Source organism: Loxodonta africana, chromosome 18 (assembly GCF_030014295.1).
Source record: "Loxodonta africana isolate mLoxAfr1 chromosome 18, mLoxAfr1.hap2, whole genome shotgun sequence".
Classification (NCBI taxonomy): domain Eukaryota; kingdom Metazoa; phylum Chordata; class Mammalia; order Proboscidea; family Elephantidae; genus Loxodonta; species Loxodonta africana.
In genome coordinates this window covers 14,472,927-14,697,231 of record NC_087359.1, presented here as the reverse complement: position 1 = coordinate 14,697,231, position 224,305 = coordinate 14,472,927, and the positions used below count along the sequence as shown (strand labels likewise).

The 224,305-nt window shown below is 46.6% G+C and overlaps 3 protein-coding genes and 1 long non-coding RNA gene across 15 annotated transcripts; 1 reads left to right on the top strand and 3 right to left on the bottom strand.

Moving 5' to 3' along the window:
* Positions 1 to 35,446: 35,446 nt before the first annotated feature.
* Positions 35,447 to 149,383, bottom strand: CYTH1 (cytohesin 1). Of its 4 annotated transcripts, XM_023556846.2 has the most exons (14): positions 90,321 to 102,609; positions 90,022 to 90,127; positions 64,849 to 64,931; positions 62,784 to 62,848; positions 57,348 to 57,414; positions 56,927 to 57,045; positions 56,505 to 56,585; positions 55,069 to 55,181; positions 53,720 to 53,868; positions 53,168 to 53,280; positions 47,703 to 47,781; positions 45,511 to 45,582; positions 44,718 to 44,872; positions 35,454 to 40,288 (listed from the first exon to the last, which is right to left on the bottom strand). In XM_023556846.2, the coding sequence occupies exons 2-14, from the start codon at positions 90,047 to 90,049 to the stop codon at positions 40,210 to 40,212; spliced, it is 1,203 nt and encodes a 400-aa protein (XP_023412614.1). In that variant the 5' UTR covers positions 90,050 to 90,127; positions 90,321 to 102,609; the 3' UTR covers positions 35,454 to 40,209. The 4 variants fall into 4 exon arrangements, with proteins under 4 accessions (XP_064126707.1, XP_023412614.1, XP_064126706.1 ...); XM_064270636.1 differs by lacking the exons at positions 90,022 to 90,127; positions 90,321 to 102,609 and adding an exon at positions 149,282 to 149,383; XM_023556845.2 differs by having other exon boundaries at positions 90,022 to 102,609.
* Positions 107,688 to 148,793, bottom strand: LOC135228065 (uncharacterized). 4 transcript variants are annotated; one of them, XR_010318276.1, is made up of 3 exons: positions 134,352 to 148,763; positions 127,987 to 134,071; positions 107,688 to 127,553 (listed from the first exon to the last, which is right to left on the bottom strand). It is a non-coding gene; the product is annotated as an uncharacterized LOC135228065 (long non-coding RNA). The 4 variants fall into 4 exon arrangements; XR_010318274.1 differs by lacking the exon at positions 107,688 to 127,553 and having other exon boundaries at positions 128,042 to 133,113; positions 133,907 to 134,071; XR_010318275.1 differs by lacking the exon at positions 107,688 to 127,553 and having other exon boundaries at positions 128,042 to 128,097; positions 129,562 to 134,071; positions 134,352 to 148,762.
* Positions 149,384 to 165,368: 15,985 nt separating the features above from the next.
* On the bottom strand, positions 165,369 to 210,330 carry USP36 (ubiquitin specific peptidase 36). Of its 6 annotated transcripts, none has more exons than XM_010596914.3 (21): positions 210,121 to 210,330; positions 206,577 to 206,746; positions 204,325 to 204,586; positions 203,501 to 203,722; positions 192,376 to 192,486; positions 191,500 to 191,602; positions 186,539 to 186,606; positions 186,007 to 186,077; positions 185,221 to 185,303; positions 183,428 to 183,539; positions 181,292 to 181,432; positions 180,636 to 180,736; positions 178,739 to 178,877; positions 174,645 to 175,328; positions 173,854 to 173,984; positions 171,519 to 172,100; positions 170,731 to 170,924; positions 168,077 to 168,178; positions 167,275 to 167,390; positions 166,518 to 166,669; positions 165,369 to 166,334 (listed from the first exon to the last, which is right to left on the bottom strand). In XM_010596914.3, the coding sequence occupies exons 3-20, from the start codon at positions 204,575 to 204,577 to the stop codon at positions 166,538 to 166,540; spliced, it is 3,345 nt and encodes a 1,114-aa protein (XP_010595216.1). In that variant the 5' UTR covers positions 204,578 to 204,586; positions 206,577 to 206,746; positions 210,121 to 210,330; the 3' UTR covers positions 165,369 to 166,334; positions 166,518 to 166,537. The 6 variants fall into 6 exon arrangements, with proteins under 6 accessions (XP_010595216.1, XP_023412610.1, XP_064126702.1 ...); XM_023556842.2 differs by lacking the exon at positions 210,121 to 210,330 and adding an exon at positions 209,989 to 210,007; XM_064270632.1 differs by lacking the exon at positions 210,121 to 210,330 and having other exon boundaries at positions 206,577 to 209,562.
* On the top strand, positions 206,723 to 210,264 carry LOC111752597 (uncharacterized). Its single transcript, XM_023556723.2, has 2 exons — positions 206,723 to 206,916; positions 209,376 to 210,264. Exons 1-2 carry the CDS (start codon positions 206,723 to 206,725, stop codon positions 210,262 to 210,264), a joined length of 1,083 nt encoding a protein of 360 aa, XP_023412491.2.
* Positions 210,331 to 224,305: the final 13,975 nt, after the last annotated feature.

The following is a 224,305-nucleotide window of genomic DNA, read 5'->3' as shown; positions in this document are numbered from 1 at the left end:
AATCCCCTCATTAAGGTTCCATATCCCTTATTTGCATGGTTTATCCCCACAAGGGTGCCATGCACTCTATTTACATTATTAGCAAGCTATCCAATCCCCTTGGCGGACCACAAGCACCTCATTTGCATAGTCCCTCCGAGTCATTTGGTAGGAGTTACAAAGCCTATGGCTAAAAAACCAAAAAAACCAAGCCCACTGCCATTAACTGGATTCCAACTCATAGTGGCCCCATAGGGTTTCCGAGGCTGTAAATCTCTACAGAAGCAGACTGCCACGTCTTTCTCCTGCGGAGCCGCTGGCTGTTTTGAACCACTGACCTTTCGGTTAGCACTCAGTCATTTAATTCCTGTGCCGCCTGTAATTCACTGCACCACAGTTATAAAGGACATTACTGGGTCAACTGATAAAGCCTGAATACAAATCGTAGATTAGACAAAAATACCGGTTCGTGTTAAATTTACTGATGCTGATGACGGTACCGAGGTTATAAGAACATCCTCACTCTTAGGGAATGTGCACTGAAATGTTCAGTTAAAGGACTTGATGTAACCTTTAACCTTGATAGAACTTTGAACCTTGAAGTAACCTCTCAAATGGCAGAGAGAGAGACAGAGACAGAAACAGAGAGAAAAGGAGAGAGGAAAGAAAACGGAGAGAGACAGAAAGAGAGAGATACAGGGAAGAGAGAATGAAGAAAGAGAAAGGTGAGGAGAGAAAGAGAGAGAATGTGAATAATAAAGCAAATGAGGTGGAATGGCCACACAGGGCTGAATCTGAACATACAGGTATTCTTTATACTATTTTTATTTTCTGCAGCTTTCCTGTACGTTTGAACCTCTTTCCAAAAAGAAAAAAAAAATCATTTAAGTCAGGGCCTTTCCCCTTGTGTAAATATGTGTTTGTGTAGGAGACGGGGTTGAAGAGGAGAGAGAACTAGGGCCAGAAAGAGGGGAGGAGGGGAGGAGGGAGGGCTGAGAATTAGTGATGGAATGAAAAGAGTAGAACAGGTCACAAGACAACCAGCACGCTCCTGGCTTCTGAGCTAGATGTCTTACGTTTTGGTTTGCAGAGCCCTTTCTATGATGAACAAGACATCGTACTGTAGAACGGGTGGAGGTGGATTATAGCATTTGCCATCGCTGGTGTGAAGCAAGCCGTAGTCGGGAAGCCCAGGATCTAAGCTGCCTGGCACACAGATGATGAGGTAATGCCACCAAACGGGTAGGTCCACCAGGGACTCGGAACAGCAAACCAAAAAAACCAAAAACCAAACCCACTGCCGTCAAGTCGATTCTGACTCATAGCGACCCTATAGGACAGAGTAGAGCTGCCCCATAGAGTTTCCAAGGAGCGCCTGGAGGATTTGAACTGCCGAGCCTTTCGTTAGCAGCTGTAGCACTTAACCGCTACACCACCAGGGTTTCCAAAAAGCAAACAGAAAGGCTAAATTGCTGTTATCCAGAAAGCCACCTGCCCCGTTGACTCTGTGCAAGAAAATCACCTACTAGGTGCAGTGGCAGGGTTCGACACAGGGCAGTTTGAGCTAGAGCCTTGTTCTTGCCCCCAAGGACCTGTTACTTCTCACATTTTGCTTCCCATGGGCCACTTGCTGCTGGTCAGCGTCTACCATGGTGTTTGAAGGGAGCTGGGCACAAATGCAGATTGACTTATTTTTTATTTTCTGTTTTAGCTCTGAAAAGCACTTTAGCCTTCAGCCATTTCAGGGAGAATGTATGAGGTTACAGAGGGCTAGAGGGAAATGACCCAGCCTGCAACATGGAGTAGGGACAAGGCTGGCCATGGAGTGGTGAGTGCAACCAGATGGCCTGCACCCAGGGCCAGCCCCAGGAGACACAAGGACATGGTCCTGCCAGGGGATGGGGCATCAGAGTAACCAAGGCTGAACGAAGGACCTGCTCTGACCTTACTTCCCTTAGCCACGCCACATCTGAGCCCTCCGTCTGTACAAGACCCTTGAGCACCTCCCCCATTTCAAGGTGAATAGAAGTTCATAGCAGCAACCTGTTAGCAGAAACGCCTTCCCCCCTCTTATCTGGCTGCCTTAGTCAGGCACCCTTCATATTTGTGGCGCCTCGGAATGTCTTTCCATGCCTTGCCTGGTGCCCCCGTGGACTTGCGCCCAGGGGCAAGTGTCACCCTTTGCCCCCCCTTGCCTGCTATGCCTCTATCTTGGGTGCCATAATTCAAACCCCTGTCCTAGAAATGCTGACCAGTTGTAATGAGTCAGCTACAGCCATTCTCTGGCGGGTTGCTGTGACTAGTTTTCAAAGGGTTTCTCCCTAAATGACAGCTTGGATTGGGCAACCAGACAACACAGGGCTGGGAAGAAAAACGTCACGATCCCCATTTATGCTTCCAGGGCAGTACGTCTTAGCATTGCTCTGGCCTTGTGACCCCATTTGTGTTTTTCAAACCAGACAATGTTTTGCATGTTCATGAGGAAGAATAAGTGTCTGAGGATAGCCAAGAATATTTAGAAACTGAGGCATGGTAAGGGAGGTTGGAGTTGTTAGTTATTCATACTTTACAAGCCATAGGAGGCCCTGGGGGTAATCGATGGTTAAGCACTATGTACTACCAGCTGATAAGTTCGTGGTTCAAAACCACCCTGAGGCACCTAGGAAGATAGGCCTGGTGATCTGCTTCTGAAAGATCGAAAACCTAAAAATAAACAAAACCCAAACATGTTGTCATCGAGGCAGCCTTGAAAACCCTGTGGAACAATTCTACTCTGCACAGGAGGCATCAGCTTAAGACAGAATTGACTCGACTAGACAGCAACCAACAACAAGAGCAAAGTAAAACCTACTTCACCAAAGAGTAGGCTTGGCACAGGAAAAGAGGTCATTGCAAATAACGTGGCAATTTAACACTTGATAAAAGCGCTATCCCAATTCAATGGGAAAAAGATGATGTAATGAATCGTATTGGCATTATCAACTACTTTTCTGGAGTAAAATAAATTTAGATCTGTTCCCTCATAACATAAACAAAATGAATTTAGTTGGGTTAAAAATTAAAAGGTTAAAAAAAGAAAATTAAAACACTAGAAGAAAATTTAGGGGACTATTTGTTTATCCACCACTCATCTGTCAGTTTGTCCTACTGCGGTGGCTTGTGCGATGCTGTGATGCTGGAAACTATGACACTGGTATTTCAAATACCAGCAGGGCCACCCATGGTGGACAGGTTTCAGTAGAGCTTCCAGACTAAGACAGACTAGGAAGAAGGACCTGGCGATCTACTTCTGAAAAAAATTAGCCAGTGAAAACCTTACGAATAGCAGCAGAACATTGTCTCGTGTTGGCCATTTTGAATTGGGGAATAGCATGGTCTACTATGCTGAAAATAACAAATTGAAGAGGAATGGTGTTGCATTCATTGTCAAAAAGAACATTTCAATATCCATCCTGAAATGCAACGCTGTCAGTGATAGGATAATATTCATACACCTACAAGGAAGACCAGTTAATACGACTATTATTCAAATTTACACACCAACTCCTAATGCCAAAGATGAAGAAATTAAAGATTTTCATCAGCTTCTGATCAAACAGGCAATCAATACGCATTGATAATTACTGGTGATTGGAATGCAAAAGCTGGAAACAAGAAACAGTAGTTGGAAAATATGGCATTGGTGTAGAAGCGACACTGGAGATTGCGTGATAGAGTTTTTCAAGACCTATACTTCTGCATTGCAAATACCTTTTTTCAACAACATAAATGGGAACTATACATGTGGATCTCGCTGGATCAAGTACACAGGAATCAAATCATTGCTGATGTCAGCTGGATCCTGGCTGAAAGCAGAGAATACCAGAAAGAAGTTTACTTGTGTTTATTGACTATGCAAAGGCATTCAATTGTGCGGATAATAACAAATTATGGATAGCATTTCAAAGCGGGGCAATTCTATAACACTTAATTGTGCTCATTAGGAACCTGTACATGGATCAAGAGGCAGTCATTCAAACAGAACAAGGGGATACTGCATGGTTTAAAAGTCAGGAAAGTTGTGCATCAGGGTCGTATCCTTTGACCATACCTATTCAATCTGTATGCTGAGCAAATAATCTGAGAAACTGGACTATATGAAGAAGCACACGGCATCAGGATTGGAGGAGGACTCATTAACAACTTGTGATATGCAGATGACACAACCTTGCTTGCTGAAAGTGAAGAGGACTTGAAGCACTTACTGATGAAGATCAAAGACCACAGCCTTCAGTATGGATGACACTTCAACATGAAGAAAACAAAAATCCTCACAACTGGATCAATAAGCCACATCATGATAAATGGAGAAAAGATTGAAGTTGTCAAGGATTTCATTTTACTTGGATCCACAATCAATGCCCATGGAAGCAGCAGTCAAGAAATCAAACGATGCATTGCATTGGGCAAATCCACTGAAAAAGATCTTTTCAACATGTTAAAAAGCAAAGATGTCACTTTAAGGAATAAGATGCCCCCAACCCAAGCCATAGTGTTTTCAATTGCCTCATAAGCATGTGAAAGCTGGACAATGAATAAAGAAGACCAAAGAAGAACTGAAGTCTTTGAATTATGGTGTTGGTGAAAAATATTGAATGTACCATGGACTGCCAGAAGAACAAACAAATCTGTCTTGGAAGAAGTACAACCAGAGTGCTCCTTAGAAGCGAGGATGGTGAGAACTTTGCTTCACATACTTTGGACATGTTATCAGGAGGGACTGGAGACATGGTGGTGCAGTGCTTAAGCGTTCGGCTGCTAACCAAAAAGTCGGCAGTTTGAATCCACCAGTTGCTCCTTGGAAACCCCAGGGGGGCAGTTCTACTCTATCCTATAGGGTGGCTCTGAGTCAGAATAGACATGATGGGACCTAGCAAAAACAACGTCTTCCCTAATAAACCCCATGTCTTAGTCATCTAGTGCTGCCATAACAGAAATATCACAAGTGGATGGCTTTAACAAGGAGAAATTTATTTTCTCACATCGTAAACTAAAAAAAAACAAACCCACTGCCGTCGAGTCAATTCCAACTCATAGCGACCCTATAGGGCAGAGTGGAACTGCCCGATAGAGTTTCCAAGGAGCACCTGGTGGATTCGAACTGCCAACCTTTGGTTAGCAGCTGTAGCACTTAACCACTATGCCACCAGGGTTTCCTGCTCACAGTCTAGTAGGTTACAAGTCCAGATTCAGGACGTTGGCTCCAGGGGAAGGCTTTCTCTCTGTGTCAGCTCTGGAGAAAGGTCCTTGTCCTCAATCTTCTATGGTCAAGGAGCTTCTCAGGTCCAGGGACCCTGTGTCCATGTCCAAAGGATGCGCTCTGCTCCTGGTGCTGCTTTCTTTGTGGTATGAAGTCCCCAACTTTCTGCTTGCTTTCCTTTCCTTTTGTCTCTTGAGAGATAAAAGGTGGTGCAGGCCACGACCCAGGGAAACTCCCTTTACCTTGGATCAGAGAGGTGACCTGAGTAAGGGTGGTGTTACAATCCCACCCTAATCCTCTCAATATAAAATTATAATCACAAAGTGGAGGACAACCACACAATACTGGGAATCACAACTAACTAAGTTAATACATATATTTGGGAAGGGGACATAATTCAATCCATGACACCCCATAATTTGAAGTATTGTCTGTGAGTTCTGTGTGGTCATTGCAATGAATTACTGAACTCAGCAGAGTAGGGAGTGCCATGGGAGGGACGGCTGGTGTCAGAATTGGTAAAGATGGTGGAAGAGGAGGCATTTCTGACCTCCACCTCATAGAAATCAGCCTTGGGCTGCTCATCTTGATTCTCCTTCCCCCTTGTGAAGTTAGAGGAGGTCAGACAACACCCTTACCATGCCACTTTTACACCTTGCGTTCTTGTTCTACCCCTCACCATCTTTCAGCTGTTCTTGAGAAGTTTCTATGTGTTTAGGATTCTGTATGGAAACCCTGGTGGTGCAGTGATGAAGAGCTATGGATGCTGACTATAAGGTTGGCAGTTCAAATCCAACCTTTTGAGTTCAAGGTGATCCTTGGAAACCCCATGGGGCAGTTCTTCTCTGTCCTATAGGGTTGCTATGAGTCGAAATCTACTCGACAGCAGCAAGTTTGGTTTGATTTTGGTTTATCAGATTAATGGTTGAATGACAGGGACCCTGATTTCTTGTTTCTTCGTTTCCCATAATCAGTCCATCCATTCAAATAAAGTTCTTCACTGTGGGTAAAATTGTTTCCATGGGTTTTCCCCTAAACTACCACTTGGATTATCCTTTCTAACAAAATCTGTGTAGGAAGAGATAAAATCAATTATTATTTTGCATACTGTTGCAAAATTTCCCCCTTTCCAAATACATGATAGAAATATCCATGACTTATTAGCATAGTCTGGAGGGCCCTAGACCTAGGAACTTAACCTGGAGCCCACGAACTTACTGTAGGGGTATATGAATCCTAGAAATTGTACGTAAAATGCTGTGTGCCAATGCACCTGGATGATTTTATGAAATCCACAGAAGCACGAGGTGCTCCAGGTGATGCAGTCACACTTGCCTTTGCCAGGTGGTGTTTGAGTGTAATTATATCAAGAGACTGGATGTGTCTATATCAACCTCATGGAGATCTTGTGATGTTTGGAGTTCAAGAGATTTACCTACGCTTTGGGAAGGCTTGACCCCTTGACAGGAATCGAAGCCAACTCACAAAAGCCCTGCCTTCTTCTGGGCAAGGTCCCTTCCATGTAGGGAAGGCAAACAGTGGGTGGAGAGTCAACACTTGCTCACAAACACATATGTCATACTTGCTTGGGCTACCATGCTGGTGAGTGCAATGACAAATGCTTTCCCCAAGACCCTTTAAAAGAGTCACGCTCTGTGCTTCCTAACAAGTTACCATCCCAGCCCTTACCCATAATCTCCCACTTTCATCCTCACGTTATTCCTCCTTGACCCAAAACCAGTTGCTATCGTGTCAACTCTGGCTCATACCAACCCCATAAAACATATGTGTCAGAGTAGAACTGTGCTTCACAGGGTTTTTAACGGCTTATTTTTTGGAAGTAGATTACCAGGCCTTCTTTTCAAGGCACCTATGAGTGGAGTCGAACCTCCAACCTTTTGGTTAGCAGCCAAACATGTTCATTGTTTGCATCACCCCCTTAGTTCCTGTTTATTCCTTTTACATGAGGCTGTACTTGGTTCTCTAGAAGAGGAGTAAGTGGGTGTGCTGACTGTGCAATGCGTTTTAGCCTGTTATGGGTTGAATCATATCTCCAAAAAATGTGTGTTGCAAATCCAAACCCCTATGCCTGTGGTTATAATCCCATTTGGGAATGGGTTGTCTTTGTTACATTAATGAGGCAGGTTTAGCCTAGAATCTATCTTGAGTCAATCTCTTTTGAGATATAAAAGAGATTAAACAAGGGAGCTGAGAGAGATGGGGTAAGATAGATGCCAAGATACATGGAGATCTCCAAGGGACAAGGAAGCAGAAGCTGAAGAGACAAGGCTCTTCCTCCAGAGCCCTTAGAGAGAAAATGCCTCCCCCTGGAGCTGACACCCTGAATTTGAACTTCTAGCCTCCTAAACTGTGAGAGAATAAATTCGTGTTTGTTAAAGCCATCCACTTGTGGTATTTCTGTTATAGCAGTACTAGATAACTGTCTTAGGCTGAGTTCTCTAGAAAAACAAAGCCAGTAAAGTGTATAAATATATGTAGAGAGAGATTTATATCAAGGAAATAGCTCACACAATTGTAGAGGCTGGAACATCCCAAGTCACTGGATCAGGATAAAGGCCTCTCCCAATTCACACGGCTGCAGAAGCTGGTGAACCCAAGATTGGCAGGTCGGAGAGCAGAGCTTCTGCTCACAGGCTGTGAAGGTTGACAAACCCCAAGATCAGCAGGCAAGACCCCAAGGTTTCTCCTGATTCACATAATTGCAGGGGCTGGCAAACCCAAGAGTGGCAGGTTGGGAGCAGGACTCGCTCTCGAAGGCTGTGAAGATCAATGAATGCCAAGATCGCCAGGTAAGCTGTGAGCTCAAGTCCCAGGAACCAGAGGTCAGACAACAAGAGGCAGCTGCTGGATCCAGAACAAGCCAAAAGCCTTGGCAAGGCAAGCAGGAAGGAAGTAGGTAGCAGAGGGCGACGAGATGAAGGCTGAGGGGGCGGTGAGCCACCACAGGTCCCACCCCCACTGGTACCACTCAACAGATTCCATCATGGGGGTGATCACATATCAGATTTCAACAGGGAAATGATCACAACATTATACAACTGCCAAAACAGTGAGAATCATGGCCCAGCCAAGAGGACACACAATCTTAATCATCAGAATAACTAAGACAGAATTTGGTGCCAGAAGGGTGGTGTGCTGTTCTAAAATGTGGGAGCAGTTTTAGAATTGAGCAATGGCAGAGGCTGGAAGAATTTTAAGGTGCCTAATAGTAAAAAAAAAAAAAAAAATTTTTTTTTTTTTTTTTAATAGTAAAAGCCTAGATTGTCTCGAAGAGACTGTTGGTAGAATTATGGATGTCACAGGCAATTTTGGTGAGGGCTCAAGAGGAAGTGAGGAGAGCTATAGAGAAAGGCTCTGTCATCTTAGAGAAAATATATGGTTCCAGCAACAGAATGTTGCTAGAAATTGGGACATAAAACGTGCTTCTGGTAAGGCTTTAAAAGAAAACAATGAACTTGTGATTGGACAATGGCAGAAGGGCAATTCTTTTTATGCAATGGCAAATAACTTTTCTGAATTATGTTCAAACGTTTGGTGGAAGTTAGAATTTGTAAGTGATGAACCTGGATATCTGGCTGATGATACTTCTAAGCAAGAACTTAAAGGGGCCGTGTGGTTTCTCCTTACTACTCATAGTACAGTGTGAGAGGAAAGAGATGGACTAAAAAAACGAATTGGGCAAAATGAAAACAGAACTTAAAGATTTGGAAAATTCTGTTATACACACTAAGGACATGTGTCCTAGAATGTTCACCAAGGACATGGTTATGTTACCAGTCTGACACAAAGGGTCCTTGTCTTTTCCCGAGTAAGAATACACACGGAAGACAAACTTTACCTTCAGCAAGCTTTACTTTGCTTGAGTTAAGCAAAAGGGGTCAGTGGGGAACTAAGCCTCTCCAAAAGATTGACTCAAAAAGGGAAGCATGGCTAGGGCTTACGTGGGTTTGGTGGAGACAATAGAGTAATGAATATTTAGTGGGCTTCTTTCAAGGGTCGGGTACTTTTCAGAATGGCGGTGTATGTTAATTAGGTTGTGCGAGCATCTGGAATCTAAGGTGAAACCCACTGATATTCAAGATGAAGTCCTCTGGGCAACCCTTGGCATCACTTATGGGATACAGTGCAAGCGCACTGATCTTTGGTACTACATCTCCATCTTCGGAGGGCTAAGAAAGGTTAAACAACGGTCACACTTTGTTCTTCCGTGCATGCAGGAGCCTATAAAGGGGGAAGGGACTAGAAAAACACTAAGGAGGAGATAGTAATTCATGGGTTGTTTCAACCTTATCTCATATTGGCAGGGTGTGGTTCCTGTTCACCCAACTTCTAGATGGTAATCTTTTAGCAGCTCTTTTGTTCCACCAGCACAGTTAACCGTCTCAGCTACACAATCTTTTTTTTTTTTTTTAATAATTTTTATTGAGCTTTAAGTGAACGTTTACAAATCAAGTCAGTCTGTCACATATAAGCTTATATACACCTTACTCCATACTCCCACTTACTCTCCCCCTAATGAGTCAGCCCGCTCCCTCCTTCCAGTCTCTCCTTTAGTGACCATTTTGCCAGTTTCTAACCCTCTCTACCCTCCCATCTCCCCTCCAGACAGGAGATGCCAACACAGTCTCAAGTATCCACCTGACACAAGTAGCTCACTCTTCATCAGCATCTCTCTCCAATCCATTGTCCAGTCCCTTCCATGTCTGATGAGTTGTCTTCGGGAATGGTTCCTGTCCTGGGCCAACAGAAGGTTTGGGGACCATGACCGCCGGGATTCCCCTAGTCTCAGTCAGACCATTAACTCTGGTCTTTTTATGAGAATTTGGGGTCTGCATCCCACTGATCTCCTGCTCCCTCAGGGGTCCTCTGCTGTGCTCCCTGTCAGGGCAGTCATCGGTTGTGGCCGGGCACCAACTAGTTCTTCTGGTCTCAGGATGATGTAAGTCTCTAGCTCATGTGGCCCTTTCTGTCTCTTGGGCTCATAGTTATCCTGTGACCTTGGTGTTCTTCATTCTCCTTTGATCCAGGTGGGTTGAGACCAATTGATGCATCTTCAATGGCTGCTTGTTAGCATTTAAGACCCCAGACGCCACAGTTCAAAGTGGGATGCAGAATGTTTTCATAATAGTATTATTTTGCCAATTGACTTAGAAGTCCCCTTAAACCATGGTTCCCAAACCCCCGCCCTTGCTCCGCTGACCTTTGAAGCATTCAGTTTATCCCAGAAACTTCTTTGCTTTTGGTCCAGTCCAGTTGAGCTGACCTTCCGTGTATTGAATATTGTCCTTCCCTTCACCTAAAGTAGTTCTTATCTACTAACTAATCAGTAAATAACCCTCTCCCACCCTCCCTCCCTCCCCTCTTCATAACCACAAAAGTATGTGTTCTCAGTTTATACTATTTCTCAAGATCTTATAATAGTGGTCTTATACAATTTTTTTTTTTATACAATATTTGTCCTTTTGCCTCTGACTGATTTCGCTCAGCATAATGCCTTCCAGGTTCCTCCATGTTATGAAATGTTTCACAGATTCGTCACTGTTCTTTATCGATACATAGTATTCCATCGTGTGAATATACCACAATTTATTTACCCATTCATCTGTTGATGGACACCTTGGTTGCTTCCAGCTTTTTGCTATTGTAAACAGAGCTGCAATAAACATGGGTGTGCATATATCTATTTGTGTGAAGGCTTTTGTTTCTCTAGGGTATACTCCGAGGAGTGGGATTTCTGGGTTGTATGGTAGTTCTATTTCTAACTGTTCAAGATAACGCCAGATAGATTTCCAAAGTGGTTGTACCATTTTACATTCCCACCAGCAGTGTATAAGAGTTCCAATCTCTCCGCAGCCTCTCCAACATTTATTATTTTGTGTTTTTTGGATTAATGCCAGCCTTGTTGGAGTGAGATGGAATCTCATCGTAGTTTAATTTGCATTTCTCTAATGGCTAATGATCAAGAGCATTTTCTCATGTATCTGTTAGCTGCCTGAATATCTTCTTTAGTGAAATGTGTGTTCATATCCTTTGCCCACTTCTTGATTGGGTTGTTTGTCTTTTTGTGGTTGAGTTTTGACAGAATCGTGTAGATTTTAGAGATCAGGCGCTGGTCGGAGATGTCATAGCTGAAAATTCTTTCCCAGACTGTAGGTGGTCTTTTTACTCTTTTGGTGAAGTCTTTAGATGAGCATAGGTGTTTGATTTTTAGGAGCTCCCAGTTATCTGGTTTCTCTTCATCATTTTTGGTAATGTTTTGTATTCTGTTTATGCCTTATATTAGGGCTCTTAGGGTTGTCCCTATTTTTTCTTCCATGATCTTTATCGTTTTAGTCTTTATGTTTAGGTCTTTGATCCACTTGGAGTTAGTTTTTGTGCATGGTGTGAGGTATGGGTCCTGTTTCATTTTTTTGCAAATGGATATCCAATTATGCCAGCCCCATTTGTTAAAAAGACTATCTTTTCCCCACTTAACTGACACTGGGCTTTTGTCAAATATCAGCTGCTCAAATGTGGATGGATTTATATCTGGGTTCTCAATTCTGTTCCATTGGTCTATGTGCCTGCTGTTGTACCAATACCAGGCTGTTTTGACTACTGTGGCTTTAAAATAGGTTCTGAAATCAGGTAGAGTGAGGCCTCCCACTTTCTTCTTCTTTTTCAGTACTGCTTTACTTATCTGAGGCTTCTTTCCCTTCCATATGAAGTTGGTGATTTGTTTCTCTATCACTTTAAAAAATGACATTGGAATTTGGATCGGGAGTGCATTGTATGTATAGATGGCTTTTGGTAGAATAGACATTTTTACTATGTTAACTCTTCCTATCCATGAGCAAGGTATGTTTTTCCACTTAAGTACGTCCTTTTTAGTTTCTTGCAGTAGTACTTTGTAGTTTTCTCTGTATAGGTCTTTTACATCTTTGGTAAGATTTATTCCTAAGTATTTTATCTTCTTGGGGGCTACTGTGAATGGTATTGATTTGGCGATTTCCTCTTTGATGTTCTTTTTGTTGATGTAGAGGAATCCAAGTGATTTTTGTATGTTTATCTTATAACCTGAGACTCTGCCAAACTCTTCTATTAGTTTCAGTAGTTTTCTGGAGGATTCCTTAGGGTTTTCTGTGTATAAGATCATGTCATCTGCAAATAGAGATAATTTTACTTCCTCCTTGCCAATCCAGATGCCCTTTATTTCTTTGTCTAGCCTAATTGCTCTGGCTAGGACCTTAGCACAATGTTGAATAAGAGCGGTGATAAAGGGCATCCTTGTCTGGTTCCCGTTCTCAAGGGAAATGCTTTCAGGCTCTCTCCATTTAGAGTGATGTTGGCTGTTGGCTTTGTACAGATGCCCTTTATTATGTTGACGAATTTTCCTTCAATTCCTATTTTGCTGAGAGTTTTTATCATGAATGGGTGTTGGACTTTGTCAAATGCCTTTTCTGCATCAATTGATAAGATCATGTGGTTTTTGTCTTTTGTTTTATTTATATGGTGGATTACATTAATGGTTTTTCTAATATTAAACCAGCCTTGCATACCTGGTATAAATCCCACTTGGTTGTGGTGAATTATTTTTTTGATATGTTGTTGAATTCTATTGGCTAGAATTTTGTTGAGGATTTTTGCATCTATGTTCATGAGGGATATAGGTCTGTAATTTCCTTTTTTGTGATGTCTTTACCTGGTTTTGGTATCAGGGATATGGTGGCTGCAAAGAATGAGTTAGGCCATATTCCGTCATTTTCTATGCTTTGAAATACCTTTAGTAGTAGTGGTGTTAACTCTTCTCTGAAAGTTTGGTAGAACTCTGCAGTAAAGCCATCCGGGCCAGGGCTTTTTTTTGTTGGGAGTTTTGTGATTACTGTTTCAATCTCTTTTTTTGTTATGGGTCTATTTAGTTGTTCTACTTCTGATTGTGTTAGTTTAGGTAGGTAGTGTTTTTCTAGGAATTCATCCATTTCTTCAAGGTTTGCAAATTTGTTAGAGTACAATTTTTCGTAATAATCTGATATGATTCTTTTAATTTCAGTTGGGTCTGTTGTGATGTGGCCCATCTCATTTCTTATCCGGGTTATTTGTTTCCTTTCCTGTATTTCTTTAGTCAGTCTGGCCAATGGTTTATCAATTTTGTTAGTTTTTTCAAAGAACCAGCTTTTGGCTTTGTTAATTCTTTCAATTGCTTTCCTGTTCTCTAATTCATTTAGTTCAGCTCTAATTTTTATTATTTGTTTTCTTCTGGTGCCTGATGGATTCTTTTGTTGCTTGCTTTCTATTTGTTCAAGTTGTAGGGACAGTTCTCTGATTTTGGCTCTTTCTTCTTTATGTATGTGTGTATTTACCAATATAAATTGACCTCTGAGCGCTGCTTTTGCTGTGTCCAAGAGATTTTGATAGGAAGTGTTTTCATTCTCGTTGCATTCTACGAATTTCTTTAGTCCCTTCTTAATGTCTTCTATAACCCAGTCTTTTTTGAGCAGGGTATTGTTCAGTTCCCAAGTATTTGATTTCTTTTCCCTGATTTTTCTGTTATTGATTTCTACTTTTATGGCCTTGTGGTCTGAGAAGATGCTTTGTAATATTTCGATGTTTTGGATTCTGCAACGCTTTGTTTTATAACCTAATATGTGGTCTATTCTGGAGAATGTTCCATGTGCACTAGAAAAAAAGTATACTTTGTAGCAGTTGGTGGAGTGTTCTGTATAAGTCAATGAGGTCAAGTTGGTTGATTGTAGCAATTAGGTCTTCCATGTCTCTACTGGGCTTCTTACTGGATGTCCTGTCCTTCTCTGAAAGAGGTGTCAACTGCACAATCTTTTGTTAAAGAGATTAAGCCTGTGACTGCTGGATCTAACCAACTGCCACAGCAGAAAACCCATCAGCTTAGACTGAAGGGGATTGAGAAAGAACGAAAGGAAAGAACACTGTCTGCCTCTTGTAATTCTACAGGCAGAAAACATGCCAAAGGAGAAACATCTTTTTTCCTCTAAGAAATGAAAAGGACCATCCCTGGAGCAGCTCAGAGATACACAGAACTGACGGAAAAAAAACAGGAGGCACAGCATTTTTGGTTTCAAAGGGCAGGGCCACAGTTTCCTGGATCTCAAAAGGTGGGGACACAGCCTCCCAAGTTTCAAAGAGTCAGATCATCACTAACTCTGTTCTGGAGAGCTCGGCTGGTGTTAAGATGTGCCAGGAGAATGGAGCCACCATCCAAGGCTGAGAGGCAGGGCTGCCATGCCCAAGGGGCAGAAACACAGGGCCTGATGGGGCCAAAGGGGTAGGGTCTCCTAGGTGGACTGACTAGAAGAATGGCCCAAAGACAAGTGAACGAAGTTGCCATCCCAGTGGGCCTGGAAGGTGGCGCTGAAGCCCAGGGTCAAGGGGTCTCCATCCAGAATCCAGAGGGCATGGTCCACACCCAGAATCAGGGCAGGGCCATTGCCCAGATGGCCTCAGAGAGGACTATTTTTAAGCCTTGAGACCTAATGTAAAATGTTCTGCTGGGTTTTGGACTTGCTGGATTCCTGTTATCCTTCTTTCCCACCAATTTCTGCCATTTGTAATGGGAATGTCTACTTGTGCCTGTTCAACCACTGTACTTTGGAGACTTATAACTTGTATTCTAGATTTCACAGGTTCACAGATGAAGAGAAATTTTGGCCCAGGATAGAATATGCCTAAAGTCTCACCCATATTTGATTTAGTTGACTCAGAAGATGAGATTTTGGACTTGGAGTTGATTTAAGACTTTTGGGACAATGTGATGGGGTGAATGTGTTTTGCATGTGGCAAGGACATGAATTTTGGGGGCCAAAAGGTGGAAAGTTATGTCCCCCCAAAATGTGTTTAGTAACCCTAACCTCTATGCCTGTGATTATAATCCAGTTTGGGAATGGCTTGCCTTTGTTATGTTAATAAGGCAGGATTAGTCTTTTGAGATATAAAAAAGATTAAACAAGTGATCAGAGATGCCAAGACACATGGAGGCCTCTAAGGACCTAGGAGGCAGAAGCTGAAGAGACAAGGACCTTCTTCCAGAGCCAACTTAGAGAGAAAGCCTTCCCCTCAAGCGGGTGCTCTGAATTTGGACTTCCAGCCTCCTAAACTATAAAAAAAACTTTAACTGTTTGTTAAAGCCATTCACTTGTGGTATCTCTGTTATAGCAGCACTAGATAACCAAGACATAGCCTGACCCTTGGCTCCCAGTGACTAAACGCCTGTCCCCTGTCACCTGTTAGCCGTCAGCCGAGTTCCGCTCACCTTTTTGTTGTGGTCACAAGGATGCAAAAAGCCTCCAAAAACCTTGGACAAAACTACCCTCTGAGGTTGTCTTTTAGCTAAATAACAAATTGGCTCATAAAATAAAGACTATTACCACTGAGTACTACACACCATTAAAAAATCATCTATATGAGACCAAATGGTCAATAATTACTCTAAGCCAATGATGAAAGGGTAAGGGGACAGGGAAACCAGATTACTGGAAATGAAACATCTAGAAGGGAATTAGTGAGAATGTTAACACGTTGTAAAAAATGTAATCAATGTCTCCGAACAACTTGCGTAGTAATTGTTAAATGGGAACCTAATTTGCTGTGTAAATTTTTACTGAAAACACAATAAAATATTATTTTCTACAAAAATATGTAAAAAGCCTAGATGCTCCAAGTCCTTATTTCCCCCACATGTGAATATGTCTCATTGGCTAAGACGTTGTCCCTCAGTCAGCCAGCCCCATACACTCCGTTTCAGTGGGCACCGCACTCAGGCCACATCCCAGCACACACAGCAGTGTTTCTGCTTCACATCGCCTCTAGACAAGCAGATCTGACATGCGCATCCTGAACCCAACACATTCTGACACAGATTTTCCTTCTGACCCACATTGGCCAATACACGATGATTTTATAACCCACAATTCAGAAGACAAAATATCCTCCCCTGGATTCTTAAAATTAGGAAAAAAAAAAAAAGTCCATTAAAAACAGGAGTCTTGTAAAAATGGCAAATGTTTTGTTATCTATATATCTACCACACACAAAAAAAATTGCAACTACAACAAAAACACAGGAGCCTTGATGGGCATATATGTGAGTTGAGAGAGAGGAAGAGGTGGGTTATAGAATTAAAGGATGTGAGAGAAGTAATTTGATTCTATTAAGTATTAGCTGGAGTCCTTGCTTTCTAAAATTATCTGGATGTTTTCTTCTTCTGATCCAAATGTCTCGTGTGTTATATATTTTAAGCCATTACTGTGATAAACACTGCAATCTAAAGTGGAGGTGCTGGGTCCTTATTTCAACCATCAATGAGAGTGAGCCTAGTCAGAGAGGCCAAGACCTCTGTCCCAGGTATGCTGATAATCAGGGCTGGCCAAGTGGATTGATCAATGGCGGATTTTGAAAAGCAGATGGTTAAGACTAAGTGGAGGTTTCTTGAGGATCAACACCACTTCCTTCCCCAAGGAAATCACCCACCAGAGTATCTGAAACCACAGATGCGACAGATAACTGAATATCGAGATGTAAAGTTGAGCTCGGGACCCTGTCCCTGTTCCCTGGCTTGTGTCCCTCTTTTTGTGAGTCCCCAGGGACCCACTGTTGGCTGATGCAAATTCAGCCACAATGTCTGGGGGAAAAAGCTGGGTGCAAATGCTGCCATCTTTCACCTTTACTTCCCAGGTGAGCCCTGAGAGGCACCTACCATCCAGCCACTTCGGCAAGGTCATATTGACGTAGTAGAGGGTGAAGTCTCTGCCTTCCAGGGTGAGATGGTGCAGGACTTTGTAGCTGTAGTGAGGGTCAGAGGTAGCAATGTAGACTTCCAATGGTGTGAGGGCAGAAGCCAGTCCAGCCAAAAGGCAGGAGCCCAGGAAAAACCCCCTGGAGAGAGAATATGGCCCAAACGAGAATGGGGATGTTGCCTCCAGAGCAACTCAAAGATGTCTCTAGTAAAGATGCTTGTTCTGGGTAACGTCTCTCCAGAGCACCTTGCTTCTCTGTATTTAAGATTCTGAGTCACATTGTCATTTGAGGAACAATGAAGATGTGCTTTCCTATTTCGTCATCACTGTAATCTACTCCTCCAGGTAAAGTCCATCTGGCAGGCACTCAGTTGGTTTTGGCAAGTTTAGGAAAAGATGAGATCTATGAACTTTGTGTGCAGCTGCCTGGGGGTTGATCTGGCCCTGTGGCCCCAGCCTCCTGACCACAGTTCTTCACAGTCCACGAGATGCCACATCCATCCTAATGACAGCAACTTGGAGAAGAATGTGAGAAAGTTCTTACAGACTTAAGTCTTGTAGATAATACTTAACTTCCAGGTCTTGTAGAATAAGTGAATAAAGAGATACGGCCAGGAGTGGTTGGGAGCAGTAGGCTTCACACGTCCAGCTCTAATGTCTGCCTATGAAAGCATTTCCTGGTGCATAGCAGGCACGATGGACAAGGGTGAAGCCAGACAGATGGCCAGGAGAGGATGGATTTGTGTCCTCCTCTTAGAACACTAAGGAGCCCTGATGGCACAATGGTTAAGTGCTCGGCTGCCAATCAAAAGGTCAGCAGTTTGAACACACCAGCTGCTCCATGGAAGACTAGGCCTAATGATCTGCTCCATCTGTTGCATCTCCAGCTTGGGGTCTTGGCCCCAGGTTCTGTAGTGAGCAAAGCTCACCTGCTAACAAAGTATAGTATTTGCCTGTGAGTCAGTCAAGCAACAACCTAAAGGACTAAAGGGCAGTGTTTGTCTCTGTTTCCCACCTTGGCGGTTACTCAGGGTGGAGGAGAAAGAAAGAAGAAAAGCTATCACCCAGGAATCCCGTACCCAGCAAAATTGTCCTTCAAAAATGAGGGTGAGACTTCTGGCCAACACGGCGCCATAGACAGAAGCACCGCGCCATCCCTTCAGAGCAAAGACCAGAAAAGCTAAGTAAAACAGAGATAAACATCTTTCCTGGAACCTGAAGTGCCAAATGAAGAGACAGAGATCTCAGTCAAGCACCAAATGGAATAAGAAACTGACAGAGGACAGACAACGAGGAGAGATACATGCGGAGGGCCCCATCAGCTAACACAGCACAGATCCACCATCTTGGACTCCAGTTGGGGATCTGCAGACAGGGAGAACTGGAAAGCAGCTTCACGAAGTTCCCAGCAGGCAACAAAGCACCCGGTAACAATTGATATATACTTTCCTAGCTCCCCTCCCTACCCCTTTGGCCTCATCTGCTTCCTGCCAGCCGGCAGTCTCTTGGCCAGGAGGCAACTGCTTTGGCCTCAGGCTGCTTGGATTCACCCTGCCCACACTGTCTGGGCCCTTGAGCTGGTGTTGGTTCTTTCTGTCTCTTTTGGTTTCTTCTGTGCCTCCTACCACATCACCCTCCTTTCCCTGGAACACCTGACTCCGTGTGCCATCTTTGCTTCTTCTTGAAAGGCTATGAAGGCACGCTTGACTGGGGAACCACTACCCTGGCCTGCGACATCACACTGGTGGGATCCCTGGAGCTTTTTTTCCCCTTGTTTTGCTTTGTTCTGTTTGTTTGTTTTCTTTTTCTTTTTGCAGCTTGGGAGCCCCTTCTAGCCAGGCTCCACTGCACAGCTTAGGAGCCACTCCCCCAATCTGCGCAGCTGTGTAGGTGGGATCCCTGGGGACATTTCTTTTTTTCTTCTTTCTTTTCTCTCTTTTTCCCTGTCTTCATTTCTCAGTTCTCGTCTTTCTACACTTATCTTCTTTTCCTGTCTCCTAAATACTTGGTGCTGTGTTACATCTATACCCCTGTAGCCAGGCTATCCTGCACAGCCTGGGAACCACTTCCCCAGTCCCCTACTGATGGACTCCAGGATTCCTGGGGGCTTTTCTTTTTCTCTTTTCTAAATTTTTATATAGTTATTTTTTTCCCCTTTTTCTTTTTGCTTCTCTCCATTTCTTGGTTTTTCATCTCTCCACTCCAACAGCAAGCTCCCTCAGTGTTCTTTCTTTTTTCTCTCTTTCTCTGCTTGCTTGTTTATTTTTGGCTACTGTTTTTCTCTCCTCTCTCTATACATTTTGCCACACCCCTATTAGCTCCACACCTCACAACGTTCCCCGTCTTTCCTGCTACCTGCACCATGCACTGAATATCACACCCCTAAGCAGCACAGGCACAGCCTACTGGAACCTGCCCAGCACTGATTCCTGGCCTGCCCTGTTGGCCCTAGTACATGTCACAAACAACCCATCCCAGCTCCTCCCCTTCAGATGGACCTGCCCTGCTGCACCATAGCTGAATGACTGGCCTTGCCCATTGGACAAGGAGGTAAAAAGTATTGTGACCACAGATGAGCAAACAACAAAGGATGCACAGCCTGCCTGCTCAGACATAACCAAATAAAACAAAAAAGCAGGACAAAACAAGCAAATCTACAATTAAGAAACAAAGAAAATAACTACTCAATGTCCCAAAGACAGCAGACAATATAAAACATATAAAAAAAACAGGACAGGATGGGTCCAGTAGTTGTCCAAAATAAAACACCAGATGACTTTCCAGTAGAGGAAAAGGCACTAAACTACCTGACAGGGAATTCAAATCTCTAATATTCAGAGCAATCCAAGAGTTAAGCAAAAAGCAGGCAAAAATGAGGAAAAAAAGACAAATTTTTGGAAAAGGTAGACAAATTCATGGAAAATACAGACAAAAAAATGGAACAATTCAGGAAAGTAGTACAGGAACAAAATGCCAAAATAAATTCACAACTAGAAATCATACAGAAAACAACAAGCAGAAATCCAAAAGATAAACAACAAGATTTCAGAATTCAGAAATGGACAGTGAAGGGCTGAGGAGCAGGTTTGAAACAATGGAAGATAGAACCAGTGAAACTGAAGACAAACACTTGGATACAACTCTGTTTGAGGTAAACTCAGAAAAAAGAACAAAGAAAAATGAAGAAACTCTGAGAATAATGTGGGATACAATCAAAAGCAAAAATTCGTGAGTGATCAGAGTTCCAGAACGGGTGGATAAAACGGAAAACACAGCAAGGATCATTGAAGAATTGCTGACAAAGACTGGAGAAACCCTGAAAGTATGGCCCCTGAACACCCTTTCAGCTCAGTAATGAGGCCTCTCCTGAGGTTCACCCTTCAGCCAAAGATTGAACAAGCCCATGTAACAAAACAAGACTAAAGGGGCACACCAGTCCTGGGCAGGGACTGGAAGGCAGGAGGGAACACGAAAGCTGGTAACAGTGACCCAGGGTTGAGAAGGGAGAGTGTTGACATGTCATGGGCTTGTTCACCAATGTCATACAACAATGTGTATTCTAATTGTTTGATGAGAAACTGGTTTACTCTGTAAACCTTCATCTAAAGTTCAATTAAAAAAAACTATATAAAAAAAAAAAGTTTTACAAAACCGAAAAAAAAAAAAAAAAAAGAGGGTGAACTCACTGCCCCCTAAGGTTCCTATCTAATCTCTTGAGTTGCTGTTGTCACTTTGATCCCATATAGATAGTTCTCAAAAGAGCACAATGCTTCAGGTAGACACTCTTTTTAAAGAAGACTTCGGGGGAGGTGGAGCAACATAGCAGTATAGACAGAAGCACCAAGCCATCCCTCCAAAGCAAAGACCCAAAAACTAAGTAAAACAGATACAAGTGTCAATCCTGGAACCCTAAACGTCAAATGCAGGGATAAAGAACTTAACTCAAGTACCTAACGGAATAAGAAACTGACAGAGAACAAAGAAAGAGGAGAGCTACGAAGTGGAGGTCCCCTGTCAGCTAACGTGTCATGGATTCACCAGCTTGGACCCCTCAGCCACTGAGAACAGTGGACAGTGAGTTTAGGAAAGCAACTTCAGGGAGCTTCCAGCAGGAGACAGAGCACCCAGTAACCTGGGATACATGCTTTCCCACCTCCCACACTTCTTCCCTGTGTGCAGCCTCTGCTGCTTTGAGGCAGGCTGCAGTCTCTTGGCCAGGGAGATGCAGGCTCCTTGCTGCTTGGATTCACCCCATGCCCACTGGCCAGCTCCTTCAGTGCCATTTTTTGTTGCTGTTGTTGCTTTTTTGGCTTCTTTTGATTTCTTCTCTCTCTTTCTCACCTCTTTCCTTTCTCCTGAACACCTAACGCCATGTGCCATTTCTGCTCCATCTTGACGGGCAATGCAGCACCCTTGGCTGGGGAGCTGCAACCAGCTGGCTCCCTCAGGCTTTTTTTTTTTCTTCTTCATTTCTCGTCTATCTCTACCTTCTTTCCTTTCCCTGAATACCTGGTGCCATGTGCCATCTACGCTCCTCCTTGATAGGCTGTGCATAGCCGCTTGGCTGGAGAGCTACTTCCCCGGCGCATGCCACCAAGCTGATGGGCTCCCACGGGGCTTTTTTTTTTTCCTCATAAAAGGTTTATACACAAAAAGAAACCATCTTTGATGGTTATGAGGGGCACATGGGGATGGAAAAACACTAAATAGACAATAGATAAGTTGTAACTTTGGTGAAGGGTAAGACAGTACACAATATTGGGGGAGCCAGCACAACTTGTCCGAGGCAAGGTCAGGGAAGCTCCGCAGACACATCCAAACTCCCTGAGGAACCAAATCACTGGACTGAGGGCTCTGGGGACTCTTGTCTCAGGGAACATCCAGCACAACTGGCATAAAAAAAAAAAAAAAAAATTTTTTTTTTTTTTTCATCATGCATAAAGAAAATGTTCTCCATTCTACTTTGGTGAGTAGTGTCTGGGCTCTTAAAAGCTTGTGAGCAGCCATCTAAGATACTCCACTGGCCTCACCCCATCTGGAGGAAGGGATAATGAAGAAAACCAAAGACACAAGGGAAAGGTTAGCCCAAGGACTAATGGACCACAACTACCACAGCCTCCACCAGACTAAGTCCAGCACAAATAGATGGTGCCCAGCTACCGCCACTGACTGCTCTGACAGGGATCACAATAGAGGGTCCCAGACAGAGCTGGAGAAAAATGTAGAACAAAATCCTAACTCACATACACATACACAAAAAAAGACCAGACTTATTGGTCTGACAGAGACTGAAGAAATTTCCACAGTATGGCCCCTGGATACCCTTATACCTCAGTAATGAAGTCACTCCTGAAGTTCACCCTTCAGCCAAAGATTAGACATGCCCATAAAACAAAATAAGACTAAATGGCCACACCAGCCCAGGAGCAAGGACTAGAAGGCAGGAGGGGACAGGAAAGCTGGTAATAGCAACGCCAAGGTTGAGAAGGGGAGAGTGTTGACATGTTGTGTGGTTGGCAATCAATGTCATAAAACAATACATGTATTAGCTGTTTAAGGAGAACTTAGATTGCTCTGTAAACCTTCATCTCAAGTTCAATGAAAAAGAAGAAAGAAACCGTGTGTGGTTATAAGCCTCAAAAAAAAAAAAAAAAAAAGAAGAAGAAAAAGACTTCAGGAGATATTTTTGGTTTAATGTTTAAAGATTATCTCTGAGCAATAGTTTCAGAGGTGCATTCAACCTCCATGGATCCAAAAAGGAACAACTCAGAAAAGGAGGATGAGAATGGCCGCACAACCTGAAGCATGTAACCAGCGTCACTGAACTGTACATGTAGAAACGGTTGAATTGGTGTATGTTTTGCTGTGTATATTCTCAACAACACAACAAAATAAATAAAAACGTAATACATAGAAGAAAAAAAAAATGAGGGTGAACCAGAACAACCAGAATGTAAATAATGAAAATGTTCACACATTGTGTGAACTAATGTCACTGAACAACTTGTGTAGAAATGGTTGCATGGGGAACTAAGCTGTGTAAACCTTCACTGAAAACACAATATCATTTAAAAAAAAATGTTATTAACATGCAATGCACTCATTGTTGCTATCTCCAAATGTTTTAATAAGTGAGCATTTTAATTAAAAAAAAAAAAATGAGGGTGAAATTAAGACATTCCAAGATAAACAAAAGCTGTGGGAGTTTGTTACTTCCAGGTCTTTCCTGAAAGAAATGCTAATGGGAGTCCTCCAGTTTGAAAGGCAAGAACACTAGAGAGTAACTCAATGTTCAATGGAGAAATAAAGACTTCTGTAAAGGTAAGTTCAAGGGCAAATGTACAGGCCAGTTTTGTTGTATTTTTGATCTGTAACTATATGTTCTACATGATATAAAAGACAAAAGTATACATAATAATTATAAATATATGATACTGGGCACATTTATGTGTAATGCTGTGTGGTACTAGCATAAGAATTGAAATAGAGGTGAATGAAATAGAATCGAGAGCCCACAAATAAGCCCATATATCAATCAGCAATTTATTTTTGACAAGGGTGTCATGATCTTTCAATGGGGAAAGAATAGTATCTTCAACAAATAATGCTACAACAACTGGATTTCCATATGTGAAAGAATGAAGTTGGACCTTTACCTCACACCATATACAAAAATTACCTCAAAATGAATCAATGATCTAAATGTTGCTGCTGTTAGGTGCTGTTGAGTCAGTTCCGACTCATAGTGACCCTATATACCACAGAACGAAACACTGCCTGGTCCTATGTCATCCTTATAATCGTTATGCTTGAGCCCATTGTTGCAGCCACTGTGTCAACCCATCTCTTTAAGGGTCTTCCTCTTTTCTGCTGACCCTGTACTTTACCAAGCATGATGTCCTTCTCCAGAGACTGATTCCCTCCCCCGACAACATGTCCAAAGTATGTAAGACACAGTCTTGCGATCCTTGCTTCTAAGGAGCATTCTGGTTGTACTTCTTCCAAAACAGATTTGTTCGTTCTTTTGGCAGTCCATAGTACATTCAATATTCTTCGCCAACATCACAATTCAAAGGCATCAAATCTTCTTTGGTCTTCCTTATTCATTGCCCAGCTTTCACATGCATGTGATGCGATTGAAAATACCATGGCTTGGGTCAGGCGCACCTTAGTCTTCAAGGTGACATGTTCGCTTTTCAACAGTTTAAAGAGGTCCTTTGCAGCAGATTTGCCTGATATAATGAGTCTTTTGATTTCTTGACTGCTGATTCCATGGGTGTTGATTGTGGACCCAAGTAAAATGAAATCCTTGACAACTTCAGTCTTTCTTCCGTGTATCATGATGTTGTTTATTGGTCCAGTTGTGAGGATTTTTGTTTTCCTTATGTTGAGGTGTAATCCATATGGAAAGTTGTGGTCTTTGATCTTCATCAGTAAGTGCTTCAAGTCCTCTTTGCATTCAGCAATATAACACCTAAAATCATAAAACTCTTAGAAGAAACCATAAAAGTAGATCTTCATGAATTTGTATATGGCAACAGATTCTTAGATTTGACACCAAAAGCATGAGCAACAAAAGAAAAAACAGATAAATTGGACTTCATCAAAAGTGAAAACAGTTTGTGCTTTAAAGGACATTATCAAGAAAAGGAAAATATAAAAACTGCAGAATGGGAGAAAATATTTGTAAATTATATATCTGATAAGTTTTTAATATCCAAATGATATAAATAACTCCTACAACACAAGGATAAGCAATACAATTGAAAAATAGGCAAAGGACTTGTATAGACCTTTCTTCAAAGAAGGTATACAAATGACCAATAAGTACATGAAAAGGTGCTCAACATCATTAGTCATTAGAGAAATGCAAATCAGAATCACAAGGAGCTACTATTTCACCCTCCACTATCATGGCTATTGTGTATTTTTTAAAAAGCAACAACAACAATTACAAAATGTAAACTAACAAGTGTCGCTGAGGATGTGGAGTACTGCTGGTGGGAATGCAAAATGGTGGAGTCACTGTAGAAAACAATTTGGTGGTTTCTCAGAAAGTTACAAAGAGTTACTTTATGACCCAGAAATTCCACTCATAGATATATAACCAAATGACTTGAAAGCAGGGGGATTCAAACAGATGCTTGCACACCAATGTTCATAGCAGCGTTATTCATAATAGCCAAAGGTGGAAACAACCCAAGTGTCCATGAACAGATGAATGGATAAGGAATGTGTAGTCTATCCATGCAATGGGATATTACTCAGTGATAAAGAGAAATCAAGTTCTGATACATGCTATGATGTGGATGAATCTTGAAAACATTATACTGAGTGAAATGCCAGTCACGACAAATATTTTATGAATCCACTTATATGAGGGAATTTAGAATAGGTGAATTCATAGTAACAGAAAGTAGACTTGACATTAACAGGGGCCACGGGAAGGGGGAGTAGGAAGCTATTGCTCACTGGGTACAGGGTTTCTGTTCAGGATAATAAAAAATGTTTTGGAAATAGATAGTGAGGATGGTCGCACAACATTGTGACTGTAATTAATGTCACTGAAATGTACACTTAAACATGGTTAAAAGGCAAAATTTATGTTACATCTATTTTACCACAGTACTTTTTTAAAATACATGAATAAATGATTTAAAAAAGAAGAAAGAAAGGGCACTATGAACAGAGCTTAGTCTTATTGTTTCTCCTCTGTATGTGCCTTTTTGTTTTTCTCAAGCTGCTCTCAGGATTTTTGTCTTTGTCTTTGGTTTTAGCGAGTGTGATTATGATATGCCTTGGTGATTTTCTTTTGGGGTCTATCCTATATGGGGTTTCTTGACCTGTCTTCCATCATTTCAAACCTGCCTCTCAGCCCTTCTATGACACTATCCATTTCTGAAATCTTGTTGTTTATCTTTTAGATTTCTAATTGTTATTTTTTTGTGATTTCTAGCTGTGAATTTATTTTGGCATTTTGTTCCTGTGTAATTTTCCTGAATTCTTCCATTTTTTGTCTGTATTTTCCAAGAATTTGTCTATTTTTTTTTCATTTTTTCCTGCTTTTTGCTTCAACTCTAGGATAGCTCTGAATATTAGAGATTTGAATTCCCTATCAGGCAGGTTAGTGCCTTTTCTTCTACTGGAAATTCATCTGGTGGACACCTACTGGAACCATCCTGTCCTGTTTTTTTGTTTTGATATTGTCTGCTGTCTTCGGGACATTCAGTACTTAATTTCTTTGTTTATTGATTGTAGATCTGTTTGTTTCATCCTGCTTTGTTGTTTTATTTGGTTATGTCTGAGCAGGCAGGCTGTACATTCTTTGCTGTTTACTCACCTGTGGTCACGATACTTTTCATCTCCTTGTCCCATGGGCAGGGCCAGTCACTCAGGTATGGTGCAGCAGGGCAGGTCCAGCTGAAGCGGAAGGGCTGGGATGGGTTGTTTGTGGCACATACTAGGGCTGACAGGACAGGCCAGAAATCAGTGCTGGGCAGGTTCCACTAGGCCATGCCTGTGCTGCTTGGGGGTGTGATGTTCCGTGCTTGGTGTAGGTAGGCAAGAATGAGGGGGGATGTTGTGATGTGTGGTGCTAATATGGGTATGGGAAAGAGGAGAGAGAAACAGGAGCCAAAAAAAAAAAAAAGAGTGCTAAGGGAGCTTGCCATTGGAACAGAGAGACAAGAAACCAAGAAATGGAGAAAAACAAAAAGGGAAAAAGAAAGAAAGAAAAAAAAAACTAGATAAAAATTTGGAAAAAAAAGAAAAGGAAAGCCCCCAGGAGTCCCGTCAGTGCAGCTGCAAAAGCCAGGTAAGTGGCTCCCAGGCTGCACAATATAGCCTGGATAGAGGGGGTATAGGTGTCACACAGCACCAGGTATTCAGGAGACAGGAAAAGGAGGTAAGTATAGAGAGAAGAGAACTGAGAAATGAAGAAAGACAGAAACGGGAAAAAAAGAAAGAGAAAGGAAATGCCCCCAGGGATCCCACCTATGTGGCTGCCCAAATTGGGGGAGTGGCTCCTAAGCTGTACAGTGCAGCCTGGCTAGAAGGGCTTTTAAATGCTATAAAACAACGCATTTAAAAGCCCCAGGGATCCCACTAACTTGGTGTTGTGGGCCGGGGGAGTGATTCCCCAGTCCAGCGGTGCTTCACACACTTTCAAGAGGAAGCAAAGATGGCTCATGGAACCAGGTGTTTGAGAGAAAGGAGGAAGAGGTGGTGGGAGGCATGGAAGAAACCAAAAGAAACGGAAAAAACCCAACATCAGCAACAGACAAATGGCACTCAGGTAGCTGGCCAGTGTGGTGGGGTGAATCCAAGCAGCCCGGGGACGAAGGCATTGCCTCCAGGCCAAGAGGCTGCAGCTGGTGGGAAGCAGAGGAGGCTGGGGGCAGGAGGGAGAAGAAAGGTGGGGGTTAGGAAAGTGTATATTGCTGGTTACCGGCCGCTCTGTCTCCTGCTGGGAAAGCTGCTTTCCTGTACTGCTTGTCCACTAATCTCTGAGGTGGGTGGGGCAAATCCAAGCAACATGGATGGTGCACTTCCCAGCCACCCAAGCCACTGCTGCCAGCCAGGAAGCACGGAGTTAGAGCAGTGGGGAGAGGATGGGGGGTGGGAAAGCGTGTATTGCTGGTGAAAGGGAGCCCTGTCTCCTGCTGGGAGCTCTGTGAAGCTGCTTTCCCATACTCCCTGTCTGCTGATCTCCGACAAGAATCCAAGATGGCAAATCTGTGCTGCATTAGCTGATAGGGGACCTCTGCACGTATCTCTCCTTGCTGTCTGTTCTTGTCAGTTTCTTATTCCACTCAGTGCTTGGCCGAGTTCTTTATCCCTTCATTTCACACTTTGGGTTTCAGGACTGACGTTTGTCTCTGTTTTGCTTAGTTTTTCTGGTCTTTGCTGTGGAGGGACAGCGTGGTGTTTCTGTCTATGGCGCCATGTTGGCTAGAAGTGGGCTGTAATCTTGAAGGGAGCAGATCACCAGGTATTTTCTCCTGCTAAGCTGCTGGGTGGGTTCAAACCACAACCTTTTCCATTAGCTGCTGAGTGCTTAACCATTGTGCTACAAGGGCTCCTTGGAACCTGGAAAAGGCAAGGAAACAAATTCTCCCCTAGAGCCTCAGAGCGAGTGTGGTCCTGCCGACACCTTGATTGCAGCCCAGTAACACGAATTTTGGACTTCTGACCTCAGAACTTCAAGGTGGTAAATTTGTGTGTTTTTAAGCCACTAAGTTTATGGTAACTTGTTCCAGCAGTGATAAGAAACCAATACTTACAGTATGATGGAAAAGGGTTGCTTAGCAATCCCTATAGAATTCTTCTTGGAATTGGTTATAGCATCTGTCTTAGAAGAAGCACAGCCAGAATGCTTCTTAGAAATGAGGATGGCGAGACTACATCTCACATACTTTGGACATGTTATCAGGAGGGATCAGTCCCTGGAGAAGGACATCACTCTCCCAGCCCACGACACCACACTGGTGGGATCCCTGAGAATTTTTTTTTTTTTTTGCTTTGTTTTGTTTTGCTTCTTTGTTTTCTTTTTCTTTTCATGCCTTGGGAACCCCTTCTAGCTGGGCTGCACTGCACAGCTTAGGAGCCACTCCCCCAATCTGCACAGTCACGTAGGTGGGATCCTTGGGGGCATTTCATAGGGTCGTTATGAGTCGGAACCAACTCGATGGCACCTAACGACAAAAACATTCTTCTGTCTGTGGGCTGGTTTCTGGGCCCAATCTTTGAATCACAAGCTAAATGTAAACTTATAAGTGACACTTGCTTGGAAAGTTTAACAAGATTAACTATACAATATGTGGTTACCAAGATTTGCATGGGGCTTCTTCCTTGTTTGCCCAGAATCTGTACTTACCTATGAATATGCAAGGTTTATTTGAGTTTTTGGCTCTGCTCCCTGGGAAGAGAAATGTAAGCAACGGACTGCTTCCCACCAAGAAACATTCAGTGAGTTGGATGAACTAGTTGTTCCTTATATTTTAATCAGGAATCAAAGCCAGTCAATGTCACCTAATCCCCATTACCACTGAGTCACTTCTGACTCACGGCAACCCCATGCTTCTAAGGAGCATTCTGGTTGTACTTCTTCCCAGACAGATTTGTTCCTTCTTTTGGCGGTCCATGGTATATTCAATATTCTTCTCCAATACCACAATTTAAAGGCATCAGTTCTTCTTTGGTCTTCCTTATTCACTGTCCAGCTTTTGTATGCGTATGAAGTGATTGAAAACACCATGGCTTGGGTCAGGTGCACCTTAGTTTTCAAGGTGACATCTTTACTTTTCGACACTTTAAAGAGGTCTTTTGCAGCAGATTTGCTCAATGCAATGTGTCTTTTGATTTACTGCCTGCTGCTTCCATGGGTGTTGACTGTGGATCCAAGTAAAATGAAATCCTTGACAATGTTTGTATTTTCACTCTTTATCATGATGTTGCTTATTGGTCCAGTTGTGAGGATTTGTGTTTTCTTTATGTTGAGATATAATTTATACTGAAGACTGTGGTCTTTGATCTTCATGAATAGGTGCTTCAAGTCCTCTTCGCTTTCAGCAAGCAAGGTTGTGCTGTGTTGTCTGTATATCTCAGGTTGTTAAGGAGTCTTCCTCCAATCCTGATACCCCATTCTTCTTCATACAGTCCAGATTCTCGGATTATGTGCTCAGCATACGGATTGAATAGGTACGGTGAAAGGATACAACTCTGATGCACACAACCCTAATTACCTGTTTTGAGAGGCTCCCATCTTCAGTATGCTGTGTACCTGGGTGTCAGTACTTCATAAAGTCTCATAATGTCCCATGGGGCTGTTCACAGTTTAGTGTGCACCTCGAGGGAGGCAGACAGGCCTCGGCTGCCATCTCAGACCTCTGCCATTGCTGATGGTACCCAGCACGTGGAGAGCAAAAGTGCAAACTGGCCTGAGCGGCTGAGATAGGCCCCCACCCCCTCTCTTTCCTTTTCCTGTTCTAAACATGTTTATCCAGCCCCTCCCAACACCTTTTGCCCTTTCTCTTACCTCCTTTTCTTCTTGCTGCCCAATTTCCGTGTTTGTGTATTTTTGTCTCCCTTGGTCATTCAATTGGTCCATCTCTTGTCTTTAATTGCCCAAACTATTCATATATTTATGGAACATCATTTTATAATGCCACTCCTTATTTTTCATCTTTGAAATGAATAAATCAGATTGTTTTTTTACTTTCTCAGTATCCCCTAATTGGTTAGGGCTCTCAGCCTTATTGAACATGCCCCCTAGCCCTGCTTTTGCAGCCTGGGAACCCACATTTCAGCTGCAGCCATGATGTCATGTCGGTGCTGATGACAGACAAGAAGAGAGAAAGCCCATATACCTGACGCTCAGCCAGTTAGCTTCCGCTCACGTTGAATTGCTGTTAGCATGTGAGCTCACGACAGGGAGGGGACAACAGTCCTTAGTGGTTATGACCACAGACTCCAGAGCCTAACTGCCCAGGCTCAGGTCCTACTGTGTCACCACAGAGCCGAAGGGACCTAAGGCAAGTCAAGGAACCACTCTGGGACTCAGTTTCCCCATCTGTAAAATGGAGCTAATAGTAGAACAAACTGTGAGGATTCAATACACGCATTTGAGGCTTGATAAGCACTCTTTAAATGTTTGCTATCACAATTCCAACAAAGATAGGGGATAACAAAGAGAGTAACAGCCAAGATTTGCAGGTAGCTTCTTCGTTTGCCCGGAATCTGCACTTACCTAGAACATGTAAGGTTTTTTTGAGGTTTCAGCTCCACTCTCTCATCCTCATATCATTAAAACAGGAAGAGAGAGCGCATATCTTTTGCATAAATGATGTAGATGGTGAGTGGGTATTTGGGGTTATTTTTTATAGGTATTGCCCATACAGGGGACAGAAACGGAGCGAAAAAGCAAACTTTATGTGAACAGAAACACGAGACTTCGCAGTGTCCCAGTACATGAGAGTGGCCACAAGGTACCTAGGCTAACGGGCAGCCCCAGACCCGTGGTGTTTAATCTGGATTCCACGAGGGGTCCTACTGACTTCCATGGCTGGGGTTTGCTGTGCCGAAGTGTAATTTTCTGGGGAGATGCTCTGTAGCTCACACTAGATTCACAGAGCTCCCTGGAGGTCTGGGGCGATACAGACACATAAGCTTTTGCCAGACATGGGCCTTCCCCTTCCAGGAAACCACAGTCCTTCACATCAGGAGGCCGATTTATGGAAATCAGAGAACTCAACAGGGAGTGGGATCTCCACCCCGATTCAGAAAAGAAACAGCTTTGATTCCAAGAAGATAAAACCAGGGCTTCAAACTGATTCATTCTGGTTAGAACACCTGCTGAGAATTTGCGTTTCCCCCTAGATATTCCGACTCCATGGCACTGGGACTGGGGATACTGAATTAGAACCCACATTCTAACAAGATCCCCAGGTGGTTCTCACCTAGGATAAATTGGAGACCCTCTGCTCTACTAGTGGCTCTCAGGACTGGTCCCTAACCAGCAGCATTAGCATCGCCTGGGAACTTGCTAGAAATGCAAATTCTCAGGAGGGGTTTGAACCGGGACAAACTGGTTCAAAGCCCTGGATAAAAGGTTAGTAAGTCCTCAAAGGCTAGTGCCTCTGGGAGAGATGGGCTTGAAGAAGAAGAAAATAAGGAAGGATAGAATGTCGAGAGGTGATTTGCCTCTGACATCCTGTTGGAATCCGGGCTGGTGGTACAGCTTACCCAAGCGCCTGCTGTGCTGTGTCAGGCCCATTTCTCTGCTGAATGGACCCGTGGGGTGAAGTGGATGGAGACGCACCATCACTACTGCCCCATTGGTACAGGGAGGCTGTTGTTAAGGCCACGAGCATAGGGGCACGTTCACAAGTGCTCAGCTCTCGCCCCTGATGGTTTGCCCAGTAGGGACTCTGAAAACCAAAGCCAAAAGTAAAGCCAACCCCGTTGCCATGGAGTCAAACTCAGACTCATGGCCACCCCATGTGTGTCAGAGTAGGACTATGCTCCATAGGGTTTTCAATGGCTGATGTTTTGGAAGTAGACTGCCAGGCCTTTCTTCCAAGATGCCTCTGCGTGGACTTGAACCCCAAACTTTTGGTTATCAGCCAAGCTCATTAACCATTTGCACCACCCAGGGACTCGGAAAGCAAAGCAGAAAGGGTAATTTTCTGTTTCCCCATGGAAGGACACTCCCACTCTCAACACTGTGGAAATCACCAGCCCGAGTATCCGTGCTCACATCACAACGGAGAATGGCACACTGGCCGGGATCTCCGTGCCTTCCTGAGAGTGGCCAGCTTCTCACACCTTGCCTGGCTTCGCTTCCAGATGATGGCTTCCCACAAATCACTGGCGGGGGAGGGGGGTGGTAGGGGGAGATGGCACTGACAGGTTCGCACACGTGTCCCGCTTATTCTGAGGGGCATGTCAGTAGCCTGACCATTTGGGGTGCAAAGTCTCCTCAGGTGTGAGGGTAGAAGCTGTGCGGTGATGGTCTGCACGCGGCTTAAAGACTGAGGTTTGCCTTCTAGAAGGCGGGCCCAGGAGAAGCCCCTGGAGACAGCAGTCATGGCCCAGCTGGGGAGTGGGGGCCACCGCTGCGGCCAGATGAAGCTGAGGAGGGTCTTTCCAGGACGGCTGGAATCCTCTGGGCGCTGACACCGTGTTCCCTGCCTCTGGAACGTTCTCAGAACCAGCTCCCTGTTTAAGGTTCTCAGAATCACACCCTTATTTTAATGACAGTGAAAACATCGTGTTCTTATTTCCACATCCTGTGTAGCCAGTCCATCCCTTTAAGAAAAGTCCTTCTCTGGCAGGTACCCAGTGGTTTTACAGAGGTGGTTCTCCCAAACCACCACCTGGTAAGGCTTTTGCCAAAATTTGAAAAGGAAGCCAGGGGACAGTAGTTGACTTTGTGATGAACACTCCCAGGGCATTTGGGAAAAGGATCACCTGTCCTGTCAAACCACTGCAGCAAGCTCGACCCACAGCAGAAAGCCACAGGCTGTTTCCATCCCAAACGTCGTGAAAGCTGCACGGGCCCCTCTTCTGTCCTCAGCTGTGGTGAGCCACGGACCACCGAGTCCTCGGCCGTGGTGAGCGACGGACCGCCGAGTCCTCGGCCGTGGTGAGTGACGGATCGCCGAGTCTCAGAGCTGTGTGAGGAAACCCCCCATCCACTCAGGCCCTGTGCTCTGCGCTGCATTGTTCCAAGTCTCTCTTCAAACAGTCACAGAGGAAAAAATTACGTAACCTGTGGACACAGAGCAAGTGTGTAACAGGCTCCAAAGCTGACCAACCATTCCAGCCGTTTAAAACTTTCATCCCTATTCTATTCATAAATTTTCTCTCTTCAAAAGAAATGTGAAAGAGTCCATAAATCCCGACGTATTCTATGAGAACAGGAAAACAGGAGTAAAAGGCGGAAAAGGGCGATTAAAAAGTAAGAAGCAAGGTTAGCCTTAGTCGTGTGAAGAAGTGTGCCTCTGGCTTGGAGCCAAATATTTGGAAACAGCCGAAGCATCCATCAACAGATGACGGGTAAACGCCCTGTGGCCCAGCCATACGATAGAATATTATTCACCCATAAAGAGAAATGAAGCTCTGACCCACGCTACGACATGGTGACCCTCAGAAACATGCTGAGTGAAGAGCCAGTTGCTGCTATGAAATACCTACAACAGGCAGACTCACTGAGATAGGAAGACGAGCAGTCACCAAGGGATGGGGGAGGGGAAGGGGGAGTTAAAAAAAAAATACAAGCAATAAACATGGCACCACTCACGGTTTAAAAAACAAAAGGAAATGGGTATATTTGATTATCAAACCTGTTGCCACTGAGTCCATTCCAACTCATAGCGACCTTATAGGGCTTCGGGGAACTGCCCCATAGGTTTCCAAGGCTGTAATCTTACTGATTACATCTGTCGTACACAGGGCCACTATGAGTGGAAACTGATTCCACGGCACCAAACAGCGACCTCTATGGAAGCAGCCACTCCATGGGAAAAAGGTGTGGCAGTCTGCTTCCATGAAGATTACAGCCTTGGAAACCCTATGGGGCAGTTCTACTCTGTCCTATAGGGTCACTAGGAGTCGGAATTGACTCAGTGGAAACGGGAAATCTTTATAGGAGCAGATCGCCAGGTGTTTTCTCCTCGGAGCCACTGGTGGGTTCAAACTGCTGACCTTTCAGTTAAGCAGCCAAGTGCTTAACCGCTGCACCACCAGGGCTCCTCTTCAAAGGCTTAGTAAGTAAAAAGATGTAAAGTGTCTTTTAATAATTTTTATGTTGATTAAATGTTGAAATGATATACTGGGTTATACGGGGTTAAGGAAAATATATTATTAAAATTAATTTCACCGGTTTACTTTTTATTTAATGTGGCTACTACTAGAAAGCTTAAGATTTTACATATGTGGCTCGCGTTCTATTTCTATTGGACAAGGCTGTTCTAAAACGAACACTGGAAAGCTTAGTCAGCAGTTCCTCGAAATGGTAAACACACTGTTACCACAGGACCCAGCGATTCTGCTCCTAGCTATCGACTCAGGAGAAATGAAAACAGATGTCCTCACAAAAGCTCATACGTGATCGATCATAGCAGCCTCTTTCACGACAGCCAAAAAGTGAAGATAATAATCCAAATGTCTACCAACCGTGTCCATACAATAGGCTATTTGGCCATAAACAGGAAAGAAGTACTGATTCAGGAGGTTTAGTAAAAGCAGACAGACACCACAGGTCATCTATTGTATGATTCCATTCACATGAAGGGCCCAGAATAGGCAAATCCAGAGAGACAGAAAGATCAGTGGTTAGGAGGTGCTGGGGTGCTGGTGGGGGCGGTAAGGGGAATGATAGCTAAGGGGATAGGGTTTCTTTTTGGGGTGATAAAAATATCGAAAATTGATGGGGTGAGGATGTACAACTCTATGAGTATGCTAAAAAAAACTTTTGAATTATGCTTTAAACCAGTGAGCGTTACGGTATGAACGTTCTCTCTTAATAAAGCAGATCTTTTAGTTTCCAAGCTCTGTCCCTGGAAAGGGCCAAGAGGCACACCTGCTGCCCAGATCTCGGTCTCTGAAAGGGGTCAGAGGCCTTCAGGAAAGCGGCTGCTTCTGGCTGAGGCAGGGTGGGAACCAGACGATCCTGGAACGTCTAGTTATGGAGAAAGGTACTCAGTGCTTGGAACGACGGGCACGTGAGAGACACAGGAGCAGGCTGAAGGCGTCCCCACTGGCCAACCCTGGCACAATTTTTAACACCAAAATAACCAAGGACAGTAATAAGGAGTTCCTGGGTGGCAGAAACGGCTAAGCGCTTGACTGCTCGCTGTGACCTTTTGGAAGCGGATTGACGGGCCTGTCCTCCAAGGCACCTCTGGATGGGCTGGAACTGCCAACCTTTCGGCTTCTTTTAGAAGCAGGGGAATGACATTATCAACAGACCAAGCAGCAGGACGGACAGCCAAGTGGAAGAGGGCAAAGCCGGGGGTCTGCAGACCAGCAGGGGAGCCTGCGCCGGTGGACCAGGCCCGAGGCGGAGGTGAAGGCAGACCTGGTGAGGAGCAGAAGGCTCTGGAGGCAGCAACAACAGGCCTTGGGGGCCGGGGGGCAAATGAGAAACAACTCCGAATTAAGCCCACGTTCCCCGAGGAAGGGGGGACACGCTCAGGGATCAGGGAAGAGGTTCAGGTGCAGACGGGCTGAATGTGCAGGCCCGGTGGACCCCGGGTGGACAGGCCCCACAGGCAGGCAGAGATGGAGATGGAACATCCCGGGACGGTAGGGTCTGCGCAGGTGGGAGAAATTGAAGCCACGGGACTGGTTATCCGTCCAGAAAGTGCTTAAAGCCTAGAGTTGGGGTTAGACCCCTGGGAGTGTCAGGGTGTTGGGTGGGCAGAGGGAGAGGCCAGTGAGAGCCTGGTAGAGTAAGCTGGGGGGAGGCGGGAGAGCCAGCACAGACGAGCTTCCCGAGGCCGCGAGGTGCGATGAGGCAGGTACTCTCTGGCTGGGAAGTGAATGGCACGTGAGGATGCGGGCAGTAAGGAAGACCAGACAGAAAGGCTCGCACGGCACACAGAAACCTGGACACCAGGGCTCACGGCGGCACAACTCACAGCAGCCAAAAGGGGAAATCACCCAAACGTCCATCAGCTGATGGATGCGTAAACAAAATGTGGCATATCCACACAATGGAATATTATTCAGCCCCAAAAAGAAATGGGTCCTGATCCAAGCTACTACACGGGTCAGCCTCAAAAATACGGAACTGGCTAAGTCAGACACCACCCTGCCACCACTGAGTCAATTCCGCCTCATAGCGACCCTATATGACAGAGTAGAACTACCCCAAAGGGTTTCCAAGGCTGTGATCTTTATGGAGGCAGGCTGCCACATCTTTCTCCCGTGGAGCGGTTGGTGGGTTCGAACCGTCTACCTTTCAGTTAGCAGACAAGTGCTTTAACCCCTGGATCACCAGGGTTCCTTTAAGTGAGACACAAAAGGTCATATACTGTACGATTACATTTATGTGAAATTTCAGGACAGGCAAACCCACAGACAGGTTAGTAGTTGCCTAGGGCTGGGGAGGAGCCAGGGTAGGGGTTGGGGGGAGATGGGAAGTGAAAGCAGACAGGCACGCGTTTCTTTTGGGGGTGACAAAATGTTCTGAAATTGTGAAAGGTTGCACAGCTCTGTGAATATACTAAAAACCGTAGAATCGCACACTTTAAATGGGTGTATTTTATCGTGTGGGAATTACACCTCAGCTGTTATACAAACAAAGTCTTAGCAATGAAGAGAAAGAAATGGGACGGTGGTGCTCAAACTGGCCTGTGTTGGAACCGCCTGGAGGGCTTGGTGAACCCTGGTGGGCTCCAGCACAAAACAGCCTGGTCCAGCGGGCTAGGGCGGAGCCTGAGAACTCACGTTTCTAATACAAGTGCTGCCTACTGATGGGGGACCACACGCTGATAACCACTGCACGTGATGACATTTCCTGGTTGTTTCTTAACGGAGATACATAATTCACGCCCCATAAAATCCATCCATTTAGTGTGTAATTAAGTGGGGTTTTTAGTATATTCACCAAGTTGTGCAACCATCACCACTAAGCAACTCCAGAATGTTTTGATCACTCCCCCCAAAAACCTTGTATCTACTTCTTGGTTATGAATAATGTTACAATAAACACGTCCGAGTTTTGTATGGACATATATTTTCAATTCTCTTGGGTGTAGGAGAATTGATGGGTCATATGGCAACTCTATGTTGAACTTTTTGAGGAATTGCCAGACTCTTTTCCACAGTGGCTGCACCAAACCAGCAATGCCTGAGGATTCCAATTTTGCCAACACTTATTATTGTCTGTCTTTACTGCAGCCATCTTAGTGGGAGTGAAGTGGTATCTCATTGTGCTTTTGATTTGCATTTCCCTAATGACTAATGACGTTGAGCATCTTCTCACATGCTGGGGGCTTGAAGCCAAAGATTTGAAATTGCTGCTGTCAGCAGAGAGACAACTTCTGAGGCACTGGGGAAGGGCTACCAGCTGATGCAGGGCCAGGCCAGGGCTTGCCTGTCTCCTTCCATTCTCTGGCACTATGCTGTGTCTTTCCCAGCTTGAGTTACAGCCCACTGTCTCTCCTTCCTGGATCTGCCCAGGCAGTATGCTGGCGTATCTGGGAGCTGGAATAATGTTGAAAATATATCACACTGACGGAAGACACATTTCTTGATCTTAAAGTTGTTGTTGTTAGGTGACGTCAAGTCTCTTCCGACTCATGGTGATCCCATGTGGCAGAGCAGAACTGCCCCATAGGACTTCCTAGGTGGCAATCTTTACAGGAGCAGATCCCCAAGTCTTTCTCCTGCTAAGCCTCTGGTGAGTTTGACCGCTGACCTTTCAGTTAGCAGCCAAGTGCTTAACCACCGTGCCACCTCCTTTAAAGTAGGTGCTTAATATTTGTTTCTTCTTTTAGGAAAGTGGGTGGGGCAAGAGACTGAGCTAATCTTCTTTTATCATTTTGCTTCCCTAATAGAAAACAGAACTTTCTCAACACTTCTCACTGGTGTGACTGCTGAAACTAAGAGGAGAAGTGGCTCACACAACACAGCTGGCCAGCACCGTGGCTTCCCTCTCAGGCCCGCCCCGGGTAAAAAGCACACTAGACAAGGAGGGTGGCCCGGGCAGATGTGGGGTTTATTTGCTGCAGTTCCTTGGCGCTAGTTTACAAAGCAAAAAAAACAGAAAACAATTGAAATAATAATTCTAGTTTTTTAAAAACCCTGTTGACAGCTTTCAGTCATGTCTTTATAGTTTATATTTTGACACAACTTTTCTTTTTAAACAAATACAAAATAATCCAGGAGAAGAAAAACTATACATGGATTATTTACACCTCTGATAAATAGACTAATACTGATCCAGGTGCCTCTCGGTCCAGGCGGTATCCGTGAGAACCAGTGCAATGGACTTGGCCGAAGGGCGGGAGCCAACCGGAGGGACTCCAGTGACAGTGGTGTCACGGGTGCCGCCCTGGTTCTCCTCCCCAGGAAGTTCAGCTTCCAGCCTGGAACCCCTTCCGTGGCCTTCAAATAAAGATGCCTGAAGCCCCTCCAGATAGGGCCTAGCTACTCTTGACTCCCACGCTAAGAGGGGGACCCCAGATTGCCCCCCACTCCTCCCCGCACAGGCTATTTCCAGAGATGCTGACCGGCCCTAAGAACGGCAGGGGATCTGGGTCCTGCCGCCTGGGAAGCCTGCAGCGAGGCTTGCCCAGCCCACCTTCCTTTGTGGGGAGCCCTCTGCACTCTCCGGGCAGGGGTGGCCGGAGGCCGCAGCTGAGGTGACCTGGTCAGCCCATGCTTGTGCCTGTGGCACGCTGGCCTGGAGTGAGCGGCAGGAGTCGCCCGAGAGTCCCTGAGAGAACAAATGGCGAGAGCATCAAGTCCCGCAGCCCCGCATACCAGGGGTTAGGAGGGGCCTGGTCTACTCACACACGTTTCTTTAAAAAAAAAAAAAAGAAAGAAACAAGTATTTGTTTATTAATCTCCTCTCTCCAAGAAACTGCCTGCAGCCCTGCCCAGCAGACTGAGGCCCAGTTCCCCTGCCGGCCCACCCCAAAATGCAGGGCCAGGGTGTGATCAAGGGCCAGCCTAGAGGCAGGACAAGCTGAGCCCTCAGGCCATCTGGTAAGACCCACTCCTCCTCTAAAACGAGGACTGGAGTCGTAGGAAGAGAGGGAGAAAAACCAAACATGAGACAGTCAGGCCATCCCAGGACCTCCGCGGGGATCGCGTCCTCACAGTTTTGGTTACTAGGTATTAGCTCAAGCAAAGATGCTGACTTTGTATTTTAAAGCTCAACAAGAACTTGAATTCTGAAAGAGACAAATGATTCCAGTGTCCAGACGATTCTCTTCCCTCCTCAGTGCTCTGTACGCACTTGAAGTGGACTGCCTCGGCTGGTGCGACCACACAGCCATGCGAGTCCCTGAGGCCACCGCTGGGCTCTGACTCCGTGACAGGTCCTAGGTCCTCGCTGCATCCACTGTTCCCTCTACCCCGTCCACCCTCAAGCTCACACGGGCACAGAGCAAGCACCCAGGACTAGGCCTGGGTGGCCCCTGGGTGGCGGCACAGGAGGCAGGCCCTGCTCATCCCTGAGCCGGGCCAGTGTGCCTCAGCAGCTGCTTCTCCCAAGGAGCTGCCCACGCCAATGGGGCAGGACGCATCAGAATAGCTCTATGTTACCTTTTTTCTTCTTGAAAACAAAAATATATCTTTATGGCATGTGGCTTCTCTCCTGTCCCACCTTTTTCTTAGCGTATAATAACACATGGAAACATGCGTTCACGGTGCTGGGTGAAGGCTTCTTCACAGGAAGTAACCAGAGGTAAACGGTCGGCTCCGGCTTTGCTATCAGACCTGCACAGTGGGGAGGCGTCGGGAGGCTGGGCTGCCGGGAGCTCCCTTCTTAGAGCAAAGGCTGGAGACGCCGTGCTTCCAGAGGCTTCCGGACCCTCTCCCCTAGGGATCACAGCCTGCCCATCTCCCACTTAAAAAAAATAGCAAAAGCTGAAGCTAGTCTCTAGGCTTGGGGCAGTGCCTAGTATGGAGCTGCTCCTGCTTGGCCGCCCGCAGACTCGGCGCAGCAGCAGACTCGGCGCACCAGCAGACTCGGTGCACCGGCGGGGCTGCTCAGTGTCTTCTGGTGATGGAAACCTTCTTCTTGCGGGCTGCCAACATCTCGTAGAACGGGTCCCTGCTGATGGCCGCTCTGGAGCACACAAATGGAGAGAAAATGGAAGAGACATGAGGACACAGTCAGAGAGAGAGGGGCCGGGGGGGCTCCTAGGTGTCCTCACCCCTCCCTGACCAGGGCAGAGCAGGGCAGGGCTAAGGGCAGGAGGGAAGCTGCCTGCCTGCAGCAGCTGGCCCCATGCTCCGTATCTGTGATCCTTCCACTTTCAGCAAGTGACGGTACAGATGTTTGCAGCTGAATTCCCATTTCCAGAGAAGCAGTGCTGTATGTGGCTGGCTCCTGAGTAGCACACAGCCTACCCTGCCTGCTGGCACTGTGCTCACGGCCAGTGAGAGGAGGGACTGGGGGTCTCTTCTGGGCTGACCAGGAACCCTTTCACCAAAGATGGGGTTCATAAGAGAATGGCTCTATGGTTCCTGGGGGAAGACTAGAACTCGACAGTACTAGGAATGCCGGAGCAGGCTTTGTGCTCCACCCCAGATACACTGAATCAAAATCTACAGTCTAACAAGATCCCCAGGTGATCCTTACGTATAACAAGTTTTGAGAACCACTGCTCTACTAATGGTTTTCAGAACTGGCCCCTAACCAGCAGCATTAGCATCGCCTGGGAACTTGCAAGAAATGCAAATTCTCAGGAGTGGTTCGAACCTGAAGAAACCAGAAGGAATCGGTTCGAAGCCCTAGTCCTGAGGGGGCATCACCAGGAAGATATCTGACCACTCAGGGTGGACTGAGGGAATTCAACCAGCAAAAATCTGGCTTCATTTTCGGGGTTCTAGGGTGGATCCACCTCTGCTCCTCGGGTGGGCCAAGCCCCTTGGGTGGGTCTCGGACGCCTCTGAAGAGGTGTGCATGATGCTCTGTGTGCCTTGTGAGAGGCAGTGTTTTGCAAACAGAATGGTAGTTTACAAGCAGACAGAGACTCACACCTGGGCTCTGGCACTTCCCTTGTGCTACCTCCCAACTCCTGCCCCCACCCCCGTTAAAATGAGACACTCCTGCTCCTCACTGGGCTTTTGGGAGGCTGAAAAGAGAGAATATATACAAAACACATGGCAAATAGCTCTCAACCAGAGGCTGCCATTACTGCTGGAGTGCCAATTCTATTTGTACAGAGGCCTGGTCTAGTGAGTGCCATGCTCCTGGAAACCACGGGCCAGGGTGCTGGAGACTAGGGCTGCTGGAGGCTCCTGCACCTGGCCTTTTCCAAACTGTCCCCGAAGCACTGGCAAAGAGGCTCCCACACAGCAGGCCCTCATGCTTTCTTGTTGTCTCCAGCTTTCCCGGGGAGAAATACCAGAGCCAGGGCGGCTGACACTCAGCGCTGTAGGGCACTGAGGACACAGGTTCCTGAGTCAGGCTGCTTGGTTCGAAGAGCAGCACCACCACCGTGTGTCATTAACCTCGCAATGCCTCAGTTTCCTCATTCACAAAACAGGGATGATAAACCCAACATTCCTGCCCTTTGTAGAGTGGTAAGGATTAGAGGCCTTGCCTGGAGAGTACGCAGAACGCTGTCTGCAAGTTTACAGCCCTGAGTCTGAGCAGAGGGTCCCCATCTGCCACAGGGGCAAAGCCAGTTCTGGAACAGAGCCACGGGAGCTGGGCAACCCCATAGGGAGGGCCCTACATTCACGTTAATTAAAGAGTTCAAGATCATGGATGTGATTTGAAAGAATGATTAATTTTTCTGACTAGTGAAGTTATAACCCACATTAGAGAAAAAATACCGAGGTACAGCTAGGTTTTCCTGAAAGAATAATGGGGGAAGGGAGGCTATGCATGACCATGCATAGAGAACGCTGCAATGACTGACACAGCACAGAGCTCACACACGCATGACCACACGGAGGGAACGCTGCAGTGACTGACACAGCACAGAGCTCACACACGCATGACCACACGGAGGGAACGCTGCAGTGACTGACACAGCACAGAGCTCACACACGCATGACCACACGGAGGGAACGCTGCAGTGACTGACACAGCACAGAGCTCACACACGCATGACCACACGGAGGGAACGCTGCAGTGACTGACACAGCACAGAGCTCACACACGCATGACCACACGGAGAGAACGCTGCAGTGACTGACACAGCACAGAGCTCACACACGCATGACCACATGGAGAGAACGCTGCAGTGACTGACACAGCACAGAGCTCGTACACGCATGACCACACGGAGAGAACGCTGCAGTGACTGACACAGCACAGAGCTCGTACACGCATGACCACACGGAGAGAACGCTGCAGTGACTGACACAGCACAGAGCTCACACACGCATGACCACACGGAGGGAACGCTGCAGTGACTGACACAGCACAGAGCTCGTACAGAGGCAAACAGATCAACAGAAGTCAGCATGTGTGTAAACTAAAGAAAGTACTTCAAATCAGATGGCAAAAAAGGATTAATAAAAAAATAGTGTTGGGCTAGCTGGCTATTTATTTGAGGGAATAAAGTCATATCCCTTACTTCAAACCAGGACTTTATGTATAAAAATCACCCGGAGATCTTGTTAAACTGTACATTCTGACTCAGTGTATCTGGGGTGGAAATGCAAACTCTCAGCAGGGGTTTGAACCGAACCAAATCATATATAAAAAACAAATTCCATGAGGAATAAAGAAATGGAGAGAAGGCTGACTGATCTACAGGAGACAGATGTGGGGGTTTAGGAGGACAGGTGAGAGCGGTGACAAGGGCCACGCAGTGTCAGACTCCAACACCCACAAGCTGAAGGGCACAGTCACAACTCCAAGGCCAAGGAGAAGAAAAGGCCCGCAGTAAGGAAGATGTCAAAGAGCGGGCACCTCAAACCTTCCTGCCCTTTCCGATCCCTGGAGAGCTTGCTAAGATGCAGATTCCACTACGTCAGGGGCGCTGAGTTCTAAGAGCTCCCAGGTGAGGCCAATCCTGCCATCCCTGGACCACACCAAGCAGCCAGGGCAGAGGTGACGGCCGCAGCCACAAAGGTGAGGCCAGCACACACCAAGCGGCACACACACAACACTAAAGCAGAGGGCCTTCCCTCAACACAATCCAAGTAGAAACTATAAGTGAATCCAAGTGGTGGAGTACGTGAATCACCAATATGTGATCGTGGCTTCTTAACGCACTCTTTATTGTTCTCTCACATCCAAGTTTCCAGTCTTACTGGCTGGCCGACATCTCACGCCAAGCAACTACCACAAGGAGTAAGAGAATCAGACTTTAGATCTGGGAGGAACCAGGCTCTCTGGGGCAGAGCTCTCATTTTCCCGCCACACTGCGTCAGCTGCCAAGCTCCTGACTCAGCCTCGGCTCTTTCCAGCCCATCAGGGCCTCCTCCCCTGAAAGCACCATGGGAAACGCGCATCCCAACCATGGAAGCGCCCCCACTGAGCGCCCCTGGTCAGGGACGACACGCCCAGGACACCTTCCCTAAGAATGCACTTTTGAGAGGTGTCATGGATTGAGTTGTGTCCCCCCATAAATACGTGTCAACTTGGTTAGGCCATGATTCTCAGTATTGTGTGGTTGTCCTCCATTTTGTGATTGTAATTTTATGCTAAAGAGGATTAGGGTTGGATTGTAACACCACCCTCACTCAGGTCACCTCCCTGATCCAATGTAAAGGGAGTTTCCCTGGGATGGGGCCTGAACCACCTTTTCTCTCTCAAGACGTAAAAGGAAAAGGAAGCTAGCAGAGAGCTGGGGACCTCACACCACTAAGAATGCAGCACCAGGAGCAGAGCGTGTCCTTTGGACATGGGGTCCCTGTGCCTGAGAAGCTCTTCGACCAGGGGAAGATGGAGGACAAGGACCTTCCTCCAGAGCCAACAGAGAGAGAAAGCCTTGCCCTGGAGCTGATGCCCTGAATTTGGACTTGTAACCTACTAGACTGTGAGAAAATAAATTTCTCTTTGTTAAAACCATCTACTTGTGGTATTTTTGTTATGGCAGCACTAGATAACCAAGACAAGAGGCATTCCCAAAAGGTTCTAAAGATAGAAGGGGGCCCTGCCTGGCCAACCCCCTTAGCCCCATCAACACTTATAGCACAGGACACAGCACTGATAGCCCCGTGTCCATGACGACGATCACCTCCACTGAGCGGTCCCCTGGAGAAGGAGATTGGCTTCCTAAGGTGAGACGAGACAGTCCAGTGAACACCGGTGCCTGTAAATGTGCTCACCTGTTCTCTCGGGTCTATGAGGTGCACCTGGGAAACAAGGGAGGGTTTGAGGTGCTCTCTGAACCCCTGAAATGGTTGAAAACCCACAGAGCCCCCTGAGAAGTCATCAGGGAATCTCGACCAAACCATCCCCTGAAGCTTTAAGACACAGAGTGCAGAAGAAGAACCGACGGTACCCGTAACCACCGAAAGGAGCAACACTTTCGGGGTGAGAGTCAAAGGCCAGTCAGGCCAGTCTCCCATTTCTGGGGGCCACATACTTAATGCACTTGATCCACTCCTCCTTCTCCTCGGGCGTGGGTGCAGAGATGCGGTACACCGTGTGGTTCCCCTCCACCACGCGCCCGTCAGCCTCCGTCTTGCAGGCCTTGATCACTTGGTCTTTGTTGTCAGGGATATAAAGCTCGAAGCAGTTCTGAGAGTCAAGAGAGAAGGAGCAAATAACTGAGAAGTCGTAGAAAGCTGCTGACTCGCAAAGTGTTCATTATTTCCCCAAAGGCTATTCTGTTCTTCCTAAAGGGGCCGTAGAGATGTCCCTTGGAAAAGACGAGCCTGGAAGGTGGGTTCTGCCGAAAGCCAACTGTAGCTAAACAGGCCTTACTGACAAAGGTGTTAGCTAACTATATGTCAGCTCCACTCCTAATATACAGAAAATATGGAGACAGCCAAATGTTACTTTAGGTTTCTTAAAGCCAAGCCAACAAAGTCATAATATTCCAAAACCAAGGGGAAATATTTCATCAGGAGTCCCAAGGTTATGGAACAAGGAGCCCAACCCCAAACACACGTGCTGCTGTTGATGTCGTCTTAAGAGGGGCAGTATCAGTACCTCTCTGACACTGATGACTAAACGATAAAGCGGCCGGCAGAAGAAGAAGTTTTAGAGTCTCTTCTTTGGCTTGGCTGGGGAAGAACAGTAAAGATAACCAGAAAAAGGCTAAATTAAATCATAACAGTACTTCACAGCGGTTTTTCCAACTGAACGTTTGCAATTTTACTCTTTTTCAGGGAACTGCTACGCCCATCCCTTTTCTTCTCACCACAAACACTCACTGGTTTTTTGGAGTCCTCCACCTCCCGGATACTCAGGTTCTCCAAAGGGATGATCCCCCGGGGCTCCTTATCCTACAGGAGAGAGGAAGAGAGGACGATATCACTGCTTATCCCACAGAAGACAGGAGAGTGGGGCATCACCACTCAGTCTGAGGACACACACACTGTGATATTGCTCACTGGCGACTCACTGGAGATGTCCTGCCTTCACACAGCTTACACTCACAGACCAGCTCCAGGGCCCACACCACACACCCTGCTCTACAACAAGAAGGGGGGCCAAGAAAGCCACGGGGATTGTCAATCAGCTCTAGCACACAGGAACCCCTATAATCAACCGCCCTTTGTAGTGGAAAGCTCAGAAGATTCAGCAGACGCCTGGGAAGACTGCGTCCACAGTGGCCCAGGGCGGCTACTCCTTTCACTTACAACATGGCCTTGCCTCTGTGTCTGGCTCTCCGCAGCTTTTAAGCCTCAGTTCTGGTGTTGACAGCTCCAGAAAGCCTTTCCCAGCCTCACAATAGGCATCCCTGTCTGTAATCTGTGGCGGCTCTCACTACCTCCGTGTTAGCTGCTGCCCGATCATCCCCCAGCCGGACTGGGCAATGCTCAAGGAGACATTTCCTTCCTGACAATTCCTCCTAGGTCTAAAATAGCCCCTAAACACATGTCCAGAGCAGAGCTGGACAACCTGCCACCCCACCAGCCAAGTGGTCCTCCTCTAGGACCTCCAGAGTCTCCCCTCAGCGAGACTCCCATTCCACCTGCCCAGTTCCACCTGCCCGAGGTTGGCCTCCATCCTTCAGGCCTCCTAATTACTACCGGTTGTCATTTCTGCATTGCCAGCGCTTAGAGCATTCCTGGTCTGTCCCGCAGCCGCACTTCCCAGCCATTTCACACGATCAGCTCCACACTTAAGTGAAATCAGCGCTCACCACCGGTCTTTACATCCTGAGGTCTATCTCTTGAGACTTTCTCTCACTGGCTGGGCTTTGCTGCTGGGCAGCTTTTCCAAGAAGGACGCACAGGGCTGCCTTTCATGTGTTTTCTCATGTTTGATAAGGCCGTTTGGTGGGTTTTACTTCAAGGGCCAGGTGGGTGGATAAGGGTTCTCGATCACACCTTCTTTCCTTTGAAAATGCAGACCTAGAGCCACTATTTTTTGGCACTGAAAGCCACTGCAGATGATTTTCTTTTTCCAGCTGAATGCCTGAAGACTTGGCTCTAAGTTCAATTGTTTACCTGGGCTAAGCCTTGGTGCCAGGCTTCCTAAAACTTCCCTGAAATACAGTAGACTCTTGTGACTTTGCAGATCCAGGTATTTCTCTCCTTTTCAGGGAAATGATCTCATAACATATCATAGCAGGCCTCTGAATTCACAGGTACCAATTATTCTGGTATTGGGGTCATCTATATCTGTTCTCCGGATCTGCAAGCTGCTTTTCTCTCTCTCGTTTTTTTTTTTTTTTTTTTTAATATTTCTCCTTTTCAGATGTACTCTCTGTGACTGTCTCAAGCCTTTTCTCTGCAAGAGTGATTACATTTTTGGCTATTTCTGTCCCATTCCTTGAAGTTTTAACTTGCTTACTGATAAATAAGTAATAACTCTTCAGTTACATAGCTTTGGTTCTCATTTGTTTAAAGTCTGAACTCACCTTTCTGCCTTCCAGTTTGTCCCGGGGACTCTGGGAGCGACTCCCCACCTCTCCTCCCACTGTGTCTATAAAGACATGAGCTTTCCCCGTTTCTCTCCACCCACTCTTCCTTCATCACCTATCCCCTCCTTGGCTGTTTCTTCTGAACCACATGTTCCGCATTTCTGCTACTCCAGGAAATCTGAATTCCCCAAATCACTGTTAATTCCATCTCCCTTTCAATAGGCCACAGGCTCTTTCTTGGCAATGACCCAAGTTCACTTCCTGGCCCAGCTCCAAAGTGCTGTTCTTGGTACCATCTCCCCCGCCTGGAGTCTGTCCTCATCTAGAACGGGGTGCTGCCTCTGGGCCGAAGCTCCTTCTGCAGGGTCAGCTGCATCTTTAGGGTGCCTGATTCTGAGGTCTGTCTTAGTTCTTCCGCTCTGCTTAAATTCTCTCCTGTCCCCACAAAGAGACAGAAGGACAAAGGGGAAAAGGGGACTGTCCCCACTGCCTCCTTGTACGACACCAGCCCTGTGAGCGATAGCCGGTGCTCACCGTTGTGTACTCGAAATAGTACAGGCAGTTGTCCGTCAGAATGAACCAGCGTCGCTTCCACGTCTTCACCCTGCCACCTGCAGAGCAAGCAGAGAGGCACATTGGACAAGAGACACCAGGCCCAGAGCGGGTCCACAACACACAAAGCACTCTTCTTTAGGGCGGTGAGGGGGGCAGGGCACCGAGGGGACACAGGGGCCATGGCAAACGGGTGTCAAGAACAAGACACAGAGCCAAGACAGAAGCATCTTTATGAAGTGAAAGTCTCGGTACAAGCAGAGCAAGCGATCTAGCGACACCTGGAAATGGAGTCAGACGCAGGATGGGCGCCTGGGTCTGGGAGAAACCCAGGGGCAATGACGACACACAATGCGAACTGGACGTGGGCAGGAGAAGCGGCAGCGAAAGGCCTACCTGTGTGGTGGAAACTGGCAAACAACAGAGAAAGGGGGGCAACGCCAACCTCCAGTCCAGGGAGGTTGCTGCTAATCAGCAACCAGCCCCAGCCTTTAAGGAGCAGTGTCTGAGCAGAAGGTGGTGGGAAGGAGGAGACGGGAAGCAAGCCGTCTTAATCCCTTCACAGGCAAATCCACAGTATTCCTGGAACGGGGAACTCAAGCTCCTGTGGCTTTATCCTCTGCCCCCTTCCTGATTGGAGTGAATTTCTACAAGGGCTTTCAGGCTTCAGGGCCAGTGTTCTGAAAATAGGACTCCCCTAGGGTTCTGGATGAAAATCAAAGCACAATTCTTTTATTGGGGTAGAACCAACTTTTAAGGCGAGGCCACCTGCAGGAGCTTGCTCAGTTCTGGACCTGTCACTTGAAGCTTATGACAAAAATAGCTAGACAAGGGGCTGTGGGACACAGGAGCACAGGCGGTAGAGGCCGTGAGTCGGGGACGGTGTCCCGAACCCTTGCTAATAAAAAAAAAAAAAAAAATTTTTTTTTTTTTTTTTTGGCTAATATTTCTCAGTAAAAAGCTTGGGGGTGAGGAAATGGTGCTGAGGCAAATGCTAAGAAAGGAAAAGGAGCTGTACCCTGCTCTCAAAACACGACACCAACCACACATCTCCTCCTCCGCTTACACTGGGTCAAGGGGACCTTTCGGAACATGAGCCATACGAACACCATCCCTGAGGTGTGCACTCGTTAAGGTGCGCTCAGCATTTCATAAACACTCCTTACTTCCCTGGATGGCACGGGCTTTTTTGGTAAGTCCTGACTTAAAGAGAACATCGCTTCTCCAATCTTCAGAAGAGCAAGGAAACCTAGCGGCCAATGTCTCGTGTGACACCAGATATATCTTCCTCTCTTGCCCCTCACCACAAATAGCCGCACAAAAAGTAGGGCAGTGTCAAAGGAAAAATTCCCAACTGCCAGGGCACGCCCATACACTTACACCAGAGAGACCTGGAAGGGGTAGGGTTGGTGTGGTCATGTACATAACATCATGGAAACAGAGCCAGAGCAGAGCCCTGGCAGACAGGTGGAAGGCCCATCTTACAGCTCTGCTCAGGTGGCTGAGCTCTAAGGAGGTGGAGTGATTGGCCCTTAGCTGTCCAGGTTTTAGACGGCACGGACCCAGGTTAGGAAGCGGAGTGGGCCATGAGCCAGTCCAGGGCCCCGCCCACCATCCAGCCTGGACTGACACCAAGCAGAGGAAGACTCGCTTCCTCGCAGCGACTTCTGACTTTTCTGTGAGCACGCGCCTCTGTTCCCTAAAGGTCAGGGGGCATGAAACTAAGAACAAACTGCAGATGGACAAGAGGGCATGCATGTGGAAAACAGGGATGGCTGGGTAGAATTAAAATAAAGGAGGAGGAGGAAGGAGACAAGGGAAATATTTACAACTAGAGCCCATTTGCTATGAAAATGGAGCCTGTCCCCATTTCGGAGGGCTGAGAACTTGGGTTGGTAGTTTCTTGGGCTCAGTACACAACAAAATGCCAACCCACGCTGGCCTCCCAAGCACCCCCGTCACAGGCCACAACCTGGACACTGAAGGCTTAGGAGAATATGCGGAGAGGTGTCAGGGGTCAATGGAGTAAGATGGGAGGGACTCTGAGGGAAAGAGCAAAGCTGGGGACATTTCCTGATGACAAAAGGTGGTTATGTCCCCGGGGCACCCTGCTGCTTTGCAGAGACCTCTGCCATGGAGCATCACTGCGGTCCCCAGGGAACATTCCGTGTTGAAAGAAAACAGACATGAAGAAGCAGACAGGTTCAATGCGCGCACCTAGGACAGTCCCTGTGGAACTCACAGGACACCCCATGGCTGCTCAGCCCTCCCTCACGCTCAGAGAGAGCCCAGGGTGCATCTCCCCTGAGGTTTGGAACAAGCCCTCAAAACATCTTAATAAATGCCAGGGCGTGGGGCTGTTCTTCTCAAGGTTAGCTCTGCTCAAGGAATGCTCAAGCAGAAACCTGAGAAGCTCCTGGGCTGGGCAAAGCCTGTTTCCTGAAAATCAGCCAGTGCAGTATAGCTACCAACAACGTGACTACTAAGAGGCTAATTTTGTGTTTTTAACAATGACTCTTTGACAAAGCGGAGGGAGAAAAACAAAACAAAGCATAAAAAGAGAACCAAGGCTGTCATGCCCTCCCTCCGAATGCCCAGGAAATTATGTTAAGGGACTTGAGGGTTTTTGTTTGTTTGTAAACTTTACTTGGCACCACTGTGAGTCTAGCAAACATCATCTCCATTTCCTGCAAAGGCAAATGTAATTTCTTTTCTGACTTTGCTGTCTGATCATGGTATGTCAGGAGCACGAGGCTTTGGGACATCTGATTCCTTTTCCCCTCCTCGTCCTCACTTAGAACTGCCTTCACATCAGGCTGATGTCGATGTGATCCAACAGAGACCGTATATGCCTGGCCAATAACTCCAAGAGAAAATTCAGTAAAAACTTTCTCTGCTTTTACAAACCCGCTCTTACTGTATTTTCTCACTTTGCTGCATCACATTCCATAAAGTTAAATTATCCGACACCTTGGTACTTGGCTATCTGAAGCACTAGGTCCTACTGCTAAACGGTAAATCATGGCAATTGCTCCAAACCCCTGATCCTGGCCAGTTCCCTAGGGACTGTACGGTAAGTTAGAAGCAGCAATTACTACTACCACCAGCAATTAAAAAACAAAATAACCAAAAATAACAAAATTAGAAAACACTGCAGCGATTACAGTGGCCTGGGCAGAGCAAGCGAGCAGGTCGAGGGGATTACATACCTCCTGGAGTTTGGGGCAAGGAAAAGGAGAGCCAAAACCATGGAAACATACAAATGAGGGAGAAAAGAAAATTAAAACAAAGAAATTAAACCAGGCTCCTTAGTCTCACAGTACACGTATCAGTCACATTCATGTCTGCCTGAGGCAGGTGCTGAGCGTGGAAACACGCAGGGGCCGGCCGTGCAAGAGTGGGGTCCCATGGGCTGGGCCTGTCTGGCGGAGGCAAGACTTGAGGCATCTACTGAAAATCTCACCCCCAGATGCCGTAAATTTTTCTTACAAAGCTAATATTTATTCACATATCCAGAGCCCAGAGTGAAGAGAGTGAAGATCACTCCAGGGAAAATTACATGTCCTTTCAGATGACTATCACTTTGGTTTTTAGGAAACTCTGGTGGCCTCGTGGTTAAGAGCTACAGCTGCCAACCAAAAGGTCAGCTATTAAAATCCACCAGACGCTCCTTGGAAGCTCTGTGGGGCAGTTCTACTCCGTCCTTGAGGGTCGCTGTGAGTCGGAATTGACTCGATGGCAACAAGTTTGATTTTTTTTTTTAATCGCTTTTTAAGTGTGCGTGAGAACACACACACACATACAGCCATGGACATGTATGTACATGTGTGTACACACAAGGGTACGGACTCTCACGGATATCTGCACACACAGACATCTACACACAACCACAGAAGGCTGGCCACCCACCTCCTGGGCACGTAAGGACAAAGGGATGATGCTAATGGTGCTAACATGAGCACAACAATTCTGAGAGTTCAGAAGGGCCTGGTGGGGTTTTACAAAAGGAATGCAGTGACCTAAAAACTAGCCCCCCATTTAGTTTAGTTTTTTTCATTTTAGAAATATGGAATGCCTCATGAATCTGCATGCCATCCTGGTGCAGAGACGAAGACAATCTCTGTGTGCTCTAATTTTAGTTATCTGGGCTGCCAAAGGTAACACTCAGCATTACATTTAAACAAATTTCACCAGAAGGGGAAGCAAATTCAAGCTTGGATGCACTTCTAGAATTTCCAGTAGGTTTCCTTTTAACGCCATCTGCTTGCCAGTGAGGACGCACAGCAGGCTAGGCGCCCATGGGGTCAGTCATTTTGGAGCTGTAAGTTCAAAGGCTCTACTGGCTTAAAAATGAAATGCTGGCTGATTCCAGGGACATTTAAGCCTCCCATCAGTGAAGTGGTGCTCCAGGGGGATTTCATAAATCAAGTCACTACATATAAACACAGGACCCGGGACAGGCCTTTTAAGAAGCATAAACCCTATTATTATCTGAACTAGTAAGAATTCAAAGATTGCATTTTAGCGCTTCCCAACGCTCCAGCGACGGCCGAGTAAAGACCCTGCTCTCACTGGGAGGAGGAACCAAGATGGTAGAGCAGGACCATTCTAACTCAACCCTCTTGATCTTGTGGGGATCCGCTCACAGGCCAAGGCAGAGGAAAACAAGGTACTCTCTTAGTGGCCGAAAACGACATCGGAGTCGAGGGCTCTCTCTGTGTTCTGAAACAGTAACAACATCACCACCTAAGGACGGGGAATGCCTGTGAAGACCCTACTGATTTGTTTCCCTGTGGGTCTCTCCATCACCCTCGTTGCGAGGCAAGAGCACAGGTCTCAGCAGAGGGCAGAGAAACTCATCTTGTTTTTCTGAATGAACAACATCATTAATGTGGCTGATTCGGGTTGGAAAGGAGGGAGGCTACTGCCCAGGATGAGGAAGAGTGCCGTGGGTGGAGCTGCAGCCGGGGCTCTAGGCTTGCCATGCACGCTGCCTGGGGAGCGGATGCACGGTGATGATGCACTGGGGTGGGAAGGGGGTGGGGGGGCGCGGGAGCACCAGCTACAATCTATGTGATGGCAAGTAGAGAGATGGACATAGCTGTCACCCTCCCAGCGGCCCAGAGGCTGGGAAAGTGGAAAGGGCCAGGTCCTACAGGACTGCCTCCAAACAACACCTGGTCAATAAACTCAAGTGGAAACGTGGACACAAATACACACGGGCAACATGGACAGCTGAGGGCAGCCTGTCCCCAGGAGTCTCCGCATGTCACCCAGGGCGCTGGCTATGCGCTTCACCTCCTTTCTGGAGAGGGTTTTTGCTCTAACAGAACTCCTACCAGGCTCTCCACAGCAACCCCATCACCCATCCCATCGTCCCAGACGCACACACAGCCTTTCTTTCTGAGTTCCTCCTATGGGAGCCCTAATCCGGAGGGTGTCACTCACCGAGTTTCAACAGCCAGCCTTCTCGGTCTGGATTGAAGAAAGTATGAGTGAGGTCATTCCCATCATCTTCTGGGATCTTAAAGGGTTCGTTTTTTATGCTCTCATACAGATTCTGGGATAAAAGATGACAAGGCATGTCTCTGATTCCAGAAACATCTTTCCTTCCTCCCCTTTCTCTTCACTCATTCAACAAGCTTCCACATGTGCCTGCAGGGTGCCACGACTCCGCTGGCCACTGATGGCAGAAGAGTGTGGCAGTCCCTGGTCCCGCAGCTCACAGTCCAACGACAACATAAATGAGATGTCTACTGGGCAATTAAGAAGGAAGAGAAAGCAGCCAGACTTCTCCTCAAGCTTTTAGTTTCAGATTTATAAACCACTTTCCCCTTCCTGACTCCTCAGCTGGGCCTCAGTACCAATTTCTTAACGACATTCACATCATTAGAAGAGTAGGCTCGTGATACCCCTATGCCTTCTCCCTCCTAAACGCAACCCTGGTCCCAGGACTGTGACAGCAAGCCAGTGGGAAGGTGCTGCTGCGCTGGGCTCACCCGCAGGAGCTCCTCAGGCAGGTCCCCCCCATCGTTGATGCCTCGGTTCATGGCGATGAACCTCTCCACGGTGGGCTTGTCTTTGACGTTGGGGTTATGCAGGCTGGTGTTCAACATGATGATGGCAAAGGAGAGGACGTAACAAGTGTCTAAAGTCAAGAGAAGAGCAAAGGGGAGCCATTGTATGCAAGGCGGTCAGGAACATTCCACCCAAAAGAACAAGAAACACCCAGTGAAACCACGAGTAAAAAGCCACGCTCTCAAAAGAAGAGCAGAGACCACTGGTCTTGGTATGCTCTAGGGTGCACTATTAACTGAAAAGAGAAGGCACGAAAGAGGACAAACAATATGTCCTTCTCTTTCAAAAGGACCCATATATATATGTATAAGCAGCCCTGGTGGCACAGTGATTAAGAGTTCAGCTGCTAACCAAAGGTCTGCAGTTTGAATTCATCGTCCGCTCCTTGGAAACCCTACGGGGCAGTTCTACTCTGTCCCATAGAGTCGCTAGGAGTCAGAAGTGACTCAACGGCAAGAGGTGTATGGACATATGTGTCTACGTGAATGCATACCACGCCCTCGGAGGACGCGTCCAAACTCCCAACACTCAACGTCGGAGTAAGAGCAGGAGAACTGTGGGAGAGCATGACAGGAATTTCACGTTTTACTAAACTTTTTTAACAACAAAAATGTAGTCATGTATAACTTTGGTAGCTACAAAAATAATTATTAAACCATGAATTCAATCCAAAACGTCTAATTCCCTGAAGACAGCCATCTCCTCATGGGGCACTATGGGTAGCTTCCGGGGCTCAGGGGGGCCCTGAGGGTGAGGAACCTTCACTGTACTAAGAGACGTGTGCTCTTTCAGATTGTAGAAGCGGGTATACGCTGCAGAAAATCTGAAAACGGCAGTTTACAGAAAGAAAATACAGATTACCTATCGTCCCACCACCAAGCAGTAACTCATTTTGCTTCCTTTTGTCTACATGAATCCAATACCTGAGTGTAATCTGGCAGACACACACTGCAGCAGAATGGAAAGCAGAATAGATACATCGTTTTGACTCCACTTTTGCTCATCTTACTAGCATTTTCTCATGTCATTTAAATTTTCTTCAAATGCACGAATTTTTAAATAGTTGCCCATTTCATGATTCAGAGGTGCCACAATTTATATTCCTGTTGTCTTACTGTTGGACTTTTGGGTGGTTTCCAGCTTTCTGCTATTATAAATATCATTTAAATAAATGTTCTTAGGCATGAATCAAAGCTCTTTTGTTTCAGAAATGATCCAGTGCCAAGAAGAGGCTGGTATAAAGCGAGGCAGGACGAGCGCTCCTGGTTACCTGTGGACTGGAACACCCCGTTATTGCAGCGGCAGTACCGCTGAGCAAAGGCCTCCATCATCCGGTCGATCTTCTGTGCCTCTCCCGGCAACCGGAAGCTCCACAGGAACTGCCTGGTGGAGAAGACAGGCCGTGTTACAGCCCCTGGTGAGACAAGTGACTCCTCTGCGAAGTGTTAAACTTCCTATAATCTGTAATATCAAATGGCAAAAGGGATGCCTGCTGGGCTGCAGTCTTGTTACAGTCACTCTGAACAGACACAGGCTCACCATTCTGCAGCACTGTTATCTTAACCACAGGTACGATGTGACCAGGCTTACTGGTCTGACAGGGACTAGAGAAACCCCGGGAGTATGGCCTACGGACATCCTTTTGGCTCAGTACTGAAGTCACTCCTGAGGGTCACCTTTCAGCCAAAGGTTGGACAGGCCCATAAAACAAACAATAATACACATAGCTCAACCATGTATACGAGACTAAACGGGCACACCAGCCCAGGGGCAACGACAAGAAGGCGGGGGAGGGGGACAGGAAAGCTGGACGAATGGAAATGCGGAAGGAACCCAAGGTCAAGAAGGGGAGAGTGTTGACACATCACAGGGCTGGCAACCAATGTCACAAAAACAACATCTGTATTAATTGTTTAATGAAAACTAATGTGCTCTGTAAACCTTCATCTAAAGCACAATAAAAAAATGAGAAACGACAGTAAAGTACACAGAAAAAAATGAAAATTTTCCTATTCCAAAGAACGATCTCATTCTCAGACTGATACAGGAGACTGAAACATAGATACTGGTCACTTTAAGCAAACTCCCGTTTCCAGGAAACATGGAGGGTGGCAGGAGAGAGACTTTCTTATAACGGACTCACAACTGACCCCTTAGAGGCAGACGGAGAGAGCCTCTGGCCCAAGCCCAAAAGGTTTAATTCTGGATTATTTTCATCATCTAAATGGCGGTACAGAAAGGTGACGCTATGATGGACAACTATAGGAGTGAACACACAGAATGGCTTTAAAATTTTCTCATGACAATTCTCAAAAGGCACAAGGCTCAGTAAAAATTAGGTTACTTCTCTCTTTGTAAAGTGAAATATACAACTCTCCCTTCCCATCCTAGGAAGGAAATTAAACGGTTTTCTATACTGAAATTGAGAAGAGATTTTAAGCATTCGTCAATTTCCAAAACTTCCAACGTCAAACCTGAGGAACATTCGTATGGATTTTGATTTCAGGGTATATTATAATTTAATACCCTTTAACCATCTGATCATTTTAGATCACAGCCCACTGGACTGCTTTCTATCAAAATACCTCAAGATATTAAAAATAATTCTCAAAGATACGATTACAATAAAATGTCACGCTTGACAGATGAAGGAAAATTTCAGTGAACACACACACCTCCCAAAGTGTTTCCTTCCAAGATACTCACCGTAACGCCTGGACAAGGTTAAGGTCAGTGAACTCGTGTAACTCCACAAATGCGTGAAGAACCTGGATATTAAACTCATCTCTACTCAAAAGACAGGGGGGAACCAAGAGTCAGAGGCTGCTACTGAAACCCTGAGACACGCGCACCCCCGCCCAGTCACATCTCCAAACTCAGCGTCCCAGGTCCAGTGCGAAGGCTGATGACTGAACTGCCTCTCAGACACAGCCATCCACCCAGTACAGGAGAATACGGTGTCACCACGGCCCCTGTGTCTACCAACTAATATTCCCTGCAAAAGAGCTTCCCCTCAATACCAATGTGACCACTGTGCCTTAGGACAGAAGAACTGGGAGCATTTGGAGCTTGTCTCTCTGTCATTCCTGACCCCTGTCTCTACCGTGTGTGTGTCCTGGAGGTCTTACCTCTCCCCCAAGTAGTCCCCGATGGCTGTCTTGTTGAGCCCTTCACCTTTATACAGGAACTGGGCAATGTCTTCACAAGTGTTCTTGAGCAGATCGTTCTCCATTAAGAACTGGATCCCCTAGTAAGGCAACAAAGATGCCAATGATGGCCAGCCCCAAAGCACTTAGAACGCGAGGGGGAGGGAGGGGGAGAGCCAGGTGTGGGTGCTGGATACTGAGTAAGTGTCTCTGCATGCCTGCCAACTGACACCAAGGCTCAAGGGAATCAGTTAGGAACTGGGGCTTACAACTCAAGGGAACATGACGTTTGCTCTACAAAGTGGCAGCATAAATGGTAAAGCTCAGGAGAACATCTCTGGGTTCTATCTGAGCACCATAGAAACTCCTGTTCAAAGACCGGTGCTACTTCCTTTTCACTTACCTTTTTAGGGTCCATATTAAATTTTTTCCTGCCCATGGCTACATGTTTGTTCCTCTGCATGTTTTTCCTGTAAAACAACCACCGTAGCCACATTAGTACTGCAGGTCATTGGGAAATACTGCAAGGCTCCTAGGCACCCACTACTCACTCATCAACATGATTACGTTCCAAAGACCAGGTTGTTACAGGAAACCGGTGTTATGTGAGAGTTGGGGGCCGTGTTCCATCTCTGGCATCAGTGTCCCCCCCGCTGTCTGCCAGCTTCCTGTTGCCCACCCCGGGCAGGGACCCTGCTTATCCTCCATCCACCCCATGTGGCCCCCTTTCCGCCTTTCCCCACTGACTTCCCTGGCACCTTTGGGCCCTTGCCCAGCCTCCCCTGCCCACCCACGACCTCGTGTTGTCCTGTTGTCACCCTGCGCCCCCTGAGGCTGGACCAAGATGTCACAGATGAACCAGAGAAGGTGTCCCACCGCCTTTTAGCCTCTGTCCCTTGTGTGGCCCAGTTGTCACTGGGGCCCCGGGTATATTGTTCGGGTGGCCTGCGGAGGGCGCACTGGACCTGGCTGAGGCCCCACATGGGGCCTGGACCATTGGAGGCGCCACCAGAAAATTTTTTTCAGTTATTGTAAATGCGAAATGTCGCTAAGTGAGGAGCTGGTATAGTTTCCACAGCCATAGAGGGTACTGGAAAGATCTGTTCGGGAAAGCAACAGGCACCATCTTGCTTGAGCTATAAAAGACAACCTGATGTTCGGACCCTGCCTACATGCTCATTTGTACCAAATAAGTGGTTTTATTTTTTTTAAGACGATTAAAAAAAAAAAAAAACTTTATTAAGGTATAATTTATATATCATATAATACACCCACTTTAAATGTCCGTTGGAATGATTTTAGCAAGCTTAATAAATTGTGCAGCCACCACTATAATCCAGGTTTAGAACATTTTCATCACCCCGGTAAAACTTCTCACAGCCGTTTACAGTTAACCCCCATTCCAGCTCCGAGCTCCAGGCAACCATTCATCTTTCTGTCTCCACAGATCTGCCTTTTTCAGACAAATCATATAAATAGAATCATACAACATGTGGAGTTTCACATCTGGCTTCTTTCACTTAGCATAACGCTTTTGAGGTTTATGCGTGCTATAGTATATATCTGTCCTTCATTCCTTTTTACGGCTAAACAATATTCCACTAACGAGCCCTGGTGGTACAACAGTTAAGCACTTGGCTGCTAATCAAAAGGTGCGCAGTGTGAACCCACCAAGCAGCTCTGTGGGAGAAAGACCCGGCAATCCACTCCCATAAAGGTTACACCCTAGAAAACCCTATGGAGCAATTCAACTCTGTCATATAGGGCCACTATGAGTTGGAATTGCCACATTCCGCTGTATAGACATACCCCACTTTGTTTATCTGTTCACCGGCTGATGGACATGTAAGTTGTTTCCCTTTGGGGGCTAGTGTAAATAATATTGTTATAAACATCCATGTACAAGTCTTTGTGTGGACATATGTTTTCATTTCTCTTGGGTAGTAGATACCCAGGAGTGGACATTGCTGGGCTGAATGGCACATTTATGTTTAACTTTTTAAGAAACTACCAACTGAACATGGTTTTCTTGACTGTGCATCAGAATGAAGAATTCAGATTCCCAGACCATACTTCTCTGAATGTGGTCCCATACCAGCAGCTCCCTGCCCCCTGCCCTGTATTCTCAGCTCTACCGAAATGAGAGTCATGGCTCTAGGCTGCTGCCCTAAATGTCAGCAAACTACAGCCCGTGGGCCAAACTTAGCCCCTCTGCATGGTTTTGTAAATAAGGATTTTTTGAAACACAGCCACACCATTTGTTTACATGTTGGCTGTGGCTGTTTCACACTACAAGGCACTGCTGAGTGGTTGTACAGAGACCACGTGGCCTGCAAAGCCCAAAATATTTACTATCTGGCCCTTTACTGAGCAAGTTCACCGAGCCCTGCTCTGGACCGCCAGGACGGCACCACAACAAACACTTCTGGCCCTTCCTGGTAAATAATGAAATAATAACATAAGATGCCATCATTCCCAGCAACTCTGGAATGACTATAATAAAACCGAACTTCATTAACAAGGCTATATCAGGGCAAATTTACTTGGCTGTCTAATCGTTTTTGTTCTAAATCCAGGAAGATTACTCTGACTAGTATTTCCAAACAAATACCACAGAGAAAAGCCTGGTTCATGATTTCCATTGAGCGTGCTGTGGCAACTTCAGGGGCACTCACCGAAGCCATACGCATACTGCTAATGCACCCTCCTGTGCTTTAGCCTGGTCCCAGCCGGGCGCTTCCCCGAGGCCACCAGCAAGTACGACATGGAGAGCCCAACTTCACATACTTACACTGTGAGATCTCTGCCAACTACAGTCACATTCTTACCTGGGACACTGATTTCACTAGCAGGTCAGCTGGCTGCTTCAGAGACCCCATCGCACTGGCTCAGGTCCTGGAGCCATTTCTCTAAGGGGCTTTTCCCATTTTCTATACTCAGATTTTACACCACGACAGGATACCCCAAACAAAACAGTTATGTTACTCTTACTATATCACCTCAATTAACTAATACATATAAGTTTTAGATCTTGCAGTAGGTATATATTATCTCTATTTGCTTAAATAGCATTTAGGGTCATTTCTACCAAAGGGCGGTGTCAGGCCTTTGATTGAAAACATGACAGCCCTCCTGTGGAAGGTCAGAACTGATGTAACGCCTATCTGGAGAACACACCCACGGTAAGTCAGAACTATCTGTCCTTATTTTCAGGGGTCTGCAAGTAACTGCCCTTTTCAGGGCTTTCAATACAGGAAAACCATTTTAGGTTCCAGGTTTTTAAAAAATAGCCTAGTTACCACACTCTGACTCACAGCTTCAGATGCAACTAATGAGAGCTACAAATCCTTATGACTAGCTGAGCATTTTTAGGGTGCCTTAATCATTCACAGGAAACCCTGTGGCGTGGTGGGTAAGAGCTACGGCTGCTAACCAAAAGGTTGGCAGTTTGAATCCACCAGGCGCTCCTTGGAAACTCTATGGGGCAGTCCTACTCTGTCCTATAGGGCGGCTATGAGTCAGAATCGACTTGACGGCAGTGGGTTTGTTTCCTTGTAACCATTCACACTCCTGGTGCTTTCATTTCCGTGGTGCGTTGTGATAATCCACAGAGAATTAATCCAGTGAAACCCAACAGCACACTGAGTTCTGAATGTGTGTGTGCAGATGCCAAAGCATATAGGAAGGAGCCACACCAAAATATCAGGAACAGTCATCCCTGCCATGGGGGATTACGGGAAATTTGTTTTCTTCATATCTTTCTGTATTTTACCAACTTTCTGCAATAAATATGTATTACCCTTGTAGTCAGAAAGAAAGCTAGTTTTTTCTCACAAACCATCGCCATGGAGTTGGTTCTGACTCAGAGCGACGCTATGGGACAGGGTAGAACTGCCCCACAGGGTTTCCAAGGCTATAAATGTCTTACGGAAGCAGACCGCCACATCTCTCTCCTGAGGAGCAGCTAGTGGGTTTGAACCACCAAGCGTTTGGTTAGCAGTTGAGTGCTTAACCACTGCACCACCAGGGTTCCTTGCTTTTTTCTTTTTATGTTTTAAAAATAATTGAGGTGTAATTTACATCCAACAAAATGCATAAATCTTAAGTGAACAGTTCAGTGTGTCCTGACAGGAACAGACGTCCTGCGACCAGCACCCCGATGCACACGGAGCACTCCTGTCGCCCTAGACGTTCCGTGTGTCCCCCTCTAGCCAGTCGTCCCTCTCCACACCTCGGGGCGACCATCCTTGGACCTCTACCATCCCAGCTTGGTTTTGCTGAGCCAGAGCCTCACAGGCACGGAAGGGTCTGGTATGTACGGCTTCTCTCACTCATGTTTGTTCACAGTCACCGCGTTGCTGCACGTTAGTAGTTCAGTCCTTTGCACTGCTGAGTCACCACCTGTTATATGACTGTATACGTGACCTCAATCTGTTCATCCATTCACCTGTTGGTAGACTTCTAGGCTATTTCTAGGTTTTGACTACTTTAAACAAGAATGCTATAAATATTCTTGTACGAGGTTGTTTCGTGAACACGTTTTCATGTCTCCTGGGTAAATACCGAGGAGTCGAATTGCTGGGTGACAGCATAGCTGTATGTTTAAAGGAATCACCACACTGTTTACCCAAATGGTTATATAATTTTTCTCTCACTAGAACTTGCCAGCAGCAGGTATCACCAATGTTTTTACTTTTGCCATCCTAGTGGGTGTGAAGTAGCCTCTCATGGTAGTTTTAAGTTACATTTCCTTCCGAACAATGACGTTAAGCATCTTGTCATGTGCATACTGTACTTCTCTTGTGAAGTTTGTTCAAGTTTTTTGCCCATTTTTTATTTGGGCTGTCTTTTTATTGTTGAGCTGTATGAGTTCTTTATATACCCTGGGTACAAGTCTATTTTCAGATATGTGTATTACAAATATTTTCTTTTAGTCTGTGACCTGTCTATTCATCCCCTCTAACAGTATCTTTTATAAGAGCATAAGTTTTAAATTTTGATGAACTCTGATTTATCAGTTTTTAAGCTACAATTTGTTAAATGGAAAGAAAGCTATAACCGAAGCTGATGAGATAGAGGCAGTCAGTGATGAGCGGGCCACTTTCTACAGAACACCCAGCCTCACTAATGCCTAATGGCACCACCCACAAGAGTTTAAAATAACAAAATCAAACAGCCTTATGAAGCCAGACAGGGAGACTTAGGCTTAGGAAAATACAGACATGGAGTGAATTGGAAGCAGCCTATTTATTGCATTAAACAGTTAGAAAACGGTCTGGGAACCCCATTCAAAACTAAACTCTCAAAGTCACTAACATTTCATGTAGTTAAAAGAAAGAAAGGAAAAAAACAAAACAAAACAAAAAAACACCTGCAAATACTCCTTGTTATTTTGCACTATCATTTCATTTCTACATTCTCTTCCCTTATGTGTTTGGGAGGCACAGGCAAGCTTGTGGTTTTACCCAGACAAAATTGGACGCTAGCCTTCTGAAAGTGTACTCAGTTATTAGTTAAGCCTTTCTTTCACACAAAGGAAAAACAGAACCTTTAAAACACAAACACACAGGAAAACAGAGCGGAAGATGTAGCAACTCGCACAAAAATTCAAGGGTGGTTTCAGGCTTTCTGGGACCACAGGCGTTATCTAGCCCCCTCCATCTAGGAGCTTCTGCCCCAGAGGCTGGAGGGCAGAAAGTGTGGCATGTATGTGCTTATAGGAAAAGCAGAAGGACAGACAGCCTACTTTCCCCTTACGAGTGCCACACAAGCACAATCAGGGGCTGCTGCACTGAGAAGATGCAGCCTCCAAGGCCGCTCAGCAGCAGGAAAGACTCACCTCTCTTCTGTGGATCCCAGGTTCTCAATTTCATTAGCTACTTCTGCTATCTCATCCTTCAGCCTCTACAAGATAAACAGTCCAAAATTACCAGGAGAAAACAGCACAGACCAAACCAGAACTTCTGCAATCTTACCTAACTCCCACCAACCAAAACATAAAAGAAGACAAACAATAATCCCAAATAGTCAGTTAGGAAAATTCATTCATTTAACAAGTATTTATTCAGCTGCTGCTAGATTAACAAGCATTCTGGAGAATACAAAGTCGAAAAGACATAGCTCCTGACTGCAAGGAGTTTATGGTCTAGGAAAGAAATTTATAATCATATATAATGTGTAGAAAACATCCCTGAAGAAGGACATCATGCTTGGTGAAGCAGAGGGTCGGCGAAGCAGAGGGTCGGCGAAGCAGAGGAGGACCCTCAGCAAGATGAACTGACACAGTGACTGCAACAATTGGCTCAAACATAGCAACGACTGTGAGGATGGCACAGGACCAGGCAGTGTTTCATTCTGTTGTACATACGGTCGTTAGGAGTTAGAAGTGGCACAATGGCACCTAACAGCAACAACAAAAAATATATATCCAACCCTCAAAATGGCTGCCTCAATATAGTCTATCAGGCCAAATTTGTTATTTACTAAACACGAGTATGATACCAAAAACCAAACTCACTGCTGTCGAGTTGATTCTGACTCACAGTGACCCTACAGAAGACCTTTAATAAAGCACCACACTCCAAGGCTGCTGAGCCAGCAATAGTTGGACTGGGCCAACACTACCTCTTAGTGGCTAGTGAAGGGACTGTCTGAGCCGGTAGAAGGCCTTTCCACCACCATCTTCCCCGTGCAAGCCTGCCCTCAGAGCAGAGGGACTGCTGAGCTTTCCCTAGTATTTACCAGTGAAACAGGAATCAAATATTAGTGAAAACTACCAAAATACACTCAAACCAACAACCGGAGCAAGAAAAGTCCTTCCTCTCCATACCACCACTTGGTGGTTACAGGCCAGCCCCCTCCCTTACCCTGGCTTTGAGCTCCCAAAGGTTTTACCAAGAATTCCAGAAGACTAATATTTGCCACTTTGACAGCTAGAATAATCCAACCAATGACTTCTATAACTTATTTCCTATGAAGTTTGGCAGTTCTGAAAGGAACTTAGAAAAATACTAATAAAATAGCTATCACTGATTAAATATCTCCTATGGACCTTTTTTTTTATGGACCAGAAGGAAACCCTGGTGGCATAGTGGTTAAACTGCTAACCAAAAGGTCGGCGGCTTGAATCTACCAGGCGCTCCTTGGAAACTCTACAGGGCAGTTGTACTCTGTCCTATAGGGTCGCTATGAGTTGGAATCAACTTGATGGCACTGGGTTTGGCTTTTTGGAGGGACCAGAAGGAGGCCTGGGGTGCAGTGGTTAAGAGCTCGGCTGCTAAGCAAAAACTCAGCACTTTGAATCCACCAGCTACTCCCTGGAAACCCTATGGGGCAGTTCTACTCTGTCCTATAGGGTCATAGTAAGTTGGAATTGACTTGACGGCAATGAGCTGCTGTTTTTTGTTTAGGGACCAGAAATTATGCCAAGTCCTTTATAAATATTAAGTCATTTAACCCTTACAACAACCCGTGAAGCAGGTTATTTTCTTATGTACCTTACAAAGGAAGAAACCGAAATTCAGAGAATCAACATTCTGTCTCTGAGATCACTGGGCTAGCAGATGGCAAAGCCAGACGTGGCCCCAGTCTCCTGAGCCCAGTGCTCACGTCCTACACCTTCTCTCCCCACTCCCAGCATGCACTGGGTGACCAGCAGCCAGAAGGCGGCTCAGGAGGCAGCAGACTGGGCTTCATTCTGCTCTAACAGCTGGCCAGTTGTGTGACTCTCCTGAGATCCCATGTTCTCATGGGAAGCGGAGGAGATTATCAAAACTACATTTTGCTCACAATTGCAGTGACAGCAGGTCAGGAAATTATGGAGAAGACGCTCCGGGCAGGACACGCTCCCAAACACAAATGTGTCACTGCTCTGCGTGCACTGGAAAACCCCGCCGCCCTCCCACCTGTATGTCGGCCAGCAGCTCCTGCTTCCGGCGACGGATGTTCTGCAGCTCTTGACGCTCCTCTGGAGTCAGGTCACTGGGAACTATAAAGAGAGAGAAAACTGTTAGCAGGAGAGCTTTTATCTCACCAAAAATAAAGAACCATTGAAAATTCAGATACCACAAAAGGAGAAAGATACCAAGAAAGAAGCTAGAAGCCAGTTTCAGAAATAACCAACTGCTAAGAATAGTTCTGGTCCAATGCCCCATCAGGTTTACCAAAGAAAGAAAAGGCCTTAAGTCACGGCGAGAAGCTCTTAGAAAAGAACACTTGGAAGGAAAGAGAGAGAAGACCGCCTACGGCTATGTTAGGTTGGCTTTGAGTGGGAAGGAAGACTGCTAGCTGAATGCCTTCCCTTTTTTTTTCCACCAACCCTCACAAAGGGAGGGGACTTCAGGCCCGTTACCTTGCTCAGGCCCTGGCACCCTCATCATCCAAAAAGGACCAGCACGGCCTCACGGGGCCTGACCTGGGGAGGGGGCGAGCTGCCAAGCCCCGTGAACAGCTTTGTTCCATTTCCGTGGGGGAAGGAGACTACACACAGAGAAATCTAGGATACATGCCAAGCTTAGCCCTGGGACAGGGGACTTTCCCTTGCTGCTCACACCCTTCCACACCGTTGGAATGATGCTCTAAAACAAGCTCATCGCTGGCCAAAGCCGTTCCATTCACAGTCCCCCATGAGCCTCATCTGCATTCCTCCAGCACCCATCTCCTCCCCTCTAAGGAGAAAGCCCTCTAGGTGACCCTTCTGAAGGTGCTGTGGGAACTCGGTGGCCAAGGGGGAAGGATAGGGTAGAAATCGGGCAAACCTGGGGTCACACCCCAGCTCCAATCTACCCCATACCAGCTAGGTGACTTTGGACAGCTGACTTCACCCCTCTGAGCCACAGTTTTGCCATCAGTAAGGGGGAGATACATCTCTCACTTCATGGGGGCTGCTGTGAGGATGGAATAAAACAGACTGATTGACGCACCTGGAACCCTCCGTGGGGCTTAGCAGGAGCTCAGTGTGGCCCCTCTTCCCTCCACCATGGCCAAATCCAAAGGCCCCAGAGCAGGGCGTGCCCTTCTATCTATCCAGCAGGCAGCTGCATTAGAGCCTCACTGTGTGACGGTGGGCCAAGAGCCACAGGTGGCCACTAAGCACCTGTGATATGACCGGACATGCTCAAGGTATGCTGCAAGTGTGAAATACACACCAGACTGTGTACCAAAAAAGGGTAAAATGTCGCTAATATTTTATATTGATTACACATGGAAAAAGGAGCCCTGGTGCTGCAACAGTTAAGCACCTGGCTGTTAACCAAAAGGTCAGAGGTTTGAACCGTCAGCGGTTTCTCCGGAGAAAAGACCTCGCGATCTGCTCCCGTAAAGACTACAGCCAAACCTTAGAGGGCAGTGAGCTTATGGCAGTGGGAGAGAAACAACTCAGAAAAGGAGGCTGAGGATGGCTGCACAACTCGAAGAATGTAATCAATGTCACTGAGCTGTTCATGTAGAAACGTTTGAACTGGTGTATGTTTTGCTGTTTAGATTCTGAACAACAAAAAGATCACGGCCAAGAAAACCCTATGGGGCAGTTTTACTCTGTCGCATGGGGTGGCTATGAGTTGGAACTGACTTGATGGTACCCAACAACAACATACATTGAGACCATAATAATTTGATGCACTGGATTAAATAAAATGATTATTTTAATGGATTTCCCCACAGCTACTAGAAGATGAAATGCACTGGCAGCTCGCACTCTGTTTCTACCGGACAGCACTCAGCGCTGGAGTCACATCTCTGCCTGGGCACAGGTGGGACACACACTCTACCTATGGCTGTGAAATTCAGTCTACCACGTCCAGGGAACAGGTACTTTCCCCCAAGTGTCTCATGAACATCACTGAAGATAACCAAGACGGCGGAAGCATTAGACCACAATTAAGCCTACCAAACCAAACCAAACTCATTGCCTCATTCCGACTCATAGTGACCCTATAGGACAGAACAGAACCACCCCATAGGGTTTCCAAGGAGTGACTGGTAAATTCCAACCAACCTTTCCATTTGTAGCCGTAGCTCTTAACCACTGCACCACTAGGGTTTCCCATTAAGCCTACCAAACCAAAACCAAATCCAGTGCCGTTGAGTCGATTCCAACTCATAGTGACCCTATAGGACAGAGTTGAACTGTCCCATAGAGTTTCCAAGGAGCTCCTGGTGGATTCAAACTGCCGGACTTTTGGTTAGCAGCCATAGCACTTAACCACTATGCCACCAGGGTTTCCATTAAGCCTACAGCAGGGGCTAATCATCTACTTAGAAAAGCAGCTTCTTCCTTTTTCCCAGCCTTCTCTAGAAAAGGTGCCTTTTAGACTTCTCCAAGCCCCATATAAGAAACGCATCTTATGTCACAACCCAATTCTCCATACATTCAGGCATCAGAAGCAACACCACTGTCTTAGGCACCTAGTGCTACTATAACAGAAATACCACAAGTGGATAGCTTTACCACAGAGACATTTATTTTCTCACAGTCTAGTAAGCTAGAAGTCCAAATTCGGGGCATTAGCTCCAGAGAAAGGCTTTCTCTTTCTGCCGGCTTTGGAGCAAGGTCCTCGTCACCCATCTTCTCTTGGTCTGGGAGAATCTCAGCGCAGGAACTTCAGGGTCCTTTTGCAGGAACCTCAGGTCCAAAGGATGCTGCTTTCTTGGTGGTATGAGGTCCCCAGCTCTCTGCTTACTTCCCTTTCCTTTTATCTCTTGAGAGATAAAAGGTGGTGCAGGCCACACCCCAGGGAAACTGCCTTTATATTGGATCAGGGATGTGACCTGGTAAGGGTGTTACAAAAATCCCACCCGAATCCTCTTTAACATAAAATTAGAATCACAAAATGGAGGACAACCACACAATACTAGGAATCATGGCCAAACCAAGTTAATACACACATTTTCGGGGGGGAAATAATTTAATCCATGACATTCTACCCTTTGGCCCCCAAAAATGACATTCTTGAAACATGCAAAACATATTCATCCCATCATATCATAGCAAAAGTCTTAACTCCAAGTCCAAAATCCAAAAATTCCTCTTCATCTGTGAAATCTAGAATACAAGTTATCTGCTTCCAAAAGTATAATGGCAAAACGGGCACAAGCTAGACGTTTCCATTACAAATGGGAAAAGCTGGAGGAAAAGAAGGGATAACTGGCACGAAGCATGTCAGCAGAACACATAACATTAGCTCTTAAGGCTCTGAAAACAATCCTGTGTTCTCTGAGACAATTGACACAATGGCCCTGCCCTCCAGACTCTAAGTATTGGTCACACTCTCTGGATTCTGAGTGGAGGCCCCTCAGCCCTGGGCTTCAGCTCCGCCTTCCTTGCCCACTGGGACAGCAGCTCTGCCCCCTCGGCTTTAAGTGCACCATTCTTCTAGTCCATCTGAGTGGCAACTCCACCCTTAGAAACACCAGAGGCCGTGGCTCCACCCTTTGAAACCCCTGAGGTCATAGCCATACCTTTTGAGACTGAGGTAGCTCTGCTTCCTGTGTTTTTTGTCTCTTCAGCTTCTGCTTCCCAGTTTCTAGGCCTCTCGGCTCCTAGGGTCTCACACCTGCATCTGCCCTGCTGGGGCAAGTGTTCCAAAGCTCTTGTAGCTCAACCTATAAATGCCTTGAGGCACCCCACTCTGCCAGGAAGCCTCCTGTGCGCAGGCACTCAGCACCCTCGCTCCGTGGGTCCGCTTCAGCCCTGTCAGGTGCTGGTCTCCTGGTTCTGCTGCTGCTGGTTCGCTGGTGCCGCCATTCCTCTGCTGCTGTTTCTTACCATCTGTGCCTTCTCTGGTGTTAGCAGTTCTCCTCACTTTCTTCTGAGTCTTCTATCCATCCATTCATGGTTTCAAAACAGCTTCCACATTTTAGGTATCTGTTAGAGCAGCACCCCACTCTCTCAATACCAAATTCTGTCTTAGGCATCTAGTGCTGCTGTAACAGAAATACCATAAGTGGGTGGCTTTAACTAGAGAAATTTATTGTCTTACAGTCTAGTAGGCTAGAAGTCCAAATTCAGGGCATCAGCTCCAGAGGAAGGCTTTCTCTCTCAGTCAGCTCTGGAGGAAGGTCCTTGTCATCCATCTACTCTTGGTCTGGGAGAATCTCAGTGCAGGAATCTCAGGTCCAAAGGACCCTCTCTGCTCCCAGTGCTGTTTTCTTGGTGGTATGAGGTCCCCAACTCTCTGCTTACTTCCTAAAAGGTGGTGCAGGCCACACCCCAGGGAAACTCCCCTTATATTGGATCAGGGATGTGACCTGGTAAGGGTGTTACAACAATCCTACCCGAATCCTCTTTAACATAAAATTACAACCACAAAATGGAGGACAACCACAGAATACTGGAAATCATGGCCTAACCAACTTAACACACACATTTTTGGGGGGTCATAATTCAATCCATGACAATCATCGTGTGAAACACACTGCTATCTTCTGTTGTTTGATGCTTCACTTAACAGTGCTTGGAACCCACTAGATGGATTTCATAGCCCACCTAACTCACTGAGTCCTGTAGTTGGAAAACACTACTTCTCTAGAGGCTGAAATAGACAGCCACTTTTGTGAGTTCTGTGCGAACCCTTAAATATTCCAACAGACCCCCTAAATCCCACTCAGGTCCTCCTCCCAGGAGTGGCCCTAAACTGCGTCCACCTGAGCCTCCTGGCACCATCATCAATGCCCCCCCTGCGGGTACTGGCACCTCTGTAAACTGCCGAGCTAAGAATTCAGGAGAAATTTAAGCTAGCAACAAATTAGCTTAAATAGGAGCAAAGATCACTTTGAAACCCAGTTCAAACTCTACTGATAAATCTCTTACTCTAGAGAAATGCGTGCCCAAAGGTCATCATTCCCAGGTCTCCAGGAACATTTCTGGCCCATGAAGACAATACAATCCCTTTAAGAAATTAATTCCCTGACGTTCTAGAAGACAAATATTCATTCCAATGTAGCTTCTGAAAATTTGGGGCAACAGTCCACTTTTTAAAGTAGTTATTCCATGGGAGAGGATCAATAATTGGTCTTTGATTTTGAAACTACAGAACTGGTTTAATCAGATTACCAATAAGTCTCTCTATCCAAGCAGAAACAGAGCTGAGGCTAAATTCAAGATCCTCAAAATTGAGGCTGATGAAGAACCATCAAGTACAACAACTGGTATCGCAAGACTGCTGTCTACCCTGAGACACCAATTTTGATCACGAAGCTCTGTGGTTGCTTTCCTTTCAGAATTTAAGCACCCACAATTCTGATTAGCATCCACATGTGACAATCTGTCTAAAGGACCACACTCTGGTTTCTGTATTGTAAATCCAAGCATCCCTTTTAAGTCCCCCTTCCAAGATACTAGTATAAATGGTAAAAGAACAAAAAAGACCTAAATTTACAATATCAAAGAGCACCAGAGAGGGGCCATCAGAAGAGATTTCAACAAATTTCCAGAAAGGAAGTGCTGATACCTTCTTCTAGAATGTAAACTCCACAGGGCAAGGATCTTGTATGCCTTGTTAAGGATTATGTTTGCAGTAGTGCAGTGATTAAGAGATTGTTTGTGGTACCGCAGTGATTAAGAACTCGGCTTCTAACCAAAAGGTTGACAGTTCGAATCCACCAGCAGCTCCTTGGAAACTGTATGAGGCAGTTCTACTCTGTCCTATAGTGTTGCTATGAGTTAGAATTGACTAAACAGCAACGAGTTTAAGCAAGGTGCCTAGCCCAGAAAAAATTCTAATATGTATTTATTCCCAGGCAAAAACAAAAGAATGGAATTCACTTTCTGATGAGAGAGCCCAGGGCAAAGCTCTCTGTATTCTAACATGTGACCAGTTGCCATCGAGTCAGCTCCAACTCATGGCAACGTCATGTGTGTGAGAACACGCCTGTGCTCGGCAGGGTTTTCAACGCTGATTTTTCAGAAGTAAATCAGCAGGCCTTTCTTTCAAGATGCCTCTGGGTGGACCTGAACCTCCAAACTTACGGTTAACAGCCGAACATGTTAACCCTTTACACATCCCGGGGCTTCCGTTCTAACATTGAGAGGACCTGATATTACCCTAAAGCAAAGTAGGCCCTTCCCGGTCGGTCACCCAGAGCAAAGGCTCACTATCTACAAGCCCCACCGCACACACAGAGCTCCTACTTCACCTAGCTAGGGCTTCCTCCTCACACTTACAGAGATAACCAAGGGCCGTTGGCTACTAGAAGGGAACCTACAGAACGAATGAGAAAGACCAACACAGGAAACAGAAAAATCAACCCTGAGCAACAGGGATAATTATGGGAACGAAAGATCTTGAAAGGAACAGGACTTTCACTTAAAACACAATAAAACATTTAAAAAAAGAACAGGAAACTCTGAAAAAGGAAGCTCTTGGAAATAAACACCCCCTTCACCTCCCAAAATAAGTTAAAAAGTTAGGGCACTCTTGCAGAACAAAGAACAAAATGACTTGAAAATATAAGCATGATTGAAAGTGTCCATCAATTAATCAGCACATATATATTTTTTAATCCTACAGAGAAACGTAATAGTAAAAATTCAGAAGCTAAGAATTAACGAAGATCCTAAACCTCTACGGGTGGAGGAGGGGGTCTGACCATGGACAAGGGAAGCAGCAGCTGTCGGCGTCAAGAGGGGTAACAGCGGTACTGGAGACAGTGGAGTGGGGCTTTCAAAGTTCCAAATGAAAATCACGTGGGCCCTAGAATTCTCAGACATGTAGGAGGGCAAAAGAGAATCACTTCAGACATGGAAGGACTAAGACAGTTCATCTTTCATGTGCCTTTCCCAAGAAGTTGTAAGGGGGAAGGTGAGGGGGAGAGCTTGCATTCGGGAAGAGGAAGAGGCAGTGGGTGGTGACATTCCTCAATAAGACAGTCCCTACAAAGGAAGAGACAGGGTATGGTTACATTCCTCAATAAGATGGTCCCTACATAGCTAAACTTTAAGCCTAGGAAATGATCTTCACAGGGGTCTTTGATTTGATAAAGTCCTTAACTTGATAAAGTCCCTAACTTGATAAGATCCCTAACTTGGTAATTAAAACCTTAAGCCAAGGAAATAGTCTTCACAGGGGGTCCTGTCCTGGCTTTTAAAAGTTAACAGAGACAGGTAAGAGACAAGAAAGATATAAAACCCTAAGAAAAGGACTATCGGGGCACTCGGATTCTTTCTCCACCTGAGTAGCCCGCTGGACGCTTCCTAGTCAAGTGTACTTTTACTACTAACCCTCTGCTTGCTAACGAACCTCTGCTCGCTTGGCACAATTTGTCTCAGTGTTTGAATTCTTTCCTACACCGAAGACAAGAACCGAGGCCATTCTCCGGTAACAAAGTCACTTCGGGAATTGGAAGACTTGGCTACAGGAATAGGGGACTGACTCAGGGGCCTGAGGGTATCCAACACACAGCTCACACCCACTCACACAGGACAGACATGAGACCAGATGGGAGCAGGAAGCCACGGGGCTCCAAGAAGAACGCCGTCATAAAGAATGAAATAGATTTCAAACAACGGAACGAATGAGAAGGTAGCTTAGAAATACTTGTAATATGAGAAGGTGGTATTCAGCCGTCTCCCGACAAAATTAAAAGGCAATTGGAAACAGGAAAAACAAAAACCAAAGGAATTTGAGGTATAAATGAGGAAAGCCACCATATGACATGGTTTTGAGCAGGGTCTCTACGTGACCTTGACACTAGGCACCGCTTCCTCTGAGTGGGGTCAGGACCACAGAGAAGGAAATTCATCTGCACCCACAGCTGGGCCCTGGAGGGAGCACTGCTTACCTTCTTACACTGTTAGACTCAGTCTGTAGACAAAGCATGAAAGACCAACCCAGGCTAGAGAACAAGAGTCGTGCTATCAGTGCTGGTCATGTTAAAGCGAAGGCACAGCTGACCAGTCTGAAGGTGGGAGGGAGGGAAAGGAGGCGAGCAGAGAGAAAAGGAGGGTGCCCATTGCTTCCTCTTACAAAACAGGGAGTCAGGAGGCGCTGCTAGGAGATATGTGATGGACAAGAAAATAAGTTTTAAATACATTTATGGAGGTTTTCAGGGTAAAATAAAAACAAACCCACTGCCGTCCAGTCATTTCCAATTCACAGCGGCCCTCTAGGACAGAGTAGAGCTGACCCAAAGGGTTTCTGAGGCTGTAAATCTTTACGGAAGGAGACAGCCACATCTTGAGCAGACAGTGGTGAGTTCGAACCATCGACCTTTCGGTTAGCAGATAAGCACTTTAACCACTGCGTGACCAGGACTCATATTTATGGAGGTTTCCAAGATAAAAATAAAGGAATTCAAGATTGTGATAAAGCTATCAAGATGGACAGGGGCGGGAAGGCAGACAATTATGTAAGCGAGCTTCATCCTCATCCATCCAGGAGAAAGTCAGGACTGAGTCTTTGATTTTGACAAAATAATCAGTGGTATCAGGATATTAAACATGAATTTGGCAGCACCCACCAGAAGATCTAAAACCAGAGAAAGTTCGCTAACAGCGGTAGCTTCCGGGGAGCGGGTCTGGGAATAAAGAGAGATGGGGCATAAGAATGCCTGAATATTCGCTTTAAAAAAAAATAACATATATGTACTGCTGTAATTTAAAAATGGAAAGTAAAAGTGTTAACACACAGCTGCTAGAAGAGACAGACTTCTCTATCCTAGTGGTCAGGCCGAAAAGGCTTCCAGCCAATTTGCAGTTGGAATAAACAAGCCACTCACTCACATTTATTTTGCTCCAGTCTCCTGACACTAACCACACGCTTTCTAAGTTACTTTTTCCTTCCATACTCAGCAACTTTATGTCACAATGCTGCTTCCTCTTCGGTTCAACGAATCATCCCAGAGCTTAAAAACAAACAACAAAACAAGCCGATCCAGATCTGCTTTTTCTAAGGGTATTTGGCTCTATTTGAGAGGAGGAAAAATCCAGCATTTTAGGAACTGTATTTTTTTCCTCCACGTGAAACTTATCAGCACAACCCAAAATCTTCAATCCGAGCCTTCACCATCATGTGCCCGTGAGAAAAAGCAGCATTCCAGAGAAGATGTCTGACTTCCTCCAATGCCATCAAGAATCCAAGCCACTGCTGGAGAGATCGAGGGAGGATGGGTTTCCACGGCCTTGGCTGATGTCCTGAGGACCCTGAGAAGACCACAGCCCAGGACAGGAAGGAGACCTGGCCCTCAGAGATGATTCGTACACAGGCGTCTGGGGGAAAGTTAACATCTATCTGTGTCGCTTCTTTTCTGCATAGCCATTAGGGTTAACCTTACGGGCCAGATGGCAAAGCAACAAACAAGTCCTTCCTTCCCCCGTGGCCACGTGCTGCTGCCATGCTTCTTTGCCAGGGAAGCAGTAAGCCCTGTTGTCTTTAAAAACATAGCAGCAGGGGAGGGTGGGGGGTATGCTGCGGGCCCCCCCGCCACCCCTGCCACCAGCCTGAGCACAAAGCGGGCAGGAGAGAACAGAGCTACCACCACACAGCTCTCCCCGGTGTGCAGGTGGCCTGGCGGCCTCCTCACCTTCCCCAGGGCCTGCAGGACCAGGGAGGCCAGGCCTAAGGAATTCCTTCCGCAAAGGTTCATTTACAAAGTGTCCTGCTTGGAGTCACGGGGCAGGGTCCAATGCCTGCCCCCTCACCATGCCTTTCCAGGGTTTCGATTTAATGAAGGGATTAGAGCCACTACAACAACAAGGGGCCATTGTGCTCGCAGTGAATAGCAGAGCCACACAAGGGCAGCTGGCGGGTGTTTATTTATTCGGCTGTGGCTCTGCAGATTTTAGCAGCAACCCGGGGTTGAAACGGGCTCCACGCGCGGGGCGTACAAAGGAAGACTGTCTTAAAGGAGCCGCATCCCCTCGCCCAGCCAGGCGACTGTGCAGAAGCACATTGTGGGCTCCTGTCTACCCGTCACCAACACTGCCCTGGCCACTGGGCAGAGCTGCACCGTTAGGGTAAATGGGCAAAGCAGCTCTTGACACGGCAGCTTGTGCTCAGCAGCAGCGCAGCGGATGGCAGCCACAGTGACCCACTCGGCTGAAAATCCCCCTGGGGAACGTGGGGCCCAAGGTGTAGGTGTGCTTTAGGACGAGGACACTGCCGCTGCAGCCATCCTCCTGCCACCAGGGCCCTACACCAGTTTTCCACCACAGTCCTTAACCGCCTTCCAATGGAGAAGAGGGTCCTGATTAAACCTGGCACAGCAGGGAAGCCTTTACACTGTAACTGAGAAGCAGCCTAGCGTCCTCCTGAAAGGCCATCCCTGTCTCTCATTTGTGGAGAGATCAACATACAAAAAGATAAAAACTCAAAAGTTTCTACCCAGCCCGAGGAAGTCACCTTTACTTCCAAATACGCTTCACAGATAACCCCTTCTGGCCTGCCACAGGCCTGCTACCAGGGAAGACTTCCCAAAGCCCTGAGACTTGGACGTGCTGAACACACACAGCCTGCGACTGAGCCTCGGCCTGCCCACCGTGGCGGCAGCGCTCTGAGCCCCACACTCTGTTCTCCACAGGACAGCCAGCTACTCACAAACAGCCCCCTGCCCTCAAGACTGCAAATCTGGAAATCGCCCACTTGGGCAAAGGCCATGTTTCTCCAACTAAGAAGCTTCAACCCAAAGCTTGAAGACAAAGGGGCCACGGAGCGAAGGGTTGGGCATGCAGGGTGTACCATCCGGTGCCTGCTGACACGTGTATGTGTGGATCCTACCAGTTAATTCTGCACAAAGTGGCCTGTCCACCTCACTCTGAACATCCTATGGTGTGAGTCACCTTGTCTCCCAGGAAATCCTGGTGGCCTGTAATCTGGAAAACACTGGCATACAAGAAAGAGCGTTGGCAAGCGCCTAGCCTCTCTGGGCCTTTTCATCCCTCTGCTGGGTGTCAGCCCCCCTGGAAGGATTACACGAAACAGAGGGCAAACACCTGACACGGCAGGTGCCCAGCAAACCCACGCCCCCTTTTCTCCGCACACCTAATCTTTTTTTTTTTTTTTTTGCCTTCCAACTGTTATCATTGACTCAGTCAACACACAATGCTGGGGAGTGATCTGTGCCTTTCAGGAGGAGCCGACAGTCCACAGGAAATGTCTACAGACACATCGGCAATTTCGGGACACCGTGTGGACCCACAGCAGGGGCACCACACCCCACTTCTGGGCTCCGTCCAGAGACTGTCACTTTCAGAACCCTGGGACACACTGCCTGAGTCTAACCTGCCCATGCTTAGCAGCTGCATAAGGCACACTTACTATCTAGGCCTTCAGGCAAGTAAAAGGTTGCTCTCTGGGCAGGGTGCTGTTTAAATGGGACGACAGCTGCTACTGTAGGGAATACAGATAACCTGACTAGTGGAGATCTGGTCAACTAGCCATTGCAGGATACAAAAGGGAACCACCAGAAAGGAAACAATGAGAATGTTCATGCATTGTGACAAATGTAACCAATGTCACTAAACAACTTGTGTAGAAATTGTTGAATGGGAACCTAAACTGCTGTGTAAACCTTCACCAAAAACACAATTAAATTTTATTAAAAAAAAAAATTGCAGGATAATAAGATGCATCTGTGGATTGCAGGTAAGGCAAGGGACAGGAAAAAAGCATCAAGGAGTCAAAGACAACAACAAAGTTCTTGCAGATGATCACTACGACCGGAGAATGGGCTGGTTTGGGGGAATTTCTTTTTTCTTTCTCTCACTGAAAAGAGTAATTTTCAACATCCAGAAAACTCTCAACTCTACAATGACACGAGAGATACCGGATGTCAGAGCTTTAAGACAGGGAGGGACAAGAAGGCAACTAAAATTCAGGTAAAAGGCAACAGAAGAAAAAAAAAACCAAAGTTGTTATGATTAAGGCACGTGGCTGGGCGCCTTATATTTAGAGAAGAAAAGCAGCTCAGAGTTCAGGCGACAGCTGTCAGGACACCGTCAGGAGTGGAGGCTCCAGCGGGGGCGGCAGGGGGAAGAATGCGCGGGAAGGGGGGCAAGAAGCCTGAGACCCCAACCCCACACGCTGCCAGTGACCTGCTGATGAGTTCTCCTCTACCTGTGTGGGCAGTCTGTCAACTTTGGGAGAGCAATTACAGGAAAACCTGCGAGAGCCAGGACCTGTGTAACGCGGAAACCTGTCGGAGACGGAAAACACCAATATCTTCCACTAAAATGAGTGGTAGAAAAATGTTAAAGACTGCACCTAGCCAAAGGCAGAAAACTCACCAGATCGGGAAAAATAAGGCAGTCCCGTCAAGTTCTGGCTCTCACAGGTTTTGCTATACTTCTCCTTCCTAAGTCAAACCACAACAATTTTGCCTACAACGTAATACCAACAGCCTGACTCCCCATTTCAGGCTTACCTCAGTCCCTCCCCGCGAGGCTAGGATGTGACTTCCCTGTGAGGGGCACTTGAGAAGACTGGTTTTCATCACCAACGTGCAGCCCAAGAGGCTTTAGAAAAACTTACACTCATCACCAGGACCAAAAAGAGTTCAGTGAGCATGTGGCTGGCAGAAATTGATACTCAACAGCTAGAGGTGAGAGGTACCTTCTAGCAAACTGCCAACACGCATATTTAGACTATTCTTAGTTTTTCCATGGAAAGCCAACTACTCTCCCACCTATACTACCTTAAAGATTTCATACCATACTCAGCATTTTTTAAGAAATTCCTTCCCATTCTCAGTCTCAAACGACTGGCCTCACAAGTCTGGCCTCCTTAATTCTGAGATGCAGCCCAGTGCTGGAGGGAGGAGGGGTGGCACCTACAAGCTCAGGTCTCACTCCCAGCTGCCAGTTTTCACTTAGTAGTTTTGTGACCTTGGGCAAACGGCCACCTCCCCGCCTGGTTTCCTCATGCACAGAATGAGGATGCCCTTGTCCCTGACCACCTCCAATGACGGAATGTCTATTAACCAGCTCCATAAACTGTCCTGCAAAGAAAGGCATTTTTATCATCTTATCTTACCCGGGTGGTGCAAATGGGTAACGCCCTTGGCTGCCAACTGAGATTCCGGTCCCCCACAGGGGCCTTGGAAGAAAGGCTTGGGGATCTACTCCTGGAAAGTAAGCCATGAAAGCCCCACGGAGCGCTGCTCCACTCGGACACACGTGGGGCCGGGCCCCTGCAGGTCGGAGTCGACTTCATGGCACTGGTTTTTTGTTTGTTTCTCTCACACGGAGACTCACATGAGTCAGAACCGACCCGACAGCAATGGGTTTGGTTTTTGTTTTTTCCTTGCACAGAGAAGAAAATGAACATTTTATTTAATAAATCCTGGAATTAGACAACTTAGTTTGCATAATGCTATGATTTAACAGTTAACCAAACGGAAATAAGGTCAAATTTTAAGGTAGTAAAAGAAACTATGTTATAAAATTTTATCTTCAAAGTTTGGTTTAGAAAAACAAAGTTCACATCTGCTCTCACAAAAGCTCCGTAACCCTTTTAAGAACCTGCATCTTCTCTAAACCCACCCCTGAGCAGTGACAGGGCTGGCGGTGTACAGCCGCGTCCTTCCCAGGCTGATGCTTCAAACCAGCCTCCCACACTGCTTGAGAGGCTCCAGGAACCCGTTTCTACCCTGGCCTCGTGGGGGAAAGCGGGGGACATCTTAACTCTGAGCCACCAGCCAGTGGATCCCCAAGTCCTCCATGCTGGTCCCCTCCCCCAGTGGAGCAGAGTGGGGAGGTCGGTGAGGCCTGCTCTGCAGTCCCCTCCCTCAGCCACAGCTGGCCACCACTGTCGGACCACACAGCTGTGCTACCACACCCCTCCTCCCGGCCAAAACGGGGGGGAGGGGCATGAAGAAGTCAGTCCTCTCACTTGATCCTGAAATCTCCTGGTACCTGGTACTCTGTAAGACCCTGATTCTGTGCATTTAGACACGCTTCCTCAGGCTGACAGCTGCCATAGACTCAGGACAAATCAGATGTACAATGGAACCTACAGCTCCTTTTCTGTGTATGCTGGAAAGAGGGCTGCCCACGCCCAGAACACGTTCCAAGGCGCTGCATGAGCGAAGCTGAAGGTGCCACGGTGGGCAGAATCACCCCAGATTGGCCCTCTGCTTTCCGCCTCCTATTTCTAACCTCACCCAGGCAGGACCACTGAAATTGTTCTAGAACAAGTGGTGCTACAAGCTTGAACATCTATCCAGTAGAGGAGTGGAAACAGCGAGGAGGAGAGCAGGGAAGGGAACCGAAAGGCAGTCATGCAGAGCACCCACTGCCGCTGGCATCGGGTGGGAGAGGCGGGCAGCAGCTCGGTGGAGACCGGACACTGGCCCCACGTTCCCAGCACCAATGCGCCATCCACGCGGCCTCTTACCCCAGGCGCGTCCCCTCTCCTGCTGGCCCAGCGTCCTCGCCGGCCCCGCGCTGCACCATCAGCGCAGCTGCAGGTCGGCGCGCTCCTCCTCATAGGCCATGGTGGACGCCCCTGGCCCCATGGTCCCAGGCAGCTGGGTGCCCCCACGGCATGGGGTGGAGTGAGGGACGGAGCAGAGACCGCATGTGTGCCAGCACAGCCAGGGAGAGAATGAGGCGTCCGGGGAACAAAGGCAAGCGGAGGCGCAGGGGGGAAGGTGCGGTCCTGGTGGGGACGGTGCTGGAGCCGCTGCCCTGGAGCCGCTGCCTGGCTGATCCCTGCGCCTGTGCAGCTCTGGTCCTCGCAGGCTGATTTCCATGAATGCAATGACATTGCGGCCCCTCCCACTACTCCCCCATCTCGGCCTCCTGGGGAGGCGTGGGGGCGGGGAGGCGCCGCCAGCATTGGCTCCCGGGCTGCACTTGCTGTTCTCTCCCCCTGAGAAGCACAGCCCCAGGGCTGCTTTCACTGGGAGCACGTTAACCCTTCCCTGTGGAGGAATGGAGGAAGAATGGGCTGTGTAGGGCAGAGGGCACTGCCGCCCTTCCCGCACAAGGACCATCCTTCCCTTGGCTCTGCAGCAAGCCAGCAGGCACAGTGACACTGACCACAAACATGCACAGGAGCTTCAGGAAGCACTCTGCCTCCTCTCCTCTGGAGGTCCTGACCCCTCCGACCCCCCACCACCTCCAGTGGGATGCAACATTGCATCCTAGCAAATTCTTGTTAGGGTGAGTTAACCAAATGTATCCTGGGATGATAATGTAAGATGGCTGGTGATGAGACACTGCTACAGGCTGAGAGCAGTGGCTCTCCAGCTTCAGAGGGCCCAAGACTTACCCAGGGGCAGGACCCCAGCCCCCCAGAATGAAGTCCACAGGCCCAGGGTGGGCCCATGTACACCAGGCTGCCAGCTGATAGAGGCAGCTGGTCTGCAGCCCGCTCTGAGAAACACTGCCTTAGACTCCGAAGGGCAAGGGCAAGATACATAAAGAGAAAAAAAATCATTACACTACATCGAGGTTTCTCAATCTCCACACTGCTGACATGTGGAGCAGTACCATCCTCTGTGGCTGGGGCCGTCCTGGGCATTGTGGGGTGCTGAGCAGCATCCCTGGCCTCTGCCCACTAAATGCCAGTACCCCCCCGCCCCCACCAGCTGTGACAACCAAAAATTTCTCCATACATTGCCAAGTGCCCCGGGGCAGCAGGGCGGGGGGGCAAACCACTGCTCTAGATAAACAAGGAAGGGGGGAATCTGAAAACACACCCACAGCGCCCCGTTGCTTCCAGTCTTCCCTCATTAAGAATTTGCTGCTAGAAGGTGCCCCCTCCCCTGCAGCCCTGCTCCCACTGCAATACCAGTGTGGCCAGGTTGCTCCATGCAGGCATTTCTTCCCTCTAGGTTTCAGCCCAGCTTGGGAATGTGGGCAGACTTTCCATTGCTGGGACAGTGCCTCCATGCCTGACCCAAATACTCGGGCTCTGATTCCAATCTACGTCTTTTAAGGAACAGCCACGAAGGGAACATTTTACTTCAGTGGCAAAATGGTAGTGCTGATTTAAAAGAATCATACCAAGTCTATGGAAAATAAACCCTAAGAGACTTACGTTTGGTTTAAACTGCAAAATATCTCGAGTTATCAACAAAAATGTGGATCAGCAGCCCAATTCTACACATTCCAGGGCCTCCTGTGGCCTCCTGTCACCTCCCTTCGTCCGGCTGGCTGGCCATCCAACCTCTCATCCCGTCCTCCCTGGTCCCAGCCCAGCTGCTCCTTTCCAGTCACTTCTTTCTCTTTGTAGAGGCACATCCCTGTCACCCTACGAGACCCACCTCTCACACCAAAAGCTCCCCGGCTGCTCCAGCCACTGTCTCGTCTGACATGTATTAACGGTCACCTAAACCAGTTGCTGGCAAGTCACTTCCTACCTCATGTGTGTCAGAGTAGAACTGTGCTCCACAGGGTTTCCAATGGCTGATTTTTCAGAGGCAGACTGCCACGCCTTTCTTCTGAGGCACTGCTGGGTGGGTGGTACTTGGCTACAAACCAAAAGGTTGGTGGTGGTTCAAATCCACCCATGAGAACAGCCCAGAAAAACGTGAAGGGGAAAACGGCACTTTGAGGGGAGTAGAGGCTTCCACAAGGGGAGCAGCTTGGCACCGGAGAAGAAAAAGGGAGGAGAAACTCCAGAAGCACTGAAACACGTCCAAACCAAAGCCAAACCTGTTGCCATCAAATTGATTCTGACGTACAGCAGCTCTGTAAGACGGAGTACAACTGCCCCACAGGCCTTCCAAGGCTGTAATCTTTACAGAAGCAGACTGCCACATCTTTCTCCACAGAGCAGCTGGTGGGTTCAAACAGCTGACCCTCTGGTTAGGAGCCAACCGCTTTAACCACTACCCCACCAGGGTTCCTTGCTGAAACACACAGGCGGCACTTAAAGTCATTACAAAAAGCAGAATTATTCAGTAAATAGTGTTGAGGCAGATAGCCAGATAGCCATTTTTGGAAAAATTAAGTTGAATGTCTACCTTTTCATACAAAAATAAATTCTAGCTGAATCAGAGATTTTAATTAAAAAAAAAAAATGAAAATTCTAGATCAATGGTGAGTGACTGAAGCTTTCCTTCTTAGATCAGGAATGAGACAAGGATGCCTGCTCTCACCACTTCTAATCAACATTGTATTGAAAGTTCTAGCCAGAGCAATCAACAAGAAATAGAAATAAAAGGCATTCAAATAGGAAAGGAAGAAGTAAAATTATGTCTATTTACAGATGAGATGATCTCATACACAGAAAATCCTAAAGAATCCATAGAAAATCTATCAGAGCCATTAACTGAATCAAGTTGGAGAATACAGAATCAAAATGCAAAAATCAGTTGTTTTCTATACACTAAAAAAAAAAAAAATACACTAGCAGTGAACAATTAGAAACTGAAATTAGGAAAACAATTCCATTTACAATAGCATCAAAAAGAATAAAACACTTACGAATAAATTTAACCAGTGAGTTTAAACACTGCTGAAAGATACTCAAGAAGACTTAATAAATGGGCCTGTGTTCACAGACTGGAAGACTTAATTTTGTTAACATATCGGGATATTTCAAAGCAATCTACAGATTCAATTTAATTCCTGTCAAAATTCCAACAGCTTTTTTGCAAAAATTGAAAAGCAGATCCTCAAATTCATATAGATAGCCAAAACAATCTTGAAGAAGATGAACAAACATTTCTTGATTTCAAAACTTCCTACAAAGCCACAGTAATCAAAGCAGTGTGGTAATGGCATGAGGACAGACATATAGGTAGATGGAATAGAACTGAGAATCCGGAAAATAAACCCATGAATCGGTCAGCAATGGATTTTTGACAAGGATGCCAAGTCCATCCAATGGAGAAAGAATGGTCTCTTCAACAAATGGTGCTGAGCCAATTGGATACATGTTCACAAAAGAATGAAGTCAGACTCTTACCTCACACCATATACAAAAACCAATGCAACCTTGAAAACATTACACCAAGTGCAAGAAGCCAGAGGCAAAAGACTACATATTGTATGATTCTATTCTTATGAAATATCTGGAAGAGGCAAATTCATAGAGACAGAAGGCAGATCTGTGCCATGGGGTAGGGAGGGTAGACTGGGGAGTGACGGCTTTGATAGATACGGAATTTCCATTTGGGGTGATGAGAAAGTTCTGGAACTAGGCAGAGGTGGCGGCTGCACAATATTGTGATTTATGTTTAATGTCATTGAATCATATACTTTGAAATAGCAACTTTTACGTTGTGTGTATTTTACCACAATAAAAATTTCTCAACAAAGCACCACTTAATATGTTCATAATCTTGAAGAGTCTGTTCAATTTACTACATTAAAACTAAAAGCTTCTAAATGGAAAAAAAAAAATTCTATACACTAAAAGGTAAACACCTAAGATAAACACTTTGCAAAGCATATGACAAAGGCTTAATTTCTTTAATTCGCAAAAAATGGCTTAAAAATTAGTTAGTGAAAGATGAACACAATGAGCACAGGCAATAAAAGACAGATTACAAAAGGAGCAACTCAAACGGTCAAACATGAAAAGATGGTCACACTCACTCAAAAAAAAAAAAAAGGCAAATTAAAACACGACTAATACACCATTTATCATTTTTTCAGCTATTAGGCTCGCAGAAATTATAAATGTCGGCTAATACTCAGGCCTGTCCAGGTTGGGCTGTACAGCAGTCCCAGACCTGCTGCTGGAGTGGAAAGCGCTGCAACTTTCTGGAGGTTAGTTTGGCACTGCCAGAACTTGTAAGTACATACACCTTCTGATCAGCAACTCCATTTAGAATTTACCCAAAGGATATATTTCCAAAATTGTAAAAATTGCAAGCTTCTAAAGCACTACTTGGTCATTAAAAAGGAAGAGGTGACATGCCAATGCTAATATGAAAAGATCTCTAAGATATATTCAGGACCTGGTGGCACGTGGCTAAGTGTTTGGTAAAGCGTTCAGATGAACTGAAAGGTTGGGGGTTCAAACCTACCCAATAGCTCTACAGGAGAAAGACCTGGTGATCTGCTCGTGTAAAGATTTCAGCCTAGAAAACCCTATGGGGCAGTTCTACTCTGTCACACAGGGTCCCTAGAAGTCAAAAATCGCTGTGACGGCAGCCAACAACAAGACGTATTCAGTGGAATAGTAAGGAACAGACTACCACAGAGGAATTTATTTTTTATTTTTTACTGTGCTTTAGGTGAAAGTTTACAGCTCAAGTTAGTTTCTCACTCAAAAAAATATACACACATTGTTATATGATCCTACTTGCTCTCCCTATAATGTGACTGCACACTCCTTTCCACCCCGGATTTCCCGTCTCCATTCAACCAGCTCCTGTCCCCTTCTGCCTTTTCATGTCGCCTCAGGACAGAAGCTGCCCATTTAGTCTTGTGTAGAAGCACACTCTTCGTGAGTATGATTTTATGTCCTATAGTCCAGTCTAATCTTTGACTGAAGAGTAGGAATTATTTCTTACGGATGACATGGATGCCAGAGAATGCATAGAAAGGTTGTGAGTGGGATACACGTGAAGCTGTTAACAGTGACCGTCTTTATAGAGGCGATGACTATGGGGCAGTCACTAGGCAGCTCCGACTCTCCACTTCACACCTCTCTGCACATCTGCGTCCACAGGTAAGGCAACGTCTTATGCTGTAACCTCTATTCAGAGAACACAGGGAAGCGCCACCAGCCACCTAACCCCAAACGTGTGCTCAGACTGATGCTAAGTATCTCTTTTACTGCAGAAACATCCTCCAGTTCTCCGTTAGGATTTCTGTGAAACGGCTACTATAACTATGCCTGCTACACTGTGGTTTTTACGTGTGGGCTTTCATCTGAATTCCATGAATCAGAATCCTGAACTCTAACAGAAAACACAAAGGACAACACCAGGAAGAAAGGAGGTTCAGAAGCAGGCCACCGACTCAGAGAAGAAATTCACTGGAACTTTTTTAGGTCAGAAGTTGAGCTTTCTTGATTTCTCTGGAGAGTGTATAAGGAGTCAAGAAATTATTTTCTACGGAAAGAAGGAACGTGCCGGGTGAGTCCTCACAGGGAGCCGAGCTGCTGGCAGCAGGGCTTGGCTCTTCTGTCCCCATTTTCCCTGAAGGTATTTCCTATGTCTATGTAAGCACAGGCATCGCATATGTGGGAGGAAAATAAAAAGGAAACTAACAGTGGTAAAACAGGATGTCACGAGCCGTTCTAGCTCAACAGTGGCTCTCTGACTTACATTCCTTGCTGACTGGGCTCAGTTTTCAGAGTCCCCCCGGGAGCCACTGCAGTGGTTTTCATCTGCAGAGCTGACTGGAGCTGGGTTAGGTAACTCCTTAGGCACTTCCCGGCTCTAGAAGTCTGGGATCACACTGTTTTTATCGACTTTGTCCCAGTTAATTACTCCATGGCCCCTCCTGCAAGATGAAACCAGTACTAGGGCCTGACAAGCTCGAGCTCTTCAGAAGGTCCACAGAAGACGGCGCCCATTACGAGACCCTTTTCTGAAAAGGAAGTCTCAGCTACGTCCACGGCAAAACAGAAAGGAGGAGAGAGACAAGAGCAACATAAATTCAGTCAAGGTGTCATTGGAGGGATGTCAAAATCCAAGGAGAAGTCAGAGATGGACACCGTAAAAATTTGCAGAAGGCCTAGCCTTCCATCTTTGATTTTACCAGCAGCAAACCGCATGAAGGCTCTGTCAGCCACCACCACAAACCAACTTCTGCGAAGCTTTCAGAACCACAGGGAGGGTTGAAAGAGCTTCTTGTCTTAGGAGGAAGACAACTGGAACAGCTCCACTTTCCTAGGGCCATCCTGTCCTGTCTCTGACTCCCCCTACCTGGATCTACAGCACCTACTTTTGTCCTCACCTTGGCTGACGCTCAGCACGTTGAGATATGCTCTTAACGCCCTAGGTCTGTACCTGCCAAGACCTATACAACACCTGCCTTTTCTTTCCACCAATCCTGGCTGCTGAGAGAATCCCACCTGCTGCCTTCCACATCCCACACTCAGCCAACGCTGCTCTTTCTGGCTCACAACATAAGAGAGGACTTAGAAGGCTACAGAAAGGCTCAAAGACAATGGATAAAAGCCAAGCTTTTCCAGAAGGGCAGACACTAAACCCTGGCTTCTACTCACATTCTTCATCAACAAGAAGGGGCGGTTCTAACCCTCTGCACAACACTATGAGCATTCCGTCTCCCGTGTACTTAACAGGAGACCCTATACAATTCAAACCAGAGCGAATCCCTTCCAACTTGTCACAGCAGATGTTGACACAAGTTTCTTGCTATGATGTGTGCTTTGTACAGTGCCAAACACACTCCTGCTTAAAAATCAAGATGTAACCATTTTTAATTCTGCAAAATACAAACTCAATCCATAAAGGAGTGAGAAATATTTATGGGGATACTGATTAAGAGTTAGAGCACCCTAAATTCTCCTTTAATACTCACCTCAGCCTAAGCAGCTTAACCAATAGCAGGCCAGCACAGTCACACAGAGTGCATTGAAGGGGTGGGATTATGTGGTTCATTAACATCAGAGACAGTACTTCACACACAACCCCAAAATCAGTGGAGAGCCACTGCAATGGCATAATTTATATTTGTCATATTGTCCTATAAATAAATACTATATTATATACACCCACATGGTATCTTACAGCTTAATTTTTTTTCCACTTCTGTTTTTATCTGAACCTTATGATAAAGTCCAACTGTGAGCGCTGCATGTTTCCTGACAATGAACTATGCAGTCTTATCCCCAATTTACAGATGAGGTAAGACTCAATAAGTGATATAGGTAAGGTTAAGCTACTAACTGCCAGGGCTCAACTCAAACTCAGGGCCAGCGGCTGAGTCCACAGCTCTTCCCTGCCTCCTACTGAAACGTACAAATTCACTTCAACCAGACCCTCCCCGAGCATCTGCCACACGCCTGGCCTATGTGGGGAACTGGGACTTAAATAGATCCAGTCCCCTGCCTGCATAGGACGAAGGGGCGAGTGGGGAAAAGTGCATGCGACCCAGTAACTGCAGGAGACTGCTGCCACCGGAGACGGAGATGGTGTGCAAAGGACTCAGATGCCTGCAGATGCGGAAAGACTTCCGAGGTCAAGTTCTGAGCTAGGACTTGAAGGATGGTGGGCTCCCCAGATGCAGAAGCAGGGGATCCAGCAGAGGGAACAGCACATACTGAGCAGGGTAAGGAGGCCTGGGAATGATGGGGGCTGGGGACGGCGAGCGCAGGTCAGGGCCTGCACCAGAAGGAGAGCTCAGCATCTGCTGGGTCCCTTTCCACAGGAAAAGACTCAGAGGGGGACATGAGAGCCCTGGTGGTACGCTGGTTAAGTGCCTGGCTGCTAACCCACCAGCTGCTCTGCCAGAGAAAGATGTGGCCGTCTGCTTCGGTAAAAATTTACAGCCTAGGAAGCCCTATGGGGCAGTTCTTCTCCGTCCTATAGGGTCACTATGAGTTGGAATTGACTTGATGGCCAACAGGTTTGCACAGCAAACTGGGAGTCCCTGGGTGGGGCAAACAGTTAACAAACTCAGCTGCTCCCTAAAAGGTTGGAGGCTCGAACCCACCAGCAGCTCTGTAAGAGAAAGATGTGGCAATCTGCTTCCATAAAGATTACAGCCTTGGAGATCCTACAAGGCAGCTCTACTGTCCTACAGGGCTGCGATGAGTCCATGAAAACCCTATGGGAAAGCTCTACTCTGTCCCACAGGGTCGCTACGAGTTGGAATCGACTTGAATACCGTGGGTTTGGTGATGCAACTGTTAAGTGCTCAGCTGCTAATCGAAAGGTGAAAGGTTCGAACCCAGCCAGCGGCTCAGCAAGAAAAAGACCTGACAATCTCCTTCTGTAAAGATTTCAGCCTAAGAAACCCTATGGGGCAGTTGTACTCTGTCGCATGGGGTTGATGTGAGTCAAAATCCACTCAATGGCACACAACAACGACATTAAAAAGATGAGATAAAAAAGTTAAAATCTGTCGGTTAAGAAAACAGTGCCCAGTTAATCACACTGGTTAACTCTTTCTTACGCCACGTAATACTGGGGGGAGAAATGACGAACACAGGTAGCAGGTAAGGAGGGCAGCAAAAGGCAGCACTTTTAACTTAGAGATTGTGGCTGAGATGCAGCAGGAAAGGACCTGACTTTGTTAAAGAATATTTCCAAAAATCCCCCCTTACTAGGTGTGCTCTTGGGGGAAATAACTCTAGTGAGAGCGGCCCTGTTGGTAGCTTGGTGCTGACACTTCACTTCTCCCCTCTCCTGGGAACCTGGGGACTGCCCAGGGAAACTCCATGTGTTCCCTCAATTTCTGTACCTAGCCCCGATACCTGGGGCATAGACTTCCGATGTGGTTAGAGGCATTGCTGCCCTCCCTCCTGCCCCAAATAGATAACAACATGGTGAAACAGTCCTAGTGGAGCGGTCCCTGGAGGGGCAAGCGAAATGGAGCATCACTGGATCTTTAAGGTTATTTATTCAAAGCAAGGCTGCTTGTTAATCCTACTTCTGGTCTCTAAACTCCCTGGCCCTACAACTGGCCCCACACCCATCACTACCGCCATTTAATCAAGCATATATGGAACAGTTCACGCTGAAATTAAGGCCGGGCCATAAGACCCCCCTGACTGAGACTCTGACTTGACTGTGAAGCAGCACCTCTCTGTGGGTGTGGAGCTGGGCTCACGCACAAGGACCAGCAGCAGGTCCGAGTGACGCTGGCTGACACCTGCCGTCTCAGCACAACCACAGCAGTGCCCTCTTCCACTCTCAAAAATGTCACTTTTCAACAAGTTGTTATTGGGTGCCATTGAGTCAATCTGGACTCATAGCTATCCCATGTGACAGAGTATAACTGCCCCAAAGGGTTTTCTAGGCTTCAATCTTTATGGGAACAGATTGCCAGGCCTCTCTCCCAAAGCTGCTGGATGAGTTCGAACTGCCAACCTTTTGGTTAGCCGCCAAGTGCTTAACCAGGGCTCTAGGGAATGTCAACCCACTTTCCAGGTACAAAACCTTCCAAGTGGGCAGTCCAACCTTTACCCGGAACTGCCTCTTCCAACGGCCCCTCTTCAAACACAGTTCGATCAGCACCTCTGTGTCCCTCTCTCTGGACGCCACTCACAGATGCTACAACTTCCAAACCACCCCCAGATATTCTCCAGGATAATCCACACTGAGGGGTGAAACTTCAAAAACATGCATTTTACAGTGAACCAGATAAGGCAAAGCATAAAAAGAATCTCTAGAACTTATTATAACTTCCTCAAATATACTTCAAAATATGACCTAATATTTATTTCAAATTTATTCATATTATTTATTACTAGCTGCAAACCAATGTACATTTTGCTATGTTGTCTTTTAGCATCTGAAGAAAGCATCACAATAAAATACACACACCCACACACAAAACTCCTGTGACTTGAAGTTTGAAAGCCTGACGTAGGGTGTGTAAGACACAGTTGTTCTGCAGAAACTTTTGGGACTTAGAAGCTACAAGGTTTATCATCTCATGACTCATAGCCTCAGTGTTTACAGTGTGGGTGTGGAGAAGATGAAGGAAATCCTACCCGGCTTCAAACAGTCTTTGCCTAATACCCAGAAAGAGGAAGCCCCAATTAACTGTGTGTTTTCCATTGGTAACATTTTATTTAAGAAAAATGACTCTTATTTACCCTGAGCCTCACTGGTACCTACAATCTGGTCTCCAACATCTTTACTTTTTAGTATCAGATTCATTCTGGATATTCTTGCAGTTTCCAGTGCTCCCCACTGTTATTGAAATACAGGATGTACATGCCCAGAAGTGCAGGCAGACCCAGCCACCAAGTAAGAGTGCCCTGCTGGCCAGGAAACAGCCAGGTCAGGTCTCCTCCAACAGCACGCTGAGAGGCATTCTTCTCTCTCTCCTCTCCGTCTTGGTCTATCTCTCTCTCACACACACACTCACACCCCAGCTTCTTAAGCACTATCCAGTCTATCTCCTGAAAACAGTAAGATAAAAACCAGCGTCTGGGGTGGTCCTTAACTCCTCCCCCAGAGGCCCAGTCAACTGCGGCCACAGGATTTCACATATTAGTCAAGAGAGAGTTACAACACACTCCCCACATGTGAGGACTCACCCTCCTCCTCTTCGGCTTTAAGGACCATCTTTCTGTCACAGCAGGACACTAAAGGTTTACTGGCTTTGTCCGCAGAAGGAGAGCTGGAACTCAGAGCACGCTTTCCCTGTGAGATAAGAAGGGTGGGACGAGGATACCTGTGGGGCTGTCTAGCTACTGGGACAGCTCAGAGCTGCTTCCTGAACGGAAGGGGGAAAAAAAAAATCCCTGCCCTCCTAGGCCAATCAGTGCTCAGTCTCGCTGGAGCGTCACTCCCAGTTCACTGCCACCACCTAGTTCCTGAAGTCAAGCCCAAGTACCTTCCTAGTATGTTAACCTTCTCCTTCCTGAAGACAGTCCTGGACTGGAGTCAGACTGTGTGAACAGCTGTGTTCTAGTCTTTTCTCCGACTAAGGCCACTGGGTGTTGACGGAGCTTGCTGCTGCTTTTCTCTTCACTTTCCAAGTACTTTCTTAGAACAGAATCACTAAACCCCTCACGATGAGATAATAGCATATTTCCCAGGACAGTGACTAAGAGATCTTAATCACTCCGGTAAGTTATGAGGTCACAGGCTAAAAGCAGAAGGCAGAAAAATATTCAAGGCCAAAACCCCCATATAAATTCAATGTTATCTCCATTCTATCTCCTTAAGTGTTGTCCCAAAATGCTGTTTTCTCTATATTCTTATTATACTCATGATACATGCTCTTTGTGGAGAATTAGAAAGCAATAATAAGGAAAAAAACACCTTAATTCTACCACCCAGTGATAACCACTGGTGTCTGCCGTATATCCCTCCAGACTTTTGTTCTATGGATTATCTGCTCTCTCTCTGTATACATATGCATATTTATTTTGAGCAGAAATTGGATATTTTGCATGCTGTTTTATAACCAGCTATTTTTACTCACAACATTTTCCACAATTGTAAATGGACCTCTATCACATTTTCAGCATTTCACCACATGAAGGAGCTATTTAACCAATCCCCCGTTGGAGGACTTTAAGTGGGTTCCAATTTTTCCGCCACTGTCAACGCAGCGATAAATACCCACGTGCTCACATTTTGGCATATCTCTTTAATTATTTTCTTATCAAAAACTCTTAGAAGTAGAATGGCTGGGTCCAGATATAGCTTCCCAAGGACAGGCTAAGGGGTCCCTCAACTCCCTTAGTTATACTTACAAGTGACAGGTGAAAGGCGAACACCTGAACCTAGCACACCACCACTGCAGGTAATATTTACTGAGTGCTGACTCTGTGCCCAGCTTGGCATGGCCTAACTCATCTACTCCTGAAAACACCCTTGGAGGTGAGTGTTACCTTCACCCCAATCCACGGGTGAGGATACTGAGACCAGGGAGGTTACACAGCTCGCCCAATGTCCAAGATCTGGGATCCAACCACAGCGTCTGGCTGCAGGGCCCACCCTCTGCACTAGGCTCTCTTGCTGGATCACCAACGCCCCCCACCCATGATGTCTTGGTTGGCAATGCAGACTCCTGCAATGTGTGTGCAGGAAGCCTGAGCCACCTGGTCATCACAGAGTTAGAAACACGCACGTTCACACCGAGATGGCGGAGAACTACGTCTCCAGTCATGCTCTGAAGGCCACCGCAGGTCCTGATGCGTCTCAAGGGAAGCAACCTGGTCCCATCCTTTTCCTTCTGGCCTAAAATAGTCAAATAAATCTGTACGTATGTATTACCCTCCCAATTTTTTTGTTTTGTTTTATAGAGTCAACTAACATAAACCTGACCTTTAAAAAAATTTTTTTTTAATTGTGCTTTAAGTGAAAGTTTACAGAGGAAATTAGTTTCCCATCCTATAGTTTGTACATACAGTGTTCCATGGCATTGGCTGCAGTCCCCACAATGTCTCAGCACCGTCCCCATTTCTACCCTGGGTTCTCTGTTTCCTTTCGTCAGGATTTTCTACCCCTTCCTGCCTTCTCATCTTTACTTTTGGACAAGTGCTGTCCTTTTGGTCTCGTATAATCGATTGTTCTAAGGAATACGTTCCTCTTGGGTGTTACTGTTTATTTTTTGGGCCTGCTGATTGGCTGAAAGGTGGTCTCCGGGAATGGCTTCAGTTCCAGGTCAGAAAGGTGTCTTAGGGCCCTATGCTCAGGGGTTCCTCTGGTCTCTGTCAGGCCAGTAAGTTTTTTTTTTTGTGTGTGTGTGTGTGAATCTGATTTTTTGTTCTACATTTTTCTCCCGTTCTGTCCAGGACCCTCTGTTGAATCCCAGAAGAGCGGTCGGTACTGGCAGCCAGGCACCATCTAGATCTTCCAGTCTTGGTGTTATGCAGGCTGTGGTTCACATGGTCCTTTAATTCTTTTAACTAATTGCTCCCTTGAGTCTTTGGATTTCTCTACTCTCTTTTGCTCCGGATGGGAAGAGACCAATAGTTTTATCTTAGATGGCCGCTTGCAAGCTTTTAAGACCCCAGATGCTACTCACAAAACTAGGATGCAGAACATTGTCTTTATGAACTACGTTGTGTCAACTGACCTAGATGTCCCCTAAGTCTATGGTCCTTCGCCTTCGAGCCTTGGAACTTGGTCCCTCCCATGAGGTGTCTGGTTATGTCTAAGAGGTTTCCATCACTGTGCCCCTTGTGTACTCTATTGTCTATATTAATACACAAACAACACCTACAATTATGTATGTAGAAATATCCACAACCAAACCTGCATATGCAGATGGGTGTGCTCCCTTATGCCCTCCCACACCTCTTTAGCATACCTATCTACCTACGTATCCATTTGTAAATCATTGTTTGTTAATACTATTGAAGACACCATGGACTGCCAAAAGAACAAACTCTGTCTTGGAAGTACAGCCAGAATGCTCCTTAGAAGCACAGATGGCGAGACCTCTCACATACTCTGGACATGTTATCAGGAGGGACTGGACCCTGCAAAAGGACCTCGTGCTTGGTAAAGTAGACGGTCAGCAAAAAAAAGGAATGTCCTCAACGAAATGGGTTGACACAGTGGCTGTAACAGTGGCCTCAAGCATAACAACAACTGTGAGGATGACGCAGGCCAGGCAGGGTTTCATTCTGTCATACATAGGGTTGCTATGAGTCAGAACTGACTCGACAGTACCTAACAACAATACTATCTTTGCAGGATTGTCTGTGTTATAGTAATTACTATCTGTAGTTGCCCTTTATTCTTGCACTCCTCTCAGCGTCTGCCTTGGTCATGTTGTGCTGACTTCCGCCATATTGTATATTGCCTTTCCCTTCACCAGTATTAACATGTGTCTTCTATCTAGTTAGTAATTTTCACTCCCGCCCCTGGTAACTAGCAGAGATTTTTTTTTTTCTGTGTAAACTTTTTCTTGTTTTTTTTATAATACTGGTCTCATACAATCTGTGTCCTGTGATTGACTTATTTCACTCAGCATAATGTCCTCTAAATTCACCCATGTTGTGAGATGTTTCATGGATTCATCGTTATTCTTTATCGTTGGGCAGTATTCCATTATGTGAATGTACCACAGTTTATCCATTCATTTACTGATGGGCACTTAGGTTACACTTAGGTTGTTTCCATCTTTTTGTTATTGTGAATAACGTACAATGAACATGGGTGTGGATATATGTCTATTCATGTCATGGCTTTTATTTCTTTAGGGTATTTACCAAAGAGTACGATTGCTGGATCATACGGTATTTCTATTTCCAGCTTTTTAAGGAAGTGCCATACTGCTTTCCATAGTAGTTATACCATTTTACACTCCTACCAGCCCTGTGTAAGAGCTCTCATCTCCCCACAACCTCACCAACTTTTAAAAAAAATATATTAGTACCATTATTGTCGGGGTGAGATGGTATGGTATTGTAGTTTTGATTTGCATCTCTCTTAGTGATCACGAGCATTTCTTCATATATTTACTAGCCGCCTGAATGTCTTCTTTGGTGAAGTGTCTGCCCATACCCTTTGCCCATTTTTTAAATGGATTGTCTTTTTGTTGTTGAGGTGTTGAAGTTTTCTATAAATTTTAGAGATTAGACCCTTGTCAGATATGTCACAGCCAAAAAATTTTTCCCGGTCTGTAGGTTCTCTTTTTACTCTCTTGGAGAAGTCTTTTGATGAGCATAAGGGTTCAATTTTTAAGAAGTCCCATTTATCTAGTTCATCTTCTGCTGTTTGTGCATCTTTAGTTATGTTTGCTATTCTACTTATGCCATATATTAGGGCCCCTAGCATTGTCCCTATTTTTAATTCCATGATTTTTATAGTTTTAGGTTTTATATTTAGGTCTTTGATCCATTTTGAGTCAGTTTTTGTGTATGGTTTTAGTATGGGTCCTGTTTCATTTGTATACAAACAGACATCTAGTTTTGCCAGCACCATTTGTTAAAGAGACTGCCTTTTTTCCACTTAAATGACTTTGGCCCTTTTCTCGAAGATCAGCTGTCCATAGGTGAATGAATTTATGTCTGGGTTCTCAATTCTGTGCCATTGGTCTGTGTGTCTGTCGTTGTACCAGTACCAGGTTGTTTTGACTACCGTGGCTGCATAGCAGGTTATGAGATCAGGTAGTGTGAGGCCTCCTACTTTGTTCTTCTTCAATAATGTTTTACTTATCCGGAGCCTCTTTCCTTTCCATATAGTTGATGATTAGTTTCTCTATCTTTTGAAGAATGCTACTGGATGTGGATCAGAATTGCACTAAATTTGTAGATTTCTTTGGGTGGTACTGACATTTTCACAATGTTAAGTCTTTCTATCCATGAGCATGGTATGTTTTTCCATTTATGTAGGTCTTTTTGGTTTCCTGCAGTAGTGATTTGTAGTTTTCTTTGTATAGGTCTTTTATGTCCCTGGTTAGATTTATTCCTAAGTATTTTATCTTTTGGGAGGATATTGTAAATGGTATTGTTTTCCTGATTTCCTTTTTGAAGTTCTCTTTGTTGGTGTAGAAGAATCCAACTGATTTTTTTTTTATGTTGATTCTTGTATTCTGCTACTTTGCTGAATCGTTTTGTGATGGTTAAGGCTGTGTGTCAACTTGGCTTGGCCATGATTCTCAGTGGTTGTGATCACTTCCATGATGACATTTGATATAATGTGATCACCTCCATGATGGGATCTACTGTGAGTAGCCAATCAATTGAAAGGGAATTTCCTTGGGTGTATGGCCTGCAGTGACTATAACTGTACATTCTGGAAAGGCTCAAGAGCTTTTGCTTGCTCTGGATCCTACAGCTGGCTCCTGTTCGTCTGACGTCTGGTTCTTGGAACTTGAGTTAGCAGCTTACCTGCGGTCTTGCCTGCCAATCTTGGGATTTGTCAATCTTCGCAGGCTGTGAGCAAGAGCCCTGCTCTCTGACCTACCAATCTTGGATCCACCAGCCCCTGCAGCTATGTAATCAGGAGAAGCCTCTACCCTAACCCACGGACTTGGGACGTTCCAATCTCTACAACCACGTGAGCCATTTCATTGATACAGATCTCTCTCTGTATATATTTATACTCTTTGTTGGTTTTGCTTCTCTAGAGAATCCAGCCTAAGAAACCTTCTATTAATTCCAGTAGCTTTCTTGTGGAATCTTTGGGATTTTCTCTGTATAGGGTCATATCATCTGTGAATAGGGATAGTTTTACTCCGTCCTTACTGAATGCCCTTTATCTCCTTTTTACGCCTTATTTCTCTAGCTCAGCTTTTTGCTTCTTAGTTTAGTATGTTAAAATAACAGTTATGTTTTGTCCTTTCCAACCTCCATTCATAAGGAATCCCAGTGTCATTTCAACCTGTTCCATTCCAAAACCAAAGCAACTAATGATTCCCAAATCAGCATTTCCTACCTTTGGTTCAGGTCTGATTCTTTGATGATGATCTGCACTTTTAAGAGGGCAGGTGATTTCTACTGGCAAATGGTGGAGTGTTTCTCTGGAGAAGATACCTCAAGCAGGCTGCTGGGTCATTAGGTATGAACACTTCCAGCTTTAATAGATACTGCCAAAGTGCCTGCCACTTTCCTGCAGCCTCTCCACCCCTGAGAGCATCGAGCTTCATTTCTGCCAGTCTGACAGGCAAAAATGGTTTCTCATTGCTGTACACAGTTTGCAATGACCAGTGACAATGATTATCTTTTCATAAGTTTGAGGCTTTTCCTCTTTGGTAAGCTGCTTATGCACATCCTATGCCCATTTTTCTACTGGGTTATCTTTTTTCTTACTGATTTTGTAGATTATTAATCCTTTGCATTATGTTGCAAACATTTTCTCACAATCTGTCACTTGTTTTTAACTTTAGCTGTGGTTTCTATCGTTTTACAGGATTTCTTATTTTGTTACAGTCAAATCTACAATCTTATCCTTCATCTATTTCATTTAACACACATTCACTGAGCATGACCCAGTGCTAGGCACTAGAGATACATGAGAGAACTAAACAGACAAAAATAGCTGCCCTCCTGACGTTTATACTCAACTGATGGGATAGGGTCAGAGAGGTGAGGACTATACAGGGCCTTAAAGGCTGTAACAAGGAATCTAGCTTCTATTCTGGGTAAGATGGGACACCATTGCCAAGGTCTGAGCAGAGTGGTGTCGTCTGACCTCCTTTGGAACACACCACTCTGGCAATTGGTTGAAGACAGACCCTAGAAGGGCCAGGCAGAGGCAAAGAGACCAGCAGGTGGAGGTGGGGGTCTTCGCAGTCACCCAGCAAGAGATAATGGTGTTTATTAAACTGTAAACATGGTCAAAGTCTGGCTATATTTCTTTTTAAGCAAGAGTCAAGGACTTGTTTGTGGGGTGTGAAAGGAAATTCAGATTTCCCCCAGCTCTCTGGGCTGGGCAAGCAGAAGGAAGGAGCTGTATTTCCAGAGCTGCAGGGCCCACTGGGCACACGCTCTACTCCCCAGAGCCCATCCCTGCCCACAGCTGCCCCGTTCAGCGTGCCCATGGCCATTTGTCCTCTGTCTCTCCTGACCTCGGGGACTTCACTGCTGCTCCCATGATGCACTGCTCCCTCTCGCTACCCTTCCCAGTCCATCCTCTTAAAAGAGGGAGCCAGCATCCCTGCTGGGCACAGCTCTTTGTGGCAGGCCACCTCATGGACTCCTGGTCAGCCTATAAAACGGCTGCCTTTGGGCTAGGTCTCTGTTCCAGCCCCACAAGCCACTGTCAGAAGAGCACCCCTTGGGCTGTGTGAGCCAGGCCACGTCCCTTAAAGCTGGAAATGTGGGGGGCATACCTGCTCCAACTCGACTTTGTCACCTTCTTGACTTTCATTGCCCCAATGCTACTGCAATAAATCACAAGACTGAAATGAAACAATGAATGAAAAGGCAGGTCTTAAATTCCTTAGCACAGAAATTTAACTACTGAAGCACCAAACATGTCTGACTCACACGTAAGGAAAGTGACTACATAACTTATCACCCATATTGGGATGTCTTTGAGACTGAAAGTGGGTGCTATTAGTAATTCCATCAGACAAGAGGCAGACACTAGGGCTGTGTCTGAGACACACAGTCACCCTACTCAGAAGGCCTATCGATAGTATCAATCCCAAATAGAGTGTTACAGAAAGATTACGATGTATCTATCTAAATGCAAATTGTGTAGAAAACTTCCAAGTACACTTAGAAATAACTAGAAAAATACTGGCATCTTATAGAACAAGCAAACAGGCCTCAGAAAGAGCAATGCCCGGGCCAGTGATGGGGGTAGGGGGAAAAAGGCCACAGGACAAACAGAGGAGCTGGCACAGGTCATGTAACAAGCCTTCAACCAACAAAGTAGAAGAAAACACTTATATCTGTACATACTGAAAATCATACACGAGGGGATCTTGATGCAGGAATTTTGACCCAAGATATAAAATACCATTTTACATTTTCAATTAATAAATGCCTCTACTAGCCTTAATCCTTTGCCCCAGTCTGACAGCATCTGGAGATGGCTAAGATGAAAATATGCCAGCACATGATGGCTGAAAATGACACCGGAAAAAGAACACACAGATATTTATGACATGCCCTAGGGAAAGGGTTTTTTTGCTTGTTTTTAAAGCCTGATATTTAATATCAGTCACAAAGTGGGAATTCGGAAGGAGTTGAAGAATGGGATTATCTACAAAAGCGAGGGCTGCGCTTAGGGACGCCACCAAGGAATGATAAAGTACCAGTCCTAGGCTGGAGGGGCTGAAGGCACAAGCACTGCTGAACGGAGGGGCCCACCTCGTAGAAGGATCCAGCTGACCCTCTGCTGCCTGGCAGGGAGGAGCCCAGGAGAAATGGCTTTGTCCTCACTCTCCTCCATCCACCAGGAGCAGAGGGCCAGGGAGCCTGCCGATCACTGTACACAGGCTGAGTCTACCTCGAGAGAGTGACTGGAGAAGGGGGTGGAACTGGAAGAGCAGAAGGAAAGTATCTGCACAATCCCGAAGTCAGAAGACAGGAGGAACCAGGTTTGTCACTACTGGAAAAGGGATGTAGGAACACGAAAAGGGCGCAGGCTAGAAAGAATCCCAAAGTGCTGGACTGGAATCAGAGGGATGCGTGTTTGTAACGGTTGATGATCTATACTGTACTTAGCCAGCTCTACCGCTGGACACGTACCTGTTGTTTCCATTATATCCTATGTGATGACATATAATCACATGTAACGTCGTTTCCATTATATCCTATGTAATGCTGCAATACACTGTACCTTTGTGCTCTTCTCTGATTGGTTCCTTAGGCTAAATTCCAGAAGCAGACTTATAGGTCAAAAGATATAACCTATTTTAAGACTCACACATGCTATGAAATCAGTTTCTCAAATGTTTCCATTTTCCAGCTGTGTCTGAAAGCACTAGCCTCGCCACGACTTCATCCCCAGTGAGTATTATCATTTAAAACATTTGCCGACTTGATAGTCTCTTAACATTTATGCTGCTGATTACCAGTGATGTCAAAGCTCTTTCGTTGTGTTTATTTGGCGTGGGCATTTGTTCTTCTGTAAATTACTCGTAAGTGTTGCAATACAATCATGTAAATGTCTTAAAAACCCCTGGAAGGACATCCGTAGGTTGGAACACACGGTGACAAAGGCTTGTCAATCCTCGGCAGGCAGAAACCCGAAAATACTGCAAAACACTTTTAAAGGTTTTGCAAAAAGGTTAAGCAGGAGGGCGGGGCCAAGGTGGCTTACTAGGTAGAAGCTACCTCGGATCCCTGCTGCAACAAAGACTCAGAAAAACAAGTGAATCGATCACATACATGACAATATACGAACCCTGACCATCAAACACAGATCTAAAGAGTTGACCTGAGTGACAGGGGAGTGAAAAGCTGCGCCCTGAAGCAGCGACCACCTCTGGAACCTGCGTCCCACTCCACAGCCTTGAGCCCTCGCAGTTCCCTGGTGCCGAGTGGTGGGGCTGACTACAGCTTGCTGAGGCGGGGCAGGCACAGGACACAGCCCTAACCCCTAGCTCCTTGGGGTAACCTCAGTAGAGACTCAGCCAGCACAAGCAGGCTGCACACTGACGCAGCTAACAAGAGAACGAGCAACCACAGGGAAGCAGCGACTGTTTTCAGAGCCTAGAGCCAGCATCCCAGTCAGAAACCCTTGGTGCCAGGCTTTGGACCGGGCACAGGGGAGCTAAGCATGGCTTCCTGAGGTGGTGCAAACACGGGACGCAGCCCTAGCCCCCTGAAGTGACCTCGGGGGAAGCCCAGCCAGCGCATGCCAGCAGCGCAACAACGTGGCTGACAAGAGGAGAAGTCACCGGGAGGCGCTGGGCTTTGGACTGGGAGCGGAGGAGCTGACCACAGCTTCTGAGACAGCACAAGCACAGGAAGCCAGTCTGACCCTCGGGGGCAATCTCGACCCTGCCAGCACACATAGGCTACACGCCCCCCGCCCCTCAGGGAATCTCAGATAAAACAGTCATCGCCAAGCAAGATAAGTAACTTTGTCTATATTGCTGGGTGCTACTCTCTCCTATTTATCTGATCCCTACCCTCTCTGCCCCAGGTGGCTTCATTAACATTGGAATTTCCTGGGCCAGGGAGTGAAGTGCTCTGTGGTTTGTTTGTTTGGTTTTTTTTTTTTTTTTTTTGTCTTTTCCTAACCCATTCTCCTGGCCTGAGAGAAGCAGCTATTAAAAACCCAGGGATGAAAAATCCTTCCGTAACTTCCCTAAACTGGAATAAAAATACAGAACCAGTTCCAGCCAAGTATATGAGATCCACAGTCTTTGGCTTTCATCCCTACAGGGAACAAGGTGGCTATTATAATGCAAAGGCAATTCTGATAGAGATCTGACTGTAATTGTTTTACTGGATCACTGGAAAGACAAGTTTTCCAGGTCTGATATCTCTACCTATTAAACAGAGCCCTCACTGATCCACAACGGGGAACTGAGGGCTGAAGCTCCACCCAAACCACCTAGCCACCTGCCAAAGGGGTCTGAGGATACTGACACCTACCAATCTTTAGAGGTACATGCATTGGGTGCCTAAGGTACAGCTGCAGAGCCCACCCACCAAAGTGCTTTAGGAATAGAGACACACCTACCGCACTGGCACATGGGGGAAGGCTGTCAGCATCCAGCCCCCCTGGAGTGTGACCCCCTGTTGCTACTAGAATCTGGTGCACACAACTATCACCACTACTCCTCTAAGTTAATAGGTGACAGTTTACACCACACACTTGGTGACCCAAAATCAAAACACCTAAGCTGATTCTATTCAAGAATAGTGAATGGACTCTTAGGCTTACATATCTGGTAACAGCCCAAACCAGCCAGTAATAGAACATAAGCAATTCAAAGGCTACAACAATCAAGACAGTGCAATCTAGTAGCCCATCTGCGTATAATGAAAGAAAACAAAACAAGATAAGACTCAGTGAGCAAATATAAATCATTACAATATCTTACAGATAGCTCAGAGACAGCAGTTGATATCAAACCACATTAAGAAAAAGACCATGACTGCTTCTACAACTCCCCAAATTAAAGAATCAAAATCTTTCCCAAATGAAGATATAATCCTGGAATTGCCAGATGTAGAATATACAAAACTAATATAAAGAATGCTTCAAGACATCAGGGATGACCTCAGAAATGAAATAAGGAAATCTACAGAAAAAGCCAAGGAACACACTGATAAAGCAGTTGAAGAAATCAAAAAGATTATTCAAGAACACGGTAGAAAAACTAATAAGCTGCAAGAATCTATAGAGAGACAGCATTCAGAAATCCAAAAGATTAACAGTAAAATTACAGAATTAGACAACTCAATAGGAAGTCAGAGGAGCAGAATCAAGCAATTGGAATGCAGAGTGGGGGAGTTGGAGGATAAGGCAATTGACACCAATATAGTTGAAGAAAAATCAGATAAAAGATTTAAAAAAATGAAGAAACCCTCAGAATCATGTGGGACTCTATCAAGAAGAATAACTTGCGTGTGATTGGAGTTCCAGGACAGGGAGGGAAAACAGAAAACACAAAGAGAATAGTTGAAGATCTGTTGGCAGAAAACTACCCTGGCATCATGAAAGACGAAAGAATATCTATCCAAGATGCTCATCGAACCCTACATAAGACTGATCCAAAAAGAAAATAACCAAGACATATTATCATCAAACTTGCCAAAACCAAAGATAAAGAGAAACTTTTAAAAGCAGCCAGGGATAAAAGAAAAGTCTCCTGCAAAGAAAAATCAATAAGAATAAGTTCAGACTACTCAGCAAAAACCATGCAGTCAAGAAGGCAATGGGATGACATATATAGAGCACTGAAGGAGAAAAACTGCCAGCCAAGGATCATATATCCAGCAAAACTCTCTCTCAAATATGAAGGTGAAATTAAAACATTTACAAATAAACGCAAGCTTTAGAGAATTTACAAAAACCAAACCAAAGCCACAAGAATTACTAAAGGAAATTGTTTGGTCAGAAAATCAATAATATCAGATACCAGCACAAGACAAGGTCACAAAACAGAACATCCTGATATCAACTCAAACAGGGAAATCACAACAACAAATTAAGATTTATTTTAAAAAGAAAAAAATGCTCAAAACAGGGAATCATTGAAGTCATTATGTAAAAGATCACAATAATCAAAAAGAGGGACTAAATACAGGAGGCACAGATCTTCCATATGGAGAGGAAAACAAGGCGATATAGGACGATACAAGTTAGGTTTTTATTTAGAAAAATAGGGGTAAATATTAAGGTAACCACAAAGAGGTCTAACAATTCCATAAATCAAAATAAAAACCAAGAAAAACATAACAACTCAGCAAACAAATTCGACTACTATGAAAATGGTGAATACACAACTTACAAAGAAAAACGTCTCAGCGCAAAAAAGTGGAAAAATGAAATTGTCAACAACACACACAAAAAGGCATCAAAATGACAGCACTAAACTCATACTTATCTATAATTACGCTGAATGTAAATGGACTAAATGAACGAATAAAGAGACAGAGAGTCTCAGACTGGATAAAGAAACACGATCCGTCTATATGCTGCCTACAAGAGATATACCTTAGACTTAGAGACACAAACGAACTAAAACTCAAAGGATGGAAAAAAATATATCAAGCAAACAACAATCAAAAAAGAGCAGGAGTGGCAATATTAATTTCTGACAAAATAGACTTTAAAGTTAAATCCACCACAAAGGATAAAGAAGGACACTACATAATGATTAAAGGGACAATTGACCAGGAAGATATAACCATATTAAATATTTACACACCCAATGACAGGGCTGCAAGATACATAAAACAAACTTTAACAGAACTGAAAAGTGAGATAGACAACGCCACAATTATAGTAGGAGACTTCAACATACCACTTTCGGAAAAGGATAGGACTTCCAGTAAGAAGCTCAATAGAGACATGGAAGACCTAATTGCTACAATCAACCAACTTGACCTTGTAGACTTATACAGAACGCTCCACCCAACAGCTGCAAAGTATACTTTTTTTTTCTAGTGCACATGGAACACTCTCTAGAATAGATCACATATTAGGTCATAAAACAAACCGTTGCAGAATGCAAAACATCGAAATATTACCAAGCATCTTCTCAGACCACAAGGCCATAAAAGTGGAAATCAATAACAGAAAAATCAGGGAAAAGAAATCAAATACTTGGGAACTGAACAATACCCTGCTCAAAAAAGACTGCGTTATAGAAGACACTAAGAAGGGACTAAAGAAATTCGTAGAATGCAACGAGAGTGAAAATACTTCCTATCAAAACCTCTGGGACACAGCAAAAGCAGTGCTCAGAGGTCAATTTATATTGATAAATGCACACATACAAAAAGAAGAAAGAGCCAAAATCAGAGAACTGTCCCTACAACTTGAACAAATAGAAAGCAAGCAACAAAAGAAGCCATCAGGCACCAGAAGAAAACGAATAATAAAAATTAGAGCTTAACTAAATGATTTAGAGAACAGAAAAACAATTGAAAGAATTAACAAAGCCAAAAGCTGGTTCTTCAAAAAAAGTTAACAAAATTGATAAACCATTGGCCAGACTGACTAAAGAAATACAGGAAAGGAAACAAATAACCCGGATAAGAGATGAAATGGGCCATATCACAACAGACCCAACTGAAATTAAAAGAATCATATCAGATTATTATGAAAAACTGTACTCTAACAAATTTGCAAACCTAGAAGAAATCGATGTATTCCTAGAAAAACACTACCTACCTAAACTAACACAATCGGAAGTGGAACAACTAAATAGATCCATAAAAAAAAAAGAGATTGAAAAGGTAATCAAAAAACTCCCAACAAAAAAAAGCCCTGGCCCGGACAGCTTCACTGCAGAGTTCGCAAGGTTGGTTCAATATTAGAAATACTATTAATGTAATCTACCATATAAATAAAATAAACAACAAAAACCACATCATCTTATCAATTGATGCAGAAAAGGCATTTGACAAAGTCCAACACCCATTCATGATAAAAACTCTCAGCAAAATAGAAATTGAAGGAAAATTCCTCAGCATAATAAAGGGCATCTATACAAAAAATTTTTTTTTATACAAAGCCAACAGCCAACATCATTCTTTTATACAAAGCCAACAGCCAACATCATTCTAAATGGAGAGAGCCTGAAAGCATTTTCCTTCAGAACGGGAACCAGACAAGGATGCCCTTTATCACCGCTCTTATTCAACATTGTGCTAGAGGTCCTGGCCAGAGCAATTAGGCTAGACAAAGAAATAAAGGGCATCCGGACTGGCAAGGAAGAAGTAAAATTATCTCTATTTGCAGATGACATGATCTTATACACAGAAAACCCTAAGGAATCCTCCAGAAAACTACTGAAACTAATAGAAGAGTTTGGCAGAGTTTCAGGTTACAAGATAAACATACAAAAATCACTTGGATTCCTCTATATCAACAAAAAGAACATCGAAGAGGAAATCACCAAATCAATACCATTCACAGTAGCCCCCAAGAAGATAAAATACTTAGGAATAAATCTTACCAAAGATGTAAAAGACCTATACAAAGAAAACTACGAAGTACTACTGCAAGAAACTAAAAGGGACCTACATAAGCAGAAAAACATACCTTGCTCATGGATAGGAAGAGTTAACATAGTAAAAATGTCTATTCTACCAGAAGCCATCTATATATACAATGCACTTCCGATTCAAATTCCAATGACATTTTTTAATGTGATGCAGAAACAAATCACCAACTTCATATGGAAGGGAAAGAAGCCCTGGATAAGTAAAGCATTACTGAAAAAGAAGAAGAAAGTGGGAGGCCTCGCTCTACCTGATTTTAGACCATATTATACAGCCACAGCAGTCAAAACAGCCTGGTACTGGTATAACAACAGGCACATACACCAATGGAACAGAATTGAGAGCCCAGATATAAATCCATCTACATATGAACAGCTGATATTTGACAGAGGCCCAGTGTCAGTTAATTAGGGAAAAGATAGTCTTTTTAACAAATGGTGCTGGCATAACTGGATATCCATTTGCAAAAAAATGAAACAGGACCCATACCTCACACCATGCACAAAAACTAACTCCAAGTGGATCAAAGACCTAAACATAAAGACTAAAACGATAAAGATCATGGAAGAAAAAAATAGGGACAAAGCTAGGAGCCCTAATATAAGGCATAAACAGAATACAAAACATTACTAAAAATGACGAAGAGAAACCAGATAACTGGGAGCTCCTAAAAATCAAACACCTATGCTCATAAAACTCAACCACAAAAAGATAAACAACCCAAATAAAATTGAAAGACAAACAACCCAATTAAAAATTGGGCAAAGGATATGAACACACACTTCACTAAAGAAGATATTCAGGCGGTGAACAGATACATGAGAAAATGCTCTCGATCATTAGCCATTAGAGAAACGCAAATTAAAACTAGGATGAGATTCCATCTCACTCCAACAAGGCTGGCATTAATCCAAAAAACACAAAACAATAAATGTTGAAGAGGCTGTGAAGAGACTAGAACTCTTATACGCTGCTGGTGGGAATGTAAAATGGTACAACCACTTTGGAAATCTGGCGTTTCCTTAAAAAGTTAGAAATAGGACTACCATACAACCCAGAAATCCCACTCCTCGGAATATATCCTAGAGAAATAAGAGCCTTTACACGAACAGATATATGCACACCCATGTTTATTGCAGCACTGTTTACAATAGCAAAAAGATGGAAGCAACCTAGGTGCCCATCAACAGACGAATGGATAAATTATGATCTATTCACACAATGGAATACTACACATCGATAAAGAACAGCAATGAATCTGTGAAACATTTCATAACATGGAGCAACCTGGGAGGCATTATGCTGAGTGAAATTAGTCAGAGGCAAAAGGACAAATATTATATAAGACCACTATTAGAAGATCTTGAGAAATTATTTAAACTGAGAAGAACACATTCTTTTGTGGTTACGAGGCGGGGGAGGGTGGGAAGGGGTTATTTACCGATTAGATAGTAGATAAGAACTACTTTAGGTGAAGGGAAGGACAATACTCAGTATAGGGAAGGTCAGCTCACCTGGACTGGACCAAAAGCAAAGAAGTTTCCTGGATAAACTGAATGCTTCGAAGGTCAGTGGAGCAAGGGTAGGGGTTTGGGGGCTATGGCTACAGGGGACATCTAAGTCAACTGGCAAAATAAATTCTATTGAGAAAACATTCTGCATCCCACTTTGAAGTGTGGCGTCTGGGGTCTTAAATGCCAACAAGTGGCCATCTAAGATGCATCAATTGGTCTCAACCCACGGGGATCAAAGGAGAATGAAGAACACCAAGGTCACAAGATAATTATGAGCCCAAGAGACAGAAAGGGCCACATGAACTAGAGACTTACATCATCCTGAGACCAGAAGAACTAGATGGTGCCTGGCCACAACCAATGACTGCCCTGACAGGGAGCACAACAGAGAACCTCTGAGGGAACAGGAGAACAGTGGGATGCAGACCCCAAATTCTCATAAAAAGACCAGAGTTAATGGTCTCACTGAGACTAGAAGAATCCCGGTGGTCATGGTCCCCAAACCTTCTGTTTGCCCAGGATAGGAACCATTCCCGATGACAACTCATCAGACATGGAATGGACTGGACAATGGGTTGGAGAGAGTTGCTGATGAGGAGTGAGCTACTTGTATTAGGTGGACACTTGAGACTGTGTTGGCATCTCCTGTCTGGAGGGGAGATGGGAGGCTAGAGAGGGTTAGAAACGGGCAAAACGGTCAATAAAGGAGAGACGGGAAGGAGGGAGCGGGCTGACTCATCAGGAGAAGAGTAAATGGAAGTATGTAGTAAGGCGTATATAAGTTTATATGTGAGAGACTGACTTGATTTGTAAACTTCAACTTAAAGCACAATTAAAATTATTAAAAAATAAAGGTTAAGCAAAAAGTAATCGGAAAATGCTGCTGAGCTAGCTATAAGACAGCCGTGTTATAGTACTAAATAAAAAGGCATGTGGCAAAAATACATAGATAGTATAATTGCATTTTTGCTTTAAAAATGAAAAAGGAAGGAGCCAGGAAGCATATACTCAAATACTTTAGCAACTATTCTTTCTAGGTGGTGGGATTACGGGTAGTTTTCACTTTGTCTCTGTCTACGGTCTGACCCCGCTCTCTTGTGCCCATAGGACCCCGTGACAGACCCTTAGCTGATGTGCCCACCCTCAACCTTCGGTCTCCCACCCACTCTCTTGTGTTAGCCTCTGAAGTGCCCTTCCTAAATACAACCCACGCATGTCACTCTCCTGCTGAAATCGCAGTGGCCCTATCACCTGCCAATAAAGCCCCATCTCCTTCTCGTTGCTTCAAGACCTTCCTTAATCTGCACTTGCTGCCTCTCTAGACTCATCGCTCATGGTTTTTTCCTTTCTTTTAACCAAAATAACAAGAACACATAATTTAAAAGTGAACAGCATTAAAACAGAAACCTGCAGTTTCCTGCCCAATTCTCTCGCCCACTCTCGAATCCAACTCCACAGAGGAAGCCCTAAAGCTGTCTCTTCTGCTAAGTACCTTTCTATTTCTAAATAACGTGCTTACACTACTCTTTCTGGATTTTCCATTCCAGACATCAACTGCCTACCACAGAAGATGAAGATTTAGCTCTCAAACCACCACTGCCATTCAACATAGTTACATGCTTTGGTTAAATCAGTATTTCCGTAAGTGCTGTTCACAGCTGAGCTACGTAATGTACAAGGATTAAAACCATCACAGAGGCACTGTGTGTTTTTGCTTAGCTTTCCGTGTCTATTACTGATTAATCACCAAGCTCTCTACAAGGTACAAAACTCTCTCAGTATGGCCAAACATATCAGTGACCGCTTTTCTGAGACGCCTCACCAGGAATCTCCAGGCCCCACCAGTCTGGTTGTGTTGCTCTTGGGGTCTGCTTTCAAAGCCCTCCTCCTGGGAATTCCCTCGGGTACTTTCCCATGCTGGATCCTGGTCTTTGACCCTGTATCTCCTTCTTTCTCAGATCGCTTGCTCAACTTGGTGGAGCACATCCCCTAGTGACCATAAAGAAAGGATGTGGAGGGGTGGATTGTTGTCGCTGGAAATTTTACATGTCATAAAAGACCGCTATTCTTTTCTCACACTTGATTGACAATCTGGCTGGCTACAGAAACCTAAGTCAAAATCATTTTTCCTCAGAACGCTGAAGGCAACTCCTCACTGTTTTCCAGCTTCCAGTATAGCTGTTAGTTCTGGTGCATTTCTGACTCTCAGCATTTCAAATGTGACCTTCCCCCCCCCGCCGCCCTTTCAGAAAGCTTTTAGGATCTTATCTTTACCCTTAAAGCTGTGAAATTTCATGAGTTATGCTAGCCTCTAAGTAGACCCCAGTTCTAAAGCCTTGTATTCTTGAATAATTCCCTAACCTTCTTTCTGATTTTTCTTTTTTAGAACTTCTGTTAAACACTGGATTTCTACTATCGATCATTTAATTTTTCTAATCTTTTCTACTTTTCATCTCCTTTTGGAGCTGCTTTCTAGGAAATATTCTCTAATTCATCTTTCAACTTTTCTATTGAATGTTTTGTTTCTGGTAGTTTTAATTTGCAAGAACTCAATCTCTGAATACTCCTTTTTGATAGTACCCTATTCTTGTTTCATGACTATACTATCTTAAGGATATACCTTTTAAAGGCTTCTTCTATATCTTCCACAATTTGTGTCCTCAAATTTCTTTTGCTCTGTTTGCTTTGTTCTCTTGATAATGCTGAGGGCTTTCCTCAAATGTCTCGTAGGCACAGGCTGTTCCTTCACATTTAAGAGTGAGGCACTGACAACCTGACTGGAAGCTCTATGTGGCAAATGTGGCTATTGATGGAGGAGTGGCACTGTAATAGGTGAAGCAGCAACATGCAGAGAACCCACATGCAGGGAGGCTAGTGACAACTCACAGCAGTAGTCTCCAATTTCCTACTTCTATTGTGTGGGGTGTCAACCTAGCCACCAGCATTTGGGGAGCTGGTGTAAAGGAAGAAAGGAGAGGATCTCACAATTAAGTATGCAGCCTTTCACTTACTCTCGCTGCCTTCACAGCCTTCCTCGGAAATTAAAATTTCAAGTTTTACCAGAAGTGGAAGAGAAATCGCCTTGCTGCAAGAGATGGGGAGGAGATCTGGGCGTCTTAACTGTCCACCATGAGCACTTTCAACCCAGGTGTCAATCCAGGTTGTAGCCTCACTCCATTATCTCCATTCTCAAAGGTCCTGGGTACCCTGAAGCCTTTCTGAAATTTGGGGGTACATCGTTTTGCTCCTGGTGGCCTCACCCTCTGCAGCTCAGATCTTTCATGATAAGCAGCCAAGGGGAAAGGAGCTTGTCACGTAAATGTCCTAAAACCTCTGGAAGGGCATCCATAGGTTGGCACACAGAGTGACAAAGGCTTGTCAATCCTCTGCAGGCAGAAACCTGGAAATATTGCAAAACACTTTTAAAGGTTACTTCCAAAAAATAAAATGTGGATTTGTAATGGTCTTCCTCACAGACATAAATATTATGAAGTGTAGCTTGCCAAAAATAACTTGAGGACAAAGGAAATAAGTACTATGTCACAAAGGATTCAAATGAAGAATTCACAGAATGACGCCATTCCTTGCCTTTCACCTGCCCTGCACTGGGCAGAACAAGCTGTGGGGCTTTCCATCACATCTGCCGATAGGACCCTTGTTCAGGCAGAATTTTTAGCACTTTTATCATCAACAGAAAGAGTCAAAATCAATTAGATGTACCAAAAATAAGCCACGTCCTTTATTTTGTTCATGCACACAATCTGAATTTATTTCATCTTTGCCCAAGGAATGGCCACTAATTTTGCAAGAAAAGAATAAAAAGTAAAATAATTTTTTTGCAAAGGCTGATCTCATTTCTACGTGGAGAAAATCTATCACTGACGCCACAGAAGTGAAGTTTGCAAGATTTTGAAGCTGTGTGCACTTTCTTCCTGAGAAGGGGCCGACAGCATCCATCCGATGCTCAGAGAGGACTGTGGTCCCACACACGCAGACCCCCGTCCATGACTGTGGGTAAATCAGGAAGACGTCTGATTAAGGTGATGCCCCACTCTGTGGTGGCAATGGCAGAATATCCCTACAGAACCACATTCTTAGGAGACATTTGAAAATGTGTCACGTATAGTTCAGAATATATGAATTTGACATACTCATGACGCTAAAGTAAACAGGAACAAAACACCTTCCTCCATAAATATGGAAAAGAAACAGTAAGATTCACAAGTGAGAAAGAAGAACGTGAAAAAAGACGCCAGCCCTACTTACCCACAGAGGCGTACCTACAGAAAACAGCACCCACGGCAAGCACTGGAACTGCGCCCCTGCAGAGCCAGACCAGGCACCCAGGGCAAGCTCTAAGTTGTGGGCTCCCCCCCGCAATTTCAAGATGAACAGGCGTTTACAGCGGGAATGCTTCAGCAGCAATGCCCTCCCCCTCTTGTCCAGGCTCCCTCGTCAGGTGCCTTTCATATTTGTGGCACCTTGGAATGTCATTCCGCACCTCGTCTGAAGCCCCCTGGACTTGTTCCCAGGAGCAACTGTTCCCTTCTGCCCCCCCCCCCGCTACGTCTCTGCACCCCTGTCCAAACATCTGACACCCACCTTTTAGATAACTGTACCATAACAAAAAGTCAAGCTCCTTAATCTTTTACTTTACACCTTATGAGGCTACATGAAAATGACAACTGCACCTTCCTTGCGTTCACTGATGAAAACTGGTCTATGATGCGCTCAGGGTCATTTTTCTTTTTTCAGTTTCTTCTCTTTCCACACTCAGCAGAGCAAGATCACACAGTCTGCCTTGACCCATGGAGGCTCTCAAATACGAAAGTATTAGTAATTTTAACGTCCTGAACGACCTCTCACAGATGGCAATGGAACCTGCAATGGTTAACAGAAACTGCGTGGAGGCGGTGCCCCCTCCTCCCCTCCAAGTGATGCCCAGGACAGATGCCATACCTGTCATACCTTAGGTATACCTCTGTCTGAAAATGGTGGCTACAGTGGTTTTAAATGCCCCTTCAGGTAAGTTAAAAACAATGTTTGCGGTAAATTCGATCTGTGCTGCCCTCTGCTGGCTAACTGGAGAGATTAAAAGGTTTACAATTAGCTATTTTGCCAATAAATTTAAATTATCTTTTGCATGTGTATAGGGAAAAAGGAGGAAATTCATGTTTTACCTGGTATAAGTGTCCCGCTCTGCTGATATCTGCCAGTACTTTTCTTCCGAAAGGGCTTTGCTGATATTAAAATCTATCTGCTCCTTGTCCACACGCTGGCTAGCTTACGGGACTAGGTAGGTAATAGCCATGGGAGCTTATATTTTACAGGTACATACGGACAAAAATCAATATACCCCACAAATAAGTGCATCAAATGGCATGCTAAAATGTGACCGTGCCATGGGGAAAGGAGGAAAACGGGAGCACTGGGGGCAGGTGATCCTGAGGTATTAAACAAGGTGGTCAGAACGGGCATCACTGGAAAGGTGGAAACTGAGCAGAGCGTGGGTCTGGTCTTTTCTAAAACCCCGTGGTAAGCAACAAGCCTCCATATTCTTCTCTGGCCCTCCTTCCTATTCCTAACCTGCAGGGCTGATGATATTAACCACACAGCACGGCAGGATCTGACGGAAAAGGCTATGTCTCCCTGAAAAGCCCCTGCCTAGAGAGGGTGTGTGGGCTCAGCTTCCCACTTCCTCATGACTTCTGAGCAGTTTCTGCTGGTCTGAGCTTAGCAGAGCTTCTTTCTGAAAGAGCTTAATACACTGAGAATACCTGCTCTCCCCTTTTCTAGCTGGCGTTCACACACACTAATCATTACACAAAAATGTACAAGCTGGCTACTCTTTGTCCATTTGAAAATACTTGTCTGAATCTTTGCTCAGCTGTTGCAGGCCCGCATTAGCTAGGTGCTGGGACTACAATGATGAAGAGCACAGGGTACCATCCTCAAAACAGCAGCTTACTGGAGGACACAGTAAGAGCAGCAGAAGTAAACTACCATACAGCACCCTGAGGGCCAGGCTTCCAAGGAGGCCCAGGGTGCTCCAGGCTCACAGAAGAAGAAGACCCAGAATCAGTCCCTGGGAGATGGGGGGAGAATGTGGGAGAAGGCTTTAAAAGGGGGAATGACTGTTGAGAAAATCTTAGTGGCATTATCTGGTATTTAGGAGGACATGAGGAGGAGGGGATTCAAACACCGCACTGTGGCCGTGACCGTGAAGGAACTGCAGACCAGCCTTCAGGGGTGAGAGTCCCACTGGGAAGCAGAGCTGCACTGCATAAGAGGCCCTTCAAGACCTGGTGCTGAGGCTCCAGCTCATTTACAGCCAGGCCCACACGGACATGCCACCCCCACAGACCCACCTGCATTTCTGTACACCCACAATGTCGTTTCAGCCTTGAAGATTCTAGTCCCCAACCTGACTTTCCTCCCCTGACAAGCCCTCAGCTCCGTTAGTCTAATCGCTTTGAAAGCGATTTTACGCCCAAAATCACAGAACGAACACTTGTGTTGGCTGGTCTGCACATTCCCTTCCCAGCCAGGAAACCTACTTCGAAAATAAATTTATAGGAAAAGGAGACCTGGTAAATGCAGATTTGAAGACTGAAGGGTAGGAAGGTCTTAACAAGACTTATCAAGCTACTGGATAGCCTGGTAAGTAAGGTCTGTTACCTACAAAAGAGACGGGTGCTATTGTCTGATAGCCAAGCAGGTACCAGTCCAGAGTACGCCAGAGAAACACACACTCTTTCTAGCATCACAATAACCCTGTCAAGCAGAGCAGGCAGTCAGTCCCCCCATCCTCAGCCAACGCTGAAGCAAACTTAGGACACACACCTGGAGCCTTAGGTGAAAAAACCAGTGAAACTGTTCCTGTTGCTGAGCTGGGTGCTGCCCTCACACACTCCCGTCCTCCACTGGGCTGCCTCGCCTCCGTGGGCCTCTCCTGCACCTCCACCGTCCTCCACAGGGCCGCCTAGCCTCCGTGGGCCTCTCCGGCACCTCCACCATCCTCCACTGGGCCGCTTAGCCTCCGTGGGCCTCTCTGGCACCTCCATTGTCCTCCACTGGGCTGCCTAGCCTCCGTGGGCCTCTCCTGCACCTCCACCGTCCTCCACTGGGCCGCCTAGCCTCCGTGGACGGAAGCTCGCCCTGTAGTAGCCAGACAGATGCCTACAGCATGAAATTCTTCACACGTGATTTTCCTAAAATTTTCTGAAATTCCCTAATGACAGCCCTCTCAGTTGAAACAAGTTGAAGCAAAGTTTTCCTAAAGGCTAAATTTCAGTCTATTTTGTTTCTCAAAGTAAGCTGCTGATTTAAAAAAAAGATAGACACTAAATGACTACTCTGAGTTGATTTTTTTTAACACAAAGAAAGGATCATCCCATTGAAGGCAGAACGTATCACACCTGCTTCCTTTTGGTTTTTCCATTACGGAAGAAATACACGATGACGGCACTCCTCCTCCGGGGCATGGGGGTGCGGGCAGAGCACATAAAGTATGAAACTACAAGCACTTTTTACTGCCATCTCCCAAACCTACTAACCGACTCGGAGGAAATAACTAGTAACACTTGAATACTGTTTCCCCAGGTCTGTTTTTTGTAGTTAATAGCGACCCTATAGGACGGAGTAGAACTGCCCCATAGGGTTTCCAAGGAGCGGCTGGCAGACTGGAACTACTGACCTTATGGTTAGCGGCCAAGCTCTCAACCACTGCGCCACCACAGCTCCATAAAGAACTACATAAAAAGATTAACCAATATTTATTGTTGCACAACTTATGTTTTTCAATTCAAATGCCTTAGAGGTTAGGTATGATCCACACAATCAAATGCCTTTGCATAGTCAATAAATCACATGTAAACATCTTTCTGGTATTCTCTGTTTTCAGCTAAGGTCCATTTGACATCGGCCATCGTATCCCTCATTCCATGTGCTCTTCTGAATTCGGCTTGAATTCCTGGAAGTACTCTGTCAATATACTGCTGCAACCATTTTTGTATTACCTAAAGCAAAATTTTACTAGGGTGTGATATTAATAATATTGTTTGATAATTTCCTCATTGCGTTGGATCACCTTTCTTTGGAATGGGCACTAATATGGATCTCTTCTAGCCAGTTGGCCAGGTAGCTGGCTGTCTTCCAAATTTCTTGGCATAGACAAGAAAGCGCTCCCACCTTTGCATCCGTTTATTGAAACATCTCAGTTGGTATTCCGTCAATTCCTAGAGCCCTGTTTTTCGCCGATGTTTTCAGCGCAGCTTGGGACTTCTTCCTTCAGTACCACCGGTCCTTGAGCATATGCTACCTCCTGAAATGGTCGAACACTGACCAATTCTTTTTGGTATAGTGACTCTGTGTAGTCTTTCTTTTTTTTTGATGCTTCTTGAATCATTCAGTATTTTGCCTATAGAATCCTTCAGTATTGAATTTTTTCTTCAGTTCTTTCAGCTTGAGAAATGACAAGCGTGTTCTTCTCTTTGGGTTTTTTAACTCCAAGCCTTTGCACATCTTATTATAATACTTTGTCTTCTCGAGCTGCCCTTTCAAATCTTATGTTCAGCTCTCCTATCATTTCTTCCATTCACTTTAGCTGCTCTACATTCAAGAGCAAGTTTTAGACACTCTTCTGACATCAATTCTAGTCTTTTCTTACTTTCCTGTTTTTTTTAATGACCTTTTCCTTCCTTCATGAATGATATCCTGGATGACATCTCACAACTTGTCAGGTCTTTGGGTCATTAGCATTCAATGAATCAAATTTATTCTTGAGATTGTCTCTAAATTCAGGTATGATATACTCAAGGTTGTATTTTGGCTCTTGTGGACTTGCTCTAATTTTCTTCATCTTCAGCTTGAACTTGCATATGAGCAATTGATGGTCTGTTCCACCGTCGGTTCCTGGCCTTGCTCTGACTGATGGTATTGAGCTTCTCCATTGTCTCTTTCCACAGATGTAGCTGATTTGATTCCTCTGTATTCCATCTGGTGAGGCCCACAGGTACAGTCACCGTTCATATTGTAGAAAACTGTATTTCCAATGAATAGATCATTTAGTCTCACAAAATTCTATCATGAGATCTCCAGCATCATTTCCATCACCAAAGCCATATTTTCCAACTACTGATCCTTCTTTTTTTTCCAACTTTTGTATTCTAATCACCAGTAATCATTAATGCATGTTGACTGCATGTTTGATCAATTTCAGACTGCAGAAGGTGGTAAAAATCTTCAATTTCTTCATCTTTGGCATTAGTGGTTGGTATGTAAATTTGAATAATAGTTGTATTAACTGGTCTTCCTTGTAAGCATATGGATATTATCCTAAAACTGATAGTTTTGTGGAGCCCTGGTGGCATAGTGGTTTAGTGTACGGCTGCTAACCAAAAGGTTTACGGTTTGAATCCACCAGCTGCTCCTTGGAAACCCTCCGGAGTAATTCTACTCTGTCCTATAGGGTCCCTACGAGTCAGAATTGACTGGACGGCAATGGGTTTTTGACAGTGTTGCACTTCAGGACACATCTTGAAATGTCCTTTTTGATGATGAAAGTGATGCCATTCCTCTTCAATTTGTCATTCTCAGCATAGTAGACCATATGATTGCCTGATTCAAAATGGCCAATACCAGACCCTTTCAGCTCACTTACATCTAGGATATCTATCCTCAAGTATTTCATTTCGTTTTTGATGACTTCCAATTTTCCTAGATTCAAACTTCGTACATTCACCATTCCAATTACTAATGGATGTTTGCAGCTGTTTCTTCTAATTTTGAGTCATGCCACATCAGCAATGAAGGTCCCAAAAGCTTTACTCCATCCACATCACTAAGGTCAACTCTACTTTGACGAGGCAGCTCTTCCCCAGTTGTATTTGGAGTTCCTCCCAACCTGAGGGACTCATCTTCTGGCACTATATCAGATAATGTTCTGTCGCTATTCATAAGGTTTTCACTGGTCAATTTTTTTCAGAAGCAGATTGCCAGGTCCTTCTCCTCAGTCTGTCTTTAATCTGGAAGCACCACTGGAACCTGTCCGCCATGGGTCACCCTGCTGGCATTTGAAATACTGGTGGTATAGCTTCCAGCATCAAAGTAACACACAAGCCACCACAGTATGACAAACTGACATTCAACTGTGTGGATCATAACAAATTATGGATAACATTGTGAAGAACGGGAATTCCAGAACACTTAATTGAGCTCATGAGAAACCTGTACATAGACAAAGAGGCAGCTGTTCGAACAGAAAAGGGGGATACTGCCTGGTTTAAAATCAGGAAAGGTGTGACTCAGTGTTGTATCCTTTCACCAATCTTATTAAATCTGTACGTTGAGCAAATAATCTGAGAAGCTCGACTATATGAAGACGAATGCAGCATCAGGATTGGAGGAAGGCTCCTTAAAAACCTGAAGTATGATCTGTAAACTTTCACTTAAAGCATAATAAAAATTATTTAAAACAAACAAACCTGAAGTATGCAGATGATATAACCTTGCTTGCTGAAAGTGAAGAGGACTCGAAGCACCTACTGATGAAGAACAAAGACTAGAACCTTCAGTATGGATTATACTTCAACATGAAGAAAACAAAAATGATCACAACTGGACCAATAAGCAACATCATGATAAATGGAGAGGTGACTGACGTCAAGGATTTCATTTTACTTAGATTCACAATCAATACCCACAGAAGTAAAAAAAAAAAAGTAGTACTCAAGAAATCAAACGATGTATTGCACTGGGCAAATTTGCTGCAAAAGGCCTCTTTGAAGCACTGAAAAGCAAAGATGCCATGTCACCTCGAGGACTAAGGTGCACCTGACCCAAGCCATGGTATTTTCCATCACTTCATATGCATGTGAAAGCTGGACAATGAATAACGAAGACCAAAGAATTGATGCCTTTGAATTGCAGTGTTGGCGAAGAATGCTGAATATACTGTGGGCTGCCAGAAGAACGAACAAATCTTAGAAGAAGTACAGCCAGAGTGCTCCTTGGAAGCAAGGATGGCAAGACTTTGTCTCTTGTACTTTGGACATGCTATCAGTAGGGACCAGTCCCTGGAGAAGGATATCATGATTGATAAGGTAGACAGTCAGAGAAAGGGAGGAAGACCCTCAACAAGATGGACTGACACAGTGGCTGCAACAATGGGCTCAAACATAGCAATGATTGTGAGGATGGTACAGGACCAGGCAGTGTTTTGTTCTGTTGTACACAGGGTCACCAGGAGTCAGGCCTGACTCAATGGCATCTAAAAACAACAAGAGGTTGGCTATGTCCGGGAATGTAGATCTACACCAATTTTTTTTTTAATTGGTACATTCCACAGTAAAGGTCGTGCTATACTCTAGATTTCCTACTTATGAACATTTAAGTTGTGTCCAGTATTTTGCCTCCTCAAGCTCTGCTACAGGGAGTACTCTTCTGCGTGCATCTTTCTGTCCACGTGGAAACGCGTCTGTATGAAGGCAAGAGGCAGGAAAGCTGAATTACTGAGTCAAATGACACGAGCATGTGTTTTAACTTTTTATTGTGAATATTTTTGGACTTACATGGAAGTTGCAAAAACAGAGTTCCATATACCCTTCACCCAACTTCCCTTAATGATAACATCTTATATAACCACAGTGCAATCACTGAAACCAGGAAATGAATGCTCACAAACACTAATAACTTATCTAGAGTTCACACTCATGTTCTTTTTCTGGTCCAGGACTCAACCCAGAAGACCCCACTGTGCTTAGCTGTCATGTCTCCTGATGAGATGAGGGGGGCCCAGACGAAGGCCAGAGCAGTAGGAGAAAGGAGAGAATGAGTTCAAGAGCAGTTACTCACTGCTGTCAAGCTGACTCCGACTCACAGCAGTCCTGCAGAGCTGAGCAGAACTGCTCAGAGCCCTTTCGTGACCAAGTTATTTTTTGTTAGTAAGTTTTTGATGATATCATGTTTTTTCAGTAGTGGAATACACACTAAATCATTGAGTGTTTTTAAATTTTTGTCAGGCAAGATGGATTTTGATAAATATTGTGTGGGACACACATGTCCCACTGGACTTTGGTGGTAGGATAGGTGGGATGTGGCATGGAAAAATTCAAGTTATCTTAGCAACTTTATTTTACTGGGTGAAACTTTTGAAAACACGGGCTAACACACAAAGGCACCTGCAGTGCCTGCACATAATTGTGATTTGAGTCTCCTTCTTAGCGCTTCATTCTCTGCATTGCCTTCTAGATCCATCCCTTCAGAGGCAAATACTTGCCAACCTGGCAGAGCCAGACGTCACTTGACACCCAATGGGCTCCTGGCTTGTTCCTCACAGGAACAAGAGCGTCTCCCTCTTCCTTTGATTTCCTGGCACAGAGTAAGCTGCCTAATGAGAACAAGCCTGAAGGACAGTTGGTCACAGCTGCCCCTGTTGTTACAGTTCCACACTGTAAAACTACTTACAATGCCAAGGTCAATAAGGACACACAGCATTCAATGCCACCATTTGAGAGACACCTTCCAATTGCATACCTTTCGTGCCTCTGGTCAAAGGGATACAACTCCGCCCATAATTGTACTATATTGTGTAATTGCTGTTACGCAAGGGATTGCTGAGGAGGTACTGTCTTTGTTCTTTTTGTTGACAGTAGTGATGTCCTTTGGATTATGGAATGTGGGCAAAACTGTCACAGGTTTGTCATGCTGCAACTTTACTGCCGACACACATACTCAAAAAACCAAACCCAACCCACTGCTGTAGAGTCAATTCCAACTCATAGAGACAATTCCAACTCATAGAGACAATATAGGACAGAGTAGAACCGCACCATAGTTTCCAAGGAGCGCCTGGCGGATTTGAACTGCTGACCTCTTGGTTAGCACCCGTAGCACTTAACCACTACGCCACCAGGGTTTCTGACACACATACAGAAACAGAAATTCTCCCTGCTGTAATTTATCTTTCCTCTTCTCTTTCCCAGTTGCTGTTAGCTTGTTAAACCCATTGCTGTCCAGTTGATTGCGACTCTTAGCTTTATTAGGTGCCATCAAATCAGTTCTGACTCATAGCAACCCTATGTACAACAGAATGAAACACTTCACAGTCCTGCACCATCCTCGCAGTTGTTGTAACGCTTGAGCCCATTGTTGCAGCCATGGTGTCAATCCATTTCATTGAGGGTCTTCCTCTTTTTCTCCGACCCTCTGCTTTACCAAGCATGAGGTCCTACTCCAGGGACTGGTCCCTTCTGATAACATGTCCAAAGTATGTGAGACAAAGTCTTGCCACCCTTGCTTCTAAGGAGCATTCTAGCTGCACTTCTTACAAGATAGATTTGTTCATTCTTTTGGCAGTCATTGATATATTCAATATTCTTTGCCAACACCATAATTCAAGTGTCAATTCTTCTTTGGTTTTCCTTATTCATCGTTCAGCTTTCCCAGGCATATGAGGTGATTGAAAACACCATGGCCTGGGTCTGGTGCACCTTAGTCCTTATCTTAGTCATCTAGTGCTGCTATAACAGAAATATCACAAGTGGTAGGTTACAAGTCCAAATTCAGGGTGTCAGCTCCAAGGAACCTTTCTCTGTCGGCTCTGTCAGAGGAAGATTCTTTGTCATCAACCTTCCCCAGGTCAAGGAGCTTCTCAGGCGCAGGGACCTCAGGTCTAAAGGATGCGCTCTGCTCCTAATGCTACTTTCTTGGTGGTATGAGGTCCACCTGTCTCTCTGCTCGCTTCTTTCTTTTATATCTCAAGAGATTGCCTCAAGACACAATCCAGTCTTGTAGACTGAGTCCTGTCTCACTAACACAACTGCTGCTCAGCCTCCCTCATTAATATCATGGAGGCAGGATTTACAACATATAGGAAAATCACACAATACCAGGAATCACGGCCCAGGCAAATTGATACACATATTTTTTGGGGGACATAATTCGTGATAGTTCTCAAAGTGACATCTTTGCTTTTCAACACTTTAAAGACAGATTTGACCAATGCAATGAGCCTTTTGATTTCTTGACTGCTGCCTCCATGGGTGTTGACTGTGGATCCAAGGAAAATGAAATCCTTGATAACCTCAATCTTTTCTCTTGTTTATCCCGATATTGCTTATTGGTCCAGTGGTGAGGATTTCTGTTGTCTTTAAGTTGAGGTATAATTCATACTGAAGGCTGTAGTCTTTGATCTTCATCAATAAGTGCTTTAAGTTCTCTTCACTTTCAGCAAGCAAGGATGTGTCACCTGCATATCACAGGTTTTTAATGAGTCTTCTTTCAGTCTTAATGCTTCATTCTTCTTTGTATAGTCCAGCTTCTCGGATTTATCTGCTCAGCATACAGATTGAATAAGAATGATTAAAGGACACAACTCTGGATTTATCTGCTCAGCATACAGATTGAATAAGAATTTAAAGGACACAACCTGACACACGCCTTTCCTGTTTTTAAACCACCCTTTCCTGTTTTTAAACCACGCAGCATCCCCTTGTTCTGTTCGAACGACTGCCTCTTGGTCTATGTACAGGTTCCACATGAGCACAATTATGTGTTCTGGAACTCCTGTTCTTCGCAGTGTTATCCAGTAGCCCCTTTCTATTTGTTCACACTATGCCTACAGCATACAGTCCCCTTTCGTTCATGACTTTCATCAAGAGATAGAAGGAAAATAAATTATCGAAGGCAATGAGCCTATGAGGATGGTTGCATGAATGACACAGACCAAGTACAACACTCTCACCAAGGGAGAGAGATACGTCATGGTCATATCAAAACCAAATCAAACCTGTTGCCATCGAGTCAATTCCGACTCATAGCGACCCTATAGCACAGAGTTGAACTGCCCCATAGAGTTTCCAAGGAGCACCTGGTAGATTCAAACTGCCGACCTTTTGGTTAGCAGCTGTAGCACTTAACCACTACGCCATCTGGGTTTCCGGTCATATCAAAGTGACTTGCAAATCAGTTAGTGAGTACAGCCAAGCACCTAACTTTGTACCCGTGCCGGACGGGCTTCATTGGCATGTCCTATTTTATTGATGAATCGCCCTTCAGTGGCACCATGCTTTCATCAACTGCCACAACACTTTATGGCACGTACACCTCCCTTAGGCGACTATCGAGATCACTGATGATTGGGCGCCATTTGTGAAGTCGTTCGTAGCCCGGGTCTCCTCTGTGCATGGCTTTTGAAATGTCACTGCAGTGTATGCTCTCTGTCAGTTTCTTCAGTCTGGTTTTGGTCATAAGGTCTGCCGCCAAAGTAACACCCAAGAGGGGGTCGCTGCACCAATAATGTCTGAGCTCGGGGAGGACGTGTACACATATCAGTGTACACCCAGCAGTGAATGTCTTTATTTCCTGTGTGGTTGTAGGCTGCCAGCTTTTACTTGGCATTCTAATCTCCTGCCCTCTATGCAGTCTTGTGAGCTTCTGAGTCGCATAAAGATTCATTTGGCCCTTTATAATTTTCAATATCTCTTCTATAAACACAGACCAAAAAAAATCTACTTCTGTATCTTCGTGGGTCAAGTCAGTTGGCATATTGCTGAAGCGAGTCTGTTATGTTTTCAAAGTAGGAGACATCTTTGCACCATTCACTTCATTTTCTTCGCTCTCACCACAGGCATCATCACAGGGTTCACCCCTTTCTTCCGCCACGTCAGTGCTTCATCATCCTCCAATTTCATGTCCGTGTTGTGTCGTTGTTGTTCCCATCAAACTGAGCTTCAGACTCCATGAGACAGGTAAATTCCTCTGAGGTATCTTCGCCACACGCCTCCTCAGAACCATCCTCATCCTCAGGTAGAGAAAAGAAACAATCTAGATTTTCTTTGTCCTTCAAAGAGCCTATTTCTGAAAAAGAGGAATTTTCAGAAAATAGTAATTCCAAGTTCAGCAAAACTAGGATAATACCAATACCATACCTCCAAACCAACATGAGAGTACACAAGAGGAGACACTGCCCAATTCCAGCCTCCCATAACAATAAAAGGAAACCCTGGTGGCATAGTGGTTAAGAACTACAGCTGCTAACCAAAAGGTCGGCAGTTCAAATCCACTAGGCACTCCTTGGAAACCCTATGGGGCTAGTTCTCTGCTGTCCTATAGGGTTGCTATAGTCAGAATTCACTCGATGGCAACGGGTTTATAAAAATAAAAGCACCAAAAGAACTGGTGTCCTGGGAAAAGCACTACTACAATGAATTCATTTTCACTGCAAATGAACTACTGCCAGCTCATAAACCAGGAGTCCTTGACAACTGCAGGGAATACTCACACAGTAGGTCCAGGACACTACAACACGCGCTTGTAATGTAGTACACCTGAAAAGAAGGTATTCACTCACTTGAAAATGAAATCGTCATGAAAACTGCAACTTGCAAATATCACATAGGAACCTGTGCATATACCCACAGGGCTTATCTCGCTGTACCAAAGCCAAAAGAGACAAAAAGTTTACACAATCGCACCTCCGGGGGCATCACCTCATACAATAACCTCCACCCGGTGATCTGGCGCCAATGACCGTCTCTTCCCTTTTATCCACTCACACATGCCCCTGCCAGATGACACATACCACAAACAGGACACCAGCATCCCAACAAACCAGACAGGCAAAAAACGTAGCTGGGACTTAAATGTGACAGTTGTCAAGAAAGGGTTAGGGCTTCCAAGGCTGTAATCTTTACGGAAGCAGACTGCCCCATCTTTCTCCCATGGAGTGGCTGGTGGGTTCAAACTGCCGACCTTTCGGCCCGCCTCTGAGCACTTTAGCCACTGCACTGCCAGGGCTCCTTCCATATATCCTTAGTCACTTGTAATCTGTGACAGTTTCTCAGTCTTTCCTTGTATCACATGAACTGGACACTTTTTTGGTGCTAGAAAGTAAGGAAGTGCTCGAAGAGTGACAGGAAGGTGCTGAAAAGACACAGGTGCTAACCTCAAGAATGAACGTGCTAAAAAATTAGCATGGGAGAAGTGGAGGATATTTGCATAGTACTGGCCAGTTATTTTGCGGAATGTCCTTAACGCGGGCTTTTCTGAGGGGCTAAGGTTATGTGTTTTTGGCATGAACAGCAGAAGACACAATGTGGTGCCCTTCTCAGTGCATGGTCAGGGGCGTGTGGTGTTGATGAATCTTACTACCAGTGATATTAACCTTGAGCACCTGGTAAAGCTGTGTCTACAATGTTCCTTCACTGTAAAGTTACTATGTTTCCCTTTATAATAAGTATCTTGTGAGGAGATACTCTGAGACTAAGTAATATCCCTGAGAGAACTAAGTCCTATTAAGTAAGGCAAGAAAAAAGGCATAAGGACTGGAAAGAAGGAAAAATGAAACCACGATGATTCACAGTTGGTAAAAGAACCTAAAGATAAACTGTTAGACTCATTAGCGGAATTTAATCAATACATAAAATGCAAATGCATTTCAATATATTAGCAACCAACAGTAATTAACATCCTTAGAAATAAATCAGTCAAGAGTGTGCAGGACTTTTATGGCAAAAATTCTCAAATTTTATTCAAAGACATTAAAGCAGGCCTACATAAATGGAGAAGCTGCACCCATGGGTGGGAGGACTCCTTACACTGAAGATGTCCATTTTCTCCCAGATGACCTAAGTTTTAATGCCACTGCAAACCACAACCCCAGCAGGTTTTGCCGTTTGTTCCAGGAATTATTAAATAGCGTGGTACTGGCATGGGACAGACCAACAGAACAGGACACCAGAGCCCAGGGACAACCCACGCAGATATAAACACCTGACATACGGCAGGGCTGGCAACACAGCTCAGTGGGGAAAGGTCCCACTTTTCCTTAAACGCTGCTGGGTGTAGATCCTTCACGTGAATACCTGGAAGTACGAACGTGAATGTTCACAGCAGCATTCTTAGCAACGGCCGCAACCTGGAAACCACCTAAATGTCCATCAAAAGTAGGGCAGATCTTTTTTTAAATTGTGGTGAAAATATGCACAACAAAACCCTCACCAGTTAGGGCAGATTTTTTTTTTTTTTAATTGTGGTATATTCAAATTTTTAAAAAATTGTGGTATATTCAAAGAACGAACTACAGCTACCCGAAAAAACATGGCTAAATCTCATTAACATGAGGTTGAGCAAAAAAAAAAAAAAAAAAGCCTTTAAAATTAGAAGAAGACTTTTTTCAACCCAGAATTTTATACCAGATCCAAAAAAAATGTGAGGCTAGACTAAGACATTTTCAAACACAAAAACACAGACCTCCCACATACCCTTTCCTAGGAAACTTCCAGAGAATGTACTTCTGCAAACTTTAAGTAAACCAAAAAAGGAAAGACACATGTCATGGATTGAATTATGACCCCAAAAATGTGTGTATCAACTTGGTTAGGCCATGCTTCCTGGTATTCTGTCATTGTCCTCCATTTTGTGATTGTAATTTTATGTTAAGAGGATTAGGGTGGGATTGTAACACCACTATTCCTCAGGTCACTTCCCTGATCCAATGTAAAGGGAGTTTCCCTGGGGTGTGGCCTGCACCACTTTTATAAGATAAAAGGAAAGGGAAGCAAGCAGAGAGTTGGGGACCTCATACCACCAAGAAAGCAGCGCGAGGAGCAGAGCGCATCCTTTGGACAGGGGGTCCCTGCACCTGAGAAGCTCCTTGACCAGGGGGAGATTGAGGACGAGGACCTTCCTCCAAAGCTGACAAAGGGAGAAGGCCTTCCCCTGGAGCCGACACCATGAATTTGGACTTGTAACCTATTAGACTGTGAGAGAATAAATTTCTCTTTGTTAAAGCCACCCACTTGTGGTATCTCTGTTATAGCAGCACTAGATAACCAAGACAACATGGGACCCAGAAAAGGCTGATCCAACAGAAGGGAGTGACGGAGTACAATCCCAGCAAGTAGAGCTTTGAAGAGGAAGTCAAACTCAAAGGCCCCTCAGCCAACCTGGAGAGCAGCTAATCAAGATTTAAGCATAAAAATAATGGGCACTGTCCAAGGGGGAAAACAGAGCTGATGTCTTAAAATACTTATAGCTAAGCATGGGACAGAGATACAGAATTTGAAAAACAAAGGATACATTTCAAAGAAAACCAGGCAAATAATGAATTGAGTCAATCAATAGCTCTAGGAAAAAAAAAGTTGTACAAGAAAGGCCATGTGGTTGTAGAACACTATGTGGCTCAGCAGAGAGCAATTTTGGCATAGTTGTGGCAGAGAGTTGACAGATAATGTCTGAAATTGACAATCAAGAAATAGTAGGAGACTGCTCTGACTGGGATCACAATGGAGGGTCCTGGACAGAGCAGGAAAAAAACGTAGAACAAAAATCAAAATCACAAAAAAGACCAGACTTACTGGTCAGACCAAGACTGAAGGAACCCACGAGACTGTGGCCGTAAGACATCTTTCTCAACTGGAACTGAAGCCATCCCCAGAGACCACCTTTCAGCCAAACCACAGACAGGCCCATAAAAGTATACAATTCAGTGGTTTTTTAGAATATTCACAAGGTTATATAATCACCACCACTTCCTAATTCTAGAACATTTTTATCGCTCTCAAAAAAACCTCTCACCCACTAGCAGTCACTCCTCATTCCCCTAGTCCCTGAGTCCCCGGCCACCACTGATCTACTCTGGTCTCCACTGGTGTGTCTACACACAACATAAAGTATTGTATTTAGTATAATGTTTCCAAGGTTCATACATGTTGTATCACGCACCAGTACTTCATTACTTTTTACGGCTGCATAATATCCAATGGTATGGATATGCCACGTTTTGTTTATTCATTCCCCCACTGACAGACATGTGGGCTGTTTCTACCTTTCAGCTATTATGGATATATGAACACTTGGGTAGATCTGTGCGTGATATATAATCTTTTAAATGATGTACGTGTATTACTTGGATAAAAGTATATTTTAAACTCTTCCTATTTTTCTATCTGAATCCTACCTATTCCTCAAAGTCACGCTCAAGAGCCTCCTCCGAGGCTTGCTTCCCAGAGCACCACCTACCACGCGCCGCCCGTAGGAAACAAACTGAAGGTGCTGAACCAGATTTATGATATATTTTACCTCTAAACACATTATGATTCCAGAACTAAGATTCCCATTCTCAAAGATGGAAAAGGTCTGCAGCGCTAGCTTCATATCTTCCAGGGAACCGTAGAGTACTCATGTTAGGTGCCCTGTCGGCTGGGCATAAGTATACCATCAGCCCATGACATAGGGCATGGATGGTTTCAACACAGTCCTGGGACAAAAGAAATGTGTTTAAAGAGCAAATGAGCCTGATGGTTATGGTAGGAGGCCGAGGATGACCAGGCTATCAGGAAAGCTCACTGTTACACTGGACACAAGCAATGCACAACAGGGCCCAGCCACTTCACGGCACATTCAGTGGGTATTTCCACACACGGACTTTCTGGTACTTTTACTACTTAGGCAGACAAGGTTGATGTCCAGAGAATGGGGAATGATTAAATTAATTCACTGGATTTTCTGTACAATTTCTAAACTTAAGTAGTAATTTTTAGGAAAAAATCCTGCCTGAAGAAATATGTAAAGAGGTGATCATCAGGAGGTGAAGTTCCAGCACATTTACGAAAGCAAAGCGATCTGACAACTCCAGTAAGAGTAACTTAGATCTGGGGAGGGAGGCAGCGTAGGAGCTGGCTTACTTGCTGGCTGCCTTCTTTACTTCTTTCTGCTTTGGGCATGGACTCTGCCCATGAGAGTGCATATCCCTTCCTGTTTCCCTCAGTCCCCTCTGCCTTACTAATCACATATCTCCCCCTTTCTTTGCAAAACCACAAGCCCAGCATTACCAAATCCGTGCACTCCACCCATCCTCTTACTCAGAAGACAGACAGCAAACTGAGCCAGTGGAGATGGGCCACTGCCCCGGAGAGGAAACCCTGCACAAGCGACAGAGGAGGAAGGCAGTCGTGCCCACCTTTGTCACAGAGCAGCACCAGGACGTCAGACAACAGGACCAAGGAAGTCAGCCAGCCCAAGCTCCTTGATACCTGTTATTGATGTTGAAACAAGCTAAGCAGAAACCATTGTTGTATCTAAAACCTAATTGCCTTGCTTTGAAGACAAGTGGTTTGGATTTAAAAAAAAAAAACAAAAAACTAACAATCTATTTTTGGAAGGAAATTTCTTCAAGAATTTCTCCAAGCTTTTATTTAAACCATTTTCAGATGATTTACTTTCCCTAAAATTCCCTTCCAATTTCAAAAATATTCCTACCAGGTTTAGAAGCAGTTCCTAAACTGTAGAAGCTACCATTGCCCAAAGAAAGGCAAAGTGCTCCTACGACAGTCCAGAATCTTCAGTCCCTGGTTATTTCTGTCTGTTCTCTGAGTGTCTGAAAAGAGAGCTGAGAAGCATGGCCTTCCAGTGTCCAGAAGGGAGAGAACGAGGTCTGCTCAACACAGTGATACCCACGGCAGGACAGGAAGGTGGTGCTCCGCTAACATGGCGGCAGTAGAGCTGGAGAAAGTAGATCACTTTAGAGTATATTTTGGGCAGCACTACTAAGGAACTGGATGTAGAGAATGAGAGAAAGGGTTAATCAGGGTTGATTTCTAAATGTTTGACTTGAACACTTGTGTGGATGGAGATACTGCTTCTTAGGCTGGGGTCAACTGGAAGAGGCACAGTATCGGGGCTGTGTGTGGCTGTGTTGAGTATGACGTGCCTGTGAGCCATCTCAGGAGAGTTGTCAAACGAGGAAGTGAGTTAAAGACCTGGAAGCTCAATGGCAGGAAGAGGCCTGGAGATATATATTTGGGAGACGTCATAGGGTTGGTGGTACTAAAAGCTATTGGTTGTATCAATTGATAATTCTAAATGGAATTCAAAAGTTCCTATCACTGAGAAAGAAGCAGGAGAAACTTGAGGTATTTTACAATCTGCAACATACTTCCATATGCTTGAAGTTAGGGGGACTCCTCCATCTGCCTCTCCTTATGAATTACAAAGCTGACCATTTGATCTCCACTTTCGGTTTCCTTTATTTCTAGTAGGTTCAGAGCTTGAGAGAGACAGAAAGAAATTTTATTTATTGCTCTCGCCCATGTACATGCATTTCATAGACATTTTCATAGAAATTACTTTTAAAAAGTACCAAATTGGAGGAAAATCTCTACTATCAATTAACCGATTCCCAGGCTACAATGATAAACAGTATTGTGATGGGTTAAGGAGAGGACTGAGAACTATGCAAAAGCTCATAAATTAACTTGTAACCCTGACCAAGTAAAGGTAAGTAACGTCACAGAGTGACTGTGCAGATTGAATTTTATATTGAAAATGTCTAATTAAATACAAAGGTAGTCCTGTAGAACGTGCAATGTTTTATTTAGTACAAGACAGGTTCTGCCTTTGGGTGAAGGAAATGTTCTGTAGCCTGACTGTGGTGGGGGTTTCATGGGTGTATGTTCTGTCAAATAATATCTCATCAAACTGTACAGTTTACATGGATAGAGTTTACTTATGCAAATTATATTTCAATAAAATCAAATAAAAAAAATTACAAGGGGGAAACTGAAAAGTTTGTAGCAGACAAATAGATGGAAATTGGTGTGCTGGTCACCCTAATTAAAGATGTTTCATGTGTCACTGCTGGTATCTTCAGTCTGCTGTTGAGACCAGATGGTGGACTGCACATCTGAAGTCCCTGAGAAGTGCCTCCTGGTAAGTGATGACAGTCATTGCTAACCGTCATCAGGCACTGCCTGGCTGTCAGCACTGGCACCTGAGATGGCTGCAGATGGCCCACCTCCCCAGTCCTTCCTGTGATCCCCTGAGGCAGGTATGACTGCGTCATCACCCCAGTGCTACAGAAGAAAATGTCCCTAGAGAAAACAGATCATTTGCCCAGGCATAAAATGGTAAATGTTAGAGGCCAGAGTAGGAATTAAGGCTTACTGATGAAAAATCTTAACAGTGCACTTTGGAAAGTGTCTCAGTTTCCCAAGGCTGCCGTAACACAATGCCACAGAGTGGGTGGCTTTAAAGAACAGAAATGTGTCGGCTCACAGTGCTGGAGGCTGGGAGCCCAAACCAGGCTCTTGGCCCTGTTGATTCCTCCCAGGGCTCTGAGAGAGGAACTGATCCATGCCTCTCTCCTCGTTCTCATGGCCGCTCGCAATCCTTGGTGTATTTTTGCTGCTTATAGATGCTTCTGCCTCTGTTGTCATGTGAATCTGTCTTCCTCTTGTGTGAGTCTGTCTGTCCTTTTCTTTTAAAAAACCCACCCTGCTCCAATATGACTTCGGTTAATTTAACTGATATATGCAAAGAAAAACCCTGTTTCCCCAAAATCACACTCACTGGTACAGGGGTTAGGACTTCAACGTATCTTTTGGGGGAACACAATTCAATCCATAAGAATAATAAAGGCAAAGTTCGCAAGCAAAGCCTGCGCTGCTTTCAACCTGGGTGCCCCTAAACAGCACTGTCTTCCATATTCAAACAAAATAATTTAAAAACGTACCTATTCAGAAGTAAATTGTAGTTTGCATGGAATTGCTTTCAAACTCTTTAGCATATTTTAGGCCTTGCCAGTCACAGGGGGACACGGAGATGCTGAGAAGTTAGGAACCAGAAGTTCGACCACTGGGCTATGTTCAATAAACAAACGTAAGACTAAGATCACCCAAAAGTGGAAAGGCAGGTGAGTCTTCCCCATGACCTGAACTCTTAAGAACCCCTCATCTGAACCTGTAGATGCATAAAACTGGATGGAACAGTCACTATCCAGAGAAACCAGCTCCCTTTTTTGGTTGCTCCCTGACGACTCCGTTCACCAATAAATCTCAAGGCCTGTATGGTGCCTAGCTATAAGAGGTGTTCAATAAACATCTGTGGGATAAATGGAAAAAAAAAAAAAAATGACCTGGAAAAGAAACTGCTGTAACTTCCCATTTTTTTTAATTTTTATTGTGATTTAAGTGAAAGTTTACAAATCAAGTCAGTCTCTCATACAAAAAAATTTTTTTATATACTCCTAGTTGCTCTCCCTCTGAGACACCACGCTCCTTCTTTCCACTCTCTATTTTCGTGTCCATTCAGCCAGCTTCTGACTCCCTCTGCCCTCTCATCTCCCACCCAGACAGAAGCTGCCCACATAGTCTCATGTGTCTACTTGATCCAAGAAGCTCATTCCTCAGCAGTGTCATTTTCTATCCCATAGTCCAGTCCAATCCCTGTCTGAAGAGTTGGCTTTGGGAAACGGTTCCTGTCTTGGGCGAAGAGAAGGTCTGGGGACCATGACCTCCAGGGTCCTTCTAGTCTCAGTCAGACCATTAAGTCTGGTCTTTTTACAAGAATTTGAGGTCTGCGTCCCACTGGTCTCCTGCTCCCTCAGGGGTTCTCTGTTGTGTTCCCTATCAGGGCAGCCATCAGTTGTAGCCAGGTACCACCTAGTTCTTCTGGTCCCAGGCTGATGCAGTCTCTGGTTTATGTGGCCCTTTCTGTCTCTTGGGCTCACAATTACCTTGTATCTTTGGTGTTCTTCATTTGCCTTTCCTCCAGGTGGGTTGAGACCAATTGATGCATCTTAGATGGCCGCATGCTAGCGTATAACTTCCCATTTTGACTTATGTAGACACTAGGTAAGATTCTTAGGACAGTCAAATCTCACCCCACCAACAGATTAGAAAGACAAAATAATATTTAGAAAGTATACCAAGAAGCCAAATGATTAAAACACAACTCAGCATTGGGAAGGGTAAGGTAACAAGTATCTTCACATACTGGTGTAAAATGTAAATGGACAGAACTTTCTGGAAGGCCATCTGACATTACATATCAAGAGACTTAAAAAAGTTAAACCCACTGGCCCAGTGACTCCACAGACAGGAATCCAGCCTAAGAAAATGATCAGAAATGCAGGTAAAGTTTTAGGTACAGCAATGCTCAGGGCTATTTGTTAGAGGAACAAAGTAGAAACTTCTGAACAGCCAACAAAAGAGGATGACTAATTAAATTATGGTGCATCCATATTCTGCTGTGTGTGGCAAAGGCCATTCACCGTGGGCTCTTAGCAGCCCTGAAGTCCTTGCTGAGTGTGCCAAGCTGAGACCAAACTGTCTCTCTGCAGCTGGTCACGCTGAGTTGGTCAAGGAGACCCAGCATGGCCTGCATACTGCTCACTCCCTCACTCCTGGGTAGGGGGACTGGCTTGTTTGCTGCTTGCTAAAAAGGTGCTAAGCCCTTGTCCTTGGTTCCTCAGCTGTGTAGACCAACTCAACTTATGCGTAGCCACCCTCTGGGCCTGTCACATCACCCTGTGAGACCTGAGGACAGGGAGGGCAGCATTACCATTCCTGTTGTTTCCTCTGCTATGTGGAATAATTCTCCCGCTCTGATCTGCGGGGTCTGGTGATCTACACGGAGCTACGGCAAGCCAGTCGTTGGGCACCCGTGGAGGTAGGGCAAGCCAATCCTTGGGCACCTGTGGAGCTATTGCAAGCTAATCCTTGAGCACCTGGGGAGCTATGGCAAGCTAATCCTTGAGAACCTGGGGAGCTATGGCAAGCCAATCCTTGGGCACCTGTGGAGCTATGGCAAGCTAATCCTTGAGCACCTGCGGAGCTATGGCAAGCCAACTGTTGGGCAGCTATGGAGCTATGGCAAGCCAATCACTGGGCAGCTGTGGACCTATGACAAGCCAATCACTGGGCAGCTATGGAGCTATGACAAGCCAATCCTTGGGCACCTGTGGAGCTATGGCAAGCCAACTGTTGGGCAGCTATGGAGCTATGGGAAGCCAATCACTGGGCAGCTATGGAGCTATGACAAGCCAATCACTGGGCAGCTATGGAGCTATGGCAAGCCAATCACTGGGCAGCTATGGAGCTATGGCAAGCCAATCACTGGGCAGCTATGGAGCTATGACAAGCCAATCACTGGGCAGCTATGGAGCTATGGCAAGCCAATCACTGGGCAGCTATGGAGCTATGGCAAGCCAATCACTGGGCAGCTATGGAGCTATGACAAGCCAATCACTGGGCAGCTATGGAGCTATGGCAAGCCAACTGTTGGGCAGCTATGGAGCTATGGCAAGACAATCCTTGGGCACCTGTGGAGCTATGGCAAGCCAACTGTTGGGCAGCTATGGAGCTATGGCAAGCCAATCACTGGGCAGCTATGGACCTATGACAAGCCAATCACTGGGCAGCTACGGAGCTATGGCAAGCCAACTGTGGGGCAGCTATGGAGCTATGGCAAGCCAACTGTTGGGCAGCTATGGAGCTATGACAAGCCAATCACTGGGCAGCTATGGAGCTATGGCAAGCCAATCACTGGGCAGCTATGGAGCTATGGCAAGCCAATCATTGGGCACCTGTGAAGCTATGGCAAGCCAATCTCCTTGCTTCCTAGTCATCTCTTTTTTAGTCCTGACTATCCTTTGTTTATCCTCTCTGAGGTTGATGTTCACTAAAAACTGTAAAAACAAAGAAAACAGGTATGTTTAATAAAAAAAAAAAAACAAGCTATAAAACATTCTACAGAATGACCCCAACTATTTTTTAAGTTTTTTTTTTTTCTTTTTCTAAACTCTAGTACATTTTTCAGAAAGGACATGAGGCAGGTGAACATGTATGAATACGGTGAACATGCATGAATAGAGAAAGACTGAAAGGTAATTCCACCAAAATGTTAATGATAATGAGCACACAGGATTCATTATACTCTTCTCTCTACTTTTGCATATGCTTGCTAATTTTCTACAAGTTTGTACAGGTGCCAAAGTAGAAAGCACATACACAATTATAACCAATCCTAGCACGCTGCTTGCAGTGGCTTCATTTTCAGACTGTATCCCAACAACCCTGAGAGGAGGCTGGCAGCTTCTCGGAAGACATCCTTGGCTGGTAACTCAGCCTCAGTGGCTTCCACAGATCTCCTGTGCCTGGCCATCAGCATCCTGGTTCCAGGGCCCTCCTTTGTCCCAGCAGGAGAGGTGAAAGGCTCTTCCTAGGTCACTTCCTCTCTGCTGCACAGGTCGGGGCTCCAAGACTGGCACCCGCCCAGGGGCTGCCTAGCAACAGCAGCAACATAAAAGGAAGGTATCTTTTAAAAAGGAATACAACAGAAAACCACACAAAGACACTTGGGGGAGCTGAAGTAGGTAGGCAGATAAACTGGGTAGCTATAGTAAAGGAGTTAAAAAAAAAAAACGCCAAGCTTGGTTATTTTTTGCTTCTTTGATCTGTTGAGCCTCTTCAAAGGCCTCTGCTTGACAGCTAAAATCCTCTAGAGGAATACTGAATGGCCTAAAGCAGAACCACATGAATTAGACGGCTGAGAGATGCGCTTAACACTCTGCCACCCCATCCTTCAATTATGGACACACAAACCCTCGCACCATCGTTCTATGCAGCCAACACAGGAAGTGATGGGAACCATCTCTGCCCCACCAACCCAAGCCAGTAAAAGCGGGTGCCAACCTGTGTGGCTGACCCTAAGCAGAGGAGCATTCCTGAGGTGGGGCTTCTACATCTGGGGGCCCAAATTTGTAGGTAGGTAGGTGGATGTTAGTTGTCATCGGGTCAGTTTTAACTCATAGAGACAACCCCATGAGTTACAGAGCAGACTGCTCCAAAGGCTTTTCTTGGCTTGTAATCTTTACAGAAGCAGATGGTCAGAAGCCACTAGGTGGGTTCGAACCACCACTCTTTAGGTTAACAGTTGAATGCAAACCATTTGTACCACCCAGGGATGCAGGTAGGGAGGTAGGCATGTATACTCCTGTGCCCTGTGCTGGAGCACCCTAACTGATCAGGTGTGGCTGCAGTGGGGCTCCAGGACAACATGCTTTTTTAAAAACTCACCCAGGTGATCCTGAAGGTTAGTCAGGTGTGGCAGCCACCACTGTACCCCCAATTTCCGAGGTTACAGACGTTAGAAGCAGTCAGGTAGGTTAAACCAACCACTTCTGCATGCTCATCTGCCTGGGACACTTGACTGCTCCAATTGCAAAAGGTACCCATCTGGAACTAAAAAATACACGGCCATTTAACAAACATGGTTATTTTACAGATTTGGAGGTTGAAAGCCCCAAACTCAGGGAATATTTAATTTTATATTTAATATTTAATTTCTTCTTCTGACCACAGATGTTTTAATTCTGGCCTTGGAGCCCTGGTGGCACAGTGGTTAAGAGTTCAGCTGCCAACCAAAAGGTCGGCAGTTCAAATCCACCAACCGCTCCTTGGAAACCCTATGTGTCAGTTCTATTCTGTCCTATGGGGTCGCTATGAGTCGGAATCGACTTGCCTTTTGGTTTTGTCCACAGAGCTAGGCTTTTTACAGGTGTAACAAGAAATGCAAGAGCATTTTACTAGTTAAAAATGCTTCTTGTCCTAAAAAGCAAACAAAAATATCATTACAACAGACCTTCAGATTTTCAAACAGAAGTAATTCTACACAGAAAGCGTCACATACTTTTATCTTTTCTAAAAATGACAGACATCGAATCAGTCTGATGTCACTTCTTGAAATCAAAACTGATCACAGATATAACCATTATTCAGCCACCACCAGTTCTGCAGATCTTCAAGAACCAAAGAGGCCACGGGACTTCCTTTTGTCCCTTCCCCGGGCACCTGTAACCCAGAGGAGAGATCCATGCCCACCCGCCAACCCAGTCCATGCTTCAGGCTTGGTTTCAGCATTTAATCTGAATCCACATAAAGTTTATAGGGGGGGTTTCTGCACACATTTGATGTGAGTTTACAAAAGTGCGTAGTTTGTTTTATGGCCAGGATACTGTCTGAGGGACCTGTCCCTTTACTCCGTGTCACGTGGACATTCTCCATGTCTGGACATGCAGGTCTCATTCTTCTCAAAGGCTCGCCGGTTATTCTGTAACAAATACACAGTAAAACCCACGAGAGCCAGAACTGGTATAAGGCAAAAACCTGTCAGAGAAGGAAAACTCAAATATTTTCCACTAATAGAGAGAGAGAGAGAAAAAAAAAGTGGTAAGACTGCACCCTGTCAAAGGTGGAAGAACCAGGCAGTCCCCATGGAGTTCCGGCTCTCACAGGTTTCACTGCACAATCATACACTGGGCCATTTCCTATGAATGAACATTTACGTAGTCTACAGTAACATCCTTGCTCACATATCCTCACACACGTGAGCTTTTCCATCTTTCAAATCCAAACTGTTCTGAGGTTCTTGTTTTCTCTAAGGCGCAGGTCTCCAAGGGCAATTAATGCTCAAAGGGGCTGAAGTGGGGTGATGTGTGACCTACTTCTGTGTGGAAAATCAGCTGACCCTGGGGATATGACAACACCGGGAACTAACATCGCTCAAACTTCTTAGAGCCTGCTAAGGCTCCTTTAAAGATCAAAAGTGACTCTGACTACGTGCTTTTCTCTATCAACTGAGTTTTTACTATAAGGATGTCACTGTTTTAATTTTCTAAGGAAGACGTTTAAATTCCTCTTAGTAGAATGCTCTGTACACACATATTTACATGTTGAAGAAAATGAGAGATCACAACACGATCAGAAAAGGCAAAGAATAGTAGTTTCTACTCAGTAATGTGGTTTTTGGCACTGATTCAGGGTAGACGTTAAACCAAAATCACCTTTAACACAAATTTGTGAAAGCGTGTCAGCACCTCGTCGGCTTCTACACAGTGAGGTGTCTCTCATGTGATGCAGGAGAAAAGGGCAGATGTCTAGGGAAATAATGACCAAATAATTTCATGCCAGTATCTCCTTCCTAGAACGATGGACTCATTTTTCCTCTTAAAACAGGAGGGCATCGCCTCCAAGCCAGACCTCAAAGCTACAACCCAGCTCAATGTTACTGTCAGGCAGTTGTCCTGAGAAAAGAATGCTGGTCCCACAGGAGCTGAACACCAAGAGGAGTCAGAATCCGAATCTGCTGGTGTTTCCAGGGCTATCTGGACGTGTGTCCCGAGACTCACAGTCCCCTTAGCAAGCCACTGCCACCGCTGAGCTGAGAGCAGTCAATCAAGGCTTCATTTTTGAAAACCCTCCTAATACAAACTGACGCCCTGGAATTAGGATGTTGGCGAAAGACATCGAATATACCACGGACTGCCAGAAGAACGAACAAGTCTGTCTTGGAAGAAGTATAGCCAGAGTGCTCCTCAGAAGTGCGGATGGTGAGACTCCGTCTCATGTACTTTGGACATGTTACCAGGAGGGATCAGTCCCTGGAGAATGACATCCTGCTTGGTAAAGTAGAGGGTCGGGAAAATGAGGAAGACCTTCAACGAGATGGACTGACACGGTGGCTGCAACAATGGCCTCAAGCATAGCAATAATTGTGAGGATGGTGCAGGACCAGGCATTGTTTTGTTCTATGGTACACAGGGTCACTATGAGTGAAAACCAACTCGATGGCACCCATTCAACAATTTCTACATGTACAGTTCAATGACATCGGTTATATTTTTCACATTGTGTCACCATTCTCGCCATCTCTACCTGTTCATTTCACCACCATTAGCTTAAACTCACTGCCCTGTAAGCTTTTCATCTATGCTTTAGAGTTACTGTTGTCAGCTGATTTCATATAGATAATTCTTTAAAAGCACACAATACTCAAGGCAAACGTTCTTCACTAATTGAGCTAAACTATTATTTAAAGATGATCTGAGGAGATAGCTTTGGTTCAAGGTTTGACAATCATCTCAGGTCAATAGATGTGGGCTTCCCCCAGTCTCAGTGGATCTAGTAAGTTTCATTTCCATTAGAATTTGAAACTCTGTTCCACACTTTTCCTCCTTTTGAGCAGGATCCATCTTCAATAGCCTTTTATATTTTGTCCCAACAGGCGAAAGAGCTAAGGAGGGACATGAAAAGGCACGTGTAAGTTGGCCGCTGAGAGGCAAGGTTCTGTACAGATTGGTAAGAGGCGCGGTCGCTCATACTAACCTTCACCTCTATTTCTCACAGAAGTTCTGGTTGTCCAGCTTGAAATGAGTCTGGCTCCAGGGACTCACCGAAGGCCAGGCTGTATAACTACTGTTGCCACGACACCAACCCCAGTTACCAAGAGGCCCTAGAAGCAAACATCCTGTGCCATCCCATGAGTTGAAAAGAAACTAGTTTTAATATGCATGAACCTTAAACTCCTCAAATCTTGAGCCTGATTAAATCAGGCTCTCTGAATATAAAACTGTTTAATAACCTGCAACACAGGCTTTAACCAAAAATCTACGCAAACTGTACCAAGATGTGGAACTCTGTACCCCAGCAGTTGTAGGAGAAAGGCTGAAAGTTTAGAAACATAATGAAAATGAAGAGGGGAGCATGAAACAACAGGAAATGAGCTCCAGCAGGCGGTGCGGCAGACGTGAGGAGAACACAGACGCTGGAGGCTGAGAAATCTGGGCTTCAAACACCAGCTCCACCCTGATCGGCTCCGTCACCTATGTAAACAAGAACCTCTTGGGGTCTCCACTTCCTCACCTGTAAAATGGGCATGCTGTTTGTTTCCACCACACGGGATTACTGTGCGGATTAGAGGAGAACCTATGAGAAGTGTTCTGCAATGAATTTAGTGCGTAGCAGGCAGTGGTCACTCCTGCTGTGGAGACAGTCATGGTGGTAACCCCCACTCAGGAAGACCCCCATCTCCTCTGATCCCAGGAGTTAGGTGGTTTCCTAATAAGTACATCTCACCCGGAACACTCTGAAAACTGGCTCCCACAGAATTTGTTTATACCTCCACCTCAGCATCTGTTATACTCTGGAAAATGTTCGACTGTCAGCCGCTCCTACACTATGTGCTTCTTGAAAGCAGGGCTTCTTTTTAAATTCTTAAATTCTTTATAGCCCTAGCATCAAGCAAATATCCTGAAATAAAGACGATAATAAGACAAGGCTGAATAAATGGACAGATGGGATTATAGACAGAAAACCATCTAGATAGAGAGAGAAAGAATGGAATCAAACTTTTCGTTCAAGTCTGAATAATTAGGATGATAAATAAATGGTGATAAGAGTAAAAAAAAAAAAAAATTAGGGAAGCCTGAAGGGAACACTAAATTGAGGAGGGGCAAAAGAATGCCTTTGGACATGCTGAATTTTAGATGGTGACAGAATACCCAAGGGGAAATTCCTATAGACAACTGAAAATGTAAGAATACAGCTCAAAATTGAAATATTCTCTTAACTTTAATCATCAGGGCTGTTGGAAATTGTATTTCAGGAAGTCAGAAAACATAAGAGAAAGTAACTTAAGCTAAATAGATTGCCAAAACACATGGAGTCTGGCAGCTGCTATGTACAAAAGTCCAGAGAGATACAAGGAAATGTGAACCCAAGCCTCACTTAAGGTCACAACACACAGCATATGAATACTTCAACTCAAAACTGGCTCAGAAAAATTTTTGAAATGAGTGTTTAAAAAAAGACTGTGAAGTCTTAAATACCCCCAAACTAAGAATGGAAACAAAAATCTCCCCTTTAACTGTGCCTCGTCTTTGGGGCTCCATTCATAGTCCAGCTGCTTGGGAGAGTAATTATGTTCCCCTTCAAAGTCCCCTTTTCAGGCCTCCTCCCCTGCCCAGAGCTTAAGTGCCAGCAAGCCCCAAGATGACTTTCTTGCACTTCTTCTGGGTCAGCGGGTCCATGGCTCCACTCCTACTCTTGTGTTTGTAATCTCTTGAGTTCCAGGTCCAAATCCAACTGCCTAAATGGACCTCTCAAGCTGGACGGCCTGTGAGCATCTCAGAACTCAAAACAGCACGTCCACAGCTGAGCTCCCGTGTTCAAATCTAGACGCTTGCCAAGCAGTCATCCAAAAACAGACACCTGGGATGAGCTTGAATCCTGTGTCCTTCATCCCCCTTCAATCTCGTGCCCCTCCCAAACCCTGGCAGCCAGATCCTACCAATTTTACATCCTTAACTGCTCTTGTGAGGAGCCCTGGTGGCGCAGTGGTTAAGCACTTGGCTGCTAACCGAAAGGTCAGCAGTTTGAACCCACCAGGCGCTCGGCGGGATAAAGACGTGGCGGTCTGCTTCTGTAAAGGTGACAGCCTTGGAAACCCTGTGTGCCAGTTCCACTCTGTCCTATAGAGTCGCTATGAGTCAGAATCGATTCGACAGCAACGGGTTTGTTTTTTTTTTGTTTGTTTGTTTGCAAACTAGTTCCATCGTTGTTACCTACCATTATTAACTACACAGTAGACCGTAATGTTGCCAGATAAAGGCACGTTTCTGAAACAGAAACCTTCTTAAAGGCTCAAAAAGAAGGTAGAAAACGTGAAAAAACTTGAATGAGGAAGGTACTCTGACCCTTGCTACAGTCAGTCACCAGAGAAGCCAGCGAATGTCCCTCATATCACAAGGCAGAGGAATCTGACGTCACACCACCCTGGATGACAAGGGCTGACAGAAACCCCCTCCATGCCCTTCAACCTGCGCGACAATTTTTTTTTCGTCAACGCAAAGACGAAGCACGACAACCTCACCAGCAGTTTCAGAGGATGTGGGATTCGCTTCTTCAACATTTCTAAATAATTTTCCACCACCTCCACGCTCTATTATTGCAACTGAAACTGAGCAACGATAATTAAAGAGACGGGAGAAGCAGTGCGGTGACGGTGCATGGGGCGGGCTCAGGCAAAGCAGGCTCCTTCAGGGGCCGACTCTCCAGGGCCCTCGCCTCGGAGGGTGAGTGGGGACGGGGAGTGCAACCCCTCAAGCTGAATGCCCCCGGCCTCTGCCCCAGCGACCGGTGCCGCACACACAGATCTGTCCCCATCCCTCTCCCCACCAAGGGACCTATAATGTTCGCTCCCCACCCCTGAAACCGGAAGGCGTCTCCTTCTAGTTCTTTCTATAAAGTAAGTGTCCTAGCTGATCCTGAATGCGTGATATAAGAGGGAAAGAAATCTGTTTGGCAAGATTGCTCTTGATGAATGCATAGCATATTTAAAAAGGAACAGGTATTATCATCCTATGACATTCCACAGACGGACTTATTTATCACCGTAAGCCAGGCCAGTAAGGCCCATGGAACTCACAGCCTCTCCTGTAAAGGAACTACTCTGTGTATTTGGCCAGAAGACAATATATGAGCTGAGATTATTTAAGAGAACAATTAAGGAAAGGTAAATAAGTGACTACAACAATTGGTCAAAATCTGACCCAGGCCCCCATCAAAACTAATACATATTTTTCCATGCTTAAAAACATCAGAGTGAGAGAAACGTTCATCAGCCATCTTCTGACGACTAGAGGCGTGCCCTGGTGGAGACCAACACCTCCACCCTTTTACGTGTAAGCTGACTTCCTAAGGGCCAACTCTTCCCCTGGCTGCAGGATATCTATGAGGCTGAAGCGAATGAGAGCAATAGGAGTGGGAGCCTGTTCAGGAAACAAAGGCCTTGAATGACAGTGCAGAGTCAATGACGTCCCTAAGAAGCTGTCCTTGGAAATGTGATTATTTTGTCATCTTTTCAATGCAGTCGCTGCCGCTAAGACTTCCGATTATTACCAATGGTGGCGAGCCAGCCTCCAGCTAAACAAACTGCCCCGAGAGAGGCGTCAGGGACATCAGCAACCTCGTGACTGGTGAGGCCTGGGGTCAGTGGGCCTTTGGAGAACCCGATGAAAGCTAAGGACCCTCTGCCTCCAAAATGCACGTACACAAAAACATTTACGTGCAGTTTTGGAGGGTCCCAGAAGCTCACTAAAAGGCAGATTGCAGGTTAGAAACGTCTGCTCAAGTTCAAAAGTCACCAAAGGCAAAACCCATAGTGACTGAGTCTTTTCTTGGGCAGGGTAACCTATGAAGGCAAAAATACTTCTTTCTGCAAATGAGAAATGAACTGTGAGCCCCAGGAACGATAGTGATCTAATGAGGAGGTAACAGGACCCTCCAAAAAAAAAATTCCCAACTGTTTCACGGTGGTTAGAAATAAATTGGGGGAATAAAGACCAATCAGCTAACAAGCAATACATGAACAGCTTTCTTAAAATGTCAATTAAGCTTTCATAAAATTACAAATCCGAATTTTCCCAAAGAAAAATAAGCATAAAAATGATTTTTCCTGTCTTCTCTACCCACCCCACATACACAGGTCTTCATGGTTCATGATACAGCGTGCCCATCTCTTCCTACAATTTTGATAGAAATTCTCATTTTATCCAGGGTCTATAACACAACGTATGTAAAATGCTCCCAAATACCCATCGTAGACACCCAAAAGTAGGTCAATGGCACACAACTTCTTTTTATCAATACACAGAAGAAACAACTCTCTTTTCTGACCAAACTCCTGAAGTTCCGACCAACGCACTTAGCATCGGAAACTGGATTAGAACGGCCAGGAGGCAACCACGAGCCAGTGCTCCTTCCTACAGGCTGCCATCTGCAGCTGCAGAAGATGCCCCCACAAGGACATTCTCCCTCCGGGCCACTGCGGACCCGCCCCCTGCAAAGACTGCTACACAGCGGTCTCCCAGTTCACAAACCAGAGTTCACTCTCCCCCGTGCTTTAGAGTAGCACACCTAACCATGCACAGAAACCACACCAGACACCCGTACAGCCTCAGTGACCCACAGTGGGGGAAGGGAGGCCAGGGATGTAGAATATGGGGGGATGGGACAGATGAAAAGCGACCCCAAAAGCCTCAGAATCTAGGTGTCTTTTTTGTACTTGCTTTTTACCACAGCCCTGAATATCCCCCTCATACACCTCCCTCAGGGGCTCCTCAACGGCCAAAGCCAGAGACAGCAGGTGTGCTTTTAGGAGCTGACATTTCAACAATCATTGCTATATGCAAATCAACTCCGCCTGAATGCTTTACCCCTCTGCTCTCCCTCCTGAGACAGGCTGAAACCTAGTGTTCTCAAGTCTTGATGAAAAAACACTGATATTCTAACTTAAAATTAGTCTCACCCCGCTCGGCTGCTAATCACAAAGTTGGCGGTTCAAACCCACCCAGTGGTTCCACGGAAGAAAGGCCTGGCAAGCTGCTTCCACAAAGATTACAGCCCTGAAACCCCTGTGGAACAGCTGTACTCTGTTACACACTGGATCACCTGAGTCAGAATCAACTCAACGGCAATGGGTTTTGGTTTTTTGCATGCATTAAGTAATGACTCTGGCAGTTCAGTGCAAAGATTACATCGAGGTCAGATGAAAAATAAGGTATTCTGGAGACTGAACAAGCTGATTTGCTTGTTTTGCAGAAATCTCTTTTTTAAGAGAATCCTCCCTTTCATTTGAAAACCTACCCCAAAATTTTGATAATTAATTCTCTGTTGACAACTTACTCTCTGAATGAAGCTAACCCCTTGAAAGGAGCAAAAATAACAAGTGCACTCATGTGACGAGCACCTTGGCTTCCAAGGACTCTCATTTTAAAACTTGGTGTGGAAATTACCCTTAAAAACGCAGCTTACAAATGAACTAAAGCAAAACTGCAGCCACTCGCCCCACACTGCTGGAGGATGAAAACACTCTGCGGAAAACCCCTTAAATGTTCTCCTTCCAGGGCAGTACACAGGTTTTGCACAGACAGCCCCATACAGTATTACACAGAAATGGATACTGATTAGTTCTTCACGGCACAGGTATTACAACGAGATCATATGGGAAACTTAATTTTCTACTTTTTTTTTCTTTCTAAATACAAATACTTCAGTGAATATATGTAAGTTAAAGGCTTGTATGGTTTGACTCCACAATGCTAACAGGCTTTTTTTTTTCTACATTTATTTTGTTGTTGTTGTTGTTGTTAAGAATATGGAGCTCTGGTGGCACAGTGGTTAAGAGCTTGGCTGCTAACCAAAGGGTCGGCAGTTCAGACCCAACAGCTGCTCCTTGGAAACCCTATGGGGCAGTTCTACTCTGTCCTACAGGGTAGCTATGAGTCGGAATCTACTAGATGGCAACAGGTTTGGTATACAGCAAAACATACACCCATTCAACAGTTTCTACATATACAATTTGGTGACACTGATTACATTTTCAAGTTGTACAACCATTCTCACTCTCCCTTTCTGAGTTGTTCCTCCTCCATTAACATAAACTCACGGCCCCCTAATCTTTTGAGTTGCTGTTGTCACATTGATCCCATACAGTTCTTAAAACAGCACAATGCTCAAGGCAGACTTTTTTTTTTAATTTTTATAGTGATTTAAGTGAAAGTTTACAAATCAAGTCAGTCTCTCATACAAAAATTTATATACACCTTGCTATATACTCCTAGTTGCTCTCCCTTTAATGAGACAGCACACTCTTTCTTTCCACCCTCTATTTTCGTGTCCATTCAGCCGCCTTCTGAACCCCTCTGCCCTCTCATCTCCCACCTAGACAGGAGCTGCCCACATAGTCTCATGTGTCTACTTGATCCAAGAAGCTCATTCCTCACCAGTGTCATTTTCTATCCCAAAGTCCGGTCCAATCCCTGTCTGAAGAGTTGGCTTTGGGAGTGGTTCCTGTCTTGGGCTAATGGAAGGTCTGGGAACCATGACCTCCGGGGTCCTTCTAGTCTCAGTCAGATCATTAAGTCTGGTCTTTTTACAAGAATTTGAGGTCTGCATCCTACTGCTCTCCTGCTCGCTCAGGGGTTCTCTGTTACTTTCCCTGTCAGGGCCGTCATCGGTTGTAGCCGGGCACCATCTAGTTCCTCTGGTCTTAGGCTGATGTAGTCTCTGGTTTATGTGGCCCTTTCTGTCTCTTGGGCTTACAATTACCTTGTATCTTTGGTGTTCTTCATTCTCCTTTGCTCCAGGTGGGTTGAGACCAATTGATGCATCTTAGATGGCCACGTGCTAGCATTTAAGACCCGAGACACTACTCTCCAAAGTGCGATGCAGAATGTTTTCTTAACAGATTTTACTAAGGGCAGACATTTTTCATAGTTAAGCTGGACTACTGTTTGGTTTTAAGCAGACTTCAGGGGATATTTTTGCTTTAAGGTTTAAAGATCATGTCGAGGCAATAGTTTGGGGGGTTCATCCACCCTCCATGGCTCCAGAAAGTCTGGAGTCTTAAGAATTTGAAATTCTGTTTTGTATTTCCCCTGCTTTTGATCAGGATCCTTCTATGAAATCTCTGCTCAAAATGCTCAGTAATGGCAACCAGGCACCATCCAATTCTTCTGGTCTCAGGGCAAAGGAGGCAGTTTTTCATGGAGGCAATTAGCCACATATTTCACATCCTCTATTGCTCCAGGAAATAGAGACCGGGTGGCTGCTTAAGACTACAGGTACTACGTAAGGAACTAGGAGGTAGAAATGAAAGAAGCACTAAAGGTGTTATTAGGCCCATTAACTGGGATGTCCCATGAAACCATGACTCTAAACCTCCAAACCAAGGAACCAAAACCCATGAAGTGTTTGGTTGTACATAGCAGCCTCAGCAGCTAATACCTTTTTTTTTTTTGTCATTGTTGTAAACGTTATCTATCACAGAATTTTTCCCAATTCGACTTTTTACAGGCATACAGCTTTTTGACAGCAATTACAATAATCAGCTGTGTAACCTTACCCTTAATCAATGCAATTCTTCTAACACCATTAAGCCCCACTCCCCCCCCCCGACGCCCCCCGTAACCATTAATAAACTTTGGTCTCTATACATTTGCTTTTTTTTGCTTTCTATATAAGTGAGGTCATACAATAGTTGCCCTTTTGTGAAATGCTTATTTCGCTCAGCATGTCTTCAACCATCTATACTATAGCATGTACCAAGATTTCATTTCTCTAACTGCCTGAGTAGCATTTCATTGTATCTATGCACCACATTGTGTTTATCCATTCATCTGTTGATAAGCATTTAGGTTGTTTCTACCTTTTAGCTGTTGTGAATAGTGCTGCAATGAACACTGGTGTAAATGTCTCTTTTTGAGTCTCTGCTTTCAAGTCTTTTGGGTATATACCTAGGAGTGGAATTGCTAGGTTATATGTTGTTGCTGTTAGGTGCCATCGAGTCAATTCCAACTCACAGCGACCCTATGTAAAACAGAACAAAGCATTGCCCGGTCCTGCACCATCCTCACAATCGTTGCTATGTTTGAGCCCACTGCAACCACTGTGTCAATCCTCTAGGGACCAGTCCCTAGAGAAGGACATCATGCTTGGTAAAACAGAAGGTCAGCAAAAAAGAGGAAGACCCTCAACGAGATGGACCGGACACAGTGGGTCATATGGTAATTGTATTTTTAGTTTTTTGAGGAACTGCCACACTCTTTTCCACAATGGCTATACCATTCTGCATTTTTTTTACCAGCAATGGACAAGGGTTCCAATTTCCCCACATTCCTATCAACATTTGTTATTTTCCGTTGTTCCTGTTGGTTTGTTTCTATCTTACTCGTCCTAGTGGGAGTGAAGTGGTATCTCATTATGATTTTGATTTGCATCCCTCTGATGGCTAAAGACCCTGAGTATCTTTTCATGTATTTGGTGGTCATTTTAATGTCCTCTTTGGTGAAATGTCCATTCAAGTTCTTTGCTCATTTTATGACTAAGTTATTTGTCCTTTTGTTGTTAAGTAGTCAAAGTTTTATATATATTTTGGTTATTAGATTCTTATCAGATGTATGGTTTCCGAAGATATTCTCCCAGTTGGTAGCCTGTCTTTTCTTTTCTTTTCTTTTTTTTTTTGGTAAAGTCTTTTGATAAACAAGTCTTTAATTTTTATGAGGTCCCATTTATTTATTTTGTCTTTTCTTGTTTGTGCTTTTGTTATTGCATTAGACAATCCATTTTTAAAACCTAGGCCTGACAGTGTTGCCCCTGCATTTTCTTCCAAGAATCTTACAGTTTCAGTCTGCACATTTAGGTCCTTAATCTAATTTGAATTTGTTTTTGTGTAGAGACTGTAAATAGACTGTTAGGTTTTTTTTTTTGTTTACCAATAAAAGCACAACCCCACATGTGTACTTGAACTAAACTGTACCTGTCTAGCGACTTTAGGGCTTTTGAATAAACAATACGGTATTATAGGGAGTGTCCACGAGAAGGGTTCCAAACGCAGCGACACAGACACAGACCTACAGAGAACACTAGAGAGTAGTACAGTTGAGGAAGCCTTTTTTGTTCGATTCTGAAACTCTTTATGGAAGTGAAAACTCAAAGACTCTTTCTCTTTCTTCAGCTTATTATAAATGAGTTAGCTTCCAAAAGTTTTGTATACCAAAATGGTAGCTTGAAAATCAGAACACATTTCCCCAAAGAAGTAACATTAAAAACAGCAGTTAAGTACCCTAGGCTAACTCATCAACCCTTACCAATTCTCAACAGAGGGGAAATGTACAAAAGAAAAGGAAGCACTGTTGAAACACAGTCTACAAAAAAAGTCAATACCATAGGAAAGAATTTCTCATTAGTTTGAAAACCAATTATTGAGATTTAAAATGTTTACTAAGGAGCCCTGGTGGCACAATGGTTAAGCACTTGGTGGCTAACCCAAAGGTTGGTGGTTCCAATCACTCAGTGGCTCTACAGGAGAAAGACAGTAAAGATTACAGCATAGAAAACTCTATGGGGCAGTTCTACTCCGTCACATGGGATTGCTAAGAGTAGAAATGGACTTCGGGGCACCCAACAACAAGGTGTTTACTTACAGGAAGACAATGGTGTTTCCAAGGGACCCTCTGGGACCGCATTTCATGTGCTTCTCCTGAATCTGTAGCACAAGCTTCGTTTCAAAATGTGGAATCTGAAGAGCTGCCTTATCTCTCAAGGTAAAGTCTCCATAAGCCATGAGGGACGTGGAAGGTTCTGGAGACTAAAGCAAACCTTGAACTTTTATTCTTCATATGATCACCTTAAGCCACTAAGAACTCTTTTGTGTGGTGAATCCTATGGGTGGGGAAGCTCCTTGAATTCAAACTGTTTGGTTCCTCCAAAATAAAAGATGATTTTTAAAAACTGTGTAAAGGGGAAGAATAAACTTCCTTCTCATCTTCCGGTATGGTAGACAAAATAATGGCCCCCCCAAAGATATCCCCATCCTGATCCCTAGAACCCTTGAATATGTCACCTTACATGGCAAAGGGGAATTAAGGCTGCTGATGGAATAAAGGTTGTTAATCAGCTGACACTAAAACTGGGAGATTATACCGGTGGATACAATGTAATCACAAAGAACCTCTGCAACAGAAAGCCAGGAGGCTAGAAAGAGATGAGAAGCTGCTACCCGATGGCTTTGAAGATGGAAGGGGCAATAAACCAAGGAATGCAGGCGGCCTCTAGAAGCTGGAAAAGGCAAGGGAATGGATTCCCGCCTAGACACTCTAGAAAGGAGCAGCACTGCTGACACCTTGGTTTTACACTGGTGAGACCTTCTGGACATCTCACCTCCAGAACTCTTAAGATAATAGAGCTTTGTGTTTTAACCCAGCAAGTGTATGGTAATGTGTTACGGCAAATTCATGTCATGCCTGGCAGCGAAGCAGTCACTGTATTAAAAACAACCAGGCCAACCGCTTCCTGCCTGGGCCCAGTGGGTAAGAATATTAGGCGGGGCCAGAGAAGAAAGCCCAGGTGAACACAGGGTCTGTGAGAAATTCATTGGAAAGGGGGTAGAGAGAATAGCATACAAAGCTGGCAAAGCCTTCTCTGCCCCAGTGAGCAGAAAGACAGAAGTGTGGACCGGCTGGAAAATCTTTTGGGACCAGCCAGCTGGGTGATTTTTTCTGATCACAAAAGGAAAGCATATACTGCTTTGACTTGGAAGGTACAAACGCCTGGCAGACACCTGTCCCAGTATGCTCTGAGTGTAAAGCCACCCGTGAGTCCTGAGAACAAACTGTTATTCATAACCCCACTGCTTCACCAGTAGGTAGCTCTTCAATGAGTTACCTGTAAACAAACAGAATACCCTAACAACGCTCTTTACTCTTTACATTTTACAGACTGCATGTCAAACTACACTCCCTAAAATATAAATAAGGAGCAAAAGCCACTTACGTCATCTTAGCCAGTAAACCAGGGTTTGGTCCCATTTAACAACATCAGCACTTTAAATTCTGCTGCATTCAAACTTCGCTACCAAACCACAGAAGTTCACCACAGGTTCTGTTTGATTCATCAGGAATAAAACGTTAATACATTAACTAAAGCATTTAAAATAACCTTTTACAACCTCTGCAACTTCAGACTACTTGCAGGACCAATGGTGGCCGACAGCTTCTGGAGTGACGTTAGCTGGAGGAGAACCGTGAAGCTGCCAGCTTTCATCACGTTGGAGAGCTGGGAGTGTAGCGTGGTTACTATGCCTTCTGCCGTCTATCTGCACAGACAAGAATGTAAACTTTCCAGGCTTCACAGACCGGCGCCTTGAGCCGCAGCTTATTTACCCAGGAGCAGCGGCCGGAGTCCACAGCTGCCCGGGGACGCCGGCCGAGGTGCTGGCGCCAGGACAGCACCCTGAGCGCCCCGTCCGCGGCCGGGCAGGCCCGGGGGCAGGACGCGTCCCTGTGGAGGCCGCCTGCCATGTGTGTCATTTCATCTCCGAACAAAGAAATGGACCGGGGCTCACAACTTGCGAGCACCGAGGGCCGGAAACTATGGAGAAGGCCGACCGGGCCGACGGGGAACTTGAACGTGCGCTCGGACGGCGACGAAGGAGGCGCTGCCGGGTGACAGCAATCGCGACCCCACCCTGAGACCGCCGACCCAGGAGACCCGGGGCTCTGAGACCCCCGGTCCCGGAGACCCCCGCCCCGGAGACCCCCGGCGCCGGAGACCCCCGCCCCGGAGAACGCAGCCTCGGAAACCCCCGCCCCGTGACCCCGGCCTCGGAGACCCCCGGCCTCGGAAACCCCCGCCCTGGCGATCCCGGCCTCGAAGACGCCGCCCCGGACACCCCGGCCCCGGCGACCTGGGCCCAGGAGACCCTCTCCCCTCAGCGCTCTCGGCCCCGGCGATCCCGGCCCTGCGACCTCCGGCGACCCGACCCCGGTGCCCTCAGCCGTCAGCGCCCCAGCCCCCGGAGGCGACCCCCGCCCCCGGAGGCGACCCCAGCCCCGGCGACCCCCACAGCCCCTCACAGCCCGCAGCACCCCCGGATCTGCGACCCGGCGCCACTCAGCGCCCCCGACGACGCCACCCGGCGCCCCTCAACGCCCCGAGCCGCTGTCCCTGGAAGCCCGCCCGCCTAAGGGCCGCCGGGCGGTCTAGACACCCGAGGATAAAGGCAGGAAGCGGGGGGGCGTCCGGCTGGCTAGCCGGGCCGCGGGCTGCACTGACCGTAGCTGTCGTCCTCCTCCATGGTGCTGGCGCCGGGCTCCGCGGCCCCGGCTGCCGCTCGCCTCACAGCTCCGTCCCGCGCCGCCAGCCCCGCCGGCTCGCCTCGGCTCGGAACCCCGCCCCCCGCGCCCCCGGCACCTCGACTCCGGGGCGCCCCGCCCGCCGCGCGCACGCGCGCCGCCGGCCCGTGCCGCCAGCAGGACCCGCGCCTGCGCACGCGCCCCCGCATGCCCTGAGGCTCCGCCCCCGGAACCCTGAAGCCCCGCCTCGGCCCTCGTCCGCACACGCCTCCGGCACGTGGCCTGGCGCCCTGGCCTGCGCCTGCGCAAGCTGCCCGGCCGGCATGAGGCCCCGCCCCCAGGCCTGAGGCCCGCCCGGCTCCCGCTTGCGCACATCCCAGGCACGCGGCCGCCGCCCAGGCCCGCGCCGGGGCACGCGCGCCCGCCCAGCCCGCCAAGAATTCCCGCCCCTGGACCTGAGGCCCGCCCCCGCCCCCGCCCCCGCTCGCCCACATCCCAGGCACGCGGCCGCCGCCAGGGCCCACACCTGCGCACGCGCGTCCCAGCTCCGCCCCCGCCCGGAGGCCCCGCGCCCCTGGTTGGCCACGCCCACGCACAGCTCCTGCGCTCCTGGGACTGAGCGGTTTCGGGTTTCGCAAGGGTTCGAGGACGTCGTGTGCGTCCCCACAGGGCCACAGCCGGCGGTTTCGGAGCGGCTATGGTCGTGCCCGGCTTGAAGGGCAGCTGGTCCCCGCTGACGTCAGCTTTAAAGGGCGGCACCACCCGCCTGCTGGGCCGGGAGTTGGGGGGCCCCGCCTTTGGAAAAGGTCGCAGAAGCGATTCGGAGTGGTTTCCTTCTGCTGCTCAACCTTCTGAGCTTAACGAATGTCCTGAGTTTACGGCCTTCCCACTTCCGTTCTCTGCCCTCTGAGTTTACCCGGATCAAGTGGCAAAGGAGGCATCCCGGCCTTAAGCACTTCGGGGTCTCGGTGAAGCCCCACTTTTCTAGACTGTCCCCTGCGTGCTTCATTCGCCTGCATGGGCGGACCAGTCCTGAGCTGCGCGTTCAGCGGGGTACCTGAGGCTGCGGTGCTACACACTCCAGGTGCATTACTCCTGCGCAGGTGTACTTAGTTAACCAGTGCGTGGGCGACCTACGAACCGGAAGGGCTCTTAGCATCCTGCCCGGAACCTTCAGGCAAGAAAATTGAAGCCCAGCGAGGTCAAGGGCCAAGGTCACAGCAGGCTTCTGGCCAGGGTATCTTCCAACTTTCCAGGCTAAACCCCACCCTGCTCTGTATAATTTGTTACAACCGCGTGTGGATCTACAATTATCTCAAAAAGTTTAATTTTTTAAAAAAGGAATTACAACATATAAAGGAAAAAAATAAACCCCACCCAGCCAGCTACCTTCCTGTATGGCTTTTTAAGATAATTGCTTAAAATGCAGCAAGAAAACGCAAAAAGGGGCCAAATGAGACACTGGGAGACTTGGAAGCCTTTTCTCTTTCTTGTGACAAAGAGGAAATCCCCCACATTGCAAAAAGGCACCTCGGAATCCACCTTCCACCCTACTCATGGCTCCCCTCTCCCTACACAGCACTGCGGGGGACTCTGTGGAGATCCTTGGGCCTCTGGAGTAGGAGAAGCTGCAGAACTCGCTGGCTCTCCTGTCCTGAGCCCACGACCGTCTTTGCTGATTTAGCTGCCGTGGCTGTTCCTTCCTGAGGGTTTCGGCCTAATCTGTAATAATCGCTCAAGACCTTTAGGTCTAGTTTTAATGTATTTTAACCCCAAATGCACTAACTTACATTTGTCCCCTTTAAATATTCACTGACAGATACAAATGCTATATATACATATATATGTGCTGGTACAGATGTATGCATAAACTTTATTTTTTAGGAAGGATATGCAAAAATTTAACGGGAATAAACTGTGGGAGGAGGGACTGGGAGGGGGAGATGGAGACCTACTTTTCATTCTACACTTACTTTTTCACTATCTTTCTGTACTGTTTGGCTGTTTTTTAAACATGCAAGTGCATTACTTTTTTTAATTTAAAAAATTATGGGAAATGCCTCTTTCCTAGCCACTCCCAGATATATAAGTTTATTCTTGGTTTGGTGCTAGCAATAAAAATTACAAAAGCGTCAGTAGGGAGGGACCTTCAGGACCCACTGGTCCACATGGGGGTAGTTCAGGACCCTCCCTGTGTGGGTGGCACGCAGCAACACCTTTCACAGTGACCCAGCTGCTCCAGGAGATGTCCTCTCTTGGGACAGCTGCATCAAGGAGGTGTGAGCTCACCACAAGGCCCATTTCATTACTGGTCAGCCCTCAAGTCTGCTTCCCGGTACTGCCCAAACATTCACTGGGTCCAAGGAACAGAGATAAGGTATTTCCTCTTATGGAGAGGGGGCAGATTCAGAATTAGGGAACTCTGCTTTTATTCCTGATGTCCTTTTAATTAGCTTGCGACCTGGGCAAATATCTCAGCCTCCTGGGCCTGTTTCCCACAACTGATGCACTGGGAATCGATCCCCAAAGTGCCACCAGATCTGTCATCGTCTCCCATCCGAATTCTTCTGTGCAGCTGGGAGTATTGCCCTTAGATGAGACTGACTTCAACATACCAGCAGAAGGAGGCCTAGTCTTTACTTCCCCTCCAGGGTGTGGCCCTGGCCCACCCTTCCTGTGGCTAAGAAAATTGTCCTTTCACTAACCAACATCCCCTACCACCTTCATGAACTGATTGGCCAGGCTCCAGTGAAGAACACTGGTGTCTCTTGAAAAATCTAAGAAGATAGTCTCTGTTTCCTTGGGCACATTCCCTCAAGCTTCTTTCAAAGAAAAAAAAAAATAAAGAGCTCCAGTAAATTAGACACTTCCCTTGTATAAATTATATCAACATGCTAGAAGATGGATTTCGTGGATCTCACCAGATTGCCCGGTTTGTTGTCGTTGTTAGGTGTCATTCAGTTGGTTTCAACTCATAGTGACCCTGTGTAAAACAGAACGAAACACTGCACAGTCCCGCACCATCCTCACAATTGTTGCTATGTTGAGCCCATTGTTGCAGCCACTGTGTCAATCCATCTTACTGAGGTTCTTCCTGTTTTTTGCTGACTCTCGACTTTACCAAGCATGATGTCCAGTGAACAGGTGGCTATAGCGCAAGGGGAAGGAGCCCTGGTGGCACAATGGTTAAGCACTTGGCTGCTAACCAGAAGGTTGGCAGTTTGAACCCATCAGCTGCTCTGTGGGAGAAAGATGTAGCAGTCTGCTTTGTAAAGATTTACAGCCTAGGAAACCCTATGGAGCAATTCTACTCTGTCTTAGAGAGTTGCTGTGATTTGGAATCAACTCGATGGCAATGGGATGGTATAAAGCAGGGAATCACATGCTGGCCAACATTTCCTGTGTTCTTGGCTTTGCACACCTGCACTTCGTGATCTCGCTGTACTTTCTTCCTAGGGGCCGAGCCTTAGGACACGCTTAGAATTGATCCCAGTCGGATCTGGCAAATCGCTTCCAAATTGTTCATACCAGGAGAAGAGGCGCACTGGGTCTCGCCCCAATGTCTGCCATCTGCTCCGTTTTTATCCCCTGTTGTTGTTAGGGGCCATCGAGTGGGTTTCGACTCACAGCGACCCTATGTACAACAGAATGTAACACTGCCCAGTCCTGTGCCATCCTCATAATCATTGTTACGCTTGAGCCCATTGTTGCAGCCACTGTGTCAGTCCATCTCATTGAGGGTCTTCAGCTTTGTCGCTGACCGTCTACTTTACCAAGCATGGTGTCCTTCTCCTCATCACCTGAACTCTTGCTTAATAAACAAAACTGGGGAGAAAAGCAATTCAGGTAACACAAGGACTCGGATGACACCTTAATTCTCTTTAACAACACCCCAGACTCTTATCTGAATTTATCTGAACACACCTAGTGAAGAGATGAGGATGAGGGACTTGAACTATTGCTAATTACTTAGGTTAGAATAGGGATTCTTGAGCTATTCCTAATTGCTTAGATTAGCATAGGGATTTTTGAACTATTGCTAATTACTTAGAATAGTATCATTCTTGATTGTTCACAAATTCTGTTAATTTGCATTGTTTCATTAGAACCGAGTTTGTAAAGAGCAGGTCAGCACTCTTCAAGGAGGTGAATCCATTAGTTGCACAGAAGAGCAAACAGAATAAAACAGAGAGGGACCAGAGTGTATCACATAAGACCCATTTCTGTTCTGGTCTCCTAAGAATGCTGGCATGTGTACTTTGGATTATTGTTGTCATTGGGTACCCTCAAGTTAATTCCAAATCCTAGCGACTCCATGTGACAGAGTAGACCTACCCCATAGGGTTTTCTAGGCTGTAATCCTTACAGGAGCAGATCGCCAGGTCTCTCTCCCATGGAGTCCCTGGTGGGTTTGAACCTCTGACCTTTTGGTTAGCAGCCGAGCACTTAACCATTGTGCCACCAGGACTCCTTGTACTTAATAGGGATGTAAAATGTATTTCTCACTGTGGATCACTGTCAAAGACTACTCCACTCGGTCAGAGCCGTGATTCGGAAGCAGCGGTTAGATACGATTTCCACACCATAGGCTTGGAAGCTGAGGTTGGGGTGTAGGCTTCTTACAGGTGGGAGCCAAGTCCACCTCATTCATTGGTTGTATCCCCAGCCCACAAACCAAAAGGAGACCTCAACGGAGAGTGAGCAGAGGAAGGGGCACTGAGGAGCCACGTGACACTTGAGTCTGGCGCAGACATGTGCTGCACATTAATCCCCACACACTTAGTCATCCAGTCACCGCTTGTTGGGGCCCTGTGCTGTGCTGAGCACCGTTCACGGATACAGCCCTGAAAACAGACACAGGAAAGCCTACCCGCAGGGACTCCCACCCCAGTGGGCATTCAGACTGGCTAGCAGGCTCCGTGGAGCCCTGATGGTGCAGTGGTTAAGAGCTCAGCTGCTAACCAAAAGGTAGGCAGTTCAAATCCACCAGCCAATCCTTGGTACCCCATGGGGCAGTTATACTCTGTCCTGTAGGGTCACTATGAGTCGAATATCAACTGAATGGCAATGGGTTTAGCAGGGTCCATGGGAATGGGGAGCCTCGCCAACCTCTGGAAGAACTGGTTGGCTGGGAAATGGGAGGAGGGGAGAAGCTTCATATATACCTGGTAAACCTGTATACCTATACAGGTTTTTCTTGTTTTAAACTGACTTTTAAAATTAAATTTAGGTGGCACTTACAACCTGACATACCATGGGAAGGAATTTTACAATCCTCTTACGAGCCTCCCAAAGGCCCACATTTTAGCTGGTTCCTTCTTCTAAACCCAGTAATTCTGTTTCCTTGCCTTTCCATTTTCCCAACAGGATGAATGAGGTGGTGGGGGGTGCCAAGCAGAAAATGCAAGCTGGAGGCCTCAGGGGAAAGGGGAGGGCAGTGTCCCTTTTCTATATGACCACTGACACCCCTCCCTATACTCCAATGTGCTAAAGGAACAGATAAAGGAAGGAAGGACCGAGGACAGAACAGAAGACTATGGCGTGTGGGATATTCCACAGAGGGCAACCCAACAGAAAACCAAGACTCCATCCAAGGCTTCCCTCAACACACAATTACAAAGGCTACCTGATGGGCCATTACTTGAAGCCCTGCCAAGGCCAGAGGTGGGGATGGGAGGGGCAGCAGGGGGTGGAGGGGAGGGCTCAGAAATACATTGGCATAACCCCTGCTTCACAAAAAGTGAAGCTAGGCTGATCATCCGCCCCATGAGCAAGGAAAGAGGGACCTCAGCTGGGAGAAGGCTCTCCTGCAAGCCAGCCTGCCGACACCTCCCCGCCCAGGTGTGGTGGGCTGAACACAGTGTTTAGAACAAGTATTTCATTGAGGTGTCCTCAGTAAACACAATACAGAGGTACTCAGCAGCTAGCCCCAGGAGCAACCCTCATCTGGACTTCCAGTTCTGCAGACAGGGCTTAGTTTAGGGGTAGGGGACGGCGGGGAAGAAAGGGTGCTTGACACGTGCAAGAGACTGGGGAGCAAATCTACTTGCCCAGGCTGAGACTGGGGCATTGTCTCGCTTTCAAACCCCCCAGATTTTATTTTGTTAAAGCTTGAAATTTCTTCTCCCTATGAATGGCACTTATAATCTGTTCGTAATGGAGCTTGATTGTATCCAGCTGTCAGCAACCGTTTCCGTGCCATCCAAGAGACAGCTGGCCCCGTACCATGGCTCGGGTTTCACTCGAAATAGAGAGGGGCGGGCGAGTGCTCCAGTCCCCACTAGGCTTCCCCAAAATGGGGTACTCAGGCTTAGCAAAGACAGCTAAGAGAAGTGGGGCAAGAATTTCCGAGCTGGTGACGTGGTTTTCTACGCAGAGCCCAGATGCAAGGTGACAGCCATGCTTCCTCCAGCAGCCTTTCCAGTTCACTCACTCAGCAAACACCTACGAGTAGCCAGTGAGGAGCCAAGCAGACCTGGTGGTGCAGTGGTTAAGAGCTCAGCTGCTAACCAAACCCACCAGCCACTCTACGGGAGAAAAGACCTGGTGATCTACTTCCGTAAAGACCACAGCCTTGGAAACCCATGGGGCTATTCTACTCTGTCTTATACGGTCACTATGAGTCAGAATGACTTGATGGCAATGGGTTCCACTTCAGTTTTTTAGTAAGGAGCCCCGGTGGTGCAACGGTTAAACGCTCCGCTGCTAACCAAAAAGTTGGCAGTTTGAATTCATCCAGCTGCTCCTTGGGAGAAGGACCTGGCACTCTGCTCTTGTAAAGATTACAGCCTAGGAAACCCTATGGGGTAGTTCTACTCTGTCACATGGCTCGCTATGAGTTGGAATCAACTCGACAGTGTCTAATAACAACACGTAAGCCCTTAGCACTGGCATTGTCTATGGCCAGTGGCCAGTGCTTCCCGCTAGTGCCTGGCAACGGGAAGTATCGAACCACAGCCACATAGGACAGAAAATGGCAGAATAATACATTTAAAAGAAAAAAAAAAAAGTACAGTAAGCAGAGATCATTTCTACTATCACAAGGGCCAAAAGCTACATCAGGGGCATTTGAATAATCCCCCTCTTCTCATGGACTAATAAAGGTTATTAAATTTCATTAAAAACATGGCCATGGAAGTCATGGGTCTGCATAAGAGAACCTGAATCCCCTATATACATTTCAAGGCAAGTGTGTGGCACGGACTTAGAATCCTCATGTTAAAATCTGGTCCAGTTCTGGTTCTGTGCTGTCTAAATACTTAGAACCTGCTGGAAGGGATGGCAGTTTTGTGACTGTGTTTCTCAGAACCATGTCCAGTGGGTGTTTATTTAGTGGCCCAGCCCTACCTGTTCCTCTAATCACCACCCTACCCCAACCTGACTCTACCTGAACCCTTTAAAGCAGGAACAATGTACAGCAACCTTTCCCTGAGAAATCAACTAGCAGAAGCAATGATTCAAGACAGACTGTTTAGGGCAGCCTCATTCATAAACTTGGGAGCCTCAACAAGGCTGATTTCCTAAACTCTTAGGTGGCTTCCCAAGGATCGCAGATGGCATGTAGGGTGGCCCCTCAGAGGTCACCTACGGGCAGTGGAAGACCACGGAGGCAGGGAAGGTCTCGATCACTGCATTCACCTCCTAGGGGCGTCCTAACGAGTACCCCAAATGGGGTGGCTTAATACAATAGACACTGATTCTCTCACAGTTCTGGAGGCTAGGAGTGCAAATTCAGGGCGTCAGCAGAGCCATGCTCTCTGAAGGCTCTAGGGAGGAATCCTCTCTTGCCTTTCTCTCTCCTAGCTTCTGGTGGCTCCTGGCAATCCTCAGCATTCCTTGGCCTACAGATGCATTAGGAGCCCTGGTGGTGTAATGGTTAAGCACTCAGCTGCTAACTGAAAGGTTGATGGTTCAAACCCACCAATGGCTCGGGAGAAAGACCTGATGATATGTTCTTGTAAAGATCACAGCCTAGGAAACTCTATAGGCAGTTCTACTCTTTCTATAGGGTTGCTATAGGGTCGCTTGACGGCACTCAACATCAATATAGATGCATTACTCCAATTTCCATCTTCACATGGCTGTTTCTTCCCTTTTATAAGAATGCAGTCTTATGGGATTAGAGCCCACCCTACTCCAATATAAGCACATGTTAATGTGATAACATCTTCAAAGTCCCTATATCCAAACAAGGTCACACTCCCAGGTATGGGGGTGGGGGAAGAATGTCAGGACTTCAACATATCTTCTTTGGGGACATGATTCAACCCATAACAATCACAAAAGACAACAGGTTGTAAATTACCTTACAGCTCATGGGAAATGACAAAGGAAATGACTTCACTAGAGTTTCTTGTCTTAAAAGATGGTGCTGGGGGCCAGAAAAGGGGAGAAGGATGCAGGGCAAGACTGGAGGGTAGGAATTGGTTAGAAGATTATTCAGGCGACCAGGAGAAAAAGAAGGGGGACCCAAACAGAGAGGGAGGTAGTAGGGATGAAAAAAGAGGGAGTAATTCCAAGGTAGCCAGGTAGAAAGATCAGACTTTTCATAACTACTGTGTGTGGGAGCCAGGAGTGCGGAGGTTCCAAAGACGGTGGCCCCATGTCTAGCTTGGTTAACAGGGCAGTTGGTGGGACCCCCAACTAGGGTAGAGATCCAGGGAGAGCTGAACACAGGTAAGTGGAGGGAAGACAAAACAAGGAATGTGTCAGGAGGATATCCAGTGAGACACGCTGAGTAGAGTTCATGGATCCTGGGCTGTTGTTGTTAGGTGCTGTCGAGTCAGTTCCGACTCAGGGCAACCTGATGTACAACAGAATGAAACACTGCCTGGTTCTGCGCCACCCTCACAATCCTTATGCTTCAGTCCATGTTTACAGCCACTGTGTCAATCCACCTCGCTGAGAGTCATCCTCTTTTTCGCTGATGCTCTACTCTACCAAGCATGATGTCCTTCTCCAGGGACTGGTCCCTCCTGAGAACATGTTCAAAGTATGTGAGATGAAGTCTCACCATCCTCACTTCTAATGCCTAGTCTGGCTGTACTTCTTCCAGGAAAGATTTGGTGGTTCTTCTGGCCCAAAAAAAACCCACTGCCGTCGAGTCGATTCCGACTCATAGCAACCCTGTAGGACAGAGTAGAACTGCCCCGTAGAGTTTGCCTGGTGGATTCGAACTGCCGACCTTTTGGTTAGCAGTTCTATCACTTAACCACTACGCCACCAGGGTATATTCAACATTCTTTGCCAACACCATAATTCAAAGGCATCAATTCTTCTTCGGTCTTCCTTGTTCACTGTTCAGCTTTCATGTGCATATGAGGCAACTGAAAACATCATGGCTTGGGTCAGTCACACCTTAGTCCTCAAAGTGATATCTTTGCTTAAGAGATCTTTTGCAGCAGATTTGCCCAATGTAATGTGTCTTTTAATTTCTTGACTACTGCTTCCATGGGCGTTGATGGCAGATCCAAGTAAAATGAAATTCTTGACAACTTCAATGTTTTCTCCGTTTATCATGATGTTGCTTATGGTCCAGTTGCGAGGATTTTTGTTTTATGTTGAGGTGTAATCCCTACTGAAGGATGTGGTCTTTGATCTTCATCAGTAAGTGCTTCAAGCCCTCTTCACTATCAGCAAGCAAGGTTGTGTCATCTGCATAAGGCAGGCTGTTAATGAGTCTTCCTCCTAATCCTGGTGCCCCATTCTTCTTCATATAGTCCTGCTACTTGGATTATTTGCTTAACATACAGATTGAATAAGTATGGTGAAAGGATACAACCTTGACACACACCTTTCCTGACTTTAAACTACACAGTATCCCCTTGTTCTGTTCGAACGACTGCCTGTTGGTCTAAGTACAGGTTCCTCATAAACACAATTAAGTGTTCTGGAATTTCCATTCTTCACACTGTTATCCAAAATTTGGTATGATCCACACAACTGAACGTCTTTGCACAGTCAATAAAACACAGGTAAACATCTTCTTGGTATTCTCTGCTTTCAGCCAGGATCCATCTGACATCAGTAATGATATCCCTTGTTCCATCCCCTCTTCTGAATCTGGCTTGAATTTCTGGCAGTTCCCCGTCAATGTACTGCTGCAGCCGCTTTTGAATAATCTTCAGCAAAATTTTCCTTGTGTGTGATATTAATGACATTGTTCTATAATTTCCGTATTCTGTTGGATCAACTTTCTTTGAAATGGGTACAAATATGGATTTCTTCTAGTCCATTGGCCAGGTAGTGGTCTTCCAAATTTCTTGTCGTAGACAAGTGAGCACTTCCAGTGCTGCGTCCATTTATTGAAACATCTCAATTGATATTCCATCAATGCCTGGAGCCTCCGTTTTCTCCAATGCCGCCAGTGCAGCTTGGACTTCTTCCTATAGTACCATCGGTTCTTCATCATATTAGCACTCGCCAGATTAACATGTAAGGGACAGAGAAAGTGCAGAGCTTCAGAGGAGTGACAGTGGGGACACCTGGAGAGGAGGTTGCAAATGCCTGTCATACTAGGAGATGAGGTCACTGAGTGAAGCCATTGAGGGTGGAGCCAGACCCAGGCACACAGAGGGTGAAGGTAGAGGGAGCACATTTAGGCTGAGCGGGGACCCAGGGAAACGAGGGGACTTTTATAGGATGGGAGACGTTTCACCATGTTTATAAACTGAGGAAGAGTCAGGAGAAGGCAGGGGAAGAGTGAGCTGCAGGAGGCAGACAGGATAATTAATGGAGCAAGGTCCCCAAGGGGTGGAAGTGTTGGCCTCGGGAACACAGGAGAGGGTATAGCCCTGCACAGAGGGGCACCTCTTCCAGTGTCCACAGCAGAGGTCTTGACGGGGCAATGGTCAACAACTCATGAAGGGCTTTTCCATCTGAACATTTGACTTCCTTCTTGTACTCCCACCCCGACTGACCCGCCACTCATTTAAGAACCTTTGTATCAGAACAGTGGTTCTCCAGGTGCGGTCCTTGGACCAGCAGCTTCAGCATCCCCTGGGAGCTTGTTACCCGTGCCGTAGAGTCGATTCTGACTCATGGTGCCCCTACAGGACAGAGGAGAACTGCCCCATAGGGTTTCTAAGGCTGTAATCTTTACGGAGGAGCCCTGGAGGCACAGTGGTTAAGAACTTGGCTGCTAACCAAAAGGTCAGCAGTTCAAATCTACCAGCCGCTCCTTGGAAACCCTATGGGGCAGTTCTAGTCTGTCCTGCAGGGCCACTATGAGTCAGAATTGACTCGAAGGCAACAAGTTTGGTTTTTTGGTTTATCTTTACAGAAGCAGACTTCTCCCTCAAAGCAGCTGGTGGATTCGAACCACTGACCTTCCGGTTCGCAGCTGAGCGCTTAACCACTGTGCCACCAAGACTCCTTGGAAGCTCGTTAGGGAGGCAAATTGTCAGGCCCTACCCCAGACCTGCTGAATCAGAGACTTGGGGGATGGGGCCCAACAACCAATGTCCAACAAGCCCCAGGTGGTTCTGATGCTCACTTTAGTTTGAGACGCTGGACTACAAGAGTGGTTCTCAACCTTGTCCGCCTGCTAGGAGCACCCATGAGACTTACATGCGGATGCCCAAGCTGCACCCTAAGATTCTGATTAAACTTTCATTAATACTGTATAGACCTCTGCCAGGTGTTTCTGCTACTCCGTGGGTGTGCAGAACCATGGATTAGAGAGAGAGAAGAACAGATGTTGATGGAGTTTTGGGTTTTGGGTGTTGCTGTTTTTATTTGGGGGAGGAAAGCCCTGTAGTAGGGTTAGAGATCACTTGCTAAGAATAAAGGCTCAATGGCAGCAGAAGAGCAAAAAAATGGAATAACCACTGGGAGAATGGGAGAGTGGTGGCCTGAAGACCAGGGACAGAAGTCCCCAAAAGGCAAGCAGAGCCCAACTGAGCCAGACACCCGTGGATGTCCAGCCCCAAGGGCCAGCTGCAGAAAGAGCTTTGTCAATGGTGCTCAGCTGGTCCATCCAGGTGCAGAAGCAGGTAAGCAGCCAGTGTGGCTCAGGGGAGGAGCCAGTCAGGTGACTGGCCACGAGGTTGGAAGGTGGAGAAATAACTGCACTGCTGAGCACAACCAAGGGTTGGGCAACACATAATCTACCCGTCAATCCTATGAGCAGGATTACCACCCACCCCTTGCTTTACCGATGTCTTCATCTACACAGAGGTTCAAAGAAGTCAGAAGACTTGTTCTTGCCAACAAGAACGGGGCAGGGATCTATACCCTGGTATTCCTCACTCCACCACACGGCACTTTGCTGGGCTGATGGTCGCTCTCACACAGAACAGTGCCTAGTGCTTATAAATATCCACCCCTACACTTTTTCAAAATTGGAAGACTCAATTGTGACCTACTGCTACTTCTCACACCTGTGATTCTCCCTGGGTTCCCTGCTGTGACAGCAGGCAAATACCTTAATTGCCCCCTAGGCTTGGCTGGAATGTTGCCATCGAATCTGTCACCCACCTAAGACCTTCCTGATACCAGTGGCCCGCCATCTCCTTTTCTGGCTATTACTTGTCCCTGCCACTCAAGTGACTACTCTGGCCAGAAGTCATCTTAAACTATGCCCTGAACCTTCCATCTTACCTCCTCGTGATTCCATCTCCGAAATAGCCAAGTGACCCCACTCTCAGCCTCTAATGCTACCAACAGTCTCTCTGGTCCTGCCTTCTTGGCCGACATGTTGGCCGGATCCTCCTCACCTGTTTTCGCCACGTCACCCTCCCAGGTGGGCTCACAGGCTGCCATCAACCTGATGTGTCTGACAGGCCCAGCAGTCCTCTTGCTTCAAATCATGCAGGAGCTGACTCAGCTCTCCACACGCACAAGGCCTAGCACCAACTGGCTCATGCCTGAATTTTCAATGGAAATATCCCCTGGGCTCTTCGTGATTACCTGATGGTAAATCCAAATGAGCTTGGCTCAGCTGGCTCCTACTCATCTTTGAATGCTCTTCTCAAAACACCATCTCCTCTCGAGGCCACCACAGGCAGAACTAGCCTCACCAGCCTCTTGGCTCCTACGTGTCTCACCAGCAGCGATCCTCAACAGACCCCAGGCTCTCTCATTCCTGCCCGTGAAGCCCAAAGCCTGCGAGAGCTCTGCCTCAGTCTTTTTATACACCCAGGACCAGCCACGGTGCTTGGAAGACAGCCGTTAGCCGCCAGTGAGTCGGCCCGACTCATGGCCACCCCATGCACAATGGGATTGGACTGTTGTGCTCCAGAGGGTTTTTAAAAATAATATTTTATTAAGTTTTTGGTGAAAGTTTACACAGCAAGTTAGGTTCCCATTTGACAATTTCCACCCCAATTGTTCAGTGACATCAGTTACATTTATCACAATGCGCCAGCACTCTGTGTCCTGTTTGCTCCGTTTCCCGTCTCATTTCCCTGCCCCCTTATCATCTCATCCTTGATTTTGAGAAACTGTTGACCTTCCAGTCTTGTACTGATGGCTTTTAAGTAGAGCACTGATCTTTCAGGTAATATCCTTTACTTTGTGTGCCGCTCTACTTCACTCATAGGAGTTTCACTGGCTGGTTTTCAGCCGTAGATTGTCAGACCTTTCTTCCTAGTCCGTCTTAGTCTGGAAGCTCTGCTAAAACCTGTTCAGCATCCTAGCAACACACAAGCCTCCACTGACAGACAGATGGGTGGTGGCTGCACGTGAGGTGCGCTGGCTGCACGTGAGGTGCGCTGGCCGGGAATCAAGCCTGGCTCTCTTCCATGGAAGGCGAAAATTCTACCACTGAGCAACCAATGCTCCCTTGGAAAAGAGTAGTAACTAGGAAAAAAGTATGGTCTCCTCTGCATCACCACCAGGCCCCCTGCCTTCCACTGGAACCTCCTCCACCCACCACTGCCCAGCCTGATTCTGAACCCTTTAATGTGGGCATGGCTGGTCCGAAGGGCCCCCGGGAGGCATCAGTGTGTAGTTCCAGGTGCTGACCTCCCTCACCTGTCCGTCCTCATTTTGACCTGTCTGACCAAATGTCTACAGTGACTGGGACAAAGAGTCCTGCACATAACCTTCGTGTGGAGTCTTAAGTAGTCACTAAAGAGGCAGGGAGGTGCTGGACATCAGGTAACGGACTAGCCAAGCAGAACTCAGAACCCACTTAAGCTAGAAACGCACCTCTGCCCCAGGGTTCCAGGGCTTCTCAGTTATCCGTTCACTATTGCTGCTTGTGCTGAATTTCACCTCCTGATCACTGGCCATCTTTCCCAGTCTCGCCTCCATTTCCACAACACATGAAGCGTACCAGATCGCGGCCCCTCCTGCTTAGCACAGACCACTGCTGCTGGGTGTGGCCCGGTCTGACAAGGCCAGCGCTTTTCCAGGAGTCTAACTTAAATTTCTGTGTCTATGGAAAACTCCAGTCCACACTAAGAGCGAGCCTCTCCTCATCAAGGCCCCCAGCCTGATGCTGGAGAACACCACTGGGCTCACCCATGTAGGTCAAGGGCCGGAACTGGCTGAGCTGTGAGCCTGGCTGTGCACTGGCCATGCCGGAGGCATCCCAAACGCAGAGGCCCTGCTTCACCTGCACCACCTGTGAGGAAAACACTGACCTCAGCAAAGTCCAGAATAACAGGCTCATCTCTCTCTGCAGAAATTCAGACACTATCCAGTTGAAAAACAATCAATGAAACCTCACTGGAATGATATTCTTTCCAAGTTTCCTTGATACAGCATTTATTAAAATTGCCCACACTGTTCAGTGAGCTGCTTTAAAAGCCGTGTCTGGACTTTTATGCTTAGCTAAAACCTGCTGGAGACTTCTCTACCGCAGGGACCTGAGAGTCCCCAGTTCCTGACAGTGACTGAGTGCACAAAGATCACCTTTCACTTGGACTGGTGGTCACAGACTGGGCTTTGGATGTCAACATTTTAAAAAATCAAAGGAAAAAAAAAATGAAGACACAGGCAGGCAAACACAAAAATTCATTGTTTTATTGCACCAAGATCTAGGCAACATCGGAGGCCCCCAGGCCCTCACGCCGAGGTCCGGGGCATGCGACACAAACCTCTATACACATCTGGTGTGCTGCACGCCCAGGTGCGGGGGCTGTGGGGCCGGCCCTTGAGGCCGGGTTGTAAAAACAGGCAGGTTAGAGGTGTCTCGCTCATGAGTGGAACGATGAAGGACCACCAGGGAGGCAGTGCATCCCACACAGACCACTGCTCGCCTCTAGCTCAGCTCCTAAATACAGTTTATATTAAACCCATATTCTAAGTCAATCAAGCAACTGCTATCTTAAGAGTTCTGGTTACTTTTTAATATATAAATATTTATATATGTACATGTCGCCTAGAACTTGGGTTAATTTTCTGGGCTGCGCCCCTTCCCTTCCCAGTTTGGCTAACGATTGTCTGTGAAAGGAAAGGACCCACGTCCAGCTAACAGTGATAAAGCGCCACAGTCAGCCCACGGCGCCACTGCCCATGAGGTAACAGGTGTGTTTTCCTCAGGAAAAGGGTTCACCATGATACGGTGAAGAAAGGAGGAGAGGAAGGAAGGAATGAAGGAGATAAAATTCTGCGCAGGCAGACGACTAAATTTTCTTTTTCAACCTTGGAAGATGACGGAAGACTATGAGGATAGGGAGCCGGCCCCTCGCCTTTAATAAGCGGAGTGGATTTTGGGGATCAGCCCCAGGAGCTCGAGGCTTGGACCGCCCCCCCGCAAAGCCCCCTAAACCTCCTGTGGGGACTGGAAGCACCCAGTGCAGATCCCAGGTATTATTAACCTCGCTCCCCTTTCAAAAGAGAAATATAAAAACAGGAAGAAAAACCAAGAACCACCCACATGAAGAGATGAATGTCCCCTCATATAAACTAAGGAATGTCTCTTTCTACCCCATGGGACCAGCTGAGGCCCAGAGGGAGGCAGGAGAGCAAAAGCAGAGGGGAGTCGGGGGGAAGGTGGCACCAGGCCCACCAGGGCATCCGTGGTCGTGTGCTGACGAGGACCGCTCTGAAGAGCAGCCTAAGTCAAGTCCGTCTTGATATGTGACACCCCCCAAAGGAAGACCAGGGGACATCCTCTATGGAAGCCGCCTCTAGGTTTACTTCTACACCTTCTACAGGAGACTATTTGTCTTTTTCCTGAAAATACCAACTGAGAATTTCCCGTATTTATTAAATTACAAGTTTGCAGGCACAGCTTGAGCAAGATTTAAAAAAAAAAAAAAATCTTCTTGAATTATACAATCATCTAAGTCCAAAAGCACTCAAAGAATTGAGCAAACAAAGTCAGCACTTGTATGTTAGGGAAAGGAAACATATTGCTAACAGAAGCCACAGGCCTGGTCAGAAAGAAGCGTTCTATGCTGAGTAATAAGACAAAAGGGGGGTTCTATCCCAAGACCACCACCTCATTAGAGGCTCACGGTTATCGCAGTTACAAGGGGAGCTCAGGATGAACAGCAGCCTGAGAAGCAGAGAGATTAGCACAGAGTTCAAGGGCCCCCAAAACACAGGATGAGGACGAGATGTATGACAGGGCTATGCCCCAATTCCAGGAAAGGAAAAGGGGCAGTGGGGGCTGGCCACGGCTCTCACTTTCTGAGGCTGGACAGGTGAGGCTGCAGATACAGAAGCCCTGGCAAGGAAGCAAGGAGGGGCGGGAGCAGGGCGGGAGGGCCAGGCCGGCCACGTGCAGCAGGTGAGGGCACCGGGCTCTTGGGCTCTGATGTTTGAGCAAGGAAGAGACCTCACTGTCCGTGAGCACAAGGACTCAGACCCTCGCAGATGGGGAGCTGCTCTGCACTCCTCACTCACACTCAGGCTTCTCTTGTGGTGCTTTCAAGTGTCACCAAGAGGTCCTCGTCTCAGACTGTCCCTGTTCAGCCATGCAAGCCCACCGCCTCACTCTTAGGCATCCACAGACAGTAGCAGTCAGAGCCACGATGGGTGCCGGGGAGCGGTGGGCCACCAGAGTCCCAACAAGGCCGCTCGTTAAGTCCACGGAGACACACAGCTCCAGGAAGTGACGTCACCTTTTCTCCGGGAGGCTGTGAGCACAGGACAGAAAGAAATGAGACCCCTGGCCTGCCCTCTCCATCCATCAAGTTTGCATTCAACACTGCGAATGTACAAATGACGTGAATGCGGCTCAAAAGTGACACACGGTACTCTTGTGCAAGGGACGAGCACACGTGTACACACACGCACACACACACGCCCCCCAGACTGACCTACATCAGCAGCAGCAACCTCAGCGGCGATAGCTGAGGCTGGTGGCCTTCGCTGGGTGAGTCACAGACCAAAAGTTCCGTCTATTCTGAAGCTTCTGGAAGGCATTGAAGGTTCTCTTCTTTTCTCTCTTGAATTTTTTTATTTTCTTTTCCTGTATCAAGAATCAAAGGTGTCAGCACTTCTAAAAAGGATCTGTGGTGGCTCCTTATGGCAACTATTTATTGAGCATTTACTCCGTGCAAAGAGCCCCGGTGGTGCAGGCACTAGGCTGTTAACTGCAAGGTCGGCAGTCAGAACCCACCAGCTGCTCCACAGGAAAAATACGTGGCAGCCTGCTCCCGTCCAGATTACAGCCTAGGAGGCCCTAGGGGGCACTTCCACCCTGTCCTACAGGGTCGCTAGGAGTCAGAATCGACTCAATGGCAGCGGGTTTGGTTTTGGTTTTCTGTGCACGTGCGAGTCTAAGTGTTTTACAAAGATTCACACACGTAATCTTCACGGTACCATATGTGACAGTTCTCCTTACAGCCCCCACTTTGCTGATGGAGGTGCTGAGGCAATGGGAGGGTAAGGACTTGTTCATGGTAAGTGGCAGAGCTGGGACTTGAACCCAGGTCACCTGGCCCCAGTCTCACTCTCAATCACTTTAAGATGTTAGAGTCACTTCAAACTGCCCTGAACGCTGTATTGAATTCCCCCACCCTCGGCTACTCTGAACGGTACCACTGGGTCCACAGTCATGACCAAATGCCATACCTTCCCTCGATCAAAGTCTTCGTCCCAGTCGTCAATCACCGTCTCGGCCCAGGCCAATCTGCTGTCTTCAATAGCGTCCCGACTGACGGCGGACATCTCACCGTCCCACGTTAAAACTACAAAACAGACACAGTGTTGGGACTTCTGGGGATTCCCAGCTACCCTGTGGATTTAATTCAAGGGTGTAGTTCATGAGCTAGACTGGTCTCCTCCTGGCAGTTCACCCTCTTGGTAGCATGGACAAGCAAAGAAGAAAGGGGGAGGGGCAGAGTGCTCTCGTGTGCGGGTCACCAACCCTGAAACAGTCAATGGCACAGTGAGCCACAGGCAATGGCAGAGTTTCGTCCTTCTGGGTTGGTGCATTTCAATCTTTTTAAACCCACGTCCTCACTTGAGAAACAAATGGCCCATGTTCCTTCTCTAAGTCTGAGTTATAAAAATAGTGTTCCAAATAGGAACTTACCTTACAGGTGCGGGGTGAGTTCTCTCCCCTCCCAGGGACCCTAAAGCCCTTACTGGCCCCGGACCACTGCACAGTACACGTTCTGCTCTTTCTCTGCTCCCTGACCCACGGACACTGTCCATCAACAGCGTCCACTGGCCAGGGATGTGCCCAACCTTTGTGCAGCAACTGTGTGTTGGGCAGAGATGGTTACAAAGAACGTTTGGATCCCTCTTCCCATTTTTAAGGCCAAGGTGTTCCCACCCTCCATGTTCACCATGCACCAGGACCTGTTTCTTTTTCCTATCTCCAAAATAAGCCCATCAAAAGAGAAAGGAAGCTCAGTCTCAAAACCAGTACCTTTTCTCCCGTAAGCTTTATCAGAGGAGTATCTGACCAGTTCCTGGACCACGTCGGACTCCCTCTCTGTGTTCCAGGGTACAAGAGGGACGCACGTCTGCCCTGCAACCAGAGCACCAGGAATGCTCATTTACAGTTACAACCAAACCACCCTCGTCTGTAAGAGAACCAAGAACTTGCTGATGACAAACACCCTATGGGACGCACAGGAGCAAGCACACCCCTGCTGCCTCTGACAAGGGAGATGATGACTACTGTCACTCAACAGAAAAGGCTCGTGTCCAAATTAATTCCTGAAAAAGGAAATATGAAACAAAACAAAACGCCCAAATGAATTTTTAAAAGGATGATAATTAGATATGTCAGTCCCGATTCTGAAGGAAATGGCAGGGGAGATCTAGCTCAAGTGGACCTGGTATCCTCCGTCAGACACGGCCAGGGCACAGGAGCTGAGGGAGCCTCCCTCAGCAGCAACAGGGAGCACCTAGTCTGGCTGATGACGGCACTCTCGTCCACAACAGTGCACGTGGACCCACTGCGAGCACAAACTGCCTGTTGTCTGGGTTCTAAAAACACGCTCTGAACTAGCGCCCCTGCCACTTGCCTGGCCCCTCTCACCTGTGACTGCCACAACGTGCTAACCTCCCCACACAGTCTGACCCCGTCTCACACCTGCCTCCAATCCTTTAACAGCTCCTAGTGACCTTCAGGATAAAATGGCCCACGCCCGCCCTCACAGCCTGTCCACAGCCTGCCTCTCCAGCCACAGCTCCCGCCCCTCAGCACAGGCCCTGAACCCAGTCACACAGAACCACCTGCAAGGCCCTCAGTGAGCCACACTCTCCCGTGCCTCAGTTATTCAAATTGAGAGCAAGTGGCCGCACGGTCCCCCTCTGTGAGTGCCCACCCTTGCAGGGGCCCGTGCTGTCCACAGTACCACCGCGTACCTCTGCCAGAGCCCCTGCCACTCGCTGGCCTGTAGCTGGCACCAGGCAGTGAGCTGCCAGTGGGCACAGGCCACACCTCCCACAGGCGTATAATTGGCCCTCAGCTCAGCCCCTGGCATGACACAGGCACTGGAGAAACATCCTTGAATTAACACGCTGATGAATCCACTCCTCCCGGTCTGGCAGCCACCGCCCAGCATCGGTCCAGCACCACTTTAGTTCAGCCCTTCCTTCAACGCTGCCACGCTAACCATCTGAGACACACTACTCGCTGCCCAGCAGTAGTATTTTCTCAATGGAATTCATAAAACTCCATTGTTACCCATAAATCAGTCTCCTGGGAGCTTGATAAATACAAATCAATCCCTTGGGGCCTGTTTGTTCCCAAAACTGCAGGGCAGACCCTCTGTGATGGTTAAGGTTGTGTGTTAATTTGGCTGGGCCATGACTCTCGGTGGTTTTGCAGTCAGGTAATGATGTAATCGCCTTCCGTTCTGTGATCTGATGTATCACCGCGCTATCTTGTAATCTAATGTGAGCAGCCAATCAGTTGTAAGCGGCGTTTCCCTGGGGGTGTGGCCTGCTCCCAACATATATGGATCTTCTAGCAAAGCTTGAGCACCCTGGACCCTGCATCCTACACATCATCCTCTGACTTCCGGTTCATGGGACGTGAGCCAGCAGCCTGCTGCCTGACCTGCGGACCTTGGGGTTTGCCTGAGCCAACCTGCAGATCTTGGGATTTGCCAACTCCCATAACCCTGTGAGCCAACCTGCAGATCTTGGGATTTGCCAACTCCCGCAATCCTGTAAGCCAACCTGCAGATCTTGGGATTTGCCAACTTCCACAACCCTGTGAACCAGCCTGCAGATCTTGGGATTTGCCAACTCCTGCAACCCTGTGAGCCAGCAGCCTGCTGGCTTTGGATTTTTCAGCCCCTATAACCATGTGAGTCAGGAGAAGCCTCCAGCCTGATGCCTGGCCTACAGATTTGGGACTTGCCAGCCTCTACAAATGCATCAACCATTTCCTGGAAATAAATCTGTCCATACACATGTACTTTCATACTCATTTGTATACATATGCTTCACTGGTTTTGCTCCTCTAGAGAACCCAGCCTAAGGCACCCTCCATGGAGACGGGCTGCCTGCTGGGGCTTCTCTGCCCTTCGTTTAACAGACATAACTGGAGACCCTCATTCCATCATCACAGCTTCTGGCACAGGCCTTGCCAGCCCTAAAAAAGGAAAAAGAAAGACCAACTGGGATGCATATGAGGCCCAAAGACAGCCAGCTTCACAGATTCCTCCCAAAGGCCCAACAGCACACAGGGTACAAGAAGGCTGACTCTGAAGCCCACTAGTCTAAGTTGAAGCGTCACAGAAAAAACAAGGCTGGAGGCCCAGGGGTCATGCCAACAGGAAGCCTTGACTGGAGACACACACGCACTCATTCACATCATGCTTTGAAGGGGTGTGAATCACTTCTTGTCCTTTAGGCCAGGCTGTGCCTAATGCTTTTGCAGGCTGAGTCCACAGCCTGCCTAAGGTCAGAACGCTAGAGGGTGGGGGGAAGGGAGACTCAGGGTCTTCCACATCATCCATCACCTGGGCCCTTCCCACTGTGCCCACCTGCCTCCAGGCACGCAGGTGCTTGCTTCAGCCAGTCTGCTCCTCTACGCACCCCTCTTCCCACAAGGGCACCTACCATTCACCACGGGTGAGTGACCGCTCAGCTTGGGGACGAGAAGGTCACTCTGCCTGTCGCATCTCTGGCTGTTCTGATGCTCGTTCTCTTCCACCTCCTGCTGTGACTCACACTTTCTCTGCTTCTTCCTCCTCTTCTTCCTCGGAGATTCTGCCGCAGTCTCGGGCTGAGCGTCATCCGAGGGCGAGCAGCGGCTGTGAGAGGAGAGTCAGGGTCAGATGTCAAGCACACAAACAGCAAGAAAAGAAGCACAGATAAAGACGGCCCTGCTGAATTCCAGTGGGCATGTGCCTTTAGCTCTGAAGAGCATCCCTGAGAAATGCCACCCCAAACTCCAGCCAGAGGACAGAGCGTGCTAGCTGCTCATTCTGATGCCCGTTCATGCACACCAGCCAATGCTCACTGGGCGAGAACGTGGTCAAGATGCACACGCACCAGGTCTCCATCGCCAGGGCCACGTGTTCAAGCAGAAAAGACATGAAAATACATGACCACGTTTTCACCCTGATGGATGCCAGGCCTACACACCGGACGTGCAGCTGCCATGGCACCTCATGATAGCAGAGCCTGTGCTAGGCCAGTGCCCCTGGACCGCCTTCCACCCACGGTGATGACCAGGCCTGGCTGCTGCTGTCTGGCCGCTGCCCCTCTCAGGTTCACACAGCTCATACTCAAGTCCAGCCAGGTACCAGGCACTGACAGGCAAGATGGCCCAGGTGTGGGGTACTCATGCTGACAGTCTGCCTACCAGGGGAGGGGCCCACAGCTTCCCCGGCCCTTGCTCTTACCTGTGCAAGGCTGAGTCTTGGGGGTGGCCCTCTTCTTCGTGGAGGCCTTCCACTCTCTTCCTCTTCTTCCTCTTGCTGCCCACATGATGGGCATCCGTTACGTGTCCAACTGGCTGTCCTCCCCGCTCCTGCAATCTGTCTGCGGGCAGCTCTACCCCGCTCCACTTCTCAACCCCGTGGCTCTGGTTCTGTGTCCACGCTGGCCTCTCCTGCAGAGTGGACACACCATCGAACTCTGTGCGCTTCCTCTTCTTTCTCCTTCTCTTCACGCGAGGAACTGCGGCTGCGTCCCCACTGAGCTGTGAGGAGTGCGTCTCTGGGCTCCGTCCTCTCATCTCTCCCACGCGGCGTTTCTTCCTCTTTTTAGAGACGCTCTGGGAGGCCTCACCGGCCTCTTGTGGCTGGTACAGAGGGGACGCGGAGGCCCCGTTCACCTGAGGCCAGGCAGCAGGGCCAGAGGAGCCACTCTGGGGCTCTGCCCTCCTGAGGGGCTGGGAGCTCACGGGCAATGAAGGACATGTGGTGTAGGGGCTGAAGGGAGGCCTCGGACGACTGGATGGCGTGGGAAGATGCGGAACAGCCCTAGAAAGATAGTCAGGAGTCAGAAGAGACCCCACAGAGCCCTCCTCCAGCCCATCCTTGGCCCCCAGCCTCACAGCCCTGATTTTTAATCGCGCTTCCTGCAGCTCTCTGCTGTGTCGGGAAACACAGACTGCCATTAAAGTTTTAAGTCTACTTAAGCTGAGACACCAGGGATCACAGCATCTGCCGATCTCCTCGCCGAGCGGTACTGAGCACTTTCACAAACAAGAATGTTTCTCTCTTTAGTACAAACATGTAGAGAGGGAAACTTCACTAGGCAACAAACAGTTAGAAAAGGAACCCAGTCAGGCAACCTTTAGGTTCCGACCTCCACAGGCTTGAGTGCAGGAAGTGAGCCTCCTGAGAAAGGTCAGTGCAGCCTCTGCACCCCCCACACGCCCCCCTCAGATAAGGACACCCAGGGAGCAGATCTTTGCATCTGAGTTCCTGAGGGGTAAGGCATGGACAGGATTCCTCTGAGCTACCTCTTAGTCATGTGACCGCAGGACAGAGGACCGCCCAGCTTGAATTCCCATTTCTCCTATGTACGCAGTTCATGATGCTGCCCATCCCATCTCAAAAAGTTACCGAGTCTGCACGGAATTAAGTGGGAACGTCACCATAACCCACAGACTATGCAGCCACACGAATTGTACCATAGCGCCCTATCACTCTGTCTTTGTGAAATGTTCAGAAGAAGGTTATATGACAAAGACTCTAAGAATAAATATCCCAAAATGTCAAATCCCTCAAATGTTTACGGGGCTACCGCGTGCAAAGGATTCTGCTTGGAAGGAGTGCATGAGAGAGAGGGAGGGAGGGAGGAAAGGCAGCTGTCGCTGGGGGACCCACAGCCAGGGCTGCCCTGGGAAGGAGAAGAGGCCGACGCTGCGGCCAACACAGAGGCGAGGGCAGTAGAGCACACCTGTGCCCAGCAAGCTCCCCAGTTCAGCCCCAACCACCTCGTGGCCTCACCCTCTTCCTCTCCTTCCTCCCGGCAGTTAAAGGCTTCGACTGTCCACCGGCCCACCATTTATCAATCATTCTCCACATTCAGCCCCTGAAGGCACCCACAGGTTATGGCCACCCCATCGGTCCACGAAGTGCCTCAAGCAGAGTCCCAAGCCCTGGGTGGCACACCTGAAGGCAGCTCTCCCATCCCACTGAAGCAAAGCCCCTGCTGTAGGGGCGAGGGCCACATGTTTGGCACCCACAACATGACGGTGGCAGGCAAGAACCCACCCGACGAACTCACGGGACGCTGCTGCCATCTGGCTCTCTCCTGCTGTGGAACACAATCACAGGCTGGGTGAGCTACTGCACAGGTCTGCTCACGGCACACCAGAGTCACTGTATGGATATGGAAGTTGCTGGTTGCTGACAAGTCAATTCTGACTCGTGGCAACCCCGTGTGTGCAGAATGGAACTGCTCTATAGGGTTTTCAAGGCTGTGACCTTTTGGAAGCAGATCACCACGCCTGTCTTCCAAGGCCTCTGGGTGGGTTCGAACTGCCAACCTTTCGGCTAGCAAAGGAGCACTTAACCATTTGCGCCACCAAGGGACTCCACATACGGACAACAGAACAGAAATAAGCCGAGACTACAGAGACCAGATTGCCCGACCAGCTGAAGCGTCTTCACCAGATGTGCTGAGAAGGAAGAGGAGGCGCCTGGTCTGCCAGACCTTCCCAGGCCACGCACGCACTAGCCACGGGAGAGAGGCAGTGCCCTCTGGCCTGCGCCCTCAGCTTACCTGGTCTGACTGGCAGGCCCAGTGGCGGCGCCGACAGGGTAAGTGGCTTTCAGGGGGCGGGTGAGGTCGGAGGACGGTGGGTGGGGAGGTGGACGGAGGTCAGTGCTGGTCGCCCTCCACAGGGTGTGGGCCTGCAGTTATTGACATAAATAAAAACTTGGTGGTCTAAAAAAGGTTTCCGTGAGTGAAGAGGGAAAATAAACATAAAACAAAAATAATAATAATAAAAAAAAGCGCAGAAAGGAGGATGAAGGGACAGAAGTAGAAAACAGAGGAGGAGGGGAGGGTGGGGAATGGTAGAAGAAGAATCAGAAAAGTGGTTTTGGTTAGAAACAAAAAGGAAAAGAGGAAGGAAATTTAAACAAAAAGCTCAGCATGACAATTACCCTGTAGCGGCATTACTGCCATCATGTGACCTCGTGCTGCCCCGGGAAGCATCTGAATCCCCCCTCGCTGAGGGCCCCCTGCTGACCCCCACCCATCACAGGCCATGTCCAAGCAACAACACCGGCCTCCCCTGTGGTTCAGACGTGTCTAGCAATCATACTAATTCTCTGAGGATATTTCATCTGTAGATGAAAACGCAGAGCTGCGATCTCGCCCCACCGCCCAGAGCTGTCATTGGCCTCCCTGAGCCACACAAAGTAATCACTTGATCAGATTATCGGTGTTCCCTCAAAACCCCACCACCTTCATCCCAGGATGCCCCTTCTGTGATGTGTAAATGACTGGGGACGCCTGAGCCCCCACACAGCTTTCCCACCCAGCCTGCTAGTTCTCCCCGGACCCACCTTCTTGGCAGCTGACAGGGCCAGCTTTTTGGCTGGCGGGGGAGACATGATGCTTGCAGCCTCCGTGGTGGCATTGCTCAGGATGGGGGACTTCAGCTTCACCGTCTCTACATCAGCTCCGTTCGGCAGTGCTTTGGGGCGGCCGCCGGCAGGACAGTTTGTTTCCTGAGAATCACAGAAATGGGCGGCTCCACTCTTGGGGGCCTGGGGGGCCCTGGTGGCGTCACTACCAGCAGAGTGGTCTGGGCTGGAACTGCAGGAATCCTCCCTCTCAAGGTCGGGGCTCTGCTCACGCCCCTTTGGCCCATGCCCATTGGTGGATGCTTCAGGCGGGAGCTTTGGTGAGGTAGAGAGGACGGCGTCCCTGCTGTCCCAGGAGACCAGCCTCCGGCTCTCCAACTTGCTGCCATTCAAGTCACCGGCACCAAGTGGCCCCTGAGGAGTTTTGGGGGACGGGGAGAAATGCTGCAGTGGGGCACACTTCTTGGCCTTCTTTTCAGGCTCATCTAGAACAGTCGGCCTATGCACCGGCGTTTTGGAGGGTTTGGGGGACGGGGACCCCAAGGGCAACTTTGGAAGGACATTCCCGTTTTGGGGCTTCAGGCCTGCCACAGAGCCGTTCCGGGAGATGGGCATGCCGAGTTCCTCTGTGAGGTGCAGCTTTGTCATCATGGGGTCCTGTCGCTGAGGGAGAGCAGAGCAGAAAGGGCGATCAGACACTGGAAGCACATGTGAGCTAGGCAATTCTCTCACCAGGCACCGCACGCTTGGTCATCACCACAAAGGACTTAGGTGGACGTGTGGTAAAGACACTGTTACGTCCCAGTTCTCTGGAGACTTTTAGTACATTGGCAGCTGCGTGTGTACAGGTGTGTCTTTAAGACTATCTTTACTAAAAAAGCAGTAGATTCTCATCAAGATTTAAAAATACCAAAAACTATAAAGGAAAACAAGTTACTCAAAGTCCCATCACCTAAACAGAACCACGAATTAATAGCCTGTGTTTCTTTCTTTTTGTCTTTTCTTCTGAATGGTTCTGGCCTGTGTGTGTGCATTCTAGCTTTAAATGTCTTTTAATGTGTGATTAACGTTTCATTGCATGGCTAGTTTTACATAACTTTATAATTTCCATTGAAATGAACAATGCAATACCTCAGTCTTCTTAACAGTTATTACAATTCTATCTAAAGAGTTTTTACTGTCATTAATGCTTAAGGTTGGTCTTCCTGCTTGAATACCAAGATCCCTGGCTGGTAATTCCATCTGCCTCTACCACCATGGCCCTCGCAGCCAGCTCAGGGTCTTGCACATACTGAGTGCATAAAACATATTTGCTGAATGATCAAAAGATTGACTCTTTTTCTGTATTTAGTTCCCCATCCTACTTTTCTAGAAATGGAATTTCAGGGCTGTGATGTTCACGACTTCCTGCCAAATACATTTACTGCACTCTGGCTAAACCAAAAAACCAAACCCACTGCTGTCGACTTGATTCCGACCCATGGCGACCCTGCAGGACAGGGTAGAACTGCCCCATAGAGTTTATAAGGAGTGGCTGCTGGATTCAAACTTCCGACATTTAGACTAGGAGTCAAGCTCTCTACCATTGTGCCCCCAGGGCTCCCTCAGCAGCATGTATTTCTCTTTCTAAATACGTGCGAATCTGACACTGTTCTTGGTGCTTTGGAAGTGACATCCGTACCCCCCACACCTGCGTCAGAGGGATTTTCAACCACCTGAATGAGTTCTTCATGTTACAAATGTTAACCTTTGGTTGTATTTGCTGCAAACATTTTTGAGAAATTTTGTTTTTCATGTACAAAAATTTAAAGTTTAATTTAGCCAATTTCTAATTTGCTTTCTGTGTTTCATCTCTTGATTTTAAGCTTACAAAGTGTTTTCTCTTCCGGAGGTTTGAAAGAATTCACTTCTATTCTCTTGTGAGTTGTTTCTCCTTCTTCCCCTTCATTTTTCAATAGTTTATTCTTCAACAGCATTTTTATAAAAGGAACACATCTTCCCACTGTACTGTAAAACCTTCCATTCGCCGGACGTTTAAGTATATGGCAAAAACCAAAAACCAAACCCGCTGCCATCAAGTTGATTCTGACTCATAGCAACCCTACAGGACAGAGCAGAACTGCCCCATTTCCAAGGAGCTGCTGATGGATTCCAACTGCCAACCTTCTGGTTAACAGCTGAGCTCTTAACCACTGAGCCACCACGGCTCCAAGTATATGGCACCTACACAACTTTACATAAAGTAAGATGACTTCGGTATGGCCGCAGGGTACTGGGGAATTATTTCTGGTGTAGAAGTGTCCATGGTAACTGGGGTAGCCTTGTGGTGGGGATGGGCTCATCTGTCACCTTCAGGCATGAACCATGCGCCATGGCATGACGTAAGTAAACACGTGAAGCATCCTTATTTCCGAGTCTAGGCCACAGTGATTATCAACTTTGCAATCAAATTGTGTATTTTAATTGCTGTATCAATTCCAACGCTTTTAATTTCAGCTTTTCTTTTCTTTCTTTAATAACGTGTTCTGCTGCTGTTGTTGAGAATATACACAGCAGAACGTACCCCAATTCCACAGTCTCTACATGTATGATTCAGTGACACTGATTATATTCGTCACGTTGTGCAACCGTCCTCACCCTCCTTTTTGGGGTTGTTTCTCCCCGACTGACAAACTCACTGCCCACTAAGGTTCCTAATCTAATCTTTCTAGTTGCTGTTGTCAGCTTGATCCTGTATAGACAGATTTCAAAAATGCACATGCTCAAGGTAGACATTCTTTACTAGTTAAGCTAAACTACCGTTTGATTTTGAGAACAGTCCAGGGGATGTTTTTCATTTAAGGGTTAAAGATAATCTCAGAGCAATAGTTTCAGGGGTTCACCCAGACTCCACAGTGCCACACGGTCCAGATTCCACGAGAATTTGAAATTCCATTCTGCATTTCCCCCCTTTTGTGGAGGATCCTACTATGCAATTTTTGATCAAAATGTTCAGTAGTGGCAGCCTCGGCTTCTATTTTCCTAAATGTTGGAAAGGAAAACCTGATGTACTTAAGTAACGAGAACCTCTGGGGATCATTACAGGCCCTGAGTGACTGTGTCTGGATAGATCCCTTCAGGTTAAAGGTAGAGGGTCACTCAGGAACGGTTAAAACAAGCGCGTTTACTTTATTTTTAAATTATACACCGTGTGGTAAGAAGGAAACTGCCCGTGACTTTGCTAGTCATATTCCAATTAACTTTTTTAGCAGAGAATTTCAAACACACGCAAAATTAACTTCAAGCTTATTTTCCAATTTCGACTTTATGTTAGCTTCATCGTCTTCCTCTCTACATACATATGTGTATACATTTACAAACATGTCTATATGCACGTTAATTCTTTTCCTAAACCATTGGATTAAGTTGCAGACATGCTGTCACCACCCCTAAATCCTTCTGTGTACACTTCCTAAGAACAACCACAGTATAATGATCAAAATCAGGAAATGGACATTGATACAAATTACTGATATTTTCAGTGTTAAAATATGAAGACAAAAGTATTTTTTCCAGCAGGATAATTTGGAAAAAGATAGCCAAAATGGTCACGCAACTTGAAGAATGTACTCAGTGTCACGAAAATGTATGTGTAAAAATCGCTGAATTGTTGTATGTTTAATTGTGTATGTGTATCTTTACAATCACACACACACTCACTCACACACACTCTCACATACATCTTTCCCCAGATGCTTAAGGTGAAGAGTCTGCTCAGGTACCTGTCACTGTACCTCTGAACGGGCAGTTCTCAAGTTCATTCCTGACCAAGCTGGGCTAACAAAGGGGACACACTTGGGAATTATCGTTCTGGTTTGCTGGGCCAGGTTTCCTCATTACTGTCCCCTCTTCCTCTGGCCCCAGTGTCAGCTGATAACCGGGTTTCAAGAGACAATACTGAATGAAACAGTCCAGACTGCAAGCAGGCCCTCACCATCTAGGCTGGGCTCCCTGCCCAAGAAGATCTGAGCCTGGGATGCCCAAGGGGTCCTGCCATGGTCAGCAACATCAACCCGACCACCTGAGACAAATACCTTTCCAGTCAGTGGGGAGGAAGCCACCCCATTGCTGATGTTCTTCTTCAGGTGGTCTGGAAGTACACTTGGGTGGCTGCGAAGGGTGGAGGCCGTTCTAGAGATGGAGCCCTCGGGACTCTTCTTGGAGCCTGGAATCCTGGCAGAGGAAGAAACAAGTCAGGGAGCTGCCTCAATGAAGCTGAGAGAAACGAGTCAGGGAGCTCCCTCACTGATGCTGAGAGAAACATGTCAGGGTGCTCCCTCACTGACCCTAAGAGAAACATATCAGGGAGCTCCCTCACCGACCCTAAGTGAAACAAATCAGAGAGCCCCTCACTGAAGCTAAAGGTATCACAGGCACAGAATGTGAGAAAGAAGTGGGAAAGTTAAAGTTAAGGTTGTGGTGGTGGTGTTTGGTGCTGCCGAGTTGGTTCCAACTCATACTGACCCTACACGCAACAGAACACAACACTGCCTGGTCCTGCACCATCCCCACCATCATTGCTATGTTTGAGCCCATTGTTACAGCCACTGTGTCAATCTATTTCCTTGAAGGTCTTCCTCTCTTTCACTGACCCTCTGGCTTTCGCAAGCACAATAGCCTTCTCCAGGGACTGGTCCCTTCTGACAACACGTCCAAAATACATGAGACGAAGTCTCAAAATGCTTGCTTCTAAGGAACATTCTGGCTGTACCTCTTCCAAGACGGATTTTTTCATTCTTCTGGCATGCCGTAGTATATTCGATATTCTTCACCGACGCCATAATTCGAAGGCATCAATTCTTCTTCTGTCTTCCTTGTTGGTTATCCAGCTTTTGCACGCATATGAGGCGAATGAAAATACCACGGCTTGGGTCAGGTGCACCTTAGTCCTCAAGGTGACATCTTTGCTTCGTAACACCTTAAAGAGGATGTCTGCAGCAGATCTGCCCAAGGCAATGTGTCACTCAATTTCTTGGCTGCTGACTGTGGATCTAAGTAAAGTGAAATCCTTGACCATTTTAATCTTTTCTGTTTATCACGATGTTGCTTATTGGTCCAGCTGTGAGAACTTTTGTCTTCTTTACGTTAAGGTGCAATCCATACTGAAGGCTGTAGTCTTTTGATCTTCATCAGCAGATGCTTCAAGTCGTCTTCACAAGCTAAGGTGACAATTACATTTTAAAAAAGGAAAACAAAGAGGGACAGAAGCAGGAAGAGAGCCCAGGAGAACCCTGGCTGTCCCTGCATGCTTCTCTCGAGTTCCTCTTTGCCCTTAAACCAGCGCAATGCTGTTACAGAGTCTCAGAAATCTGGCCTAGCAGAAGCACAGAGCACATTACAGTCCAAGTTCTTCCCAGATTAGTTTCTCAATTTATCAGCAAGTACAAAGGGCCTCTAAATGCCTCATCACAATTCAGCAGAAACAAATGAAATAGCAAAAAACGCCTCCCAGCCTCCAAGGCAGTGATACACATGCTCGCCGCAAGAAAAGGCACCTGCCAATCGAGCCCAGGGCAGGCCTTTTGCCCTCGAACAACCTCAGCTCACGGCCCACAGCAGTCATTTCCTCCTGAGGAAGGCAGATGGGCTGGCCACCATCCGGAGGCAACACAGCTAATGCAGGCAACAGTGCAGAACACAAGACGTTGCCATTTACACTCAAAGCGGCATCAAAGGCTGGTGCAACGGAACCCTCTCCTGACCTCCCCGGGGCTCTGGCTTTCCCTCAATAATCAGTTACATTTGGTCTAAAAAAAGGCGCCTTCCAATGGATGCTCTCCATTAGGGTGGCTGGTGGGGGAATATTTGCCCGTGTTTCCCTTTCTGTGCAATTCCCAATCACTTTCAGACAGGAAAAGGGTAGAAGACCCAATAGCGCGAGAAAAGAACATCGCAAGGAATGCGCTCATTGGTGGGGAGCAAGTTCATTACCGCAGGTAGAACAGCACGTAGGCCTGCTGGTTGAGGACCACCTTGATGTTGCTCAAGTGCACCAGGGAGTCGTTCATCTGGTACCACTGTCCGTTGCTCACCTGAGGAACACAGCATGTTGTAGGAAACAAAACAGCCAACAGATGTTCCATAATCCTTACAAGTTTGCCGTTACCTGCCACCTATCTCTAAGCGCTAACGAGCTATAATGATCTCATGTAAGAATGTCTAGCATTTGTATAATTCTCAATGGGACCTCAGAAGACCGCTGTGAACCTCAGCTCCTTCCCAGGTCCCCAAGAGATCCAAACTCTCCTCTTCCACAGACACCCGGGCAGGTCCACTCCCCACAACTTTTCCCACCAAGAGTCTGCTGCACCAGGAGTCCCCCAGGGTGCTTGGGACACAGCACCGAAGCAGCTGACTCCCAGGGTCTTGCTGTGAGCCCAAGGACACTAAAGACTCTAGCAGACTGGTTCTGCAGACCGCTTTTCACCGCATGCACTGAGGCAACAGGAAGTGAACACAACTAAGGAACAGCGCCACCTTCCTAAATAAGTGTGCTGTCGGCTTGTATGGAGGCCGCAGATTCATCCCCAGAAGGCAGCACACTCACTGCCATGGAACGCAACTGAACCTGGACATGGGCGACTGACCTTCACGTAGCAGTAGTAGTGGCCGGCATGGCAGCTGTAGCCCGAGTGGACCAGAACAGCGTAGAGTCCGTACATGACTGGCTCTCCATTGCTCTGGGACATGTATGGGCGGATATTCAGGAACTCCGGGTAGCCTACGTCCTGTTTGAAAAGCCAAAGGAAAGGCAATTATAATCCATCACTGTAAGGGTCACTTTGCCCTTTCCATCCACAAGAGGTCTGATCCAGCTGGTCTTTCGTAGTTTAGGGTGATCGGTCCTATGAAAGGGCTATGGGGGAGCCTCCCCAGGTTAATGGTTAAAGAAGCAGAAAAGCGGGTTTGTTCCAACTGACCTTTGGGAAACTTGATTTCATCGTTGCAGCAGGTGATTTATGGTCTACTCTTGGCTTGGCCAAGCATCTAAATTAGTTCTCTCACTACCTGGTTCCCAAACACAAAATAAGAATCCACCTCCCGCCTTCCACCCTAAGGGGCACAGGGGAGGGTGGCAGGGAGAGAAGGCTGGCTTTGGGGGCTTCGTGAAAAACGCGATGACTCCACATAACCCATTGCTACAGCAAGTTCAATTCTTGGTGGACTGCGTCAGGACAAAGGCCATTTCAAAATTTATTACAGAAGTTGACCTTTTCTGATGGGAAAAAATGTTTTTAAAAATGATCTCTGAGTGAGAGGGTATAACACGCCTTCATGTTTGCCCACACGCAAAGGTTTTATCTACTGAGGTGCGGCTGACGTGAATGAAACACAAGACCTTAGTCTGCGTTCCATGACAAGCACACACACTTATGTCAACTGCACCTGGACCAAGATAGAAAACACCGCCATCAGCCCACACGGTTCCTTCTGTTCCCCTCTGGTCACTGCCCCATCCCGAATATCCACTGATCTTATTTTCATATAGTTTGGCCTGTTCTTGAATTTCATGTAATGAATAACACAGCGTATAGTTTCTGGTGTCTGACTTCTTTGGATCGACATAACGTCCATGAGATTTACCTACATACCTTCTCCTTCTACGGACAAACTAAATATCCCAAAGACCTATATACATCATAGGTTCATGAGTCCCAATCCAACCCCCAAAATCAAAGAGACCAGCGTTTCTCAAACTCCGTTTCGCTGGAATACCAGTCCCTTCAGGGTAAAGCCACACTGATCTCATTGACGGGTGGTCTTAGGACCTGGCACAGCGACGACACCATAAAGCACTCAATAAAGTGCAGTAAAATGATGAAGGAATGGTGGTCTAGACAACAAAGTCGAGAAAATTCTTCATACCAAATCCCCATCTTAGAGATTCGAAATCTAAAATGACTAATACAGACACTGAGAAGGTCTGTAGTTAAAACAAAAAAAGAATAAAAACTTCAGCTTGGCATTTCTCAAACTCAGTTGCGCACAGAACAGGTTTTTTCAAAGTATATTAACACTCTACAGAACACCAGTTTGGGAAACGCTGATCTAAACAAGGCCTGTGTGGACACTGAGGCTCGGAGAAATATCTCGCCCCGACCCCTCACTGTGCCTAACAACTGTAAAGACAGCTCTAGACTTTCAGGAAAGACAGGCATCATCTATTAAGATGCCCTTGGACAAAAAGTACATTTTTACTCCATTCCCACAAAAAGCGACACGTGCTGATGCGCCTGTTTTAGGTAAAAGAGAACGTGGCTGGTGAAGAGCTGGTATCCATCGCACCTGTTCGCAAGGAAGCTTTGACTTTCCATAGCAGGAAGAGTGAAACAAGGAAACAAAAACCCAGTTAGACAGTGGTCTCCAACTTGACTGTGTGTGCCAATCATTTAAGGATTCTGCCCTTCAAAAAAGGCAGATTCCTGGGCCTTTAAAAACCAAACCCATTGCTGTTGAGTCGATTCCAACTCACGGTGGCCCTATAGGACAGGGGAGAACTTCCCCACAGAGTTTCCAAGGAGTGGCTGGTGGATTTGAGCTGCTGACCTTCCGGTTAACAGCCGAGCTCTGTGCCACCAGGGCGCCTCCTGGGTCCTGCCCTTCAGAAATTCTAATTCATTGGCCCTGGAGTAAAGCCTGGACTCAGTATTTTAAAAAGCGCCCAGGTGACTCTGATGGCAGCAGTAGCTGCTGAGTCTCCAGGAGGTGGCCAGAGCACTCACCTTAGTGATCTTACCCCCAGTGAAGTTGGCAAAGCGCTTGAGGGAAAGGGTCAGGACACTGGACGCTCTGTGGATGGAGAAGCGCTTGCTGGCTGGAACCTTCTTCTTGCATCTGTGAGGACGGTGAATGAGAACTACATGAGCTCAGCAACTGCCCCAAACCCTAATACAGAGACAAGAAGATAGGGGCAGGGAGACTAGAGCACTGGAAACGGGACAACCAGAACGCAATTAATGAGAACACTGACATGTTGCGGAAAACGTAACTAATGTCGCTGAACAACTTGCTTAACAGAACTTTCAAATGGGAACCTAATTTGCTGTGTACACTTCCACTGCAAACACAATAAAAGATTAAAAAACAACTGCGTGAGCTTCTGCTCTGAGCAACGCTGTCCTTGTATGAGGTTACAGCTATTCACGACAGCTCTATGTCTATGTGGCCTCTTGGACTAACTCTGTGGTCTGCACCCCTGAAGGAGCCCTGGTGGCGCAGCAGTTAAGCACTCAGCTGCAAATTGAAAGGTCGGCAGTTCAAACCCACCAGCCGTTCTGTGGGAGAAAGATGTGGCAGTCTGCTTCTGTGAAGATCACGGCCTTGGGAACCCTACGAGGCAGTTCTACTCTGTCCTACAGGGTCACTCTGAGTCAAAACCGACTCACCGGCAGCAGGCTGGTTTATGGTCTGCACCCTCAGACTCTATCGTCACTACCTCCTCACAGAAAGCCACCACGGGGAAGCAAAGACCGGAGAGAAGCTGGAGACGCTAAAGCAGAAATAAGGGATTTCCCGACTGGGAAACTAAACAGAACGTATGACAAGGTGGCCTTGGGGGTCACACTTACGGACAAGAACAAGTTAAAGCTGAAGTGAGCAGGCGATCAAACGGACAAGCAGGAAATAAACGTAAGCACGGCTAGAAGACAAAGAGGGAAACAGGCGCAAATGAACAGCTTCAGGTAAACGAAAGGAATTTAAAGGGGCGGAAAGCGGCGTTTGCGCAAAGAAAGATAAACCCGAAAGCAGAATTAAGAGCATACTCTTCAGTGATTACAGCTTTCAAATGACCTAGATATGGTATAGGACATCTGTACAGTAACACTGTAAACCAAAATCAAACCAGCTGCCACAGAGTCAATTCTGACTCATGGTAAGCTCACGTATGTCAGAGTAGAACTGTGCTCCATAGGGTTTTCAGTGGCTGATTTTTCAAAAGTAGACTGCCAGGCCTTTCTTCCGAGGCACCTCTGGGGGACTCAAACTGCCAACCCTTCAGTTAGCAGCTGAGCATGTTCACCGTTTGCACCACGAGGGCCTTGTGGTTGTTAAAAGCAAGCAAGAGGTAACTCTCCCATCTGCTGAAATGGAAACACGCCCAAGACAATTAAGCAAAACAGGTCAACTGCAGAACACACGTTTCACGTAAGAGCAGGGAGCAGAGTGGCCACAGGCTCTGAGGCGGTGCCTGGGGACCCTCAGGCCAGGCACCCCCTCTGTGCCCGGTTTCCTCGTCCTGCGAAACGGGGATAAGACCAGTCTGTGTCACAGGTGAATGCCGCAACACATTCAGGGCACGGCCCAGCACAGGGAGGTGCTGCGCAAATGCCAGCGGTAAACACCGGAGCTATCATTTCATCCTCGTGGCTGAGAAGTTTTACTTCAGAGAGACACACACACTACTCAAGAGATGTGAACTGTGACCCCTCCCGGGGCCAGCGGGGGCGGGTTAGTGACTTGCTCTATATCCTTCTGGATGGTCTGACCTTCTTGCCACGAGCAAAGCGAAACTCACTTAGCGCACATATAGGCGTTCTCTCCACTCAGGACATCTGGTTTCACAAAGACTTCCAGGGCTCGCACAATATTCGCAGCTTGCTGAGAAGGACAAAAACAGGCAACAGGATAAACAGCAGATGAAAAACGCTGATTCAAGAAATGCCAAATTTAAGGCCTTTTTCAGGCTGAGGCAGCAAATCACAAAACCTTGCTTGCACAAAAATGTGCCCGCTAGCTGCTACCTACCAAGACTCAAGAGGTCCACTGCAAGGGACAGCGTAAGCCGCTGTGAGCCCTTCTCCACTGACGAGAAACCACAGCCCCGGGGGCTGACCACGGGCGACAGTCACCAGGCTGCCACGGTACCAGAACTATCACAAAAGGAAGGCTGCTCCCCAAAGGTGCTGGGCCCCAAAATTCTGCATGTAGACTGCCCACAGAACACTGTGGGTACCCCTCCTCCCACCCTGCAAGCAGTGTGAGCAACAGTCACGCCTCAGAACACAACTCTTTTCCTTTTTTAATAATAAAAAAAAAAAACACGCCTAGGAAAAAAGCTAGAAAGAAATATGCAAGTGATAGTTTCCACTACAAGGCAGTAGGGGTCTTAGTATTTGTTCCCTATTTATTCTGACACTATGTGTTTATTGGACCTATATTAGGTAGGTATAGATCTGTCCATATCTATATCTAGACAGATAAATGGACAATATCCTTCTCTCCTGCTCGCTCCCCCTTTCTCTGGTCTTGGTTTTCCTCAGCAAACATGTCTGCCAGCACCCAGCCGAGCACCCAGCCGTACCCGAATCTCTAGCGCGATGTCCAGGTAGGGGTCGTAGGTGTCAGAGACGCTCTTGCACACAGAACATTTCACTGCAACAGAACAAGAGGCGGTGAGGGTGTGCGGACTGGGCAGTCCTCTCCATGGGGCTTTGGCCCCGAGGTTCATGTATCTGAAGAAGGAGGCCTCATTCCCAGCCAGAGTTCACCCCAAGAGGACGGGCAAACCCAGCACTGCCCCACGCAGTGCAGCCTCTTTCCCCCTTAGCAGGCTCTACCCCCACCATGGTCGCTAACCACCCATGCTGGGGCAGTGGACAACAATGGCACCAAGTGAGGGCAAGGTGAAGGAAAAACACCACCACCAACAGTCACACTGCCCGATGCTGCCCCCCAAACTTTCCCAGGTGGACACTACAACCATTAGGCAAAGGACTGGGAAAGCAGGCTCAAGACTCTGTGGCTGCCCAAGTGCCCCAGAGTGGCCTTGTGTTCTTAGAAGTCTTGGTCACATTCCAGATCTTGCCAAGAGGGGATAGTGATATCTCACTTACCACGGGATCTGAGATAGCCTCCAAAAATCTGGTGGACCAAAGTCGTGGCCTGCGTCTGACGATCCAGCCTGAAAAGAAGGCCACACGCCTTCAAGAGAATGAAGTGCCGAGCAGTGCCCGTAGCCTCTCTGCCCTCCCCACACCGGGTCCCCACTCAGCATGACGCTACAAAGCGACATCACACGATCAGGCGTGGGCACACATTCCTGCCCCATCCTTGGCACCCCCCACCACTGCCTGGGGGCGCTGTGCTCCTTAGCGGCACCCCCACTGTCCAGTGGGCACTCTGCTCCTTGGTGAGCCCCCACACTGCCCAGGGGGCTCTCCTCTACTCCTTGGTGCCCCCCACTGCCTAGTGTGTGTTCTGCTCCTCAGTGGCCCCCAACCCACTGCCTGGTGGGTACCCTGCAGGCCTCTAACCTGTCCCAGCCCCAAAACAGCTACCACAGCCTTTGACCCTGCTCCATCACTCAGCAGGCAGCCTCCCATCAAGGAAAAGCCTGAGAAACCTGAGAAATGTATCTGGTTCTCACCCAGCCTTACCTTTCTTTTCAGCCTCAATGAAAGAAGCCCTCAAATCTTCCTCAAGAACAGGCCCCTTCCTCAGTCACCCCTCCCCGCCCCCCCAGGCTCTTCCCTCAGTCACCCCCTGCCCCCCCAGGCTCTTCCCTCAGTCACCCCTCCCCACCCCTCCAGGCCCCCCAGGCTCCTCCCTCAGTCGCCCCTCCCCCACCACAGCCCCCTCCCCCAGTCTTGCAGGTCTGATATATGCTCTCCACAGGCGCTCACTGTACCACTTGCCTCTCTTATCTGGTAGGAAGGGGGTGGTGAGAGGAGAGCAAAGGAGAAGAAATCCTCCCCATGTTCTGCACCATGATGCGCATGAGGGTCTGGCAGACCCCATCACTGCCCACCACCTGGGGTCAGAGGCAAGGACCTCACAGACCTACAGAGAGCACTCTGCACAGCGCCCAGGCACAGTAAGCCTTCCTCTGGCAGCCCTTCATTCCTGTCAGGAACGTTCTGGAAACAAGTCTACATCTAGTCTCTGCTCCTTCTTTTCACTTGCAACCCACCTCTGAAACTGCCCTCCTTGAGTCGCCAATAACCCCCAGGACAAAAACCAAACCTTTTAGTCTTTTTACTAGAATGTGACAGCAGCTGACAGTGTGACCCACTCCCCTGAAACAAGTATCCCTCCTCCCCCAGGTCCCCATCACTCCCAAAGCACTGTCCTCCTGGGTCCTCAGCTCTCCCAGGTCCCCATCTCTCCCAGGGTGCTGCCCTCCTAGGTCCCAGGCTCTCCTGGAACCCCGTCTCTTCCAGGTCCCCATCTCTCCTGGGGTGCTGCCCTCCTGGGGTCACCATCTCTCCTGGGGCACTGCCCTCCGGGGGTCAGTGTCTCTCCCAGGTCCCCATCTCTCCCAGGGCACTGCCCTCCTGGGTTCTCGGCTCTCCAGCTGCTGCCCCAGGTCCCTGTCTCTGCTAGAGTGCTGCCCTCCTGGGGTCACCATCTCTCCTGGGTCCCCATCTCTCCCAGGTCCCTATCTCTCCAGCTGCCCTCCCCTCCAGCCGTCACAGGCCCAGCTTCCTCAGCCAGGCCCTAGGTTTGCACTCTCCTCACGTTCCCTGGCAATACGTGGACAAGTCCCTACGGGTGCAGCCCCCCCACCTACAGAACACATTGATGGCTCCACAGCTTCATCACTGACCTGGTCCTTTCCCGTCTATGAAACAACTTACTTCCCAGCCCTCGGATTTGTATGAAATTATATACTTCTTCAAAATATTTTGGGGACCAACACATGGCCACCAAATTTTAATCCTGCAAAGCTAGGAAATGAAGAAACCCAATGCTGCCATCTGCAATCACCACCATTTCATCAAAGGAAATTTTAACTACAAAAAACAAGCAAGGACATAATCACACAGTAAACTCACAAATTCCAGGCAGCCATGGATGACAGCAGCTCCTAGAATCCAGACTGCCCACAAGTCACCAGAAGCCATCGAGAACCTCAGAGAAGCCACTCTCCCGGGAATAACGAGAGCAGGAAAGCACAAGCTTCAAGGAAAACACAGCCAGATTCCAGCGGGCTCCCTTCCCCACACCCGCCTGAGCCTTGGTGGAGGGCAAGGGCAGCTGGGAAAAGCGGTCCCCTGGCAGTGGCAAGGGTCCCCGGAAATCACCACTGAGAGAAGAAGCCAGTGGGTGCGAGGCTCTGAAGTGTCCCCACACAGCAGAGTCTCAGGGGACAGGGTAATAAGGGTAGAACAGCCTCCTTAGGAGACTGGGTAGTGAAAGGAACATGAAGCAAAGGGGAGCAACGACCCAGACGGACTCACCCTTTCCTCTGCAAGGAGAAAACCAAAAAAAAAAAAACACATCAACAAACCTGTTGCTGTGGAGTCAATTCCAACTTACAGCGACCCGATAGGACAGAAGAGAACTGCCCCATAGGGTTTCCAAGGAGTACCTGGTGGATTTGAACTGCCGACCCTTTGGTTAGCAGCGGTAGCTCTTAACCACTACGCCACCAGGGTTTCCCTGCGAGAAGCAATCGTTAAAGAAGCTGCACTCCACTGTGCTGACAGGAGGGGGCGTCCGGGAACTAGGTGTCCTGTGAGCCACCAAACCCACTTGCAGATAAAAGCAGGGACTTGGTGAAGAAAACGGCAGTCGAGATCCCTAACACTTCATCTTATAAATGTCACCCCAAAATCAACCACCAAGTAAAATAAAAGCTAACACTAAATTCCAGACTGAATTAAATATCCTCAAACAAGCATTTGGGAATGTGAAAAATCACCCTGAATAAGAAATTTTAAAATTAAAAGAAAAAAAAAAAAAAAGGTTAATTAAATGCAGAAAAGAAATAGAAGGAAAAGATAAAATCCCTTCGGAAATAAAGGCTGAATTATAACCTGCCCAAGAGAGGAGAGAGTCAAACGAAAACTGAATAGGTGGGACGCGTAGGGGACAGTGAGTCTGTGTTAAGGGCAGAGGAACGTTGGGAGAAGGAGGGTGGGAACGGCTGCAGGAGTGTCATCAGCATCACTGAGCTGCACATGTAGCAAGTAGTCAACTGGCCTATGTTTTGCTGTGTATAATTTCCAACAACAACAACAACAAATTATTTAAAAAAAGAAAACTTAGTAAGGAAAACAAAAAGACAACAAAAATGAGACAAAAAAAGAACAGTCAGGGAGAAAGCAGTTGAAACAGAAAACAGGCAATAACTGGAGCCCCTAAAAAGTTAAACCAATCAAACATGAAACTCTAATTCAAGAACTCTTCAGAAACCCTGAAAGCAAAACTAACGCTGGAATGTATTCCCAAGGTGAGAAGGGCTTTCAGATCAGGGCTGAATCTCACCAAGGAAATACCATTTCCAGGGTACCAGATACGTTAATTGTATACATTTCACAAAACAAACACCAAGTTTGTAAGACACACTTACACGCCGATTTACAACGTTTTCCTAGTGATTGTTACCTATTTTTAAACTGTAACGTTTAAAGCAGAGCTCATTCAAATAAAGCCACGTGCAGGCACCATCTGACTATTGGAAAGGATTACTCTTGTGCTAGCAGAAAAACTTCTGTGTTTACAGTTTCCAGGTCCAATCTTTGCCAGATTCCACCTCTAATCGGCAAGGCTCAAATAATGGGCGGGGGGGTGGGGGGGCAGCGCCAACCGGAATGGACTTGTTCACAAGAGCCTGCCAGGTTTCCGGGAAAACTGGCCTGTTGCAGTCAGCTGACACACAGCCTAGTAACGCTACTGGACTTTAAAGATTAAAAAAGAAAGAAATCCTCAAGTCCTCTCAGCAAAAAAGATCACATAACTTGCAAGGTCAGGGGCACTAGGCTGACCTCAGACTCCTGGGGCCCAGGAACCCTGGGAACACTCGTCCCCCTCAAGGCATCCAGTGGAGGATGGTCTTCTCCCAGCCACACGTGAGGACATCCCAGCAGCAGGCCTGAGAGCGAGCACGGATCACAGTAACTGTAGCACTAAGACTAAAGCCGGAGGCGGGATGAGTGTGGAAGAGCAACGCAGGAGCCTTATCTGCTCCACCAAGAAAGAAATGATGTAGCTAAAAGCCAGCAAGAGAGGCAGAGGTCCCGTTAAAAATGGGACAGATCAGATGTGATGGGTTAAGAAAATGGGAACAAGGGCTTTAGAACGGGGGTACACATCTAAAGGCAGCTACTAGAACAAATTTTTAAATACCAAAAGAAATTTTAAAAATAAGCAAGCAAAGAAAAACGACAGAAAAGAACACAGCAAATATACTAATATGATAATTATAACAATACAACCATCTGGCAGAGTTGCGCCCAAACTTTTCAGTTGTTATCGATAAATGTCAATGGGCTTAAACCTTCTAACACAGACTTTTCTGTACACTTTCACGTTCTTTCATGGAGACATTTGTGATTCCTACCACCTCCCACCCCCTGTAAGTCTACATGGGTTCAAGAGATCATGAATTAAAACATTAGCAAAATAATGATTGATTAAAAAAAAAGTGCGGGGAGGGGGCGGTGTCAGGAACTCTATTACAAAAACTGAACACTGTAAGAGATTCGCTAAGGCATTTTTCCCTCCACGAAGCTGCTGAAACAGAGCTGCCAGCACCACCCCGACCATACCCAATGGCCTTCCTGTCTACAACAGGTAACTGTAGACAGAGAGGAGAGAGGCTAGCTGCCTAGGCCACCACAAGTGCCCACAGGTGTTCTCCAGTGTACAAGGGATGCCCAGTCCCCTTGTTCATGCCCAGATCCAGCGTACAAGAGATGCCCATATCCCCTTGTGCACTCCCATCTCCAATGTACAAGAGACGCCTAGGTCCCTTTGTGCATGCCCAGATCCGGTGCACAAGAGAAGCCCAGATCCCTTATGCACTCCCAGATCCAACGTACAAGAGACACTAGGTTCCTTGTGCACGTACTTGGCATAGCCATTCAGGCAGGCCTTCTGCATCGCGTCGATGGTGTACCGGAGAAACTCATGGGCATCTTCTTGGTTCCCAAAGCGGAAATGCCGGGCAATTTCTACCGAAGGAAGAGAAGAAACGTCAGACTGGCAGGGAGATCTCGTGCTTTACCTACCAACGACCCACCACTGATTTTCTTATCATCTCTCCCTGGCAATCCCAAGTATATAAAAGTCTACCTTTTCAAAAAGCCAGGAAAACGAGAGCCCTACCTACATGGTGTATGATCCAACCATGACTCATCAATTATAGCTCTTTTTCTCAGTAACACCTAAGGGCTTAAAGACCCAGCACTTAACAGAACAACACAAAAGCCATTAGGAAGGCCATTAGGAAGGTGAAATCCACTGATTAGTTCTTCCAAAGAGCCAACACAGAACACAAATGGGTTATAATTACGTCGTTGGGCGGTAATTTACACAGGTTTCCGAAACCAGCTCACTTCTGCCTCTGCCAAGTCATCGGCATGGCGCCTGGAAATGGTCCTCCTGGGGTTCAAGGACCTTACCCCTCTCCATCACCTCTCCTTCATCCATGCCAACCTGCCTACCTAATGCACACAACAGCCCCCTCTGGCCAAAACCTACCTGCCCTTCAAAGCCAAGGTCATGCCCCGCCTCACCAAGAACTCCCGCCCACGTGAGACTCTGAATTACTATTCCTTTGGTCTGCACCACCAAACGTGAGACACAGTTATCACACAACAAACTTACACGCTTCTTCATGATAGGATTCCTAAGACCCCATTCGCGCCTCCCCCGCCACCAACTCGCCAGCGCCAAAGGCAGAGCTCAGCGCTGGGCAGGCGTTAAGCGACAGACCCACTCTTACTTTTCAGATCGCGGATGAAGGAGACGGGCTTGATCGCGTTGCCGCTGTTGGCAAAGGCCTGGATGATGTGGTTCTGCATGACACAGAGCATACAGAAGCCCCCCTGGTGACCTGCAGGCGGAGAGCAAGGCAGAGAGAGCGCTGATGACAACACCCCTGCCCCAACACGAAAGACGGACAAACAAAAAAACTCACGAGGGTAAACTAGTCTGAAGGAATGGCTGAGGCATTGCCAGGCCCCTAAGGAACACTGAGGGAAAGCTTTTCTCTGCTGGGTAGCTCTCAGGGGCCGGGACTCTTCCAAAACAGTAACCCTAATAATTGCGCACCATTACCCTGAGATAACAGCTTTGAACTTTTCACACCTCATTAATGTACGACTAACCAGTACTGACGAATCCATTCTGCTGTCATGGTAACCCCGTGTGTCAGAGTAGAGCTGTGCTCCATAGGGTTTTCAATGGCCAAGTTTTCAGAAGGAGATCGCCGGGCACCTCTGGGTGGACTTGAACGTCCAATCTTTCAGTTAGCGCTTCGGTTTGCACCACCCAGGGATGCCAGCGTATGATATATACAGTATTAATACACTTATAATCAGTGAGTTTGATTTTCAAAATGAAGTTTAAAGAAAAACGTTTTCTCTAATTTCTAAGCTGTGTCGCATGTCAGTAGGCTAGATTATTTTAGGGCTTCCTGGCATCCCCCCTAGTTTGATCCTCAAATGTGGGAGCCTCTGCTCTACTGGGTCTAACCACCACGTTGGCAAACGTTTTCTGTAAAGCACCAGGTCGTAAATATTTTTGGCTTTTGGGCTGTAGAGTCTCACAATTGCACCACTCCCCTGCTGTAGGGTAAAAGCAGCCACAGATGACTGAGCGTGCTGTGTTCCAACAAAACTTTATTTAGAAACACAGGTAGCGGGCCAGACTCAGCTCATGGGCTATAGTTTGCCCACCTCTGCTGTACGTGAAGCTACTTGTTCTTTAGGTGTTAGGCTAGGCAACAGGGTATTTTTTTAATTATAAAATATTTTAAATATAACGAGAAGTAAAAAGAATATACCACCACTCAGTTCTACCAAGTTTGAGGCTTTTGTTTTTTTTTTAAATAAAACATTGGTGTGACAGTTGAACTCCCCTGATTGGTTACCCAGGTCCTCTCATCAGAGGCAACCACCGTCCTGAACTAGGCTCCTATCGATCCTATTAATGTATTGATTGCACTAATACACGTGTTGCTATCCATAAACAACACACGCAGTGTAGCGCTCACTGACAAACTTACGTCACATAAACTGTACCACGCAGTCTGCAGCACTCGGCAGCTGGCTTTTTTTAGCCCGTGCTGAGACGTAGCTCTAGTTCATTCATTCTTATGGCCTGAGCGTCTCCAGAATGAACAGACCACGCTTTATTGACCTCTCCCTGCTGATACACATTTAGCCCTTTTTTTATGCTGCCACAAGCAATGCCGCAGCACTCCTGTGCCTGTCTCCTTGCGCACATGTCGGGGGCCCTCTAAGGTACACACCTAGAGGATAAACTTCTGGTTCAAAGGGCAAGCACTACTCTGCAAGACCCTGCTGTCTGGACGGGTTACCTTGTCACACGGATCTGCCTCACGACACAAAATTGAACAACAATCTGTGATCTCCCATCAATACCTATAATCAGTCACTTAGACACATCTCAAAATCAATAATGGAATTTCTTGTAGCCTGTTTGCCAGATCTGCATAAAAACGCTAGCATTTATATACACAAAAAAAATTCTTCTAGGCTGGATATCAAAAAACCATTCACGTGATTAGTTTATCACTAAAACCAAACCAAACCCACTGCCGTCGAGTCGATTCCGACTCATAGCGATCCTACAGGACTCAGTAGAACTGCCCCATAGAGTTTCCAAGGAGCGCCTGGCAGATTTGAACTGGCGACCTCTTGGTTAGCAGCTGTAGCACTTAACCACTACGCCACCAGGGTTTCCAATTTATCATTAAACGGGGGCTTTTTTGTTTTTCATTTTAGACTTTTCTAAGCATATGTGTTCGTTGCTTTTATTTTTTAAATGACAACAATGTTTGAGGGGGGCTCGAAATTAGGCAAAAAACTAATACATGTTATTTAAAGTATGACAAATTTTGATTAATGTGAAATAACCGAACACAGCTCCTGTTTTCAAACACTTCTAACTCCAGCTAAGATATTTACTACAGAAGTTTTGGAGAAACAAATCCTCTGATCACTGTGGAAAATGCTGCTGGTTTTCAGCCTGCTGAGAGCCACTCTTAAACCAACTTAAGCCAGAAATACTTGACACAGGACTTCCCAAATCTCTGGCAAATCAAAACAAAAAACCAAACCCATTACTGTCAAGTCGATTCCAACTCACAGCTATCCTACAGAACAGTGTAGAACTGCCCCATAGAGTTTCCCAGGAGTGGCTGGTGGATTCCAACTGCTGACCTTTGGTTAGCAGCCGTAGCACTTAACCCCTACGCCACCAGGTTAGTATACAAAATTAATTTAGAGGGCACCTGGACAAATACTTTTTTCATGTAATTGAGAAAAATACAACTCACCCATTAAACCTATGACTTTATGAACACTGCTATTTATAAAAGAAAGGGAAAAAATTGAGTTGATTTAAAGAAAAACTTAAGTAAATAATTTAAATGTATACAACTGACTGAAATGTGGGAACAATGTACAGTGAAACCTGTGAGAGCCGGAACTCAACAGGACTGCCTTGCTTTTCCAGGTCTCGCAAGTTTTCCACCTTTGACAGGGTGCAGTCTCATCACTTTTCTATTAGTGGAAAATAGTTGTTTTCCTTTTCTGACAGGTTTCTGCCTTACACAGGTTCCAGCTTAGACAGGTCTTACTATATAGTAAAGGATGGGATTCAATTTCACGTTTCTCCTGGATTTTCTTACACAAAGTGTTTATTTTTTAGCTAAATATTGGTGACCAGGAGTGGCCCAGCGCATGGAGCAGCTGGTGTCCCATGCGCGCATACACCAGAGCCCTGTCATGTCCAAGGGGCCACCTCAGGACACGTGAGCATCTTCCAGCCTTGTGTTCCAGGAGAAGGAGAGGACAGGGTAAGCCCACCCAGAGGTCCAGAGGGGCGACGGGCAAAATACTAAAACAGCTCTTCATCCAGATTACTTAAAAAAGTTAAGAAACGAAAGTGTGTTGCTATTGAGCAAACAAAGTGGCACTGACCACAGTAGGAGGGAAGGAAGGAGTCTACCCTAGAGAAGGCAGACGGCAGCATCTTGGGTTTACACGTGCCAGGTGAAGTGGATTTATGGGTACCGTTTGGTTTTAACTAAGGGAACCCTCACAAGCTGACACATGGCTCGGTAAGATCCCTGTGGAAAAAGTGAGAATGGAAGACAGCTCTGTAACGGAAGCAGAGCCAACAAGCCAACCGTAGAGCAGACAAACTTACTACCTGTAGGACCGTATCCCAACATCACGAGATAGAACTGTAATCTCACTAAATCTTACAAGTCCACCCACAATGACCCCCAAATTACCATGGTGATTATTTGAAACAGGGATTTACAGGCACCCATGTGAATAATCAACTTCGTCTTAAAAGCGTACACTGCGCCTTCAGACACGAGCCTTTGCTATTGTAAGGTTGCTACGATTAGCAAGACATTTAAAATGTTACTGTCTGCAGTGCACAGCCACCTTTCATCCTTTCTTTTTAAAAAAATATAACTAACTTCCCTGAATACATCATACAATCCAAAACTTCATGAACAAAGCGCTACCTAAGTGCCCCCCTCATCTCCCACCGCCCCCCGCCTCCTGCCCTACCCAGATTTTTGTTATCATTCTTTATTCGTTCTCTCTTTTTAGTTTTATCACAGGTTTGTATACCTAAATATTAAATGTCTTGCTTGTGTTTCGACTTTATAAACAGGAGCTCAGGCTGTCTGCAGTCTTCTGGGACCTTTCTGCCTCACTCAGCGTTACTAAGATTTGTTCACGCAGCTGTAATTCATTTTCTTCACTGCTCTGTGGTAGTCAGTGTGACTAAGCCAAAATTCATGTACCTATTTTCCCGCTGATGGGCACTTGGGCTGCTCAGTTTTTCGCCATAGACATTTTTTCACATGGGTTTCCTGGTACCCACGTATAAGAGCTTTTCTGGAGGAGTAGAACTGCTGGGTGATACATGGTTTGAAAGAGAATGCCAAATTACTTTCCAAAGTGGACCAGGAGTACAAAAAGTATCTCACTGGTCTTCATTCCAGCATCGTCAGGCCTCTGAATTTTTATCCACCACAAAGGTGTGAACTGTGCCCCACTGTGGTTCTAACTGCATCTCCCTGAATACCAGCAAGGCTGAGCTTCAATTCACGTGCTGCTGACCAAGAACCCCCTCATCTGTAAAATGCTGGCTCAAAATTTTTACCTATTTTGTAAACAGGTGGTTCTCTTCTCCTTGCTGATTCGTCCTTTTTCATATATTCTCAATTCCAATCCTTTGTTGTTTGTGTGTGTCACAGATCTCGGCCCCCATTTGTAATTGGTCTTTTAATTTTAAACGCTTTTATAAACCAACGTTCTTAATTTTAATGCAGCTGAATTTATCCATTTTTTCTTTTATGGTGAACGCTTTCTGAGTCTCAAGAACTCACCCACCCCAAGGCTGGAAAGAGATTTAACTATGTTTCTTATAAAAGCTTTGCTTTCCTTTTCACATTAAGTTTTTAATTCACTTGAGGCTGATTTTTGTGCATGCCATGAAACGGGAATCCAGCTTAACTTTTAAGTTCCATTTATTCAAAATGGCAGATGCACACACGTGTGACAAGCTGACACACAACACACTTCTGAATCCACGTGGGTTTGTTTCTGTGCTCTGTTCTCGATTTCAGTGGCCAGTAGGTCTCTCCTGGCCCAACGCTATCACACGTAAATTTCCATAACTGCACAAATCTTTGTCATTGCTAGGGCACATCCCTTCTCGTTCTTCACCTTCGGAAGCGCCTTGGCTGTTTCTGGTCCTTCGCCTTTCTTTTCCATGTAACTTTCAGAATCAACCGGAGCTACATTAATCTACACATTAGTTTGGGGAAAACTGACTTGTTCATAATATAAGCCTTCCCTCTGCAAATAGAACTCCCTCTCCATCTATGCAGGTGCTGTTCCCTGTCTTTGGTAAAGGTTGTCCATGTTATTATTTGCCATGGAGTTAGCTCTGACTGACGACAACCTCACGTATAGGGGAAAAAAGGAAATGTCTTCCGGTCCTGTGCCATCTTCATGACCGTTGGTATGTTTGACTCCATTGTTGCAGTTATTATGTCAATCCAGCTCATGGAGGGTTTCCCTCATTTCCACTGACCCTCCACTTTACCAAACATGATGTCCTTTTCTAATGACTGGTCTTTCCTGATGACATATCCAAAGTAAACAAGTCAAAGCCTCGCCATTCTCACTTCTAAGGAGCATTGTGGTTGTATTTCTTCTAAGATTGATTTGTTGTTCTTTTGGCAGTCCACGGTATATTCTTCATCAAAACCACAGCTTGAATGCATTGATTCTTCTTCTGCCTTCCTTTCTCACTATCCAACTTTTGCAGGGCTATGAAGCAACTAAAAAGGCCATGGTTTGGATAAAACGCACCTGAGTCCTCAAAGTGACATCTTTGCTTTTTAAAACTTTAAAGAGATCAAAATCTATTAAGAAAACATTCTGCATCCCACTTTGGAGACTAGTGTCCGGGGTTTTAAATGCTAGCAAGCGGCCATCTAAGATGCATCAATGAGTCTCAACCCACCTGGATCAAAGGAGAATGAAGAACACCAAGGACACAAGGTAACTACGAGGCCAAGAGACAGAAAGGGCCACATGAACCAGAGACTACATCATCCTGAGACCAGAAGAACTAGATGGTGCCTGGCCACAACCGATGACTGCCCTGACAGGGAACACAACATAGAATCCCTGAGGGAGCAGGAGAACAGTGGGATGCAGACCCCAAGTTCTCATAAAAAGACCAGACTTAATAGTCTGAGACTAGAAGGACCCCGGCGGTCATGGTCCCCAAACCTTCTGTTGGCCCAGGACAGGAACCATTCCTGAAGCCAACTCTTCAGACATGGATTGGACTGGGCAATGGGTTGGAGAGGGATGCTGATGAGGAGTGAGCTTCTTGGATCAGGTGGACACTTGAGTCTATGTTGGCATCTCCTGTCTGGAGGGGAGATGAGAGGGTGGAGGGGGTTAGAAGCTGGTGAAATGGTCATGAAAGGAGAGACTGGAAGAAGGGAGCGGGCTGTCTCATTGTGGGGAGAGTAACTGGGAGTATGTAATAAACTGTATAAGTTTTTATGTGAGAGACTGACTTGATTATTAAACTTTTACTTAAAGCACAATAAAAATTACTAAGAAAAAAACTTTAAAGAGATCATCTGCAGATGTGCCCAATGTAACGTGTACATCCTGCTAATCCATACCTAGGTACTCTACTAATTTGGTTGGTATTGTAATTTTTTTAAATAATAGCATACATTTTTATACCTGCTTACCCTTTGGTGTAGAGAAAGTAAACCGAATTTGCACATTAACATTCTATCTAGCCATGCTGCCAGCTTCCCCTTGCCAGATTTCTAGAAAATTGCCCATTCGTTCTCTTGGTTTTCTATATAGACAACCACATCCTTTGCAAACAATGGTGCCATTTCCTTCTTTCTCGTATTTCACCGCTATGGCTCCGACCAACACAATACTTAATAGAAGTGGTGACAGTGGCCATCCTTGTTTCACTCCTGGGTTTAAAGCATATGTTCCCAATGTTTTCCTATTTGGAATGATGCTTCTTGTAGGTTTTTGATTATTGTTAAGTGCCGTTGAGTCGGTTCCAACTCACAGCGACCCCATGTACCACAGAAGGAAACACTGATCGGTCCTGTGCCAACCTCACAATCCTTATGTGATGGTTAGGACAGTGTGTCACCTTGGCTGGGCCATGATTCTGTGTTTCGGCAGTCAGATAATGTTGTGATCACTGCCCTGTTGAGATATGATATGTAATCACCCTCATGAAAGGATCTGCTGTGAGCAGCCTATCAGTTGAAAGGGACTTTCCTTGGGTATGTGGCCTGCATCAAATACAACTAGACATTCTGGCAAGGCTTCTGGGCTTTTCCTCATTCTGGACCCTGCAACTGACTTCTGTTCATCTACCTCCGGTTCCTGTGACTTGAGCTAGCAGCTTACCTGCAGTCTTGCCTGCTGATCTTGGGATCTGTCGGTCTTCGCAGCCTGTGAACAATAGCGCTGCTCTCTGACCCGCTGCCCCTGGGGCTGCCAGACCTTGTAGCTACATAACCAGGAGAAGCCTCTAAACTGACACACGCATTCGGGATGTTCCAGTCTCTACAACCATGTGTATATTTATACTCTTTACTGATTCTGCTTCTCTAGAGAACCCAGCCTAAGATGCCTTGTTAGGCTTGAGCCCACTGTTGCAGCCACTGTGTCGCTCGATCTCACTGATGGTCTTCCTCTTTTTTTGCTGATTCTCTACTTTACCAAGCATGAGGTCTTCTCCAGGGACTGGTCCCTCCTGATATCATGTCCAAAGTATGTGAGAAGAAGTCTCGCCATCCTCACTTCCAAGGAGCATTCTGGCTGTACTTCTTCCAAGCCAGATGTTTGTTCTTTTGGCAGTCCATAGTATATTCGATATTCTTCACCAACACCATAATTCAAAGGCATCAATTCTTCTTTAGTCTTCCTTGTGCATTGTTCAGCTTTTGTACACGTATAACTGAAAATATCGTGGCTTGAGTCAGGTGCACTTTAGTCCTCAAAATGACATCTTTGCTTTTAAATACTTTAAAGAGGTCTTTTGCAGATCTGTCCAACACAATAGTCGTTTGATTTCTTGACTGCTGCTTCTATGGGTGTTGATTGTGGATCCAAGTAAAATGAAATCCTTGACAACATCAACCTTTTTTCTGTTATGTGTTCCATTTCATTTTTGACTTCTAATTTTCCCAGATTCATAGTTCATATGCTCCATGTCCCAATTATTAATTTCAGACTGCAGAAGGTGGCAAAAATCTTTATTCCCAGCATCGCAGACCACATGACTATCCAATTTAAGAAGACCAACCCACTAACACCTAGGTTATCGGTTATCAGTCTTTAAGTGTTCCATTTCATTTTTAACGACTTCCGATTTTCCTAGATTCATACTTTGTACATTCCACGTTCCAATTATTAATGGATATTTGCTGTTGTTCCTTCTCATTTTGAGTCGTGCCACATCAGCAAAGAAAGGACTAAAAAGCTCTACTCCACCCACGTCATTAAGGTCACCTCTACTTTGAGGCGGCAGCTCTTCCCCAGTCGTGTTTTGAGGCCCTTCCAACCTAAGGGGCTCCTCTTCTGCCACCATATCAGACAACGGCCCTCTGCCACTCATAGAGTTTTCAGTAGCCAACTTTTACAGAAGTAGATTGCCAAGTCCTTCCTCCTAGTACATCTTAGTCTGGAAGCTCTGCTGAAACCTGTCCACCATGGGTGACCCTGCTGTATTTGAAATACCAGTGGCAAAGCTTCCAGCTTCACAGCAACGTGCAGCCTCTGCAGTATCACAAACGGACAGACCCTTTATCCCCTTTATCAGGTTAAAGGATCTCTCCTCTATCGCTGCTTCACCAAAAGTATTTTATCACAAATTTTTTGGGCATCTCTTTTCAGGTGCTTTCAATATGTTAATATAACAATAGTAATTAAATCTGTTGTTAGGTACCATCAAGTCCACTCTGACTCATAGTGACCCCACGTGACAGAGCAGAACTGTGCCATCATGAAGATGGTGTGGGACGGCAATGTTTTGTTCTGTTTTACACGGGGTCTCCGTGAGTCAGAGCTGACTCAACGGCAACTAACAACCATTGCCAAAACACTAGCAAACCTGCAGGGTTTTCTTAGCTGTAATCTTGACGGGAGCAGATCACTACCAGGCCTTTCTCCTGAGAGCTGCTGGGTGGGTTCAAGCCACTGACCTTTCAGTTAAAAGCCAAGTGCTTAACTGTTGTACCAGCAGGGCTCCTTCAATTAATTCATGTTACAGAATTAACAATAAGTTCCAGAGGGTGCTTACTGTGTGCCAAGTAGGAGTCTGGGCAGCCTACACAGTCCATTTCAGCCTCACAACAAGCCTGTGAGGTAAGACGGTGTTACTTCCCAACAGAGGACCAGGAAGCACAGAGGCTAAGTGACACGCTCCAGGACTCACGGCTTTTAAGTGCAGAACTGGAACGTAAAGCCTGAAGGCCAGACTCCAGTCCGTGCTCTCCGCCCCTGCACTGAGCGCTCTCAGCTCCTGTTCAGGTGCTTTCTAATATCTGTAAGCCCTTGCAGCTCTTTTACGAGACTGTCAAATTCAATTGTTCACTGTTGTTGCTGGTTGCTGTCAAGTCAGCTCCATCTCACGGCAACCTCACATACAACAGAATGAAATGTTGCCTGGTCCTGCGCCATCTTCACGATCGTTGGCAGGCTCGAGTTCACTGTTGCGGCCACTGTATATCCCGAGTGCCTTCCAACCTGGAGGGCTCATCTTCCAGCACGATATCAAGACAGTATTCCCTTGTGCTCCACAGGGTTTTCGCTGGCTAATTTTCTTAATCAGATTGCCAGGTCTTTCTTTGTGGTCTTAGTCTGGAAGCTCCACTGAAACCTGTCCACTATGGGTGACCCTGTGGGTGTTTGAAATACCGGTGGCATTGTACCAGAGTACAAAAAACTGACAGATGGGTGATGAAGTGTTGTATCTAGAATTCTTATATCTATATTCATGAATAAGGTGAAACTGTAATTTTTCTTTATCGTGCTGTCCTTGTTGAATTTTGTTACCCAAGCTGTAAGAACCGCATAGAAGGAGCTGGGGAATACGCTCTCCTTTTCTAGCCTCTAGAAGAGCTTGCGACAGGTTGGAACAATTTGTTTCCTCAAAGTGTCTCAGAACTCACCTAAAAAAGCATTTCAGCCTGGTGTTTTCTTTACGTGAAGATTTTTAATCACTGCTTCAATTTCTTTCAGAGTTTCTAACAACTATTCACTTTCTATTTTCTTCAGTTTTTTTTTTTTTGCTTAGGAAAAAAAAAGATAAAAGTTTATTTTTCTCTCCTATATAAGTCAGGACAGATGATCCAGGCAACTCAAAACTTCTTCTATCCTGTTGCTCCACCATTCATTTTATTTTTTTAAAAATAATCTGTATTACTACAGTGAACAACAACAACAAAAAAACCCCGTTGCCATCAAGTTGATTCCGACTCACAGTGACCCTAGAGGACAGAGTAGGACTGTCCCATAGGGTTTCCAAGGAGCATCTGGTGGATTCAAACTGTTGACCTTTAGGTTAGCAGCTGAACTCTTAACCGCTGCACCACCAGGACTCCTTATTACTGTAGTAAAACGTACTAATTCTTGCATCAGAGTACAACAGCTCACCCTGAGCTTTGTTTTGGTTTTTTGGGCTTTCGATTTTTTCTCCCCATTTTCTTCAGTTTTGACGAGTCATATTTTATTTCATGTTTACTTAACCCATTTTTAGCTTCTACCTCGGGGCGTGTTTTATAATGAAAATAAAACATTGGTGGGGAAAGAGGAGATCTTTGCTTAGCTGGCACTGAGGTTCTGTCTATGTGATGGAAAATGTGGCAATGGACGTTGATGTAATAGGTCTCACTGAATTGTACTAGTAAAAATTGTTGGATGGGCAAACACTGCTACCCACATTTTCTCAATAAAAAACACTGGTATAACATGATAGATGTATAAATTAATTGACTGTACATATTTTGGAAGTGTCTTTTGAAAACAACTATAGTCTTTGGGTAACTACAAACAAGAGTTTGCAGCCCACGACTCTCTCTGAGTGAGCTGCTCTCCGGACCTTGTCTTGCCGCTGGCACAATTCAAAGGCAGGCTTTATCGGTTATTATGTGCTCTGACCTTCACTCCTGAACTTGACCCCCACAGGGAATGGCTGCCCCAGGAATGCAGGGGTTATTTAGCGAGAACACCACCTAGTTCTGAGGGCTGGCAGCCAGCCCGACACTGGAAAGGGACACTCACAGCTCCGAGCGTGCTCCTTGGACAGCAGGTAGTTGGCGAGAGGTGGCGTATAGGTCAAACACTGCACAGTAGAGTTCAGGAAGCAGGTGTTGCCGAGGTTGTGGAGCCCCGCGCCCACGCGGTAAACACGCTCCCACTTCAGAGACAGCTGCTCTGTGGGGAAGAGCACCTTCTGCGGGGCCGGGACACCATCGGTGCAGCTTTCGTACACGTGCTCACCGCCTGAGAGAGAGGACAAGACAAATCTGGGCATGGATAGAGTGCCAGCTGGACCACGGAGAGAAACGGCTTCCAGGAGCTGTCGCACGCAGTCCCTTGGTGCACGGCACTGAAGGGTGGCTGGTGTTTCCGCGGACTAGACGCTCCTAGGAAGCTCAGGAGTAGACCAGCAACCTCACAGGACCGTTCAGGCTGCTGAGGTCCGGATTCAAGAGCATGTCTACGGATTGGAGGCCAAGATCCAGAGAACGACCGGCTGAAGAAGCCAGGCCCTGGCAGCTTCATCACACCCTGGCCCCACACAGCCCACCCCACCTCCCATCCACGCAGCCCACCCCCCCTTTCCTATTCCCAAGGCTTGTGTTTGATCCTATTACACCTGGGGGTGGGGCAGGGAGAGCTCCAAAAAACCAGTCCGCACACAGAACTCTTTCCTATCGGCCCTGTATCATTACCTGTGACTGAAACCCACTGACCCTTGTAAGATTGATAACCCTCTGACTGATCCCGTTTTGCCCCTAATAATCGGTCAGCATTTAATCCACCACATAGTCAGCAAGCTCCCTGGGAAGGCTTCTCTGTCAGCGTCTGAGAGGTGTCTGTACCCTGTCTCCTGGCTTGGGGTTCACTGCCGCTCTTGTGGCGACTGGCTTCCTCTGTTTTGGGGTTCAGCAACACATATTTGCTCTTCAGGGATTCCAGCTGGTAGGAGAAGCTCTTGCTGGCAGGCTCAAACTCGATCTTCTGGAGTAGGACCTTCTTGGCAGAGGAGGCCAGGAGTTTCCCCAGCTCCCCATCATCCGCCGAGTCCTTGCGGCCAGGCTTCAGCACTTCCTTCAGCTTATCGACAATTGGCATGGTGCATCACTGTGGGGACAAGAAGGGACACGGAGCTCAAAAACTAGGTCCCGGGAACAAAAACCCTGCTTCTCTGAAACTGTAATTCTTGTAAGACATTGATTACACACACACACACCTGTGTAGTAAGAGGATCAGCATCATACACAAACCCACGTAGTAACCCAGCACGGCAAGTCAGAGAAGGACACGAATCTCTATAGACTTCGCTTTTCAAAATGAGGCTCCAAGCCCCGAGCCACATGTGGCTGCTGAGCACGTGACAGGAGGCCAGTTCAAACTAAGATAAGCTTAAGTATGAAATGCGCAACAAATTTTGAAGGCTTAGTGTAAGAAAGGAGCCCTGGTGGTGCAAATGCTCAGCTGCCAACTGAAAGGTTAGCAGTCCGAACCTACCAGCAGCTCCATGGGAGAAAAGACCCAGTAATCTGCTTCTGAAAAGACTGTTGCTGTTAGGTGCCATCAAGTTGGTTCTGACCCACAGCGACCCTATGTACAACAGAACAAAACACTGCCCAGTCCTGTGCCATCCTCACAATCACTGTTATGTTTGACCCCATGTTTGTTGCAGCCACTGTGTCAATCCATTTCGTTGAGGGTATAACTGCCCATAGGGTTTTCTAGGCTGTAATCTTCACGGAAGTACGTAAGGAAGTGTTTTCGTAAAGATTACAGCCTAGAAAACCCTATGAGGTAGCTCTACTCTGTCGCATGGGGTCGCTATGGGTTGGAATTCACTTGATGACACCTAGCAACAACCACCTTAGGGAGAAAGATGTGGCGGTTGGCTTTCATAATGATTACAGCCTTGGAAACCCTATGGTGCAGTTCTGCTCTGTCCTATAGGGTCGTTGTGAGTCAGAATCGACTCAATGATAGTGGGTTTGGTTTGGTTTTGGTCAACAACAACAAAGTATAAGAAAAAAATGCAAAATATCTCAATAGTTTTTATATCGATAAGATGTTGACATAATATTTTACATATACTGGGTAAGATAAAACGTATTATTAAAGTTGGTTTTACCTGCTCTTTATTTTTTAACATGGCTACTAAAGTTTTTTTGTATTACATTTGTAGCCTGCATTGCATTTCTATGGATATAGACTATCTTCTTAAAAGTGAGAGGTGAGTGAGAGAGAAAAAGAGAAAAGTAACAGGAGTAGGAAAAATGGTGTAGATATGAGGGGCTACACCTGAGCGAGTCTCTCCCCAGGCCACGGATCAAAAAAGGAAAAGAGAAAAGCCAAGAGGGTGAGCGGGCAGATGACAGGTGCTAGCAGCCGGCACACGTGGGTCACTCCCAACTCCATCACCTACTAGCTATGAAGTCCAGGGAATGTCACTGTAACCTCCAAGCCTCCTAGTCTTCAACTGTAAAACGGGGACAAAAACAGCTAAGGCTGCCGTGAGGATGAGTCAGAGACAACATACCCTTCCTACAGGAACAGCCGCCGGCAGGGGAGTGCTACTATCCCCATAGCAGCCTAGATCCATAGCGCAGGGGAGACCCCACACCTCTGACTGCTTTACTTGTATTCACCACGTTTCTTCCCACCTGCCACCGTGCAACTCAACCATAGCAGTCAAAGTGCAAAGACTATCTGAGTCACGCGTAGAAAAATGTGTTCCTTAAACGGCCCACTCATATCAGAAAAATGACGACCCTATCTGGTGTCCAGGATCCAGCCTGCCACAAGAAGCCACCTAGGCAGGGGCACCCCAAACTCTGTGCTAGTACCAGTCAGGCCCTCTCCCGCCATGTCAGGTGGTCATTCAAGTTGTCATTAGGGATCACTGAATTTCATACATGGATCAAATTCCTGTTTCTAAAGAAATCTCTGTGAAGTACAGAAATGTATGAAACTTATTTTAAAAAAGCAAGCATGGGTTTTCTGATTGGAGGAAATCAAAGATCCATTTCTAAGGGGCGGCATCTAAGAGGGCCACGCAGGGAACTCGGTGGAATGAAGGGCAAGGCAGAAACCTTTGCAGGCTTACCTGGGAGGGCTGAGCATGGGCCAGCTGCTTCTGCAGCAATGAGTCCAGAATTCAGGAAGGGATGGCGTCAGGCTGGGTGGGTGCGGGGCTGGGACCTCACGTGCAGGTGCCACCCCGGCCTGTTAAACCACCCGAGTGGCCAAGCGATGGTCCGCAAGGGGCGTCCCACTCTGTGGGATGAACAGCAAGATCGTCATGGAAGGCCAACTCCCCGGTCACCGCCTGTAGCATGGAAATTCCCATCACCTCTCCCCATCATCGACCAGGAACAAATCGTCGTCAAGGCTACAGAAATGCCCCACACAGGCCTCAGGAGGAGTGGGGAGAACTATGCCAACACGTACGCATTACTGTAACATACACCACAGGGAAACCCTGATGTCTGCTCACTCTCTCAACCCTGACACCAGTGAGAATACTCTCCCCACTCACCAGCCAACAACAACCTAACTCTCATTTGCAAAGAGCAAGAGGTAACAAGACAATCATCACTCATGTTTGGGTGTCTCAAACAAGCAAAATGTCAGGAAAAAAAATCAGGGCAGCAATCAGTTGCCAAATTTTTACTTTGCTAAGTGTGAGTTTTTTTTTTTTAATTGCCATCTAGAATCATCACTGTGATTGCATAAAATTAATGTACTCAACAGAAAGCTTTTCCCTGCAGAAACATGCAAGCATACACAATGCAAAGACAGCAGCGCAGTGGACCCACGTTCTCACCGTTCAACTTCAAACGTTTCTGAGCACAGCTAACTATGATTCATCTGCCCATACCCAGGTTATCTGAAAGCAAATTTCAGACATACCATCGCCCCCAAAATGAAAGCGTATCAATACACACACAAACCCAAATACGTACGTATATGTATATATACGTATATACGTAGAAAGAGCAAAGCCCTGGTGGCACAGTGGTTAAGAGCTCAGCTGCTGACCAAAAGGTCAGCAGTTCAAATTCACCAGCCGCTTCTTGGAAATCCTATGGGCAGTTTTCCTGTGTCCTATAGGGCTGCTATGAGTCCGAATCAACTCGATGGCAATGGGGTTTATAGAGAGAGCGAGTAAGTGAGCAAGAGAAAGCCTGGTGGAGCAAGAGTTAAGTGGTTCGGACCTACCCAGAGGCTCCGCTGGTGATCTGCTCCCGTCAAGATTTTAGCCTAGGAAACCCTACAGAGCAGTTCCACTCTGTAACACACGGGGTCGCTATGAGTGGGAATCAACTCCACGGCTCCCTGTGCGCTTATTATGTGTGTGTATACATAGATAAACACGGTCTCAGAATAAAGGACGAATTTGTATTTAGCTTTATGAAAAACTCTCCAGAACATCATTTTGTCAAGACTCACACCTCACAGGTGAGCACTTTGTGAAGATGGATGTGAGTCCACGGTATGTTAGCCAGAAGATAGAATTTGGGAGTTAAATGGCTTTGTCGTTGCTGTTGTTAGGTGCCATCGTGTTGCTCCCGACTCACAGCAACCCTATGTATAACAGAACGAAACGCTGCCCAGTCCTACGCCATCCTCACAAATCATGGCTATGCTTGAGCCCACTGTTGCAGCCACTTTGTCAGTCCATCCCGTTGAGGGTCTTCCTCTTTTTCACTGACCCTCTACCAAGCATGATGCCCTTCTCCCGGGACTGGGTCCTCCTGATAACATGTCCAAAGTAAGCCATCCTCACTTCTAAGGAGCATTCTTCCAAGACAGATTTGTTTGTTCTTCTGGCAGTACACAGTACTTTCAATATTCTTCGCCAACATCATAATGGCTTTAACCCAACTGGGTTAAATGGCCTTAGCTCAATTTAATTCGAGATCAGTAACTTAAATAAAGGACACATATCCCATAACCCACTCCTGAATGTGGAATCAGAGGTTTTGTACAATTTTTTGAGTTCTGACAGAAATAACAGGTTCTACTTCATCCATTCGACCTCAAGCAATAACCTAAGAATGATTTCTCTGAGGTACAGGAAACGAAAGGACAAGGTCCTGCTATCTCTCAGCAGCAAACCCTCTGAAGTACGCACTGATAACATAAACACTCTCAAATCTCACTAGGGACAGCCTCTCCATGCCAGATTTCTCACCGTCCGGGAAAGGACCCTACTTACAACACCCACGGTAACGTACTTGTATCTTTGTACTTCCAAAAGTACTCAGACACTGCTGTCTGAGAACACCACTCAAACACATTCTCTCTCCCTCCTCACTTTTCCAGTATAAACTGCACCCCAGACTCATGCCATCAGCCATGTGCTGCGCGGAGAGGAGAACAAAACAGACCCAAGCTGCATCCAGTACCTGCTTTTAAAGGGGGGCCTCTGGGGCGTCTCTACAGAGCGCCTAGCCCAGCCGCGAAAAGGGCAAATGAGCATCTCTCCTAGAAGTTTCCTTACCGAAAGTGAACTCTGAGCACTAAGATAGTTCCCTCTCATCTCCGTCTCGGCTTTAGGGTGCTACTCTAGCAGCCCAAGGGAGACCCAATCCCACCTGAAAAAAGCCAGGGGCCTTTTAAAAGCCCAAGTCCGTCCGGAGCCCTGAGCATCACCTTCCTGAGTGACCATGACAAGGTTACCCCCTCCACAGCGCTCACCGCTAGCTTACAGGAAGCGCGTAAGCCCCGCTATGCTGACCCGCAGAGCGCTCTCCCGAATCTGACACAAGCCCTTCCAGAGCACCTGGCTCTGGGCAAACGAGGCTTCCGAGGGCAGACTGCGCCCAACGAGATACAGGCCAGGCCGCCGCCTCCCCGGCCCTGCGCCCCCGGCTCGGGGCGAGCTCTCCTTCCACCACAGGCCAGGATTTGCGGGGGATAGTAGAGAGCGGAACCGCCGCAGCTACAATGTACCCCACGGGGGCACCCCAAGACCCCTCCAGGAGGTCACCGAGAAATCCTTGAGTGCACGGCGCAGCCCAGCTCGTGCCCCCCGGCACCTCCTCGGAGACACCCCGAGATCCCTGCGCGCATGGCGCAGCCCGAGCTCGCTCCCTCGGCCCCCTCCACTGGGACACCCAGACCCCCCTGTGGACACCCCGAGGCCCCTCCTCGCGGTCACACCAGACCTCGTCGAGGACACCCTGGACCTCTGCGGACATCCCGAGGCCTCTCCTCGAGGGCACCCCGAAACTCCTCGTGGACACCCCGAACCTCTGCGGACACCGCGAGACCCCAGCTTGAGGACACCTCGGAATTCCTTGCAGACACCGCGAGAGCCCCGCGGACACTCTGACCCTGCTTGGGGACACCCCGAGGCCCCTCCTCGCGGACTCTCCAGATCTCCACTGACACTCCGAGGCCCCTCCTTGTGGACATCCCAGATCTCCGTGGACACTCCCAGGCCCCACCTCGCGGGCATCCCAGATCTCCCCAGACACCCCGAGGCCCCCATGGACACGCGCTCACGTTACCTGGCGCCCCGGGAAGCGCCAGGCCGCGCCTTCCCGTGCCCCCAGCCCGCGGAAACCCAGCCCCAGTCGCTCGCGCAGCGCTCTCCCCCGGGCTCGCGGGGATCCCCGCCGCGCCGTCCTCCCGCAGCCTACCGGGCCTCCCGGCCGCCCGCTGCAGGCCTGCGCAGCGCTGGCGTCTCCCGGCCCGCGGCCCTGCACGCGCACCATCCGGGCCTCCGGCGCCGAACACACGTGTCACAGCGATGCTTAAAGGCGCCGCGCCCTGCCGTGCGATGAGCCAACACGGACAGGCCCCGGCGGCTTTAAGAGGCCGGGCTACCTGCGACCCACTCTCTCTGGACCCGCCCGCAGCCGCCTGATGCGCGGAAACGTCACTACCCCATACCGGGGCCCCGCCGGCCTACGCGATGACGCAAGCACGCAGAGCCGCACGGGCTGTGCCGTCGCGCTGAGGTTCCCCCAGAGCACGTGACACGTCCTACTTCCGGGTCGGCGGGCATGCGGGGCGGAGCGAGCTGAGCGTTGTCCCGGGTCGTTTCTGGTTTTCCGTCAGCTGCCAGGTGTTAAAGCGCGCCCGGCGCCCCCGACAGGGAGGTGCACGGGCTAAACCCTGCCCTTATCCCGGAGAGGGCACGGCACGGCTCAAGGCCGGAGAGAAGCGGAGCAAAGCGCGGGCGGCTCTGCGTGCTTGCGACTTGGGCTCCGACGTCTCGGGCGCTCAGTGTCATCGGTAAGGAGGACATACCAGACCGTGCGCCGGTCGCGGTCCTGCGGATGACGGCAGCACGGCCGAGAAAGCTGCAGGAGGGGCGCTTTCGGATGCGGGGATCCGCCAAGCGGTGACGTTTGACGTTTGAAGCAACCGCAGACCCCAGCCCACCTCCCTGAGCCCACCCTCCGTCCACGAACTTCATCCCATAACAACTTTGCATTAAAGTCTTGGTCGAATTTTTGCAAAAGATTTTTTATTGCTTTTGCAATATTTTTTAAATGACCTTGACCTGGATACTGTTGAATTGTACCTGAGCCTTGTGACCCTGGAAAACAGCAGAGGTTAAGAAATCTCACCCTTTGTGTTCCTGGAAAGGCCCCGTGAGCTACTTATGAAAAATCAGCCATTGAAAACCCTTTGGAGCACAGTTCTACTCTGATGCACATGTGGTCGCCTTGAGTTGGAGTGGACTGGACAGCATCTGGTTTGCAGGCGTGTGTGTGTGTGTGTGTGTGTGTGTGTGTCTGTGAGTATGTATGTGCGTAAAAAGAAGGACTTACTGCAAAGAACTTCCCCGTAGGACTCTGGCGCCTTCTCCTTTGCCTATAACAAGGCTGGACAAAGAAACTTCAAATTCCTTTTCCCACTCCTTTGCATTCTGTTTAATAAAGTCTCTTCCTACTGGTCCTTAAAAAAAAAAAAAACCGTTGCCATCCGGTGGATTTCAACTCATAGGGACCCTATAGGACAGAGTAGAACTGTCCCATAGAGTTTCCAAGGAGCACCTGGTGATTTTGAACTGCCGACCTTTTTTTTCTAGCAGCTACTTAACCACTATGTCAGCAGGGTTTTCCCGTACTGGCCCAGAGGTGTTTATTTGACAACCTGATTCAACTTCTTTATCTCCCTCCTTGTCCAGGGCAGGTAGAGAGCCCTGTGTTTCCTGGTCTGGCCTCCAGCAGCACTGTTGAAGAATAATCAACTGTTCCCAAAAGGCAGAGCTTTGCACACATAATCCTATCTGCTTTGTCTTTTTTGATAGATAAATAGGAATGGTGAGGGGGGGTGAGTTTAGGGGCAAACAAGGTAAAGCTCAAGTTTAGCTTGTTTGCTCCTCCCCGCAGTCCTTAAAGCAGGTAGTGGGCATGGAGAGAAAAAAATAGAATTGGAATAAAACCCACCTTGTAATTATTACTTTTTATTAGTTACTCTCAAGTCTTTTCTGACTTACGGTGACCCCACGTGTGCAGAGTAGAACTGCAGTGGAAAGAGGAAGACCCTCGAGGTGGATTGACATAATGGCTGCAACAATGAGCTCAAGCGTAACAACAATTGAAAGGATGGCGCAGGGCCGGGCAGTGTTTTGTTCTGTTGTGCATAGGGTCGCTATGAGTTTTCAAGGCTGTGACCTTTCAGAAGCAGATCACCAGACCTGTCTTCCAAGGTGCCTCTGGGTGGGTTTGAACCACCAACCTTTCTGTTAGTAGTTGAGCACTTAATCGTTTGCAACACCAACGGACTCCTAGTTATTACTCAGGTGCTGGTGCTTTTTTCTTTAAGCAAACAAGCAAAAATGAAACCAAATCAGCCTGAGGTTGAGCCTCTGCCCTGTGGGTAAGAATTCTCATTTAGAGCTTCAGGTTGAGGCTGGCTCTTTGTCCCCGGGCATGAGTTTCCACTCAGTCTGCTGTCATGGATTCAATCGTGTCCCCAGAAACGTGTCAACTTGGTTAGGCCATGATTCCCAGTATTGTGTGGTTGCCTTCCATTTTGTGATTGTGATTTTATGTTAAAGAGGATTAGGGTGGGATTGTAACACCCTTACCCAGGTCACAATCCTGATCCAAAGTAAAGGGAGTTTCCCTGGGGTGTGGCCTTTACCACCTTTTCTCTCTCAAAAGATAAAAAGGAAAGGAAGCAAGCAGAGAGGGGGAACCTCATATCACTAAGAAAGCAGTGCCCGGAGCAAAGTGTGTCCTTTGGACCTGGGGTCCTTGCGCTGAGAAGCTCCTCATCTGGCGGAAGTTTGATGACAAGGCCTATAGAGAGAGAGCCTTCCTCTGGAGCTGACGCCCTGAATTTGGACTTTTAGCTTACTTTACTATGAAGAAATAAATTTCTGTTTGTTAAAGCCATCTACCTGTGATATAGCCACGGAAGCAGCAGTCAAGAAATCAAATGACACATCACATTGGGTAAATCTGCTGCACAGGACCTCTTTAAAGGGTTGAAAAGCAAAGATGTCACCTTGACCCAAGCCATGGTATTTTCGATTGCATCATATGCATGTGAAAGCTGGAAAATGAATAAGGCAGACTGAAGAAGAAATGATGCCTTTGAATTGTGGACTGCCAAAAGAATGAACAAATCTGTTCTGGAGGAAGTACAACCAGAATGCCCCTTAGAAGCAAGGATGGTGAGACTGTGTCTTACATACTTTGGACATGTTGTCAGAAGGGATCAGTCCCTGGAGGAGGACATCATGCTTGGCAGAGTACAGGGTCAGAGGAAAAGAGGAAGACCCTCAACGAGGTGGACTGACACAGTGGCTGCAACAGTGGGCTCAAGCGTAACAATGAAAGGATGGCGCAGGACCGGGCAGTGTTTCGTTCTGTTGTGCACAGGGTCGCTATGAGTCGGAACCGACTCGACGGCACCTAGCAACCACCACCACCACCACAACTGGCGGTATTTCTGTGACAGCAGCACTGGATGACTGAGACATCCACCTTGTGCCTTGAGACAATGATTGAAACAAAGGCTACACTCTATTCCAGGCCTGATACAATACACAAAGTGAGAGATTAAGAGTGTGTGTTGGGGTGGGGGCAGGCGCTGGCCACTGGCAGGGCAATCGGGGTGTCGTTGCTTGCTGTTGATTGGATTCTGACTCCTGGTGACTCCACGTGTACAGAATAGAACTGTGTCCGTAGGGTTTTCAAGGCTGTGAACTTCTGGGAGCCTATCACCAGGCCTTTTCTCTGTGGTGCTGCTGGGCGGGTTCGAGCCTCCAGTCTCTTCAGTTAGTAGCTCAGTGCTTTAACCATTCGTACCACCCAGGGAGCCCTGCTCCGTAGTTGTTGTTGCCGTGGAGTTGGTTCTGACTCATGGTGACTCCATGCGTGCAGGGTAGAACTGACCCACAGGGTTTTCGGGAGATCTGGGTTTTGGAAACCCTGGGTGTCATAGTGGTTAGGAGCTACAGCCGCTGACTAAAAAGGTTGGCAGTTTGAATCCACCAGGCACTCCTTGGAAACTCTATGGGGTAGTTTTACTCTGTCCTATAGGGTCACTATGAGTTGAAATCGACTCGACGGCAACAAGTTTGGTTTTTTAAATTTCAATTTTATCCTAGCTCTGCCCTAATTAAGGAGCCCTGGAGGCGCAGTGGAAACCCTGATGGCATAGTGGTTATGTGCTATGGCTGTTAACCAAGAGTTCGAACCCACCAGCTGCTCCTTGGAAACCCTATGGAGCAGTTTTACTCTGTCCTATAGGGTCACTGGAAACCCTGGTGGCATAGCGGTTAAGTGCTACGGCTGCTAACCAAAGGGTCGGCAGTTCGAATCCGCCAGGCGCTCCTTGGAAACTCTACGGGGGAGTTCTACTCTGTCCTATAGGGTTGCTATGAGTCGGAATCGACTTGATGGCACTGGGTTTCGTTTTTTTGGTATAGGGTCACTATGAGTGGAAATCGACTCAACAGTAACAGGTTTGGTACGGGTTGGAGGCACAGTGATGAAGCACTCAACTGCTAACTTTTCAGTCCGAGCCCCCCACCAGCAGTCTCTATGCCTCTGTCTCCCCCCTCCCCCTGCATGGTTCCTGCCCCAATCTTGGCTTTGGCCTGGTGCCAGTCACTCTGGAGCCACCATGTCATCCGATTTCGAAGGTTATGAGCAGGTTTTCACGGTGCTTACTACAGAGATCACCAGCAAGATTGTGAGGCTCCCCAACTCCCATCTGGGATATTTGCTTGAAGCCAGAATCTCTGACCTTACACCCTACTCATCTCCTTAAGTCCCAGTTAGTTCTGGAGAAGGTGGATGATGTCGTAAACAGGTTTGGGAGTCCAGGTAGAGGAGCAAGAGGAGAGAACCAAGGTAGCACACAGCGCCGAGGCTTTTGTGCAGCCAGTGGCTGATGGCCTCAGCAATTCTCTTCCATTCTGCGGTTCTCCACTAACCGAGATCGTCTTGATTTTTTGTTGCTGTTGTTGATGGAAACCCTGGTGGCGTAGTGGTTAAGTGCTACGGCTGCTAACCAAGAGGTCAGCATTCACATCCACCAGGCGCCCCATGGGAAACTCTATGGGGCAGCTCTACCCTGTCCTGTAGGGTCGCTATGAGTCGGAATCAACTCGACGGCATTGGGTTTGGGTTACTGTTGTTGCGGGTACTTCCCTTTGTTGAGTCCCAGAGCCTCAGAGTACCAAGACTCGTGGTTTAAGTTGAATTTTTGCTCATTTAACTGTTAGCACTGGAAACAGATTTGTTTTAGCTAATAGCTTGCGTATTGGAAGCTGTTTTATAAAGAAACAAAGCCACCTGTGGGTGCAAAGTTGTAAAAAACTGTTTCCAAGAAAACAGATGTTATTATATTTGAGTTTTTCTTGCTTTTATATTTTAATGTAACAATTCTGACCAGTAGAGGGAAACTTTGAAATTAGGAAGGGAAACCTTGGAATTAAATACCTTAAAAATAAAGCCATACCTCTCAAAAAAAAAAAAAAAAAAAAAGATACCGCCTTGGAAACTCTATGGGACAGTTTTACTCTGTCATACAGGGCCATTATGAGTCGGAATCGACTTCACAGCAGTAGATTTGGTTTTTGGGGTCTACCCTAATTAGCTGGTTGTTTGGACACCTCTTTTAACTTACTCGTCTTCAGTTTCCTCATGTATGACGTAAAGATGATCCCCAGCGTCTCCTGAATTCTTCTAGTAACAAAAGCAACACCACCTGCCGCCATTGCCAAGCTCATGACATGGGCCAGATGCCGAGCTGGCCACTTTCCCAGCATGATCTGATTTAATCCTCACGACAACCCTACAAAAAGACATTCTCGTTCCCATTTTACAGATGAGAAAACTGAGTGCAGTTAAACTTTTGCAAAGTTTCAGCTAGAAGGTGGTAAAGTAAGGGTCTAAACCTAGGTCTGTCAGGCTCCAAGTTCACACCTTTAGCGAAGCTCTTCAGCTCGAATTCTTATGAGATGACAAAGGGATTGCCCAAAAGGCCTGCATATCCCTTGAGAACACAACCTGAGCCCTAGAAGTTGGGAGGAGCTTTCGGCCACTGTCATTCCCACCCAGCTCCCCCTCCGGGATAGAATTTCTTGGTGGTGTCCTCACACGAGGCCAGTTTAAAAATCTTTCGTAAAATGCTCGATCTCAAAGGTTACCAGAGAAATGCAAATTAGAACCACCCTGAGGTACATTCCGTACCCACTGTCTTTGGGTGCCATCGAGTTGATTCCGACTCATAGTGACCCCATGTGGCAGAGGAGAACTGCCCATAGAGCTTCCTAGACTGTGATCTTTACGGGAGCAGTTCACCAGGTGTTTCTCCCACAGAGCTGATGGGTGGGTTCGAATCGCCAACCCTTTGGCTACCAGCCCGGCACTTAACTGTCGTGCCACCGGGGCTCCTTCCACATCCACTAGAAGAGCTAAAATTAAAAAGGCTGATTGCTGGGGAGAATGGAACAGCTAGAACCTCAGACGTTGCTGGCCAGGAGAGTAAAATGATGCAGCCATCTTGGGAACCAGTTTGACGCTTCTTTTACGTAAAACAAACACCTGCCCTGTGAACACATCCGTTGCTATAACGAGTATAACTACTGCCTTGCAGTGCAACGGATCACTTGTGTGTGGCCTTTCTCCCCGTGGTCTTCTAACTCCCACCCAAGTGATTGGGTGGGACTGTGCAAATAGGTAAGTGTGGCTCACCAACAGGATTGGTCAATTTTTCCTTAAAATAGACCCAATTCCAGAGCAGAGAGGAGGATCCTACCGCCACCAAGGAAGAACAGCCAGGAGCGGAGAGTTGAGCCTTTGGACCCAGGATCCCGGTGCAGAGAAACCCCTGGAGCCAGAAGACCAAGAGACAGAGAGCTATAACACCGAAGATGGTGAGAAGCGGTGGCAGAGAAACGACAACAGGAGACACTGTGGTGGGCTTCCTGGCCCATGGAGCGAGAAAGCTGAGTGCCCGGGGTGCCTCTGGGGACTTATTGGCAGGGGCTAAAATTGCTTTGTAACACTTGCCTGGGCGGGGCAGGGGCCTAGGGCCAGAGAGAGGTGTGCCTGCCAGCACAGCTGAAAAGAGGCCGTCCTGATGGAAGAACTGTATCCTGAGTGTTCCAATGTAACTGTAACTTCTTACTTCTCTAATAAAGCCCATAATTGTGAGTATCGTCTGTGAGTTCTGTGTGGCCATTGCAATGAATTATAGAACCCAGCAGAGAAGCAGTGCCGTGGGAGGGACAGTTGGTGTCAGAATTGATAAAGATGGCAATAGAGGCGGCATTTCTGACTTCTACCTCATAAGAATCAGCCTTGGGCTGTTGATCTTGATTCTCTTTCCCCTTTGTGGAGTTAGAGGAGGTCAGATGCCACCCTCACACCATTTTTTTTTTTTTTTAATGATTTTTATTGTGCTCTAAGTGAAAGTTTACAAATCAAGTCAGTCTGTCACATATAAGCTTATATACACCTTACTCCATACTCCTACTTACTCTCCCCCTAATGAGTCAGCCAGCTCCCTCCTTCCAGTCTCTCCTTTCGTGACGATTTTTCCAGTTTCTAACCCTCTCTACCCTCCTATCTCCCCTCCAGACAGGAGATGCCAACACAATCTCAAGTGTCCACCTGATATAAGTAGCTCACTCTTCATCACCATCTCTGTCCAACTCATTGTCCAGTCCCTTCCATGTCTGATGAGTTGTCTTCGGGAATGGTTCCTGTCCTGGGCCAACAGAAGGTTTGGGGACCATGACCGCCGGGATTCCTCTAGTCTCAGTCAGACCATTAAGTGTGGTCTTTTTATGAGAATTCGGGGTCTGCATCCCACTGTTCTCCTGCTCCCTTAGGGGTTCTCTGTTGTGCTCCCTGTCAGGGCAGTCATCGGTTGTAGCCAGACACCATCTAGTTCTTCTGGTCTCAGGATGATGTAAGTCTCTAGTTCATGTGGCCCTTTCTGTCTCTTGGGCTCATAGTTATCGTGTGACCTTGGTGTTCTTCATTCTCCTTTGATCCAGGTGGCCTCACACCATTTTTATTTAAACAGGTAAGTTCCAAGTTTGCACTCCGACCTCTCTTCTCCCCTGATCTTTGGAATCATGGACCCAAGTGTCTGCTGGATGGCCCCCACCCTCCCCCTGTCCCACAAAACACCCCAAACTCACCATGTCCAGTAATGAACGTTACCTCCATCCTTCCCCCTAAGACTCCCTCCCCAAAGCTGCCCTCCCTCCTTCCCTGCCCCACCATGGGTGATACTGGGGTTCAGACTATCCTTGCCTTGTCTGTGTCCTGGGAGAGCTGACTCCGCTGGCTGTGTTTCCCAGGCTCCCTGTGAGCTGGTTTCCAACTCCAGGCACGGGGGTCATTGGCGAGACGGGAAGGCAGAGGAAGGGGAGGCCAGGCCATTCTCTCCCTCCCTCTCTGCTTTGGAGTACAGAGAGGCCCACTGTGGTTCCAGCCTCCCATGTTTCCCATCCCTGGGCTACGGCCTCCTCCCTGTGTCCCTCCACCCTGGAGATGGGCGCAGCTTCCTGCCATTGCATGTGTCTGATGGGCCACTGTTCCTTGGCTGGCTGGCTTCTCAGTGTGTTTCTTCCACCAGTGCAACACGTGGACTGGTTTCGGTATCCCTGGGTGGACCCTGATGGATACAGACAGTAACCCCAATATCCAGCCCGCCCACCACCCCGGGCTGCACTCTGTCCCTCACTTCCACGTAAGTCATCAATCAACATATCCTGGCAATTTTACCGCTAAAATATTCCTGAAACCATTACCTCTGCTCCACCCAGTTGCCAAGTCAAGCTCCTCCCCACCTTTGCCTGCATTGTTGGAATAGCCAAATCCACCGCTCGAACTGCCAAACAGGGTAATACACAGGTAGTCACCGACTTACCAAGCATTAGAGTTACGAAGAGCTGCATTTACAATGGTCTGGTTTTTTGTTTTTTTTTTTGGTACATACCTCTCACCATGTACAATGTTTAGTACGTAATTTGCTGTTACTCTCAGGTGTCCACTCGCAGATGTTTATGTAATGTTTTCAACCCCCAAAGACAAGCAAAGATCAGATTTTTAAAAATACTGATAATAAAAGGCAATAAATAATGAAAACTGAAAAAAAAAAAGAGGTATTCGACTCATGAGTCGAGGAATGGAGCCCTATCGTAAGTCAGTGACTACCTATATTTAAAGGCACACCTGATGCGCGGCTCTCCTGCCTGAAGCCCTTCCAGGGCTCCCAATGCTGATGAGGAAAGCCTGGCTCCTTGCTTGGCCTCTCATGACCCCGGGAGCTGGCCCCTGCCTGCCACATTTCCAATGGTGAACAGCTAATTCCTTTCTGGCCCCACATCAGTCACTGTGATTGTTGGTGCGTGAGCTGCTCCTACGGGGCCTACAGGACCTTGACCATTTGCCAGTTTCTAACCTCTTGCTGTGGAGTCGACTCTAACTCATGGCGATCCTGTGTGTGTCAGAGTAGAACTGTGCTGCGCAGGGTTTTCAATGCTGATTTTCAGAACTAGATTGCCAGGCCTTTCTTCCAAGTTCCCTCTGGGTAGACTCAAACCTCCAACCTTGGTATTGGCAGCTGAGCATGCTGACCATTTGCACCATGACAGGACTCCTGTCCAGTTTCTAGAAACAGTCAAATTAAGACCCAAACCCTGGTCGGCTTGATTGCACCAAGGAAAAACCATGTGCTGGTTTGTCGTCGTTGTTGTTACTGTCTTACATTCCGTCCTCTTCATACAATGCCTGCAATGGGATTTGGCCCCTGCATTTCCTGTTTTTTCATGGATGTGTTTGGTGGTGTGGCCAAAAGCTAGCCAACAGGCCTTCAATTCTCTGTCCTGGCCGCGGTCACTCCCCTGCCTCCTCGTTTCCTCCAGGTGAAGTTTTCCTCTCTAGGGAAACTGTTGTGTACTGTCCAGTCCATTCCGACTCATAGAGACTCTACAGGACAGAGTACAGCTGACCCTAGGGTTTCCAAAGCTGTAATCTTTACGGGGCACCCTGGTGGTGCAGTGGTTCAGAGCTTGGCTGCTAACCAAAAGGTTGGCAGTTCGAATCCACCAGATGCTTCTTGGAAACCCTATGGGGCAGTTCTACTCTGTCTTGTAGGGTTGCTATGAGTCAGAATCAACTTGACCGCAATGGGTTATCTTTACAGGACATCACCAGGTCTTTCTTCTACAGAACCGCTGGGTGGCTTTGAACCACCGACCTTTTGATTAGCAGCTGAGTACTTAACCATTGTGCCACCAGGGCTGACCCAACATAAATACACTGGTGTGCATTTTCCTCCTGTTTCTGGAAATGGACTCAGACACTTAAATCCTTCCTGAATCTTTACAAGGAGCGGCATGCCAGGTGTGCTTTTAAATAGATTATCCTCTTTGGCAGTTTGAGCAATGGATTTGGCTATTTCAACAAGGCAGGCAAAGATGGGGAGGAGCTTGACTTGGTGGGGCAAATGGTTATTGCAGGCAGTCCACCCAGAGGCACCTCCGAAGAAAGGCCTGGCAATCTACTTCTGAAAGGTCGGCCACTGAAAGCCCCAGAAAGCCCCTCTGAGACACATGGGGTCACTGTGAGTTGGGGGTCCCTCCTTGCCCTTGAATGGGATTATATCTCACTATCTTTGATTTAAAAAAAAAAAAAAACACTGTAACCAAAATGAATGAGATTATGACTTACCACAAGAAAAAGTGCATTAACAGAATAATATTAATGTGCGAAGTCATCCGGGGCTCCCTGCCTGGAGGTCAATGTTTCAAAGCCCTTGGAAATGCACGCACCTCCTCACGTTTGTGCTCAGTCCCAGAGTGGCCCACGTTATTGTTTTAATGTAACATCTAGGCATCGTGATTCTTAGTTTACACACTCAGAAGGCATCCCTTTCTGAGGACCCTAAAGCACAAACAGATTAGTCCAACAAACATTTATTAAGTGTTTGCTATGCTCCACGCTCCTGGGGAGCAAATCAACCCTAGACTGTCCTATGAATGGCTGTCCTGGGATTATCTTTTTTAATTTCCACACGAAGAAGTCTCTCTCCGTGGATACGTTAAATTGTCAGGCTGGTGGAAGAGGAGGCTCTGGAATTCCACTCTGGGGGCCGTGGGGAAAGGAGAGCTCTGACTTGAATTTGTTTCACATTTTTGTTTTCCTGGTTTAATTAGGAAGGAATGTTCCTCTAGTTGTTATGGGATGAAAATGCACAGAATTAGCTTATGTTCCTGAACCTCTATTCTTTTTTTCCACAATTACTTTGTTTCTTGGAGAAAATCTGCCGTCAAAGCTAGCTGCTTCCCTCAAAGCAAAGCACCTCCTTTCACTGCGACTGTGATATCACAGTGAGCTGTGGGTCAGCTCGAAGCTTGCCCCTAAGGCTAAAGATAGACCCAGTCATACAGCAACTTCAAAGTCTCAATGTAAAATCTACGGTAACGGCAAATCACACATAATAAATTTGACACTAGTGAAATACCTGTAACCCACTGCTCTGGTTTGATTTATTTCATTCTGTTATTTTTCCTCCTCACTTTGTTTTCTTTCTTTCTGTTTTTAGGCAGTAACTCCCCAATCTCCTTTTGCCCCAGCCCACGAATCTATTTTTGACTCTATGCGTTTGCCTATTCCAGATATTTCACAGAAATGGAATTATACAATATTTGTCCTTTTGTGTCTGGCTTATTTCATTCAGCATCATGTTTTCCATGTTTATCCACGTAGTGCCATGTATCAGGATTTCATTTCACTTTACGGCTAAATCATATTCCACTGTGTATACCTACCACATTTTGTTGATCCATTCATCTTTGGATGGACACTTGAGCTGTTTCCACCTCTTGGCCGTTGTGAATAATGTTGCTATGAACACGGATGTACAAGTCTCTGTCTGAGTGCCTGCTTTCAAGTCTTCGGGGTCTATACCCAGGCGCGGAATTGCTGGGTCACATGGCAGTTCTGTTTAATTTTCTGAGGAGCTGCCAAACTTTTCCACTGCGGTTGCACCATGTTACGTTCTGACCAGCAACACACAAGGGTTCCAATTTGTCCACATCCTCGCTGACACTTAGGATTTTCCGTTTTTTTTGTTTTAAATAATAGTCATCAACGCAGTAGTTTTTTTTTTTTTAAATAGTCATCCTAATGGTTGTGAAGTTTAGTTTGACTTTTTTAGAATAAGTTTTTAAAGTTAGATCAAGTAATGATATCCATCAATAGTTAGGGTGGGGAGACAGAGAGAGGGGACAATGCTGCTCTTGTGAACCATGATAGCCTCCAAGTTCCTCTGTCAGCTCCAGGCTTTTTTTTTTTTTTTTTTCAATTTTACCATAATATTTTTTGGCTGTAATCTTTTTTTTTTTTAATTGAACTTTAGATGAAGGTTTTTTTTTAATTGAACTTTAGATGAGAACTAGTTTCTCATCAAACAGCTAGTATACACATTGTTGTATGACATTAGTTAACAATCCCACGACATGTCAACACTCTCCCTTCTCAACTCTCTGTTCCCTATTACCAGCTTTCCTGTTCCCTCCTGCCTTCCGATCCCTGCCCCAGGGCTGGTGCACCCCTTTAGTCTTATTTTGTTCCATGGGCCCTCCAGGCTATTTTAACCCATCCCGTGGCTCTTCCCCTCTGAGTCTGGACCACTCTGTGGTCTCCTCAGATTGGATCTAGCAATTTCTCTTGCTGATTTCTGTTTTGAACCCTCACTTATCTGTAGTTGGTGGCTTTGACCAGAGAGCCAGGCTTTAGAGTCTTACAAGTTGTCCCCTCTGCTTCTCTTTCACAAAACAAGCAAGACTGGGTGGGGCAATATGGTGTCTGGTAGCATCCCTAACAGTCTGGTCACCCCATATGTGGGTCTTCAAACTGATTAAGAATTGGTTGCAAAGATGGACGAATTTTGGATAGTTGCTGGAACTGGATCCTGGGTCCCTGGAGTCTGTTATTCCTCTCTCTGCATTTATGTATACGCTTGGCAATTTCCATAATAAGATGTATATTTTTAAAGTCCTTCTTGACCTAAATACATAAATCAATGAAATGGGTGGCAACTGTCTGGTGTGCTGTTTGCCAAGACCCCAAATGTGGCCTGCAGATTCGGATGGGCACAGCACCACGTGTGTTCATTTGAACGTTGCCAAAAGGTTTGTATTACAGTGAAACCTGTGAGAGCCGGAACGCGACGATCTGCCTTTTTTTTCCGGGTCTCGCAAGTTTTCCCCACCTTTGACAGGGTGCAGTCACCATTTTTCCATCGCTCTCTGTTAAGGATCCTGCCTCATTTTAGTTTCGAGTTTTCCTTCTCTGACAGGTTTCTGCCTTACATGAGTTTTGGCTTTTGCAGGTTTTAGTGTATTAATATAGCCTGTAAACCACTTCCTTGATATATATATAGCACCATACCCGCTGGTGTCGAGTCAATTCTGACTCATAGCAACCCTATAGGGCAGAGCAGAACTGCCCCATAGAGTTTCCAAGGACCACCTGGCGGATTCAAACTGCTGACCTTTTGGTTAGCAGCCGTAGGACTTAGACACTACGCCACCAGAGTTTCCAATATAGCACCATACGGGGAAAAAATCCAAATATTCCTGCAGCCAGAGATATGAGCCCTGGTAGTGTAGTGGTTAAGAGCTTGGATGCTAACCAAAAGGTAGGGAGTTCGAATCCACCAGCTACTCCTTGGAAACCCTATGGGGCAGTTCTACTCTGTCCTATGATCGCTACGAGTCAGAATTGACTCAACAGCAATTTTTTTTTTTAAACCACTTCCTTGATATATACAGCACCATACGGGGAAAAAATCCGTATATTCCTACAGGCAGAGATATTGTAGGGTAATGCTATTCAGCTATATACATCCCCTCATAATGGAGTCAGGTTTGCTCTTCCCCGAAGCATGCTGGGGATGAACTCGGGATGGACTCAGGCTAAGGCACAAGGCTGGGAGTGGCATGACTGGGCCAGTGGCCAAGGCCGACGAATGCCTTAGCAACAGGAAGGAAAACATCTGGGCCTGGACGTGAAGTCCCTGGCAACACTGACTGCCCAAGGACGTGGGAGAAAAACAATGAGCTTTGGTCCCAGCTTGAATGGTATATAAGCTGTGTCCCCTGCTGGGTGGTTGTGGAGCGCTAAACTGGTCCAGCCGCCACCCTGGGCCACAGTCCTGTAAGTAAGCTTCCCAAATAAACCATATGTCATGATCCCTGGTTCCAGAGTCTTTCTTCAGTCTCTCGGAGATGTGGCTGACATTGGGTTCAGCTGCCGCTGGGTTGTTGCCCAACAGATATGAAATGGATGGCATTGAACGTTCTGTGACACAGATGTTGGTACA

Coding starts and splice junctions, on each gene's coding strand:
- LOC111752597 (XM_023556723.2), top strand. CDS start 206,723: ATGGTCCGCAAGGGGCGTCCCACTCTGTGGGATGAACAGCAAGATCGT. Junction 206,917..209,375: donor GGGGAGAACTATGCCAACAC/GTACGCATTACT, acceptor CTTCCACCACAG/GCCAGGATTTGCGGGGGATA.
- CYTH1 (XM_023556845.2), bottom strand. CDS start 90,049: ATGGTCCTTAAAGCCGAAGAGGAGGAGG. Junction 57,046..57,347: donor TTAATATGGACCCTAAAAAG/GTAAGTGAAAAG, acceptor TTGCCTTACTAG/GGGATCCAGTTCTTAATGGA. Junction 45,583..47,702: donor ACTATTTCGAGTACACAACG/GTGAGCACCGGC, acceptor TCTCTCCTGTAG/GATAAGGAGCCCCGGGGGAT.
- USP36 (XM_010596914.3), bottom strand. CDS start 204,577: ATGCCAATTGTCGATAAGCTGAAGGAAGTGCTGAAGCCTGGCCGCAAG. Junction 173,985..174,644: donor CCCTGTCAGCTGCCAAGAAG/GTGGGTCCGGGG, acceptor CAATAACTGCAG/GCCCACACCCTGTGGAGGGC. Junction 172,101..173,853: donor GGGCCTGCCAGTCAGACCAG/GTAAGCTGAGGG, acceptor CTATCTTTCTAG/GGCTGTTCCGCATCTTCCCA.